The sequence below is a fragment of the Canis lupus genome, chromosome 22 (assembly GCF_048164855.1).
Source record: "Canis lupus baileyi chromosome 22, mCanLup2.hap1, whole genome shotgun sequence".
Classification (NCBI taxonomy): domain Eukaryota; kingdom Metazoa; phylum Chordata; class Mammalia; order Carnivora; family Canidae; genus Canis; species Canis lupus.
The window spans coordinates 1,556,180-1,844,537 of NC_132859.1; the positions used below are offsets into that span (position 1 = coordinate 1,556,180).

Sequence of the window (288,358 nt, forward strand, 5' to 3'; positions counted from 1 at the left end):
TGATGTAAGTATTAATTCTCAAATGAACTGTAAATTTCATGCCACTCCAATCAAAATCTAAAAAGAGTTTTATATGGAAGTTACAATCGGATTTTCAGATTTACATGGAAGTTCAAAGGGCCAAGAATAGCCAGCAGAATTTTGAAAGAGGAAAAGAGGCAAGTTGCTCTTCAAATAAAGTAATTAGGACCATGCAGTGTTGGTGTAGAGATAGACCGCATCTAAAGGAATAAAAGACAGAACCCAGGAACAGGGCCTTCCCTAGAAGGAAAGGGTATAGACTGCTATGCAGTGTGGGTTCCTGGAGAAGGAATGAACTCCTGTGAACGATTCCCTGGCTATCGATCGACTATATGACGAAAGATAAGACAGATCCTTACATACACACAACAGTCAATTCCTTGTAGGTTAAGGACTTAAACGAGGAATGCACAACTTTTAAAACTTTTAGGAAACAGTAAAGGAGAATATATTTATGGTCTCTGTGTAGGGATGGATTTCTGTTTAAAGAAACAAAAAGCACAATACACAAACAAAAGGACTTATAATTTTCACTATATTAAAATCAAGATCTCAAAAGGCATTTAACAAGATCGTAAAGAAAGTGAGGTTCAAACCACAAACTGGGAGGGCGTATTTGTGATACACATATCTGGAAAAGAACTCATGTCAAAAATACATATAAAGAAGTCTTCTGAATAATTTTTTAAAAGGCAAATGGCCAAATATAAAAATGAGCAAAGGGATCCCTGGGTGGCGCAGCAGTTTAGCGCCTGCCTTTGGCCCAGGGCGTGATCCTGGAGACCCGGGATCGAATCCCACGTCGGGCTCCCGGTGCATGGAGCCTGCTTCTCCCTCTGCCTATGTCTTTGCCTCTCTCTCTCTCTCTCTCTCTGTGACTATCATAAATAAACAAAAATTTTTAAAAAATTAAAAAATAAATAAATAAATAAAAATGAGCAAAAAACATGAATAGGCAGTTCACACACACACAAAAAGAATTACAAATGCCCAATAAATATTAAAAGATGCTCAAACTCCTCGGTAACCAAAGAATTGAAATGTAAAACCAGGATGAGATACAATTTCACACTCACCAGACTAGCAAAAACTAAAAAAGTCAAGCAGTGTTTGCTGTTGGTAATGATGTAGAGCTAAGAGCTCTCCCCCATTGCAGCTGGGAATGTAAATCAAGACTCTAGGAAACAGATATTTTCCAGGACAGTGGGAGAGTCACATATCCCGTGACCTAACAATTCTACTATTAGGTGTGTACCAAGAGACACACTTGCACATTTGCACCGGGAGACACGCACGCGTAAGGATGCCCAGAGCAGACTCTCCGTCACAGCAAAAGCAGAGCGAGTTGGACGCCCACCAACATCGGATGAATCGAGCGAGACAGAAGCATGCAGTCAGTGGAATACCATACACCCGTAATCGACCGCAGCCCCATGGACAAATAGCAAAAATAGGACGTGGAATGAAAAACACCGGGTCGCGGAAGAATATATATTATCCGATTAATATTTCAAAAATGTGACATGTTTAGATAAACACGCGGGCGACACAATTCTAAAGAAAAGCAGGAGAATGAGGATATACAATTCAAATCGTGCATCATTTCCAGATAGAGAAGAGGAAGGAAAATTGGAGGAGGATGCACATTTTGACTTCAGTTACTGTGGATTTCTTGGATGGTGAGCACCTGAGTGTTGATTGTCTTATCATCCCTTAAATTGTATTTTTTAAAAATATACGTTTTTTTCATTCTCTTTGGTATATATCATAGCACTCACAATCTCAAAAAGGGCAAAAGAATTCTAAATAGGGCGAAAGTTGTGACCGTTTGATTTATCACATTAGGGCCATTCTGTGCCAGGGAGAGAAGGAAGGGATGACTGCAGGGCCCTCAGGGCCAAGGGTCCCGTGAACTCCTCGGACACTCAGTACGTGCATGAATATCTGGCACCCGGCACACGGCGGATATTTAATAGAGTTGGTAAAAGAAAGACAAGAAGGAGAGGAAGGAAGAGATGGGGAAGGAGAGGAAGAGAAGAGGCTGGGGAGACAGAAGGAGAAAGGACGGAAAGGGGGTGGAGGGGGAAGGCTGGCCATCCTGGATTTGTGAAGAATTGATCCTACGCACGGGGAAGATTCCCCCTTGTTTGGGAAGAGTTCAGTCTTGGCTCACTGAGCGGTAACTCTATTTTCTTGCAGAATTCAGCCCGTCGTGTCTCAATGTTCCGAGTGGCCGCACTGACAGCTGCAGCGCCCCGCTGAGACTTGCTTGTCAAACACTAACTACTGTGCCATGCGGTTATAGATTTTTTTTTCTGATGGAGTAATCACTACTACTTATGCCGAATGACAGAAGTTGCCTGATAGTATTTAATCTAACCCGAAAATATAAGAAATAGCCCAACGATATAAGGCATAGAACCCAATGGGAATTTTTTTTTTTTTGGAAAGTCAGGACAGGAAGAGAAGCATTAAACACATAACTAAACTCTGACAGACCGTACCTTTTCCTTCAGTTTCATGAGAATTGGGGCACTGGGTAAATAACTCAGGACATTGACTGCATGCTTAAATCTGCATTTTAAAATTTATTTTTAAAGGTTGAATAAATACAAAATAATATTCAGAACACAGTTTTAAACAATAAAAATCACGATACAAACAAAAATTGGTGGACACACCACACAGCTTTAAAAAAAAATTGAACGCTGACGCAGCGTTAGAGGATCTTCCCATGTCTTATCCCTTCCACTTTCCAGCACCACATGGGAAATAATGACTATCCTGAATTTTATTTATATTATTCCATGGCTTTTGTTTATAGGGTTGCATAACTGTATGTATTCTTAACCACTAACTTCTTTGTTTTTACAGATTTTTGAGCTTCATATAAGTACAATAATGCTGCATTTTTCTACTATGACTTGGCTCTTTATCATTCAACACTCCGTTTTTGAGGTTTGTCCATATTAAGAATGTAACGTGTCTATACTTTATTCATCTCCATTGCTCTTTACAATCACATTGTATGGATATCACAACATATGTATTCATTTTTCCTATTGATTCATATTTAAGTTGTTTCCAGTTTCTTGTGATTATGACACTAGGAACTCTCTTGTGTGTGTCCCCTGGTTCACGTGTGCAAATTTCTTTGAGACTGTCCCTAGGACTGGAATTACTGGGTTAGAGGGCATGCACATCCGCAGCTTTGCTAGATAATCATTGTTTTCTGTAGAAGTTGTCTAATATGCACTTCCACCAGCATTGACTGAAAATTCCCACCGCCTCTTATCTTCACCTGTCATTTTTGTCATTCTTATGGATTAGTATTCATCAAGCTCTCTGATGTGCCAACTTATATCAGAACTTTAAGTAACTGCAGATGTGATTCAGTCGGTATACAAACCCTACACTTAGATCTATGCCCATGATTTGAAGTTGCTGGCCCGTGTCGAATTGAGCCACGGCCTCATTTGGACATTTATCAAAAAGCTGGGCTTAAAAAAGGAGAACAACTCCGTTGTTTCCTCAATAAAGTGATGATTGACAAATATGAGGAAAAAATCATGATGTTAGTGGTAGAAATGAAATATTATATTTGGCACGGTTGGGAAATCACCCAAGTTTTGTGGGTTTCTGACTTCATAACTACAAGACATTTGGATCAAAGTGTACTTACTTTAGGTGACATATGAATTCATAATCCAAGGGAAAAAGCCTCATAAAAATAACTTAACATTAAATATATCTTGCAAAAGAACCATTTAACTTGGCAAAATATTAATGAAATAAAACACATGGGTTAGATTTCCCTTATAATACACATAGGAATAAAATGTGCTCGACAAAATATGCTTTGGCTTTTGCCAAACTAGAAACATCTGAAAATAACCTAAGAGATTTCCCTAAACCATGGCATGTTCCTGGCTTTGTCCGCCATTTAATTAAGTGTTGTTTTAATAATGAAGCACATTAGGGATGGGGGTTGTATCCAACCTACAAACCACTCTTTATGGGGTAGTAAAGAAATGGACAATAGTACCGACATAAAAAACATTTGATTTCACAGTCTTGCCTTCTTAGCATATGTTTCATATCAGCCTTACTAGCTGTTTTCTGAAATATCCTTTAGTTAAGAAAGTTAACAACTGTTTTGTCCTTGAAAATGTAGGTGGAAATCTGTTATGATGGCTCAAGGACAAAGGAGCTAGGTCCCTGGCAACTCTAAGACCATTGTTTATAAAGAACCAAATCATGTATGCTGGGAAATCATAATTGGAGTTCAGACATTTTTTCGGGGCAAGTTATTGCCTTATTCAGTGTCTTCACGATATCAGCTCCTGGATCTTTAAAACTAAGGTTGTAGAAATGATACAAAAACCCCCACAAATGCCATTTTAATACAACCCCCAGCGCATATGTAGACTAATTTTCTAATCCTGTGAAAAAAAAACAATGCATTTTAGAGACAAAAATACAACTGTTTTAGACTTCCACCTTCTTGGTCTAGGTAAATCAGATCAATCTGATCTGCTGAGGACAGTAGAATCTGGACAAAATACATATTTTTAGGTATTTGGGGAAAAAAACGTGTTTCAAGGCATTGAAAAGACACTAAATTAATAAAGAATCAAGGTGTGAGCCAAGATGTGGAGACACACACACATACACACACACACACACACACACACACAACATAGTTCACGCCTATACCTATTATACTCTCCAAGGAAGGGTGAAAAGAGGAATAAAATATGCTCAATCAAAATAAGAGAAGAAAAGAGAGAGAAAGAATCATAAAACAAACAGAACAAATAGAAAACAAATACTAAGATGGTAAATTTAAACCCAAATATATACTCAGATGAAATGAAAATAGTGTAAATGTTCCAATTAAAATACAAAGGTTATCAGATTGAAGAGGGGAAAAAAGCCATATCATGTCAAAAAGACGTATCCAAAACATAAGGGTAAAGGGAGGTTGAAATGAAGAGACGTCGCCTGTCTTATGACCCAGAAATTTCACTCCTGGTGTACATCCCAGGCGAATTCCTGCACCAGGAAGCACTTACAAGGATGTTCCTTTTGTGTGTATTTAACAAACACTCCTGTAGCACTTACTACATTCCAGTCATGTTTCTAAGCACTTTACAAATATTACCTCAGATAATTCTCATACCAACTCTAGGAGGTAGGTACAATTAATACCCTTACAGATTAAGGAAAAAAAAAAAAAAGAAAACAAAAGGCCTGTACATAGAAAGGTTAAAAGTGTTGCCTGAAGTCACGTGGTTAGTAAGTGTGAGGACTGGATGTGAACCCGGCAGCCTCACCTGAGCGTGCTCTTCCAATCCCAACCCCGTGGTCTCTTGGCAAATTCCTGCCCAGCACCTACAGCTTCATCAACAAAAGAACGGATTAACAGGAAATGCTGTATTTATTGGCTAAATGCTTCTGGCCACAAAAAGGATATGTATCCATGCGTTTATATACCTGTAGGTTCTATACATATGTAAGTGACTCCAAAGCATCATATTGTGAAATAAAATTTCTGAAAGAATTTGTATACAATGAGTGTTAATTATTTTTTTTCTTCTTTTGAGAGACAGTGAGAGAGAGAGAGAGAACGAGTGCTTGTGGCTGGGAGGGAGGAGGGACAGAAGGGGAGGGAGAGAGAGAATCTTAAGCAGGTTCCACACCCAGCGTGGAGCCCAATGCGGGGCTCAGTCTCACGACCCTGAGATCCTGACCTGAGCCAAAATAGTCGGGTGCTTAACTAACTGTGCCACCCAGGCTCCCATTATCATTTACTTCTTAAGTGCTTTATAGAATAGATCAATGAGACTGTCTGGACCGCAATTTTTCTCCATATGAATGTTTTTAACTGTGATCTCAATTTGATTTTAAAGATAAATTTAGGGGATCCTTGGGTGGCTCAGCGGTTTGGTACCTGCCTTCGACCCAGGGCCTGATCCTGGGGTCCCAGGATCAAGGCCCACATCGGGCTCCCTGCATGGAGCCTGCTTCTCCCTCTGCCTGTGTCTCTGCCTCTCTCTCTCTCCCTTTCTCTCTCTCTGTGTCTCTCATGAATAAATAAATAAAATCTTTTTAAAAAATAAAGATAAATTTATTTATTTATTTACTTATTTATTTTTCTTCAAGTGTAATTAACATACAGCATTATATTAGCATTATATATTTCAGGTATACAACACAACGATTCAACAATTCTGTACATCTCTCAGGGCTCATTGAGATCAACATACTCTTAATTTACATTCTTCTTGCCTTTATGTTACACATTCTTCTTGCCCCCTCCCTTCTAACAACCATGTTTGTTCTCTGTATTTAAGAGCCTGTTTTTCTGCTTTTCTCTTTTTTTCTTTGTTTGCTCATTTGTTTCTTAAATTCCACATACAAGTAAAAACATGTGATGTTTGTCTTTCTCTGACTGACTTATTTCACTTAGCATTATAGCCTCTAGGTGCATTCATGTTGTTGCAAATGACAAAATTCCATTCTTTTTGTTGGGTCCGTAATGTTCCGTAGTATGTAGGGTATATATATATATATATTATATAGATGTATGTGTATATCACATCTTCTTTAGCCAGTCATCTCTTGTTAGATGCTTGAGGTGCTTTCCTATCTTAGCTATCGTAAATAATGCTGTATAAACATAAGGGTGCGCATATCTTTTCAATTTAGTGTTTTTGTATTCTTTGGGTGAATACCCAGTAATGGAATTACCGGATCATATGGTAATTCTATATTTAATTTTTAAAAAAAATTTTTAAATTTATTTACTTATGATAGTTACAGAGAGAGAGAGAGAGAGACAGAGACACAGGCAGAGGGAGAAGCAGGCTCCATGCACCGGGAGCCCGATGTGGGATTCGATCCCAGGTCTCCAGGATCGTGCCCTGGGCCAAAGGCAGGTGCCAAACCGCTGCTCCACCCAGGGATCCCTAATTCTATATTTAATTTTTTAAAGAACCTCTGTACTGTTTTCTACAGGGGTTGCACCAATTTGCAGCCCACCAATAGTACACAAGGGTTCCTTTTTCTCTACATCCTCACTAATACTTGTTGTTTGTTGTGTTTTTTATTTTAGGCATCCTGACAGATATAAAATGGTATCTCCCATGGTTTTAATTTGCCTTTTTTCCCTGATAATTAATGATGTTGAGCATTTCTTCACGTGTTTGTTGGCCATCTATCTACGTTCTGTCCGTATGTTGGAAAAACGTATATTCAGGTCTGTCTATGTTTTAATTGGATTGTTTTTTTTGGTCTTGAGTTGTATACATTCTTACATGTTTTGGATTATTAACCCCTTATTGGATATATCATTTGCCCCATTCGGGAGGTCACCATATTATTTTATGACTTCCTTTACTGTGCAGAAGCTTTTTATTTTGGTGTAGCCCCAATAGTTCAATTTTACTCTTGTTCCCCTTGTCAGGGGAGAGAGATCTAGAAAAGTGTTTCTGTGGCTGATATCAAAGAAGTCACTGCCTTTGTTTTCTTCTAGAATTTTATGGTTTCAGGTCTCGTGTTTAGGTCTTTAATCTGTTTTGAGTTTATTTTTGTATATGGTGTAAGAAAGTGGTCCAGTTTTATTCTACAATTCCAATTTTTAAGTAAATAAATATGGGGCTGTTCTGGTTATCTATGTTTTCTTGGATGAGTGGTGACAGTTTTTGTCCTTCAAGAAATTTATTCATTTCATCTAAGTCACCAAATTTATTGACATAAAATTTCCACATTTCCTTCTTCTTCTTTCATTATGGCTGTAGAATCTGTAGTTATGTCAACTCTCTTATTTGTGATATTGGTAATTTGTGTCTTCTCTCTCTTTTTCCAATCGGTCTTGTTAGAGATTTTCAGCAAAATGATATGCTCCTTTCCTAATTTCTGGGAAATTAAAAAAAATTTTTTTTTTTACCAACTTAACAAGAAAATAATTATATCTCAGTCAAGTGGATTTCTTTGCTACCCATCTCTTTATTTCTGCATCAGAATTATTTTCAATTGTATAATTATTATTTTACTGATGCTTTTGTAAAGAAAGGCTTTGTTCATGAAGTTTTGATTGAATTCCTCCTTTGTACCAGATAACAGCCCGTTAGCCAAGTGCTAGAGTTCCTCAGATGAATTAAAACCTGTTCCCTGTGTAGCTCCAGTGTGGTGGGGCAGGGTGACCCAAAGCAAGAGTGGTAGAAGAGGAAGCTGAAGCCATGAAGGGTGAAGGGCGAAGCCATCTTATACAGGCTTTGCCGACCTTGAAAGGACTTGGGCTCTGACTCGAGGTGAGATGGAGAATCATTCCATTGCAGAGAACTGGGCAGGAAGGAGTCAGCTCAGACTTGCATTTTCATAGGATTATCTGGATGTTCTGCTCAGACTATATTTTAACAAGGCAAGGGCAGAAGTCAGGGAGCTTTTGTAATAATCTAAGTGAGACATGAGATGGTGGTGTTTTGGTCACCGTAGTAGTGATAGCCAAGGTAGTGAAAGGTGATGGGCTCCTAGATTATTCTGAAGGTACTGACCCAGCTGCATGGTACATGAGTGGTGGAAGCAAAGCTGGAGAGGCGTGGGGGCCACACTACTTCGTGTGCCAAGCCAAGAGTTTTGTATGTCACCCTCAAACAATGGTTGTCACTTATTAATTTTAAGTAAAAGAGTTACATGTCATATTTTATTTTAGAAAGCTGATTTGATGACAAAGTGGAAGGGGCCGTGCTAAGAGACTCCCCCATCAATGAAGGGGGAGACTCTCCCATCAATGAAGAATTTAACAGAAACAATAGCTATCGAGCTATCACAGTGGGGAGAGGGGAATAGTCATGTATGAGTTTGTGTGACAAATTGCCATGAACTTAGTGACTTAACACGACACACATTTATTATTCCTAATTTTCTGTGGATCTGGAGTGTAGGCAGTCTTAGGTGTGTCTTCTGCTCAGGGGATCCCAAGTGGTTCAGGATATTAGTTGGACTGTGTTCCTTATTATAATGAATCAAACTGAATAATCCCTAGCCACAGGTCTCCATTTTCCTGTTCTTAAAACAAAAACAAAAACACAACACTGGATCTTCACAGTCCAAGCCACGTGCTATTTTGCTGAGCTAAAAGGGAGTTCCTGGATGTGCCTGGGTTATTTCTGTGCCTGTAACAAACTCTTGCAAAGCTGGGGGGGGGGGGGGCGAACACATAAATGGTGTACCTGAAGGAGTATCACTGGTTTCAGCTAGAAAAATTATTATGGAAAATGAAATCATCAAAAAATTCTGTGTTTATAGGTAATTTACCCATTTAAGTTGCTTTGCAATTTATGTATTTTCTGTAAAGGAAGCATCTTAGTCCAAACTTGTGGTCAGAGAGAATGTTCTTTATTTCAAGTTTACCGAACGGGGTGGGGGTGGTGGAGGGTGGTGGTGGGAGTTGTGCAGAAACAGAAGGGGAAAAAATAAAGCTATATTCCGTGGAACTAATTGCCCAAAGGAATTTATGAAAATTCAGCATGGATGGATGGATTTCGTGGTCAGGTTTATTGAGGTCAGACAGCAGGTGACTAGGAACTACCAGACGAGTCTAGGTGGTTCAAGTGGGCGTATTTGGGGAAGCGAACATGTTGTTGCTTAAGAGAACCAGTTTGGAAAGTCACACTCTCAGGTACCCTGGATGACTACAGTGTCTCCCAGGCCTTCCCTGCCTCTACTGGCCGTCTGTGAAAGCCTCTGGTTGTCATTAAAGGGGCTCATTTGTCATAGCTGGTTCCTAATGGACCTCCTACTCCACTTCCTCTGAAGGAACTGCGCTCTGGGGACCCAGAAGAGCCCTCTCACAAACTAGGATTCGCCTAATTTAGCCAAACAGAGTTTTTTCAATGGCAAATGGCAGAAAACCCAGCGTAAAAATCACTTAAGTTGTTAAGGAATTAGCTCAGTGAAGAGTGGGTCTTGTCAACTTCAGGGGAGGCTGGCTTAAGTGGCCCAAACGAAGTCCCTAAGGTTTGGTTTCTTTTTATTATTATTATTATTATTATTATTATTAATTATTTTTTCATTTTTTTTACCTAAGGTTTGGTTTCTTGGTGGCAATGGGACAAGGGCAGCCAGACCTTATGTCATCTTGTCGTCAGATCTAACAGAAAAGACTCTGTCGCCTCAAAGCCAAACTTTCATGTTTCTCATGAGTCTCAGTTTCCACATGAATCACGGCGGGCAGGAGAACGGGATCTTTCTGATCAGCTAAGACCTAATGTGATCATGTGAGTGAGCTCTGCCCCAGGAGCGTTGCTTCCGAAGGGTGCCTTGGGTACAGTTTTTACCAGAAGTGGGATAAGTGGGTGTTGGGGAGTAACTACGGGAGAAAGTCCTCGTCATCCCAGGAGAACGCCTTTCAACGGAGTCCGCAATGTATTTGGATGGCGGCACAAGGGCCAATGACACGGAAAGGCCGCTATTTGCAGCTGCACCCCCTACACCTTACTGGTCCCACCACCCCACCCGACACACTCCCCTCGTCTGGCCCCACACACTCTTAGCAGAGGCCCCGAGAGATATTCTACTGCTGTACATGTAGGCGAAACCCAATCAGCCAGGGGAGAAAGCCCATGTCACACACTTGTGAGGGGAGAGGGGGCCTCCGGACACGACAGTCCCCGGGATTCACCAACTCATGCATCAGAGGCTGGGGGCTGCGGCACTTTCCTTAAAGGAGGAAGAGAGTACGACTAGTAAGGGGTCCCCAGAGCCCTGGGCCCGAGGAGAGGGTACTGGATGGTAGAGGTAGGGCATTAGCGGTTGGGGGTGCCCTAAAATCATGCAGGGCTGCCTCCGAGGAACCCCAGGGCCCCTGGGGCCGTCACTGGGGTCCGGGTGGCCTCGCAGTACCCGCGGCCTGGCCCCTACTCCGGCCCTTTCATTTCTCTCCTGGTGTTTCCTGGTAGGGAGCTGGGTTTAAATGCTCCCTCGTTCCACTGCTCCCCTCTCCCCACTGCTCCCCAGCTCCCCCCCCCATGCCCATGCGGCCTGGAAGGCTCCACAGGCCAGGTTAGGTGCTGCATCCTGGCTCCTGCCAGGGGGTCATTCATGGACAGACGCCAAGCTACGGCGGGAAGGCTGGTGCTTGGTGAAACTGGGGGGCCTGGGGGGAGCCCAGGGAGGCCGCTCCTCCGCCACTGCCCATCCGGAGGCTGTGTCCCGTTGTTGGCTCCAGGCAGAGGCCTGGGGGGCGCAGTGAAGTTACCCATTTGCCGGCCCCCCATGGGGAGCCCAGGGAGGGGCTCAGGGCCCAGGCAGCCCGGGGGGCGCAGGGGAGGGCGGCGGGGCCCCAGGCAGCAAGCATCTGCCTTACCATCCTGTGTTGGCTCTTTCCCTGTCCTTTTCTTCAGCCCAAACACCAGCTAATTAAACTAGATGTCAGAAGCTGCAGCGACAGGGGGGTGGGTTGCGGGCGTGGGGCAGAGAAACTTCCAGGGGCTGGCTGATTATGCAGACAGAGCGCTCGCTCGGGAGCTGTGTGTCTGGCCCCGTGTGCGAGCTTCCCGGTTATTAGGGTAAAGAAGCCACCTCTCTGTGGGTTATTAAAACATGTCTCTAGGCCTCAGGAGCAGACAACTGAGCTTCTAGATTCACAGTATGTGCATTTTTGTTTTACTCTGTAGCTGTCTGGGCTCATTTCTATTTCATAATTTTTGTTTACCCCAAGAAATATCTTGCAACCAGCAAAGAAACCGGCCCTGCCTACGATTTTCAAAGAAAATTCAACAGCATCTTCCAGTCGGTGGGTCGAGGAGGCACCGTTACTGTTTACCGGTGGTCTCATTTTTCCCTTTGATAGTTCAGTTATCCTACAAATCGTAACTGAACCGAGCGTCCGTTTTGCTCCGTCAGATACGTGCTTAAGTCGCTATAGTAATCAGCCGTTGGATTCCATGACCTTTTAAATCGAAACATGGAGGTTTTCAATTTAAGGGATGGAAAAAAAATAGCTAAGGCATCGTTTGAACTGGTCAATACAGGACCAATTCCAGGATATGGAATTTAAATGTAAATAAAGACACGTTTAACATGGAATTTTCTTTGTAATGTGAGAGTTCGGGTATGCTTTCCGGAAAAATAACACCTACAGAATTTGAATTAAAAGATCTCAGCAAGATTTATATTCATTATTGATATTTATATGGTTATAAGGTTCATTCAATTTGTACCAAGATTTGTAAGCAATCAAGGGAATGTGACCTGCAGAGTCAAAATCTATGAAAATGGGCACGCTATGAAATCATTATGACAGATCACAAATCCTCAGTTTAGAAAGTCTGTTAGACTTAGAGATGTTTCCCTCGTTTCCAAAGAAAGGAAATACGCCCCGTCGGGGTTTCAGGACACAGCAGTATGTGTTCAAAATTAAATGTTTCTTGAGCTCTTGCCTAAATAGGTCACCAAACCTATTTTCTGTATGTGCTTATGATAATGAGCCTGCTACAAACCTAGACTGGATGAGTTCTAGAAAAAGACCAAGGGGGTGAATCCTTAGCATCATTTGGAATAACCCAGCGTCGGAGGCTTTCAGTGGACGGGAATGAAGCAACATGTCCCGGCAGAGGAAACCGAGAGGCGGTCGGGGGACAATAGACATCCTGTGGGAAGGGCTGCAGTGTCCGGCCAGTTCCCATGGGAACGCCTGTAGGGCTCTCACACTGGGTGAATAAGATGCGCCTTGAAAAGAATCTTTAATCCTTCCTTTCACGGGAAAGTCTATCTGAGAACTTTATTGAAAGTTGCTAGAACCCAAACCAGTCGAAGTTCATCAGTGGGCATCTATGACCCAGGTGAGCAAGGTGAGGGGATTTCGATGCGCAGTAGTGTTGTTCCAAAGTATCCCGTAAATAAACGTTGCTATTCTAGACTTTTCCAAACTGAAGAAACTAGGGAATACCCTAACCCCAAACTGGAAGCTAGAGGCTCATTTTCTCAGAATAAGTTGGCTTCCTGAGTTAATGAAGTTTATTGAAATTCCCCCAAATAGCCTCCGTGTCCTCCACAGTTGGTATCTTAATAGTGGGGCAGTTGAATCCACTGGTTCATGGGTATTTTTACTTCATAGATCTACTGATGAAGAATGGCGTAAACCAGCCATGTTGTATTAGTGTTCGTTGAGTGCAGGTCACCTTGGAAAGTCTTAAAGAACTTTTCCCTCTAGTGCCCTGGAGGGAATTATACGCTCCATTCTCACTAAGAAATGTGGCAGTGAGCAGCCCTCTTACATAGAAAACTCAGGTATTTGGATTAAGCAGCCACAAAAAGTCTGAGATGCATTGAATTTCAGTCCATTTCCACTCCAAAAAAAAAAAAAAAAAAAAATCCAGTTACTGTTTCACCATGGTTGGGGTTAAGGCTATCTCTCCAAAGAACAAGTCTGCCAAAAAAAAAAAAAAGGAAAAGAAAAGAAAAGAAAGTCCATAGGGACACTTTCAAGGTAGTGCATAAACTACCCAGATTTACGTTGGAGGAGAGTACAGCTAGGATATAAATATGACCCAAACGGGAAAGACCCCCGCATCTGTGACATGGGAACTCAGGGTGGGGTAGCGGGTAGCAGCGTGTGAGCTCTTGAAGGGATGGCATAAGGACAAGTTACCAGGAAAGTGACCTACAACGATCATGACGATCATGACGTTACTGGGGATGCGACTGCTCTTCCTTCTTGTGTGGCTGCTATTTGCTGGGTTCTGTGCCGAATGCTTTACATAGTCTCAGGAAGCCTCTCGACAACCCATTTCACAATCCTCAGGTGCAAATAAGGAACCTGAGGCTCAAGAAGGTTCATCAGCGGCCCGATGTGTCCTCGCGGGTCACGGCATAGCTGAGCCCACTGGGGTCTGGGTTCCCCATTCTCTAACCACGCTGCTCTTCTTAATGGGTTCCCATAAAATGTCCAATTCTGGAACCTATACTCCTTTTAAAAAGTTCGGTAAAATCTAGCCATAAGAACCAGAAATAAGGAATAGGGGTTGAAGAAGGGGAAGCCTACAGAAAGCGAGTCTGTTCCTTTAAAAGAGGAAACTACACCACTATCTGCAAGCCAGAAAGCCACCAGTGAAAGGCTACACCTGCTCCGGGGTGGCTGGAGTCTCCATTGTCACGGAGCAAACTGTGCAAAGCAAAGGAATTCTCATACAGGATGGCAGAAAAATGGGATCGATCACCAAAGGTCTAGAAAGGTCATTCCCCTGGAGCATGTGACCTGGGTCAACGGGGTCAGTGACAGGTGCGCAGTCCCTCCAGTCCCTCCGGCCACAGGCCTTTGCCGGGTAGTGCTGCGGGGAGTCACATCTTGGTGACCGCACAGAGGAATTTGTCTGCAGCGCAGCCTCCTGGACCTTCCGCCCGCAGGTAGGGGATGTGGTGGCCAGTGGACCCTCTAAGGACAAAATGCAGGCAGAGAATAGTACAGGTAAAAAGGCGGGTTTGTTTTTTTTAAGAGATTTATTTACTTATTTGAGTGAGAGCAGACGAGAGGGGCAAAGCGAATGTCAAGCAGACGCAGCCCACTCTGAGCTGGGACCAAGAGTCACGGGCTTCACTGGCGGCACCCCCAGGTGCCCCTGAAACCGGGTTTCCTTCATGCCCCGTCAGGGGTTGAACCCTCTGAGTGTTGTGCGTCTCGGGCTCTTTTCCTCCCCTGGGAGGGTCAGTGAGGTGAAGCGAGATAAACGTCTCCTCTGGGTGTCACCGAAGTGGATGTGGAGCCCAAACCCCCCAAGTCTCCCCACACAGGCGGGTGGGACAGAAGAGGACGTGTGGCCTAGTGATTTGCCCCCTGCAGGAGCAACCTCCTGCCTCCTGGGCCCTCAGCTTCACAGCAGCCCCAGTCCAGCGGTGGCCCAGGGGATCCAGGGGACGGAGGGGACTGAGGGGAAGGGGACTGAGGGGATCGAGGGAATTGAGGGGACTGAGGGGACCGAGGGGATCGAGGTAACCAGGGGACGGAGTGGGGGATTGAGGGGATTGGGGGGACCGAGGGGACTGGGGGGACTGGGGGACCAGGGGGATCAGGGGGATCAGAGGTACTGAGGGTACTGGGGGTACCGGGGGACTGAGGGTACTGGGGGACTGGGGGATCAACGGGACTGAGGGGATGGGGGGGAGGGAGGGGATCAGGGGGAATGAGGGGATGGGGGATTGAGGGGATGGGGGATCGAGGGGATGGGGGATTGAGGGGATCAGGGGGACTGAGGGGATGGGGGGATTGAGGGGATGGGGGATCGAGGGGATGGGGGGATTGGGGGGATCGAGGGATCGGGGACTGAGGGGATGGGGGGACCGAGGGGATGGGGGGATTGGGGGGATCGAGGGATCAGGGGACAGAGGAGATGGGGGGGGATCGAGGTACCGGGGGACCGAGGGGGCCGAGGGGATCCCCGTCCGGCCGCTGTGGCTCTCACCCGGCCCTGCGCTCAGCGTCCGGAGCGCCCAGGAGCTCGGGAGCCACAGGCCCGGCCCCCCGCGGGGTGATGCCCCCAGCAGCCGCGGGTCACGGTCACCCCCCCCCCCCGCCTCCCCCCTTCCCGGGGCAGGTGTGGCCCGTCGGGAGCGCGGGGCGGCCTGTGGTCCCCGCAGAGCAGCTTCCGCAGCAGGCTCGGCCCCCCCAGGTGCACCGGGTCACCTGACCGCCCGCCGCATTCCCCGCATTCCTCCGAGGCTCCAGCAGCCGCCGGCGCCGGGTCGGGGTCGGGGAGCTGCGTGGTCCCGGCCGTGCCCCCCCAGCCCCGAGCCGAGCGCCAGGTACGGCGGGGGGGGGGGGGCAAGGTGGGTGCGGGCGGGGGCGGCCGAGGGGGCAAGGCCGGGGTGCGGGGGCTGGGGGGGCGGGGAGGGCGGGGTGCGGGGGCCTGGCCGGGATGGGGTGGAGCCAGGGTGGGGTGAGGAGTGGGGTGGGGGCCGCGGTGGGGGCGGGACGGCCGGGGTGGGTGCGGTCTGTGGGTGGGTGGGGGCTGGGGTGCGGGGGTGCGGGGCGCCGGGATGCGGGGGTGCGGGTGGGGTCGGGGTGGGTGCGGGGCCGTGGGATCGGGGCGGGGCCCCTGGACTGTGTCTGCGGGGGGGGGGGGGGGTGCGGGTGTGGGTGCGGGTGCGGCCGAGGGGGCAAGGTCGGGGTGCGGGGGGCTGGGGGGGGCAGGGGGGCGGCCGAGGGGGGACAGGCGGGGTGCGGGGGGCCAGGGTGGGTGCGGGACGGCCGGGGTGCGGGGGTGCGGGGCGCCGGGGTGCGGGGGTGCGGGTGGGTGCGGACTGGGTGGGTGGGTGGGGGCCGGGATGCGGGGGTGCGGGGTGGGTGCGGGGTCCGGGTGCGGGGGTGCGGGGTGGGGTCGGGGTGGGTGCGGGGCCGTGGGGTCGGGGCGGGGCCCCTGGACTGTGTCCCACCTGCCGCGCTGCCGGGGGTGCGGGTGAGGGTGCGGGTGCGGCCGAGGGGGCAAGGTCGGGGTGCGGGGGGCTGGGGGGGGCAGGGGGGCGGCCGAGGGGGGACAGGCGGGGTGCGGGGGGCCAGGGTGGGTGCGGGACGGCCGGGGTGCGGGGGTGCGGGGCGCCGGGGTGCGGGGGTGCGGGTGGGTGCGGGTGCAGGTGCGGCCGAGGGGGCAAGGTCGGGGTGTGGGGGGCTGAGGGGGGCAGGGGGGCGGCCGAGGGGGGACAGGCGGGGTGCGGGGGGCCAGGGTGGGTGCGGGACGGCCGGGGTGCGGGGGTGCGGGCGGGTGCGGACTGGGTGGGTGGGTGGGGGCCGGGATGCGTGGGTGCGGGGTGGGGTCAGGGTCCGGGTGCGGGGGTGCGGGGGTGCGGGGTGGGGTCGGGGTGGGTGCGGGCCGTGGGGTCGGGGCGGGGCCCCTGGACTGTGTCCCACCTGCCGCGCTGCCGGGGGTGCGGGTGCGGGTGCGGGTGCGGCGCCGCTCCTCCCTGCGCACCCCGAGTCCCCGCGGGCTCCCGGACACCCAGACACAGGCCGAGGGCGGAGGGAGGGGCCCGGGGCGGGTCGCTGAGGCAGGGGGGCGGAGTGGCGCGGCGAAGGCTGCGGGTGGGGCGGGCCTGCACCCGTCTGTGGCCCCTAAAGGGCGAGGTGGGGGGGGCTGGCCCAGGGGACCTGAGCCGCGACCTGCCGCGACCTTCCCAGGCCCGCTGCTCCCGACGACAGTCCCCGCCCCCCTGCGGGGTGACGGGAGGACCGAGCAGCAAGTACCTAGCCGCGAGCTCGGTGCACGTGCTGGGGGCCGCGGGACCCCGTGACACGGGTGACCCCCCCACCTCGCCCCCCGCTGCTGCAGAGACATTGGCCGGGATCCGGCCTGGAGCACAGCGCTGACCCCGCGGCTGAGCCCCAGAGGCCGAGCCCGAGGGTCCTGGTGGGGGGGGTCCACAGGGTGCAGAGGGCAGGTGCTCAGGAGGGGGTCACGGGGTGCCCTGGGGCTTCCTTCTGGGAGACAAGGCCTCCAGCCCCGCCCCCACGGTGCCTCTTGGGTGCCCCGCCCAGTTGCCGTCTGCTCAAACATCACCCTGTCACCCCAGGGGACTGTCATGAGCTTTAGGGGACATGGTCCTCAGGGAGCACTCAGTCCTCGGGGAGGCGCCGCCTGCTGAGCACCTGCTGCTGCACCTGCTGCTGCCCGGAGTTGACAAAGGGCTCTCCCCGCGTCCTTAGCTTCCATCTCCGAGGCGACCTGGTCACAGAGGCCAGGCAGGCATCAGCTCCATTTTGCAGAGAGTAAAACTGAGGCTCGGAGAAGGGAAGAGCAGGAGCCAGAGGCCCAACAACCACCAAGCGGAGGCAGCTGGCTCTGTGTCCTCAGCTCCCGCAAATGGGACCCGAACAGCCCCGAAGTGGCCCGTGCACCTTCCTTGTCAAAGCCTTCGTCCCCTAGGAGAGATCCCCGCCTCCCTTGTGCTCCCCCAAGCTTCCTTTTGCAGAACAGATGAGCCGTCTGTGCGGGTCACCCTTGTGTCACCGAATGTGTGGTGCAGGCCTCAGCTGTCCCCACCCCACCGTTAGGGTGCGGAAGTTCTCGGGCCGGCGGGGCTGTGACAGTGATGTTTGCTGTGTGATGGACACTCGAGGGTGGCGTGACTGTGGGGCTCCGTCCCGGGGCGCTGTGAGTGGGGGGAGCGAGGAAGGGGCCCCGGGAGCCTGGGGTGCCCCTCGCCTCCTTCTCAGAGCCCCGGCTGCGCCGTGTCTGGGGCACAGCTGACTCCGCTTCAGGAGGGAGGGCTGGGGACCAACCAGCTGCCAGGTCAAGGTGACCCCATTTCCCACGGCCGTCCAGTGTCTTGTTTTCCTGAATGTCCTTTCACCGGGACCTTGTCACTGCAAATGTCCGGGGGAGAGGTGTGTTCAGGGGGCAGTTCGGGAGCGCGCTGACCCAATTTCCCCATAGATTCTCCGTTTCACCCAGTGTCCCCCGTCACAATCTCCACATTCGCAAGGTGCGTCCTGCTTGGTAGGCCTCTCCGTCCGCTCTCCCTCCCCCACCCCCTGCAGCTCCCCCCAACTCTGCTGCTCCCCTCGTCCCTGTGACTTCCCCGCTCCCTGGTTGGCCCGACCCCAGGGCACAGACGGGCAGGACGCGGGCCCTGACTCCCTCAGTGGCGGAGGGAAGAGAAGTCCGTGGCGTGCTCCGACGCCGCCGCATCTTTGCTTCGAATGTTCCTGGTGCTCGGGGCTCCTGCTCCCAGCAGCCGCCCGCGTGGACTCGACTCCGAAGCCCGCGGTGGTCGTGGGGCCCAGCGCTGCGATCTCTGGGTCCCCACCACAGCTCTCGGTTGGCCACCCCGCGGCGGGGGCAGGTCCCTGGCTCCTCACCAGTGACACGGGGGAAACATCCTCTCGTGCTGCGGGTTAAGTGAGTTATGGTTTGCTCCGTCCCCAGGACGGAGCCTGGCGCGCAGGCCGGCGAACGTAAGCACTGGGCATCACGCTCTCCAGTCGGCAAGAGCACACAGGTCGCCCGTAGGTGACACGCCCCTCGACACCCGCTCGGTGGCCATAAAGCCACCCATACGGCTTATCTGCCTGATGACGCCAGAGACCGTAGTGCGCTGCGAGTGTGTATCGTCACACTTTACAGCTGCACTCAGCACGCGGGCCTGCACGGCGACAGCGGGGGGCAGGCCGGGACCCCCCGGGGGACCGCACACACTTGTTCCGGGGAACATGCTTCGGGATCCACCTCTGCTCGCTGTGAACACGGGCCCGGGGCCAGGCGCCCGGGACGGCAGCACGTGCAGCTGCTCGAGCCTTCGGGCTCACGACGGAGGGGACGGCTCCGGTGGCCGCGGCTGCAGGTGGCCTGGGATTGTAGGAGGCCCCGGGGGCGGCTGACGAGAGAGGAAGGACACTCAGTTTGCACCCTTGCTCCTCTCTCTGGGGACCGTTAAGTGAGCAAGAAGCACGCGGGACTTCATTATTTCAGCTGTGGGGAGAGAGGGGGGATGGCCCGACCCCAAGGCCTTCCTTCCCCCTTAGCCGGCGTCACGATGCCATCACTTGGAGCCCAGTGCTCACGCCCGCGTCCACACTCACGCTCACGCTCACACTCAGATCTAGCTGGTCTCACGGGCCCTTGGGCTCCCTGCTACTTGTTTTCAGAGTGTAGACGAAGAAGGCAGGTGCTGCGACCTCGTCCCGCACTTAGGGTTGGGGGAGCGCCCGTTGTCAGAAGAGGAAGGAAGCCAGCCAGGAAGGCAGCAGGAGAGAGAGAAGCAGGCGGGAGTCTGGGCGACCTTTTCTGTCCCCTCTTTCCTTTCACCGCCCTGTTCTGTGTGGTTTCCGTGGGAATCTGGGGGAAATCTGGTGGGTGGCGGGTGGCGGGCCCATCACTCTGCTTGTCCCCTTGTTCCCGTGTGGTGCAGAGAGGAGGAGGAGGAGGCAGGAGAAAAGTAAGCGTGCGGGTCAAGCAGCTTCTTAAGGTTCGTATCAAATTCTGGAGAAACCTAATAATTTTTGACGGGACCTTCTGAAAAAAAGAAATAACAATGGAAGAGTCCATTTGAAGGTCATCAGGTCAGGATCTGTCACTCTACACACATTTCTGAATGCCCCCCCGCCCCCCGCTGGGCACCCAGTTCCAATCCCGAGCTCATGGTTCTCCTAACAAATATGTTGTATCATTTGTTTCTTTTCCAGAGAGAGTCAAAGAGGACCTCAAATTCTGGAGAAAAATGACCTTTTAAGGGACACAAAGTGAGCCCCCCACTGCGTGCTTTCACCTTCCTTAAGCTCTGATGACTGAAACCCACACAGAGTCCAGTGGTTATCAGTCTTCTCATCATGCATCAACTGTTCAGACTGGTTTTAGGACAAAAAGACCTTTCACGGGCCGGGGACCTCTTCTCCTTAGATGACTCCGAGATTGAAGACAGCCTGACCGAAGCTTTGGAGCAAATCAAAATAATTAGCTCGTCGTCAGTAAGTAAACCCGTTTGTGAACTAGACGCCGGAATGACCCTTCGGGAGCCCAACGATTGTACGTGTTTTGGGGGGAGGGGATCTTTGCAGGGGGAGGAGGGAGGGCCCTGAGCACCCCGTGTCCTTGTAACGGGGCCAGGTGGTTCAGTTCGGCGTCTAAGGAGTAACTCCAGGCCAGACCCGGAGTCCGGGGGCCCCTGGACCGCCCTTCGCCCGCTCAGGGAGGCCAGGCCTCTGGAAATCACGGACCAGAGTGAGAGTATCACGAAGGGCTCACCCAAGGGCTGTTTCTATGACCCGGAGAGGAGGCAGGTGGGGCGGGAATCCCGGGGAAAGCCGATGGGCCGGGCTGTGCAACAGCCTCCGCAGACAAAGCGGGGTGTGTGCAGGGGGCTAGGTAAGGAAGGCAGGCAGGACGCACCTGTGGCCACCAGGTAACACGAGACGGGGACAAGGATGGCGCTGCTGCCCGAGGGGGCAGTTGCCCAGGCCTTGGTGACACTGGTTCTGTGGATTTTGTGTAGAGTCTCCATTTAAAAAAAAAAATCTCTCTTTACGCCGTTTTCTGTAGTGACGCATGTAACTGAACTCGCCCACCCCTCGCCTCGCGGGCGATCCCACAGCCTGTAGTCCCCATCCCCGCCCTTCCCTGTGGCCTTCCTCCGCATCCAGGTTGGGCGTTTGGCAAGCGTCCCCCGAGCGGGTGGCTGTGGGCAGTGCCAGGGTGGCCCCTGCTGCTGCCCTCTGCGTGGCGCGTGGACCCGTGGCCCCAGTCCCGTTCCCAAGGCCGACCGTCCCACGCGTGGCTTGCGTCCCCCCAGCTCCGAAGCATTTGCTGACACTTGGCGCCAGCAGCCCCCAGGCCCAGGGAAAGGACAGAGCTGGAGCCGTGACACTCCGAGTTGCCAGAAGGGCACCCGTCGCAGGCATCGCCGTGCGTTCCGGGGTCCGTGAGGTGGGGGGGCACGGGGGGGCCGGGGCCTTCCCCAGGCCTGGGGCGCGCTCCCTGCCCCAGCACGCCGCTCTCGGCCTGTGTCCTTGACACCCACCACGTGTTCAGGTGTTTGCGGAACGTCGATCGCCTCCGTGTGACTCGAAACCCGAAGTGTTGGGTTCGGTTCCCACTTTCCGGGCAGGACGTGTGTGCTTCTCGCAGCAGCCCCTCCCTTCACACCCGGTGGAAATGAAGCTGAATATGCCACTGATTTTCGTGTAATCCAACCTAAACACACACACACACACACACACGTATACATATTCATGTATTTACATTTAAATGTATATGTTTGTGTAAGTGCCCTGAAGCCCGTTTCCACTAGAGGTCACTCGTGCCAGTGATTTCTTTTGTTCCCGTCGCCAATGGCTTATTTCAGCGCTCCTCCAACTCAGAATTTTAGGGCCAGTGGGCCCGTTGCGCATCCCCACTTGTCGCCACTGAGGCAGGCAGGCGCCCTGCCGCCGGGAGCGGGATCTGCCCCTCAAGCCCTCTGATGGGCATCGCAGCCGAGACCCAGAGGTGCCAGCAGCTCCCCGGCCCTGCACCTGCCGACGCCCTTCACGTCGCGCCTCTTGCACGTCCCCGTCTGCGACGGCGGCTGAGCCGATGGCAGCAGAATAAGCAGAAGTCGTTTTCAGCGGGACGCCGCAGATCAACCCACGGTTAGGGGCTGGTGCTCCGTCCCGCGGGCCACCGTGTCTCGGTGTGGGATTCCGGCTCCCCCTTCGTTCCTTTAAAAGCCAGCCCGAGCTTCGTTTTCCCCCAGTGGTTCCAGTTCTTAGTAATCACTTCCTCCTAAAAATACACTGACGCTGTTCTTTGGCGTCAACCCTCTTCGCAGCTGACCGCCTCCAGGGCGACGCGGACGCTAGGGAATCCCAGATCTCTGTTTTCAGCCTTGGTCTCGGTCCCTGGGCCTCAAGCCCGTCCTAGTCGATACCCATGATCTCAAACTCAACCTACGCAGATGAGAAGTTGTCATCTTTCTTCCCGCCGTGCTGTCACTCTCTCAGATCCCCAGGTGTGCAACCTGCAGTCACTCGTGAGCTTTCCGTCCCTCTCTCCTTTCCCTGTAGGTCTGCGGAGTCTCCCTGAGAAACGCCTCCTCACCTCCTCCCTCTTTTCCCGTCCTGCTGCCGTCACCCCGGCTCAGGCCTTCAACAGAGTTGATCTTCTTGCCTTCTTACCAATCTCCAGTTCGATGTACTAACGGTTCCCTGACTAAGCTTCCCAAACAAGATTTTATTGCATGTACCCCGTTGTTCAAAACCTTCCCATGATACCCCAATGTGCATGACGTTCAATGACCGATGCCAGTCATCAGCCCACTGAACACCACGTCCGCTCTATGGCTCACTTCCCTGTAGCTCGACCCCCCTTTCCCCTATTAGAGCTTTCCTAATGACCCTGGATCTCCGCGATCCATTCTCCGCCTCAATCTCCTCTTTACAGAGGATGCCAAGGGATCTTCTAAATCATCTTTTCCAACTTCTTTCCAGCGCAGAAACCCCTTCTTCACTACTCCTGACAAAGAGGTGGCCTCTCCTTCTACGCTTGCGACGATGAGAACATAGTAAGCTTCTGACCTTTCTTCTTGCTCCTCAACTTCTCCTTCATAGATTTCCCTTTGCCATTGCATGAAGCCCCAATGGAGCCTTCCGTCGTTTTCCACCTTGCCCTTGCCAGGAGCGACGGAAGACGTGGGGACACCTGACTATGCCAACCAGAACTTCCTTCCTGGTGGTTGTAGGGACGAAGTCAGCAGGGGGAGGCTTGTCATGAGGATGGTTCTCCAAAGAGATGGCCCTTCGTTGCGGTCCATCCAGACAACTCGAAAGAGGCACTGTCAGAATTTTGAATTGTTAGTGTGTTCCTCCTCCTGGCCACATGAAATCTTACTCTTTGCACGTTCTATACGTCGTTCTTTGGTCTGTTCATTGCCCCAACAATCAAACGAGTGCAACCCTGTTCCTGCGGGAACGTGAGACTAAGGAAGATATAGGTACCAGGGATCACCTCTGGCTTCTGTCCTCTCGGCTACGCCTCCTTGGTGTCTTAGTGTCCCTAGGTTTTTTCCATGACAAAGAAGGAGCCTATGGCAGAGAAGGCTTAGGTCTGGAAACTCAGTTTTGTCAGGACGTGACAAATGCTGTCCACATCGCGCTATCCACATGCAGGACTCAGAGGTATGAGCTGGAGCGCTGACTTACCGATTTACAGTGAAAAATATGACTCAGGTCTGCCAGAATTCATGCGCTTCCTGGCCGCCATCACCAAGTGTGTTCCCCCAGTCTTTATCTAGACGACGGATATTATCGTCGATGAGGTTTCCTCCTTCTCCCTCAGAATCACATCCAGTCCTAGCGCCCCATATTTGGCTCACCTGTCGTCACTCATGTACAGACAGCATGTTGGGTTAGCCCAGTAGCTGGTGAATCCCACTCATACAAGTGGATGTTTCCCCCCGACTGATCCTCAACGAGCAATCCCGTTTCCCCATTCTCGGAGGACGTCTCACTGTAGCTCCCAAGTACCGCCTATGTTCTCAACATTCTGGTTTCTTTCCCCCTGGAATCTTCCTGATTTATTATTATAATTTATCATTGCCCAGTACTTAATCCAACTGCTTGGAACAATTGCTGATAAGAGCCAGACACTCCATCTTTCACATTAGTTTTCAACAGTAACATCGCACAATTGGCCACATTTATCTTGCCATGTACCAGAACCCTAAGGTTGAATCAAGACTTGCAATTAGAGAACTTGAAAAAAAAAATTGTAAGCGTAGTATGTCACGTTTTAAACCAGTATAATAATATTCTTGTCTTCAGGCCCTCGTGTCAGGATATTCATACCTTTTAAAAATCATGATTCTGTCCAAAATACTAGTGATCACTCCCATCTTTGTAGAATCTGAAAATTTGGCAAGCAGGGTCTTCAATCCTTTCCCTAAAGTCGCTCACAAAACCATTGAGCCTTACTGGATTCCATTGTACAGTCCCTGCCTTCTTTTCCGTTAGTTAGTCCAAAACACCACTGGGGACTGTTCTGTCCTTATGCTTTGCTTGAAAAATGCAACTTCTCACTCAAAGTTCTCTCCAAGTTCCCAAATGTGCCTTTAAGTTTTGTCTTTTCAAGTCCATGTTGGATTACTTTTATATCTTCTACGGCGGCGTCGGCTGTCCTCCCAGATTACTCATCGCCGCCCACTCATACTCTTTCCACTCCCCCTCCCCTACCACGTCCCCTTTGCCTAATCCATGCTCCCACCTTCCAATTCTCTTTAACTCCTTTAAAAAAAAAATACAAAATGTTACATACACTCAAATTGCCCAATTTTTAGAAATTGGATAAAATTAAAATCACCTGAACGTTTCTCTCTACTTCAAATCTCTTCCCTTTCATCCCCGAGGAGCCGATATCCTGACTATGAGAGTTATCATTTCTTTGCTACACACGCGTAGCTCAAAAATTATTTGGAGCGTTGTATTCCATGCCTTTAGACTTTATATAAACGGTACCGTAAGACTTGATATAATGCTTCTGAGGTTTGTGTTGGGGTAGGTAGTCCCAATTCGTTTGTTTTGGAGGGATAGAGGGTTCCCCTACATGACTAGGCCACGGTTTGGTTACGTATTCTTCTTCGGATGGACGTTTACTATTTAAACAGTGTGACAGTGAACAATTCTTAAAACCAGTGTTTTTGGCCGATGTGCTAGGATCTCTCGTGAAGTCCACTAGGAGAGAAACAACTGGTGATGGGCTCCTTTCAGGTTTCTGATGTGCCACCAAACTGCTCCCCCCCGTGGCTGTACCAACTTACACTGCCTCAGACATGCTTGAGGCTCCCAGTGGCTTTATATACCAATGCTTGCTTTTATGAGATTTTTGAAGTTTTTGGTTGATTTAAGTGAACCATATCTGACTGCTATTTCAGTTTACACTCCCTGCATTGTTGGGAAGGGCAACGGATCATTTTTTCGTATTTGTTTGCTATTTGCCATCTGGGTTTCCTCCTCAGTAAAATATCTGCTTATGGTTTAGGTTTTTTTCTTTTCTTTCCATTTTTCTATTGAGGCTTTTAAAAAGTCTTTTCTTCATAATCTAAAGGAGTTTTTTCTATATTCTTGCATAAACCCTGTCTCTTATGCATGTTGCACCTCTCCTATTCCTAATACAGCTGGCCTTACACCGTTACTGTAATAAGTCTTGGTATCTGGTAGGACAAATATCCCCAAACTTCTTTAAAATATTAGCTTCTCAATTTTAATGACTGATTCTGTCACTGTCTTAATAGGAATTTTATTATATCTATGGATTTATTTGAAGAAAATTAACATCTTTATGTCACTGTTTTATCTGTAGATATTATGTATCTGTACATTTTCTTAGATCTTAAAAATCTTTCAATAACATTTTATTATTTTTTTCTTAAAGATCTCGAAAGTTGTATAAATCCTCTTTAAAATAATAAGTATTTTAGATTTTTTGCTGACATTATAAATGACACTTTAAAAAATTATTTTCCAGCTATTTTTTTTCAAGTGATTAAAACAGAATTGACCTTGTATCATGATCATATACCCAGTAAACTTACTCAACTCTCTTATTAATCCTAATATCTTGTCTATAGGTTTTTCCTCAACTTATTCACCAATACTTATTAGGTGCTTACTAATTATACGCCAGATACTGTACCAGATGCTGGTGATACAAGAGTAAGAAAAATAGATCAATCTCTGTTCCATTTTACTCCTGGTTTTCTAAGAATTGGTTAATTTTATTAACTGCTGTTTCTTCTCTTTTGAAGTAATCCTATTTTCTCTTTTAATCCATTAATGTGGTGAATTCTAATAGCTGATTTTTAAAATATAAAACCATTATAATAATCTGGGATAAAGTGAGATTTGACATTAATTTTAGTACGTTTCCTGATTTGGTTTGATATTTTTAAAGGAGCTTTGGAACCATTAGATTGACCTCGAATTTTCCTTTCTTCCACTGTCTTTCCCTGGCTTTGGTATTAAGTTATATGTACGGGGTCATAAAATGAGCTCGGAAAAGTTTCCACATTTCTGTTATCTACAAGACTTTTATAAGATTGTGGCAATCTATTACTTAATTTCATAGAAAACTATAAAGCCCTCTGGGGGCTATTTTTGTTTTGTTTTTGAGGGGGGTGGTGCTGGTTGATTTTTAAATTACCGATTTCATTTCTTTGAAGAAAATCAGAGTTTTGCTTCAGTCACTTTTGGTAAAATGTCATTTCTGGGAAATTGTATATTTTATCTCAGTTTTCAAATTTACTGGCATAAAACTTTTTTCTTACTTTCTGTGTTCTGTTCTATCTGTATTTAAATGCTCTTTTTCACTGATTCTTTCATCAATATTTTCAGGGCTTTGTCTTTTTAAAAAGCTTTTAGTTCATTAATCATCTGTGTAGGGTCTTTTATTCTATCTCATTAATTCCTTTTTATTTTTTTTTTATTTTTTTTTTATTTATTTTATTTTATTTTATTTTTTTTATTAATTCCTTTTTAAATGTTCACTTGTTTTCCTCTTTGTTCCTTTTCTGGTTGTATTCTACTATTCTTTTTTTAATCCCCTAGTTGGACAATCAGCTTATTGTTTTTTGTTGTTGTTGCTTGCCTGTTTTACTTTTCCTATTTTCTAATAGAAGCATGTAAGACCTTACATTTCTTGCTAAGTGCCACTTAGCGTCATCCCACAAGCTTTCGAGATGTCGTATTTTCATTATGAATTCTAAATACTTTCTTATTTTGATTGTGATTTCCTCTTTGAGTCATAAGTGGCTTAGAAGTCTTTGCGTTAATTTCCTGAAGAATTTTTGTAATCTTTTTGTTGTTCGGTTAAGATTTCGCTGCATTGTAGACAGCGTGGATGGCCTGATGCCGCTCGTTTAGGAGCGGTCGCTCTCTGGCACAGTCTATGGCTCATCTGTGTAACTAATACTGTAGCACTTACTACGCTCTAGGGATTTTTCTAAGAGCTCATCACACGTTAATACATTTAGTCCTTTCAATAACCTTTGGAGATAAGTGTACTAATATTACCCCCATTTTATAAATAAGGAAACCGAAGCACGGAGAGGTTAATAATTTAACTTGTTCAGGATTATGTAGCTGAATAATAGAGCCAAGAATCAAGCCCAGAGCATTTGGATTCAGAAACTTCTTAGCCACCACATCGCCCTGACTCTTGAGGTGGTTTATTTGTACTCGAGAGGAATGTGTATTCTTGAGTTAGTGAGAATAAGGTATTAAGTTGATTAAAGAACTCTTTTTTTTTTTAAAAAGAACTCTTTTTGATTGTACTAAGTTCTCTATATCCTCAATAAATTCATGTGTGCTTAGACAGCCAAATGCTAAAACAAGTGTTTAAAAATTTCCCACTATCATTTTGGATAGGGCAATTTCTCCTTGTAATTTTGTCAAAACTTTATAAATTTGGGAGCTTTTTTTAAAAAAAATTGAAGCATAATTAGCATACAATGTTTTATTAGGTTCGGTGCACAACATACTTATTCAATAATTTCACGCATTACTCAGTGCTCCCCACAATAAGTGAAGTCACCATCTGTCACCACACAGAGTTATTACGATATTGTGTTTTTTTTTTTTTTAATTTATGATAGTCACACAGAGAGGGTGAGAGAGGCAGAGACACAGGCAGAGGGAGAAGCAGGCTCCATGCACCGGGAGCCCGATGTGGGATTCGATCCCGGGTCTCCAGGATCGCGCCCTGGGCCAAAGGCAGGCGCCAAACCGCTGCGCCACCCAGGGATCCCAGTTATTACGATATTGTAACTATATTCCCAATGTTGTACTTTTCATCTCTGTGATGTTTATTTTATAAACATATAAAGGAATGGAAGTTTGTACCTCTTAAATGCCCTTATTTTACCCATCCTCCCACCCAGTTCCTCTCCAGGAACCACCAGTCCTCAGTATTTAAGAGAGTATTTTTTTGCTTGTTGTGTTCATTTGTTTAGCCTTTTAGATTCTACATATAAGTGAAATCATATGGTATTTGTCTTTCTCTGGCTTATTTCACTTACATAATACCCTCTGGGTCCATCCGTGTTGTCTCAAATGGCAAAATCTCATTCTTCTTTACGGTTGAGTAGTATTCCTGTGTGTGTGTGTGTGTGTGTGTGTGTGTGTACGTATCTTTTATTATGTATTATAAGTTTAGAATTGTTATTTATTCCTTGGAGAACAAGTTTAGAATTGGTATTTATCATTTGGAGAACTTTTCCTCTTACTATGACATATTGTGCGACTTTATTCTGATAAGTTTTGCCTGTTTTCTTTGGGGTAGTTGCCTATTTTCTCTTTTCCTATCTTTTTACTTTTTACCATCCCAAGTCCTCTTGACTGAAATATAATATGTAAACACGTAAGTAGATTTTTTAAATAATCCAAATTGAAAATGTGCCTTTTACTGATAAATTTAATTAATTTTTATTTATCATGATAAATTATATATTTGGATATATTTCTCCATTTTATTTTGAGTTACATTTCCTGATTTCTCTAAATTTCTCTTTATCTTCTGCATTTTTTTAATTGAGTAAAATTTTATACTTTTATTTTTCTACCACTATTGGTTCTGTTGGTTTGAAAGTTACATTCTATTTTTTTAGTAGTTACCTTTAAAGTTTTAGCAAACATTGTCACCATATTTTATCAATTCCAAGACAGACATTTTTTCACCTATTTGTAACTCTGAAACAAGTATATATTTTATAATTGATGGTAATTTTATAATTCCTGTTGGCCAGGTATTAGGCATATAAAGTTGCCTTTGTCTACATGTGCATAAATTGGCTACAGCTTTTCATATCATTAACATTCCAGCTGAATTAGGTGCATTATTGTAACTACCAGTGTTGGGTTAAATGTCCACTAAAAATGTTTCCAAAGCTTCTGGACTATAATGTGGTACTGAAACAAACACTTAAAGGGTATGCAGCAAGGCCTGGAAGAGAGCATCAGAATACACATTTTATATCAGTGGACAAAATATTCATCATTGCAGGAATGATAGGAATTCCACATTTTCTTTTTTTTTTTTTTAATTTTTATTTATTTATGATAGTCACAGAGAGAGAGAGAGAGAGAGGCAGAGACTCAGGCAGAGGGAGAAGCAGGCTCCATGTACTGGGAGCCCGATGTGGGATTCGATCCCGGGTCTCCAGGATCGCGCCCTGGGCCAAAGGCAGGCGCCAAACCGCTGCGCCACCCAGGGATCCCGAAATTCCACATTTTCTTGCAAAATAATAACAGAGTTTTATGGAACCTCAAGAGGAATATATATGTTTTTTTGTTACTGAGATACTGGTAAAATATTGTCTATTATATCACAATAAGTAATGCAACAGAAAGTAAGAGAAACAGGCAATTCTCTTGGAAGACATGAAAGAAATTTCAAAGAAATAAGAGGCTGGCCAGTACCATCCACTTATGTCTTGCATAGAATTCTCTTTAAGACCTGAGATAACCCACTATTTAATTAGCAGTCTTCTCTCTTTCTTTATAACAGAAGATCTTATATAAATTGACACCATCTTACATTTGATTGATTACAATGATATTCGATAGCTCTCTTCTCCTATTACTAGGAGGCCCTTGGAATACTTTCATGCCTCTCTTATATGTTAGTGTTAAGCAGCACTTTTTATTTCACCTTAATACCCTTGAAACTATTCTTTAAAGTTACTGATTTTTTAAAAAATCAACCAATGTTGTTTCAAGCACCTAATATTTCCCCATTTTTTCTCACTATTCTTTTTTCCCTGTTGTCTTCCTTTCTTTTTTCTTCATCTAAGATTCCACTTTCTGAAGTATACAAATTAAAAGTCCCACCAGTGAAGACCTATTAGTGATAAACCCTGTAAATGTTTGTCTTTTCTGGAAATTTCCTTGTTTTGCCCTTAACATTGAACGAAGATTACCTGGGCATGGATTTCTAGCTGGGCAGTCTTCTCATTTCTCAGTAACTCCGACCATTGCTATTATAAAATCTTTTGTCAATTTGTCATTCTTTATGCCTAACCTACTTTTTCTCCATCTTCGGTGTGTCCTGTGGTTTCATGATTATGTATCCAGATATTGTTTTATTTGTATATCCTTACTCAACTCTCATTGTGTTTTTATGAGTTTGGGGTTCATGCCCTTTGTCAGTTTTGGAAATTTAAAAAACATTATACCAAATATTGTCTTCTCCATCTCATTTTTCCTTCTGGAAATTCTATTTATTCACCACTTACGCATTTCACATGTAATTTTTTTTAGTACCTACTTTCTTCTGGACATTGGGAATATAACAATAGACAAAGCAGACAAAAACCACTGCCCTCACATCCTTCACATTCTCTGATTTTATCCTCCACGCCTTTTGTTCTCTTGTATTTTCCGTCTCTAAATGATGCATCATGTTTTCATTTCCTCAGCTCTATATTCCAATCCACTGTGTCTTTTTCTCAAGTGTATTTTATCCACTATTTCATTCATTCACTGAGTTTTTTATTTCTAGAAGTTTCATTTGTTTATTTTTAACATCTTTCTGTTCTTCTTAAAAGAGATTTAGTCTTTGTTCATAAAAAGAATTCGCCTTAATGCATTGAATCATTTTGAACATCTGGTTGCATAATTTGAAGTCAGTAATTCCATTATCTGGTTTTTGACTGTCTACTATGGCCCCGAGTTGTACCTGCTAACCTGTGTTCATATTGGCTTGGTTCCTTAAGAGTTTTGTAAGTTTGAATTTTTGAATTTGGTTTAAATAAAATTTTACTCATGTGAGCGCTGGATGGCTTTAGCTGAATGTTCCACCCCTGAAGTAGTTTTATGTTTGCTTCTGCTGGGAGTCCCCGTGACATTATCAGCTCTGGGATCTTTGGTGCTGCTGATGGTGTTGTTCCTGTCTCCACCTTGGCAATTCTTAGAAGGATAGAAGAAGTGAGATATATATACATGTGCACTCTTGAAAGCAGAAAGAATGATATACCTATAAATATGTTATTAGTATGGAGGCCATGTAGAATGTGACAGTAAGAGGAGTTAAGTATGCGGTCTTTTTTGTGCTGTACATTATGAAGTGGTTGTGAAATGAATGTACAAAAATATTTTGGAAATATTCATAACTCCTCATGTGTTATAATATTTATCGGTACATACTATGTGCCAGGTACTGTTGTAAATCCTTTCTCTGCATTAACCAATTTACTCCTCACAATAGTAGTAGGAGAGAGATATTAATAATATCCCGATTTTAAGGATTAGCCTACTGAAGGGCAGAGAGATAAGTGATCACTCAAGATTGCAGAGCTGCTAAGAGCAGAATGTGGCTCGGGGCACAGGCACTCTGACCCAAGGGTCCATACTTTTAACTGCTGTGCTATACCGTCTCTCAAGGGACGGAGGAAGAAATGATCTTCAAGATGTTTTCCTTCTTCTCTTCCAACTTCTACTCCAATGCCATTCCCACCACTAACTACTTTATTTCAGATGTTCCACATTCCCTTTCGCCAGTGGGCCATCCCCCTAAAGACTGTTTACAGCATAAAGTCTGACTGGTTTATGGTTTATGGATGTTGATTGGAGGTGTGGTGTCTGCGGCTGAGTGGGGGTGATCCATCCTAGTAACTAGACTTGGGGCAGCACAATGTGTGGATTTTTCATTGTCCCACCTTTATAATTTGATCTCCCCACCGCGTTAGGGTAAGTTACTTAAAGATTCACAGTGACCAGGTTACTGTGAGAATGAACCTCAAAACCCCAGTTTAATGAGTCTGATATTAAGTAGATCTGGTTCTTAGAAGTTACTAATTTTAATACCCACAGGTACTGATTAAATGTTGAACTCAAACATAAACACGTATGTATGCACACATATATATTTCATAAGAACAGGGTGTTTTCCTGGAATGTGAGTCAGGAAAACCCTAATTGCAAAACTGATCCTGTGCCAAAAGGCTTTAAACTATTCGATTACATCATTAAAGTTTTTAAAAATTGTTCTTTTGTCTTTTTGGATATTGGTTGAAGAAAGCAATTAACAGCTTTTCAGGTTTTCAACCCCCTTTTTGAGGAACTCTCCATTTTGGAGAATGTTTTTCTTCATGTCATATGTAGGAATTTAAATTTATAAATTTTTTCAAGGTAAAAAATCTTTTCTTCTTAGTAAAGTAGTATGTTATAGGAAATTCTTAGCTATAAGAGATTCACAGTAATATCAAAGCTCATAACTGATGCACCTATGCCTAATATATTAATATATTCACTAAAATTATGACCAGTGTGTCCTGGTTTATCCTTATGGACAACTGCTTAACTTTCCTAGTTAGAAATCTTAGAATATGTACCATTTGGTAAACAATCTTGCTGACACACTAATCTCTCCTGTATATTCCAGCTTCATTCCAGAGTGCTCCTTTCAGAATTCTCCATCAATTCAGTTCTCTTTTAGTAAGAAAATGGAACCTTGGTGTTCATGAACCAAGACGCTACGTATGTCACATACTTTCACTGAGTTGTGCCTTTCACTTTTACTGAGGCGTATTTCATCCAAATGGAAATCCCTTTGCTATTTACTGTTAAACCATCGTTTAGACAGTTTGTTATGGTTCCCAGAGTCATCTATATAGACTCTGTTGTAATTGGGTTCCCAGGAATACAGATTCCAAGGTGGCTGTTCCAACGGAGGAACAAACCCCTGAGGGAGGCCATTCCCTTTGACAAACAACAGTGTCCGCAGGCAGACTTGGCTCTGGACTGGCAGCTGAGAAAATGAGTGCCTCTGTTCTAAAGGGGTCTATGGGCAATGCACCATAGTGTCTACTGCCGTCTACACCTCTCATCATTCAGATCCACCTGCTTTGTATAATAATTTCATTCTATATGGAGGCAGCTTCTCTAAGATGCTTTTCCTGACAAAATTTATAAGAAGAAGGTTAGTGAGAGGATCTATCATCTCTATCATAGCAGTTGCTATCAAGGCTGCAGTTGGTACTCTGGTAGACTGAGTAATGTCTCCCACCCAAAAGATGTCCACCAAAAAAACAAAAACAAAAACAAAACAAACAAAAGATGTCCACCTGTGAATTTTACCTAACATAGAATTTTATCTTACATCCTATCCTATATAGGGTTTTTCAGATGTGATACAGTTGAGGATCCTGGGATGGAGAGATTATCTGAATGGGCCCAATATAATTATAAGGGAGCAAGAAGGTCAAAGGCCTTTCTTTGAAGAAGAAGGAGGTGGGACGATGGAAGCAGAGGTTTGAGTGATGCCCTTTGAAGATAGAGGCTCATGGTAGTCATGAGCTAAGGAAAGCAGGGAACCTCTAGAAGCTAGAAAAAGAGAGTGGAAATGTATTCTTCCCTCAGAGCCTCCAGAAAAACCAGCCCTGCTGACACCTTTACTTTTGCCCAGGGAAACTAATTTTCAACTTTTGACTTCTGGATCTATAGGCAAATAAATTTATCAACACAAATTTTGAACCACTAAGGATGTGATAATAAGTTATAGCGACAACAAGAAAGCTAATACAACCTCCCTCCTCTACCAACTACTCTAATTCCTAACCCTTCAGCTAGTACCTCTGCTGATTTAAGTTGCTTCCTAGTTGAGTGACTCAGATGTGTTTTCCTGAGGGATCTGCGTCCCTGGTCTCCATGCCTCTCTCAGAGTACGATGGCTCCCTTATCCATTGGCCACCAGAATTGGGTCGGGGAGTGCCTAGAGATGCCCCCTTTTACTTAACAGCAGCCTCACCTTCTCCTGATGAGATGGTCAATAGCCTTGCCAAGATGATCACTCTTTTTTTTTTTTTTTCCTTTTGTTGGTCTCTTGATCCAGGAGCTTGAAGTGATGGAGTTCCCAGGCTTAGTATTTTACCCATAGGGAATTTAACACCTTGTAATAGTCATTGTTTTAGTATATACATTGCCTTTTAGAGGATGGCTTCTCATCCCTACAAGATATTAATCTAAATTGCTTCTTTGAAGACTTGTACCACTGGTTATTAGTCCGGAAGTTTCAGGGCAGGGGAAAGGTCATCATATGTGATAGGACTAATAAAGCCACCATCAGGTGCCCACTGCTGTTCTCAGTGGTTCTCTAGTCTGATGGAATGTTATGTGGGGTCTCATGTCAGCACACCAAATACTCTGATCCTTCAAATAGTGGCTCAAGCCTAGGTCCTGTGGGCAGGAAAAGTCAAACCCAAACCTGGATCACTATAAATTCCACTCAATATAATTGATGTCCCTTCCAAGGTGGAAAAGGTCTTATGTAAGTAGCTTTGCACCAAATAGTTGATTGGTGTCCCTGAGGGAGACTGCCATTCTGGAGGCTCGACATTGACCTCTGTTGCTAACAAATTGCATGTTTAGGTAATGAGATCACCTTGGTGAATGGGAGTTACGCCGTTGGGTAATACATAGCTCTTGTTCTTCTCACCAAGATTATTCCATTTGTTCACCTATTGGATCACACGGAGGTGACTATAACAAAGGCACGGCTCATGTCATTTGAGTGTCGGCTTCCTTTTGTCAATGGCATTGGTTCTCTGTTCTAGCTATCCTTGTTGTATATATTCTCTTTATCACGTAAAATACTCTTTATTACACATGATGCTGCTTGATATTTGAAGATAATACCATTAAAAGTAACTGCTACTTACAAGGGCAATTGTGGCCAAAGATAAGTGATTTTAGCCCACGAGTATTCTCTGTTATTTTTCATCTTGAGAATGACTGACTTTTCAGTGACTGCAGAGATTTTTTGGAAAAGTTAGAATCACTTTTTGCTCATTCACATTCTGTTTTGTCTCTATGAGTTGGCTCCGAAAGAACCTGTTTACTGCACAGCAGGATTCTGTTCTGGCATAAATAATAATTCTGCTGCATTAAAATAAAGATTATAGTCACCAACAAAGGAGGTGGGTAAAAGAAAATATACTAAAACAGTCTGCCAAACCAAGTGGTGTTCATTCTAGGAATGTGGGGATCAATTAATATCTGGAAATTTCATACTATATGTTTACATCACACTCGCATGTACATGCCAGCTAAGAAAAAGTGCTTGGTTATCTCCATAGATGCTAATAAGGCAGTTAAAAAAATTAAAACAAATGTTTAAACTTTGACAACAGGAAGAAAGTGATGCATCCTATATGATTTTGAAATATTTACAGCATCTTCTTGCTTTTGGCCACAAAATTTAAAATCAAAAGCCAAGAACTAAATCAGCATTCTTGCTTTTATCACTTTTATGCAAAATAGCTTCGGAAATTCTAGCTGACACAATAAGCCATGGAATATATAAAAGGAGGATCCAATACAGAGATGTTTCTGGAAAATCCAAGAGAATAATCTGAAAAAATTATAACAGTTAAGAAGAATTGAGCTAAACAGGTGGACGCAAAGTGAATACAAAAAAAATGTAGGGTGACTTAATCAGCAATAACATTAAAAGTTCTAATGAGGAGAAAAACAGATTTTGTTAACAGGTACAACAGAGACATAAAATACACTAGGAAGCATCTTTAAAACTTTGTGTTTATATGAAGAAAATGGCAAAATTAGTATTCTGAAAGAATTGGAAAATGATACAAACAGTAAAGACAACTCCGAAATAGAAACAGATGTATATGAAACAATTACTAGTAACAGAATTATTCAATAATAATGGTGGGGAAATTGATTAGCTATTTAGTAGAAAATGTTCATCTTTATTTCTATACACAGCGTATAGGTTTAAAGACTAAATGAATGATTAAAGGATTAATTTCTAACGTACCAAATGTTAAATGTTTAAGTTTTTATTTTCTAATCTAGAAAAAAGACAAGAGAGTTTTTATTAAATCTTTGGATGAGGCGAGTTTGAAGTTAAAAAACAAAGCTGTTAAAGGAATCACAGGAAAGCAACGAGGATGAAGAGGTGGATATTTGCATGCTCAGGGTCCCTCTGCCAAACACATAGAAACTGTGAGCTTGGCTTTCCCATGGCTGGAAACTGGGGTGAGAGGGATACTAACTTTTCACTGTAAACCTTCCTTTATATCTTTTGCTTTTTTATACTGTGTCCATGTATTACTTTTTAAAAAAAAATAAACTCAAATTTCCAGTTTAAAAAAGGAAAAAACAGGGCAGCCCAGGTAGCTCAGCGGTTTAGCGCCGCCTTCAGCCCAGGGCGTGATCCTGGGGTCCCGGGATCGAGTCCCACGTCGGGCTCCCTGCGTGGAGCCTGCTTCTCCCTCTGCCTGTGTCTCTGCCTCCCTCTCGCTCTCTCTGTGTATCTCATGAATAAATAAATAAAATCTTAAAAAAAAAAAAATCCCAAAAGGTTGACAGATTTGGCTCTTTAAAAACTTAGCATATCAATAGATAGCAGCAAAGAAAGTAAAAATAATGAAACATGGAGACATTGTCATGACCAATATGCCAAATGCTGACTTAACATCCTTGGTAGAAAAAGATATCAAAGGAGGATCCCAAAAATTGGAGTCATGTAAGGAAAAATTGACAGGATACAGTGGGCAATTCCCAAAGGAAGAAATGCAAATAGCCAATAAGCCAAAATACTCAACCTTACTTCTGATCAAGGAAATTCCAAGTAAAATAGCAATGAGATAACTGGTTTTCACTGGTCAAATTAGCAAAAATTAACAATATTCTGTTCTTGCAAAGGGGCAATGGGAAAAGCATGCTTTCACCCAGAGGATGGACTATACATCAGTAAGACCTTTCTGGAAAATGGTTTGGCCGTATGTATCATGATCCCTAAAAATGTTCCTGTCCTTTGTCTCAGAAATTTCCACTTCCAGAGGATCTAGGTCACAAATAATCTAAGTATGGAGAGAGCTTCATGCATATAAGATGGTTACTGCAGCATTAGATACAATAGCAAAACCAGATTTTTAGGGCCGGAGCTTGCAGCAGAACAGAGAAACCCCACCGCTTCCCATCTCTAACCGCACATGCTGGTGTCAGGATCAAATTGCTTCACTGCTCGATTATATTTTCGTTTTTGTCAGTCCAGCAGGCCACGGGCAGACCAATTTTCCAAATTAGAGTGATGGGCCTGTTTTTTTTCACATTTAGATGTTTGGGAGGGTCATATAACCTCTCAATAAAGAGGATTAGATATCTGAGTTGAATGAGAGGAAATGTGGTTGGGGAAAGCTAACATGGATTTGGTAGTTACCTGAACCGAAAAGAGAGAGCCGAAATGATGTGTTTTCGGTTGCGTAGAGAAAGAGAAAGAATGTTTATGAGGGGAAATTAGAGGGTGGTTTGAAACATTTCACAAAAATTACTGAAATGCCAGAGCAAAAAAGTCAACCCTGACCTGTAATGGACTTGGAAACTGAAACAGCCCGAAAATTAAACCTACTTGGCAAATGAATAATTAAGCTTCTTTGGCCTCTCCTCGCTCCCCGGCTGTGGTCTGTGAGAGCAGGAGCCCGCTCCGTTTCTGCACGTTTGCATGTGGCCTTGTCCACGAGATTCTCATCTCCAGGGAAGAAGGCCCTCATTGTGTTGGGGCTTCCCAACCTCACCCCTTGGCACGTGGTACGGCACGCCCACTTGCTAAATGAATAAGTTGGTATTTTGTCGGTCCTTTGAAAGATAGCTTTCCAGAGTGTTCTTTAACATGAAGGTTTTCTTTCAACTAGGATTACCAAACCAATAACAATGACCAGGCAGTGGTTGAAGTCTGTATCACGCGAATCACCACAGCCATCAGAGAGACGGGGTCGATTGAAAAGCATGCCAGAGCCCTGGTGGGACTCTGGGACTCCTGCCTGGAACACAGCCTGAGACCCTGTGGCAAGGACGAAGACACTCCCCATGCGAAAATTGCTTCTGATATCACGAGTTGCATTCTGCAGGTACGTCCGCGCTCGACATCACGCTATTTGATACTGTCTTTGCGACTTAGGTGAACATGAGGCACCTCTGAACCAAGAGCTCACGTTTCTGTAGCCTTTTGGAGCTGTAAAAAGATACCACAAGCCATCCCTAGCGGAGCCCGACAAGGTTCCGAGAGCCTCTGCTGCCTGCCAGACACAGTGTGGGAAAGTCAAAGTCCTACCACAGCAAGCCCCGGGCTACGTAGCGAGATAGGACGCGTACATATTAGAACTTAACAGGGAGGCATGCCAAGATCCAAAAGATGAAAAATTTCCTGGAAAATTCAGGAAAAAACAAAACAAAACAAAAAAACCTGTTTACCCAACAAGACCAAAGGGGGGTGGAGTCAGGACTGAGGGGCCACGAGCTTGGAATATGTGGAGAGAAGCGACTATGCCATCTTTAAGACTTCTCGAGGTATTCGAACAATCCATGCTAATAATACCTGCCTATTCTAATCATGCCTGGCTGGCTCGCTCGGTAGGTTGGTAGATCATGCGACTCTTGACCTCAGGGCCATGAATTCGAACCCCATGTGGGGCGTGGGGCCTACTAAATAAAAAAAAAAAAAAATTCCTTCCTCTTGGTGTAAACATGAATTTAGAATTCGGGCTCAGCCACAAACCAATTACGTAAGATCGAAATGGCGGGGAAGTCACTTAACTTGCTAAGCTACGGTTTCTTGCCTATAAAATACGGGTGGAACGACATTGTCTAGGACAGATTTTACCAACCGGTAAATATTGGTGATGTGGATAGGCGTTTCTCAGGAGAGAATCCTGGGATCAAATGAGTCTGGAAGCACTGGATTCAGTGTTTCCCTGTTGGGCTGCCATCTGTTTCGTGGCATAGTAGAGGCTCTGGAAAACGGTGGGATTTAGAAAGCTGGTCACTTTTGCCGAGCACCGTGTTTTTGATTCTGATTTGCCCGTGGAACTTCCTTTCCCCTCCCTACCCCCAACACAACATCTATGAATATCTCTGAGAACTATGGTTTCGGAGCAAGTTCCAGAAATCCTGGTGATGGGGAAGTGTCCAGCACTGTGTGTGACATCTAATACTGGCCTCCTTTCTTCTCCTCCTCCTTCTTCTTCCTCCCCGTCCCCCTTCCCTTCCTTTCTCTCCTCTCCCTCGCCCCCTCTCCTTCCTCTTCACAGTTGTCCATACTTAACGGGAGCATATTCCGCTTTGTCTGTCTAGTCCAGACACTGGTCAAGTGAACAAAAGACTGTCCGTACCTGTCACACCGTCTTTCCTTTGTCTCCAGGGTGAGAGATAGGAGGGGAGGAAACGGGGGTTTCAGCACAATCAGGGACAGGTTAATGCTGCGTGGCTATAACAACAAAGACCTAATACATCTGTTCTCCACTGATAATTGAATGTGTCATTGACGTTCATCCGACGTATAGATCATTTCACTCCAAAGTGCCATCCCACAGACGTTCAACAGAAATTCCCCAATCGTCTGTACTGGGCAGCCCCCACCGTGATTTCAGAGCTCCTGCCGTGGACTCCCGAGTGGCGCCATCTGGTAGAAATGGACCGTAAGCTACGAGCGTGAGCCACGTGTGGGATTTCAAAGTTTCTAGTAGCCACGTGAAGAAGAAGAGAAAAGGAACCGATGAAACTCGCTTGATAATACGTTGCCCTTAACCCAGGATGTCCAAACTATTATTATTTCAGCGTGTGATCAATATGAAGGTCAACGAGCTCTTTTACTTCTGTTGTAAACCACATGTCGGAAAGCCGGCGTGTGCTTTTGCACATGGTCCTTGGACGTGGCCACCCTTGCGCCCCGGCGTCGGCACGACTAGCGAGCCAGGAGGCCTCCGTGCGTGGAGAGCACACTCGCAAAGGGTTACGAGCAACGCGCGGCGACTTCACGGGGTAGAGAGGTGGAGCGCGAGGGCGTTTCCAGCCAACAGAACCTTCCAGGCTTGTGTCACAGTCCAGATCTGCGACCTGAGATCGAAGTCAAAGAATTTATGAGCAGGCCGCCCTCCAAAATGCTCCGAATTTAAACGTGCAGGGGATGTTTCATTCTGGGCAGAGGCCTTGGGTGTCCTACAAGGGGTTGGCGGTTGGGGAGCAAATGGACACGCTACCCCGCCTGCCCGTCAGGGGCCCCCGGGCGATGAATTTGCGAGACAGTTGAGAGCAGAGCCTTACGCGTAGGCCCTGGCATCTGGGGCAGGGACAGAGAACAGGCCCAGGGACAAGCTCTGGGCTGAGAGGGACAGTGAGTCACGGGTGGGGACTGCAGCCTGCAGGGCCAGTGCGGGCACCTCGGCTCCCAGGCGGCAGAGGCATGAAGAGGAAGGCAAGAGGCCCCACGGGCAACTCTGCTTGCGGCCAAGGCCTGGTGAGCCGTCCAGGCCCCCCCCGGGGATGTGGCTCCAGAAAGTCAGCCCCGGGGACCGAAGGCGAGGCTGTGGTTGCAGCTTTGCTGTTTAGCTTTGATCGGATTTGAAGGGAAACGTTTTTGGCCTGTGGTAAATATCGAAAACAGGATTTTGTACCACATGTAATTTAGGTTCTTGTGGGAACCATGTAAAAATCCAGATGACTCCTATTCTGCTCTGCTTTTTTTAGGAAAATAAAATAGTAGATCAACTTTAAAGCCAACCGCACCCCGCCCCCCAAAAATGAGAAAACAACAAAGAAACAGAGTCCTTCTGCACCCGTCTAGCTCCCCAGATAAGCCACGCCGGAATCGCACTGCCAGGCACAGACCTTCCAGCTGTTCCCACATCTGTGGCCATTTTACCCATTTTTTTTTTTTCCTGGCCATTTCTGTTTCATCTCGAGCTAAATAGGTTCACACACACGGCAACCTTCTGTCCTTTCCTCCCCAGATTGCTTTTGCAACCTGTACTGCAAACCTACGTCAGGTGCCTCGTTCCTTTTCCACTTTACTGATTATATATATTTAATTCTTTTCTTGGCCCCCACGTTTATGAACTCGCCACACTTACCTTAAAATGGTTCTTAAAAATCCTGGTAGTCGCCTTCTACACGGGCCTCAATACAAAATCCGTGCCCGTATGACCTGCACCTGCGAGTCTGGGTTTCTTTGGCCCCCAGCGACACGCTTTTACAAACCTTCCCCACGTCCCTGAACACGTCTCGCAAGCTGTCCTTCATAAAACAGAGGGTGGACCAGGGGATCTCTCGGCAAACCTTCTGCTCTAAAATTCTGCGTCCTGGAGGACGCCCTGAGACGTAGCATGGCAAAGAGCCTCGGAGCTGGAGGGCTCCTGGGTCCAGCGCCCTTGGTCTTACACGCACGGGAGCCTGGAGGTTACCTTGTGGCTCCTTCTGCATCTGTGAAAGAGGCACAGCTCTCCATGCTGCTCATGAGAACCATCTCTTCTCCTACAAGCTCTCCATCTGTGGCCCAGCCACTCTCCAGAAGGATCTATCTCACGCCTCAGCTTCCCCTGACCAGGTTGCTAGGTGGAGTTGGCCAATGCCTCTTGCTTTGCCTCCAGAGGAGCCCTGAGAGGGAAGATACTCCTCTGAGGCACGTTGCATCCTAGGATGAATTCAAGCCCGGAGGGGCCTGCAGAAAGTAAAGATGCACCTGAGGGAGACCGTGATGATTGTCATAGCTGAGGTGCGAGAATGGATTTCCGGCTTGGGTGGCCAGGCCCACCGCGGGGACGTCGAGTCGGTGCCTGGTTTGCTAGCGAAGGCGGTTAGAGCATCTGTGCCAGCCCAACCTTGTGCAGGGCTGTCGCCAGGTCAGCTCAGCGGGCTCTCTCCTCCTCCAGCTCTGCTCATGTCGTGGGGACTGCGTGAACAAGGGGAAGGGGCTGTCGGGGGGGGGGCAGGAGGGAGGAAGACAGACAGCCCTCGAACTCACGTGGAAATCAGAAAGTATTTACTTCTCTTCTTCTGTCGATGGACCACCTGCCCGTTCACCGTGATCCCACACTTCAGTGTTCCTCTTGCCCCTCGGGTGGAAGCTGCGTGAACAGGCGTTGCCGGGGGGCCCTGGACGTTCCCGAGGGCAAGTCCTCCGCAGCTCCTAGGGGCAGAATGGGTCCGCTCGGTCCAGATCTTTATCCACGAGGCGATCCCGGTTCCACCGCCTACTTGCAGGGAGATCCCGGGCGGTTCCATCTCTCTGTGCCTCCGCTTCCTCGTCCGCAAAATGCTGCCGCCGCCCCGTGAGGCTGAGGATTAGTCATTAGGGGATGGACGTAAAGTGCTCGGGACGCGGGAAATGCTGCTCAGGTGCTCGATTGGCATCTGCAGAAAACTCTAAAGCAGCACTTACTGCTTCCCGACGAGCTGTCGTTTAATCATTTATTGTAGCCGTTGTTCACTGCTTGTCTCTCCCTCCCCCAAACAGAAGCCGTGTTTGCATGATGTCGCCCCAGCACCCGGCGTAGCAAAGGGCACATAGTAAGGGCTCGGAATAGTATTTATCGAATGATGAATGGGTGAATGAATGAACAAATGAAGGATTGGATAGATCAGGAGATGTGACTGCCCTCTGGATTCTGCAGAACAGCTGTGTTTCTCCCTAGAATGGGTCTCCGTTGTGCCACACAAGACAAAAAAATGGGAGGAGCCTGGGACACAACCTCCCAGGGTATTGAGACCCACTCCTTGTTACCTGTCTGAAAACACCCTGGGAAAGTCTAGGCGCATGTGCCATTTAGATCTCATGTGCACCCCCAAGCTGCTAAGAACCAAGCATTTTATACATAAATCCAAGATTTGATTATCTGATCAGTGATGTGGGATGAAAAAAACCATAAAACAGTGATTTTAATAAAGGACACTCACTATTTCTCGAGCTTTCTCTTTTATGGCTGGTCGTTGAATTCAAAGCCCAAGAGCCAACGAGCTTTTCCGTTGCTCTCAGCTCAGCTAGATATCCCCTTTACTTAGCTTTATTCTTTTCTGTTTTAAAACTCTGGGAAGTGTTCCCGAAGCGCATGTTTTCAAAAGGAAAACCCGCACCAAAGCTCAAATCAGCGCTAATCTAGTCAAGAAATATAATTCTTGGCGTCCACAGAACAAAGACCTTTTGGTTTGCTTCTGTAGCTGAAAAAATTAACCGTGCCCGCGAGCAAGTCTCTCCATCTCCGCTGTAGCTCACTGGCTTTGTGCCCCGAGTACCGGGCACTGAGTTGCGGGGTGATAGGCACGCCGGCACGCTCACACCTGCCCTGGGGGGCAGGGCCCGTCGTCAGCCCCGTTTCCAGCGGCCGTTAAAGTGGTTTGTTTGTGCCGGTGACCACGGGGCCCTCTCTGCACGTGTACCCTTAGCCTTCCTCTGATCTAAATAATCCTAAAGATAAAACAAATTCACGGGCCCGAGATCTGCTGCATTATCAAGTCCTTTTGCTTCGCTTAGGAGTGAGCTCAGCATTAGCAGGAGGCTGTAGGGTGCCTGTCAGACCCGCGGGACCCGAGTCTGTCCAGACTCGGCTTGGCTTCCCAGGCCGCACTCAGTGGCCCTGGCTTCTCGATACGCTACAGGCGGTCTCGACACCATGTAGGCATGGGAAGCCCTCGGGAGTCATTCCTTGGTGTTTATACAAACCATTTGCTCTTTGCTTAATGTTGTACTTCTGCTGTCATTTGAGAGATTTCCGGGGGACGTATGTGGGAGGAAAATAGGAAAGTCGAGTGTGTTGAAGTTTTGTTTTGTTTTTAAAATAATGACGTTATGCTCTTATTGTTTTTATTTGACTTTAATTGCATTTTATTTATTTAATTGCATTTTATTTATTTATTTCCTTTATTAGTTTCAGGGGTAGAATTTAGTGAGTCGTCAGCTGCGTACAACACCCAGCGCTCGTCACATCCCATGCCCTCCTCAGTGCCCATCACCTGGTTACCCCATCCCCACACCCACCTCCCCTCCAGCAACACTCAGGTTGTTTCTACGGTTCAGCATCTCTTTCGATTTGCCTCCCTATTTTCATCTTATTTTATTTTTTCCTTCCCTGCCCCTATGCTCATCTGGGTTGTTTCTTTAATTCCACATATGAGTGAAATCATATGGTATTTGTCTTTTTCTCACTGACTTACTTCACTTAGCATCATACCCCCTCGTCCCATCCTCATCATTGCAAAGGGCAAGGAGTCTTTCTTTCTGATGGCTGAACAATATTCATCTCTCAATATTCATCCACACCTTCTTTATTCAGTGGATCAAGAATCAATGATCAATGGATACTGAGGCTCCTTCCACCGTTTGGCTGTCGTGGACACTGCTGCTGTGAACATCGGGGTGCAGGTGCCCCTTCAAATCACTATGTTTGTATCCTTTAGATAAACACCTTGTAGTGCAATTGCTGGGTCATAGGGCAGCTCTATTTTTAGCTTTTTGAGGGACCTCCACACTGTTTTCCAGAGCGGCTGCACCAGCTTGCATTCCCACCAGCACTGTAACAGTTCCCTTTTCTCCACATCCCCGCCAACATCTGTTGTTTCCTGTCTCGTTAATGTTTAGCCGTTCTGACAGCTGCGAGGTGGCATCTCATCGTGGTTTTGATGTCTTCGGAGAAATGTCTGTTCACGTCTTCTGCCCATTTCTTGACTGGACTTTTTGTTTTTGGGGTGTTGAGTTTGATAGGTTCTTTATAGATCTTGGATGCTAGCCCTTGATCTGATAAGACATTTGCAAATATCCTCTCCCATTCTGTAGGTTGTCTTGTAGTTCTGTGGACTGTTCCCTTTGCTGCGCAGAAGCTTTTTATCTTGACGATGTCCCAATAGTTCATTTTTGCTTTTGTCTCACTTGCCTTTGGAGACGTGTCTTGCAAGGAGTTGCTGTGGCCGAGGTAAAAAGGTGGCTGCCTGTGTTCTCCTCTAGGATTTTGGTGGATTCTTGTCTCACATTTAGGTCTTTCATCCGTTTTGAGTTTAACCAGAGTGTGAGAGAGTAGTTCAGCTTTATTTTTCTGCATTTTTAGAAGTATGATGTCACTGTTTTTTAATAATGACATTATTACTGTTAAAAAAAAACTACACATTTCACTAAGAATCACATCTCAAAAACTTTAGTAGCTGCCTACTGTTTTTCTCTGGAGCGTCTAGAACTGTTGTAAGAAGAATATAATGGAATTGGTTCTTTCATGGTTGCCGGCAAACTTTAGCTCACCCCCCGAGGTTTAAAGATATCAGTCGCTGCAAATACCGATTTTCATTGATCTTTCATTGTCTGGGTTCACAGTTAGTAGGAACATGAGTTGTACTTCTCAGTGCCACCATCTGGGGTTTCTAAGCCCGTTACAGGTGAATGTGCTTGGAGATGTATTCCTCTAACGAAACATGTGTACTTCTCTACCTGCAAGTTGTTCTTGGTAAGGACTCAGATTTGGTCAAGTAAACCCGGGCACAAAGTTCTTTGTTGGAAAGCTCTGAGAAGAGTTGTGTGATTGTGTTCCACTCAAAACTTGGGCTTTGTTCAGCCACGACAGGGATAAAGATGTGTCGTCTAAAAGTTAAACTAGCGAAAGTCTACACGTAATGGGCAGATTGGCTGTCTGCAGGGCAAACCAAAAAATTATATGGGTGGCACTGAGGGGTTTGGGAAATGCCCATATGCGGTAATTGAGGTAACTTGACTATAATAACCCCAAGGGAGCAGATATAGAAGAAGATTATGATAGAGAAAATGAACACGCCAACCGGCCCTGCTAAACAACACCGCATCCTAAATATATACTCTGAAGAGAACGTCAGCAGAGGGGAGGATGCTCAGTGGGGGGTCATTATTAGGGCACAATTAGCACAATTACCCAGCACCGTTCTGTGTGTGTGTTGGGGGATGGTGAGGGCTGGTAGAGACCAAGTCTGATGGATAGGAAAGTTCCCATCAGTTACTAGAGATGGGGATTTGGTTATGGGGTAGGATTGCTATTTTAGTCATGGCCCGGATGACGTAACCCTCAGGATCTCTCTTTGCTCTTATCTGATTTTATGCCCGTCAGTGACCATTCTGGTTAGTAATCTGGTTCCTGCAATCCTGATAATGTGAAAGAGTCTGACCTAGGAAAGACCCTCGCTGTAGACGAGTAAGCTAGCATGCCTGATTATGCACCGGGCTTTTGGAAATCCCTTGGTGTGAGTTAGCATCAGTGGATGCAAACAATTCTGTCTGGCCTGACTAAGCACACCCTCAGACTTCTAAAGCTGAAAGGCAGGGCCCAGCCAGCCTCCCAGGGAGGCCTCACAGCTCATCACATCAGTAATGGCCCAGTCCAATCAGGCCCAATTAAGTTCACCGGGAGAGGAAGTGCTCTAGATAAAGTCAAAGCGTCGTATCAGAGAAGTCTGGCCGCCAGCCATGGTCCTAATAGTCAGACGGGGTTAGGAGCTCTCGGAAGGATCAGGACACAGCCTCGTGAGCGGAAGGCTGCAGAAGCACGAGGTCTGGCACAAAGCGGGAGGGCCAGGACTCCGGCGTGGCTGACGTGGCTGCGCAGTACCAGGTGGGGGTTCGAGTACCTACTTCCTCTGCTCAGGAGTCAGATTGACCCTGGGATCTGGAAAACGGCTAGAACTACAGAAACGGTCTACTTTTGTTTCTAGGGACTGAGGGGGCAAAGCTTAAGCACAAAGGAGTTCATTGACTCCGAAAAATTGGGGGCTAGCATCGGCCTCAGCACAGACTAAAACACGGGGCACAAATGATGTCCCCCAAACCTATTTTTTCTCAACTTGTCTCTTACGTAGATGCGTGTTGCCTTGAGTCTCAGACAGTTTCTCTCCTCCTGAGGCCGCCCCCTGGCAGCAGCTACTCTTGGTCTTCTAGTCTCAATATTTTGGCTTCAGTAGAGGACAGAATGTCTTTCCCAGAGCCTTGCAGTGACTCCTTCGCTGTAATTGGGTAACTTGCCCATTCTTGAACCTTTCATTGGGACCAAAGAAATGTGATTCTCTGATGGGTCAATGTAGTCACATGACCGCTCCTGAAGCCAACGGTGCAAATGCCCTCATTAGAAAGAAGTATCATGGCACCTTGGCCATAGAAGTAGGAATCTGCTAGCAAGTGTGTAATAACTCACTTGCCCAATCAACTAGTCCTGCAAATGGATGGCGTGGAGCTTCAGGCCCATCCTCCGCCATGGCTAGCAGCAACGTGAGCAAGAGAGACGGGAGCAAACGCGTCCCCCCACCCGTGCCTCCCTTCCTATGTTCCTGATGACAACTATCGCAGTAGATTTCCATTTTCTTCATTAGTTGTTCAGTTTCTCAGATGGTTATTGAATTGTGGGAAGTACTAGAGGGAGCAATCGACAGGTCGAACAATAAGAGCATTTTTCGTACCAATGGTTTCAGAAAAACAACTACCTGTTATTTCTACTATGGTGATATGGAGTCCAACAGCGTGCAGTGTGCAAGCTCTGCCTTGTAATTAGGCCGAAGGATGGGTTGACAGAATAGTTGATGGTAGTGAAGACAAACGATTTTTAAGAATACTTTGCATTTTTTTAGCCATTATTCCCTAATTATGCAATTAGATGCTGACGGCACTATTTTATGTATATGAGGATACTGATGGCCAATCACAAAGTAAACCAAAAAGAGAATTATTCTAGGACCCAGATTTTCTTTAGTTTTGAGCCTTCCATCCACTTATTTTTTTCTGAATTTCACTGGCTGCAACTTTAGTTTTTACGATATGGCCAGAGAGCACCTTATTCAACATTCCTTGGGTTGTTCTCTCCAGTGAACACCTGGGGCGTTCTCGTCACCATCGGGGGCTCCTGGTCACCCTGGCGATCAAGTGCAGCCTCCCGGGCCTGGAAGGCCAGCCCTTTGCTAGTCACGCCCCTTTGGGACCCCGTCTGGTGCTCAGCTCCGTAGCCCAGCTGTGCCCCCCACCCCATGCTCCCGGGCGGCCCGCACCTGCGCCTCCGGGGTCTGCTCCTTCCTGCCTGCACCCAGGCGCCCCTGTTCATCAGGCCCAGCTGTGACATCAGTCCCTCCAGAAAGTCTTTTTTTTTTCTTTTAAGATTGTATTTATCTGTTCCTGAGAGACCCAGCGAGGGGCAGGGCCGCAGGCCCCATGTGGGCCCATGCAGGCCTGGATCCCGTCCCGGGGTCATGCCCGGGCCCAAGGCGGGCGCCCCACGGTGCAGCCGCCGGGTGTCGGGGGGCCCTCCTGGACACCCCCAGGACGGGCCGGGGCTCGTCCGGCTCCCGGGGGGCTGGCTGTGCCTTCGGGGCCTGCTCTGCCGGCCGCGCCCGGAGGAGCCGGGGTGGGGTGGGCGGGCGGGCGCGGGAGGCCCAGCGAGCGCCCCGTGTGCCCCTGTGCTCCCTCAGAACTACGGCCGGGCCCCCGTGGCGGCGCTGGCCGTGCCCGTGGCGGCGAAGTTCCTGGGCAGCGGCGACGCGGGCGTGTGCGGGAGCGTGTCCAGCTACCTGGCCCTGGCCGCCACGGCGCAGGCCGGCCTCCTGGCCCGGCACACGGACGCCATCGTGGACAGCGCGCTGCGAGGTAGGCCGCGGGCGGCGGGCGGGCGGGGGGCTGCGGGCCGCGGGCCCCGGGGCGCCCCCACCGGGCAGGAGGCTCCCGGCCGCCGAGCCGCCCCTGCTCTCGGGGCAGCCGGGCGCCCCTCGCACCCTGGGTCCCCAAGCAAGGGACGTTAGCGGTGACCGGCCTGACGCGTGACTGTGTCCGGTCCCACCGCCGAGAAGTCCAGCCGGACGCCCCGCTCCCTGCTCCACATTCGACTGGAAGAGACCAAGTTAGTCCAGTCCCGCTGCTCTCTGCCTTACGGTTTGTTGGGGTTTTTGTTTCCTTTGGTTTCACATCTATCAGAAGTCATGTCTTTACATTTTTTTCCTTTTCTTTTTTTTAAATTTGGGATCGGAGAACAGTATACGGTATTGTTTGATATGCATCCAATGTCCCCAGTTGCCATTAGCAGAAATGTAGGAGGCCCGTGAGCATCCGGCCCACGTTTTACTGCCACACACCCCACGTGCTCGAGTTGAACATCAACTCTGTAAAGCTCTCCCAGACCAAGTGTTTCGTAGAGTCCCCAAGGGGGCCCCACAGATGCGCCCTTTCGGGGGTATCCAGACCGGGCCTTGAGCCCAGGCTGTTGGGCTGTGCCTCCCGCCACCCCAGGCCCCGCAAACCCTGTGGCTGCTCCTCCGGAGGTCCCAGGAGCGGATTTCACTGTGCACTGCCTTGGCCGGGGTGGGAGCACCTGTCCTTCTGTGCCGCTACCCCCAGAGCTTCGGGAGCCACCAGTCCTCAGCCCCCCACTTCCGCGTGGCAGCCTGTGGCAGGATCGGGTCGGGGGGACGCCTGTCTTGCTCCTTGGCATCCCACTTTGGTAGACAGGCCTCAGAGTGGGGTTGCTTAGCTCCCGAGGCCAAACCATTCCCAAGTTTGCAGTAAAATGTATCCTTGTGCTGTGCCCAAAACATTCTCTCTCTTTCCTGGGCTCAGCTCTCCAGCTGAGTCAGGCTGGCGAGAAACCAATCATCCGGTTCTCAGGATGACGGTGGCCCTCCAAGGCCTAAGGTTGTTTTTATCGTACCAGACGCTCCCCCTCTGCACCATCTGACCAGCCACCTCAGCGGTCTACTAGGTGCCCACAAATGTCCGACCCCAGGCACAGCCCTGGAAATGCCCTCTGAAGATCTGTCATTGGTATTACGAGTCAGTAGCATTCATGTCTCGTTCTCTTTGGCTATGGGATCGAACTGCTAATTTGACTTTTAATCGTGATACTAAATTTTCTAAAAGCTCAGAAAACCGGTTATGCTTTTTTCACCACCTTGGCTACGTATTTGGGACAGATTTGATAGGATATTACAAACACTTATACACACCATACATTTTAAAATCATGCGAGTCAGACTTGCAAGTAACAGATTTATTGGAGAAAAAAAAATGATTGTTTTTTTGTAGCTGCCAAGAACGTAGCTCATGTATTTGGGGTTTTTTTGCTTTTGTTTTTGTTTTTGTTTTTTAATGCACTTTCAATGACAAATCTTTTGAAACACAAAATGCACTTTCTGAATTCAGGGCAAGCATTTGAAACAAACAAATGATTCAGTTTATTTGATCTGGCATTATAAAAATTACCATAAGAGAAATGATAATCTGACTTATGAGAAGTTGGGACTACATATTTCAGGGCTTAGATTTTTAAGACTAATGTGTCTATTAAACTCCACAACCATTCACGTGAGCCCATCAAACTTAGACCTGCCAAGTAGAGGAGATCTCCCTGTCTCTCGGTAAGTTTTCTGATCTACAAATCTTTGTTATATCTTCTCTTTCTTTCCTTCCCTGATTCCCAACCAGCTTTGGGAGCCATCATTGGGATTTTATTTTTCTCTGCCTATCGTTTTCTCTCGTTTAGATCTTTCTCTTTAGCTTATATTACCTTAATCTGCGTTCTCCCATTTTTCTACTTCTACAGAAAATGCTCAAGTATGGCAGTTTCTTGATTCGATCTTTTTTTTTTTTTTTTTTTTTTTTTACGAGACTACAATCACAAAAATTGTGGAATCTTGTGTTGGGACATTAACATGATTCAGCTCAATTACCCAGGCGATGCTTAAATCCCCACCAAGTGGTCATCTACTCAATAGCAATAATGACTATAGTAACAATTATAACTACGATGGCTAAAATTTATCTCATGCTCTCGTTATGCCAAATACTGTATTAAGCACTTTATATGGATTGTATCGTTTAGTCCTCCCAGAAATTCCTTTAACAAAGCACCTTTATTATCTCATTTTACCAATTAGTAGTATTTTTTAAGTAATAGAAACCCCAGGTGTAAATAGCTTGATGATGACAGTGATGGTGATGGTGATGATGGAGACGAGGAAGAAAAGGAAAAGGAGAGGAGGAAAAGGAGGGGAGGAAGAGGAAGAAGAAGAGGGGGAGGAAGAAGAACTTCTTACCAGAACACATGACTGAAAAGGGCATAAGTATATCAGACTTCTCGTGTGGCTTGATTCAGGGCTCAGTGGCAGTCCCAGAAGTCATTACTTAGCTCTGCATCCTTTTGGATTGGATTTCCATGCGCCATGCTATGGCCCTCTGCAGTTTCCAGCTCACATCATCATGAACACCGATTCAGCAAAGAAACTCCATATCCAGTCTCATTGTCTCTATTTGACCTGACCTGGGCCACATGCCCATTTCTGAACCAATCCATCCTTGTTGACAGGGAATACAGGATTTCCACTGACCGGGCTTGGGTAATGAAACACCACCAAAGCAGGAAATGGGGGTCAACTGCAGTAGAACCCCCCGCCGGGGTGCAGATCACTGCCCCCGACCAAATCCAGGGCTGTTGCCAGCAATGCTTAAAGTGAATACTGGGTACCAACAAACAGCTTTATGTATTTACTTTTATCCTTTCAGACTTTCTTTTTTAAAGATTCAACCCGTTGCTTTGGCATAACAAGACCTTATTAGACAATGATTCTCCCATTTCAGTGTATCTACAGTTCTTCCCAGGTTCTTGGCATCTAAATTTTTATGAACAGAACCACTCTACCTTCATTTTAAAATGCTATGGAAGGGCCCCTGGGGGGCTCAGTGGTTGAGTGTCTGCCTCTGGCTCAGGCCATGACCCCGGGGTCCTGGGATTGAGTCCCACGTCGGGCTCCCCACAGGGAGGCTGCTTCTCCCTCTGCCTGTGTCTCTGCTTCTCTTTGTGTGTGTCTCGTGAAGAAATAGATAAAATCTTAAAAAACAAACAAACAAAAAACAACAACAAAAAAACACTAATGGAAAAGTAGACCAGATGGGGCCAGGCAAGGCTTGTGGTATACCAGTGGTGACTGCTCCTTCTACTTGGTTGATATTACTCCATTGATCATATTTTTAGGTTGTGTTATACATATGTCTGTCCCCGATTCCAAACCAAATGCCTCCTTTATGCTTGTGAGTCAATCACGAGGGACTGTCAAATGAGCTTATATATTTTTCCCTGAAGGCAAATATTTCAATTGTTCCAAGCCAATTTTTACTTCTTTTCATTATTAATAATAATATGTAAGTAATAATGTTGACTTTTACATGAAATGTAAATAGAAATTGATTTTATTTAAATTGCTTGGACTCCATTTGTCTGTTTTGTATTCTCTGAATTCTCCTAGTAAGAAAGAAATTGAAAAGTCCTTTCCATTTGGAGAAAAGATTAAAACCATGAACGTTATTGCTTTGGTTCAAACTTAAGAGCTAACGGCCAGAAAAACCTGAATATCCCTATAACAAATAAGGCAATTATGTCAGTACTTTTACATCAACCACCCCCCTCACCCCCAAAAGAAAAAAAATCCTGTCCCATTTACTTTTATAGATCAATCAGAACAAATATGCAAGTAATAATTACAGGCTTGACTGAACTTTTTCAGATAATTGAAAAACATTATCTAGCTAATTCTATGAGGCTAGTATATATGTGATATCAAAACAAGAAAAGGACAACATAAGGAAGGAAAATGCCAGCCCATTTTAATTATGAACATAGATGCACAAATCACAAATAAAAATGACTCCAGCAATGCTTAAGGAAAATAATAGTTAATATTTGCTGAATGCTTCCTGTGTACCATTTTCTGGTCTTTTAACTCATGTAATCCTCCCAATATCTTATGAGGAAAGAACTATTGTTATCCTCATTGTATAAAATTCACAACGATTCGGTTGAGTTTGTCCCAGGAATATAAGAATGTCTTAATATTCAAAATGTAATTCCCCACAGTAAAAGACTAAAAAGTCATGCGATCAGTAAGAGCAAAAATTCAGGACCCATGTATGAAAAGGAAGTTTTTTGAGAGCTAAGAATTTTGCAGAACTTCCTTAAACTGTTTAAGGGAATATCGTATATGTATATATACATATGTATATAAAATTATTATCTATAATTAAGAGACTACTATATATACACCTACATACATATGTATATCTTCTTCTTTTGTAAAATTCAAAGTCTGTCTATGGCAAAAAAAAAAAAATCCCTACAAACTAGTAATAGAAAGGAACATCCTTAATTTAATAAAATGTATCTACAAAAACCTACAACTAAAATCACCCTTAATGGGAAAATACGAAGTTCTTCCCCTTGAATTAAAAATAAGGGCAGCCCGGGTGGCTCAGTGGTTTAGCGCCACCTTCAGGCCAGGGTGTGATCCTGGAGACCCAGGATCGAGTCCCACGTCGGGAATAAATTAATAAAATCCTTCAAAAAAATAAAGTAAATAAAAAATAAAAATAAAAAATAAGACAAGGATGTCACTTAGGTAACAAATTTATTTCAGCTTAAATAATATCAGAAGTAATTTAGTATTTTGTGACATCACCTTTTCAGGGTGGGAGTCATTTTTCAGTATTCCTGAATAATTCTCCAAACTTGTTCTTTGCCATGTAGATGCTTAGGAGAGCCTGCCTGGTATTGGCATATGACAGCAGTGCTGAGTACAGCATCATTTAGCACATCTTTTACCCAGGAGGCTGACAATGTTATTGGAGAACCTGCAAATGAGGATATCTCCAAGTGGAAGGGGTTACTTGAGGGCATCTAGGGAAACCCTTTCCAAATTTTGCTTTGGATCTCTGTGATGCGCGCATCACTACCTTCAACACTAAAAGCAATGATGTCTCTTCCTCTGCATTTCTGAATCAGTGGACGTAATAAGGAAATACGCCTCTCCGTCAGCGTGCCCGTTACCCGGTCCTCTGGCACAGACCACAAGATGACCTCAAATGATTGGAAACTTAAGTAGAAAGTCTTTGGAAAGAAAATGTAATATTGTCTCAGCAAGAGTCCAAATTCCTTTCTGACTTACTGGCAATACTCTAGAAGAGACTGTCTAGTTAATTATGATAAATTCACCTCATTTCTTTCTCTATGTGAGACAACATTTCAAGCCACTGATTGGTGAGCTGTCTCTGAAAATAGAGATAAAAAATCAACCTCTCATTTATTATGGTAGTAGTGATATGGGCCACATAGGCTGAGGTGAGGCCTAAGTAGATAAAGAAGTTATACTTTGCACAATGCCGGGCACGTAGTTCATCCAGGGTTACAGCGATTCTTCTTATCATTATCATAATCAACATCATTGTCGTTGTCATCCCTAATTGGGCATCTGCCATGTACCGGGGCCATATTAAAATATTAAAGGCAGAACCGGATTCATCTGTGGAGTTTATAATCCTTGGGGAGATACTTAGCCATTAAAAATTCATAATACAATTATTCTTAAAGAACAAAGTTTTTAAGTTCACCATATTATAGGTTGTTGAGAAAGAATGTATTAATCCAATTTCCAGGAAACAGGCTGCTAAGCAATCTTATTAAGAATATTCAAACTGAATAATAATGCACATAGGGAAATATTAAAAATGATGCTCTACGACGCCAACCAAGTGTGGATCAAGAAATAGAGACACGTCTTGAGACAGAAAAGGGCCTCTTCTGAATTGTTAACCAGGGCTGGGATCAATTGCAGGCCAGGGTTTGCACCTTCTTGACTCCACCAGCAGATGTTGCTGTGAAGTAAAATAAGGCCTTCCCAGCGAGGAACACGCGGGCTGGCCTCTGAGAATGATCCGCAATATAAGGGAATTTTTATATTCCCTTATTTGTTTGTATTTTTTGCACCTTTGCTTCTTTTTTAAATTTAACCCACTGGGAACGACTTGGAAAAACTTTTTTAAGGACAACTTTCATTTCAAATGTCATGTTATGGTTTACAAAGTACTATTAGATACGCCATCAGTTTTTTTTTTTTTTCGCCATCAGTTTTTATGTCATTTTCATAATAACCCTTCTGTTAGGGAGGCAAGTCCTGTTATCGCTAATTTCTTGGCTAATGTGAGACTCAGAAAGATTAGCTGGCAGGCCGGGCTTCTAGATGGTCGGCGATGGTGCTCTAGGATTCGAATGGTGAACTTCCCAGCCCGAGCCCAGCACGCTTTCTTCCACGGTCCAGATCTATAAAACTGAATGCAAGCATCAATAATCTCAGTTTTCCAGTTCATTGAATCCACAAATATAGACGTGAATGTTTATAATCACTCTGCCCAAGATTTTTAACTTTTTGAGTGCTATTTGTTAAGTGGCTAAAAGACAGTTCTGGAAACATTTGGCCTTAGTAAGCTTCTGAAGGAAGAGCTTCCTGATACAAAATTTAACAAAAAAGTAAAATATCAGTGATAATTTCTTCTCTTTGCAAATGTAATTGTTAAAGTGAAGTTAACTAAGTAATTGTAAATACCAAACTCTAAAATTCTGCAATAGACCCTTTGTAGTAAAAGGTTCTGAATAGATTTTTAAAGGAATTAACATTTCACTAAATTTTAGATTATATTGGACAAGGAAAATGTATCAACTGTATTTTGTTCATATATTCATATATCCCTCTGCAAAAATATTGTCCTGACGCCCATACATATGTAGGTACTAGAGTAACAAAGTGACGGACTGTCACCATTTGCCTAGAACTGGAGTTTTCTGGGACATAGGACTCTCGGTGTGGAAGCTGGGACAATCCCAGGCAAACCAGAACAGTTGGTCACACGAGCACATGCACATAATATTTTATATTTTATATTTTATATATATAATGCATTTTTTCCTCGTAGTGACTTGAGTCATCTTACAAAATTATTTAATAATGCTGTGATATAGGGATGCCCTTAACAACCATTCTGGCAAATGAAACTCTTTGCCAATGTGCCAGACTAAGCCAGCATACTGATACTTCTTTATAGAAATTTTATCTCCGTTTTATACATTTCTTACCTCTTCCTTTTGCAAATATTATGCATTACGGAACTCATTAAATGATATTAAGAAAAAAAAAAAAGCCAGATAGCCAACAACTGAGAATTTGTAAAATGTATTTTCTTTTTTTTTAATTTTTATTTATTTATGATAGTCACAGAGAGAGAGAGAGAGAGAGAGAGGCAGAGGGAGAAGCAGGCTCCATGCACCAGGAGCCCGACGTGGGATTCGATCCTGGGTCTCCAGGATCGCGCCCTGGGCCAAAGGCAGGCGCCAAACCGCTGCGCCACCCAGGGATCCCTGTAAAATGTATTTTCTAAGTGTAGTCTCTGAATGCTTTGAGGAGATAAAGTGTTTTTTCAATTTTTTAAAAAAATTGTTCTCCTGGATCATATTAGGTGATCAAACACTAGTGGATTTTTTAAAAAATATTTTGTTTACTCATGAGAGACACACAGAGAGAGGCAGAGACCCAGGCAGAGGGAGAAGCAGGCTCCATGCAGGGAGCCCGACGCGGGACTCGATCCCGGGACCCCGGGGTCATGGCCTGAGCCGGAGGCAGATGCCCAACGGCTGAGCCCCCCAGGGGCCCTCACTGGTGGATTTACAGTGACAGAAGTGCCGTTTTCTCCCTGTTAAAGCAGCGCAGGAAGAGGCAGCCCAGGCCTGGCGAGGCAGCTCCGCACCCGGGAGCCCAGGCGCCTTCCGTGTGGTGGCAGGACCGCCCGCCGCCGAGGTTGCCAGAACTCCTGCCGTCATTGCCCTATTCCAATCAGGCAGAAGGAAGGAGGGAGAGAGAATCCCATTCAGTGTATTCCAGCATCAGCCGGGGCGTCGGCCCCTGGCCGCACCTCGCTGTCACTGATGCTGGGAAACAGAGACTTCACCCGAGTGGACACACCCACCATGTGAACCTAAATTCTGTTCCTTTGGAAAAGAGGGAAAATAGGTCTTAGGAGACGGTCGGAAGTCCCCTGGAACACTTACCCAGGGTTACTGCTGTAGCAGATGAAATTCCTGCTTCTGTAACCCAGCAATTGCTTGGTTTTCTGCTCTCTGCTGCTTCTTTACCCTCCATGTGTAATTCCCATAGAAAAACTAAAAACGCCCCCAGGTTTAGCTCCGTCGGCGTAGGCGTTTGCATGCATTTTGGCCTGCATCGTCTAGGATCTCTTGAGCTGATCTAATTCCTGCTGAGATGTGGAAATTGAAAGCATGCCTGACTCTCTGTTTATGGTCGGGTCCGGCGTTTCTTCTTCCAGTTAAGCATTCCAGTCATGGACATAATGGCTAAAGAAGGATTTACGTCTGGCCACGGTGTAATCTCCAAGGGCCCGAGACTGGCCCTCGGCCTCATAACTGTGTACACTCTTCCTAGAGATCCATCAGGCTGATTTTGCGGGTCTCACAAGCGGGATGAAGCTCGACTGCTATCACGAGCATCCTCAAAGATTCCTAGAATCATGACATCTTATGGCTAAAGGCAGTGAGACCAATCCCCTTGTTTTACTGAGAAGACCCAGAGGAGTTAAGTACCTTGCCTAAGGACACTCAACTAGTCAGTTATAAAATGTGGTTTGATAACTAGTCCCGGCCCTATGCTCCAAATCTCACAAACCAGAGGTGACCCGTGGTTGTCCAGACCCGTCCTTAGGCGAACACATCATCACTGTGGCTCTACATTTGCTGCTGATGTTCAGGAGCAGCTTTGGGATGGTCTTCTCTTCGCCCCAAAAAGCATTTACAGGAGAACACTAGTGTGGCGGAGAGTGACCTCCCCATCTGTAGGGTGAAGGACCTTGACCGTCCTTTCTTCATGCACGAGTAAGAGAATGGGGTACGCTTTAAGGGCAGGAATCATTGTTTTTCCAGATTCTTTGATCTTCCCAGGAATGGCCCTCACCACGGATATTTGGGGAACTCTGATAATTTATGTGTGTTTCTGTGTTCCACAGGGCAGAGTGTCATATGTGGTCAAAGGGACTTAGACATCATTATTTCCTCAATTCCTTGATTTCTCATTTGAGAAAACTAAAATCCAGAGAGATGAACTGACTTAGCCGAGATCAGATTTCTTGCTTATGACTCCTAGGAAGCCAAAGCTTACGACAACTCTATAGTCTGTTCCTACCAATGTCAACTAGAACTGTTTTCTGGGAACTAGCTCCTACTTCAAGAGTGCGGATTTGCTCCAAAACATCTTTTAAATTTAAAATTAGATGACGGGATCCCTGGGTGGCGCAGCGGTTTGGCGCCTGCCTTTGGCCCAGGGCGCGAACCTGGAGACCAGGGATCGAATCCCACATTGGGCTCCCGGTGCATGGAGCCTGCTTCTCCCTCTGCCTATGTCTCTGCCTCTCTCTCTCTGTGACTATCATAAATTAAAAAAAAACAAAAAAAAACAAAAAAAAACTTAAAAAATAAAATAAAATAAAATAAAATAAAATTAGATGACATGGGGTAGTTTTATAAAATATTTTATTTACAGTAGAGCTTTACAAAAATAGTCTTAATAAAATTAATACAAAACCATTTTATAATATAACTTATATAACTATCTTCTCAAAAAAGTGACATTCGATTATGACACATAAACTACATTTGCATTTGTTAAGTCACATCGTAGTATAAATATGTTTCATCATCGTATTTTGTAATCATAAGGTACATGCCAGTTAACAGTGAATAATGGACAGCCAATGTTATTTTCTGTTCCTTCCAACGTAAAAGTCATCTCTGGCCAAAACAAAATTAACCAAAGAAAAGTGAAACAATTGCCCTTCTGTTCCACGACGCAGTCCTTTTTAATTATTTGCGAGTTTATCTGACAGAGACACAGCACTAATCGCAAAGCACCGTGGCGTGAAGTCTAGAAACAACATCCCCTCAAGCATTCCCCAATGCCTTCTCTTCAGCTGTTTATTCGGTAATTTTGCCCAGATAAATAAAGATTGATCTCAACTCTCCCCTTCATTAGTCTCAAGTGTTCTTAACACGCGCTGAGGTTTTCAGACCTTCCCAACTGTCTGAAACGTGAGGTTCTTTCTTTGGCTTCGAGTCGAGCTTCACAACACTCAGGAGACATACTGGGCTCCTCCATGGGGCTGGACCTCGGTGACTCCCCACCCAACCACATTGCCCCGGATGTGACAAGACTCCGCTCCTCCCGACTCTCTTATCTCTTCGTTGCCGAGAACACGATCCCAGATATTGAAGCCTGTGAGCCTTCCAGAAAAGGCTAGCGCTTCGTCGAAGCCGCCACCCACACAGCAGCCGTTCTTTTCTTGGCCAATCTGCAGGATGCCCCCCTCGGGGACCAGGTGACCCGTGGCCATCTCCAGCGCGGCAGCCACCGGCTCACCGTCCACCCACAAGGACACGCGGCCTCTCCTGGACTCCCAGGTGCCACACAGGCGGGTCCACTTTCCCAGGGGAACCGCGGCGTTGGCAACCAGCTTGTTGTGCTCTCCGCCCACCACGAGCACCACGGACTGATAGCTGAGGTACAACTGGATCTCGTACGGGTTTCTCTTGGTGCCATAGGAGAACAGGACGGTTTTGTTTAAAACATCTGTGGCTTTGACCCAGATGCAGGCACTGAAAGACTCAAGCTTCATGGGCGTCACTGGATGCACGCTTCCAAAAATCCTCCTGGACCGCATTGGGAATAAGATGGCGGTTTCACAACCTAGAGGAGCAAGAACGTGACAAGGGTATGAGAGAAAGGGGCGTCCGTTCACAAGTCATCCCAGCATTTAGGGGTCTCCGCCCGGCACTCGAACGACTACAGCTGAAAATCCTATGCTGTGGCCCACCACGACCCGAGCAGCTTCGCGTGTGACCTCCCGTGTGACCTCCAGAGCAAAGGAAAGAGGAATAAGGTCAACTGTCAGGCCTACTCCGTGAAGGCCCCACGTGGAAGGGAGGCGGGCAGAGTAGCCAAATTGTCCCAACTCAAAAAATGGTGGAAACCATGTTTTAATAACTACTTTCCCTCGCAATTAGCTGATGGTCTGTTGCTACTTTTTTTTAATGAAAATGTTAAATGGCCAAGGCCGTGCCCTTGGCCTGCACGTGTTACCTTCAGTGACGCTGTAGTTTCCAAGAACTTAGAGCCAGACTTGTTTCCCTCTTCTTGACTTCACCAAACTTCCATAGAACAACGACAAAAACACCTCTGAAATTCGATGGACCTAGCTCACCCTTTACCTGCTGTCGACGTGTTTTTAAATGGAACTCCAGGGCAGTGCTATTGTTGCTGGAATCGTAAAATACCACGTGCTCCAGACACCTGTGAACTGCAAAGTCTGTCGAAGGCTACCTTCGGAAGCAGCAACGAGCGATCACGATGGCCGGTACTCCCTAGGTCCCAGACACCGTTCTTACCGCCCTGGATGGTTTTAATCCTATTTCTGGACCCTAAGAGATGGTCTTAATATTCCCATTCTACAGATGAGAGAACTGAGGCATAGAGCATGAAGCAACTTGGTTCCACTTTCCAGCTGGTAAGTGGTAAAACGGGGGCTTTGAACTGCGGCGTTGCGGCTGCAGAGGCCGTGCCCTTGGCCTGCACCCGGCCCTGCTTCCCAGGAGGGGAACCCCTGCACTTGGCTAGGAGCGCTGGGATTCCGTCTGTTTTACTAGCAGCAAGCCTGCAGGTTTTGATGAGCCCCCAAATCTCTCCGGGCTTTCCTATTTTCCGTAACGGCCCCTCCCATCCTGCTACCGATCGTCCGCCTCGAAGCAACAAGAACGTAGTGCTCGGGAGAAGAACTGTGAGGCCACGGGTATGCTTAGAAACGCTCCGTTTGTCCACATGCTTATAAATACTATGGAGGCAGCAACAGAAAACCTTTAAGGAAGAGTGAGCTCTCCTAAAGGGCCTGGCCGAGAACATATTTGTGCTAAAGAGCAGTGAGAAGGAGACATTCAGCCGTGGGTGGCTGGGAGCTCAGTAAAGTCCCACCTCAGTTCAGCTCCAGGTCACCTGTCTGGTCAGGGAGCTAGAGGTGCTGAACGGAAGCCCTTCTAGGTGTCTCTGGGAAATGTGCCAAAGCCTTTCATAGGTGAGCTCTGCTTTGTGATAACCTCATAGGCGTAGGAGAGATGAGAAAAAGAATTGTTTTTTTTTTTTTTAATCTAAACGAGGGCTAGCTATTCACTTTATAACAAACTAAAGATTTATTATAAAATAGCTCTGGCATGCAGGCGTCCAGAGCATTTAAAGACCAACCGGTGAGTGAATATACAGACCTTGGAGGCACCCAGCGTCCGTGCAGAGCGTGTTCAACTACGCTAAATGCCTGCAAGTGACTGGGGGGCTACGCTCGGCCCTAAAAAAAACCAAATAGCTGTGGACCTAGAAATAGTCAAAGAAATATTGAGTTTCAAAAAATCGTATCAAAGCACCTACAATACTAAAGCACAAATTGGTCCCGTCACGTTTTTGGTATTCTCTTTTTCACTGAAGAATTTGAATTTTTGAAGATTTTTAAGATTCATTCTTAATGAGACAATCTTTCTTCAAATGAAATCAGTACTTTCTTTTTTTTTTTTTTTCTGTGTTAATTAAGTGAAACAAAGATCACGGAGCAAAAGATCACCATATGCATAACCATTTGAGATATTATTCTCTGTAAAGTCCCAGTAAAGGAGTGTTCAAGAGGGGGCCTACTGCAGTCTAATTAACTGATTTCCTGTTTAAATAAACCCAGGCAGGCAGGATTGCATTCCAAAGCATTCCTTGATGGCCTCTCAGAGACTCAGCCTCCCCTGCAGGCTGCACTGGCTGTGTGAGTTACTGGAGTGGAATTTCGTGTTCACAGGTTTTTTTGTGGCTTTTTTTTTTTTTTTTTTTTTTGGTGGGGACCAGTGATTGAAGCTCTTGATATCTCTTTAAAATGTCAGAAACTCTCTCATGAAATGGCTTTTAACTAATAGGTTTTTCTGATTATATTATCAAAGACCAAACAAAATTAAAACCAGGTTCTTAGGAGGCCGACAACAGAATAATTAGGAATCCCCGAGGAACCAAGCTGGCAGGAAACCAAGAGAGGGGAAATAAAACCATGTGGGTAGAAGTACTATTGGATGGAATAAGGAATTAGCATTCTAGAATTCAGAAATACATCCCTGTCTGCTCTAACCAGTATACAGAGGTGAGTGAAAACTGGCGTTAATTCTTCAGTTTGGGGAGGGGGGGTGCATCATAGGTACAATCACTTTAATATGCTTTGCCAAAGACAAGAAATGTCACCCACTAGAATAGCCACAGAATTATGTTTTGTCTCCTTGTCACTTACACTGAGGAGCTAATCGTGTATTTGGTTTTATGCTTTTCCAGTCTCCGAAACTGTACTGAATAGTCCAGAAAATCTGCTCAGCATTGATAAAGTCCTCCAATACTTAGGAACGACTGACACCCTGCTATGGTTTCTGCAACTTTAAATGAAACATGCTCCCCCACATGCTTACCATTAGGATCCTTGCCCCCCAACAGCTGAGCTGCTTTATGGCCACTCTAAGGAGGGCGGCGCTGCTTGTAAGTCATCCTCCTCTGTTCCCGACGTTCTCAGGCACAGGAAAGCTGTTGTTTTCATACCTAAGTCCCTGATTTTCCCATATGGCCCAACAAAGGATTCCTGCGCCGCTATCTCTTAGAGATTTTGGCCTCCACAAAGGAGTGTTCTTTGGCTCCAAATCTCCTTTCTTTGACCCACCTTTCAAACGTGTTATTTCGGGCCCACATGTGTTTTTTGGAGATCCCTGTAGGATGGCAGGGGAGGAGGGGGGGCGACTTCAAGAAGTCCTATCTGGTTTGAACCGCCTCTCTCCTGTTTGCACCCCCATCCCTGCAAGTCCCTGGGGAGAGGAGGGTTCCCAGTGTGCTCCCGCAGCAGCCCATCTCACTGCGCATGTAGGGCTCCCCCGAACCTCCGGGACTTGAGGGGCCCCCTCGGGGCTGGTCAATCCCACAGGCCCCTTTTGGGGGGAGGCAATCCCGCTAAGCCCTTCAGGGGTCAGGTTCAGTCTCAAGCCTCAGGCTCAGAACCCGCACGCAGGGAGGAGGCAGGGGAGGGGGGGGCGGCCCAGGAAAGGTTCCCTAAAACGCAGGCTGGGCCCCGAAATAGCGCGGGGACCAGAGCCCCCCGAAACCTGGAGGGAGTGGAGAGCCCCGACGGAGCGGCCCCGGGCTCCGCCTTCTGCAGCGCGTTTTGGCGCCGCGCGGGGCGTGCGCAGGTGCGCGCAGGTGCTCGCAGGTGAGCGCAGGTGCGCGCAGGTGCCCCCCGCCCCCCGGGCCGCGCGCTCCCCGTGCTCACCTGCCGGCAGCCAGCGCCCGGCCGCCCAGCCCCGCACGGCGCGGAGGTCGGCCCGCGTGCGCCGCAGCTCCTCCAGCACCGCGCCCAGGGCGCGCCCCGGCTCCGGGCCCTCGGTCGGCGGCGCGCACGGCGTCCCCAGGCGGCCCAGCTCGGCGCGCAGCGAGCGCAGCTCGGCCCGGAGGACGGCGTCGGCGGCCTGCAGCATTGTGCCCTCCCGCGCGCGCCAGTCCTCCAGCATGATGAACAGCTTGTCCCAGCGGCTGAGCTCCGGGCGGCAGGCGCACGGCGGGGCTGCGGCGGGGACACGCGCGTCACCGCCCGCCGGTCCTCGCAGCCGTCCTCGTGGGCCTCGTGGGACCCGCGGAGCCCTGGGGCGCGGCCCAGGTGACCCCGAGCCCCCCCGACCCCGGGCTCCTGCTGCGACCCCCCCGACCTCCCCAGCAGCCCGTCCTCGTGGGGACCCGGCGGGAGCCTTTGGGGTGCGCGGCCGAGGTGACCCCGAGCCCCCCCGGCCCCCGGGCTCCTGCTGCGACACCTCCCCCGACCTCCCCAGCAGCTCGTCCTCGTGGGGACCCGGCGGGAGCCTTTGGGGTGCGCGGCCGAGGTGACCCCGAGGCTCCCCAGGGCTCCTGCTGCGAGCTCCGCCGCCCCCCGACCTCCCCAGCAGCCCGTCCTCGTGGGCCCCGCGGAGCCCTGGGGCGCGGCCGAGGTGACCCCGAGCCCCCCCCGACTTACGGTCCTCCGTGGGCTGCAGGCCGTGGTCGATCTCGTTGTCCAGGTCCACGTACATGAGCTCGTAGTCCCCCGGGCCCTCCGGCGACAGCGCGGAGCAGAGCGCGCACAGCAGCACCGCGGGGAGACGCATCGCCGCCGCCGGGGGACGGGAGGGGAGCGGGCGGGCGGGCACCGGGCACCGGGCGGACACCGGCGGACACCGGCGGCCGGCCCCGCGCCCCTAATAAGCGCCGGCAGCGCCTGCGGGGAGCCGGGGGTCAGCGCCGTCCCGGGGCCCCCCCGAAGCGGGGCGGGGGCGGGCGGGGGCGCGGGGGCGGGCGACCCGGGCCGGCACGTTGCACAAGAGCAGCCCGCCGGGGGCTATGCTGCAGCCAGATTAGCGGGAGGAGGGTCAGAGGGGAAAGAGGTGGGGAAACTGGGCCGGGACCGTCCCCACGAGGGCTGGAGGGGGGCGGGGAGCAGGCCTGGCCGTGCCCCCTCTGCGCCCCGCTCCCGCGCCGCAGCCCTTGGGGGAGCCTCGCCCCTTCCCGCGCGCGGCCTCCCGGGGCGGAGCGGGGCTGCTGCGAGCTGATGCCCAGGGGGACCGGCGTGCGCGGGAGGATGCGGGTGCTGGGGGCGGGCCCGGGCCCAGCCCCAGCCCAGCCCCAGCCCCAGCCCCAGCCCAGCCCCAGCATCTGGGTCCCCCTGCAGGCGCGAGCCCGCTCGCAGGCTCCCCGCAGGGAGGGGCTCACCCACCCGCAAACCTCGAGGAGGACGGCACCGGGGGAGAGGGAAGCGCTGACTTTAGGAACGTTGCTCTTCCTGAGCTGCTGTGAGGTGGAAATTGTATCATCCCACTGGAGATCACGCTCCTAAAGTAAGTTTAGGAGGAACCTCCACGCAGGTTTCCAGAGTGACCGCACCAGGTCACATTCCCACCAACAGTGCAGGAGTAAAAATAAGTAAATTAATTAATTAATTAATAAACAAATAAATAAATATAAATAAATAATATAAATAAATTTAAATAAATAAATAATAAAATAAGTTTAGGGATTCCTGCTTCCTTCGAAATGTGAAGGCCCAAATAAGCTGAAAACTCTCCTGCACAAAACACCTAGGAATGCATTTACATTATGATGACTTTTAAAAATTTTTTTGCAATAATTAAATAGGGTTTTACTTTATTTATTTTGTTTGTTCCTTTTTTAATAATTTTACTTGTGTTCAATTTGTCAACGTACAGAATAACACCCAGTGCTCATCTCAAGTGCCGACTTTTTAATTTTTAAAGATTTTATTTATTTATTTATTTATACATGAGAGAGACGACAGAGACAGGCGGAGGGAGAAGCAGGCTCCATGCAGGCAGCCCGATACAGGACTCGATCCTCCGACCCGGGGTCACGCCCTGGGCCAAAGCCAGATGCTCAACCGCTGAGCCACCCAGTGATCCCACTATAATGAAAACTTTAAATGTACAGATGAGCTACAGATAATGTAAGGGAAACCTCCAGGAGCCAAAGAAAGAGGTGTGGGGGGTGGGGATCCAAGACCAACCCTGTAAGCCTGAGAGCTGATGCTAGCCACCCCACCTCCCAAATAAAGGGAGGTAGGGGTCATAGTTTTGTAGCAATCCAGTGCTAAAACAGTGCCCTCGGGAAGATCTCCCATTCCTGAGTCAAGAAATAGGTATAAAAATTACAGCATCCTACAGCACTATTGGTAAAAGCTAAGCATCATCATCATCATCATCATCATCATGTCTTTCAACCATAGAGTGTATGAATAAATTGTTGCCTGCTTACACGATAGAATGCCATACAACTGTGAGAGTAAGCCATGGAGAGCTTCCTGGAGCTAAAACTTCAACACAGTGCTGAATGTAAAAAAAAATTAAATATTGCAAAGACATTTGCATAGTATGAATACCACTGACAAAAAATTTTAAAGCCTGCAAAACAACACTATAAAATGTTTGTTGGTCTATACACGTGCAACTGAAATGTAAAAAAACATTCATGAAGATGATAAACACCGACTTTAGGATGGTGGTTGCCCTAGGGGAGAAAAAGGAAATGAGTGGGATAGGAAGTGATTCTGGCACCAGGTGGCTTTGGTGGGCACGACCTTATTCTTTATTGCCTACTTTTGCCTAATGGCTTCAAATATTCCATAATTTAAAAAATATTAGTTCATACATGGAATTTATAGGATTTCTCTTTTTTCTCTGAATTTACAGGACGTCTATACCAAAGTGTCTTCATCAGTTTCTAACGCAGAAAAAATTTTTATGCATTTATTTTTGCATCATGTGATCAAAATGCAAGTCAGCTGAAAATGACTAATCTGGAGTTTTTCCTTCAAGGCTTTCAGGGTATTTAATGGGTATTGTATCAAAAGCCTTACACCAGTTTCCTGTCTTCAGTTGCAAAGAGAGTCTGATTTATCATGAACTTTTTTAGAGATTGATCAGTATGTCTACATAATTAAGTTCTAAGGTCTATTGTACCCTGTACAGACTGGGCATTATATTAAAAATTCCTGATCCTTTAAGGAAAAGCTCTTGGTTCAGAGAGATAGAAAACAAAATCAAGCAATATTTTGTGATGGACTCGACATTTTTTAAAAAGAAAACCCTGAATATTTCTAATACTTCGCATTCCATGGGTATATGGAAATCTGCAGGAGACTAATTCTGTGAACCACGTGCGGGAAAAGCAATTCTCATTATGTATCATCACCCACACTCATTCAATCTGATCCAGAGTTACCCTTCTATTAATTTTAGTCCCGGATATTCTGAAAATGGTAGCCTTTTTCTTCTATTCTCTCTCTCTCTCTCTTTTTTTAAAATTTTATTTATTTATTCATAAGAGACAGAGAGAGAGAGAGAGAGAGAGAGAGGCAGAGGGAAAAGCAGGCTCCACGCAGGGATCCCAATGCGGGACTCGATCCCGGGTCTCCAGGATCACGCCCTGGGCTGAAGCTGGCCCTAAACCGCTGAGCCACCCGGGCTGCCCCTTTTGTTCTATTCTCCTATCTAAATGTCCTTTATATATGGACATGTCCCCCCTGCTCGAGAAAGGTCACATACGTGTAATCACTGCTGCTCAGTTGATTCCTCCTGTGTCTTTCGTCTATATACGAAGCCAAATTGAAAGTAATAGACGCACGAACTTTTTTTTTTTGTTCAAGAAATCCCTAGAAACCAATTCTCCTGAGACATTTAAGTACTTGAGAGGATTTTGAGAAAAAAAATCCATACCATAAAGTGATAAGCAGATGTTTCCCATATGCTGTTTGCTGATAAGTCCCTGTAGCTTATGCAATATCTCTTCTTGAGACTTTGCCATCTTAAATCCAGTTGTCCATACATGTCTTTGAGGCAAATCAAGTGTGACAAACAAGCGGACTCTCAACTTCCCTTGAAAATAGTACAGAAATTGGGGATTTAAATTTGCATTGCTACTTTTTTTTGTAACTATTCATAAAAATAAGGCTGCATTTCCACATGTCAGCTGTCTGAACCAGGCCTCCATATCTCTCAGGAACGTGAAAACATTCCTCTGCGCCTTTTTTTTCCTTTTTGGTTCCGTTTCATGCTTATGACACTGCATAGTTTTCATTTAAACAGCATCCAAATGTTGTTTCTCGTCAGGAATTCTTTATCAGAACTGTTTCCTTCTTCAGGGTGTGGTGTGGTTACTGTCAAGTGTTCCTCTTTCCCCGTGGAGCATTAGTCAGGAAAACTTTTTCATTAGATAATAAATAAATATGATATTCCCTTTTATGGAATCCGTTTGAGTCCCGCTGTAGTGATTTTTCAAAATAAGATACTGTGTTATTTTTAGCAGAAGCCTTGGCCATCACTCCACGCTGTTTAATGAGTAAGTGCAAGGGTTATTGCATTGACAGTGAACGTGTTTCTACTGCTTGTGAGCTAATGCTCGTCATTCCTGGTTTTGTTCCCTCAACAGGCAATGCCATGCTGTTGAGGGTGTTACCTGCTGTGTATGAAAAGCAGCCTCAGCCGATCAACAGGCACCTGATGGAACTCCTGGCCTTGATGCCTCAGCTGGAGCAACCAGAGCAGTACCATCTCCTACGGCTTTTGCACGTAGCTGCGAAGAGAAAGCAGCCCGAGGTAAAAAGTACATCACATGCATGACGGTCCGCACAACCAGGCAGGAGAACAGCAGGTGTGCTTCGGGTTTCCTCCCTCGTGGGCCTAAACACACTCGCCTTTACGTGAAAGCACTCATTCACTTTCCTAGAACTGTGAAAGCGAGGAGGGGATGGCACTGTGGTCCCCAGAGAAGCAGAGCCAATAGGATGGACACATAGACCGTGAGCAAACGGACTTTGCTTACGTGATCATCAAGCTGAGAAGACCCACAAGATGCCATTTGTAAGCTGAGACCCAGGGAACACGGGGTGTAATTCCCATCTGAGTCCGAAGGCCTGAGGATGAGGGGGATCAATGGTGTGAGCTTTGGTCCAGGCGTGAAAGCTTCAGAACCGGAGGGCTGATGGTGTAAGCCACAGCCCAGAGGCAGGAGCAGACCAGTGTCCCTGCTCGGCCAGTCTTGTTCAGGCCCTGAGCAGCTTAGACGAGGCCCACCCACACTGGGGAGGGCAATCTGCTTTACCCATTCTACCAATTTACATGCCAGTCTCATCTGGAAACACTCTCACAAACACACCCAGAATAGTGTTCAAGCAAATGTGTGGGCGCTCAATGACCCAGTGAGGTCGACACATAAAATTAACCATAACAGGTACAGTACTGAAAACAGAACAAAGGTAAAACCTGTCACTATGGCGGAAAAGCTTTAATTGATGTTGAGTGTGGCCATGAGGCGCAGGAATCTGTGGTTTCTGGGCCGAGGAAATGAGCTGCACGTGGGGAAAGCAGCCTAGGGTGAGAGCAAAGGCTCGTTTTCTAGATAGCAAGTTGTTGGTTTTTTGGGATCAAATAAAATATTATAATTATTAGGATTATTGTGATTACCCGTCACAGAACATCCAACTGAGTGCTGGTTTAAATAATATAAAGGAATTTACTAGCTAATGTGATGGGGAAAAAATACCTTCAGGTGAGGTGGTCGATCCAGGAGCTCAAATAATACGAACCAAACACTTTTCCTACTCTCTATTTCTCGGATTTGGTTTCTGGCGTTGGCTTCCATTTTCTGCAAGCTTTCTCCTCGTGGGATCCAAACTGGTCCAAGGGGCTCTCTAGGCAGCACGCCTCTTCTACCTCTACCACCAGCATCCAAACAAAAGTCCTGAGGTTCTGTGTTTAGGACACACACCGTCTGCCTGGTGCTTCTGCTGACTCCCGAGGATACTCAGAGAGAGACTCGAGGCCGCCAGGAAGGGGAGAGTAGGAATGGATCATGGAAGGTACGTACGAGTGAAGATTAAAGGTCAGCCCAAGGTTCTATCGACCGTGGTTGTAACTCCGCTTCATTTCCTGATAAAGTCAGTACCCACCACTTAAAAAAAATCAGTGAACGTGAAGGTGAGTACTGGAACATTTGAAGTCAACCCTCGAACCATGCAGAGAAGAGCCGGCGAGAAGGGTCGAATGCACAATTAACCGCGGTAGGCTGCCGTGGCTGCAAGGGCCCGACGGGAGGAATGACTTCTTTTCTCCTTCTGTATCGCAGACCTTGGCGGTAGCTCGCCATGAGCAGTCACAAAACCAAACAGAATAAATGGTGATAAATGGTTTGCAAATGGTAGAAGCAGAAGGTAGGGCAGTGAGTTCTACCTTAGGGAGAAACAAGTGTCAAGAAGATTCACAACAGAAGTGGCATCGCCGCCAGACCTTGAAGAGCGGGAGGGTTTGTTCCAGGTGGAGCATGGGGCACAGGGCCTTGGGGAGCGGAGACAGGGCTGGGGGTCCTGGACACTGGAGAGAGACCTGACCCTACCCCTAGAGATTTCAATTCAGGAGGCCTGGGAAGGGGCCCCAGACTCTGCCTCTTTACAGGTTCTCAGGTGACACTTTTCCTGCTGCTTCAGGGACCACACTCGGAGTAGCTAGGCCAGAGGCTGGGCAGGGAACTGGGGACAGCTGTTACCTGATGTGCGTGTGCTTTTGCTTTTGCCCTTAGGGCAGCGTATCGTCATTATTTTTGCACGCCTGTCTTTCCCGGGGCACACTGGACGCCTTGAGGGGCATGGGAGCTGTGTCTGCGTATTTACATGCTCTCCCTACCGTAGTGCCGGACACACAGTAGTTGTTCAATGAAAAGTTGTTGAATTCAAAAATAAGTCAATAACCAGAAGAGATCAAAGAGATCGGAGACCATGGGGAACCGGGGAAAAGATGTGTCGTGGGCTCCAAAGGGTGTAAAGTGGCCCCACAGGACCAAGATCTAGAGAAGTCAAGGAGCCTGGAGATCGGGACTGACCTTAGATTTGGCAACTGGGGACTATTAAATTTAATGACAAGAGATTGAAGACGTGGAACGAAGTACTAGCTAGAATCAGATGCTAGTAGAAGTTAGAGAATGAATTCCAGAGCGAAGTTAGAGAATGAATTCCAAATGGAGGAATCCGTTTGGGAAAGAATTAAGGACAGAAAGTTCGAGCAAAACCGTAGCAGAGTTTGGACAAGGAGTAGAGTTGAAGGATCGTTGGATCATCTAAACGGAGGCTGGGAGTGAAGGGTGCGGAAGGGGTGGGATGTTTGTTTTCCATCCCTGCTGAAACAAATGACCACAAACCTAGTGGTTTAAGATAGTACCAATCTGTTATCCTCCAGTTCTTGAGATGGGAAGTCCACAGTGGGTCAGCAGGGCTGCATTCCTCCGGAGGTGCTGGGGGAGACTCTGGTTCCTTGCCCTTTTCCCTGCCTGCCCAGCTCAGCTCCTGTCCTGCCTCCCTCTCGCCTCTGCTTTTCTCATCACGTCTCCTTCTCTGACTCTGAGCCTCCTCCCTCCCTCCTCTAAGGCCCCCTTGGTGCCATCCAGAAGATCCAGGATTATCTCTCCATCTCAAGACCTTTAACTTAATCATACCTACAAAGTCCTTTTTGCCATGTAAGGCAACATGGTTACAGGTTCTGGGGGTTACGGCGTATATACATCTTTGGGGAGTCATTCTTCTGCCTATCACGGCTAGAGCCTGGGGACCAGATGATACAGGTGACGGGGAAGGGTGACCAAAAGGCCAAACTTGACTTAATTAAGGAGGCAGCTGGCGTGCCATTTTATCTGCAGCCTGCAAGCAAGAGCAAAGCCTAGTTTTGGGAAAGGCAGGTTCAAAACAAGGGGGATCTGGGGAGAGTAACTTAATTCAATTTATTTCCCAGGAGCTAAAGGCTGGACAGAAAGGCAAATGAAACCATCAGGAGACTCACTTCTAGGAAGGAAGACAGAAAAGACTTGGGGTCTCCCCACTGAAGACGATGGGGTCCAAGAGTGAGGGTGGCACCATGTGTGACATTCAAAGAGGTCCCGTCAGACACCTGGTACAGCCCTTCTGTGGCTGCCCAGATGCTCAAGGAAGGACGTAGGAGACCATTTGCAAACCAGGCCCCTGACCACTGCCTGTTGTCATAGGGTCTCTCTAACTCCTCTAACTCCAGCGCCTTGCACAATCATATGGTCCAGGGATGGGCAGGGACTCCCCGCTCAGGGAGCTGAGTCTTTACGTATACGCTGCGTCCTTCACCTGGCTGTTCTTCCCTCACCACTCCCACTCTTTCTGAGCTGACTATTCCTGGTCCTTAGATTTCAGTTTCTTGCCAGGAGTCTTCTCTGACTCCTCCCTTCCCTGCCATAGCAGATCTCTGGACCACCTTGGCTGTGACGCAAACGCCGGGGACGTGAAGGCCATCTTGTTCACCACCGTGTCCCCGATGCCTTGCAGAGCATCTGGCACACAGAGGTCACTTTGCGAATATTTCTTAACACAGATGAGTTAGTATCCGTGCCTCAATTTGCAGAGGACTGTATCATTCATAAAGGACTTCTTTTTTTAGCATCTAATCCTACCAATTTAATTTACTCCTCTCAGTAACTCAAGGTGTGTTATAGTTTTCTGTGTTTTACAACAGTCAAAATGGATGTTCTGGGAGGTTAGCTCGCCCCCGGCACGCAGAGAGTAAGAAGTCAGTGACAGGCCAGGACTTCTGACCCCCTGCCCCCTTCTCTCTCCTTGGCCTGGGGAAACAGCCAAGTAGCCTCCACTTGAGAGAAGCACAGGCATAGTTTGTTTTACTGTGTTTCACTTCGTTGTACTTTGCAGATGTTGTATTTTTTGCGAATTGGAGGTTGTGGCCACCCTGCATCGAGCAAGGCTACGGGCACTATTTTTCCACCAGCGTTTGCTTACTTTGTGTCTCTGTGTCACGTATTCATAATTCTTGCAATAATTCAAATATTTTCATTATTATTATATTTGTTATGGCGAAATGTGAACAATGATCTTTAACGAAACTATTTTAATTGTTTTGGGGTACCCCAAACTGTACCTGTATATGATGGCGGCAAACTTAACAGTAAATGGGTATGTTTTGACTGCCCCACCGACCCTCCATTCCCCATCCATCTCCCTCTCCTAGGGCCCCCCATTTCCACAGATGCAACACAATTGAAATTAGGCCACTTAATCTACAAAAACCTCGAAGCGTTCAAGTGAAAGGATGAGTAGCAGCTCTCTTGTTTTAAATAAGAAACGAGACATGATTAAGCTTAGTAAGGAAGGCATGTCAAAAGCTGACATAGGTCAAAAGCCAGACCTCTTATGACAAATATTGGCCTCTTAGCTATGTTGCAGATACAAAGGAAAAGGTCTTCAAGAAAATTAGAAGAGCTACTCCATTGGACACGTGAGTGATAAAGCAAAACGGCCTTATTGCTGTCGCGGAGAGAGCTCGAGTGGTCTGGGTAAAAGATCAAACGAGCCATGACATTTTCTTAAGCCGAAGCCCAATCCAGAGCAAAGCCCCAACTCTCTTCACTTCTTCGAAATCTGAGAGAGGGGAGGACGCTGCCAAAGAAAAATTTGAAGTTAACAGAGGCTGGTTCGTGAGGCTTAAGGAGAGCAGGCGTTTCCATAACCTAACAGTGCAAGGTGACGCAGCAGGTGCGGTGTTGAAGCTGTAGCAAGGTGTGCAGAAGATCTAGCTTCGAAAATTCATGAGGGCGGCTACACTTAACAACTGATTTTCAGTATTAATAAAACAGCCTTCTCCTGGAAGAAGATGCCATGTAGGAGTTTCATTGCAGAGGAGGAATCAAGGCTTGGCTTTAAAACTTCAAAGGACAGGCTTCTCCTTTGTTATGGGCTGATGCAGCTGGTGACTTTAAGTCGGAGCCAGTGCTCACTGACCATTTTGAAAATCCTAGAGCCCTTAAGAATCGTGCTAAATCCCATTTCATGATTGGATTATTTGTTTCTTTGCTGTTGAGTTTAATAAGTTCTTTATAGATCTTGGAAACTAGCCCTATATCTGATAGGTCATTTGCAAATATCTTCTCCCATTCTGTAGGTTGTCTTGTAGTTTTGTTGACTGTATCCTTTGCTGTGCAGAAGCTTCTTATCTTGATGAAGTCCCAATAGTTCATTTTTGCTTTTGTTTCTCTTGCCTTCATGGATGTATCTTGCAAGAAGTTGCTGTGAGCAAGTTCAAAAAGGGTGTTGCCTGTGTTCTCCTCAATCCAATCATGAAATGGGCAAAAGACATGAACAGAAATCTCACAGAGGAAGACATAGACATGGCCAACAGGCACATGAGGAAATGCTCTGCATCACTTGCCATCAGGGAAATACAAATCCAAACCACAATGAGATCCCACCTCACACCAGTGAGAATGGGGAACATTAACAAGGCAGGAAACCACAGATGTTGGAGAGGATGCGGAGAAAGGGGAACCCTCCTGCACTGTTGCTGGGAATGTGAACTGGTGCAGCCACTCTGGAAAACTGTGTGGAGGTTCCTCAAAGAGTTAAAAATAGACCTGCCCTATGACCCAGCAATTGCACTGCTGGGGATTTACCCCGAAGATACAGATGCAGCGAAATGCCGGGACACCTGCACCCCGATGTTCACAGCAGCAATGTCCACAACAGCCACACTGTGGAAGGAGCCTCGGTGTCCATCGACAGATGATGGATAGAGAAGCTGTGGTCTATGTGTACAGAGGAATATTCCTCAGCCATTAGAAACGACAAATACCCACCATGTGCTTCGACATGGATGGAACTGGAGGGTATGATGCTGAGTGAAGCAAGTCAATCTGAGAAGGACAAACATTTTATGGCCTCTCTCATAGGGGGAATATAAAAAATAGTGGAAGGGAATAAAGGGGAAAGGAGAAAAAATGAGTGGGAAATATCAGAAAGGGAGACAGACCATGAGAGACTCCTAACTCTGGGAAATGAACAAGGGGTAGTGGAAGGGGAGGAGGGCGGGGGTGGGGGTGACTGGGTGATGGGCACTGAGGGGGGCACTTGGAGGGATGAGCACTGGGTGTTATGCTATATGTTGGCAAATTGAACTCCAATAAAAAAAAAAAGAATCGTGCTAAATCCACTCTTTCCGGGCTCTAGAAATGGAACAACGCAGCCTAGTTGACAGCACATCTGTTTACAACATGGTTTACTAAATATTATAAGCCCACTGTTGAGACTTACAGCTCAGAAAAAGAGAGGAGAGAGAAAGATTCCTTTCAAACTAGGACAGCTCGTTGACAATGTACCTGGTCACCCAAGAGCCCTGATTGGGACGGACAACAAAATTAATGTTTCCATGCCTGCTAACGCAACATGCATTTTGCAGCCTGTGGATCAATGAGTGGTTTGAACTTTGAAGTATTACTTAAGAAATACATTTTGGGGATCCCCGGGAGGCTCAGCAGTTTAGCACCTGCCTTCGGCCCAGGGTGTGATCCTGGAGTCCCGGGATTGAGTCCCGCGTCGGGCTCCCTCCATGGAGACTGCTTCTCCCCATCTCTGTCTCTCTCTCTCTGTCTCTCTCTCTCTCTCTCATGAATAAATAAATAAAATCTTTTTTTTAAAAAAAGAAAAATACATTTCATGAGACTGTAGCTGCTATCGATAATGATTCCTCTGATGAATCGGAGCAAAGTAAACTGAAAACCTCCTGGAAAGCAATTACCATTCTAGACATCAGTAAGAACATTCATGGTTCATGGGGAGAGGTCCAAATATCAACACAAACAGGGGTTTGGAAGAAGTTGATTCGAACCTCCATGGATGACTTTGAGGGGTTCACGACTTCAGTGGAGGAAGTCACTGCAGCTGTCACAGACATAGCAGAAGGACTAGATTTAAAAGTGGAGCCCAAAGATGGGACTGAATTACTATGACTTCATGATAAAACTTTAAAGGAGGAAGACTTGCCTCGTTGGGAGGAGCAAAAAAAAAAAGTGGCTTCTTGATCTGGAATCTATTCCCCAGTGAAGACCCTATGGAGAATGTTGAAATGGCAACAAAGGATTTAGAATATTATATAAATTAGTTGACAAAGCTGCACCAGCATTTGAGAAGACTGACTCCAATTTTGAAAGCAGCTAAGACGCCCTCAAACAGTGCTGCGTGCTACAGCGGCACCGTTTGTGCAAGGAGGAGTCAATCGATGTGGCAAGTTGCATGGCTGTCTTATTTCAAGAAACTGCAGCAGCCACCCCAGCCTTCAGCCACCATCATCCCGAGCGGTCAGTAGCTACCAACATAGGACAAGACGCTCTGCCGGCAAAAAGATTGCAACTCATTGGAAGCGCAGATGACGGTTAGCATTTTTTAACAATAATATTTTATTTAAAGTATTTTTTTAGACATAATGCCGTTGCACACCTAACAGACTACAGTAGAGCATAAACATAACTTTTACATGTAGTGGGAAACCAAAAAATTCACTCGATTCCGCACTTCATTGTGGTGGTCTGGACCATGTCCAGCGTATTCCTGTGGTGTCCTCAGCTGGTTCCAGGAAGCAGAGGAGGGTAAACAAGGGGCACTCATCGTGGTTGAGGTAATGTCAAGTGCCGGACACTGTGTAGGTGTTTTACAACATTATCTCACTTATTCCCCACAACCACTTTTTCCTTTGGGAAGCAGAAAAGTCAAAACTCAGGGGGTTAGGAACTGCGGTGGTACAAAGGAGCGACAGTGAGGTGGCTTTTCATACCCTCTTCGTCTTCACCAGCCCCTCCAGTTTGCATACGGGCTACGTCGCCGTGTCCCGCTGATGGCTCCTGTCATACTGCCATCCCTGAGACTGCCACTTGCAGAGAATCTGGGGCTCTCACCGGTCAGGCAACTCTTCCAGATACGGCCGGGCTACGTAGAAAGCCCAGTCTAATTCCGGCCATTGAGATCCGTTGGCATCAACACCCTGAAAACTTGAGGTGTAAGCCTCTGGCTTGTGAAGCCCGTGGGAGTTCCGGAGGGACGGTGGACGGTCACAAAGGTGAGCCAGCTAGGAGAAGTAGGAATGGGGAGGAGGGAGTGAAGGCGGAGTCCCGTAGGCCTGGTGGGTGCTGAGCGAACCCCAGAACGAAGAAGCAGGGGTTTAGGAAACAGCCGCAGTGACGTGAATGGACCCCATCTGGGCCAGATCCCCTGAAGGGGGAAGAAATTGTAGCAAAGGAATGACCCAAACCTTTGTTTCCCATCAACACATCTCTCGTGGGAAAGCAGGCCCCACCTGCCTCCTGTGGTTTTTCACGCAGCTCTTCGTGAACTCACACTTGCTAACTGAGGTGTGCGGGCGGTGAGCCCGACATGCGGATTCAGCTCCCCTCTCTCACGTTCCTTAATTAGACAGTGGGCAAAAGAGGAAGCAGGGTGGGGGCCGGGGCTGGGTGGATATTGTGGCCGGCCAGGCAGGTGGGTCCCCTTCCTCCATCACTGCCCTCTGGGTATCTCTCTTTCAGGAAACCATCCTTCCTAGCTGGAAGGAGGCAGTTCCTGGCTGGTGATTCAGGCTGGAACCTCCAGAGAATGCTCAGGGTCCATTTATAGGAAAAGGCTGGGTGGTCAATTTTCCAAGTGGCCTTTTGGGGCTCAGCCTTGGCTGAGCTGTATTCTTGGCTGCCACAAGCCATGCTGTAATCCAGCCAACAAAAGAAACAGAATGGTAACACATAAGAGCCCATCTGTTATTATCCCCAGGACTTGGGCCTCTAGCCCCCACCATGCAGAGATGAGTGGCAGCAAATAGCAATGTCAGCCCTCTGTTGATTAATGTCCCAAGCCAGAGGTCCTGCTTTTGTGGTCTGGTCCCTAGAGGATAGAGTCATTTTCTTGGATTTTCTCTCAGCAGCTTAGAGCATTCCTATTCACATACCTAATCCTACAGCACCTAACTCAGCATCGTCCGGCTGACAATGCTCAGAGGTCACTTTTGGTATTTATTTAAAATAAGAAGCCATTTGCGGAACATTAAGAAGACGGAGTGATGGAATATATAGACCGTTCTGCAACAGTCTTCGGAGCACAACGGTGGTTTTCAGAATGTATATTTGGTCAGTCTGGTGGGAGTAATCAGAAAGGAAGAATGGCAGTTATTTTATAGAGTTTTGGAGATTTAAAGAGGTTGTTAATGCAGGCCAAATTAATTAGAGGAGGAAATTGAGCCTAAGGACTAAATTAAGAGGGAGCACAGGACTACACACGCACACACAGGTGCACGCATACGGCAGCTCTACCCTTTATTTTACGCGTAAGAATTGAAATGTCATTTGCTGGCAATTAAGTTACGGTGCAATGTGTTCAGATGGCCCTACCTTCAAGGTCCCTGTGGCCTGGGGTGATGAGAAGCTTTGACAAAACTTCAGCTCAATAACAAGATGCTAACCCTGTCAGGAGACTGCTCGGGGAGCACAAAAAAATGGCAGTGATGAGTTCTGCTCTTGACGGCGTGGAGAAGCCAGGGGTAGGTGCTGTCCCTGGGCTACTTCCCTTACAGGGTCTGGTCTGGCCCCATCTGGATTTCCCCCAGTTTCCACACATTCTGTCGCCTACTAAATGTAGTCCAGGTAACGGAGACCTTGGGATTCCTTTTGCACATATCTCCATCCTCCTTCTTGGGCTTAACAGGCCTGGCCCTGGATCTGTTCTCCAAGGACAGGCCATTCCAACGGTATGACCCCACAGGCCTGAGCAGTGTCCCGGATGAGCTTGCACATGTGGCGGGGGTATTCATGCACGCGTATGAGACTCCTTGCAGGGCAAAGCCAGGGGTAGAAAGAGAAAAGGAGGGCAAGGAATGGGGCCTAAAGGTCCTTTCTCTCTGTTCCCTCTAAGCAGACCAAACATTTAAAATTCAAATCAGGCCTCCAGATTGTCATAAAGGTTTGTGTGTCAGGCAGAGAAGCAGCTGCTGAGTATTTGAGTGTGCGGCGTGGCGACCTCTATTTGTCCTCTACTCCCAGGTCCTGCGTGTGTTAGGCTGGGCCATGGGAAGGCTTTCCACAAGTAGTGCTATTTGAAATAGGCTTTGAGAGCATGAGCATCTCTGTGTTCAAGTCGCTGTGGGTGACTGGTGGTGTGTCCCCCGGTCAGAGTTCACGGTGGGAGGCAGCAGGTATGCCCGTCAGCGAATGCCATGGCATCGGGACTCCAACAGTAGGCCATGAGCTCTCTTTGAAGTCTTGACGTGATTATATGGGGTTTTAGGACAACGAAGCAGAACAGAAGGAAAGACATTTGGGGCCAGGAGGCCAGTTGGGAAGCTCTTTCAGAGGTCTGCGTCATGAGGCTAACAAAGGCCACGTGAGCTTGCTCTCCACCACCCATCTCTGCTGCCTTAGTGGCTCCCCTGCTCTCCGTGATGAGACCTGCAGCAGCTCCCAGTGAAACAACCCCAAAGAGACCAGCCTAAGGAAATGCCTTGTGTGTAGAAAATAAAATTCCTTCTTATCCAAGAATAATCTGTCTAAAGCCCAAAGCACCACTTGCCTTTGTGTGTGTGTGTGACAAACTTCAAGAAATATCTGTCTTTCCTGTCACCATAATAAGCAGCTTTGGGTTATCAGGAAATCACAAAATAATCAGCTTTTGTTTAACTGGTAAAATTACTTTAGTTATACTACACAAAGCTTCTCTTTTCTTTGCTTCTATGGATTCAAATCTGCCTAAGCATACGTATTTGCCAGCCAGCTCGTTTTCTTGCTTGTTTTTTTTTTTTTTTTCTTTTTTCTTTTCCTTTATGGGACAATGGATACAATATACTCTTGCATGGCTTGGGATGTATGGCTGGAGTTTAAATAAAATTGGCATGCCTGGAAGCACATGTCACAGAGACCTTCATGTTCCAGGAATAGGCCCTGAAAAGCAGGGACTAGGAAATGGAATTTTATAGAATGGGGCAGGAAATGTGTAAGCATTTTCCATTCCTAAAAGGCTCAGGTTAAGTACGCTGCCCCGACCCAGAGCAGCTGGCTGACACTTCTGCCTCATGTGCCAGGGATCTCTCGTGGTTTCTCCTGAAGGACATACGACCGCTCCCAGATGCACACGCAGCATTAATGGGACTGTTCATTCATATGAGCCATGTACCAGAAACTAACCCTGGCCCTTCCTGCACAAGTACTGGGTATGAATATCAAGTTTAAATTCATATGTAGGATAGTTTTAGTCATCTCAAAATGTCTTTTTTATGTCCCTGTTATTTATATTGTATATGACATGTGAAATATGTACGTCAGTCATATGTACAGGGACGCCCGTATGGTGGCGTCAGCGGTTGAGCATCTGCCTTCGGCCCAGGGCGTGATCCTGGAGTCCCGGGATCGAGTCCCACGTCGGGCTCCCTGCATGGAGCCTGCTTCTCTCTCTGCCTGTGTCTCTGCCTCTTTGTGTCTCTCATGAATAATTAAATAAAATCTTAAAAAAGTGTACAACTCTTCATGCTATGGGATAAAGCATATCCCATGCTACTCTATAAAATCATTTAGATTTGTCTTCCTTTGATTTGTTCCTCAAATATTTATTGACGCGTTGTCTGGCAGGCTCTGTGCTAGGCTTTGGGTATACAGCGGAGTACAAATTAGAATTGAATCTTGACCTTGCAGAGTTTTGAATCCTTCTAAACCAGTAACATGAAGAAAGCCTGAGAAGGGTTTGCTGGGAGCTACTTAAGGCACAGTCGGGGCCTCAGTCAGGGCACTAGACTGAAGGGGAAGAGAGAGGAGTGGAGGAAGGCTTTTAAAGGAAACAATAGCTAATCTGAGGCCTCAAGAATGAGGAGTGTCCAGCAAAATAGGGGCAATAAAAATTATAGGCAAAGTTAATTACATGAGTGAAATTGTAGATGCAAGAGAAAACTTAGCAGTTCAAGAAAAATTCTAAAAATCAACATGGTTGAAGTATGATATGTGATGGGACCTGAAAGGGGGGAGAGTAGAAGAGGTAAGATCAGTCTAGAAAGATGGAGGAGTCAGCCCAGAAAAGGTATGTTGAGTCTCTGTCTCGAGAGCAATGGCGAATTAGTGAAGTATGTTAAGCAGGGGAAGTGTTGGCATCGGGGCCACAGAGCGGAAAAGGAATTGGGTGGCCAAGACTGAAGGCAGAGAGAATAGTGAGAAAGCTGTTGGAATAAGGCGAGCTCAGGATGATGGGATCGGTGGTCTTAGCTTAGATGTGCCTGCCGAGAGAGCACTTCCCTGGCTCCAGCCTAGAGTAGGGCCCCAGGACAGTCTCGCGTAGCACCTGGTACTTTCCCTGCCTGGAATTAATTAGAATTTGTGACTACACATTTCCTTTGTAATTTCTCGTTTTACCAATGTCTCCTTTACTAGACAGTGAAATATTCCACAAAGGCAGGAACCCGTCAGACTGATTAGCAGCTGTAACACCAGCACCTAGAACATTACCTTGCAAACGGGGAGGACTCAATGGATATCTGGGAAGAGTGAGTGGAGAAATGAATGAAAACAAAGGGAAGTGGAAAGATCTGTAGGATACTTGGGGAAGTGGAATCAAGAGAACCTGGCGGTTGCTTGGATGAGGCTGCTCATAAGGGAAAAACAGCAGTCAAGAGTGGCTCCCAGATTTCTGGCTTGAGTAGCCAGGCAGATAATGGTGCCATTTGTGGAGAAAAGAGATACTTGAGGCTAGAGAGGGAAGTGGAAGAAGTAGGGTTTTGGCAGGGGTTGGATTATAAATTTAGCAGGCTGAGCTGAGTATCAGATTCTGTTTTAAGCTACATTTCAACTTGACCTTACCCAAAAAAGTAACACTCCAAAAGAGTAAACCAACATCAACCAAAAGAAATCAGCACAGTAGACATGTGGGTGGGAAGATTGTTTTTACTTTTATGGTTTAGTTCTCCACATATAGTCCTTTCTAATTATTTTATTTTAGCAGACAAAACAAGTCATTAAATTGTCAATGTGCAACATATCTGTGTATTAACAATAGTGACTTTATTACATAAAAAGTCACATTTTCTTTAATATGAATTATTGCATGTTTATATTCACAAGAAACCAATATGACGGTATCAGGAATATGGTAGAAATTATTTTACTTTGGTCATCTTTTTTGTCTTGTACATTTTTGCGATCAAAATGGAAAATTGAAGAAAATGTAAAACCCTTTCCTACTTTCTTATTTTTATTATTAAGGATGTCCAAGACATACTTCTCCAACTTGAAGGTTTTCATTAAAGTCATCGAGGATCTTTTATGTACTTATATCATATTGCCCTTTAAGTTACAACTCTCATCTTGGGTTAGAGGAAATATAATACTCCTGGTGAGGACATAAAGCATCAAACCTTGGTTTATGAATAGTAGCATCTAAACATTTTTGTAAACTTCACTCTTTAATAGCAGAGCACAGATGTAAAGAAAAAAGAAACTGAAGTCTCTGAAAGTTTATTGTAAATTTTAAATTCCAGACTTGGGGGATAGGCTTCATTTCCAGTGAGGGCAATTTCCAGACTTTAGATTTAACACAAAAAATATTAGATTGTTTCTGATTTAACTAATTTTCCTCCTTGTTTCTCTTTCCCTCTCTTTTCTTTTTGTAGGTGGCTCAGAAGTGTATTCCTTTCCTAATTGGGCATTTGAAAGACTCAACTCATAGCGATGTCATCCTAAACATCCTCACAGAGATAACAGGCTATGACCCTGTGGCTTTGAGCACTTTCCTTCCAATGCTGAAAGAGATTGGTGAGAGATTCCCCTACCTCATCGGACAAATGGCAAAAATCTATGGAGCCGTGGGGCATGTAGATGAAGTAAGTTTGGCTTTTTTTATCTCCATTTCCCTAAATTCCATTGGCACTTCATCCATTGGGGCTCTATGACCTCTAAATTTGTCCTGAAACTTCCGAGAGTTCCCATTTCTCTTTCAAAACCTTGTACATGGACAGTGGCCTTCGGATCAAAGACACATTATAGCAGGACTAGCTGGAAGGCTCAGGAAATAAAGATCTCATTACTGGAGAGTCACCTGAGGAAGGGGAAGGATTAAACTGGAGCGAGCACTATGACAGATTCAAGAACACTTTGTAATAATAGTAACCAGTAAAAGGGTTTCATCTCATTTCTTGTTGCAGTTCTGCTCACCTGAGGAGACCCTCAAGAAGCATAGGGTTAGGTCATAGACGTCCCTATTAATAAGATCCCATAGCGATGCTGTCAATAAATGCCTAGATTTAGTATCTTTTGAGTCCTCTGGATGTTGTTACTTAGAAAAATGAAATGTTTGTACATGTTTAGAAGGCTTAGGCTAAATATTTACATAATAGAATCTTTTGGCAGGAACAGAGGTTGCCATCAGTTTGTGGGGATTAGGTGACCAAGAAACAATTTCCAGAAATTCAGGTTCAGAAGGATGAGCATGTCTGTCTGATGATTCTACATTGGGATTTAGGATTTTTATCTTTTTAAAATAAAAGCAAATATATAATTGATAGGAGAAAATTTTTACTTTCACATAATACAGTTTCCTATAAGATAAATATAAAATTGTGCAACTCTTAAAAGGGAATTCATTGTTCATCAAGTTCAACTTCTTGAGTCTACACAGGAGAAAATTAAAAACTAGAAAAGTTGAGTGACTTACCCAGACTGCGACTGGGTTAGTTTGTGACCCAGTTGCAGTTAGGTCTTTGCTATCCTTGGCATTCTTTTCAAAGTTTATCTTAGAGTGGGTCTCTGGTTCCGTTTTATTTTATTTCTGCCGAGATTTGCAGATGGCCTGGTGAATGGGAGGCTTCCTTCCAGTGGAAGGCCTTTTTCTAGCTTCCCAGATGAAGGTGGGAGAGCAGAGCTGCCAAGCAGCCTGGAACTGTCAATATGAGGTGGGAGGTGGGGGGATCTTGTAAAAGGATTACTTTGGTGTGGACATGCCGCTTAGTATAATCCTGTTCTATCCTCTGCTGTTGGGAATGTCTCGCGCCTGCCACAATCTGCCTTCTGGTAACACTTTGCCGTGCCTGTCACCTTTGCTGCCAGGAGAACCCGCTGGTGTGCCCTAGTGCTTTTAGAACAACTTCAGTTGACAGCTGTTTGACTGAATCTGCTGACCTTGCAGGTTTTTGTATGTACCAAAAAATTCAACCTCTGATGTGTGAGGCCCTGGAATCTCTAAAAATTGAACTCCTCCTGCCCTTTAATGGTAGTTCTTTTCATCACAAATACTCTTATGATTCATTGATGTGTGGTCATGCACATTGGAAGTGAATAAACCTCCCATAGAAAATGTACTCTGTTACAAAACAAAAACAAAAAACCCATTAGCCATATACAGTTATGTCATTGTAGGTTTCCCTGAACTAAGACTAACTTGACAGAGAGTGGCCTGTTAGGGTGACATTTGTATGACTGTAGGTGGGTGCAGGGAGAAAAGGAGGGGATCCAGAGATCGAGGAATCACTTATTTTAGAACTCAGAGTATTAAAATATTTTTTCTCCCCCGTTCCCCCAATTTCTCCTTCTTATGTGTCCATGAAGGCATCTATGTTTGGGGGAGAAAATTTTTTTTTCTGGTGGTTCTGACTCATCTCCTCAGCAAAGAACAATTCTGGATCAAATACCTTCCAAATGTACCTGGATATCAGGATTACATGGGGAAGATTTTTAATAATATAAGTTCATGAGACTCATAGAAAAATTTACTAAATCATAATCTCCAGGAAAGGGACCTAGAAACCTGGACTTGTGGGACCCTGTGCCAGGTAATTTTTATGCAACTGTTAGTGGATCAGTATTTGAGATCCCTTGATGTAAAGTATTTAAAGCATTTTCTATCTTAAACTTAGAATCAGGTCTTGTCCTTCACTCTTCCTGCCTTTATCCATCAAGTAATGTGAATTAATTAAAACTTTTCCAGACTACTGATGTGGCAGTTTAAATTAGGTATGGTTGAGAGTAACACAAAATTTCAAAACAATAGTGGCTAAAACAGAGACAGTCTTTTATATATCTCACACATAAAGTTTAGAAAGCAGTCTAGAAATCCATGTTTCAGAGACCCAGAGACCCATCCTTGAGCACACTAGAGAGCACATAACTTCTGTGCCAAGGTCCAAGGTGGTTACTTATCTCTACCCATCAAGTCAGTATTTCAATTTAATTTTTTTTTTTTAATTTTTAATTTAATTTTTTTTTTAATTTTTATTTATTTCTGATAGTCACAGAGAGAGAGAGAGAGAGGCAGAGACATAGGCAGAGGGAGAAGCAGGCTCCATGCACCGGGAGCCTGACGTGGGATTCGATCCTGGGTCTCCAGGATCGCGCCCTGGGCTAAAGGCAGGCGCCAAACCGCTGCGCCACCCAGGGATCCCTCAAGTCAGTATTTCAACTAGCAAGAAGGTGAATGGAAAGAACTCTTCCAGATGGTCAAACACAATCTACTATTCATATCCCATTGGCTACAGAAAACAAAGCTGCATATGACCACACCTAGCTTCAAGGGAGGCTGGAACATGTAGTCTGGATTCAGATGGTTACATATCAAGAAAGAAGGGCAGAAATAATGATGGGGACAAAGAATGCCTCTGTTGCAGCTTGTCAAGTCACTTCATTTGTCTGGGTCTGTTTTCTCTCCTCAAAAAATAACATCCTTTCACAGGTTTACCTCCCTCCTGCTCTGATATTCTTGATTTCATTATTCTATTTAAGACCAGTCTAACAAAATTACCTATAAATATCAGGCTCCTTTACTGAGAAATAAAACTCTTCTTATTTGTTTCTAACACCTAAACTATTACCATTCGAAAGTCTCTCTTTTAGCTTTAAAGAATAATAAGGTTCAGATGTCCTAAGAATAAGTGTAGTAGTCTAAGCAGCTATTAACCAATTTGATTGAGCCTGTTCAACTTTCTAAAAATCTTATGGAATCATATTCCCAAAGACCAAATCCAGTAGGGAAGATATATATGTATGTGTATTTCTACACAGCCTCATTCTAAAAGGAAACATGAAGTTACTGAAGTACATTGCCAGGTGGGCATAAGGGCACAAGTTAGGGTCCTGGACACCTATGGAGGAGGGAGTTGCAGTAAAGAAGGAGCAGCAGGAACTTTGCCCTGAAAAACCCGCACCACTTTCTGTGTGGAAAATTTGGCCTATTGTGAGATAAAGAAACACAGGAATAACATGAGACATGGAAATGTTTAGGGTGTTAATGATAAGACAGGCATGGGACTCTAGTGACTTCAGGCCCTAGGATTCTCTCTCTCATCCTGTCCTGGTCTCATCTAAAAATTGACTTCATTTAGAAATTTCTCTCTTTGCATCAAAGTAGAACTTTCAGATATATTTAGAGGTTTCAAGTATCAGATGATGACATTGCTAGGATTTAAGTAGTTTTAGAAATGCAGAAAAACCAATCCAACTTTGAGAATCTTGCTCCAGCTTTAGAAATGGACAGTCTGTGATGGACTGTAGCCTACTGTTCCATCCCTCCCTTATTGCCTGGCCTATGGAAAATTGAATTGTTAGATCCTTAAGAGTAAAAGGCAAGTCTTCTGGGAGTATGCAGTCATCAGGCCAGGGATAACCTTGGTATAGAGCTAGACTGGAATCAATTGCATGAGTTATTAATCAACTTATGCCTCAACATTTGTGCTTGCATGAGGCCAGGTGTGAGAACTGCAAGCTCTGACTACAGGGAACCAGCCTGGATGTGCCTGTCCTTTATATCAGGGCCTATCTGAGTGGGCACACTGTTTTCAGCAGCTTGAAAGCAGTGTCACAGTTTTTCCATTTGCATTGCACCCAGAGAGGAGAGTTGTGTAGAGAAACCTGAAACTAAAACCTATATATCCTTATTCTATCTCCCAAATGAACTCAGAGATCTTTTTTTCACCAAAACTTAAATTAAACCATGCTTAGTAGCTGTATAGTGCTTGTATCACAATAGGAGGCAATATAGTACCTCACAAGCCATTTTCAGGTTTGTGCTGACACCCGAAGCACATCTAGAGGATTAAGAATAAAACAGAAGGATCACAGGCTAGAGAAACATGTTCCTGGGGCAACTGATGCATTTTTGTCCCTGAGGTGCACCTTCCTAGGCACTGTCAAGTAAGAGACACATAGTTTCTATCATGCCAGGATTCACCCCACTTATGTGGGATGCTCAGTTGAAGCAGATGCACAAATAAGAAATATTACTATATTGGATGTGTCCTCATATCGGCAAAAATGCACAGGTCCTTTTGTCTTTCTCCAATGAGAAGACTGCAGTGGAGACCTCAGGAGACAACAGCATCTCCTAAGAATTCATCCCCAAAGTGCCTAGCAGTTTGGTGCCACCACATCTCTGGTAAACATCTGGTGACTCAACCCAAGACCAAGTCAGCCCCTACTTGGCCCAATAACCACTCAGGGACCAAACCTTGCCCACAACAGGGAAAGATAGCCATTGCATATTACTGGACTGAAGGCAAAAGTGGCATAGGCACAATGATAGAGCACACACAACACACACAAGACACGCCTGAAGCACCAGGTTCTGGTGAACAGGGAACATTACACTACAGGACACTACAGAAACTCTTCTTCATAAAGCCACTACTTTCAAGAACAGGAGATGTATCTGACTTTCCCAACACACAGAAACAGACAGAGAGAGTTAGACAAAATGAGGAGACAGAGGAATATGTCCCAAATGAAAGAACAGGACAAAAACCACAGCCCGAGAGCTAAATGAAACACAGATAAGCAATACGCCTGATAAAGAATTTAAAGTAATAGTCAAACGATACCCATCGGACTTGAAAAGAGAGTGGAGGACCTCACTGAGATGCTTAACAGAGAGACAGAATGCATGAAACAGAACCAATCATAGATGAAGAACTCAATAACTGAAATTTTAGAAAATACAAGAGGAATAAATAGTAGACTAAAGGAAGCAGAAGAATGGATCAGTGACATGGAGGACAGAGTAATGGAAAGAAATCAAGCTGAAGAGGAGAGAGAAAAAAACAATAAAGAGTGAAAATAGACTTAGGGAACTCAGTGTCAGCATCAGGCATAATATGGTCATATTATAAGGATCCTAGAAGGAGAAGAGAGAGAAAAGGGGACAGAATATTTATTCAAAGAAATAAGAGCTGACAACTTCCCGAATCTAGGGAACAGAATCCAGATCCAAGAGGCAGAGAGAGCCCCCAACAAAATCAACCCAAGGAGGCCCACACCAAGACACACAGTAAGTAATTAAAATGGTAAAAAAGTAGTGATAAAGAGAGAATCTTAAAAGTTACAAGAGAAAATAAAAGTACATACAAGGGATACCACATAAAGCTATCAGTGGATTTTTCAGCAGAAACCCTGCAGGCCAGAAGAAAGTGGCGTGATGTATTCACAGTGCTGAATGGGAAAAGTCTGCAGCCCAGGGTACTTTTGTCAGCAGGTTATCATTCAGGGTAGAGGAAGAAGTAAAGAGTTTCCCAGACAAACAAGGTTAAAGGAATTCATGACGGCTAAACTAGCCCTACAGGAAATGTTAAAAGCCATTTAACATTTGAGTGGAAAGGAAAGACCATAAGCAGGAGTAAGAAAGTAGGAAGCACAAAAGCAGTAAAATTCACTATCTCTATAAAAATCAGTCAAGGGATTCACAAAATGAAAGGATGTACAGTATGATACCAGATACCTAAAATGTTGGAGACGAGGAGAGGAGTAAAGAATGAGTTCAAACTTAAGTGACCATCGAATTAATATAGACTGCTCTATGCAGAAAATATTATATACAAACCTAATGGTAACCACAAATTAAAAAACAGTAATAGATATGCAAAAAACAAAGAGCAAGGAGCCCAAATATATCACTAAAGACAACCAGCAAACCATGAGAGAAGAGAGCAAGAGAAGAAAGGAACAGGGAAGAATTACAAAAACAACCATAAAGCAAGTAACAAATGGCAATAAGTACATACTTATCAATAATTACTTTGAATGTAAATGGACTAAACACTCCAATCAAAAGACATAGGGTGATGGAATGTATAAAAAAAGCAAGACTTAAAAAAAAAAAAAAAAAGCAAGACTTATCTATATGCTGCCTCTAAGAGACGCATTTCAGAACTAGAGACACAAGCAGATTGAAAGTGAAGGAATGGAAAATCATTTATCATGCAAATGGAAGTTTAAAAAAAGCCAGAGTAGCAATATATATATCAGAAAAAATAGACCTTACAACGAAGACTATAACAAAAGATGAAGAAAGACACTGTAAAATCATAAATGGAACATTCCAACAAGAAGACATAACAATTATATATATTTACACACCCAGAATGGGAGCACCCAAATTCATAAAGCAACTATTAACAAGCATGAAGGAAGTAATAGGGAGTAACACAATAATAGTAGGGGACTCTAATAGCCCACTTACATTCATGGACAGATCATCTAAACAGAAAATCAACAAGGATACAGTGGCTTTCAATGGTACATTGGTCTAACAAGTATATTAAGAACATTCCATACTAAAACAGCAGAATACACACTTTTTTCAAGTGCACACAAAACATTCTCCAGAAGAGATCACATATTAAGCCATAAAACAAGTCTCAAAAATCCAAAAAGACTGAAGTCACACCATGTATCTTTTCTAACCCTGATGCTATGAAACTAGAAATTGTCCACAAGGAAAAAATCTGGAAAGAACACAAACACATGAAGGTGAAATAACATTTTATTACACAATGAATTGATCAACAAGAAATCAAAGAGGGAATTCAAAAGATACATGGAGACAAATGGACCTGAAAGCTCAATGGTCCAAAATCTTTGGGATGCAGCAAAAGCGGTTCTAAGAGGGAAGTTTATAGCAATACAGGCCTACCTCAAGAAGCAAAAAAATCTCAAATGAACAACCTAATCTTACATCTAAAGGAGCTAGAAAAAGAACAACAAACAAAACCTAAAACCAGAAGAAGAAAACAAAGATTAAAGCAAGAACAAATGATATAGAAACTAAAAAAGCAATAAAACAAATCAATGAAACCAGGAGCTAGTTTTTGAAAAGATCAACAAAATTGATTAACCTTTAGCTAGATTCATTAAAAACATGAGAGAGAAGACACACACACACACACACACACACACACACACAAAACACACAACTGGCACCACAGAAGCACAAAGGATTACAGAAGAATATTGTGAAAAATCATATGCCAACAAATTGGACAACCTAACAAAAAAAAAGGATAAATTCCTGGAAACATAGAAACTCACAAGACTGAGTAAGGAAGAAATAGAAAATTTGAACAGACCGATTATCAGCAAAGAAATTGAATCAGTAGTCAAAGAAGTCCCAACAAACAAAAGTCCATAACCAGATGGCTCGAAAGACAAACACTACCAAATATTTACAGAAGAATTAATATCTATTTTTCTCAAACTATTCCGAAGAAGAGGCAGAAAAGCTTCCAAATTCATTCTGAGGCCAGTATTACCCTGATACCAAACCCAGAGAAAGACACTACCAAAAAAGAGAACTGGCCAATATCTTTAAGGAATATAAATGCAAAGTCCTCAACAAACTATTAGCAAATTGAAACCAACAGTACATTAAAAAAAATAATGCACCATAAGCAGGAGTAAGAAAGTAGGAAGCACAAAAGCAGTAAAATTCACTATCTCTATAAAAATCAGTCAAGGGATTCACAAAATGAAAGGATGTACAGTATGATACCAGATACCTAAAATGTTGGAGATGAGGAGAGGAGTAAAGAATGAGTTCAAACTTAAGTGGTTTTTATTTATTTAAGTGGGATTTATTCCTAGGATGCAGAATTGGTTCAATATTCTTCAATCAATCAATGTGGCACATCACATCATCAAAAGAAGAATTAAAAACTATATGATCATTTCAATAGATGCAGAAAAAAACATTTGACAAAGTTCAACATCCATTCATGATAAAAACTTTCAATCAAGTAGGTTTAGAGGGAATATACCTCAACATGATAAAGGCCATGTGTGAAAAATTCAAGCAAACATCATACTCAATGGTGAAACACTGAGAGCTTTCCCCTAGGATCAGGAACAAGACAAGTATGTTCACTCTTCACCACCTTTATTCAGCACAGCACTGGAAGTCCTATCTACAGCAGTTAGACAAGGAGAAGAAGTAAAATGGGGCACCTGTGTGGCTCAGTCAGTTGAGCATTTTGACTTTTAGTTTTGGTTCAGGTCATGATCTCAGGGTTGTGAGCTCAAGCCCTACATCAGGCTCCATGCTTGGTGGGGACTCTGCTTGAGATTCTCTTTCTCCCTCTCTCTCTTTGCCCTTCCCCCCTCCCTAAAAAAATGTAGAAATTTTGCACACCAGAAGAGAGTGGAATGACATGTTCTCCAAGTGCTAAAAGGAAAACACTTCCAACCAAGAATACTCTACCCAGCATAGCTATCATTCAGATGCAAAAGAGAAAGAGTTTTTCAGAGAAACTTTTGCTGTCTGAAATTAATAAATAAATCTTGAAAAAGAAAGAAAAGACATCCAATTTGGTAAAAAGGAAGTAAAACTTTCACTATCACAGATGACGTGATACTGTTATTTAAAAGCCCAAAAAGACTCCAGCAACAAAATTCTAGAACTGATAAATGAACTTGATAAAGTCGTAGGATACAAAATCAATATGGTAGAAATCTGTTGCATTTCTGTACGTTAATAATGAAGTGGTAGAGTAATTCCAAAAGAGAATCCCATTTACAGTTTCTTGAAAAATAATAAACTACCTGGGAATAAACTTAACCAAGAAGGTGAAAGACCTGTACTCTGAAAACTATGAAATGCTGACAAAAGAAACTGAAGATGAGACAAGGACATAGAAGGATATTCCATTCTCATGGATTGGAAGAACAAATATTGTTAGAAAGGCTGTACTACCCAAAGCAGTCTATAGATTTAATGCCATCCCTACCAAAATAGCAATAGCATTTTTCACAGAACTAGAACAAATAATCCTAAAATTGGTAAAGAACCACAAAAGACCCCAAATAGACAAAGCAACCTTCAAAAAGAACATAAGTGGAGGTATCACCATCCCAGGGTTCAAGATACACTACAAAGCTGTAGTAATCAAAACAGTACGATACTGGCACAAAAAAATGGACACATAGATCCATAGAACAGAATACAAAGCTCGGATAGAAACCTGCATTTGTAAGGCCAGTTAGTCTTTGACAAAGGAGGTGAGAAGATGCAACGGAGAAAGTCTCATCAATAAGTGGTGTTGGGAGAACTGGATGTCTACAGGGAAAAGAATGAGACTGGACGGCTTTCTTACACCATATGCAAAAATAAACTCAAAATGTTTTAAGGCCCTCAACGTGAGACTTGAGATCATAAAAATCCTAGAAGAGAGCAACACTATTCACTAGTAAGTTTTTGTTGGGATTTAATGGATTCTATGCTATGGAACAGTGTCTGGCAAATGGTGGACCGTCAGTAAGTCCAAGCAATCTAATGTATTACCTCCTCCGTGTTGCTCAAGACTTCCCCATTTGCATTTATTTGGATATAGACTGAAGCTTAAGCCTAACAAATTGAAATTAGGGAAGACAGCAGCCAGGGAGATGGCCTGCCTCTTCCCTGCTCCTCCAGTGAAAGAGGCTGAATGGATGCATATCCGTGGGACGAGTCAAAATAAGGACAGATAGGAAAGGAACAGTTACCATAGGCAACTTCATGTATCCTAAAGGTGCCAAGCAGAATTGACCGGATCTTTATTCTTTGTTAGAGAATAACTGGTCTGTGTAGATTTTTTTTTCTTGAGTGGAATGTATATCTGCTTTATATTTATTTTGTAGACAATTATTCCTGAGGGGAATAAGAGTAACAAAAATAATAATAAAAGCACATTTCATAAAAAAAAATTCTAATTTAAAATAGGCCTTGTGTTCTTCGGGGGCACTGAAAGTGCTTTCCATAAAGGGCAGGTCGTCCCCAGCTCCTCACCTATAAAAACAGCTAAAATAATTCTGCAGCATTTTTTTAAAAGCTCTTATTAACTAAACATGAAGTGGTTTAAATTAAACCCAGACCAGATATTGACTTTTTTTTTTTTTTTTTTTGGTTCATGGAGAACTGAAATAGAATATTTCAATTCTAGGGGCTTTTATTTTTTCCATCATTTTCTTGACTCGTTGGACATGCAAGTGTCCTCGGCCCACTGGGTTGGGTCCTGCGGTTATCGTAGACCTCTTTCCCAGTGTGGGGTAATGTGGAAAGGAGACTCCATTAGGAATGGCTTTGATTTTTTCTTTTTCTTTTTTTTTTCTTTTTTTGGAGAGGCTGAATTGCATTCATGTGTTCTGTGAATTACCAAAGGCCCAAGTAAACAAACTGAAACGATTTTATTTCACAGTCCAGTGCTAACTGGGACCCAGCCTCACTGGGAGGCCCCCGCTGGTGTGTAGCGCATGCTGTGTAGACACGGGCTTCCCTATGCCAGGCCGGCGAGGCGCAGACCCAGTGGTGCAAACAGAGACAAGGTGCTTTAAAGTGCTCTTTAGAAATGATTTAGCACATGGAAGGATGCCGTGGCCAGTTGTTTTCCGAGCTCGAGACCGACAGTGCACACCTGCGAGGAATCAAATGGCCTGCCCTCCCCGGCAGCCGCGGCCGTGGGGGTGTTAAATCCTGTGGCTGCAGCCTTGTTTTCCTAACCGGCCGGACTATGCTGGCCGAGCACCAGGCTGTCTGTGACATCCTCTCTGGCTCAGAGTCCCGGGCACCTTTCAAGTAAAGAAGTGACACACATCTTGCCCAGGTCGCATTTCTGTGACATCCGGCAGGGGTTTCCACAAAAACACTTTCAGGAGGAAAAGGAAAAGAACCACAAAGGCAACTGACACCCACATCACTGTCCTCATCCTGGCCGTGGAAAAACATCCTGGGAAATAGGAGCTGGATGGATGATTTGCTCCTTTAACTTGCAAATCAAGTCTAAGGGATCTGGGGGGCCCCTCGTTAGAGGAAGAGCCTGTGGCTTAAAATTGCACTTTTGCCAAAGATGGAGAATTTAGGTAAAACTTTGGTGGGCTTAGTGGTTTTGAAGGTTCATTTTTTCTTAAGCCTTGGTCTGTGCTTAATACTAGAGAATTGTCATCACCTTTTTTCCCCACAAAAAAATACAATTAGTTCTCTTGTTTTCTTATATGGTGAAATGGTTACGCGTGCTAATGGGAAATAGTATCAATAATAAACCCCTCCCAGAGTGTAAGGAAAAGAAAACTTTGAGTATACATGGAATCAGGTTGCAAATCATGGTGCTGCTAGTCCACATCCTCCCTCCGTCCAGGACACAGGGCTGAGTCGCTGATTTTTTCCGGGCACAGGCCCCAGTGCTGATGACAGGGGCCCAGAGAAGAGGAAACTGTGGTCCTGGCCCGAGAGGGGCTCCCAGGGAAGGTGGGCCAAGGGAGATGGACAAAGAGATGGTTTGAGTTTGCTTTGGTGTGCGTTACCCCGTTCTGAACACATCGGGAAGGAAGCAGGTAACCGTGCGTGGGGCAGTCGCGTGGTTTGCCGGCTGATAGGGTCATGTCATGGGCAGAAGGGGAGGGCATAGCACGTACAGTATCAGGCAGCTGGGGAAAGAGCTCGAGGCTTGTAGAAACCATGAAGAATTTGAGGGTCTGGAGCACTGAAGGACTGCTGGGTTGAGGGGGGCATGAGGCTGGTCGGTAGGCCGCGGCTAGATTGCGAAAACTCCTCTTTGATTAGCAGGTAGTTCCTGTCCTCCGCCTTCCCTCTCCGAAGTTATTCATCCCTGGTGCTCACATGACCTTGGAACAGTATTTTGTTTCCCTTCGCATTGGCCACTGTGCACCTCAGAGCTCCCAAGAAACTAAGGAGCCTGCCTGGTAAAGGACAGACAGTCCCCGCAGATAGTCCCAGACGTAGGGTAGGAAATAACGGTTACAAAAGTTACATGTTGCAACCATTTTCAACAATGTCTTGTAATTATGGACTGTAATTCAGGCCAAGACTGACCAGATTCACCAAGGGCCCTGGGCTCCTGGGCGAGCCGGGCAGCCTGACAAAGCTAATGGTGCGGCGGCAGCACCCAGACGGCCAGTCTCGCCTGGGGATGGAAAGCCAGAGGGGTCAGCCCAGGGTCCCCCCCAAACTGATCTTACCCCAAGGGGGGACCATTTGCCTTTGTCACAGCAGTATCTGTGAGGAAGTAGGTGAGGGCGTTTGCCCCGGAAAGTAGAAAGCTCCCACCCAGGGACCGTCCCTGCAGCCTTGAACTCAAGAAGCGATTGAGTCCTGGGTTCACCTGAAGGACAACTGAGCCTTGGCAGCAGGTGTGTGTGTGTGGGGGGGGGGGGGGGGTCGGTGGAGAGGATGGAGTAGGTGATGATTCCAGCTCAAATCCTGCTGCTCTTGTACGAAGGCAGCGGCAGTCCTTGCCCTTCCCGCTCCGCCTCCGACTTGAACCACTGGGGCTCAAGCGGGTTGCTTCCAGGGCCGGCGTCGGCACGTCTCTGCCTGTGGCTTTGTTCACCTTCACACCACTGTGCTAACTTGCACGACTGCATAGAGACACGAAGAACCAGGTCCCCCCCCACGGCCCTCCACCAATGGTGCGCGCCGAGGCAGGTGCCTCAAATGCAATCCCTCTTCGCAGCACTGCCAGGCACCCTTGTGAGCTACTGACCTCTGCACTTTACTCCCCTGCTCGGCTCCTGCAGCTTCCGAGTAGTGGGTTGGTGCTTCAGTCGTCTCAGGGATCCTGATCCAAGGACAAGGCATTTCCATGCGTCCCCAGGCCACGGTGATCCCCCGGCCCTGAATACGTGTGTGACGTGTTGCATGTGCTTCTCACTTAGACTGGAACTTGACCAAGCATCACTATCTTGTACTAGTAAACGGCAGCGGATGACAAGGCGGGTTGTGTTTAAGGAAGGCCAGGAAACCTACAGGCTTGAGTCCTGGTCATGGCTGGTGGCTGCTGGTCTTCAGAACCTGTCGGTCTGCTTCCTGTGTGGTGGCCAAAGCGTGGTCCTCAGACTAGGAGCACTGGGCATCACGTAGGAATCACAATCCAGTCTAACAAGATCCCCGCGTCACGTGTATGCACATGAAAGTGTAAGAGGTACTGCTCTCAAGGAGCCAGACCCTGCAGGATTTGTCTGCCACAGAATCCCTCAGAGATGTACTTATCAAAAAATTTAAGCCCGGATTTCTTTTGCAGTGAGTAGGAGTTGGGAACTTGATATTGGTTCATTGGACTCAGCTAACGCCCCTTAGAAACCATACCTGTGACAGCCGGCTGATCGATGGGCTGTCACACCGAAATGTTCCTGTTACAGTTCTTAGCATTAACCAGAGTGATGCTTGATATCCGCATGAACTCGGGAAGATAACGCATAAGAGATGAGACTGAGAAGGGTGTCTTGACGTTGGTTTATTTCTTGTGAAGTGATAAATCTCTAGTAGATAAAGATATAGCTGTTGCTCTTCAAGGCTAGTACGCTAGAGAGGACTGGAAAATAAATGTCCCCAGGACGGGAGTAAATGGAAATGGTCACTCTTCAAGGTTACGTAGATCCCATAGAGTCTCAAATATCTGGCAGTTCACCCAGAAAAGTGGAAAACAAGCTTTCCTAACTGTCTCATGTCATTGAGGTCTTTATTTCCTGAGGACGGCTCATTTTAGAAAGCTCCTACTGCGCCCTCCATTCTCCGAGGATTTCTTGCACCGACGTCTGCTTTGGAGGCAACCTCCCTCCCTTGCAGACAGCGTCCTTTGTGATGAGGCTCCGCGTCTCACTCAAAAGTCCCCTTCTTCTTTCAAAACCTTTCTTTCCCACCTTCTCTAGGACAGCTCTCCATCCCCAAGGCACTGTCTGGTTACAAACTCTCCCTCCTCCGGGTCTGGTAGGTACAAATTCGTTGGGCAGGAAAGGAGGGTGACGAGAGGAAAGAGTAGAGGTTACAAAGATCTTCTGAAGGAAATGTTCTACGTTCCTTCACCTTACAGAGGGAGAATGACCTTGAAGGCAAGATGCGTGGGTTTTACTATCTCGTGTGGTCGATACGTGGACACAGTAGATACAGTGAGGTGACTCTTCTGTTCTGCTGTTGAGAAATGGCAAGAGTGAGTCATGCTATGGTCTGAATGTGCATCCCTCACCCCATCCAATTCACATGTTGCCACCTAACCCCCAAAGTGATGGAATTAGGAGGTGGAGCTTTGGGGAGGTGAGTAGGTCATGAGGATGGAGCCCTCCTGAATGAGATTAGGTCCCCAATAAAAGAGGCCCAAGGGAGCTCTCTTGCCCCCATCCTCCATGAAACCAAACACCACATCTATCAGCACCGTGATCTTGGGCTCCCTGGCCTGCAGAACTGTGACAAATAAATGTTTGTGGTTTATAAGCCACCCAGCATGTGACGTCTTGTTATAACAGCCTGAATGGACTAAGACAAAAAAAGGAGTCCACTCAAGATCTCAATACAACCCCATCGAAGAATCCTAAAAGACTGTTGGACTCTGTTGCCGCTGTTACTAGGAGTCAGCTCACAAATAAGTGGAAAGCAACTTGGAAAGTAATCGTTCTCTTCAGGCTGGTGTATTTCGAGCTTTTGAGCACACACGGTCAGACATACGTCCAAACCCCATGCTATTCGCTGCCCTTCGCGTGCATGGTTTTATTTACTTGTTTATTTATGCCAGTTAAGTTTAAATAAAGGTAAATAAATTTATGTCAGCAAGAAGTTAAGGCAGTTTACTATGAAAACGTAGCTTGCTATGAGACCAAAAATAATTAACCCAAGGCAAAAATCCAATAACCGAGAGGTAAGCATTGGGAGGATGGGGAGCGGGGTACGGGAAAACCGATATCGAACTCTCCTGGCCAGTCTCAGGCAAGATTTACGCTTGCCTGAAAACTGCATTTTTCTGCTTTTATTCTCTGCCGTAAGTAATGAAATAGTACCCAGATATTTGCCTCTAACCTATATTTTAGGAGCTAAATCTCAGCTACCATGAATAAAACATCCTGGCTATTTCTTACGAAAATAAGTAGGTGCAAGGAAAGATAGGCATCTAGTGTTTAATTATATAATGAGTAAATTATGTAATGAATAAATTATGGAAACTTCAATTGTAGCTGGTGTGTAATTCAACTGAGGTAAATCTTACCAAATTGCTCCTTTTCTAATGAGCAAAAGCATTTTTTTTTTCCTGGCAAAAAGCTCAAACACAATTTCTCTTTTCTTTTTCTTTCCTTTCCTTTCCTTTCCTTTTCTCCTTCTCTTTCCTTTTCTTTTCAGGCCCATAATAAGCATCTTTCTTCAAAATGGTTTCCATGATTGGGCTAGAAGGTCTGTGGTTACTTTTTCTATCATTTTGCGATTACACTACATTTGCCAAACATATATTGTGTAATTAAAGATGGGCTGCTTCTTGAGTTCTCTAGAAATGTTTCAACACTAAAGGCCCCAGTGGTCTTTCAAAATGTTTGCTTAATTGATGCAAAAGAAATAGTGGAACCATTGTTCAGGGTAATCAGTGAAAAGTCATTTACATGAAGGGACCGTGGTGTAGTGAGAGAAGAAATCCGGGCTCAGTATAATTCATTCTGGGCCCCTTGTGCCCACACAAAAGATTTACCTTTGGGAGGCTAAGTTCCCAAGCCCCCAATTTTTAGAGAGTGAATCCAAACTAAAGAACCTCTAAATCTTTTATCAACTCACAAAATAACACAATGTTAGAAGCACAAATTAGAAGGGCTTCTACAAGCTTTAACATCTGTATTTGGGACTCAATGCAAAGAAAAGATGCTAGAAAATAAACCCTCAGGACAAATGGAGCCCAATCTGGGTTTTCAAATATAATTGTGGCCACACTGAATGCTGTTTTAGGAAAAATAAATTTATTTTTAAATTGGAAAACTTTATTTGACAGCAGATCATGTCCGGTTTTAATCCTCTTTAAAAAAAGTCACGCGAAAAATATAATTTATTTGGCTACATTACTGTCTCAAAAAGCAAAGCATAAAGGTAAGCTACCTTTCACATTCTCTGATTTCTATTTTAAATCCTAAGTCTTTTTGAGGAAGACATAGTAGGCTCCACATTTAAATAAAAGCCATAATTGGTTTATAAATACAAAAAAATCATACTTTTTTTTTTTAACAAGGGTGGGGTTTATTTTGGCATTCTGTGCCAAATGCATGCAGTTGAACTGAGTCCAGTTGGTCCTTAATTTTTGCCATCTTACAAAATTTGAGGTTCATTCAAAACAAGGGATACATCTGTTTTCATCAGCTGTTTCTTGACTTTTATTACTGGGACTTATTTTTTTAAATTGTTTTGCCTAGATGGTATTGTTTTACTAGGCATGATTTATTACTCTCCCATGTGCCCACGGAAACTGTGTGTTCCTAAAATAATGCAAACTGAATCAAAAACAAGAAGAAAAAGATGGGAACTTATTTCATTTACATTGGATTAAATAATCATTTAGAATGTGTGAATACATTTTACATTGCAACAGAGTTTTTACTTATCAATGGCAACAAAAATATGTCCAACTACTCCAAGCTGATATACAGAAAAATTGGGGCATGATTAGAGAACAAAAAGAAGAACTGATGAATATGACTTTTTGGAATGCTATTTAAAAAATCAGCTCAAAAAGTTAAAAACCCAAAAAAACAAAAATAAAACAAAACAAATCAGCTCAAAAATTGGAGGATTATCTAACAGAACATTAACAATGTTTTATTTATTTATTCCCTACTTTGTTCCACAAAAGAAGATTTCAAGCAGCTTGCCTTTTCAATATTCTGTTAAAAAATTTATCAAATCTTAGCTTTTGATATTTATAAACTAATGACATTTAATGCCTACTTACTGTGCAAGTATTTTGCATACATTTTTATCCTAGTTTTTAAGATATGCTAGAAGAGCATATTTTTGGGTAACATAACTTTTAAAGAGTAAAATTTATTAGTTGTACATTTAGCTTGGCATTTATAGATAACTGGATAGCTTGACCATTACTGCTTGGCCTACTTCAATAACAGTAACTTTTTGTGGGGTTGGAAATGGTAAAATAGTAAAATATTTTTACTTTAGACACAGGAAAGTATTGGAAAAGACTGGATAATAATTGCCAAGAGAAAAAGATCTAGATAACTCTAGATAATGAGCTAAAACTTGGTTCAGATCACTAAGAAAATCTTAAATTATGCAGTGTTTTTATTTAAGAGTGTAACATTTTTAAAAAGGGAAACAGACTTTTTCAGTAAAATGTAGAGCATATTTTACTTCTAGGTCAACTTTTTTTTGTAGGTTAACGATACAGTGGCCCATATTTGCTGATACTGAGCTGATACTGGGGTTTTGGACATTTCTAGAACTTCCAAACCTTTGTCAATTCACAAAAGGGGTTAATTGGGGAAAATCGAGGACATACAGTGCTTCTGAGACAGCTTGTTTTAGGTTTTGTGATAATTCAAATACGTCGGCATTTGCATTTACAATTTTTGACACTCAGGAAATAATGGGTAACATTTATTTAGCATTCCACATGCCAAGTATTGTTCTGAATGCTTTGTTTTTAACTTCTTGAATCCTCGTAGCCATTGGATGGGGCAGGCACTGCTTACTAATCTGTTTTATAAGCCAAGCCATGGAGCGTTTGCCCGAGGTCCATGAGTGGCCACCACAGTGCCAAGCTTCAAACTCAGGAAGGAGCTCCTGAGCCCACTCTGTGAGCACCACACTACCTACCGCAAGGCCTGCTCGGACGAATGAGCGTGGATGGGAGGGCCTGATGTGGTCCTGCCCCCTTTCTGTTCCCTGACAGTGGGGTTTGCTCTGTGAATACTTATCCAAAGAAAATCTTTCACATTTAATGACGATTTGAACAGCCAGTACTCTTCTTATTTGCTTTGCTGGTCTTTTACTTGTCATTTCCATTTTCCATGAAGGAAAGAAAGCTTCTGGAAAGCCAAATACTTAACGAGTCCTTTTTTTTCAAGAGATTTTATGCAGTGGAACAATTTAGGTTGTTGCTCGAAGGTATCTCAGAAACAGCTATGAATCTCCAGGAGGGGACCGAGCAGGGGCTAGAATGAAGAAATGTAACACGCTGCTCAGACAGACAGACCAGCTGAATCTAACAGAAAACCAAAGCAAACGGGTCTCTTGTGACTTGGACTCAGTCATCATTTTTTATTTTCTAAAAGGGGGATTATAAACTCATCAGTGAATAGAACATTTGGAATTTCTTCTTAAAGGTTAATTTTCAAATTCTGAGTAGGAAACAGAGTAGGAGATACGGAAAATCTTCCAGTACAATAGGACAAAGAACCATACACTGTCAGCAAGTGCAACTTTACCTGCTCCAGAGTGATTCCAACTGATTAAAATTTTTTCTCATAAATGAGTTACGATTCTCATTCACTCCATGGTGCAGTATGCCAAACCAAATGGATCCATCCCCCTGTTTTAAAATGGCATTTTTCTAACATTGTTTTTTCCCCTTTTATGTGGAGAAGCAAGCAAGCAAGAAAGAAGGATTTCAGAATTGGTCAATGTTACCCATATTTTCGTCTTCCTCTATAAAAAACCGAGTGGTATGCAGAAAGCAAATGGCGGTCTTCAATCTGCACACCTGAGTTGGGTCACATACACAAAACGATCTATAATGGGCAGGAGGATTAATATGTGGTGAAAAACGGAGGTCAAATGGATTTAGATGTGTAGTGACTTGCTACTTACAGAAAACTGCAATTAGTTTAAAGGCAATAAAAGAATCTGCCGATAGTGGAAAGTACAACGAAAGACAAGCTGGGAGATGTGCTGGAGACCAAACTCAGCCTGACCTTAGTAAAGGTGAACTTGCATTTCTCCGGGCATAACCGCAATGGCTTATGGAAGGTCACGTGTTAACAACTTAAAATGTCTTTCAACTCTGACCAACCAAGGTAAAAGCAGATATTTCCTTTTATAGGAGATCCACAAAGATCTGAGATCAATTGATGGATTTTCCTACCAACCTACCAACCCATTTTCCTCCCTTTCTTCCTACCTTCCTTCCCTTTTGCCTTCCTTCCTTCCATCTTCCTCATTGATTTCATATTTGTGAATTCCCCTACCAGTAAGATGTGTTTGTAACCCCAGATCAATACTCAAGGTGTTCCTGAGGTCATCCACAGACATGCACAGAACAGCCAAAAATTTGAGCCACCCAACCCACAGCTTTCCAGGTGAGGTGGAACAGGGTGCTGCTTTGCCTCTTGTTTCAGCTCTTATACTGTAAATAAGTGTCTGTTCTTTTCACGGTCTATTTAGTGCCACATTTTCCCTCATCTTTGTGTTTCTTGCGATTGATTTTGCTGTTTAAAATGTCGCACAAGTGTAGCGCTAATGTTTCCAAGTATAAGAAGGCTGTGAGGTGCCTTATGGAGAAAATGCATGTGTTACCATAAGCTTCACCCAAGCATGGGTTACAGTGCTGTTGGCTGGGAGTTCAATTTAAATGAATTAATGATACATAGTACGATGTCTTTAACACACATGAAACAAGGCTATGGACTCCTCAGTTGTTGAAGATGTACGACCAGAGGCTTGTGACAACATCACCCCATATTTCCCCTAGAAACGGTGCTTCTGTATTTGCTAATTCAGTGTTCCTACTGACTTTGTAGAACATAATCACCTTGAATAATAATAATTGTGTGTATACACAGACACACACAGATACACACACGGAGGTCTATACAGTGATAAATCATTGTATCGCCAACAACGGAAGTCTGTAGACTCACAGAACCCTCTGAGCTGAAATAATTTCCCACCTTCTCACAGACTGCAGCATAAGGTGACCAACTGTGTCAATTTGCCCATTTGCCTTTGACTGAGGGGTGGTGTCCCAGGATGAGGGACTTTCAAATGCTGCAGCTGGGAAAATCCCAGGACAAACTGGAAAGAGTTAGACCCCTACTCTGGAATTTCTCAAAGCCAAAGAATTAGGGTTGGGGGAGGGGGCAGTGGAATCCTTCAGTTCTTGTTCTGGAGCTAGTAGTGCCACCATTATTAGGAAAGAGACTCATAAAATACATATACCCAAGCCATTAAGTGCCCCGGGCCCCGCTCATGCTTCTAAGGGTTCATGAGCAAAACTTGGGGCCTCTCTGGCAAAGCTTTATTGAGAAGGCATTGATAATAAGTTCATTTGATCTATATTTTTAATGGCCCTTGTGTCTCTTCGGTGTGTACAGACTTCACAGTTGAGCTGTGAAGAAATATAATGACGACCCAATAAATAAGCAAAAATAACAGATGCCTAAGAAATTAAATATTTTTATTCAGGCACCTAAATATCTTTCTTTCTTTCTTTCTTTCTTTCTTTCTTTCTTTCTTTCTTTCTTTCTTTCTTTCTTTCTTTCTTTCTTTCTTTCTTTCTTTCTTTTTAATATATTCTTTTCCATGACTTTTTGTATGTTGACAAATGGTAGAGGAGACAAAGTGTGGATTTTAGGATTTAATCTACATTTCCTAAATCAACAAATTCTCAACTTTTCAGAGATTTGTGTCTATACAGTCTGGTGATTCTCAACCCTGACTGCACATTAGGAATTATCTGGGAGGTTTCAAGAACTCCTATGCCTGGACTCCACCCATTACAATGAATTTAAATAAGAATGGGGCGTGGGGGGGCTTGCTGGGCATTAGAATTGTTCTAAAAAGCTTCTCAGGTCCCCTAGTGTGCAGCCTGAGCTGAGGAGCACTCACAAGGAAGACGGTGTTGAGAAAAGGTGTGGGAGCTTCCAGGTTCAGCAGAGAACACTATGATCAGCTGGTGGGGTCTGCAGCAGATGGGACACAGGGACGGTTAGGGCGCCCGGGGCCGGGGGCTGTATTACAAACCATCGTCGTCAGTCCAGGTGAAGTGGAAACATTCAAACTCTGCAATCAGGCGGCTCTTGATTCTCTCCTGGCTCCGCCACCATGGCCCTCTTACCTGGGTAACGTCGGTCAGGTGATTAGCCCTCTTGTCATCAGAATCCTCATCCCAGAGAGCCCCTGTGCAAGATCTGTTGTGCGGATGGAGGCAGCACGTGCCGAGGACCTGGCACACGGGGGCTGCTTAATAGAGGGAAACGATCGGCATCTTCGCGGGCGCCCACATTTTCATTTTTGGCCACTTTCTGAGTTGCATTCTCTTATCCTGACAAAGAATACCAGAGGAGCTTTATGGGATGGGAGTAGCAGTATTTTTAAAACAAAAATGAATAACTGATAAAAAATGAATGGTATGGCCAAGGCAATTTTGTAAGCACATGATCCAGCTCAGGGTTCAGCAGATTAGTGCCTGTGGCCAAGTCTAACCAGGCCCGTTCATTTACTTGTTGCCTGTGGCTCTTTTCCCACGATGGAGATCATATGGCCCCTAAAGCCAAAAATATTTACTATCAGGTCCTTTACAGAAAAAGCGTGCTGACCATCAACCCTAGTTCATCAGTTCTCAGTGTGATCCCTCAGGGGGTCTGTGAGGTCAAAGTTATTTTCACAGTAACACTCACACATCATTGACCTTTTGCATTGCGTTGGTATTGGTGCTGGAAGGACGGAAGCGACGGTGGCTAAAGCTAATGCCTCAGCGCCCATCCAGACAATGGCCCCACAATGCACTCTGTGTCCTTTCCCGCCACACATTTGCAGGAAAAAGCAAACAAAAGCCAATTTTACTTAACTCTGGGTTTCTTAGCTTTGGCACCATTGACATTTTGAGCCAGACAACTCTTGGTTGTGGGGGGCCGTCCTGTGCCTTGTTATCCAACAAGGAGAAGTTTATCAGCTTCTCCGGCCTCCACTCACTCCATACTACCAGCCCTTTCTCCCATTCCCCAGCTGTGACGACCCAAAGTGTCTGTCGCGAGACACTTTTTTTTTTTTTAATTTTTCAGTTTCAACTTAATATATGTGACAATATATGGCATATTTGAGTAGCTATAACTCAGATAAACAAAAATTCTTTGGGGTCTTTTATCATTTTTAACTGAGTAAGGAGGTTCAGAGACCAAAAAGTTTGAGATCTGCTGCCTTATTTTATATTCACTGAGTATTTATGATGGTTATATCACCAAATCAAAAATAACGAAGTGATGAAAAACACGATGTAGAAACAAAAAGTACAAAAATATGTGTGTGGGTGGGTTTGGGTTTTTTGATGGGAGGGACTGCAGGTATCTCCAGTGACTACACAGCTTTAGAGACGAAAGGCATGTGTGACCTTAGGCAAGTTAGTCTTCTATTTGTGCCTCAGTTTCTTCCTTATAAAATAGCAGTGATCACAGTACTCACCTCGGAGTATTATTGAGAGGATTACATGAATAAACACATAAAAAGTGTATAGAATAGGCTTGGCACTTAGATTAAGTGTACTCTGTGGGTCAGCTATTATTATTTTTACAATAAATAATTTGTCAGAAGAGATGAGGTCAGGCCTGCAATTAGGACATACAGGTGCTGCTGACCTTACCCCCAGCGGAGTGATGGAAAGCAGAAAAAATGAAATCACTGGCTCCCCAGAGAGAAAATATCGCGGAGCCGAGAAAGAAATCAGAATCTCCTAACCCCCTTCTTACCCTAACACCACACTTTCTAATCCAAAATCACATCTGTTACCCCCGTAAGGTACATGGACGTGCTCCAAGGTTTCAAAACAAACGATGTGGGGTTGGCTTGGTTTCATATGTTAGCTCCAGAGCAGTTATAATTTTTCTTGTTCCCGCACTGTGATGAATTTTCCCTTCAGCTCAGTTTGGCTGCCAGAAAATCAGCCAGGATTGTGTTGGTTTCAACAGATACCCATTCAGTCACTCTCACCTTTAGGAAGACACAGGCTTTAAAGAATGGGCTGAGTTTTATAGTGAGAAGAATCCTTAATAAAACCATAGGGACACTTCTTGGATAAGCAAATGAGATATTTGTGACATAGCTTGAAAAAAATGCTAAAAATGAATCTGATTCTGAAGGTGAGGAAGGAAGGGACTTGAAATTTGACATTATGTTCTCATATCTTCCATCTCCCTGTATCCAGCAGGACAAGTTCTACTGTAATTGTTTTCTGTGGCCACTGAGAATGTCGAGTGTAGACTCTAAAACCCAGTTAAATCGGAGCATCACTGTCTCTGTGAGATCTGACTGCCCCACACTATTTAATGTTGACGCCCCCCCCCATGGGACACCCCAACCCGCTACGTTTTTCTTTGAGGCGTATTTCGTCATCCAACACATTATATGTTTTATATAAGTATTTTGTTTACTATCTGCTCGCCGCATTGTGATGCCGGAGGCTTTTATCCTTTTCCTTCAGTAACGTGTTCCTGGCTTCTGAAACAGAGCCTGGCACAGGGTAGGGACCCCCACATTCAGCTTTTGCTTTCAAACAGGGAATGGGAAATGTCCCTGTGATGCCTTGCATACTGTGAAGTCACACATGGAGACCGTGCATGAATGAAAGCATCTATGTTTTACAAAAAAACCTATTAGACTCCAGAGCATTTAACTGTCATTCTGCAACCTGCCAACTGTAGGAGCCAAAATATAAAGTGAGCTGTCAGGAACTTGTTCCAATGGTCTCTATTTTTTAGTCTTCTAATATTCTCACCCCTCAATGAATAAATGTCTCTTCAATTAGATGTCTCGCTCACAAAGTGAACCTCTTCCCATACACCCAGATGGAGCACTTTGACTTAGTGGTTCTTTAAAAATAATTATGAAGGGATTGATTGGCAGCTGCCTCCAGATCCCCAAGAGATGTGTTCCAGTACAATTGCACATGAAATCTTTGAAAACCTAGTTAAGTATTAAAGACTAGGGAACTTCACTGCTTAAATCTGTTCAGTAATAAATATTTCTTGTAAAGCACAAAATTCCTTTGCAACTACATATTTTATTTGTAAAGTCATATTTTGGCATATAAGTTTCATTTAAATTAGTGAATCAAGATTCATACGCTGGGTGTAGACTCTACAGGCTCAATTCTCTGCCAGGCTGGTGATTGATGTTGAGAAATAACCCCTTCAGGAGACTCGACTGGTATACATAACCATTAGGGAATTATGAATGGAAAGGGGGGATTGCAAGTCCCTCCGAGGCAGAGTCCACCTCTTATTCACCTTTGTCATCTAGAATCTAGCACAAGCATGTTTTAGGGATGCGATACCTACCTGGTGATTAAATTAAAGCATGAATACACAAATGATCAAATGCAATCAAGTACTCATGAGACTTTTTAAAAGTCTATAATGCAATGAAAATTTGGACCGCAAAGGTCATTAGGAATGGCTTTATGGAGGAGATAGGGTGGGAGTTATGTCTGGAAAGAAATTAGGGCTTCAAGTGCTACAACGGGTCAAAGGGAATATCTAGCTAGAAAAGTAATTTAGACCTATACACCTATCCATCAAAATGATTTTGAACATCAACATCTAGCATATATTTATTTATAATTATATGTATATTCTACTACATTACCATAATGAACAGTTTTTAAATACATTTAAAAAATAGGATTCTAAAGGAAGAATTAAAGATGAAATAAGCCATATTTTAAATTATCTTTATTAATTGTATATCATTATTTATATTGCATACAGATCATTATTTATATTGGGCATGGTCCAATTATCCTTTGATAATTTTGAATTTTTGGCTAACTTCCAGTCATGTTGGATGAAATCATGGTGCCTCCTGGCTCATGAAGAGATAGATATAGGAGACCTATATCTAGACGTTTACTTGTTACTCATTCATGCCTGCATTGTTCATATTGTCCTTTATCTTCCATTTCTCTGAAGGAACCTATTTAACCTACTTGTGAGCATTAACTTGGTCAAAGGTAGATAATATGGTCCACTCACTTGACCAGGCACATGGAATCTGTAACATGTTGAATGATGCTTAAAACGAAGAAACAAGTGAGAATACCCTGTGGAGAGGAGGTAAACCTTGCACACCATGGCCCTGTCTGACAGAAGGATGGATCAAGGGGGCCACTGACCAGCCACATCCTTGCAGGCAGAGTTATTGAGTCACAGTCATGGAGACTGGCCTGAGGAGGACACAAAATTGGGAAGAGTAGATGCCTGGGGTCAGATCTCTAATGGTAGTTGAGAGGTTATGACCTGACAAGATAGGCATATGAGACTGTGTATTTTTAAGAAAGGAATAATGGGGGAAAGGTTTTCATTTAAAAAAAAAAAAGGTTCTAAAAATCAGGAGAAAAGTTAAACTCTCAAGCCAATTCAGAGGCACCGTGAATGAGACATTATTTAGCTTTCCCCAGCTCTCCCAGTTCCCCATAGAATTGTCATCTGTTGGTCAGGGGACTATGTTTTTCTTTTAAAACACAGATTTTTGTTTTTCATTATTCTTTTGTTCCCCTCCAGCTTTAATTGATGTGTAATTGACTAGTAAAATCTTAAGATATTTAAAAAGTACAATGTGGTGATTTGATACACATATTCATCACGGGATGATTCCTCTACATTGAGTTGGTTGATGTATCCATCACCACACATATTTACCTTTTCTGGGCAGTGGGGGCGAATGGGGAGGGGTGCTGCAGGTAAACGAGAACATTTAAGTTCTCCTCTCAGCAAATTTCAATCATACAATACAGTGTTATCAACTATAGTCACCATGTTATACGTGACCTTATGCAACTTACAGCTGACAGTAAGCTTGTACCCTTTGCACAGCCTCTCTTTATTTCTCCCACCCATCCCTGTCCCCTAGTCCCTGTTTATATGAGATCAACTTTAACTTTTTTTTTTTTTAGTTTCCACATATAGATGATACCACAAGGTACTTATCTTTCTCTGTCTGGCTCATTTCACTTAGCTTAATCCTCTAGGTTCATCCATGTTGTTGCAAACGACAAGATTTCCTTCTCTTTTTTTGTGACATAATTGTGGATGAGTAGTATTCTAATGGAATACTACATTTTCTTTGTCCATTCATCCTTTTATGGACACATTGGCAGTTTCCATGTCTTGGCTAGTATGAACAATGCCACTATGAACATGGCAGTGAAGAAATCTCTTTGGGATGATTTTGTTCCCTTTGGATAAATATCTCGAAGTAGGATTGCTGGCCATATGGTAGTTATATTTTTTCATTTCTTGAGGAACCTCCATACTGTTTCCCATTGTGGCTGCACCAATTTACGTTCCCACCAACAGTGCACACTGTTTTTCATCGTTCTTGTCAGGAGAGAGCCAGAAGCTGCCTGCCATTCCTGGTGAGTCAGTTGGCCAACATGGAACATTCGTTTCATCATATTCTCCTGCTGGAGATCAAGAGCATCACCGATACTTTCTCCTCCATCCTGGGCCCTCAAAGCAGAGATATCTTCCGCATGAGCAACAGCTTCACCACTGTTGCCAGGCTCCTAACCCAACAACTGGAAACTGCCAAGGCCAGGAGCAACAGGTAAGCAGGAGTTCCTGTGTACCTCAGGGGTGTCATAAACCCATGGAGGTGTAGTGCAGACAGTAGGCACTCAACTCCCCAAAGAAAACCAAACCCACTATCTCAGTGCAGAGTAACCTCAGAATAAATTATGGCATTTGCCAGAATTTTTTCTAAATCAGTGAAATCCAGAATGTAACCAAAAAATTTCTAAAAAGTGCACAAAATGTGGTAAAGGAATAAGAAGTGGTACAAATCATGCTTATATCCCTCACTTATTTAGTCAACAAGCGCTTAGCAATTGCTTACTCTGTATCAGGAATTCTGCTAGCAGCTAGACATAGAGAGGGAGAAAAAACATATTCCTTGTACCCAAAGAGCCCACTGTCTAATAGAGGCAATAAATTACTTGAGTGGGTAATTAGAGAAGAGTGTGAAAGTCATGCTTAATCAAGATCCTGCCGAGGAGTCTGGGAATATAGAGGTAGGGATATCTATTTCTGCATGGAATGAAGAGGAATAGGAGACTTAGATCAGGGAAGGTTCTCAGAAGAGATGATATTTTGAACCAAATCCTAGGCTCCCTTCTGGGCAGCAGTGAAAGAGCACAACACTTTCTAGAAACAGACGTCATTTTATATGGGTAGGGTGTGTGTTAGAAGGAGAGCAACACTAGGTAATGCCAGTGAGGCAGTAGGCAGGGACCACATGACGGTGGGCTTGACACCTTCCCAAGGAATCTGGAATTTACTCTATAGGCTCTGAAGAGTCGCTGTAGGGGTTCGTACATGACAAAGTATTATTAGAATCCATGTTTCAGGAAACTCACTCTGATTCCAGTAGAGAGAATGTCTCAGGAAGAGGCAGGCTGATGCCAAGTCCAGTGAGGGAAGGCCAGAAGAGTGTCCGTGGGTATTGCCATAGGGAAACTACTGAAGGTTGTGGTGAATGAACTGGAAGTGGTATGGCTGGGAAGAAAACAATACCTGGGGTTGAAGGGAGAGAGTGGATACAGTACCTCAAACTGGCCAAAGTTTGTGGCAGAACTTTGTTTAAAAAAAATAAAGATCATGCAAGACTGAGGGACGGGTTCTATCTTATTTTGCTGTATTTTGAATAGGGAAGCACTTGGAAAGTTTTATAACTCTTAGAAGTCAAAAAACAATTTCAAATATGTGCTCTCACTTGATCCTCATGACCACTCCACAAGGTAAGAAAGGCAGGTGTCATTATTCCCATTTTACCAAAGTAAGAATACAGGGGCCGAGGTGAGTTAAATGTCTTCCCAAGGTGAAACAGTGACTAGGTGACAGAGGACAGACTGAAACCTTATCTTCACACTGTGCACTGCGGGGTGTTCAGTTCTAGAGAAGGGGCAGAGCCCATTTGAGACTAGTGTCAGATTTTGTGAGTTTTGGGGATATCAAATGGTGCATACCATTTCCAGGGTGTGTTAAGGATTCCCAGAACATAAGAAGCCATCTGGACAAAACAGTGAACATTTAATCATCAGGGTCCACTTTATGTCCAGCTTGGCACAGAGTCTGGAGGTTCCAAGGGACCTAAGACACCATCCCTGCCCTCAAGGGACTCACAGTCAGGTATGTGAAGGGGTTTTGGTAGACGTGCATACAACGGCTGTGGAGCATGAGAGATGTACCAACAGCCAGGAAATTATAGCATGTTTTACAGAGAGGGTGAAATTTAAGTTCATCCCATATTTACTGAGCAGCTTCACGGGCCAGGCATTTCTCTAGGTACTAGAGTAAGCTGCAGAGGATGAATGAGAGCTCTTCAGATAAGGGTAGAAAGGATGCTTCAAATAGAGAGAACAGCAGGTGCAAAGTCAGAGGGGTTGAGAGTGTACGACCCAAACTAAGGAAAAGCAATCGATTCCTGGTGGTTGGAGCAAGTGCCTCAGGGCAGGGTGGGGGAGTAAGCCAAAATGTTGGGGCAGAGACAGATTATCAGAGGCTTTTACATGCTGGGTCAGGAAGTGAGGGGTTTGTCTCTTAAGCAATAAGTAGCCTTGGAAAGATTAAGATTTTAATCCAGGGAATGGTCACAGCTCCTAACAGAGTACTTACCCGATAGGCACTTCAGTCTTCGCTGGAGGACCAGGTAAACGAGGAAGAGGCTAAGGACAGAGCACTGAGTAGATGTGGCCGGAGCAGCAGGATGGCAAGAGAGCGACCCGATAGTTTCTATCATTGGATCCTTGACAACAGGCTGTTTCAACTGTGAGGGGTGCTGGGCTAAATCAGGAGCGGAGGACCCAAGAAGTCAGGATATGTCATTTCAATGAGGAGAGCACAAAGTTATGGGGAGCTGATCACCGACAGGAGGTAGGGTGAGAAGAAGGGGACGATTGTGGATAAGACCCAGAGACGCATAGTTTGAGCGACTGAATGCTCGTGGAAGATGATGCTAATAACCATGAAAAGAGGAGCGGGAGGGGAGCCCAAATGGCAGCATGTCTTAGTCCACTACGCACAGAGAATATTATCTAACCAATAGGGTCATCAAAATCAACAATAGCTACTCACCCAAAGAGGACTGCTCACAAGTGCCCTTTTTTCTCTCAACACCGTAGTTTTACTGTATGTTGGCAAATTGAACACCAATAAAAAATAAATTTATTATTAAAAAAAACCCACACACACCGTAGTTCTAATCTGTTGTTGGATGGCTCAATATATATAAAGGCCTATAGCTCAGGGTTTCTAATGTTGGTACCATTGAAATTTAGGCTAGTTAATCCTTGCTTATGGGGCTGTTTCTGTGCCTTATAGAATATTTGCCAGAATCCCTGGGTCCTACCTCCCCCTCGGTTGTGGCGACCAAAAATGTATCCAGACATTGCCGAATGTCCCCTGAGAGACAAAAGTCGCTCACAGTTGAGAACTACTGCCATATACGTATGGTATTCAAAAACAGCCTTCTCACAGACCCATGACCTGCCTAGCAACAGCCCAAACACAGCAGTATCCGAGAAACCCAAGGCCAGCGTCATGAAGGGGTGATTTGTCACTTGTGTGCAAGTACGAAGTCACTGTTGACCGATTTTCATGATGTGGTCTTAGCCACTTGGTCTAGAGCCTCTGCCGCAGGTGTCTGGGGCAGCCGTTTTGTATCCTGTGCATGGCCAGCCTGCTTATTTCTTCCTCCAGCGAGGAGCGGCATGTGTATCAGATGTGAAAGCTTAGGCACGTGTACTGGCCGGTGTCCTGCACGCTCTCTATCGCCTGTACAAGTGCAAAGTTGCAAGAGGCCATTTGGCATCTGCAAGAGCATATATGAGAAAAATATTTGCATAAGGGAAAAACATGTTACACAAGGGTGTTGCGTTGGGCATTCTAACAAGAAAACGGATCCTTAATAAGGAGGCCCAATCTAGTTAGCAACGAACAATTTCCCCCACGAAAAAGAAGAATTTAGGAGCTACGTACCTAGGAGGAAAAAATAAGATTTTACTATTAAAATATGAATCCGAAAATATAAAATAAAATAATAAAATAATAAAATAAAATAAAATATGAATCTGTAGGTATGAGAATGCATTTAAGTTTCTCCTCCTTTTATTATTTTTCTGGGGAAAACACATACACAGAGAGAGAAGTCAAACGTGAAGCGATAAAAATGTCACCACTCCCCTCACGTACCGCCACCAGCACCACCATCCCTACTTCGTCAACATTTCTCAATTCAAAATACTCACTTTGCCAGTGTTCAACACTCACTGTCAATCTCCTAATTGACTGTAATTATTCAGTGGGAACCTCAAGATGCTGGTGTAGACAGCCAGCCTTTTGTATTAGCCGTTCATCCTCTCTGGGAGGGTTGCTAAGGCTTCTCTCCCAACATCTTTTTCCTGAATAGCCTTCATTGTGACCACTTAGCTTCAGTCATTTTAATCTGTGTTCCCCAAAGAAGAAAGGTCTACACTTTCGTCTAAAGCACCCAGCAAAGTGTGATCCTTACAATTAGAAGGGAAATGAATAAATGAAGAGAGTTCGAAAGAAAATTAAAGACGATAAAAATCCAAAACAGATGTCATCTAATTTACAAATCTGACATAGCCCAGCAGGCCAGACTTTAGACTTCAGGCCAAAAATACAAGTTTATCAGAAGAAAAAACAATTAGCATCCTAGAGAGAATGAAAACTTGAAGCAGACAGGAGCCTTCCTTGTGCCAAGCCATTCTGAATTAATTGAGTGAGTTTTATTAGATGCACCAGGTAACGCATTTGCGCTTTTCTCGTCCCTGTGTTTTAGAAAAGAATGTGTGTATCTAAACAATAAGCCAACAGGAGCTAAACAACAGGACAGCCAAGCAAAGCATTTAGATACCGAAACTAATTCTGGAGAAGCAAAAAGAGGTAACGGCAGCTGGGGATTAGAAAGGAAGGTGACAAGATCAGGAGAAAGAGCTATACCTTTCCAAATCGCGGGAGCCCTAAGTAGCCTTCTGGGCAGCCGCTAATCCCTGAACCTTATGCCAACCAGGACCCAAGGGAAGCTGGGGAAGGAGAGGGTGGGCTCCTGGCTGAGCATTCACAGGGTCCTCCGACTAGGAGGCACCTTTGCCATGCATGAGGCTCCAGGGAGACTGCTAATCAGGCACCCTCAAATTTGGGGACAGTTTGTCACAGGTGGTCTTAGCAGGTGGTTAGGCTCGGGCCGCAGCTGAGGATGGAAACTGTGAAAAGAAACAGGGGTTGGAAAAAAAAAAGAAAAAAGAAACAGGGGTTGGAAAAAAAAAAAGAAAAAAGAAACAGGGGTTGGGGAGGCACCTGAGTGGCTCAGTCAGTTAAGGATCTGCCTTTGGCTCAGGTCACGATTGTGGGGTCCTGGGATCGAGCCCCGCATCGGGCTCTGCACTCGCCAAGGAGCCTGCTGCTCCCTCTCCTGCTGCCCTTCCCCACTCTTTCTCTCTCTTTCAAATAAATAAAAATCTTTAATAGAAAAAGAGAAAAAAAAAAAAGAAATGGGTTGAGGGGATCAATAAGGGAAATGAGAAGAGACAGGAAGAAAGGATGGTCATGGGAAAGGGCCTAGGGAAAGCAGAGGACGAGGAGGAAGGGCACCTGCACGCAGCCCCAATCCCAGGCCCGGGTGGGGTACATGGGTGTCGGGTTTTACGACTCCCTCTGATCCAGCTTTTGAACCCTAGCCAAAGCCATCAAGTCATGGAGGGGGCGGGTGTGGAGTTGCTTTTAAGAAAAGTTTTAGCACAAAGCATGTGGTTTAAGCTTTCCCGAACCTCTGGCTTGTGTAAGTGGGTGGTATGTTCTTGGTTGTTTTGGTGGTAACGGTGGTAGTAGCGGCGAGATTTTGTGTTTAATTCTTTGTTTTTAAGAATCAAGCCCGGAGGTGGGGGTGGGGGAGAATGAAAGGTAAATTTTGGTCAAAACAAAAGGGGAGGTATAAACCTGATTTTGGTATAAATGGCAAGAGATGACACGGTGGAGAGAAGACAGTGGAACCACAGTATGTCAGGGAGGAGGAAGGGAAGACAGAGTGAGCAGGTTATGTTCATAAGGAACGACGCCAGGAAATCTGTCCTCCCTGGAGTGGCCCCACAGTTGTGGTTCATCCTAAATTTCATGCCATAAACATCAAAGAAATGCATCGCGAAGGGAGACCCAGGGATTTGGGTCGGCGCGTGGCCCTAATGTGTAGCCACGCAACACGGCCCGCAAAGACCCTTTTCAAACCTTTTGCTACTCGTGTTCCCGAGGTCCCACCTCGACGTCCCGGGGATCGCATCACAGCCCACCCCTGCTGTGACACAGCCCCTGGAGGCACGGCCCACCTCAACGCGGGGTCGAGGGTGATGGCTTTGTACTGAGTCCACAACAGAAATTGCAGAGAGTGGGGGGGCCAAGCTCTTTACGGCTTTGCACAACGGGCTGTCATCTGTAGGCCCGACCACGCCGGTGACCAGCGCCTACCGCTCGGTAGACGTCGTGCCAACGGCTCCCAACTGTGTCGCGTGGTGTAACCCCCACAGCGACGACGTCTTCCCATGAGTATTAGGACTACAGAGGCTTCCCATTCCAGTATGATGGGGTCAACCTCGTAGGCAGGAGGGAATAACGGAGAATTCTCCGTGGAGGGGGGCACGTGACGAGGTGGGCACTGGGTGTTACGCTATATGTTGGCAAGTGGAACTTCAGTAAAAACAAGCAAATAAATAACAAATAAAGGAGAATTCTCTCTCCGATCCCACTGCCCTCTAGGTCCAAGGGACTTCTGGGAGGGGCAATGGTGCCAATGCCCCGACGTCGGCTCATAGAATTTCCTTTTGTTTCTTCCTTCGGTCCAGTCCAGTAGACTGCAAATGTTAGTGTGGACGAGATCTCCGTGCTCCCAGTACTGCGTGGACGATACAAAGGAAGCTTGCAGAAATGTCAAGGGTCCCTTTCGCCTTCTCCTCCCCAAAGCGATACCTCCCTAAGCCTTATCCCTGTCTTCTAGAACGCCGTCCTCCTCCCTCTTTTCCCTTTGAAGGCTTCCCTTCTCGAAGTCTCCATTCTGAGGTGTTCCCCACCAACCCCTGCCGGCTGCGGCCTTCTCTCCCCTGAGCTCCTACATCCATCCTGCCTTTCCACCCCTCTGCACCCACAGTCCTGCCCTCAAGGGTTAGGGGTCTCCCTGGCTGCCCCTCTGGCCTCCCCCAGACTCGAGACAGCTCATATCCACAGCCTATGCTCCATGGAAGGAAAATAGAGTCTTAAAAACGCTCCTAAGAGTTCCCACTTTTTGGGAGGGGGAGGCAAGATGTGTTTATACAAAGAGGAATTGATTCTTTGAGAGCAACTGTTGGCTCAGGGACTATGAGGAGATTCGGGATCGTAATTAGAAACATGTGATGTTCTGGTCAGCGTTGCCCCCTGCTTAGGGAAAGCTGAATGCAATTTTGCCCCACCAAGGTAACCAGAGTTTTAATTAAAAAAAAAAAAAAAAAAAAAAAAAAAAAAAACAAGGACATCTCTTCAATCTAGAGAGTTCTACGCTGGTCACTCGTATAAAAAGTGAGTTGTAGCAGCTATTTGCGGCAGTAGCCGTGGCTGTTTGGTGACTCCGTACAGAGGGAAGGGAGGGCCTTGGGGTTTTTCTGCCCCTCTGCTCACCGAGGAGATTAAGCCCGACATGTGGTACCATTTATTTGCCATGTGTTGTTCATTTACTCCACCATTTGTCCTTCCTTAAAGCAGCATTTATGGCGATGCGAAGGTCTTTAAAGGTATTTCAGGAATTCGCTTATCAGCAAGAGATGGAGGTGGGAGACATCATTATCCTCTTTGGAGACAATGAAGCGAGCCCGGGGAGCACGGGGCCCCCCCGAGGGTGGACCAGGAGGGCTGGAGATGCCCTGCCAAGGGGTGTGGGCAACGCAGCTGCGGCCTAGCCAGGGTCTCCAGGCTCCTCGCCTGCAACACAGAAGTGTTTAAAAACACAAGACACACAAAAGGGAAAAGAGCTTTTCATCAGGCTCCCACGGCTTGGCTTCTTATTGCAAACAAGACAGGAAACACCAGCTTGCGGCCGGGGAGAAGGGAAAAGGGCGCTTGTGGAAGAAGGGAGAGGCCTCGGCCCCTGTGGCCTCTTGCAGGAGAGGTACCCTCCCCCCACCTGGGTCCTTCTTGGCGTCCGTCCTGGCTGACCCCTGAGTTCTCTGGTCCTGCCCTTCCGTGAACACCTGTGCAGGCTGGTGAACGGGGTGCCGCCCTCCGTGAAGGTGGCCCGATGACCGTGGGCCCCCTGTTGTGGCGCCTGTGCCCGCAGGATGCTCCTCGGAGACCCAGGGGTGCAAGGGCCCTGCCAGGAGGGCCACCCTGGGTGTCATGGGCTCGCAGGTGGCACGAGCAGGCCCTGACCCTGGCCTGGGGAGGCCACGGCCCGGAGCAGGCCCTGGTGGGCCTCCTGTGGGTCGGTGGAGGCCGTCCTTGTGGCCCGAGAGGGACACCGGGCGGCCTGTCGTGCCAGGCCACCTGCTCTCCGGTGCCCACAGCGTCCTGGCTGTGGCGGGACTCACCCCCTGCCCGCAGGGTCTGCACCGCCAGAGAGCGGGGCCACCTCGGCTGGGCTGGGCCTCAGGAGCCTCCTGACCCCCGGACACCTCGGCCCCAAACCCTCCTGGGGCCTCAAGAAGGAGGCCCAACGGGTGAGAGACTGAGCGACACCTGGGCCGGGCCGAGGCCCCACGGGGACAAGCAGCAGGGTGGCCAGGGCCTGGGGTCGGGTGGAGGCCCAGGCTCGGCCTCCCGGGCGCAGAGGCTGCCTCCTGGGTCCAGGGGATCGAGCCGCAGCCTTTCGAGAAGGCCCGTGTCCCCAGCTCCGTGCCGGGGCGTTCTGACCCACGACATCCACCCGTGTCTCGCTGCACGTTTCAACCCGGAGAGGTGGGGTACGGGCTCTCTGGCCTGGGGCCTTGGGCCGGGAGCACCCACTAAGGAGAACCTAAGCATTTCCTCCTGAGGGGCCACTGGCCGGGGCTCCCCGCCTTTCCCCTCCAGGCCCCACGGTTGGGTTTCCAGGGAGGACCCCCTCTGGGATCCTGTTCCCTACACGTGGCCCCAGCTGGTGATGTTGGCCCAGAAAAAGGGGAGCGTGTGGCTTTTAGGGTCCTTACCCGCGATTCGAAGTGTTCTGATGACGCCACCACCTTCCATCTTCACCTCCCTCGTGGTTTACCGAGTGTGTCAGTCCCCTGTGCCGCAACCAGGTGACAAGGTGTGAGGGTCCCGCACCTCCCGTTAAGGCCGCTGCCCACCCTGGTCCCAGGCTCTGGGCCCCACATCCAGGGGCGCCTGCACCACCGGCCTGGCTAAACGCACAGCGCCTGTACCTGGGCCTCAGGTGAGGACCTCAGGGCTTGGGGGCAACGGGGAAGGCCCTCCCGCCCCCTCCCGGGCTCTGTTCCTTCTCAGCCTGAGCACCTGCGGACCGTGTTGGGTTCGGTGGCTTGGAGCTGGGTCTGCAACAGCCGCCTCCCAGGACTCCGCGGCCCCGCGAGTCCACTGTGGGGGGCAGGTGCTTTGCACGGTTTGCTCATCCTTCCCCGTGTCCCGCTCCGCTCCCGCCGACAGTCCCCTCCTGCGAGGGCTCCTGGCTTTTATTCTAACTGCAGGGAGTTCTCTTGGTCTGCAGTCGCTCAGTTTGTGCTTCTGGAACAGATTGATTGGTTGATTGACTGATTGATTTTCAAGGTATTTCCGCACCGCAGTAGTGAGGGGCGTTACCCTGCAGCCCGTACTCCCCAGGGAGCTACAGGGGTAGAAGCTCCTGTCCCCGTGGCTCTGAGCGGAAGCAGCTCCTTCCAGGTTTGCATCATCCATGCAGGCTGCTGCCGCCTTTCGGTGTCACGCGGCCAGGCTGGGCAGCAGCCCCCCGGCTTTTACCATTTGACTTTTTCATGGCCATTCTGTGCGGGCCACACCGTCAAGTCCATGATATAACGCCTTCGGCCGTCGGAGGACACCCTCTCGCGAATCCCATTGTTTTTTTAAAGACTTATTTATTTATTCATTCATGAGACCCAGGCAGAGGGAGAAGCAGGCTCCATGCAGGGCCCGACGTGGGACTCGATCCCGGGTCTCCAGGATCACGCCCTGGGCCGAAGGCGGTGCTAAACCTGCTGAGCCACCCGGGCTGCCCAAGAATCCCATTTTTGTATGACAAAAATGAGACTCAGCTCTATAAAGAGATTTACCACATTACCCGTAACCAGGGGATGAGAGTCACAAACCTTCCCTGTAAGACTACGGTCGGTTCATCTCCCCACAACCATCTCTTTTGAGAACCCTTTAAAAAACCTTGTGTGAATGAAGCGCACCGTCAAGTTATTTCATTTTAGGCAAAGTTGTACCAGCGGCAGGACTGGTCCCTGGAACAGGGCGTCTACTGGCCTCTCAGAGGCAGAAGGGACTACCCAGGCCCCGACGTCCCGTCCTCCTTTCCCTTGGTATTTGAGTAGGGCTGTTCCAGCGCTGCTTACTTCCGACAGTCGCAAAACAGGTGACAGTGCCGTGGGGCTCGCGATCCTCCGTCGTTCCTACAATGACCGATGAGCCGAGAAATTGCTGAAGCGGAAGGATTAGAGCATCCTAAGAATTTAGGGCCCAACGTGGATCTGGTCCCTCATGTTCTCCTACTTCTCTCCAACACCCTTAACCTTGCCGGAGGACGTACGCATTCTGGACGCGGGATCGTAAGCCGAGGTGGTCAGACTTTATTATTTTTCCTTGACTTGAGGAGCCAGGAAGAGAGGCTGCCGGTCTCTCCACCCCAACCAACCTCATAGTCTCATCCTCAGGCTCAGCAAGAGCAGCGAGCGAGCTGCCCAAGGCCTGATTTGTTTCCAAGGGGAGTCCTGCTCACACAAGAGGGAGGTAATTGGGCCTCCCCCTGAGCATCCCTCGAGGTACTTCTGAAAACTTTACTTTGGCAGCAAGACCAGAAACTGTTCAGACTGGAAATCATCTGAGCCTCTTAAATGTGGCGTGTTGAGTTAAAGCCAAGTTAATATTTAGGGGATTACAGAACTCTGACAAAGATTTCTGTAAAACTACCTCTGGAGTTAGAAGTGACAAATGGAAGAGAAATAACAACCCCCTTGCCTGGGCCCAACCCACTGGCCCCCAACTCCACCCCCCACAAGTAAACATACGCAGGACCAATGGTTCCACCAGTGCTTTTGGGTTTGTGATGCATGTCCTTGCTCTCCAAGGAAAACAGAGTTGATTCCCAGAAAAGGTGGGGTTTTTTTTGTTTTTTGTTTTTTTTTTTTTTTGGTTTTTTTTTTTTTTTTTTTTTTTTGGTTTTGAACAAATTCTCTCCTGTCTTCTTAAACCAAATTTAAAAACTAGGACGAGCGAAGGAGCCATGAATGTTTCGTATAAACTCAAACTTCCGTCTACCATTTCCTGGTCTTTCGACCCTGCTAGACCCAAGGCTTCTTCTAACTCCCTGCCAGCAAAATTCTGTAACAAAACCCGGGTGGATTGATGCCCAGTGACAAAAAGTTCCCTTTGACCCATCTTGTGGCTCTGGCTGCCTTGGTGAGTCTTCATCACCACCCCTGCCCCCTGACTTCTGTGTTACATGAATCTCCAAATCATAAACACAAGGAAGACTGTGTCAGAAGAGAACGACTTTGTGGTGAGAATCCTACGTATTGGAAATGCTCATCAGCTTCATGTAGGGAAGCTTCTCTGGCCCAGACGTTTTATTGTCATGTCTTCACCCTTCTTATTCGGCCTTTTGCAAACCCTTCATTTTCCTCCTCCCCTTGCCCCCTGCTTCTCTACATTTGATATTTACCAAATGACACCCACCCCGCTCCCTACCCCCTACGGGCCAGGAGAAGTGTCCAGTGCCTCATGGGCTTCTGGTAGAACTCAGGAGGTTTTGGGGGCCCAGAGAGCAGGCTAGCTTTAGAAACCAACGTGGTGTGAGTGCACTTCCACAAACACGTCAGGTACCTGTGTGTGTCCAGCACTGTGCCAGGTACAAGGGAATAAAGATGAACGGGGCAGGTCCCCACCCACTGAGCAGCAGGGATTTACCCCATTACCCCAGGGTAGGGTTGCCAGATTTAACAAACAGAGGTATGGGCACCCAGTTGAATCTCAGGTCAAGAACAAATAATTTTTTAGTATAATCAGTCTAGTTTAGTATAATACACTTATGGTGTATCCCGCTAAGGGTAGAGCTATACTAAAAAAAAAAAAAAAAATTGTTGTTGATCTGAAATTCAAATTTGGTTGAGCATCCTTTATCTTATGAGGCAGCTGTACCCTAGAGGCATCTACCTGACTTGCCCCTCTTGGGATCAGTGGGGGTGTGGGGATAGGCCATGACCTCTCCTGCACCCAGATCCCCTCTGAGGGGTGTTCCCAGGCAATCTGAGAATGACCGAAGGCAGGCTCCCAACTTCTGGAGGGCTGACTCACTCAGGGGATGGCTTCATAACCAGACACAGGGCAGGGAAAGGGAGCGGAGTGTCCTCTCCTAAAGTCTGCTGCCACGGCATCCTCCAGGACACCTTAGTTCCCTCCAGGATATGGAATATTGCTCTGCCTGTGGCTAGACCACTGATGTTTTCTTTATATATTAACACAAGACAGACAGGGCTAATGAAGTTTCCAAAGGAATAATAAAAATAATAATAATTATTATTATTTAAATTAATAATAATACTAAGAATAAAATCTAACATCTGTTGAGCAGCATGTTACCTGTTAGGAGCTTCAGTGCTTCACGCTGACTCTGTTATTTCATCTTTGCAACAACACTATGAGTTAAGTACAGTTGTTTTCCCTGTTATGTAGATAGGGAAATGGGTACAAAGACTAAAAAATAAAGATCTCTGTAAATTAAAAAAAAATGTATATTTAAAAAAGCCAGAAGCTGATCCAATAAAATTATCCAGAAAGATTTACGATAATCCATGAAATTTGAAGTTTTTTGGAAGAAAATGATATTAACTGTTGTTATAACCCAGAGCTTTATGTAGAAAAAACCAACAAAACTAGTGAATTTGTGAGAAATTTTTCCTTTAACAAGTCTTATGTTTTCAGATTTAAAAATTTGTATATGCTCAATATCTGATGTATGCGCATTGGGTGTACTTTATGCCTTAACAATTTTTAAGATTTAACAATCCCAGCTATAGAAATTTCTAAAATAAAGTTCAAAACCTTGAACTGAGTAGTATTCATATATATATATATAATTTCTCCCTGGTTCAGTTTTGGAAGACTTTATGTCTCTAGGAATTTATCCATTTTTTCTAGGTTGTCCAATTTGTTGGCATAAAGTTTTCATAATATACTCTTAGAATACTTTGTATTTCTGTGGTGTCAGTTATTTCTCTTCTTTCATTTCTGACTTTTTGACTTCTTTCCCTCTCTCTTTATTTGTGGGTCTGGCTAAAGGTTTATTGACTTTGTTGGTCTTTTCAAAGAACCAGCTCCCGGTTTAATTGATCCTTTTTACTTTTTTTTTGTTTTGTTTCTTTTTAGAGTATATTTCACTTACTTCTGCTCTAATCCTTTTAAAATTTTTTTTAATTTTTATTTATTTATGATAGTCACAGAGAGAGAGAGAGAGGTGCAGAGACACAGGCAGAGGGAGAAGCAGGCTCCATGCACCAGGATCCCGACGTGGGATTCGATCCCGGGTCTCCAGGATCGCGCCCTGGGCCAAAGGCAGGCGCCAAACTGCTGTGCCACCCAGGGATCCCACTTCTGCTCTAATCCTTAGCATTTTTTTCCTTCTATTGCTTTTGAGTTTTGTTTATTCTTCTTTTTTCTAGCTCCTTTAGATGTAAGCTAAGTTTGTTCATTTAAATTTTTCTTGCTTCATGAAGTAGGCCTGTATTGCTATTAACTTCCCTCTTGGAGCAGCTTTTGCTGCATCCCAAAGATTTTAGACTGCTGTCATTTCATTTGTCTCCATACTTTTTAAAAAATTTTTCTTGTTGAATTCTTGGTTGGCCCATTCATGCTTAGAAGCATGTTATTTAACCTCCATGTATTTCTGTTCTTTCCAGATTTCTTGTCATTGATTTCTAGTTTCACAGTGTTGTGCTCAGAAAAGATGCATGGTATGACTTCAATCTTTTTTTAATTTGGTGAGACTTGATTTGTGGCCTAATATGTGATCCGAACTGGAGAATGTTCCACGTGCACTTGAAAAGAATGTGTATTCTGCTGCTTTAGGATGGAACGTTCTGAATATCTGTTAGATCCATCTGGTCCAATGTGTCATTCAAAGCCACTGTTTCCTTGTTGATTTTCTGTTGGATGATCTGTCCATTGATGTACGCGGAGTGTGAAAGTCCTCTACTATCATGATATTACTCTTGATGACATCTTTTATGTTTGGTATTAGTTGCTTTTTTTGTATGTGGGTGCTACCATGTTGGGTGCATACGTATTTACAATTCTTATATCTTGTATTGTTCCCTTTATGATTGTATAGTGTCCCTCTTCATCTCTTGTTACAAGCTTTGTTTCAAAGTCTATTTTATATAAGTATTGCTACTCTGGCTTTCTTTCAACTTCTGTTTGCATGATAAATGCTTTAGTATCCCTTCATGTTCCGTCTGCATGTGTCTTTAAGTCTGAAGTAAGTCTCTTATAAGCAGCATATAGATGGGTCTTATTTCTTTTTCCACTCCAATGTCGTTTGATTAGGGTGTTTGGTCCACTTATATTCAAAGTAGTTATTGATAGGAATATACTTATTGCCATTTTGTTACTTGTTTCATGGTTGTTTTTGTAGTTTTTCTCTGTTCCTTTCTTCTCTTGCCCTCCTCTCATGGCTTGCTGATTTTCTTTAATAATACACTTGGATTCCTTGCTCTTTTTTTTCATATCTATTACAGGTTTTTGATTTGTGGTTACCATTAGGTTGTATATAATATCTTATGAATTTAGCAGCCTATATTAAGTTGACGGCCAAGTAAGTTTAAAACCGTTTTTACTCCTCTATCCCTCTGTTTTAGGTATACAGTGTCAAATTTCATATCCTTTTATTTTATCAGTTGCTTGACTGATTTTTATAGATAAAATGAATTTTACTGTTTTTATGTTTCCTGCTTCTCTTACTCCTACTTATATCTTTTCCTTTCCATTCAAAGAGTCCTCTTTAACATTTTTTGTCAGACTAGTTTAGTGGTCATGAATTCCTTTAGGTTTTGTTTGGGAAACTCTTTTATCTCTCCTTCTATTCTAAATGATAGCCTTGCTGAATAGAGTATTCTCAGTTGTTTTTTTTTTTTTTTTTTCCTTTCAACACTCTGAATATATTATGCCACTTTCTTTTAGCCCTTAAAGTTTCTGCTGAAAAATCAGCTGATAGCCTTCTAGAGTTTCCCTTGTATGTAATGTTTTCTTTCCTCTTGCTGCTTTTAAAATTCTTTTTCACTACATTTTGCCATTTAAATTACCATATGTCTTTGAGTGGAACTCCTTGGGTTGATTTTCTTGGGAGTTCTCTGTGCCTACTGGTTCTGGATTTCTGTTTCCTTCCTCAGATTGGGAAATTTTCAGCTATTATTTCTTAAAATTTCTGCCCCCTTTTCTCTCTCCTCTCCTTCTGGTATCCCTATCATGTGAATGTTACAATGCTTGATGGTGTTGTAGAGTTCTCTAAGTCTTTTTATTATTATTATTATTATTATTATTATTAATTATTATTATCATTTCTTCTCTCTCCTCTTCAGCTTGGTTGCTTTCCATTACACTGTCCTCCAGGTTGCCTATCCATTCTTCTGCTCTTCTAGTCTACTATTTATTCCCTCTAGTATATTTTTACTTTCAGTTATTGAGTTCTTCATCTCTGACTGATTCTTTCTTATGTTTTCTGTCTCTTTGTTAAGGGTTTCAATGAGTCCTCTACTCTTTTCTTTCTTTATGACTATTACTTTAAATTCCCTATCAGACATATTACTCATCTCTCATTTAGCTTGCTTGCTGTGATTTTGTCCTGTTCTTCATTGGGAACATATTCCCCTGTCTCCTCATTTTGTCTAACTGTGTTTATTTTCTTTTTTTTAAAGCTTTCTTTATTTGAGAGAGAGTGAGTGGGAGGGCAGAGGGAGAGAATCTTTCAAGCAGATTCCTCACTGAGTGTGAAGCCCAGTATGGGGCTCGATCTCATGACCCATCAGATTTTGATTTGAGCTGAAACCAAGAGTTAGACACTTAACTGATCGAGCCACCCAGGTGCCCCTTTCTGTGCTTTTTCTATATGTTAAGAAAGTCAGTCTCATTTCCTCCTCTTTAAAGTGGCCTTATGAAAAAGAGGTTGTGTAGTGCCCTGCAGTGCAATGTCTTCTGTTCACCAGAATTTGTTAATTCAGTGGTGTCTCTTATGTGTTTTGCAAGTTCCCTACTATTTTGTCTGAGCCACTTTTGCTTTCATCCCTCTCTTTGCCTGTTGTGGGCAGCGTTTGGTCCCTGTGTTGTTGTTATTGGTCAGTTTGGGTCTGCCTTAGTCTTGAGTTGAGTCAGACAAGGAGTTTGCCAGAGATGCAGTAGAAATGATCAGCAGTGTGCTTTTGCTGTATTGTCCCCTGAGAAGGTTTATTGGCAGCTAGCATTCAGACCAGAGGTCTGCCCCCAGCCCATTGTGGGTAGGTCTGCAGGAGAATGTGAAGATGGAACTTGTGATGTTAGCATGCATGGTTCATGCAGGAGTGTTGTGGGAGCAGACCTTGAGTTGCTTTAGAAAACTGCAGCAGAACTAGAGGGGGCATGTCTACAGGAGGGGATGGGGCATGCGGTAAGCAAATTACGTGGGGAATGTTTGTGCTTTGCTGGTTCTTACAGGTGTCCGTGTGTCTAGGCTGGGGTCCATGGGAGGGAAATGGTGGTTGTCAGCTCCTTTGTTCCTGGAGAAGTCTGTGGAACATGTCTGCCCTTCCCCCACATGCTCTGAGATTAATAAATAAGTCTTCCTAAATACACCAAACATTTTTCAAACTACTATTTCTATGCTGTACCTGCTACTTCTTTGTTGTAGCAGAGCTGTTTGTTGTTCTGTCTCCTTAAGGGCAGGGACTCAGTTTCCTCTTGCCCTCTGGCTCTCCCAGATTGGAGCCTGCTGATTTTTAAAGTTCAGGGTTTAAGCCTCCATTGTAAGAACTCATGAAATTAGTCCCTTGTTGTTTCCAAAGCCAGATATTATGGAGATTCATTTTACGTGTATGGGTTTCCCATGCCTAGGGTATTTGTCTGGTTTAAGGGTCTGTTTCTTTCCTTCATGCCCATGGTGTTCCCTCTTCCACGGATAGTCCTATGGGTCCATTTAGCTCCCATCATGTCTCTACCCTGCCCGCCCTCTTCAATGTGGCCTCGTCTCTACATTTAGCTATGGAGAGTCTGTTCTGCCAAAATGCAGGTCATTTTCTGGGTTATTTACGCTGATGTGGGTGTTACCTAATTGTATCCTTGAGACGAGGTGAGCTTGGGATCTTCCTATTCCACCATCTTCCCCAGAAGTCTCGCTGGATCTTGATAATCATCATGGTTTGTAAAATACCATCCAGTGATAGTAGTATCTTTGTTTGTAGTGGGAGTAAAAGTTCAGCTTTTAGATCATCTGGCTGGAAGATGTCAAAACCTCCCATCTGTTTGTGGGCAGCCAGTATCATATGTGTCATAAAGGGAAACATGTTCATGATTAGCCTTTATTCCCATATACTGATTCTGAAGATCTACTCATGTATATTTCAGTGAAGCGTGGCATGGATAATAAATTCTGCATTATGTATGCAAAACTATAGGAGGCCTATGAAAATTATATAAATATATATTTAAGTTTTCTCAGCAATTGCTTATCAGATAATAAACAATATCCTAGTTACTTATGGGATGATCTACTTGCTTTCCCAATGGCACTATTTACGTCTGTCCGTGGGCTGGACTAATGGGAATTTTAAAAACTGAGGGCCTGAAAACTATAAGCCCTCCCTCAAAGCCAGTACCCCTCTCTAGGCCAGCCAGGAAAGCGGCCAACCAACCTTTCCCAGTGCCCACCACACACATGGCCCCAGAATGGCTGGAATGTAATTGAAAACAAAACTGTCACCAGCACTTTCATGTTAGTTTTCCCTAAAAAGCAGTGCCATGAAAAAAATCAAAATTGTATTTTCTCACTCTCACCTATGTACAATGCCATGTTTACCTTGACCCTTTGGGAACAATAGCCATATGTTTGAAAAAGCCAGGATTGTTTTGTATGTTTGAGGCTCTTTTCATCAACTTCTAGGAAAAATGGCAAAGAGGGCTGAGGAAATAACACATAGACAAAACTTCAGAAACATTAAGCCATCTAAAGAATGAATTTCTAGGGATTATTAACCCTGTATTTATAAAGAAAGAATTAGTGACCCTATATGATATGCTTGATAGTGATCGTTAAATAAAAATTAAAGTAGCTCTAGGCTGGCTCAGGCAGGTGAAGGAAGATAAACACACACTACATTTTTCTGTAATCATATAGCATTCGGTGAGCGTCAGTGAACCATTTCTACAGCGTATCTGTGGGCTCTTACTCTATCTAAGGCCCTATGTTAGTCCTTAGAGGGGTTCCAAAGTTATTCCACAAACAACCCCTGCCTTAAAGAAGATCATTTTAATGACTCACAAAGTGCTTTATAAATTTTACTGTAAAAAAGATGGCTGGAACTATTAATATCATTCATGGAAAATCTCTTTCCTCCAACATATTAAAATTCAGAAAGATTTTTCTTATTTCATAACATAAAAGAGTCACACTGATTGTCATAAAATTAACAAAACCATGAGTTTACACAGCCCATTTGAAATGTTCTTATTCTATCAATTTCAGCACAAATTATCTCTTAACAATTTTCTAAGAAATGTCTGGCATGAATTTCATGTGAAAGCTGTGCTTTTGTAGAACTGGATAAGAATATAGTAGATAACCATAAAAACTGCTTTTTATTCTCTGAATTCTTCAAAAAATCCTTCTAATGTAAATTTGGCACACACTCCAATGTTTATAGACTTCTGGCAGAAGAAGCTATAGAAACAATTTCCGTTGTTCGCCTGAAACTAACGTACATGGTGTGTCAACTATACTCAAATAATGAAATCTTTTTAAAAGAAAAGGAAGTTTAGCACATAGATCAATCCACTGTTGGCTGCAACAAAGAGTTGGGTATCTGTGCGGGCAAGATTGAGCAAAGGGTTCAAATTACACATAGAGTGATCTGTGATGTTAGGGTTATAGAAGGATAACCAGAACTGAAGAGGATCTATGTGGTTGCATGAAGAAAGCCTCCCACCCACACCACTCCAACTAGCAGGCCACACATCCGCCAGTGCATGATGGTTGTATAACGCAACGGCTTGCAGATGGCCACATAACAGAGGCCATCACACTAGGTAGGATGGTGTCAGCAGCTCCAAAGAAATGTTCTCCAAAGATTCAGGTCATATACTCATTCAATAGGATGGTCTTTCATAGAGTAAATCTATAATCAGTTTAGGAATATTTATAGAAGAACAGCAACCATCAGTAAAGAAGAGATAGGCCAGGAAAAGGTACATGGGAGGCCTCCATGACGGGCTGGCAGTGATGGTGGCCACAATGAGCACATTTCCTACCACAGAAATGATGTAGATGTTGGAAACTAGAACAAATATAATTTTCTTTAAAAAAAAAATTGGGGGACACCTGGCTTAGTGGGTGGAACATTGTAACTCTTGATCTTGGGGTTGTGAGTTCAAGCCCCACATTGGGTATAGAGATTACTTAAAAATAAAATCTAAAAAAATAAAATTATGTGCATTGTAGTTATTTAAGGAATATTTGCTAAGTGAATAATAATAAATTTATTGGGTAAATTTTTCTGTTTTGAATAAGAAGCAGTTAAATAGACAGTAACACTGTTCTGCAGGTATATGTGACTGCCATCTAATGCAATTTTTATTCCTTCAGGAAAAAACCCAGTACTGAGGTTGAATTCCCCGAGAAGCTGGAAGAAATCAAGCTCACTTTGGCTGAAAATGAAGACCATGAAAAGCTGCAAGTTAAAATACAGGCTTTTGAAGACAAAATAAATGCTGAGAGCAATACTCCTAGCTCTATCAGAAGATATAGTTTGGGCCAGTTTTCTAAGGAAGAAAGAAAAGACATTAGATTTAACAGGTATAAATTTTCCTTGGCTGGTTTTTTTTTAAGTATGCACTTCATGTTTGCTACTGGTTTTATTATCACACTGTTGTGAGGTGGTTTTTAAATATTTTCCTATAGCACCGAAAGCCCCATCTTTTCATGAATGAAATGGCATTCACCATGTGTCCATTATCCAAAGAAGCTTGCTATGCTAAAAGGAGAACACAAAAGGAAAACAAACCTATTGCTTATTTTTTAAAAATACTTTTTTATTTTTTAATTTTTTAAAAAATATTTATGAGAGAGAGAGAGAGAGAAAGGCAAAGGCACAGGCAGAGGGAGAAGCAGGCTCCATGCAGGGAGCCCGATGTGGGACTCGATCCTGGGTCTCCAGGATCAGGCCCTGGGCTGAAGGCGGCGCTAAACCACTGCGCCACCCAGGCTGCCCTAAAAATACTTTTTAAAACATAAATGTGCTCTATCGAGAATGACTGTCAAAAGCCTCTCTTATTTTCTGATGAAAAAGCAGAAGCAGACATAGGAAAAAAAAAAAAAAGAATATAACTATGTAAGTCTGCCATTTTCCAGTTAGTTTTGCCATGAAATTGATTTTTAAATCTGTTTTTAGAGGTGGCCTAGATCTTCAAAGCGTTGGCTTATTACATAACTTGTCTCTGGTCTGTGTTTTTATCAAATCTCTTAACAGCACCAATTTTCGGTTTCACACTCTAAAGGAAGTAATTTTTCCCACCATCATTATCCTTTCTTTTCCTTCTCAGTGGATGCTAGCTCAACCTCTTTACCTGTCTTGGCTTCTTGCTTGTATTGCAGTTCAAAGAGCTTGGCTTTGCACACCGTGCTAACAAAGAGCCTGAGTTCAGACGATGGAGAAGTTGTAGAGAGTGAAGATGTGCCAGCCAGCATCTTTGTTTCAGAAACAGACCCACTTAGCCAAGGAAATGACAAGTCACCCTTTAAGGCAAACTCTGACAGATCGCAGCTGGGAAACTCTACAGTTTCACACCCAACTATTGTGTACACAGAATCAGAGAATTTGCCAGAAACAGTTAAAGAAAACTGCCAGGAAGAAACTCCAGAAACAACTGCAAGTCCTGTAGAATACCAAGATAAGCTCTACTTGCATTTAAAGGAAAACTTCAGCAAGGTAAAAGCATATGCTGTGGAAATCGGAAAGAAGATTCCAGTCCCTGATCAGTGTACCATTGAAGGTATGTGCTCTGAATACCCTAACTTTGAGAAATTTCAGACATTGCTGGGGAGAAAAAAAAAAAAAAAAAAGCTCAAATCATAAAAATTGCCATACCCTGGATTTTTTTGCAAAATAGATTGCTTGAAACACCCTAACAGTATTTTAATTGCTTTTTTCTCCCCCTAATAAGTCAATCATCTTTTTAATTTCTGTTTGAATCCATGAGGTGCACTTAAGTTCACCAACTCTGATTTTTCTTAAACCTCAATTTATATTGTTCCTGGCTTTCTGTCCCTAGTGTTTAGGGAAATCCTAGAAAGGGTCTGTGTTCCCTAAAGCAAGCTCTGGTGTAGGGGTCCAGCCAGTGACATTTTTCTAACCACGTAACCATGGAAGGAAGCCATGCACAGCATTGAGCTTCAAGAGATTTTTCTCCCAATCGTTCAACAGCACTTATAAAGCAGTGACTGTGTGCCAGGCACTGTGCTAAAAATTCAGCTTTCTGTGAGGTTCACACAGTCACAATCCCTGGCCTCTTGAAGATAACAGAAAGAAAAGAGTGAATTGGGAGGTGATATATGTCAGGAACCAGTGAGGGTGTGAGCTAGTCAGAAAACAGAGAACAAAGAAAGAGAGGTCAGGAACCAGGACTTCCTTTAGGTGCACAATTGAAGAAGGTGCCAAAAAACTGGGTAAAATTTGACATAAAGACAAGATCAGTATGTCTTGCGAAGCCATGTTGGAGCAGAGGCAAAGGAGCAAGGAGTAATGTTGATCATGTCTCCCGTTTACAATTTTGATCTTTTGTTCATGGTGAACTTTTTGTATTAATTTTGATTTTTGAAAAATATTACTTATTTTGACTACTAAATTTTCTCGTGCTTCTTAAGTTTTGTGCCCTGGTCCTGGAAAAGACGGTAGGTAGGTCTGAGGCACAGGTAGTAAGGTGGAAGAGTGCCTGGGGCAAGCTCATCCTCTGAGAGTGGGTTGAACAGGTTGGGATGCTTTGAAGGCATTATCGGCTAATTAGGCTTTTCCTAGAGTCTCTCTCAGTTAGCAGTCATGCTACTCCCTGGAGATTAAGATGAAGGTCCTTAGCCCTCTTGTTGGACACGACAGCTCTTCACTGGCTACGTCCACATTGAAAAAGCTAGACAGCGTATCTTCCAGAAAGAAACGCAGCGAAAAGATGATGATTCCAGTTCATATTCATCCACCAGCTGGCGGTCAACCCTAAGTGGACGGTACTAGGAAGGCCCTATTTTTCCATACTCTACTAACTACCCCTTCTCCCATTTTGAAGCAGAGGAAAGACTATTGTGCTAACAAAGGGAAAGGGAGATTCAAGCATTTGGTAATGACAAATATTGTCTGGATCTTTAGAATCTGACATTTTCAGAGGTGTTTACATTAATTCATTGATTAAGATTCTTAAAACTCTTTTTTTGATGGTGACAATAAAAGTGGTATTGCTCATATTCAACATAAGTTTTAGATAATTAGGTATAGCAAGATTTGGGAATAACTAAAATCAATAAAACTCAACATAAAGTCTTTATGATTTCCCGTTTCACTAATACTCTATTTAATGCACAGGTTAGAGGATTTAATATAAAAGGGGTTAAGCGAATTTCCCAGCTTAAAAGAGGAAGTTTGTAGCAAATATAAAGTCAGCCATACTTCCATCTGCTAGAATAGTTTTCTTTTTTAAATGTGGCTTAAAGCATTGAAGTTGTGTTATGCAGTGACTTTTAATGTTGTGAAAATGTGTGGAGGTCCTGCAGTTACTTCAAGCATCTAGTTGTCAAAAACACATGATATTTCTTATTGCCTTGAATTATTTGAGGGGTTTGAGGGTGCTTTGGATTTTTTCCTCCAAAATATTGAATGGATCCATCATCTTTACTAAAAACAAAAATCAAAAGATACTTTCTTTTGATGTTTCCTACCAGGAGTGACCTAGAGCTGAGTATATATATTTTTTTAAGTTGACATTTTGGAATTTATTCACATTTTTATAATTTCCTGGAAGTTCCCAGAAAATTCCTTGCACAGAGATATGTGTGAGGGATTGAAGATTTATATGATTCACTGTGAATACATCTACCAAGAAAGGACTCACGCTGACTGCAGGGGACGTGTTGTTATTATTCCAGAGATTGTGTAAACCATTCAGGAGAATGCCAGCAGTCATCTGGCTGACACAGTTTTGCTTGGCTGTCACGAGATCACTCAGCTCAACAGTATCGCATTTCTTTCCTTAAAAATTTATTGAAGAAAGATTTAGGCCTAGAAACTATATTATGTTGAATGTGCTGGTGGTGTAAAAAAAAGACATATTTGGTTTTCCTTGCTGAATTATGCAAAAATAATCGAGAAACAAAGGGAAGAAACATAAAAATCACTTCCACAACATTTAGAGTTAAAAAGACAAATAGCAGGACACAACAACAGCAGCAACGAAGTATTAGGAATAATTTTAGACTGATGTCATGATGTCTATACCATAAGAAAATGGTAAAAACAACCCTTTAAAGAAGTTCTTTTGGTAGTGTTTTATAGGTATGAAAAAAAAAACAATACTGAAAAAAAATTCAAAAAAAAAGAAGTTCTTTTGGTAGCGTTTTATAGGTATGAAAAAAAAAAAAACCAATACTGACCCCCCCCTACTTTGACCTACAAAAACATCACTTTTGTAGGGTTCAACCTAATACTTTAGTAATAAACTATGTTGAAAGAACAGGAACCTCACTAGTCACAGCCCAGCAGAATTCAGGATGAGGTGAATCAAGGTCACAAATGCCATTCTTAGCCTCAGTCAGCCATCTTATTATTGCATGATATTAATCACAGAGGGGACAGGCGAGAGTATAAATACAGCAGCACAGATCTATCATCATGTCTAGAAAAATTGTCAAACCCCAGGTCTTACTGAGGTTGGGTCAGCAGTGTCATTTGGGGTATGAAAGAGCCTGTTATTCCCAAGTCAATAACTCTCCCCTGGGCCTTCTAGGCCTCTGGCCCGGGCACAGGTCAGCCAAGCAGGGAAAGTTAGGTATTTACAGTCAGTGATGCTCTCACATCACTACCGGATTGTATTTACTTACAAGACTGAAGGAATTCAGTTCATCAGCCCAAGGGCATTTTAAATACCTGAATCCCTGGAATTCCTCTATGTGAACCAATATGATTGGAGGTTTAAAAAAAAATCAAAAAAAAAAAATCCAAAAATGCATGATATTGAAATAAATTCTTGAAAATCTGGCCCATCACTAGTGTTCTATAAAGGATGAAATAAAAGCTTACAAGAACCCATCAATGCTGCTTTGCTTTGCTTTGAAGTATTCCCCGATTGGGTGAAAATACATCCCATCTGTAGAGCATACCAGCAAGCCTGACTTGCAGAAAGCTAATTTCAAAGCTGGTAATGTCGTCTCTTCTCTAATAGACCGACATGAGGTGGTTTTTCAACTTGAACAGTTATAAGAATATACGAAAATAAAAGTTAATTATAAAATTTCAAGGAGTAGGTGCTGTTTCATAATTAATTACAGATAAAGTTTTCTTATTGAAATGTTGCAACCTCATGTTGGAATGACCAAGCCAGTCCTTACCTCTTTCTCCTCGGTTGGTCCGATCTGGGGGGTGATGATAATATTCATTTAGTGGTTCTGGAGGAAGTTCACCCCCCCTAAAAATAGATTGTTTCAGTCATAGGATTAGGATCATTTATCCATGAGGACAGTTAAGATTTGGAGGCAGAGAAAAATCCTCAAACTTTCCCACACAATCTCAGTGGGAAAAACAGCAAATAGGAAGATACTACGAACTCCTTGGTGCCTCAGTTCATTGATAGGGTCCAGTGGGTCCCTGTGTGAAGTGTTGGTGTGCGTGCGCGCGTGTGTGTATCTGTGTGTGGGTTTTTTTTTTCTTTTAACTGACAAGCCATGTTGAGTGGTCTTGGACCACTGCTTTTCCCCTTTGTAAGTCAATACATAGTGCTGCTGTGTGTGTATATTTTTTTTGTGTGTATTTGCTAATTTTTATTAATTCTAGTTTTTCATTAAATAAATTGGATTTCTTTTCTGTAATTCAAGGTTTTCCTCACTTTTTTTTGTACCTTTTTGAAGTTAGTGTCTTTTTGATATGCATAATTGTTTATGGTAAAGTTTATACATTATGTGTTCAATACGTATTTTCTTTTCCCCCATTAATCAGTTCATTAGAAATATTTTACATTCAAGTCTTTTGAGAAGATACAAGTTCCAGAAAGGAAAGGTAACAGCAGAAGAATTATCAGAAGCTATTTAAAGCAGCTGTAAGATGGTCTCTGTTTCTGTCTGTCTGTCTCTCTCTTTCTCCAGTTGAGTCATACCTTTAAACTTATTCTTTGAAAGATTAGGGAATACTGATTTTTTTTTAATACTGAAAAAAAATCAGGCTTTTTTTCTTTCTTTGAAATATCTTGGACAAATCACATGTTTAAAATTTGTTCTTGTATTTATTAGTTTTGCAGAAGAAGGCATCGTCTTACACAGTATTTGTAATCAAAAGCAAATCATTTGTTTAAAAAAAGGCAGTTTGCAAAAAATGTTTTTGGTCTTTTATAATTCTCATTAAAAGAATATCTGGCAAATTAAAAAAAAAAAAAAAAAAAAAAGAACCCTGGTGTGGAAAAACCTGTGTGAAGAACCCTGGTTAGGAAAAAATTCTAGAGAATTTTTCTTGGTGCTTTGGAATTTTTTTTATTGAAATATTTTAATTTATTTATTTGAGAGAGCAAGTGAAAAAGGAGAGAGGGAGCATAAGCAGGGGAGAGACAGAGGGAGAGGGAGAGGCAGGCCCCCTTGCTGAGCAGGGATCCAGATGTGAACTTGATCCCAGGACCCCGAGATTATGACCTGAGCTAAAGGCAGATGCTTAAACTGGCTGAGCCCCTGGAATCTATCACGGATTACCTACCTGCAGTTCCCATTTCTCCAGGGTGGGTTTTAGTCATAAGAAGATAGGTATAAGGGTGGCCAGGTTCTCCCCTTAACGTTCTCCTGCCACTCGTATCCTGCTTCCAGTCATCCTCAACGTCCCATGAGAAACATTTAAGTAATAACATTTAATTAATTATGAAACAAATAGAAGGAAGACCTCCAAACTCTTTTGGAACGATCTCTTCCAAACTCTTCGATTGAGTTACCATAGGTTACTTGCCCTTGTTCATCCCCAACAGAGTAGCTGCAAGGTCCCCAGCAGGCAACCACATCACTGGTAAAGATGGGACGCATTTAAATACCCAACTTAACTGTTTGCAAAGTTCCATTAGAGAACACCAGATAACTTTATTTCTCATTTAATTATATGTTCAAAAACTACTTCTAAAAAAAAATAAAAAAAAAAAAGGAAAGAAAGGAAAAAAGAAAAAGTCTTATTTTCTTTGACCATTCAAATAGGTAAAGAAAAATGCCCCGGCCATGCTATTGAATAAAAGGGTGTGCTGATTACCTGCATGTTGGTTTATCTGATATATATCTGTGAATGAGAAATATATCCATCCGAATAGGAAACAGTTCAATGTAAAATTGGTGAGCACACGTACACTCGGGCCATTTTGTTTGGAAATCCAGGAGTGAGTATCTGCTTGTGAATCAAATGAGTCCTCTAAACCCTTGAAATGGCCAGTTCCTCTAATATAGTACCCGCCTTGGATGGGTGTAAGGAGCCGTTACTAATAGATAAAGAGAAGTAAAAGTAAATTCGTAACGGAGCAAAAACGTGTGGGAGTTCATTTTGGCTTATCTTGCCCTAAAGGTAGCCACAGAAAGAGAAAAGGAGGAGGAAGTGCTTAGGAGCAGAAGTAGTTTGCTGTAGCAGATGTCATGTTCTTAAATATATTCGTCCGAGTGTATTATTTTTAAAATAAAAAGATACGGCATCGTGTTCTTCTAGCGGTAGTTAGTATTTCTTAATCTGTTTTTAGTGCAGCTCATGCTCATCCCTTCTTTTTGTTTGGGGCCTGTCTTCACTCCAAAGCATACAGTGCTGTACGAAACGGTCCCGAGCCACGGACGGCCACCAGCACAAGGGCCCATTCCAGGCTAGCTTGCCACAAACGAAATTTCAGGAAGCGAATGTTATTTTTCCAGTTGCTTCCATTATGAAGCAGGCAGTATATGCCCTGTAGGGAAACAAAATGCTCCCTGGATATCATCAAATCTCATTTAAAAACTGAGCAAATCCCTATTTCTGAGCTCTGTTTATGATGAAGAGCCGGTAGCCAAGGAAACTGAAAGGAAATTATATGGTTGGTGAAGAGTTTTGATACGATATAGGAAAAGGCAAAAAAAAAAAAAATTAATTTCCTCTTGTTTGATCTACAACAACCATCAAACCCTCAGACAATGGGGGATTTTAAAGTGTGTTTCCAAAAAATACGGGCAGTTACCTAATTGGCCATCAGGAGTCCCGGTAGTGATCATTTAGAAGGTGTTTATTTGTGTTACAGTCTATTTTCATAGAGTTGTGTGTTTACAAACGGCAGATAAGTCGGCCTAAAGCAGACAATCTCATGTCATGTGTTGGCAGATCCACTTAGAATAAGTGAAAAAGAATTACATGAAGGACACCAAATGCCTCTGTTTTCTCTGCTCACATTTTTGTCCTTGTCCATATCAGAGACGAGTAAAAAATCATAAAATCATTTTTTTCCTTTTTTAAGAAAAAAAAATTCAATGGACTTTTAAAAATAAATTGTTTGATGGGAGACATCATTTTTCATATGAAATATTCGCATTGGTTATCCAGCAGCCATTAAAATATTACGCCACTGTTAAAATAAGCCCCAAATGTGGGAGACATAATGCCATTTCAGAGACTCTGAGTATGATTCTCCTTCTCATATCAAACCTCTTAATTTCTTTTTTTTTTTTGGTAAAAGATTTATTTTTTTTGTAAAGATTTATTTAGTTATTTGAGAGAGAGTGAGAGAGAGGCAGGGGGTGGGGGGGAGAGAGCAGGGGCGTGACAGAGAAAGAGGGAGAGAAAATCCCATGCAGAGAATCCCACGGAGTGCAGCGCTCATTGCTTAAGGGGCTCCTCGTGGTGGGAGGCCCGTTGTGTGTCTCAATCTTACAACCCTGAGATCGTGACTTGAGTCTAAATCAAGAGTCAGACACTTAACCAACTGAACCACCCAGGTGCCCCAAGCCCCCTGCCTTCCAAGTAGCCTTTTCAGATTGGTTTCTTGCATTTAAGCTTCCTTTACATCTTTGGTGGCCTGATAGCTCATTTCTTTTTTGCATAAATAATATTACATTATTTGGATGTATCTACCATTGTAGAATCATAGAGGATAGTCTCACTACCTGCCCCCAAAATCATTTTTGCTCTATCTCTTCTTCCTTTAACTATTCATTTGTCATTAATTCTACAAATATTTGAGTGCCCACTCATGCCAGCATCCTTCTAGGAACTTCAGAAATGTCAGTGAGCAAAACAGGCAAAATCCTTAGGTTGACAGAGATGACTCTAGTAGTGAAAAACATACAATAAATAATAGAAAGGACAAACAAATGATGTGGGGTGTTGGCAAGTGTTAAGTACTATGGTAAAAGGAAATACAGAGCCGGCTAAGAAGAACGAGGATACAACAGGATTTACACATCTGTGTCTATTAAAGGGGGTGGTTCTGGAAGGACACATATCAAAATATCGCCACTAGTTTTCTCTGAAGAATCTGATTGGGGATGGAGGTGAAAAAGTGGAGAGTGACGGTGAAACTTGCATAATTTTAAAGTAAATATTTCTGCAAGGTTTGGAATTTTGGAATTTTGTATGTATTTCTGCAAGGTTTGGAATTTTGGAATTTTGTATGTATTTCTGCAAGGTTTGGAATTTTGGAATCTTGTATGTATTTCTGCAAGGTTTGGAATTTTGCAACGAGAGTGCTCGGCTTCCGTAATAAAGAGAGACGCTGTTAGCTTGCACCTGGGTGATAACTCCGGACTCCCAGCATCCTGCCCAACCGGAGTTTATAGAATGGAGTTTCAGTCCCAATTCTACTATTGGGTGGTTTCAATTCCTCAGACAGGACGTGTCATCTCCTTGTACCACCTACGTATTATGGGGTCATGGGTTCTCAATCTGTGCTCACTGAAAACTGCCAGGGGTCCCTTCAAAGGGCCCCAGATCCCCCTCTTTCCTCGTTTCCTTTTCCTGCAAACAGAGCAACTGTGATACAGCTCCTGTTACACAGTGGCCTTCCCGAGGGATATTTAAACCAAGGATTCCCACAGTTTAAGGAGATTTAAAAAACCCTCAGCTGGATCATTTTTAGGCCCTTTAAAAGAGTCTTTTATGCTCTAAATTAATTAATTCTAAAACGAATTAATTAATTCTAAGTGTATACTGTGTCAGAGCTGGAAAAAATGTAAATGTTTGTTATTTGGCCAAGTTTTTCATCAGCCTCAACTTTATAGCTAATTCTATATCTCTCATGTAAAGTTAAAAAAAAATACTTCTCTTTCATGTTAATTTCCTGTCATTTCTCCAGATATCTGTATCCATCAGCCTATAATACTTTGTTGGGAGAAAATAGGCCAGATTGTTCAATACTTTTGAAGCTTGTCTTACTGTCTGCCTAGATTTATTGATATCTATCAGACAGCAATTGACCAACCGAGACTAGCAAAGTAATGCACTGTGCCTGTACTGACTCGGCTATACATATATATATATATTTTTTTTTTTACTTTTTTTTCTATTTTAATTCCAATATGGTTAACATAGCGTTCTATTAGTTTCAGGTGTGCAATATACGGATTCAGCAATCTATGCGTCACCCAGTGCTCATCACGCTCCGTCATCCCCATCACCTATCACCCATCCGCCCCCACCTCCCCTCTTGTAATCACCAGTTCGTTCGTTATAGTTAAGGTTCTGTTTCTTGGTTTCTCTCTCTCTCTCTTTTTCCATTGCTCATATGTTTTGTTTCTTAAACTCCACATATGAGTGAAATCATATGGCATTTGTCTTTCTCTGACTTAATTTGCTTAGCAATAGGCTCTGCAGCTCCATCCCTGTTGTAGCAAATGACAAGATTTCATTCTTTTTACGGCTGAATAGTATTCCGTGGAATATACACCTCTTCCTTATCCACTCATCTGTCGATGCACACTTGGGCTGCTTCGATAATTTGGCTCTTGTAAATAATCCAGCTATAGTCATAGGGGTGCATTTATCCTTCTTACTCAGTGTTTTTGTGTTTTTTGGGTAAATGCACAGTAGCATCATTGCTGAATCACAGGGTAGTTCTGTCTTTAACATTTTGAGGAACCTCCATACTGTTTTCCACAGTGGCTGCACCGGTTTGCATTCTCACCAACGGTGCAAAAGTTTCCTTTTTCTCCACAGCCTTGCCAACATTTGTCATTTCTTGTGTTTTTTTAATTTAACCATTCCAATAGGTGTGAGGTGATGTCTCACTGTAGTTTTGAATTGCATTTCCTGATGATGAGTGATGTTGAGCGTCTTTTCATGTGTCTGTTGGCCATCTGGATGTCTTCTTTGGAAAAATGTCTATTCGTGTCTTCTCTCCATCTTTTAATTGGATCATTTGTTTTTGGGGTGTTGAGTTGTAGAAGTTCTTTATATATTTTGGATGCTAACCCTTTACTGGATATGTCCTTTGCAAACATCTTCTCCCATTCTGTAGGCTGCCTTTTAGTTTTGTTGTTTCCTTGGCTGTGCAGAAGCTTTTTATTTTGATGCAGTCCCAATAGTTAATTTTTGCTTTTGTTTCCCTTGCCTTGGAGACATATCTAGAAAAATGTTGCTATTGCTGATGTCAGATACATTATTGCCTGTCTTCTCTTCTAGGATTTTTATGGTTTCAGGCCCCATATTTAGATCTTTAATCCTTTTTGAGTTTATTTCTGTGTGTGGTATAAAAAAGTGGTCCAGTTTCATTCTTCTCCACATAGCTGTCCAGCTTTCCTAGCACCATTTGTTGAAGAGACTTTTTCTCATTGGATCTTCTTTCCTACTTTGTTGAAGATTAATTGATCATATAGATGTGGGTTTATTTCTGGGTTTTCTATTCTGTTCTATTGATCCAGGTGTCTATTTTTGTGCCACTACTGTACTGGTTTGATTGCTACAGCTTTATAATATAATTTGAAATCTGGAATTGTGACACCCCAGCTTTGTTTTTCTTTTTCAGAATTGCTTCGGCTATTCAGGGTCTTCTGTGGTTCCATACCAATTTTAGGGATTGTTTCTTCTAGTTCTGTGAAAAATGCTTTTGGTATTTTGATAGGGATTGCATTAAATGTGTAGATTACTTGGGTAGTATCAACATTTTAACAATATTTGTTTTTCCAGTCCATGAGCCTGGAATGCTTTTCCTTTTTTGTGTGTCATCTTTGATTTCTTTCATCAATGTTTTATGGTTTTCAGAGTACAAGCCTTTCACTTCTTTGGTTAGGCCTATTCCTAGGTATCTTGTTATTTTTGGTGCATTGTAAATGGGATTGTTTTCTTAATTTCTCTTTCTGTTGCTGCATTATTAGTGTATAATAATGCAACAGATTTCTGCACATTGATTTTTGTATCCTACAACTTTACTGAATTCATTTATTAGTTGTAGTAGTTGTTTGGTAGAATATTTTGGGTTTTCAATATGTAGTATTATGTTATCTGCAAATAGTAGATGTTTTACTTCTTTCTTACCAATTTGGATGCCTCTTATTTCTTTTTGTTGTCTGAATGACTAAGACCTTCAGTACTATGTTATAGTATTATGTTCCAGTACTATAAAATTGGTGAGAGTGGACATCCTTATCATATTCCTGATCTTAGGGGGAAAGCTCTCAGTTTTTCCCCATCAGATATGATGTTTGCTGTGTGTTTTTCATAGGTAACCTTTATTGTTTTGAGGTATGTTCACTCTAAACCTACTTTGTTGGGGGCTCTTACCATGAATGAATTTTGTACTTTGTCAGATGCTTTCTCTGTATCTACTAAAATGATCATATAGTTATTATCCATTCTCTTATTAATGTGACATCTCACATTGATTTGTGAATATTGAGACACCCTCGCATACCAAGAATAAATCCCACTTGGTCATGGTGAATAGTTTTTTTTTTTTTTTAAGATTTTATTTATTTATTAATGAGAGACACAGAGAGAGGCGGAGACACAGGCAGAGGGAGAAACAGGCTCCATGCAGGGAGCCTGATGGGGGACTTGATCCTGAGACTCAGGATCACACCCTGGGTTGAAGGCAAATGCTCAACTTCTGAGCCACCCAGGCGTCCCAGTGAATAATTTTTTTTAATGTATTGTTGGATTTGGTTTGCTAGTATTTTGTTGAGGATTTTTGCATCTATGTTCATGAGAGATATTTGCCTGAAGTTCTCTTCTTTTGTGGTGTCTTTATCTGGTTTTAGAATCAGGGTGATAATGACCTGGAATGAATTTAGAAATTTTCCTTCTATTTTTTGGTATAGTTTGAGAATAGGTACTAGTTCTCCTTTAAATGTTGGTAGAGGGCACCCTGGGTGGCTCAGCAGTTTAGTGCCACCTTCAGTCCAGGCCATGATCCTGGAGACCTGGGATCGAGTTCCACATCGGGCTCCCTGCATGGAGCCTGCTTCTCCCTCTGCCTGTGTCTCTGCCTCTCTCTCTGTGTCTCTTCATGAACGAATGAATGAATAAATGAATGAATGAATGAATGAATGAATAAATAATCTTATTTTAAAAAAATAAATAAATGTTTGGTAGAATTCACTTATGAAATGATCTGGTCCTAGTCTTTTTTTTCTTTTTCAATCTCTTTAACAGTAATCAGTCTGTTAAAATTTTCTATTTCTTCCTGATTTAATTTTCATAGACTGTACGTTTCTAGGAATTTATCCATTTCTTCTAAGTTGTCTAATTTGTTGGCATACAGCTTTTTATAATACTCTCTTTAATTATCTGTATTTCTGAGGTGTTGATTATTTCTCCACTTTCATTTGTGAAGTTGTTTATTTGAGGCCTCTTTCTCTCTCTGATGATTCTGGCTAAAAGTTTATCAATTCTGTTGGTCTTTTCAAAGAACCAGCTCCTGGTTTCATTGATCTTTTCTATTTGTTTTCTTTTTTCTTTCTTTTTTTTTTTTTTTTAGCTTTTTATAACACTTATTTCTGCTCTAATATTTATCATTTCCTTCCTTCTACTGGTTTTGGATTGTTTGTTCTTCTTTTACTAGCTCCTTTAGGTGTAAGTTTAGGTTGTTCATTTGAGGGTTTTTTGTTTTTTGTTTTTTGTTTTTTTCTTCTTGAGGTAGGCCTGTATTGCTATAAACTTCCCTCTTAGAGTTGCTTTTGCTGCATCTCAAAGAATTTGGGTTTTGGGGGGGCTTTTTTGTTTTTTTTTTCATCCCAAAGATTTTGGACCATGGTGTTTTCATTTTCATTTGTCTCCATATTTTTTTTTATTTTATCATTGAATTCTTGGTTGACCCATTCATTGTTGAGAAGTGTGTTATTTAATGTCCATGTATTTGTTCTTTCCAGATTTTTCTTGTCATTGATTTCTAGTTTCACAGTGTTGTGCTCAGAAAAGATGCATGGTATGACCCCAGTAGTTTTGATTTTGTTGAGGCTTCTTCTGTGGCCTAATATGTGATCTATTCTGGAGAATGTTCCACGTGCTCTTGAAAAGAATGTGTATTCTGCTGCTTTAGGGTGGAATGTTCTGAATATATCTGTTAGATCCATCTGGTCCAATGTGTCATTCCAAGCCACTGGTTCCTTGTTGATTTTCTGTTGGATGATCTGTCCATTGATGTACGCGGAGTGTGAAAGTCCCCTACTATCATGGTATTACTCTTGATGACATCTTTTATGTTTGTTATGTGCTTCCATGTTGGATGCATACATATTTACAATTGTTATATATCTTGTTGTATTGTTTCCTTTATGATTTTATAGTGTCCCTCTTTGTCTCTTCTTATAGTCTTCGTTTTAAATTCTATTTTTTCCTGATAGAAGTATTGCTACTCTAGCTTTCTTTTCATTTCCACTTGCATCATAAATGTTTCTTTATCCCTTCACTTTCAATCTGCAAGTGTTTTTCAGTCTGAAATTAGTCTCTTGTAGTCATCATATAGATAGGTCTTGTTTTTTTTATCCACTCTATCACCGTGTCTTTTTATTGAACCACTTAACCCATTTACATTCAAAGTAATTATAGATAGATATGTATTTATTGCTATTTTGTTACTTGTTTTATGTTTTTTATAGTTTTTCTTTGATCCGTTCTTCTCTTTCTCTCTTTCATGGTTTGCTGGGTTTTTTAGTGAAATATTTGGATTCTTTTCTGTGTATTCTTTGCATATCTATTACTTATTTTTTATTTGTGTTACTATTAGGTTTGTATATGACATCTTCTGCATATAGCAGTCTGTATTAAGTTGATTGTTGCTTAAGTTCAAACCTATTCTTTTTCTTTTCTTTTCTTCTCTTTTCAAGAGAAAAAGAGTGAGTGGGGGTAGAGAGGGGCAGACAGAGAGGGAAAATCCCAAGCAGATTGTACACCCAGTGTAGAGCCCAAAGTGGGGCTTGATCTCATGACCCTGAGATCATGATCTAAGCCAAAATCAGAGTTGGTCATGCAACCAACTGAGCCACCCAGGTGCCCCCAACCCCATTCTTTACTCTTCCCCTCTCATGTTTAAGGCATATGGTGTCATATTTTATATCCTTTTATTTTGTGAATCCCTTGACTGATTTTTTTACAGAAATACTTATTTTTACTTCTTTTGTGGTTCCTAATTTTCATTCTCTTAATTATGGTTTCTCCACTCAGAGTGGAAATATTATTATTTTTTGTAGGCCTGATTTAATGGTCATGAGCTCCTTTGTTTTTTATTAGTCTGAGAAATTGATCATTTCTTCTTCTATTCCAAATGATATCTTTTCTGGATAGAGTATTCTTGGCTATAGATTTTTCCCTTTCAACACTTTGAATATATCATGCCACTGGCTTACAAAGTTTCTGCTGAAAATTCCACTAATAGCCTTATGGGGGGGGGGTGTTATCCTTGTATGTAACCATCTTCTTTCCTCTTGCTGCTTTTAGAATTTTTCTTTATTACTACTTTTTGCCATTTTGATTACTGAATGTGTTGGTGTGGACGTCCTTTGGTTGATTTTGTTGAGGGATCTCATTGCCTCTTAGATTTGGATACCTGTTTCCTTCCCTAGATTTGGGGAAATTCTCAGTTATTATTTCTTCAAATAAATGTTCTGACCCCTTTTCTTTCTATTCTCCTTCTGGGATTCCTATAATGCAAATGTTACTATGCTTGTTGGAATCATCAAGTTCCCTAATTTTATCCTCATTTTACATAATTATTTTTTCTCTCATTGTTCAGCTTGATTGCTTTCCATTAGTCTGTCTTCTAGTTCATTAATTTCATTTATTGTGTTCTTCATCAGTGTTGGTTCTTTTTCATTTCTGTGTTAAGTGTCTCCGTGATGTCTCCATTATTTTCTAAAGTCCCCTGAGCATCTTTATGATCATTGTTTTAAATTATATATTGGGCATGTTTCTTATAATCATTTTGCTTTGGTCTCTTCCTGTAGTCTTGTCTCTTCTTTCATTTCTGACATACTCTTCTGTCTCCTCATTTTGCCTAATTCTCTGTGTCTGTTTATGTGTGTTAGGAAAGTCAGCTTACTCTAAAAGTTAGGAAACTCTCTTGCCCTTGTGAGTCGTGGGCAGGATATGAACCTTTCACTAGGTGACACTGGTCCTCCTCCAAGGAAATGTGCAGCCATGGTGAAGTCCAGGCCAGCCAGGGCCACTACACAAAGCATGTGTGGGAGGGAGGCACAGTTTTAACAAGTGCACATATCCTTAGTGGAAAATCAGGAGACAGTGTTGGCAAGGTTTGTTCGGGTCTTCTAGGGGAGGGGATCTCTAGTACTGGGACTGAGGCAGGTCTAGCTGGAGACAGGGCATGGTGTAAGCAAGTTAGGTAGTGAGTACAGGTGCCATGCTGGTTCCCACAAGTGGCTCTGTGTTTATGATGAGGGATTAGGGAGGCAAATGGCACCTGGAAGCTCCTTTGTTCCTAGAGATGTTCTTTAGTGAATTCTAAGATTAGTAACTAACTCTCCCTCCTGGAAGTTCCAGGTACCTTTCAAACTGCTGCTTCCAAGCTGTATCTCCACAGGGAGTTTGCTGTGTTATATTTTTAAGGACAGGGGCTCAGCTTCCTATCATCCTCTAGGCTCCCTCAGAGCTGAGCCTGCTGAATTTTAAATTTCTGAGCTTTAAGTCCCCACTGGTTGTAAGCATTCACAAAATTCAGCCCCTCTGATTTCAAAGCCAAATGCTGTGAGGATTTCTTTTACCCTTGTAGGATCCCCAGTGTGCTAGTCTGTTTCTTACCCTTCTATATGTCTGTGGCTCCCTCCCTTCAGTGGCATACCTGTAAGGTTTAGGTTTCCACCAAGTCCTCAAGTCTTTGACCTTCCTACCCTCTTTGAAGTGGACACTTCTGTACAATTAGTTGTGGAATTTGTTCAGCCAGTTTTTGGGTCCTCATCTGGGTTGTTTGCTCTGGTGCAAGTTTTATATCATTGTATCTGGGATGAAGTGAGTTTAGGGTCCTCCTATCCTGTCATCTTCTCCAGAAGTCCCCTAGCTGATCTTTTTTATTGAAAAAAAAATTTTTACCTTATTTAAAGGAAGCTAATCTTATTTCAAATGGTATATAGGAGTTTATGAAAATATAAAATAAAAAGAGATGATTTACTAATATGAGGGGGACAAAAGAAATAAAATAAATCTAGTAGTTGAGTTTTTTTTTTTTAATTTGTCCCTATAAATTTTCACAATTGCTAAATGTGGTTTGCAAATTTACTCTGAGCACCCTGGTGGCCAGTAAGGAAGGAAATAAAATCAGTGAAGAATCAAGAGTGTCTATAAATAAAAGTATTATAATAGCTTGGAGGGGACAGAAAAGAAACTGTTTATTTATTTGGTTAATGATGCTGTATTCACTGAAGCTAGTTCATCAAAAGAGGTGTTATACAATAAATATTCAATCACTAAACATAAAAATAGAGCACTGGTTCTCAACTGGAGGCAATTTTATTTCCAGCTTTAGGACTTTTGATGATGTGTGGAGACATTTTTGGCTGTCATGACTGGAGGAGTGGAGTTAGGTGCTACTGTCATCTAGTGGGTAGAGGCTGGGATGTTGCTAACCATTCTACAAAGGACAAGATAGCTAGACTGAGATATCAGTGGTGGTTGAGAAACCCTGGATCAGACCCTTGCTTCTCAAAGTGCGGTTCATGAACTAGAAACATTGGCATCTCCTGGGCACTTGTTAGAAATTCAGATTGTCAGGCCCATCCTAGACCTACTGGATCAGTATCTATAGTTTAACAGGATCTCTCAAGTGAGTCTTATGGACATTGAGTTTAAGAAGCACTGCTACTACAAGAATGAGAAATTCCAGTGGATCCTATAGTAGGGAAAATAATTTTATTCCTTACAGTGAATTTGTGATTTAATTAACTGACTCTTCATTTAATAATCACCTCTTAATTGAAGAGATGACTATTCTCAAGGACACTCAAGGTTACAGGGCCCAGACATCCGGACTATTCCTTGATTTTTGTGGTTCCAGTTGTCCTTTGATTCTTCTCACAGGATATACAGTTAAGTAAGGATGAATAGGCTTGTAAGGAAACTCCACTCCATGATACATGTTTGAATTTGTAGTGTATTTGACCTTCTGATTTTTTTTATGAATGAGGAATTTAGTTCTTCAGCAGGTAGTTTTAATAGCTTCAAAATAACTTGGGTATCAAATACATCTTCAGTGATGATTAGTAAAGTTGTATAAATGAATTAGAAACATATGGAATACATTTCCCTTAAAATATGCAGAGAATTTAAATTAAGCAAAAGTGTGCTAGAGGTAATATATACTTTCTTAAACCCAAAACATTGAAAAGTGGGTTTAGATAAGTATCTATATGTGAACTTACCTATCATTAATATTTACAGATTAATCCCATTGGCCCTCATTCTTTTTAATAGGCAATTATATACTTGTCCTTTGGACCATCTTTTCTCTACTCGACCTACCTGATTTTTTTTCTAACTTCTTTTAAAAAGAAACTTGAAGATATTTTTTTAAAACCTACCTTTTCCAGTAAATGTAGACAGGACATTTCTACATCCCTGTTAATGTCTTTCTACATCCCTATCATGTCTTTCTATATGCCTATTATGTCTTTCTACTGAATTTCTATTTTTCAGTCATACCAGTTACACATAGGTGATTTTGTGTTTGCTTGACTGTTCTTTTATTTTTTTATTTTATTTTTTTAAGATTTTATTTATTCACTCATGAGAATAAATTCATAAATTCATTCATGAGAGAGAGAGAGAGAGAGAGAGAGGCAGAAACAGGCTCCATGCAGGGAGCCCGATGCAGGACTCAATCTCGGGACTCCAGGATCACACCCTGGGCCAAAGGCAGGCACTAATCCACTGAGCCACCCAGGGATCCCCTTGATTGTTCTTTTAAAAAATCCTTTAAACTCAAACAATTGAATCTATAATAAAAAAAATCAAGACAAATCTTTATATCTTACAACACTGAAATTGTATAATCTCTCCATAATTCCAAAGTCAAATGTACATTCAACACTTAAGGTGTTTGTTAATGTTTTGAGAAATTTTATCCTGTTTAACTTTGCATTTACTATTGTGTATTTTTAATTTATGTGCAATACCAAGAATTATTCTGGTTTCATAAAGTAAGTCAGTAACTTATAAATTTAAAAGTTTATTTTAAAACATTGAAATACAAGGAAATTTCCAAAGCAAAGGATAAAACAATAGCATATTGCCATCCTTGTGTTATCTGTGACTACTTTAATGTTAATTATAGTGTCCTAAGATTCATCTAAGTTCAACTTAGAAACTGATTTTTCAAACTCTTGAGGCTTAAGAAATTTCCAAATACTTTTAGTCAAAGACTATTATTGTTAACTTTTGAACTCACGCACATTTTAAGGAAATGTAATCCATGTGTTTCAAATTTATTTTCACTTTATCCATCAAGATATGGTTTGGTAAACTCTTCTGATCCTTATGAGGTGTTTTACTGATAAAAATATCATCAAAGAAGGACCTTTGCTGGTGTTAAGAAGAAACCTATACCCAAACTGCCTTAATAATGACCTCAGTGACTTGAAAAAATTTTTTTTCTGGTTTCTGTCACACTTGTTACTGCTAAACAAACAAATCTGCATAACTTAACATGGAATCATGGAATCAACTAGCTGTGGGCAGGGTTTGTACAGGGAGAATGTGGATAGGGTACTTTGCCCATTCATGTTAGGCAAGGTTGGGCTTGGAACTACCTCAAAATAAAGTAATGATGAGAGTTATATGCCATAAATCAGTTAAAAGGTCTGAGAAGAATTCCCCTTCTCTTTCTCAATCCAAAGTCTATCATATCACCATTTTCTTAGGTAGTAGCCTCAAATAATTTCTACTAACAATGCATGCCTTTGTGTTTTCACCCTTTGTTCCATTCCTCCAGGCAGCATTGGCTCACATTCTTCAGACAGATGCAGGTCTGGAGACACAAAACCCTAAAAGGGGAATGTAAGTGTTAGGTGTCCTGAGTGAATGGACCAGGATGATAAGAACAGTTGGAGCCCTCAGCAGCCTTTGCATCCGCTCGCTCAGTGCAGGGCCCAGTGCTCGACAACACCATCCCAGGAGGAAAAGCAGACCTGACATCTTTGATGGGCAGCTGACCAAGGCAGAGAAATCCATGCAGCAATGAATCCCATCAAAGTCAGGCTTTGTGGCCATTATAGGCCTTCTCAGGTCACAAATCACGACCTTTATCAAATAAATGACTTTCCCAAAATGCTTTCCCAAGGTTAGTCTTTTACTAACCTTGCAGGAAGAAGCAGAGCCCAGGGCACCAGACATGGTCTTCTCAGCTCCTAGGGGCCTCAACCAGGCCCAAGGTGGGACAAGAGTAGCATTTGTAACCTGAGGAGATTCCCCGGGCCCTGGAATAAATTCAGAGTGCCTTTTGTTTAATGTTTCCAATAACTTGGATTTTAGGGCTCTGGCTTAAATAACTCAGTTATCTACTATCCTGTACAGTTGCACACCTTGTGAGGTACCTGCTGAGAGTGTTAGAGTTTGGAGTCCCCGACACAGAGAAAGACAGTGGAACCCCCTAAGCACAGCAACTAAAATGAGAAGCTATCAGCACTGTGGGTCTGAGTCTATATCCCTGTGACATCCCTATAGGCTCTAGACCTTCCCTATCCCTAGTGCCCTGCATAGTACAGAACAAGTGTCCAACACACACAATTGAATCAATGAATGAATGAACAAATGACCCAACAAATGGAGAACAAGGAGCAGGCTTACCCAGAACCTAATCTAGTAGACAGCTTGTGTACCATTAGTGTGCAACTGAATCAGTCTCTTTATCAAATGGATTTTAACATTGCAAGTGACTTTTAACTTATGGTTAGGTTGGTAGCCTTTGCTTAATTAGGAAAAGAAAAGTTAATTGTCTTGTACAATATAAAAGGTTGAAAACACACAAAGAATTCCACAAATAAAGAAATTATATTTCACACTTATCATTTAAAAAGAAGCAAAATGTGGGGTGCCTAGGTGGCTCAGTTGGTTAAGCATCTGCCTTTGGTGCAGGTCATGATCCCGGGGTCCTGGGATCTGGCTCATCTGGCTCTCTGCTCAATGGGGAGCCTGCTTCTCCCTCTCCCTCTGCTCCTCCTCCCTGCTTGTGTTCTCTCTGTCTCTCATAAATTAAAAAAAAAAATCTTTAAAAATAAACAAAAAAATAAGACACAAAATGGTTAGTCATTTGCTGGGAGTATGTGCATATATTTTTTTCAAAACACTTGATATATTGAAGAAAATACTGAATTAGTGGAAATTGATAACTGTTAATTCTTTTAATAAGTGAGTATCATTATAGTTATTTATAAAATCAGAGGAGAGGGATGCCTGGGTGGCAGAGCAGTTAAGCATCTGCCTTTGGCTCAGGTCATGATCATGGGATCCGGGATCAAGTCCCTCATCGAGCTCCCAGCAGGGAGCCTGTTTCTCCCTCTGCCTCTCTCTGTGTCTCTCATGAATAAATAAATTTTTTAAAATAATAAAAAATAAAATCAGAGGAGAACTTCAAAAGTAAGGCAGTTGGGTGGAGTGGTTAGGAACATGGACTTCAGGAGCCAGACTAAGAGCCAGAAGTCTCTTTTCTCCAGTAATGACGTGATGCATCACATATTTGAGAATTAAATGAGATAAGCATCCCCAAATTATTATTCCTAAAAGCTCTTGGGATTTTTACCTGAAACTCAGTCAGTATTCACATTGCAGGCTCCAGCTATCATGGACATTAATTACATATGGATTTTATCTGTAGAAAATGTGGGGAATGAGTGCACAGTGTAATTCTCCAGAACCCTCGCCAACCTCCCATATCCAGGCGAGGCTCGAGCGGAGCAGTGGGCAAGGCGGACTTATTCTCCAGAGCAGTTCCGTGGGCTGTGTTACCTGGGGGGGTGATGATGCTATTCTCCAACTAAACTTGGGGCATGTGAGCTGGAGAAAAACAAAACAAAACCAAACTGACGACTCACTTATGTCCAGTGGTGTTCAGACGCAATTCTTAGTCTGAGTATTTTGCGCCTCTGAGACTGGTATTGCCTGAAATCATTTTATCTAGAAAACAACCTTAGCTCATCATTTATCTCTCAGAATGCTAGCTCCCTGTGATAATAACTTTGTGACAGCTGATAGATAAATTGAATTTATCAACTAATAGCACAACCCAATTCTAATCCATTTCCTGGTAGGAAAAAAAAATCCCTTGTAAAATTAATTTTTTTTTCTAATTAGAAAAGTGTCATGTCCGCTGTAAAAACTTGGAAAAGAGAGAAGGGGGCAAAGAAAATTATCCTTGATCTTACCATTGTTAACTGCTGTTAGAAATGCTATATATTTTCTTCCTAGGCCTATGTTGAAAAGTATTCTGACCTTTCAGGGAAGAGCTATCGGTTTTTAAAGGGCTGTCATGTTTTAAAAGTGAAGATGCTTCACTTTTTAATCATAATGGCAAAAATTTGGATTTGAAAAGTGTGGACTAGTTCGAAAATACTATTTATTTATTTATTTATTTATTTATTTATTTATTTATTTATTTATTATTTTGCAAATACAATTTCAATATCCAAGTAGGCAATGTGTAATTACAACTACTGTTTGCTACAAAATTTTAGCATGATGACCTCCTAAATGGAATATTTTTTGTTGAGGCCCTCGAAACGACAGGCCTGTTTGTCAACTAACATTTCTTTAATATGCTAAAGAGTTGCCAGGTTTCCCTCTATAAGTAACATTAACTCACAGCTATATTGAATACAATATACTGGACTTAGACCAGTACTTTGATTTTTAGAGAAGATATTCTTTTACCATACTTTAGTAAAAAATGTTTTCTTCTTGCCTGTGCCATTCACTTTGACACTAAAATTAAATGTAATAATTCCAAAGCTTTGAACATTCCTCAAACACGTTCAAACTATAGAAAAATGTTTACATTGTGTTGCGATCATTAAGCATTGTTAGCAGCTTGCATTGTAGGCCAGAGTTCGGAAAACTTTTTCTGTAAAAGGCCGGATAGTAAAATTTTTTGGTCCGAGATAAACCATTTGATCTCAACTGCAACTATTCAACTCCGCCACTGTAGTGTAAAATCATCCACAGATAATGCATAAATGGGTTGGCATTACTGTGTTCCAATAAAACTTTATTTACACCAACAAATGTGGTCAGACTTGGTCCAGAGCTATAGTTCTATCAAGCCTTGGTCTAGGACAGTTCTTACCGGCTGCTGCATTCACCTGCATGTTTATGGTAGATAGTGTTTAAGGGTTTCTGACCCTCCCCTCACACTGCCCTACACACACACACACACACACACACACACACACCCCAGACTGCCAGTCCATGTAGCCGGTCAAATACGTGATTATTGCCACTCTCACTAAAATCCCACCAACATCATAATAGAGGAGTTAAAAGGTATGAGCTTGGGAAAACGGAGGTGAAAACAGCAGACAGAGGCTGTCCTGTCCACAGAGCATGTGGCAGAGCAAAGGAGATGCAAGTGGAGCACCAGGTGGGGCGGGCGGGGCCAGCAGGTGCACCGAGCTCTCCAGGGCCCCAGGGCTGCAGGTGCTACAGGCCGACGGATGCTCCGTTGTTGGAACAGCCGCGCTGAGCGTATTTGCAAAACTCAAATGTACTTGACGGGGACTGAGGGTGGAGGCCTTGACCTGGGCTGCAAACCTCCCGGTGCTCCATAGGCTCTGGGAGGAGAGGGTCAGTGCAAGGAGAAGGCCTCTTTGGAAACTCCCCCGCAGCCTCCTTTCTGGGCCTCTCCAAGGGACCCCGTGGCTCCTTGTTTGCAGAGTCACCCCTGGGGCTCGCTGACAAGATCCCATCATGGGAAGAAGCGTAGGACAGAAAATTGGAAGAGAAGGAGCGCAGGCGGGAGGCCCGACTGGGGATGCGGATTTGCATGTCTGGGGCTCTGTCTGCAGAAGAGGCAGGGAGGCGAGGAGGGGAGGCAGGCCCAGCTGCGGTGCCTGGGGAAGCTGTGTGCTGTGATGCGACAGATGCAAACTTCAGGGGTGACTGGGGTCCAATGTAATAGGCCTCAGTGACTCCATGGCCTTCTCCCAGCAGAGTATTTGGAGCATTGATGAGAAAAAAAAAACACACGGTTGACTGAGTTGGTTTCGTTTTTTGTGTGGGTTTTTGTTGTTGTTGTTGAGACAGACACTTTTTGTATTCTGTTCTCCCTTTTGTCCCAAAGTCAGACACTAGTTATATTCAGGTCTTGTTTGCTCTATTCAGAGAGAAAAAAAAAAACTGGACGCCTTGGGTTAGGACTACCTCCATCCCATTATTGTCTTTCCTTTGATTGGATTTCCTTTCCTCATAATAAATCTTCCTGTCTTCTCCCTCTGTGATGTTCTCATCTTTGTCTCAGTTCATTGTATCTGCATTTCCTTATTCCATCCTCATTCCTTTCGTTCTTTAGATCAGTCTGCTCTCTTGGAGAATGTCAAAGGGAAAAAAAAAAAAAAAAAACATCCCTCAATACCCCATACGCACAAACTTTGGGCTCTCCACGGGCAGCTTTTCAGAGAGCATTGCGCTGAGCTCAGAGCATCATAATACTGATGAAGGTGATTAGGGGAGTGCGCTGGTCACAGATTTTCAGTTTTGACAGAGACGAAAATAAGATCAAATAAAATTCAAGCATAGCAGGCCTACATCCCCACAGGGAATAGGAAAGGCGTGTATTTTTCATGGTCATGGAGCACTGTGTCCGTCATCACTTCCTGCCAGATCCCGTGCGCCCACGGTGGCCTCTGGTTCCCCAGCCTCCTGGATTTTACATTATTGTGGATACCTGAGGCATCCACGTGGCCAAGACCCTGCGTAAGGACAGCCAGAGACAATCTGTGGTTGTCTACCATTTGGATTTATGTTAGGTGATGCTTGTACTGGGAGAAAGGTTCAATCAGCCAGTTTAGAGGGAGGCAAACCAACATTTGCCGTGTTGCCCCTGCACAAAGGGCTTTGGCCATCTCACTCCCAGTGAGGTGCGTAGTGGTTCAAGCCAAGAGGAAGCAACGTATAATTGTGGTGAAAATAAAATTAACCCTACCACCTGCTGTTACACCCTTCATTACCATTTTCTTCTCAGAGCACAAAACAGTCACAGTGTTTCCTCTCCATTCGTGAGTCTGATTTGAGTTGCTTTTTAAGAATGTGATCTCTTGAAGCCAGAAGGCCTTTTTATTTTATTTTTTATTTTTTTATTTTTATTTTTTTTCCCCAGAAGGCCTTTTTAAAGTGATCCTTCTACATATGCTTGGGGATACAAGGATTAGAATATCTCTGCTTCCCGAACAAATATTTGAAGTCCTACTTATAAGAATTGCCAGTGGATTTCAAAGATCGTTCAGGCCAAGTTGGCTTTGAAGTCATCTATTGTGGTCAAGGTTTATGTAAATTTAAAATATGTATATATGGATTACCAGGTCTGGCATAGTCTTTGAAAACTCTGTGTACCAGCCCCATTGCCCAGGCTGTTTCCCACCCAGGGTCAAGACCTTTGACCACTTTGCCCTCTGCCCACACCTCGTTCACTCATGCCTGTCCTTGATGTCTCGGCACAAACACTGCTTCCTTGGAACAACCCTATATGACCCCCACTTAGTTGTTCCAATATTGTTCTTTGGGGGAACTTTTACCATTTCTTTTCCCTTTAGAGCATTTATCACATTTGCTTTTTCGTGTATTATCCTTTATTCTCTCTTCCACTAAACAAAATAATCCTTATTTTATTTACTCCTGCATATCCAGTGGCCATACTGTAGGAACTCAGTAAATGTTGAATAAATGATCTTTTGAAAATTCTTGTAAATCTATGTCTATACTATGTTAAACCCCTTTTAATACTTATATTTTTTCTGCTTAGAAAAACAAAATCTTTATAAGGAGCACTCTTAGCCCACTCTAACCTTTGTATATCTGGGTACTTTGGATTTTATTTTTATAGCTTTGACAACCTTATTCCCAGCTAATCCCTACCCTTGTAAAAACAAACAAGAAAATGGAGAATTGCCTATAAATTACTGAACAAAGGAATATACTGATTATAAATAATAGAAATAGACCATGACTTGGTTTTTGCTATTGCTTTTTCTTTGTATCAGTGTTAGTATTTAGGGGTTACCAGTAGATGATGACTGTCATTTTTTTTTTTATGACTGTCATTTTTATTTGGATGCAGCTTATGCCTCTAGTTTCGGGCTCCATTAATTTCCCACAAGGACTTGCTCATTCCAAGTAAATCAATTTATTGTCTGTAAGAATAGCTAACTTTATTCAATGTAGCATAAGGAGTATTTGTTGAAAAAAAGTAACTGAATAGATTTATTTAACCATGATGAAAAGCCTGCAGTCTAGTTATGATTGTCCTCATTTTGTGGATGACAGAGCAGACTCAGAAAGTCAAATAGCCTCTCCAAGGTAATACAGCCAGCAGTGGGCAGTCAGGACTCAACCCTGGGTTCAAGGCCATGCCACTGCCAATGAATCCCACACTCCCCTTTTGGACATGCCATTTTCATGCACACCTCCATGCCTTTGCCCATATGAGTACTCCACTAGGTACCCTCTGTTCCAAATATCTGGGCTCATCATTCATCAAGTCTAGATCAAATCTTACTTCCTCTGTACTGCTCATCTTGCACTGTACCTTGAATTGTCATTTTTTTTAAGATTTTATTTATTTATTCATTCATTCATTTATTCATTCATGAGAGACACAGAAAGAGAGAGAGAGAGAGGCAGAGAGACACAGGCAGAGGGAGAAGCAGGCTCCATGCAGGGAGCCCAATGTGGGACTCGATCCCGGAACTCCAGGATCGCGCTCTGTGCCGAAGGCAGGTGCTACACCGCTGAGCCACCCAGGGATCCCCTTGAATTGTCATTTTTTTATATTCCTATATTCCTAATACTTCTTTTTAAGTGATAAGACTCAGCCTTTTTATTGTTTCAATACCTAGACCAATGTTCCACAGTTGGTAAATTGACAAAATATTTGTTAATAATGATGTTAATAATGATGATCATGTTAGGTATTTCCCTTGTACAGGATAACAAATGAAATCAACCTTCTGGGCGCCAGGGTGGTTCAGTTGGTTAAGCGCCTGCCTTCAACTCAGGTCATGATCTCAGGGTCTTGGGATCGAGCCCCATGTCAAGCTCCCTGCTCAGTGGGGAGTCTGCTTCTCCCTCCCCCTCTGTGCTTGTTCTCTCCCCCTCTCTCTCTCCAATAAATAAAAATTTAAAATCTTTTAAAAAGTCAACCTTCTTCAAGTTTATAGCTATTTACTTTGTTACAACAGCTATACCAATGAAAGGTAATCTGTAACGTGTTTCAGAATTTATGCTCTAAGAGTATAGTTCATATGAAAGCCTTCCTTGGATGTTTTCAGTCATACTTATAGACTATAGTATTGAGTTTCCCTTAAGACTAGAATTACGTTCTAAAATTATCTTCCAAATTCATGGTATATCCCCAGAACTGGTTGCACAAAATGAGCTGCTTCCTATGGTAGTGAGTCCTAATTTAGCAGCATTTAATGCAACAAAATGCTCCCTAATTTTTCCACATCAGACACATGATTATGCAATCAACCTGGAATAAATCCGAGCAGACATCCTAGAAAAGCCAGGCTTCACGAGGAGTTGCTGAAGGTCACTTCTTGCAAGAGCTTCAAAGAGTTGAGATAGTTGATATATACTAGGTGGAGGTATCACACATCTTGCACTAACCTATCTGACATCATCAAACCTCTTAGAAAATACATATCACTCTCCCAGGGGTGTTCTCCTGAGGCTGATGGGCTGTGGCTAGGCCAGAATGTCTTAGTTCAGAACTACCAGGTGGAGTGCAGTAAGATGGATGACTTGCATTTAGACAATCGTAGACTTATCCTTCCTTCCTTGCGGAGAAAACACGTAAACAGACTTATTTTAGTGGAGTTTAATAATAAAATTTCCTAAAATTTTCTGTGCCCTAAATCTGGTTGCTGTTATATATTTTGCAGAATCGTGAAGTAATTGGTCGCACATGGAATGGTACCTGCAGGGGATCAAGGCTTGCCTGCCTTGTTTGCCTCTGCACAACTTTTGATAAATTTCTGCTTGGTAGAGCCAAATGTTTATTTATAACACATGGGCTTCCACTGACTCAGTGTGACCACAAAGTGACTCTGTATCATTGCCAGAAATCAACTACATTAGCATCATAAAAAATAGAGAGATACATATGTATGTATTTGATTTAAAATTCATATAAATTTCAAAATTACTTTCACTTCTTCGAATTGTGCTAGCGTCTATGAAACCATCCCAGATTTATTTCTGACCATATTGATGTTGACTACTTTGTATTCTTACTGTTTGGACATCTAAATTGTATTTGGCGATTATCAAGGGTGCATGATAGGCAACAGTTGAGCTCTTCCTAATGAACTTCCCCCTGGAGGGTTTGTGATGTAAAGCGCCCAGGTTCCTCCTTCCAGAGCTGAATCAAACTCATCATTGTTGTTGGACAGTACATTCTTTCTAATGGCAACCAAAACTTCACTGGAGAAGTAATAAAAGTACCAACATCGTCACTTAAAGCTAGGCTCAACTTTAAATTAGTTTCATAATTTTCATTTTCATTATCCCTATTTTGGGAGAAGTATTGGCTAAATTCCTGGAAATATTAGAACCAATATTGAAATTAATACAACAATATGATTAATGTTACTACAATAACTTTTTCTGTAATGATAAGCAATCAGTCACCTGATCAGAAATAATCCCAATTTAAGAATTATTTATGACAGCTGCTGCTCATCTGTCTGTGCAATCAGGGGACCATGAAAGTGACTAAAGATATCCTTATCCCTCTCCTTCACAATTAATATGCTGGTTTTAGTGCTGAGTAAAGTATTGTTATTCCCGAATTACAAATGCAGAGACTGAAATATAAAAGATAAGACAATATTTGCCCCAGATTGCATAACTGGCAGATAGATGGTAGACCTGAGATTGATCCCAGGCTGTCTAGCTGCAGAATCTGCACTTATTAGCGGCTGTGCTATTAGGCTGAGCTGATCTTGTCCTGTGATAATAAAGCTAATGTGCTTATGGCAGCATGTTGTCAGGTTCTCAGAACAATGCTCATGCAGTTTGAGTTCTTAGAGAGCACACTATACTATTTTTATTCAAATCTGCAAAGTACAAGGATACTTCTATTGGCTTTATTGCTTACTTGCCTAATTACCATCAAACATACACGCACATGACACGAAGTAACCACAAGAAGGCCAGTTCCCTTTCAGTGCGGATTCACTACGCTCTGTAAGGCGATTTGCTGTGGTCAGAGGTATCCTGTGGCTTTTACAGTCTTCTGTTGAAACAAGAGTTATATGCAATTTCTCAAACATGTTTCCTCCTTCCTGTCTTTCATTGCTTAGTAAGCTAAGTTTGGTCAAGTCTCAAGGAAAGCGCTTGGCCACGAGGCATGCAGGAGGTTGAGAGAAGTAAAAAATATCATAAGCACAAAGAATGGGAGTCTCTCATGAGCGAGAAAAAAAAACTTAAGTTAGAAAGTCAGCCTCTTCCGGGGATCTCCATAACACCCCAAATGATGCCGTCCAAAAAATGTGGCCTACTCCAGAAGGGCATCTGCATTGGTCAACTCCAGAAAGGAGCCATTCACACCACGGCGGGTGAGAATGACACTCTCTGGCCTCCTGCAGTAGGGGAAGCCTGTGTGGCTGCAAGCAGTGGCCCTGCAGATAAGGCCCAAAGTCAGGTCTAAAAGGATGAGGTTTGCAGGGCAGGCACAACTCTTGGACAGATGCAGTTCTTGGCAGCAAGTGAATGTCAAAGGCATGCTTCCAGAACAGTCCTTTCAGGTGGACAAAGGAAATCCACACACTGGGCCAGTCTCCAGAGGGGAGGGCACTTGGCTGCAGTGAAGCAAGAGTCACAGTCAGCTCCCATTTCACTGAGGAGATGGGATGGGTCCCGGCAGTGGGGAGAATGCGAGACCCGTGGCTCACTATTCATGTTTCTCCATCTTCGTTCATTCCAACCTAGACCCTCTCCAGCCCAGTGACGTTAGTGGCGACAGAGCCTCCTGGTTAACCACCAGGTCTGCCTCCCTTGGTTCTGGAAGTAGCTTTTGACAGGGGGCCAGGGCTCGCCCAGGCAGGGGCCAGCTCCGTGTTAGGTATACCCGGAGCACCGTGGCCATTTCAGGCTCCTCGTAAGTGCAATCAAAACAGCACATGGGCCACTTCTTGCCTTTCTGCCCCCCAGATCCAGGGAAAGACCCTTTGTCTTTTATCCCACATGCTCTTTTTCTCTTGCTTCTCTCCATCCCAGACCAATCCAGGACTCAACAGTAATGAAATGTTTCCTTCTAGAGTTTTTCACCCGGGACAATACCAGACATTGTGTAGTTGCTCAGATGATTGTGAATTCATGAATGTGGAAAGTCCTCTTTCCAGAAGTCCTCGGCAGGAAGCCCAATGGTTCTCTGCTGAGAGATCTCATTTGAGAAAGGTGCCGTCACACAATGTAGACAGGTTTTAAAAATCTCTCGACTGTTTTCAGATACCTCCCATCTTGACTTTCCGATTCTCGGATTCCCCTTTACAACACGGGGCTTTCAGTGAAACAGAAAAAATTGACTATGGAGGCCTTGCCAATGTAGAAACATGTCATTTCGAAATCAAGCCATTCTGATCTAAATGCATGGGGAGAATTGAATTGTGAGCTTTGCCATGCTTCCAGGTGTGTTTGAATCTCAAGATTTTAAAGAAAAGAATAGTTTTCTGGGCTGGTTCCTTTGCAGTCCTATCCTATAAGAGAGAAACTATAGCTCTGGGACTTTATCAGATTTCTCACACAAGGCAAATATTTGAGATGCCAGAGTTCCTGAGGGCAACAGGCCACTCCTGCAGTCTCTGGTGAATGCATGTTGATTGTCTTCTCACCTCAAAGTTTATGCTACCCCATAGACCATTGAAAACTAGCCAATTGAGGCAGGGATAATTCAGCTCTATTCAGTCTCGTTTTAGTTCCTCAATAGATCTTTCTGTCTTCCTCTGTGGAACAAAATATATAACCAGCTGTTCCAAATTTACAACTAGAAGGCTGAGTTTTCTGGAAGCTGAATAATATTGCTACTCTATTTTATAATAGAAGTTTCTCTCTAGGCAGCAATAAGAAAATGGAGATAGGAATAATTTACCAGAAAGAGTAAAATAGCTGACTCTCATTAATGCTAATTATGATGATTAATGTCATCATCCATGAGTTTCAGGTTACCTAAGAATCAAACAAGTTGCACTTAAAATACAACTTGAAAGAAACAAGAGAGGAAACTAGGGCTTTCAAAGATATATTGGCCTCTGTCGTGTGTAACACTGATTTATGGAAAAATAATTTTATGATTATGACTTTTGCTTCTATGGTAAGCTTTCTAGTTTCCAAAGCTAACTTGACACAGGCAGTTTATCTCCTTGACTTATTATTTCTTTGACGGCTATGCTTCCAGGTCAGGTGGTGCCCACCGGGGAACAGTAATATCTTGAGCAGGGTTTCGTGGGTCAGTCACGTGTGCATCTTTCAAGAGAGGTGTGAGCATGAATGGGAATGTACCACATAACTCATCCAATTATGCTATCGGGATCAAAACTGCAATCAAAACCAAGCATTAACTATCAACAAATCTCTAAGTACCGTATAAATCAATGTGAGACACAATTTATAATGGGATTTACGTCATTAAAAATGCCCACGTATAAATAAGTTCCCCCTTCGACTTCAACTGTTATTAATTACTATTTAATCTAAGCATAACAAATTACTTAAAATCTCTGAGCCTCAGCTTCTTTCTCTAAACTGGAAGTATCCGTATTACAGGACTGTTGTGAATGTTAAGTGAGAATACACACGTAAAGCTCTTCGCACGCTGGCTCCTCCTCCTTCTGCCCCTCCCCTCATTTGTGTTCTCACTCACTTGCTTGCTCCCTCTCTCTCTCTCAAATAAATAAATTAAAAATCATGGGATCCCTGGGTGGCGCAGCGGTTTGGCGCCTGCCTTTGGCCCAGGGCGTGATCCTGGAGACCCGGGATCGAATCCCACATTGGGCTCCCGGTGCATGGAGCCTACTTCTCCCTCTGCCTGTGTCTCTGCCTCTCTCTCTCTCTCTCTGTGTGTGACTATCATAAAGAAATAAAAATTTAAAAAAATAAAAAAATAAAAAAAATCTTAAAAAAAAAAAAAAAGACCACCCAACATATAAAAACGAACCAATTCATGGTAGCTGTCTTTTCTTTATTCAGCTGCAAGAAAGCCTTCCTCTTGCTCTGCTTTGAATACAGCAAGGATCAAACCTTTTCTCAGAGCTTCCTGGTGGCACATTCTTGCCACATTTCTGTGCTCCTGAGCCTCCAAATAGCATTGGCATCAAAAGCCACGCTTGCTCTTATCTGGAGTACTAGAACTTCGGAGGATTTCAGAGACCTAGTGGATGACTTCCAGCACTGCTGCTACATCTTCCTTCTTGCTACATCGTCTTCAGTCATGTTTCTAGAGAAGTTTATTTCAGTTGTACACAATTTTATTTCAGCCTGCACTTCAGTATTAGCTCTGTATTCAGTTCTTTTTAAATGAACAATTAGGGCAAAAATTTCAGCACACTTAAGAGACCTAGAGTTTCCAGGGGTCATTATTCGGTCCCTTTATTCCAAACAGCATTATGGCAACGTTTAAATATTCCACTTGGCTGAGAAGTCCTCTTTTTTTTTTTAATATATTCAATAGCGCTATTGTAACAGTGATCGTGATCGTGGTAACAACCATTACTAAGCGCTCACTCTGTGCCAAGTGCGCTTCTGTCAGAGAAGTTCATATGACCTAACTCCTCTTGTGCTCATATTAACCAGGGTGACCGCTGCCTCTTGGTTTGTCCAGGACTTGCCCAGTTTTAGCATGAAAAGTCTCAAGTCCCAGCAGCTCAGTTCCCGGCAAACCAGGATGGTTGATCACCCTAAACAGCCCTTAGAAATAGGTGTTCTTATTCCCAGTTACGTCACAGGGAGTTTAGGCAACTTTCCTAAGGACATGAAGTTTGTAAGTAGGGAAGTCTAGCTGAGAATCTGGGTTCTTCACCACCACCTTCGAGAAGGACTGGACTTTGGACGGGCGGGGGGGGGAGGTCAGAGCAATTGACCCTAGAATGGCTTCTGAGAGGGGCTTCTCCTTCCTGTGGAGCAGAAAGATGGGTTGTACACCAGCATCCAAGATACGCCGTCGCCTTCAAGTTAATGGGAAAGTCTCATCCTGTTCTTTAGCAATGATATGACATGGTAGCTGGTATCATTTCTGAACCGTTTTCATATAAGAAATTTGCAAGCATAAGCACCAGGAGGCATTAACTACATTGCCCCGTGTGTGATTAGATTTCAGCCCTCATGGGCCAAGTATCCAACATCCTTCCTTAAGCCGACTCCCTACCCGCTATCCTTTGCTGCGTGACTCTTAATAAGACTTCCTGACTTTCTATTAGGACAAGATTTCTTTCCCCCCTGAGTCTTCTTATCCGGTATACTTTTATTCTCTATCTCTAATTTTCATTTATTGTGATATTACAAAATTTCACAGTACGGCTCATATCTGCAGAGAAGATCTATTATCATTTTGTCCAGGACTCATGTCCAGTAACTAACAACTGGCTAGTGAGGGGGGAAATGAACCGAGTCCTATTTAAATTTAATACCATGTGATCATTTGAAGGGTACATTTAAGAAACAATCTCTCATTTGACTGAAAATGTTCTTTCTCTTACCCCCCGTCCGTGTTATCTCCCTAAGGTGGCGTTGGGGGCTGCTCTTTTTGTGTGGCGGTGGAAAGCCCTGTGCCTGGGAGTGCAGAGGGGGAAGGAGGGTCTTCCTGCCTAAAGGGGAGTGCCCTTTGTTTTCCTGATCACGCTCTCCTAGCTTGAGTCCAAGTGGTGTAATATCAGCTAGGAACTGTACACAAGGACAGGCCCATAGCTCTACCTGGCCATTCTAACCCCACCTCGCGGCTCACGGGTGACACGCCTCTCCAAGCTCGGCCTTAGATAGTTCTCTCTGCAGTCCCCCGTGCAGAGCTTTCCACTCCCACACACATTGTAGTGATTTCTCAGAAAAGTTCTCCAGTAACAGTCTCAGCTCCTTTCTCCTCCCGTCTACTCCATAGCGAAGGCAAGGGTGGCCCCTGAGAGCTGAACCTCAGACCTTCTTTGCTTAGCTCCGTGAGCTGTACTTGTCACCAAGTTGGCCGGTGACTGCCACCTGGGAGTGGATCTCCTTGGTAAACATCACCAAGGCCCCCCGCGTTACCATAATTTATCTGATATATTCGCTCTTCCCCAGGCTGACGCCAACGGATTGGGAAGTCAGGACCCGTGTCTGATGACTTCACACTTGTCCCTTTCTTTCTCTCCACAATCCCCCCTGCCAGAGCCGGAAAGCCTTCTCTTTTACTTCCAACCAACTTTCCAACTTTCCAACTTTCTTTCTCTCCCAACCAACCATCAAATTGACCTTGCTGCCATTTGTTCCATGCCACCAGTCTATAAAGCAAGTCCGCCAGACTCCAGGGTTGATAGACTCAACAGAGATAAATTAATTAGAATATCCACTATCAAGACAAAAGTTTTGTTAGCAAGGCTGTGTCATGCTACATAATCCAGTTTTGGCAACTGAATTCTACTTTACCTTGGTCTTTCTCTTTGTACTCCTATCATTATCTTTTTTTTTTTTTTTTTTTTTTTTTACTCCTATCGTTATCTAATGTCTACCCACAACCACTCCCACACCCCTCTGACTGACGGGTAGGTGGAGGTTCACGTGGATAGAGACAGAGGTTGTGAACTCAGGAAGGCATAAGAGAAAAATATTTTTAAAACGATAAATACTGGCTCCATTGCATAGTAATTTAGTGAGACGTTATTCAAGTCACCTTATTTCATCAATATTCACTTTTTCATTGTATGTAATTTTTTCTTTTTAAATTATGTAGGTACATGTGAATATAAACCCACAAGGAGACAATTACCAAATAGAAGCATATGGAATAAAAAGTGTATGCCCCGTATGCCCAGTCCCACTCCTCAACCCAGAATAATCACTGTCAGTGATTGATCTACAGCCTTACAGATCTTTCTCCTAAGCATTTAAATAAATATACATGTTCTTATACGAATATATAATTTTGACTTTTTTTTTTTCCAAAACAAGGGTCAAAGAATAGGACCTTGGACGCCAATGGCTTGTACATTTCTGAATGTGCAATTACCAAATTTCCTTTTGCTTCTCTGAATTTTATTTGTATGATTAAAAATCACTTGCAAAATAACTTTATTTCATTTTTTGGATGATTCTAACTAAACAAAAGCATCTGTCATGCTTGTCTGGCAACTGGCTAGAATTTTTGACATGAGCAGGAAAATGAGCCTTGTACTCTGGCTCTGGGTGGGGATGTTGCTCACATGTGCATGTGATATGGCCAGTAGCCAGCCAGTTGCTGAGAAGAGACCATGTATTTCTCAATAATGTTGTAAGTAGAACTTAGTGAAAATGAGACACACAGTCTCCTTTCCCGTCACTTTCCTGCCCTAGACTCTTCATCAAATGAGAAATTTGGTAATTTTTCCTTAAGCACACATCAATTCAATAACTCATACTTCTGAGCACTTACTGCAAAAGCAAGCCCTGGAAATACCACAATTATTAAAGCATTTCTACCCTTAGAGAATTATTTGATATTTCAAAGTAATTTCAGAAATTCATCTTTATTTTCAGTCTAATTTTTTATTATTTATATAATAATATAAATATATAATATATATTATGGCATACAATACATATTATATAATGATATGATATATAATAGTAATAGAATTTATTATTACTTTGGAATATCTTTCCTTCTATTCCCTACATCAAAGTTATAAAATAATAGTTATTCTGTTCAAAATACCTAAATTTTAATTTGGGAGTGACAAGTACAATTTTAGTCTAAAATAAATATATGGTTTTTTTTAATTTTTATTTATGATAGTCACAGAGAGAGAGAGAGGCAGAGACATAGGCAGAGGGAGAAGCAGGCTCCATGCACCGGGAGCCCAACGTGGGATTCGATCCCGGGTCTCCAGGATCGTGCCCTGGGCCAAAGGCAGGTGCTAAACCGCTGCACCACTCAGGGATCCCTAAATATATGTATTTGTAAATCATATGGACTTAAAGTTTAAGAAGTGTTCCATAGTGACTTGTGATGCCTTCTTCCATTTCTCTTTTCAGGCAAAAGCAAAAGTATTTTGTTTTTTTTAAAGACTTCATTTATTTCAGAGAGAAAGTGAGAAAGTGCACAAGTGGGTGGAGGGTCAGAGGGAGAGAGAATCTCACACAGACTCCTCACTGACTGCAGAGCCCCATGCAGGGCTCAATCTCCCTGAGCTCATGCCCTGAGCTGAAATCAAGAGTCAGACACTTAACCAACTGAGCCATCCAGGCACCCCAAAAGCAAAAGTGTTTTAAAGTTAATAAGCATGCTCTACATTTTGCCCCCAAATTGTAATTTATGGTTGACTTCAAAAACATTCTTCATCTTACCTGTTTTGGAAAAGCTCTCATCTAACAAATCACCAGATTCATTTCCTCCTATTTTTTTCCATCTAATTTAGGATATGCATACAGTGAAATGACAATATTATTTATTCCAATTTAGTATTTTGAATTTTACATCTTTGAAATTCATCAGAGGAGGACTACATGGGAGACGGGGGAAATGGCCTCAGTGGTTCCTGTCTGTCTAGTATCAGGTAGGAGGAGGAAATCTCTCACAGACCCTGTTGCCATCTGTCTTGTATTGAGTACTGACAGCAAGTCCTGATAGCCCCGGGCAAACATCCAACCTTAATCTTGGAAGTCATCACAGACACCCTCATGGGCTTCTTTAGCTCTTCACTGAATCATAGAACTTCAGAGCTAAAAAGTACATTCTAGTATGGTAGTTGCCCAAAAATTAAACATAGGATTACCATGTGATCTGGCAATCCCGCTGCTAGGTATGTACTCAAAAGAATTGAAATCAGGGTCTATAAGAGATATCTGTACACCTATGTTCATGGCGGCACTATCCACGATAGCCAAAAAGTGGAAACAATCCAATCATCCATCAATAGGTGAATGGATAAACGAAATGTGATGTACACATAGAATGAAAATTATTTAGCTTTTGAGTAACGTAATTCTAATATATCCTAGAACATAAATGAACCTTGAGGACATTATGCTAAATGAAGTAAGCCAAACACAGGTTAAATATTGTATGGTTCCACTTACACAAGATACCTATAAGTAGTCAAATCCATAAAGACACAAGGTAGAATGGTGGTTGCCAGGGTCTGGTGGGAGAGGGAAATGAGGAATTGCAGCTTAAGGGTTACAGAGTTTCAGTTAGGGAAGGTGGAAAAGTTCTGGAGATGGAGAGTGGTGATGATTGCACAATATGAATGTACTTACTACCATTGAACTGTATATCCAAAAATGGTTGAAATGGTCCATTTCATGTTATATATATTTTACTACAATAAAAAAATCCTTATCCTCATAGAGCTTACAATTTAGGAGAGAGAAAGATAATAAGCAAGTAAAGATGTAAAAAATATTTTTATATTTTTAAAATTATTTATCTATTCATGAGAGACACAGAGAGAGAGGCAGAGACGCCGGCAGAGGGAGAAGCAGGCTCCCTGTGGGGAGCCCAAAGCAGGACTCGATCCCAGGACCACAGGATCATGCCCTGAGCCAAAAGCAGATGCCCAACCACTGAGCCACCCAGGCTGTCCCAAAAATGTAAAATTTAAAAAGTACTTTCTGGATCAGCTTTAGGCTGGGCTGTATTTTATAGATAAGAAGCCAGAGAACAGAGAGAAAAGATAACAGGAGGCAACCCGCTAAGACCCTGGTGTCTGACTTCTGGGCCCATGATCTTTAAATTGAACTATATTCCTTTTTCAAGTCCTTCTATTACCTCTATTTTATCTGAGCCACTCAATAATACACTGGAAAGAGACGGGCTTTGGAACCTGGGTGCAAATTCCAGCTCAGTTGATTCCTGGAAGTTTGATCTTGAAATCTCCTTCTCTGTAAAATGGGCATAATAAGACCTACTGCATAAAGATTCAGTTTGTTACATTTATGCCTGTGCACAAAATAAAGAGTCAATGAAAATTAGCTCCCTAGCTGCTAAGTCCCACAAAATGCCTTCCTAAATTTGTTGCATATTTATGTTATATTCAATGTGTGAATACTTTCAGTCTAGCAATTTCAGCAAATATATTCCTGTGTTTGAGTTTTTACAAATCATTCTAGAAATATAGTTTGGATATGGAGACAAATGGCTCAGCTAAAATACCTGGGAAATGAGCCAGATACATTTATTTGATCCTTATTTAGCTGGGAGAGAAGTTTCAAAGTATAAGTTCAGTAAAGAATTCAAAACAAGGGCTAACATTCTTTTTTCCAAAAAAATAAAGCCAACTTTGATATTTCCTCTAGCTATATTAAAAAAAAAAGTCAAAGCCGTATTCTATATTTATCCTTGAAAGGCATTTATCTCTAAATAAAAAGTATATAATGGCATAGATTATATATAAGAACCACCCTGAGCGATGAGTCAAGAAGAATGATGTGTTTCTCAGATCCAATATAGATATTTAGGGGGGAAAAGGCACACTTGTCAGCTGCTAGCAGAGCATCATGGGGCATTAAAACTACCACCACAGTCTTCCTTCTCCTGATTCCACAGCTGTGTCCACCTCAAGGAACTCTAATCATAGTCATTTTGATTATTCTTTTGGGTTTAGAACCATCTCCTACTTCTTCTTAGCATATTTGAAAATAAAGGAGACCTTTTTTTTTTTCATATCAGTCCTCATATGCAGGACAATTTATTTTATTTTTTTCCTTTTTTGCTAACCATTACTTTATTTCTATTTTTTTTTGTATTTATTTTTCATTGGAGTTCAATTTGCCAACATATAGCATAACACCCAGCGCTCATCCCATCCAGTGCCCCCCTCAGTGCCTGTCACCAAGTCACCCCCACCCCCCGCCCACCTTCCTTTCCACCACCCCTGGTTCGTTTCCCAAAATTAGGAGTCTCTCATGTTCTGTCTCTGTCTCTGATATTTCCCACTCATTTTTTCTCCTTTCCCCTTTATTCCCTTTCACTATTTTTTATATTCCCCAAATGAATGAGACCATATAATGTTTGTCTTTCTCCGATTGACTTATTTCACTCAGCATCATACCCTCCAGTTCCATCCACGTCGAAGCAAATGGTGGGTATTTGTCGTTTCTAATGGCTGAGGAATATTCCATTATATACATAGACCACAGCTTCTTTATCCATCATCTGTCGATGGACACCGAGGCTCCTTCCACAGTTTGGCTATTATGGACATTGCTGCTAGAAACATCGGGGTGCAGGTGTCCCGGCATTTCACTGCATCTGTATCTTTGGGGTCAATCCCCAGCAGTGCAATTGCTGGGTCGTAGGGCAGGTCTATTTTTACCTCTTTGAGGAACCTCCACACAGTTTTCCAGAGTGGCTGCCCCAGTTCACATTCCCACCAACAGTGCAGGAGGGTCCCCCTTTCTCCACATCCTCTCCAACATTTGTGGTTTCCTGCTAAAGGAGACCAATTATTCTCATTTTACATGGACCTGTAAAGAACTTCTCTTTATAGATTTGCCACAGCCCTTTAGATTATGAAGATTTGTCCTCCTCCCAGGTTAGAAAAATATGTTGACTATATAGTAATTGCATAGAAATTAATGCCTTCGGTTTCTTAGAGCTGGACAACTGATGTGGTCTTGTTAAAGATATTGGTGCCATCCTGTTCATCCTGTCCCTGCAAAAATTATAGATAGCTCAGCTGAGAGGCAGATTCTAGTCTATTAGACAACTTTGAAGGAGGTCCTATTTCTTTATGAAAAAAAATCCCATGGGTTTGGCATTTTAATAAACTTGAGTCAAAATTATAGTTCCACGTCTTATTTTATTAAGTCACTTACCTCTCTAACCCTTTAATCTCTTAAGTGAAAAGAGATAATAATAGATAATTGAGGATTGAATGGTTTATTGAATTATATAAAACATGTAACAGTGATTGATACAAGAGTAAATACTAATATTAGTTATTTCACACATTGACTTCCTCTAATATTTCAAGTAATTCACATACACTCATACACATGCCAACAAAAGTCTAACTTTTATTTTTATTATTATTATTTTTTATTTATTTATTCATAAGAGAGAGAGAGACAGAGGGAGAAGCAGGCTCCATGCAGGGAGCCTGACGTGGGACTCGATCCTGGGTCTCCAGGATCACACCCGGGCTGAAGGCGGTGCTAAACCGCTAAGCCACCGGGGCTGCCCTAAGTTTTATTTTTGTTTATAGTTTTGGTTGATTTAGGATTTCCTCTAGACTTTTAAAATCTCATTATAAAATTATAACTCCTTTATGAAATTTCAGGATGTCATTTAGGACCATTGCTAATTTTATGTTTTCCAAAATGTTAATTGGTATACCTTTTAGGGTTCTTTTGTTTGTTTGTTTGTTTGGCATTTTACAGCCATAAAACAAAGAAGTACATACTTACCAAGATCATAAAGAGATACTGGCATCTGGAATATGGCCAAAAAAACAAGTGGCTAAACTAAGGTAGAATGTTCATGTTTACAAATATATCTCATGTTAGAGATGACATTGTGGAGCGTTTAAAGTGAAATAAAACTTCAACATAGATGTTAATATTGTATTATTTGTATTATAATTTTTCATTATGTTCATGGGGTTATCCTACTGGTTTTACTTTTGTTTTTCTAGAAGGAACAGAAAGAGTAGAATAAAATATCATGGTTATGTTTAGAGGTAGGCCTGTACCCCAGGCACTATAGTGGATGCTCAATATACAAAGGTTTTTAAGAAAGAAAAACAGAAGGGAGGAAGGGAAGGGAGGAAGAGGGAGAGAACTCTACCTTTTATAGTAGACAGTAAAATCTAACAGAGGGAGAACCAGGCTCCTTCACTGTTGAAGTGAGAATTCAGATAAGCAAGGGGAGGAGGCTAGAATGATCCATGTGGTAATAAACTGAAGTTGTTGATATGAACCCATGTTTAGCTTAACATAGATGCAGATGGCTATACATAGAAATATTACAGATATGTAAATATACAAATTACAAATTTTTATGCAGAAATTACTTTTATTATTTTAGAATATTCCTTAATGGGTTGGCAATTATTCATGTGAAGGAGAGTTCAGAAAACAAATTTATGACTGTATTAGCCTTGTCCTTGATTAGAGATTCATGAATTATACAAAAAATATTATTCCCTAGAGAAGGTTACTCTAAAAGTAGTAGTAGAAAAGGTCTAAGAGGCTGTGAACTTAGAAGAGCATCCCCCTGCTTGTCTGGCTGTTCCAGTTGGACCACAAGACTTCAGTACAAGGATGGACATGTTTTCTCTGTTGAATTTAAGGCCTTACAACAGTTTGAATGCCCTTTCCTGCATGCAACAGGTCAAAGGCTTCATTAATTTGGTCAAAAGACAGACTGTGAGTCACAAACTCATCAACTTTTATCTTTCTGGACATATATTCAGACAGGTTACATATAATCACACCCAGGTTAGTGTGCACACATAATTTCCTTGTTTTGTCAGCTGAGAGGGCCAAGGAGCAATGACACCCCAGTAACAACAAGGATACCTAGTACCCACATCATAGTTTCTAACACTATTCTCCAATCAAAAGAAGTCCTTGAGAAATAGATGATTCTATAACAGGGCAGAAAACAATCATGATGATCCTGGAGCATGTTTTAGTACCAGGAAGTAAGGAAGTGCTCAAAAACAAAACAAAACCACACCATGCAATGATGGGGGCACATCAAATGAACACGGGAGCCAACTGAAAGAGCTCCCAATGGCCAAAGCAGAAACAATTAGAGCAAAAAAATGAATAAAATAGTGCTGAATTATAAAATAAATATTCATGAGTACATACTGATATAATAATTGACTAAATAATTTTAATGAAATAACTGAAGGAATAAGAGACAAATATGTGCACAATCTGACATAATTAATGTAGTTATTCTGCCCATAAGGAGGTGCAGCTGACTCCCCCCTCCTTAAGTGTGGGCTCCGCATAATGACTTCCTTCCAAAGAGGATAGTGTAGAAAGTGCAAAGAAGAAAAAGAGTAACTTAGAAACAGAGAAACCTGGTCAGCCCTATCTCAGCCAGGTGATCAAAGTCAACATAAATAGTTATTAAATCATGTTGATCAAATAAACTCCTCTTGATGCAAATAGCACCTTATCTGTGTGGTCTTCCTCCTCAAGACTCAAAATCTCAGTCTAATTATAAAAGAAAAACAGAAAAACCACATCTAAGGGGCATCCCACAACACACACAACAGAAGTACTCCTCAAAACAGTTAATGTCATGAAAAACAAAGAGACTCTGAGAACTTGCCATGTCCAGGAAGAGCCTAAAAATATGTCATGAATACATGTCTTGAACACAGCATCTTGAACCGGATCCTGGAACAGAAAGAGGACACTAAGTATACACGAACAAAATCTGAATAAACTAAGAAGTAAGTTTATAACAGTGTATCAACATTGGTTCATGACTCTTAACAAATGTAATAGGAGAAGCTGGTTGCCTAGTGTATGAGAACTGTTAGCTATTCATAACTTTTCTGTAAATCTAAAAGTACTCTAAAATAAAAGTTGTTTGAAAATACATACAAAATTTTAAAATGGTACCATGAATATAGTGCAGGAATAAAGGAGTATAAACTGAGGGAGAAAAGTAAGAGAGGAAAAAGAAAAAAAAAAAGAATTCCAAAGGATTCCTAAAGAATCGTGTGGCTGGCACATAATGCTACGTTAGTTTCCGGTGCACAACTTAGTGATTTGACAAGTTTATACATTATGCCATGTTCGCAATAAGTTTAGCTACCGTCTGTCCCATTACATCGCTGTTACAGTAGCACTGGCCCTATATTCCTGCCTTTTATTCCCCTGACTTCCTCATTCCATCCCTGCAGGCCTGTATCTCCCTCTCCCCCCACCCATTTTGCCCAACCTTCCACCACCACCTCTCATCCGGCAACTACCAGTTTTGTTCTCTGTATTTAAAGTTCTGATTCTGTGTTTTTGTTGGTTTATTCTTTTTTTTTTTTTAAGATTCCATTTATAAGGGGAATCATGCAGTTATTTGTCTTTCTCAGGTTGATTTATTTCATTTAGCATCATACCCTCTAGGCCCACCCATGTTGTCTCCCATGGCATGGTTTCAGCTTCTTTTATGGCCATCGAATATTTTGTTGTGTAGATATACCACGTTTTCCTTACCCATTTTTCTACTGATGGACACTTCGGTTGCTTCCATGTCTTGGCTATTAAAAATAATGCTGCAGTAAACTTAGGGGTGCATATATCTTTTTGTGTTACTGTTTTTGTTTTCCGTGGGTAGATACCTGATTGTGAAATTATTGGATCACATGGTATTGCTACTTTAAATTTTCTGAGGAGGCTCCATAGTGTTTTCCACAGTGGCTGCACCAATTTACATTCCTACCAACAGTGCAGGAGGTTTTCTTTTTTCTCCACACCCTTGCCAACATTTGCTAATCCTTGTAATTTTGATTGTAGCCATTCGAACTGGTGTAAGGTGATACCTCACTGTGGTTGTTATTTGCATTTCTTTTAAATGCGATGACCCCCCCACCCCCAATTTACCAAACTGTCAGAAGTCAGCGAAGCAAAGAATTGAAGGTAAAATGTTGATTCAAAGATCATTTCCCCCCAAATCCCTCATTCCTGTGTCTGAAATGGAAATTTGGGAGGCATTTATGTAGAAGATTGCTCTGGCAGCCTTTATATTCACATTAAGTTTACTAGCATATTCCTAGACTCTGGTTTTATGGAAAAGAAAGTTTTTCTTTCCATTATATTGTATTTCATCTGATTTGCTGGCTGATGAAGATGGTCCTGGTCCTTCAGGATGCTTTTTCCTTAATAAATGTCATCTGTAAGTTAAAAAAAAAAAAAAATGATGAGTGATGTTGAGCTTCTTTTCATGTGTCTGCTAGCCTCCAGTATATCTTCTTTGGAAGAATGTCTATTCGGGTCCTCTGCTCATTTTTAAATCAGATTTTTTTATGTTGAATTGTATATGTTATTTATGTATTTCAGATATTAACAGCTTATTAGATATGTCATTTACAAATATATTGAATTGTATACATTCTTTATATTTTTCAGATATTAACAACTTATTGGATATATCATTTGCAAATATCTTCTCCCATTCAATGGGTTGTCTTTTTTTTTTTTAAATCTTTTTGCTGTGCAAAAGTTTTTTCTTACCATAGTCCCAATAGTTTATTTTTGCCTTTGTTTCCTTTGCCTCAGGAGACATATCTAGAAAAGTGTTGCTATGATCAATGTCAGAGAGCCTGTGCTCTCCTCTAGGATTTTTATGGTTTCAGGTCTCACATTTAGGTCTTTAATCCATTTTGGGTTTATTTTTGTGTGTGGTGTTAGAAAGTGATCAAGTTTCATTCTTCTGCATATGTCTGAACATTTTTCCCAATACCATTTGTTGAAGAGACTTTTTCCCATTGGATATTCTTTCCTGCTTTCTCATAGATTGCTTTGGCTATTTAGGGTCTTCTTTGGCTCCATATAAATCCTAGTAAAATTCTAGTTTTGTAAAAAAAAAAAAACAAAAAAAAACCAAAATGCTGTTGGTATTTTGATAGGGATTTCACTGCATCTGTAGATTGCTTTGGGTAATATTGATATTTTGATAATATTTTTTCCTATCCATGAGCATGGAATATGTTTCCATTTGTTTGTGTCATCTTCAATGTCTTTATCAGTGTTTTATAGTTTTCAGAGTACATGTCCTTCATTTCTTTGCTTAGGTTCATTCCTAGATATTTTATTATTTTTGGTACAATTATAAATGGTGTTACTTTTTAAATTTCCCTTTCTGTGACTTCACTGTCAGCATATAAAAATGCTACTGATTTCTGTGTCTTAATTTTGTATTATATCACTTCACTGAATTTATATATTATTTCTAGTAGTTTTTTGTTGGGATCTTTAGGATTTTTCTCTATATAGTGTCATGTCATCGGCAAATAGTGAAAGTTTTACTTCTTTACCAATATGGATGCTTATTTCTTTTTCTTGTCTGATTGCTGTGGCTAGGATTTCTAGTACCATGTTGAATAAAAGTGGTGAGAGTGGACATTCTTGTCTTGTTCCTGACCTTGAAGGAAAGCTCTCAGTTTTCACCATTGAAGATGATGTTAACAGGACATTTTCCATATACATCTTCATTATGTTGAGCTATGTTTCCTCTAACCCCATTTTGTTGAGAGTTTTTATCGTAAGTGGATGTTGTACTTTGTCGAGGTTTTTTTCTGCATCTATTAAAATGACCGTATGATTTTTATCCTTCATTTTTTGTTTTTTTTTTAAGGTTTTATTTATTTATTTATTTGAGAGAGAGAGAGAGCACACAAGTGAGGGAAGGGGTAGGGGGTGAGGGGGGAACCAGACTCCCCTGCTGAGCAGGGAGCCCAAAGTGGGGCTTGATCCCAGGACCCTGGGATCACGATCTGAACTGAAGGCAGACACCTAACCAACAGAGCCACCCAGGTGCCCCTTATCCTTTGTTTTGTTGGTGTGGAGTATGACATTGATTGGTTTATGACTATTGAACCATCCTTGCATTCCAGGAATAAATCCCACTTGATTGTGGTGAGCAATTTTATTAATGTATTGTTGTACGCAGTTTGCTAATATTTTGTTGAGGATTTCTATATTTATGTTCATCAGGAATATTGGCCTGTAGTTTTCTTTTTTGTGATGTCTTTGGTTTTGGTGTCAGGGTAATTAATGCTGTACTTATAGAATGCATTGGAAGCTTTCCTTAGTCTTCTAGTTTTTGGAATATTTTGAGAAGAATAGCTGTTAACTCTTTAGATATCTGGTAGAACTCAAACGTGAATCCACTTGGTCCTGAACTTTTATTTTTTGGTAGTTTTTTTACTTAACAGTTCAATTTCATTACTTGTAATCAGTCTGTGAGATTTTCTGTTTCTTCCTGCATCAGTTTTTAAAGATTATATGTTTCTAGAAGTTTATCCACTTCTAGGTTGTCTAGTTTGTTGGCAAATAATTTTTCATAATGTTCTCTTGTAATCCTTTGTATTTCTGAGGTGTGAGTTTTTCATTCTCCCCTTTCATTTCTGATTTTATTTATTTGAGTCTTTTTATTTTCTTGATGAGTCTGCTTAAGGGTTTATCCACTTTGTTTATATTTTGAAAGAACTGGCTCTTTGTTTCGTTGACTTATTCTACTGTTTTGTTTTTGTTTTAGCTTTTTCTACATCATATATTTATTCTCTTCCATCATTTATTATTTCCTTTTTTCTATTCACCTTGGGCTTTGTTTGTTCTTCTTTTTCCAATTCCTTTGGTATAAGGTTAGATTGTTTATTTGAGTTTTACTTATTTCTTGAGGTAAGTCTGTATTGCTATATACTTTCCTCTTAGAACTGCTTTTACTGTGTTCCAGAGATTTTGGACTCTTGTGTTTTCATTTTCATTTTTATCTTTTCATTTTTCAATGTCTTCTTTGATTGCTTCATTAGCCTATTTTTTTTACTATCGTGTTGTTTAGTCTCCATGTGTTTGTGTTTTTGCCAGTTTTGTTATTGTGATTTATTTCTAGTTTCATGCTATTGTGATCAGGAAAGATGCATGGTATGGTTTGAATCTTCTTCAATTTATGAGGCTTGTTTATGGCCTAATACATGATATGTTCTGGAGAATGTTTCATGTGAAATTGAAAAGAGTGTGTGTTCTGTTGTTTTTGGATGGAATGTTCTGTATATATCTGTTATATACATTTGGTCCAATGTGCCATTCAAAGACATTGCTTCCTTACAGATTTTCTGTGTGGATGATCTATCCATTGATGTAAGTGGACTGTTAAAGTCCCCTACTATGATGGTTTTACCATCAAGTTCTCTCTTTATATCTGTTAATATTTGCTTTATAAATTTAGGTGCTCCACTATTGGCTGTGTAGATATTTATAATTATCCTTTTGTTGGATTGATGCCCTTCTTTTTCTCTTGTTAGTCTTTGTTTTAAAGTATATTTTGTCTAATGTAAATATTGATACCCCAGCTTTTATTTTTATTATTTTTTGCTTCTATTTGCATGTTGAATGTTTTTCTATACCTTTACTTTCAGTCTGTGTGTGTCTTTAGGTCTGAAGTTAGTCTCTTGTAGGTGGCATATAGATGGGTCTTATTTTTATTTATTTTTTATCAATTCCACCACCATATGTCTTTTGATTGGAGCTTTTAGGCCACTTACATTTAAGTAACTATTGATGGGTATGTATTTATTGCCATTTTTAAAATGTTGTCTTCTGGTTGTTTTTGTAGTTCTTTTTTTTTTTTTTCTATATTCTTTTGCTCTATTTCTTTGTGATCGGTGAGTGTCCTTAGTGTTTTATTTGCCTTTCTTTCCCTTGACTTTTTGTGTATTTATCATAGGTTTTTGGGCTTGTGGTTACTAAGGTTCAAATATAACATTCTAAGTAAATAGCAGTCCATATGCATTTAATGATCATGTAAGTTCAAACACATTTTAAAAAGGAAACAAAAAAATAATTTTTTTTTACCTTCTCTTCCCTTTTTACTCTCTTCTCCACATCTATGTATGTGTTGTCATATTTTACATCTTTTTATTATGTTTACTTATGGCCATTTCTTTTCCTTAAAGAAATCCCCTTGACATTTCCTATAAGGCTGTTTAGTGGTGAAATTCCTTTATCTTCTTTTTGTCTGGGAAACTTGTTATTTCACCTTCAAATCTGGATGTTAACCTTGCCAGGTAGAGTATTCCTGGTTGTAGGTTTTTTCCTTTCAGCACTTAAAATATGTAATGCCACTCTTTTTTGGCTTGCAAAGTCTCTGCTTAAAAATCAGCTTATAATCTTATAGGTTTTCCCTTGTGGGTGACTTCTTGTTTCTCTCTTGCTGCTCTTATGACTCCCTCTTTATCTTTAACCTTCGACATTTTAATTATTATGGACCATGGTGTAGACTTCCTTGGATTCATTTCATCTTGTTTGAAGCACTCTCTGTGCTTATTGGACTTGAATGTCTATTTCCCTCCCTAAGTTAAGGAAGTTTTCAGTTATTGTTTCTTGACGTAAGTTTCCTACACCTCTCTCTCCTTCTTCAGGGACCCTCTACTATGCAAATATTTGTTGGCTTGACATTATCCAAGAGATCACTTAATCCTCATTTCTAAAAATCTGTTTCTCTTTTTGATGTCAGCTTGCGTACTTCCATTATCCTGTCTTCCAGATCACTGATACATTTTCTGCATCCTCTAATCTGTTGATTCGCTCTAGTTGTTTTGTCTTAGTTATTGTATTTGTCAATTCTGATTGGTTCTTTTTAATATTTTCTATCTCTTTATTGAAGGTCTCACTTGAGTTCTTCCATTCTTTTCTCTGGCCTAGTGAGTATTTTTGTGATCATTATTTTAAATTCTTTATCAAGCATATTGCTTATCTGAGTCCAGGATTTTCCTATGTTGCCATCTTGAACTGGAACCTCTTCTTGTATTTTGTATCAGACCTTTAAATCTACCCATGTGTGTGATGTATGTATTTTGGATATTTCAACTTACATTATACAACTATTGATGTTCATGTTAACTTCAATATTTATAAAAACCACAACAAATCCTTTGATTTTTACAAAGATAGGCTGTTATCTACCAGAAAAAAAGAAATAATCAGATTTGGGGAATATGCAAAGCATTATATATTTAGCAAAGCATGACCTTCAACATTTACTCTATAAAAATAAATAACCCTTTGGACATCAACTATATAGTAAAAAATATCATAATGACCCAGATATACTAAAGTTACTAACTCAAATTACCTTGAACTTCATGCCTTGTGTTTTGTTTTGTTTTGTTTTGTTTTTTCTGGATGTTCCATACACTTAAAATTGCTTTTTTCCTTCCAATTTTTTCTAAGTTAAAGATCTTGGTTATCTTTCAAAGTGACCTCAAATATTCTCTTTTCCATGAAGATTCCCCTTGTTCCCCAAATAAAATAGGTGCTCGTTTCTCTGAGCAGTTAGAATTGTGTGCTTTTCCATTATCCTATGGTCTTAAAACAATTTATGTTTTGTTTAAAAACGTTTCTCCCATCTTGCTGTAGGCTTCTTAAGAGCAGAGTCAACATTCTGGCCCTTCTTGCTCTCCACATAATGTCTGACATTCATTCATTCATCCAACAACCGTTTACTGCATGCCTACCATTCAGTACCACAGAGTGAACATGAGGGAGAAAATTGCAGAGAGAAATCAATGATTAAATGTTAATGTTGTGGGGAAATTTTTCCAAGTTAGAAAAGTTCTAAAAAAAGTGAGGAAAAAAAATATTGCTACAGATCAGATTATGGAAAGCATTAACAGAAGATATCACAGAACTGGCTTATTTTTTATAGCCGGCATATATGCTTCTAAGTTAAATACCTCTATCTTCAACTGCTTTGCCCATTCTGTGTGATCTGGGATGCCTGAGGTTTGTGTATAGAAAACTGGTAGACTCCGGGCAAGTAAAATAAATCTAATCAATGTTCATTTGCAAAAGGAAACATGAATGAGCACTGAGAATATTTAAGGAAAGGAAAAAGACAAAACTTTTTTTATGGCAGAGTCCACCTTGTGACTGTCAAGCTATTGCATAGGTACTTAGAAAAGAACTTGTTCTCTTTTGAACTCTTCTATTAAAGCAAAATATATGGTTATCTCAGTGTATACATCACAACTAGCTTTATTGCAAATACCATCGGTGTGTATGTGCATTTATAGCATACTTGGTCTTCTTTTTCTCTGCTATTGATTAATTTAAATCCAATTTTTAGAACATCTGTACCAAAAAAGTATTTTTAATTACCATTTCAAACAATTTCTGATAGGGCAATTTTAAGCCAATATTGTGTTCAATTCTATACTCAGATCTCTCTTTCTCAGTGCAGGGCCTCCTGGTCTTTTTCACTGAACCTTCAGTCTTTCTACATCTCATAATCCATTAACCCACAGAATACAGAAATGATTTCTGATCTTATACAAGGATATTGAATGCTTAACTCATTTTTGAAGTTGATCTCAATATTGAATGCTCATTTTTTTAATTCCCCAAAACAATTAACTTCACAAAAACATCCTCTTCCATATCAGTGTTTCAGAATCACAAAAATTTATAATTATTAAGATTGATGTACATAATTCTAAATTGATCTGTGGCTTTATTTCCAATGCCTTCTCCTCTAATGTGTCATTGGCCACTCTTCCTTAAATTTTTTAACCTTTTCCTGAAAAGCCTGATATTCCTTCACACCTGAGTCCTTATAGTGCACAGACAGGCCTCCCCAATTCTCCAGGGAACCCAGGGCACTCTCTTAGGTGGGGACTGATAGCTACTTTATTAGGGTCCCCATCAAATTTTAGTAAACCATAACTCATATTTCCATTTTTAAAAGTAGTGCATACCAAAAATCTATTAGTTTTCAAAACATTTCATTTAAAATATTAGCTGAACTCTGAAATAATAAATACCTCATGTATTATCAATATGACAGATTTAAAAATTCCCAGTATGGTAGAGCCTAAAGCATCTTAATGTGGCATAAGCTTAGCTGAGTTTAAATCCTGGCTCTGCCACAGATTGGGTAGGCTTGTGAAGTTTTTCTGGATACCAGAGCATCATTCATCTGTCCAGATGCTCTCTTGAGCATCTATTGTATGCCACATGTCAAGGTCATAGTGGTGAACCAGGCATTCACAGTGGTTCACTAGGCTGACCCGCTAATGTGCTAAGTTTCCTCATTTTTAGAATAGGAAGAACACCCATCTTGTAGAGTGTAAAACTTAAGTGGCTCCTCCTACTAACAGCTTCTTGCCACGTCTGCTCCATGCAGCCACCACCACCCTCCCCCACTTTCTTATCTCTAAAAATAATCTCATTAAATGTCCCTGATGAACCTCTTCAATTTGAGATAAACTTTTCAAACCAAACCAGGACAGTTCACAGGAAGCCACACCTCTGGCAGTCATTCTGGAGGCTGTCTCTGTGGCCCCTGTACAACCAAGAGAACAGTGTCACTTGTCCATGCAGAAAATGCCTAGGTTTCCTCTGCATTTACTTGTGCATTTGCTTATCCTTCCCACATTTTCATTTCAAAGTGCCCAATCAGGGGGTAATAACACTATATCTCCCTTTTTATTGGAGAGAGGTTTTCTTTCCTTCAGGTGAGTTGCTTGGAGATTCCTAATGCATTATTAATGAAAACAAGGGAAAGATGGATAGAAAGAATATAACTTGTTGAAGACATCTTTAGTTAAATCTACTTTCCATGAAATGGATCCACTCCCAAATGCATAGTTTTGTTTGTAGTTATTAGTTTGCAGACTGAAACTGAAGAATGTATTTCCAAATGTGTTTCTATATTGAAGTATAAAGTATAACTCTGGACGAATCTATGTGTAATGCTTTGTATATTCATTTCTAGATTCTGTTAGAAGTTGTGTAGCAAAGTTGTTCTTCACATGCTCCCTGAAGGGTCATTACTGCCTCTACAGTAAATCCAGTTTTATTCTCATCAGCCAAGAACCTCAGCCATGGATCCACATCATGTTCCTCTTTCAGCAGGTGTGTATCTGCATGTTTGTCATGGGTCCTTAGTGAGTTGGTGGGCTATGAGTTTAAAATCATTTTTACTGAATTATTCTTTGACGAGTTCATGTGTAAATAACAGCAATGCATATGTGTTTCATTAATTCTTAACAAGGGTTTTCTATATTTTAGGGTAGTTTCTTTATAAAAGAATTTGGATTAGTATTAAGGAGGCCAAACCTAATAATACCTTGAATGTCCTTCGCTTTAAAGAAGAATATTCTTCTCTTTAAAAAAAAGAGAGAAAATATTTTTTGTAAAATAACAACAAAAACAGCTTATTTGGAGGAATAGCTTTCCTTATGTAGGGTTCACAGCTTTCTAATTAATTTTAGTGTCAACATTTCCTTTTTGATATTGTCAAGATACTAGAATACCAGTTTTGCCCATAGAATTTATAGATATAGGAAAAATTATGTAAAGAGGAACTTTCAACTAAATGAACAACTTGATGCAAAGATTTTAGCATCAAAAGAGATTCATCAATATTTGGAAATACTTCTCCTGAATGCATTAAACTTTCATGTAAAACTTGATTATAAGGGGCACCTGGGTGGCTCAGTGGTTGAGCGTCTGCCTTTGGCTCAGGGCATGATACTGGGTTCCCAGGATCAAATCTCACAGGGAGCCTGCTTCTCCCTCTGCCTATGTCTCTGCCTCTCTATGTGTCTCTCATGAATAAATAAGTATGTTTTAAAACTTGATTATAAAATGCTAGTAATAGAAGGAATATCAGACATCATTTCTACAGTTCATAAGAAGATTTAAGGCAGAATGCAGACCACTTGGCTCCTAACTCAGTGGTCTTTTCCTCAGTAGCACCTGTGTTAAAAAATAAAATGAGGGACTATAAGCAGAAGCAGAGAGGGCTGAGGCAGAAAAAAACAGAACACAAATGTTATAAAATAGATAAAAATTAGGCCAAGCAATAGAATACTTTGTTTCTATTTCTATTCTTAGTTATTTCTATTTTAGTAAAATATTTCTATAAGAGCCCCTAGCAACCAATTACATTTTTTTATAAAGAAAAGTTTAAAAAAAGAAAAGAAAAGGTAAGCTTATAAAGAAAAGATGAATTTAATTTTTTAAAAGATTTTATTTATTTATTTATTTACTCATGAGAGAGGCAGAGACACAGGCAGGGGGAGAAGCAGGCTCCATGCAGGGAGCCCGACGTGGGACTTAATCCTGGGACTCCGGGGTCATGCCTTGAACTGAAGTCAAACGCTCAACCGCTGAGCCACCCAGGCATCCCAAGAAAAGATGAATTTTAATGCTGAATAGATCATAATAATAAAATGAAAGTATAATAATTAAGAAAAGACAGCATAGAGACGCCTTAGGAAAACCATCATTTCCTGTGGGAAGTCTTTTTAAGAACATTTAATAATATCTCATAGAGAACAACTCACATTTTGATGTGAATCAAACTGTATGTATATAAAAACCAGCATTGATTTTTTTCCCTTTTCTAGAAATGACTCTATTTTTCTTATACTTATGTTTTTCAAATAGTTTCCATCAGTAAGTCTTTATTTGGTTTCATGATTGGCTTTGCTCATTACATGTCAGTTTTCTGAAACTAAACCAAAAAACTTGATTTGTTTTTGTTCCTTCAGTCCTATTTTATTAAATTAGTCTGATTCGTTGTGTTTCTCTTTAAGCAAAATCACCCAAAAGCATCTGTTTATGATGCTTTTTCTCTTTGTTCATTTTACTATGCTTCCTTTCTTTTTCTACACCCTTGATATTGTATAGTCTGGGTGAACCCTGACTTTGGGGTCATCAAAAATCAGATCTTTGACTTAACCATTACAAACTTAATGATGCCTTCTATGCTGGGTCAGGCTGTTTCCTTTTTCTGTCAAGTTAACACATTAATGGAATTCTCAATTCACAGATTCTAGTCTAAATAGTCCCCTTTGGAATGGTGATTAGTTACATCAGGCCCTGTTCTTCAGGTGAAAATCATATGCTGTATAAGTTTCTGATAATAATCAAGAAATTCCCAGATGTGTCCACATTATGGGTTGTATCATCAATCTATCTAGTACTGGCTCTTAGCCTTATATAATCTGTGGACCATTTCTGGTAGAAGATCCTCCATTTTCCCCACTCCGCATAAGACATATTTTATCTTGATAATAATAATTAGATTTTTCTGGAAAAACATTTTTAGTTTTCATTTACTAAATAGAAACTTTATATACATAAACCACCTAAATTCTCATAAACTGATGCTTGGACAGTCATTGACATAAAAAATAAAATTTTGTAAGCCAAAATCATTATTTTATCATACCTCACACATGAAGGATAGTATGTATGGTATTATATGTATATAAATAATGTTTTATGCCTTTATTATGTTCTATGTTTTTATATAATTGTTCCCTTGAATTGATACTTCTCACTTTATAGATATCATATCATGATATTTAAATGACTATTAAACCCATGATTGGTTAATAAATACATAATGAACACAATTTAGATCTTCCTTTGAAAATTTTATTTGCATTGACTTGAATGAAGTATATATAAAAGTAATTTTCTTTATATGAATAATCTTATTATCCAAAACTAGAGTATTAGCTCTGGGAATAGTCATCTCTTACACATTTTAGGATTAGAAGTGTTTTTGTTTCCCCACCATCCATTCACACTGTTCATATTTGAGCTGTTGCATAGTGAACTCTTAGTTACTTAATTTCTAGCCTTCATGATCTACTCTATATTCACAGACTTGATATTTGTAGTTTAGTTTTAACTTTATACCATAATTCTCAGATGTTTGAACAAATAAATATGAATATTTATATTAACCATTTTCCAAGTAAGTACCATGCTTGGGAAATGATTGGGGTAAATATTACATTACAAAGGTTAGGCATACTTAGAGATCAATATCAACTGCCTTGGAATCCTATTATATAATTTTACTTGTCTATTAAAAAATGAAAAGCCTAAAATGTATTATTTGTTTGATCTTCAAGATAGATTTCTTTGTTGTTTTATTTAAATTTATACCATATTGAATTTCAAACCAAGCCTAAATAGCACCTGGTAGTCAATCTAACAATATTGTTAGGACAAGAGGAAATGTTATGGTTTTCTCATTAATGCCCTTCCAGAGCCTGTTTCCTGAGCCCCTGTCCATACAGAGTCATTCTGTACAATTTCTCAGAGCTCTGTGGGAGAAGACTCAGGCAGAGGGTGCTCACAGCTTTGAAACAGCCATGATGGAGTCCACGTTTCCACAGCAGAAGGTAAGTGTTTCTTTTATGGACATGTTATTTTAAACCAATATTCAAGATTGCCTTGAAACAGTTTGCCTTTTTCTTAATAGATGAATTTTTTTCTTCTTTCCTTAACCTTCTTTCATCGTTATCAAAAAACACTGATTAATAATTTTGATGTGGAAATCATTGTGATATTGGTAGATAGGGTCATTGCCTGTTATGATTGTTAAATTAATATTTGTTAAATGGCAGAACAGAGTGCTAGATGATGAGTCCTGGCTCAATAAACACCACAAGAGAGACTGAAATAGAGAAACATATTACTTACATGTTCCGGAGGAAGGATACAGCATACCTCTAGGGGCTACAGTGGGAGGTCAAGGCAAGGTGCAGGCAGAGAGATGGCAGGACCTGGGACACATGTCTTGATTGCGCTGTGAGTGGAGGGCTTTGGGAAGTTCCAAGGCTAAGGCCAGAGGGGACACCACAAGAAGGCCCTCAGAAGCAGGGGAAACTGTTGATCACAAGAGCTATTGGAGGTGTCATATCAGGAGTGTGTATTTGCTTGTGACTCTGCAGGCTGCTATCTAGGGCATGAATGTGCATGAGGGGATTAGTGCCAGTTTAAGGCCCCTGCAGCCCACTTGGCCAACCAAAATGGATGCCGAGGCAGCAATACTATGGAGTAGCTTAGCCAAATTCTCAACAGTGCTGTTTAAGGCTGACATACTGACATAACACAGCCCACTCAGAGACACACAAAAGCTATGCACCTGGTGTGGAATAGAAAACGTTTTACCAAAAAGGACTATGGACTCTAGGGTTGAAAGGCAAAGAGCATCAGGAAATTGAGCTCCAGTTCCTTGGTGCTTTTCATTTCTCCCCTCCATACTTCCCTTCATCCCCTTGTCCTCTGCGATTGCCACAAAGCAAAAAAAAAAAAAAAAGAAAGAAAGAAAGAAAAGAGAAGAAAAGAAGGTGAGCAGAAGAAAGGGACCATGGTCAAGGTGAGAAAGAGCTCTACTGAGGCAGGCAAGTATGACTTAAGACACAGCATTTTAGGAGTGTGGAAACAGGGATAACGCTCTCAGGGCACAACTGACTGAGAGCTACTGAGCAGACAGCCAAGCTGGGGAAGGACCAGAATGTGGCACAGCACCCTTCACCAAATAGGGTAAAACTGGAAGCGTATCAATACTGACATGTTCAGATTTGCATGAGAAAAGTCATAGGCCTGGGTATAGAGAAAATGATTCAAGAGTAAGCTTGGTGGAGATAGGAAGGCTACTTAGAAGTTATTACTAGAATCAGGTAAGAAACAAAGGTGTAAACTGAAGTTGGAAGTTGTAGGGAGAGGCTGGGTTCAAGAGCTATTATAGAAGTAGAACCAATAGGACTTGGTTCTTGTTGAAGAAAATGGAAGAACCAAGGATGACTCCAGGTGCATCATATGGCTGAATGGATGATGGCACCCTTCTGAAAAAGACCACAAATGTTGCTGAGGTGGAGGAAGAAGATAAGGCATTCTTGTTTGTGTATTTTGAATCTGAGCTATCTGTGTAGATAATTAAGTGGTGATCGTAGCTGAAATGCCTGTGTGGACCTCAGGAAGAAGGCCATTCCTGGAGACATAGACTGAGAAGTCATAAGGTAGCGTTTGATGTCATGGCAATAAATCAGATCATTCAAGGAGAATATGTATGATGAGAATCGAGAATGGTTATTGATCTCTCCTTAGTAAATATAACCAGCTTCTCTAAGCCCTTCGCATACTCAAAGATTCTGATTATTCTTTTTTTACCTTCAAGAAAGAAATTGGATGTTTATTGGACAAACCAGAGGTTCTGAGAGTATATGGTCATGGTCTCTTTCCTTGTTTTACTATTAGAAGGGGGAACAAGCATATCAGTGTTAAATAAATTTGAGTACAAACAAGTAGTAAATTAATCAAAAACTATTATATTGTGAAACTAACTCAATACCCCTTAAGTGTTGAAGGATTATAAGAAGGATGACAAATGCATGTGATCAATCAGAAATTTATTTAGAATGGTCTGTAAGACACTGAAAATCCATCCAACTGTTGCATCACTTTTTTTTTTTTTGGCTTTAGTTTAAGAATTAGACTTGCAGTATTAAGAATAAAGGGAATCCCATAATTGCATCAATGTAAAGTAGAATGGATTTTTTTCATATTTCATTCAAATTTTAAACTGTTGCATCATGATTAAAGACAATACCTCAAATTCTTATAAATCTTTTCATGTGAGCTGTATTTTCACTACAGGCACTAGTAAATTAAAACTTGGCAGTCTGCCTCGAGTCCTGAGAGATGTTTTTAAAAATTTGGCAAGCCAGTTTTGTGCATGCTCGTAAATATATGTCTTCATATTTCTTCTATTTTATATGAATAAATATTCCTCTAGGGAAAAATTAACTGCAAATCAAAATGGTTTTGAAATCTTTAGTTTTAATAATTTTATTTATTCATAAGTAATTTTTTAAAAAACCACTGATATCTGGAATTTACATTATGTAGCAAAGTTATCTGCCCAGGTATTTCTCAATCGAATTGATTTTCTTTTCTTTTCTTTTTTTTTATGAAGTGTTCTGCCCACTAAATTCAAAAGAGCCGTGAGAATAACCCAGAGTCTGCTTTATTTTCCCCACACGTGCCAGTATGTGCATACACCAGAAATTTGGAAGTGATGTGCATGTGTGTATCTGTTGCTGCAAATGAGCTAACACTGCAGCCAAGTGGATTCACATATACAAAAAAGGAAGAAACTCTTAAGAAAATGTCTGAGTCTCTAGAACGTAATGCTCTGGAGAGTTTGTTATTGTGATTGCTTTTTAACAATGTCTTGGAATTTTAGAACTGAAAATCAGCAGTAAGATAGCTATTAAATTGCCACCCGCTTGAGGGCAGGAATTGCACCCCATTTATCCTTGCAATGGCAGGGTCACACAGCGCCTGGCATACACTGGACTCTCAATAACTAATGAGCACCAGCTGAATAAATAGGTCATTTTCCCAAAATTAAAATCAGGAGCAAAGGGACCTATCGAAAGTCACACGGCTAGTCAGTGGCTGAGCTAGAACATGAGCACATGCCGAGGTGACACCACAGCTGTCACGGAGGCATCTGGTTCCTCTCTACTCCGGGCACATAAGAAGATTACATCTCCCTGCATCTGGAAGTAAGGTTTGGCCATGGGACTTGCTTCAGCCAATGAAATATGAGAAGTGTTCCCTCTCTTTATACCGCGGTCACTACAGAAGCAAATGTTGAGAGTTGCCAGCAGGTGCGCACAGAATCCTGAGCCACCACGCGGAGGACTGCTGCTCTGGAGAGCCACCCAGGCCCACTGCACACTTCCCATGAAGAAGAAACAGTCTTGTGCTTTGTTAAAAACTAAGGCTTGGATAGTGCAGCCACATAACCTACCTATGGTGACTCATACACCTGCCAGAGTAGGTAAGCGAGGCTCGGAAGCCAGACTTCCTGGGTTTAAAATCTGTCTCTGCCACTTTCTGGGTTCTGAAGACTTTGACTCTGAGCTTCAGTTTCTTTCTTTATGCAATGGCAAGAATATCTGTTCCTACCTCATAGAGCTGTTTGAGGACTAAGTCAACACGTAGTTCTCAGAACAGTGGCAGCCATTGCGATGTCTCAAGAAAGGTCGGCTAAAATTCTGGTTTCTGGCCAGCATTTCTCTCTCTCTTTCTTTCAAGAATAACAAAGACACTCTAGACAACATAACTCTGGGTGGATTAAAGGCCTACATGTAATCAATGAAACTGTATAATTAGAAGAAAATATCAAAAGTTGTCTTTGTGACCTCAGGATAAGAAAGAATTTTTTGAGATATGTAAGCAGAAATGATGAAAAAAATAGTTTTGACTACATCATTGTTTACATGTCTGTATTGCAAAAATACACTCTAACAAAGTTAAAAGACAAGCACAAGATGTGAAAAGGTATTTGAAATATGGATAATTAACACAAAAATCCTAAATCAACAAGGAAGATAACAAACAACCCAAGACAAAACTGGACAAAGACTATGAACAGAAAATTCACAGAACAGGAAACTCAAATGAACAATGAACATAAGAAAAGATGTTTAGTCTCACTAAAAATCAGGGAAATAATTGATTTAAATATTTAAAAATTATATGCCTTTTTACAATGATCAGACTGGCAAGGATAAAAAATTGTAACAATACAAGACTTGGAAGGATGTGAAAAAATGAGAATATTCATATACTATCGATAAGAATATGAAAGATTGCCTACTTCAAAAAGAAAAAAGTACTTAAGAAAAAAGTAAATAATCATTAATTAGATTCATAAATGACTGATAACTGACAAGGTGGGTGATTAACTAACTTTCCAGAATTTTAATTCCCCTTAAAGTTTATCAGAAAAATGCTTAAGCATTTTATCATAAATGCTTAATTTTTTTACCACAAGGAGGTTTTTTGTATTATAACATACAAAAATGTTCTGTCCTAGACAAAGTTTAAGGCAATTTTCTTTTCTTTTTTTTTAAAGTTTTATGTATTTATCCATAAGAGACACAGGGAGAGAGGCAGAGACACAGACAGAGGGAGAAGCAGGCTCCGTGCAGGGAGAACAACGTGGGACTCGATCCCGGGACCCCAAGGGGTCACGCCCTGAGCTGAAGGCAGACGCTCAACCACTGAGCTACCCAGGCGTCCCAAAGCAATTTTCTTTATAGCATTTTACAAAGAACAGCCTGGCAGTAGCTGGTGGTGTGATAAACTCCTGTACCCTGTCATCCTGTGATTCCATTTCCAGGTGAAACTCTCAACGTGCCTGCACCAGGAGACATGTACAGATGTCACTGAATATTATCTGCACCAAAACATCAGGAGCGAGGCAAATGTTCATCAGTAGAGAAATGAGGACATGTTGTGGTATAATCATGCTCTACAGACAGTGAAAGTGAATTAATTCAATCTATGCGTAATAACGTGGAGTCCCTCTTGAAAGCAGGATATTAAGTTTTAATAAGCAGGTTGCAAAAGTGTAAAAAAATAGCATGATAACTTACATAAATAACATTCTAAGCAGTATTATGAATGCTTATGAGTACACATACCTGTGGTAAAAATATAAAAAAGTATATTTGGGGGATCCCTGGGTGGCTCAGTGGTTTAGCATCTGCCTTAGGCCCAGGGCGTGATCCTGGAGTCCCGGGATCGAGTCCGCATCGGGCTCCCTGCATGGAGCCTACTTCTCGCTCTACCTGTGTCTCTGCCTCTCTCTCTCTTTCTCTCTCATGAATAAATAAATAAAATGTTTAAAAAAATTTTTTGAAATCACACCAAAATTCATGAGAGGCTTGCCTCTGGATAATGAAGATGTGGGTAAAGGAGCGAGGGAAATGTTACTGGAAAGGGAATTAAAGAGATCTCAAATTCATCTGTAATTTTGTTTTTTAGAAAATCAGCAGCAAGAGCGCCTGGGGGCGCAGTCAGTTAAGGATCCCACTCTTGGTTTCAGCTCAGGTTGTGATCTCGGGATAATGAGATTGAGCCCCACGCTGAGTGCAGAGCCTGCTTGAGAGTCTGTCTCCTTCTCCCTCTGCCCCTCACGCTTGGTCTCTCTCTCTCTCTCTCTCTCTCTCTCTCTAAAATAAATAAGTAAACCTTTAAAATCAGAAGCAAAATATCAATATTTATTAATATGGCAAGTACATGGATATCTGTTACATTATCCTTTGCATATGCTTTTCCTCTTTTAAAAAAATCAATTAAACCTATGAGTAACATTTAAGAGTAGAGTGTTGACAGATTCAACTACATAAAAATACAAAGCTTATAAAAAACAAAACCTGTCATGCACAGTGACTTAAAATGAAAATATGTAATCAGTATGAAAGATGAATTTTAATATCCCTAAGATACGTAAATCAATAATCAATGGGCCAAGGACATGAGCAAATAACTCAAAGGAGACTCAGTTCAGAAAAAATATTTTTCTTCATTAATAGTCAAAGATATAAAAGCTGAAATTAAAATAACATTAACATGACCCCCTTTTAATCCATTTTTAGAAGGATAATAATCTGGTTACAGCAAGGGAGTTTAGACACTCTCACACATTTTTAGTTGGGGTGTAAATTATTTCAACACTTCTAAAAAACAATTTAGCAATGCAGGTCAAGAGTCTTAAAAATGTTCATATCCTTTAACACAGTGATTCTGTTTCTAGGAATCTATTCTAAAGAAACAATCTGAAATGTGTACAAAACTTAAGATATGCACACCAAAAAAATATTGTGGGGTTATTTATGTTTAGTGTAAATGTCTCAAGATGGGAGAATAAAAGTATACATATATATTTTTTCCACCCATATGGAAGAATATTAAGAAAACATGAAAAACCACGTTTATAAAAAATGTTTAGTGGCATGAAACAGTACTATGTCAAATGCCACATTGCAAGATTCAAAATTATTTATCCAAAGAGGATTATTTGGAAAATTCCATTAAGACTACCAAAAGGAAATATACTGAAATGTTAGCAATGGTTAGCTCTGGTTGGTGGAATTAGCATTTTTGAGATTTTCTGTTAGAAGTATGACTTCTTTTATAATCAAAGAATAACAATTATAACAGTTTTAGTTACATTGCCTTATGTAAGTAAATGTAAGTGAGCCATTTACTTAAAGAAAAATCCATTTTAAGTTCATCAGTTTTCATTATAAAATAAAGATCTTAGAAAAAGGCAGAAAATCCAATAATTTACTCAAGAAATAAGGAGGATGGCTTCCGGGGAGCAACTAGAGGTATCACTAATGATTTCGTTCCAGTGCGTGTGCGGCCCAGCCCTTCAGAAGGAGGGGTGCTCTGATTACCAGGGAAGCAGGCAGTTGACAAAGTTGATTGGGGATTACTAAAAATCTGAAATTTGAGGGAGGAATCTCCTTTTTTGAATCACATGTTCTAGTTCCCAAAGTATGGAGAAATTCCATATGCCATAGAAAAGAGGTCTCAAAACTGCCCATTATGGAAACAAAACAAAACAAAAAAAATTAAATTTACTGCTGAAATAAAATGTGCCCCATATGGCTAACATTTGGAGATTTGTTTTCAGTCCACACTGCTACAAACACACTTGACAGTTCCCAGGGTAATTGGCTGTAGTGTCAAAGCATAAATAAGACTGAAACACCGATTCTGGGTATAACAAAAGGAGACTTTCTGATGCTCCCCAAGACTTAGATTTAATGTGTCGAGTTACAGTGTTAATGCGGTGCTCCAGTCAACGAATGCCTAAGTAAGGTGCGGATTTGTTGTATATAGGCTGTAACGATTCACATTCTCAAAATAAGTTTAAGTCTGCGTGTGTGACAAGTGGGGTGGGTCAGCCTCCTGGGGAGCAGGGTGAGTCACGGTGTTGGAGAGAGATTGGTTTTGTCGGGCCCTCCCTTTCAGAGCAAGCTAGGTGAGAATGGGGTAAATGGGAACTGGGTTTGTGATTTCCAAAGCCTAGCTTGGCATGGGGACTTTTAGGCTGTAAGCTGAGAACCAGGAAAATCTGCTTGGCACCATCTCAAGCAAAGGTGAGGTCAAGAGACAACGAGAATATAATCCATAATAGGAAGCTGAAGGCAAGGGGGTTGAGAAGGCAGATTGAGGGTGGGATGTAGATACAGACGCCAATGTCTGGGGCGTCCCTGGCTCAGAGTTGGAAGAAGGGTGGACATTAAAATAGAGTCTGAACTTTTAAATGAAAGAGGGACAGGGTTTCATCGCACGTAGTAAGATGGAGGAAATAACAACAAAAAATCACAGTGAAGGCCTGGTGGATAGAACTGTAAATTCATTCATTAAGTTACAAATACTTTTTTGCGAATGCCTACTTTATGCCAAGCTCTGTGCAGAGACCAAACATAAATCATCATGCTCTGCCCCCGAGGAGACAAGCAATTTGCAAGTAAAGAAATGCACGATGCCACACTGAAAGATACTGTAAAAAAAAATAAAATGCCTGAAGGAAGTGATGAAGAACAGCAGTGTTTGTTGCGCGGTAAGGGAAGCTTCTCTGACCTGGTGTCAGATGAGTTTTCCTGGCAAAGAGAATAATTTGCTCAAAGACCTTGAGACCATATAACAAAAACAAAAATGATAATTAAAAGAAAAAAAGAAGAGAAAGACAAAACCGTGGTGCATTAGAGCATTCTCCTCCAAATTTAAATCCCACATCCCATCAGAAAAAAAAAAATTTAAAAAGAAAAAAAATTTTTGAGTAAGCACCCTCTGTGTGTATATATTTATTTGCCTATAAATAATATATATGTATTATGACACTCATTTTTATTCTAAAAATATTCAAAATAGGAATCTTAAAGGATGAGATGAAAAGTAAACAAAAGTGAGAGTTCTAATATTTTCTTCTTCCTACAACACTGTGGGTGGTCATGCCCACCCCAGGAATGAACTCTCCCCTCCCACTGTTCCATAAGGTAGAAGAATCAGGGTTGAGCCCAGGGAACCAAAGGGAGAGTTGGTCTGGGGTGATTTACGTCTGCCTTGTAAGCCATGACAAGGGCCTTAGATTTTATTGCGGTCTATGGAGGAATCGCTGAAGAGTTTTGAGCAGCAGACATTGTTCCAGCCTATTTTCAAATGATGGCTCAGTCTGCTCTGTGGGGCCTAGATCAGAAAGGGGCAAAAGTGGAATCAGAGAGACTGTGAAGACTATTGCTCACCCAGATGGGAGAAGAAGGTAATTAGAGCTGGGATGGTCCTGCTAGGGATAAAAATGAATGACACAGTCAATACAAATTTTGGAGGTAAAAGGTAAAATGCAAGCTAATGGGAGAGTGTAAGGGGGAGGGGGACTTTTAACTATCTTAAATTTAAAAATGTCTGTGAGATGTCCCAGAATAATCGTCTAGCAGGCAAATCTGTGGTTTAGGCCACAGACGAGGGCACTCTGGGCACTGAGGTGGGGAAAACCACAGGAAGATTAAGCCAATCTGAGAAGACAGTCTAGAGAGCCAAGGACCCAGTACAGGATTGAGTCCAGAGAGCAGCCAAAAGACAAAAAAGAAGTCACGCATCTCAAGAGAGTCCAAGAAAGAGAGAGAACAGAAGCGAATGGGATTCGGCGGCCAGGTCAAGGCAGCAGGGTATAGAAAAGCGCCCATCCAACTGGGCAGCTTGGAAAAGGCCATTCTAGGAGGATTTTAAAGGCAAGGCTCAAAATGGAGTAGGTGAAGACAAGAGGAGAGAGTGAGGACGGAGACAAGCATCTGTGGAGAGCTATTTGAGAGGTTGGTGCCGAATGGGTCCAACCCATTCGGAGGAGGAAGTGTGGAGATGGTTTGGAATGGAAGCCCCCCGCGCATGTTTGCAAGTGTTGGGGTGACTCCACAGAAAGGGCGAGGATGGTGACCAGATGAGAAAAAGCGATTGCACGCAGACCCAGATCCAGAAGTGGATGTGATGGGGGAAAGATGAATGAGTTCTGTTTCGTGGCTTTTCATCTTTTTCAGTGAAATAAGAGGTGAGGCCGTCAGCTGAGAGTGTGATGGGGGAGGAGGGATGGAAGGGAGGAGGCTAGAGCAAAGGAGGTCTCAAATGAAATCCTCAGACAAAGGAGCAGTGAACCTGCTGGAGACACAGCAGGAGTGTCGGGCAATGAGACGCGTCCATGTGGGATCCGAGATAAGACACGTGAAGTAAAGCAGAAACAGGGTCCCCTTCGGTGGTGCTCAGCTGTGTAGGTGCTACAGTGGGGTCCGCCTAAGCTTGGGCTTTTGTCCCCTGGTTGAGGGGCAGTTCGATGCTGAGAGGCGTCAAGGTAGGGCAGGTCTGGAGAGCCACGGTGCAGACCAGGGGGGTACATAGGGACCCCAATTTGAGAAACAGAAAGACCATCTTCAGAGCGCAGGGAGGAAACCACAGGTTATTTTTCTGAATGAAGGAGGGTTTGGATTCGTGTTGGGCTTCTCTTCACAAGACTTCTTCGCCTCCCCTCTCCGCCCCACACCCGCTCTGTGACTCCCCCTGGAGCCCAGGGCACAGCTCAGTGGTCGCGCTGCTGGGTGGAGCTGCTGCAGACCCTCCGGGGCCACCCCTGAGCCCCCCACCCAGGGGCCAGCGGACAAGGCGAGGTCGGGGGCGCCCTGCTGCCCAGGCCAGGCTTGCAAAGCTAGGACGGTGAGCTTCAGCACAAGACGCACTCCTGCCCCCAGCTGCTGGCCTGTGCTTACCCCAGCCTGCGTGCCCCCCAGAGCCACGGTGTCGTTCATCGGGGACTAAGGTGACTCACGTGAGAGGACAGACAGGCTCGGAGGTGGAGGGAGCCCTTGAGAAGAGACACACGCCCTGGACACCTGTGCGGGCCTGACTTACCTGCCTGGGGCCCGCAGAGTGGGGAAGGTCAGCTGCACTCTCAGCCTTGCCCCCCTAAATACTGTCTCGACCTTCGCTCAGCTTCTTTCTTTGTCCCCCCTTAATAGCCCTACACTGGAACAATCCATAGGGACCCTCATCTAAACAGTTCCATACACGCAACTCGTACTAAGTGATTGCACATGACTCTATAAACACATTGACCATGAGTGACTGTTTGATTCACCCTCTAAAAACTAGAAAATCGTTATCCTTACGCACGGCTAATTAACGCACACTGCTCGTGTCTCCCCGACCACCACCCACACATATTATACTTATGTTGTACGTCAGCTCTTCTCGAAACATGAAAATTGGCAGAAGAGCGATTTTCTCGGTTTAGCTTAAAACCTGGTTTATCACCTGTCTTGTGTTTCCTTGGCTTTTCACAAGCCACGCTGTCCTATAATGAGGCATGTCGATTTTACTACTGTAGTGAACATTCCTGCGCAGTCAGCCAGATGGTCTGCATCAGTCAAGGAAATTAAAAAAAAAAAAAAAAAACATTTTAGAAAATAGTTTAGCAAAATAACTCTATTCCTGGGGGAACAGAGGTACATAGTTGCTCTGAAATGCCTATTCCAGTCCAATAGTGCAGGAGTGGTTTGGGGCCTTTTCTTAAAGAATCAGTGCATGAGTCAGATAGTAGGCTTCCTGCCCTCAGTGCTGTCAGGGATACTGCGTGAAGGGCAATCCTGGGCGTTAAACTATTAGAATAACCAGCTCTTTCCAAGCAAAGTGGAGGTGCGGCAGTTAGGAGCTCAGGATCTGGGTTTGAATGCTGACCGCGGCGCTTAGGGCCTCCTGGGGTAGGTCGTCTGTGCTTCATCCCCCTTACCTGTGAAGGGCACGGAATACCAGTGCCCACCTCACCAGCATGTTAGGAGATTTAGAAGACTCCCTGGGCACGCAGCAAGAGCTCAGCCAATGCGAACGGGTATCATTTTATTGTTCTTCCCCTTAAAATGAATGACGAAGGTTCCATCTTCTGAGAATGAGATCGGATTTCACAAGAGCCCAAAAGGCTTATGCAGGTCCAGGTGGATGAAACAGGGGGACGGCCCCAACGGCATCGAGACGTGCAAGCTGCGTTTCATTAAAGTAATGCAACCGTTGTGTCCGGGGCTCGCGAGCGTACTCTACACAACGGTTCGGGAAGAGACTGGAGACTTCCAGAGGGTGTCACTGACGTGTGAGCAGTCATCCAAGTTTAACTAACACTCGTTTCAAAATACAGATTCTGGTTTTTCTCCTCTAAAAAAAAAAAAATCATAGCAATTTAGATATCTCAATGCTAAGCGTGTCAGGAAAGAGAACAGTCAGTGGCACTATTTGCCTTTTGTTTTATGATCCTGTACGTCGCATGTAGATTAGCAGACTTTTGGTTCTCGGAACACATTGCCACATGACCCTCTTTCCTTTAAGGATTATGGAGTAACAAATTTTTTTTTTAAATTCAGTATCCAAATATTTCCTAAAGTCTAATTATTTTCAATGCATTGTTGCATCATTCTACCATCTTCACTACAACTTGGGGTTCCTATTGGAGACCATTCTGAGGGTAAAGGCCTTTAAAAAAAAAACAGCTTTGGTAAATACAGTCCACAGAATCATTTGATGCCCAGTTCCAGGGTCTGATAATTCCTTCTGGAGTCTCCCGTGGAGCCAACCTAAACTGCTCAGGCTGCGCGTAAGCCCCTTTCTTCATGATCTTGTACCAGAGCTGGTGGGAAGCGTGAGAACACCCCCGCCCCCCGACTCTGTGGAGTAGTTCCCAGACCTTCGCACATGTGACAGTCCCAGGAGACCTTGTTTAAATGCAAATTCTCGGGACCTCTGTGGATTCTGCAAGTGGTAATCTTGGGGATGGGCTGGTTCTCTGCCACATGGTGCAGGTGATTGTGAGGCAGGAGGTCCCACGGACTACCCTTTGGGAACTACCTGAAAAGAGGCAAAGGCAGCTGGAATGCAGGTGATCCGCCTTGAGTCACATCTCTGCCACCACCATGTTCTGGGAATCTGGGCGGGTTGGTTAACCTCCCTGAAGCCTAACTTCTTCACCTATAACTAGGAACAAACCTACCTGCCTGGCAGGGTTGCTAGGAAGGCGGATGATGACACATTCAGTCAAGCACCCAGGAGAGTACCAGGCCCAGAGTGAGCGCCCCATAACAGCATCAGTAAAACCGTTGCTTCATAAACTTTGAGGCTCCGGTTAAATCACCTGTTCAGTATTCTCTTTTTCGCATTTGTAACCATTTAGATATACATATATGGCTCTGCTCTGAATTTTTTCCGTCTTCACCTACTTCATAGGAACTGAACACTGTGGCCCACGTCTGATCAGGGCCCAGGTACCTCATTATAGGCCTAGATGTGTGTCTAATTATTCCCCAAATGGGCACACCTCGTTGCACCCTTTAATTTCAGCATCTCATTAGAGTGTTCCATTTGCCCACCTTGTTATTTCCCATCCCCTTTCCCATCCCCTCACCCATGTCCCTTTTTTTTTTTTTTTTGCTCTTTCTTTCACTGCTCACGTCTTCTTGTGCCCATTTCTTTATTCATAGTATTAAATCCTTCCTTTTATGGTTGTCATGATTCCTTCCTTTCTGCACAGCTCATTACATCCCTCCATCTGTGAGCCTCATTATGCCATCCCATTTTTATCTCATTACATCCTCATCGTGCGCATATTATTAGCTCTCCCATTCACGCATAGCACTGCATTCTTTCTCTCTGCTTCTTATCACGGCCTGCCCTTTCCACCCTTCCCATTTAATGCTTCCATTTATAAATCACATTACATCCCCCCTAAATGCTTTTATCATTACACCCACCCATTTATGCATCTCATTACACTATTGCCCATGCACATCTCCATGTTCATTTCTATTTGTACATCTCATTACGGCCCCATCAAACATGCACATGGCATTACTCCCCTTTCAAGTGTTCACGTTGCATTACATCCTTCTATGTTTGCATCTCATTACATCCAATATTCCTAGATTTGACAACAAACTAACAAAGACAAATAAGGATGTTACTTGCTTTTAGAAAACAAAATACGTTTCTCAGGCGCCTAACATCAGTGTTTCTTAAATGACTCATTTATTTTGGAAAGATTTACATATTTATCTAGCTAAGAGACAAAGAACCCTGTATCCATCCATATGCATAAAAAAGAGCTCCTTATCTCATTGCGTGCAAATCGTCATCATTATCACTGCTTTGTATTATTTCTCTATAGTTTACAGTGTGGTACAATTATCCATGAATTTATTTGCAGCAGCAAATTCTGAAGGGGACAGCTTAGAGATCACAGACATTTTACAGACTGAGAAGTGCATTGAAAGCACCAAGAAATTAAGGTATTTCCCAAGAACTGTTAGTGAATGGCAGTGACAGGGCTCAGACTCACATCTGGTTCCAAAACCTATGTTCTCTGTGCCATACCACTCTCCAGGAAGAAAAAAAATCCCTTATTTCTAAGTATCATTTGTGTCATTTAACCCATTCCGTAGCACTTTTCTATGACATAAGTTGGTGTTAACATGCTTTGGATTTGTGCTTTGTTTTGTTTTCTAAAACAAAACAACGTAACATCAACTCTTTGAAATCAAACACTCTGCATTTCATGTTTATCTCTGTCTCTGAGTTCGAAGAACTAGATTTCTTTTTGAAGGTTTTTTCATTTAATTCAATTTGCCAACACTGTATAATGCCCAGTGCTCATCCCATCAAGTGCCCTCCTCAGTGCCCGTCACCCAGTAACCCCATCCCCCGCCCCCTCCCCTTCAGCAACCCTCCTTTTGTTTGCCAGAGTCAAGAGTCTCTCATGGTTTGTCTTCCTCTCTAATTTTTCCCCACCCAGTTTCCACCCTTGTGGTCCCTTTTGCTATTTCTTATATTCCCCGTATGAGTGAGACCTTATGATAATTGTCTTTCTCCGATTGACTTATTTCACTCAGCATAATACCCTCCAGTTCCATCCACGTTGATGTAAATAGTGGGTATTCGTAGTTTCTGGTGGCTGAGTGATATTCCATTGTGTACATAGACCACAGCTTCTTTATCCATCATCTGCAATGGACACCAAGGCTCCTTCCACAGTTTGGCTATTGTGGACATTGCTGCTAGAAACATCGGGGTGCAGGTGTCCCGGCGATTCACTGCATCTATATCTTCGGGGTAAATCCCCAACAGTGCAATTCCTGGGTCGTAGGGCAGATCTATTTATAACTCTTTGAGGAACCTCCACACAGTTTTCCAGAGCGGCTGCACCAGGTCACATTCCCACCAACAGTGCAAGAGGGTCCCCCTTTCTCCACATCCTCTCCAACATCTGTTGTTTTTTATCTTGTTAATTTTCCCCATTCTCACTGGGATGAGGTGGGATCTCATTGTGGTTTTGATTTGTATTTCCCTGATGGCAAGTGATGCAGAGCATCTTCTCATGTGCCTGTTGACCATTTATTCGTAGGTCTTCTTTGGTGAAATGTCTGTTCATGTCTTCTGCCCATTTCATGATTGGATTTGTTTGGTTTTTAGGTGTTGAGTTTGATACATTCTTTATAGACCTTGGATACTAACCCTTTATCTGATAAGGCATTTCCAAATATCTTCTCCCATTCTGTAGCTTGTCTTTTAGTCTTGTTGACTGTTTTCTTTGCTGCACAGAAGCTTTTTATCTTGATTAAGTCCCAATAGTTCGTTTTTGCTTTTGTTTCCCTTGTCTTCATGGATATCTTGCAAGAAGTTGCTGGCCAAGTTCAAAAAAGGTGTTGCCTGTGTTCTCCTCTAGGATTTTGATGGATTCTTGTCTCACATTTAGATCTTCCATCCATTTTTTAGTTTATCTTTGTGTCTGGTGTAAGAGAATGGTCCAGTTTCCTTCTTCTGCATGAGGCTGTCCGATTTTCCAAGCACCATTTATTGAAGAGGCTGTCCTTTTTCCAGCGGATAGTCTTTCCTGCTTGTTGAAGATTAGTTGACCATTGGGTCCATTTCTGGGTTCTCTATTCTGCTCATTGACCTGTGTGTCTGTTTTTGTGCCAGTACCACACTGTCCTGATGACCACAGCTTTGTAATAGAGCTTAAAGCCCTGCATTGTGATGCCACTAGATTTGGCTTTCTTTTCAACATTCCTCTGGCTATTCAGGGTCTTTTCTGGTTCTATACAAATTTTAGGATTACTTGTTCCAGCTCTGTGAAAAAAGTCTATGGTACTTTGATGGGGATTGCACTGAATGTGTTGATTGCCCTGGGGAGCATAGACATTTTAACAATATTTATTCTTACAACCCATGAGCATGAAATATTTTCGCATCTCTTTGTGTCTTCCTCAATTTCTTCCATCAGTGTTCCTTAGTTTTCATAGTGTAGATCCTTTACCTCTTTGGTTAGGTTTATTCCTAGGTATCATACAGGTTTTGATGCGATTATACTTGGGATCAATTCCTTGATTTCTCTTTCTTCAGTCTCATTGTCGGTGACTAGAAATGCAACTGATTTCTGTGCACTAATTTCATTTCCTGCCACATTGATGAATTGCTGTATGAGATCTAGCAATTTTTTGGTGGAGTCTCTTGGTTTTTCCACATCAAATATCATGTCATCTGTGAAGAGTGAGAGTTTGACTTCTTCTTTGCCAGCTTGGATGGCTTTTATTTCTTTTCATTGTCGATAGCTGAGACTAGGACTTCTAATACTATGTTGAACAACAGTGGTGAGAGTGGACATCCCTGTCATGTTCCTGATGTGAGGGGAAGAGCTTTAAGTTCACCCCACTCACACACTGAGAATGATATTCTTTTTGGGCTTTCCCTAGATGGCTTTTATGATATTGAGGTATGTTCCCTCTATCCCTACGTTGTGGAGAATTTTAATCAAGAAAGGATGCTGTACTTTGTCAAATGCTTTTTCTCCATCAGTTGAGGGATCATATGGTTCTTGTCCTTTCTTTGATTAATGTGATCTATCACATTGATTGATATGTGGACATTGAACCATCCTTGCATCCCAGGAATGAATCCCACTTGTTGTGGTGAATAATCCTTTTGATGTACTGTTGGACCCTATTAGCTAGTGTCTTGGCGAGAATTTTTGCATCCATATTCATCAGGGATATTGATCTGTAATTCTGCTCTTCACTGGGATCTTTGTCTGGTTTGGGGATCAAGGTAATGCTGGCCTCATAGAATGAGTTTGGAGGTTTTCTTTCCATTTCTATCCTTGAAACAGCTTCAGTAGAGTAGGTGTTAATTCTTCTTTAAATGTTTGGTAGAATTCCTCTGGGAAGCCATCCGGCCCTGGACTCTTGTTTCTTGGGAGGTTTTTGATGACTGCTTCCATTTCCTTGCTGATTATTGGTCTGTTCAGGTTTTCTATTTTTTCCTGTATCAGTTTGGTAGTTTATAAGTTTCCAGGAATGCATCCATCTTTTCCAGATTGCCGAATTTGTTCGCATATGGTTGCTCATAACACATTCTTAAAATCATTTGTATTTCCTTGGTGTTGGATGTGATCTCTCCTCTTTCATCCATCATTTATTAATTTGAGTCTTTTTTCTTTTTAATAAGGCTGGCTAGGGGTTTATCTATCCTGTTAATTCTTTCAGAGAACCAGCTCCTCGTTTCATTGATCTGTTCTACTGTTCTTCTGGTCTCTATTTTATTGAGTTCTGCTCTAATCTTTATTATTTGTCTTCTCCTGCTAGATTTAGGCTTTATTTGCTGTTCTATCTCCAGCTCCTTTAGATGTGTTAGCTTGTGCATTTAAGATCGAAGAGCTAGATTAAAAGAAGCTTTCATGTGGAACCCCCCAACAAGAATAAATACATGTAGTATAAAATGCAAAAATCAGGAGAAAGAGGTGGTCCTTTACTGATCTTAACCACCAAGGCCAGCCTCCCACAGGCAAAACAAGGAGACTTCCCTATAAGGGATTCAAGGGGTACCAAGGAAGCCTTCCCCAAATGTATAACCTTTCTTCCTCACAGATCCTAACACTAGCCAGTTTCTGCTTCATTATGTTCTCTGTCTTACTTTTATTTTTTATTGAATTCTGAAATAGCTCATAAATTCAGAAAAGTGGAGAAAGATAATACCCATTCCCACCAGAAGATAAAAAAAGATGTTTACATTTCTTCCATATTTACTTTAAATATTCCCCTTTACAAAAAGAAACTGCTGGGATCCCTGGGTGGCGCAGCGGTTTGGCGCCTGCCTTTGGCCCAGGGCGTGATCCTGGAGACCCGGGATCAAATCCCACATCGGGCTCCCAGTGCATGGAGCCTGCTTCTCCCTCTGCCTATGTCTCTGCCTCTCTCTCTCTCTCTGTGTGTGACTATCATAAAAAAAAAAAAAAAAAAAGAACAAAAAGAAACTGCTGTAAATACTCTCTTGAGGTTGGTGTGTATTATTTTCATGGATATTTTTGTACTATCATTTTAAACTTTTATATATGTGTTATCATATTGCACATATCTTTTGCAATATCCTTTCTATGCTTACCATTATGTTTTAAAAATATATCTATCTGTTCATACATGTGGAGTTAGCTCATTCATTTTAGTATCTATAAAGTTCTCCATTATGTAAATAGAGCAGAGTTTACTTAATCCATTTCTCTATGAGAGATAATTCAATATTACATCTGCCTTGATCTCTTAATACTTCATCAGCACTTAGTGCTATGCTCTACTCTTTGAAAAACTAAGTGGAGACATTTGAAATTTCTACATCATGGGAAGCAATGTCTTCTCCATGCATCCATGGCACAGTCAGTTTTATCACCTTTGTAACCATTCCAAGTAGTAAGCATATCAGCAAAATGGTAGTTCTTAAATAAAACTAGACCCTGGCTAAATGCTGATATGCACTAGTGTATTAAAGTAATTGCACCTAGAAAGGGTGGTCTGATTCCCAGAACTTGGAATGCTTCTTATGATAGCAAAAGGCAATAAAGATGAAGAAAAATGCAATGTTTGCCACAGAAATGTGGCTGATTTTTCCCCCTGGTTTAAGAAGTAATGGTTTAAATAGTCACTAGAGACTACTGCCAGCCCCTGACTGCAATCAGACCAATATGACTGTGGTCACTAAAAGCATGGCCTAATTCAGATATAAAAAAGACTATTAGATAATAATTTTCCAGAAATTTCAGAGCCTAAAAAGGCTTTCCATCATGATGCAGAAAAGGAATTCATACTGTGCTGGTGGGAATATAAATTAGATCATTCTGGAAAGCAATTTAACAAAACTTAATGAAGTTAAGGATATGCATAATGTTAAATTTTTAATGTGTCATGCAAACAAGATTTCTGGAGCAGAGCAGATGACTTACAGCAAATAACCTCACCAACTCCCCTTTGCCTCAGTTATTAACCGTAGACCACACAATGAGAGCCTGATGTCATCCTATACATGCTAGGTCTGTGTTGTAGGTAAAGGAACCCTGAGACTGTGGATCTGGATATTTATACAGGGGAGGGCCAGCACCCTCCCTCATGTGAAAGAAGAAAAGAAAAAAATTTGGTCTTGTGGGTTATAAATAAATCTCTCCAAGGGGAGGATAAGACTAGTGTCTCCAGCTTGACAGCTTAGAGATGTCTTCCAATCCTGGGTCTCATTCCTACCTTGATGTAAACACATACTTCTGGGAAGATAAATCTCTCTAGATGGTCTCTTACTTTCTAATTAGTCATAAATTAACTTTTCCAGCTTGTTCTTTTAGCCCAAATCCCAAGTTTCAAGAAAATTTGCTCAGAAAGCCTTTGTAGAAACAACAGCAAAAAGTTCCTCTACAGTCTTAAACATACCCTATGATCCAGCAATAATTCCACTTCTGAATTCATTCCAGAAAAATTCTAACTCATATCACAAGGGGACACGTCTGAGGATATTCACTGTTGCACGGTTCCTGTACATGCAAAGATGGAGGCAAGGGGAATGGCTAAGTAAAATGTGGGGTTGGCAGATGTGCACTATGAAATCGCTCCATAGCGGTGGGGGCAACAAACAAGTCCACATACGATGCCATGTGTAGAGCTTGAGAGAAACAAGCAAGACACAGAATATGGTCCACGGCATCACATCATTTACGAAAATGAAAAATACACTAAACATTAGTACATGTTTTTCATGAATCCAGACCTGTTCAAAGAAATGTATCTAACCCAGAAGAATGAGAACTTACATAAAGGGGAGGTGGGAGGAGCATCTGGGAATGAAGGTGGTATCGGGGATAACTTGGGAAAAATAAGAGAAGGACCTTGCCCCCAACAAAATAACCTACATGGCTGAGGCGTGTGTTTACCTCACTAACTGATTTCCAAAGGAGAAAAAGAAAGCCCCTTTGCTAAGCTAGTTCCCTATCAGCACCCTCTGTGTGTGGCCTAGTACCACGGAGTAGTCCCCTGCTCCTCTGTCCTCGGGCTTACATTCCAGAACCCCCAGTGGATGCCTGAAACCAGGCATAGTACGGAACCACATATATACGATGCTCCTTCCTAACATGCATACCTATGATAAGGGCTCATTTATAAATTTGGCACAGAAAGAGATTAAGGACAGTAACTAATAGTGAAATACAATAATATAATAATGTACTATTATAAAACTTATGTGAACGTAGTTTCTCAGAATACCTTACCGTACTGTACTCACTCTTCTTGTGATGATGTGAGATGATCAAGTGCCGAGTGATGAGATGAAGTGAGGGGCAGGACGCAGGCAGTGTGACGTGGTCGTATTAGGCTACTAATGACCTGCTGGTGATACATCGAGAGGAGGCTCATCTGCTTTCAGACTGGAGTTGACAGTGGGGATCTGAAACTGTGGAGGGTGAACCACAGATAGGGGGAACTACTGGACATAGTGGTGCTAGATGCTCAATATATAGCTGTTAAATGCAGGTGGCAACCATCAGGAGGAAAAAACAACAACAACAACAACACTGAAATTCTTTGCTTTCCAATATGAGAGGAGATCCCATGTGAGTGCTCGCCGTCATGCCAACATTTCCATTTTACTGCTGCCACCACTGTAAAATGTCAATTTTTCTTGGCATTTTGAACATTGGTAATCTTTTGCCCTTTCTTCCACTCTGATTAAAAATACTTTGCTGGCTTTAATGGGCTCCATTTTAGAAGAAAGTTGGTTCATAAAGAAAGTCATTATGGGTTTATCAAACATTTATAAAGCTTCACCCAATTTTCCTCCTTTAGTTTCCACTCAACCCACATGCTTACGTTAGCTTTTGCATAAACTGCTTTATTCAAACTCTTGTAATGTTTACTGCCAACATTTTATAATCACATTTTTTTCACGATCCTTAGGCAAGTGTAAAAACTTGGCTTTTTGAATCAAATCAAATATTCTATCATATTTGTTGGTTCTTACATGAAACAGTTCTTCAGAACCTCTCTGTGAAATGAGTCAAACATGCTGTGTTCCAGCTACGTGGAGCCAGACCCATGGTTAGAATCGCCACAACTTGCCAAGAAGCAATTCAGTTCTTCCCAACATGTGGGTACTCAAAGGATAGGAAGAAAGTCAAGTTTATTTCATGGTCTGTAATGAAACTAAGAAGCTGGCCACACTGACCTCATTTACTCGTGTGTCCCTAGAGTTCCCTTATTAATCTGGGATAGAAAAAGGAGAGACATGGAACAGAGCACATGTGTGGCATTTACATTGAGCACTGGATCACCCTGGGAGTTCTCCTGGGTCAGTACCCTCACTGCCTCTGCTCAGAGTCTGCCTCCCACCTGTTGCCCACCCCTTCCCCACACATCCCTGCCTTCTGCCAACTTTCAAACGAGCCCCAACAATTTCAATTTTCACGCCTCTTCTTTCCTTCCAAGTTTCACAATTTGGAGTAATCATGTCTCTGATCTTCAAGAATGGAATTTCTGTTCTTGCAACCAGATTGTATATTTTGACATTTGAAACCAAACTATTGTGGAGAAGTATGAACATATGCACATGAGAGTTGAAAAAAATTCCTCAAATACCAATCGATGGAGTCAAATCAGTCATCCTCATCTGTTTCCAAGGATGTAGGAGTAATTGCCAGTCGTTGCACATCAGAATAACCTAGGGATTTGCTTAGAAATGCAGATTCCTGGGCACAAACACAGACTGATCCGGTTAGGCTTCCAGGGGCGGAACCTGTATTTGATGTTTGTAACACATTTCCCTGGGATTGTGCCTCCTGAGAACTGGTGATTTGGAAAAGCTGAGAACAAGCAGTGACAATGCTACCCTGATGGATTTAGACAATCATTCTTCAATTACCAACATTTTATTCTAGAAACTTGTTTTATAAAATTAAATGAATTCCTCCAATATACATAGAGATGTAGGTATGTTTTTTTAAAAAACAAAAATGTTCTAAAAGATCTTAGTGGGCATAATTGAATAGATGTGAAAATTAACAACCTAAATGCTACGGTGCCCGCGTGGCTCAGTCAGTTAAGTGTCCAATTCTTGGTTTCAGCTCAGGTCTTGATCTCAGGGTTGTGAGTTCAAGCCCTGCACTGAGCTCCACACTGGGCATGGAGCCTACTTAAAACAAAGAACAGAAATCTAAATGCTACTATCAATATAAATTACAAATCTATGTGTCTCAATTAGCAAAAATTTAAAAAGATTCATTGAACATCTCTTATGAGTAACGCGCTATACTTAGTATTTTCAGAAGCTACAATGTAATATAGAAATTAGTCTTCTTGCCAAGGGGCCTTAATCCAGTTGAGAGCCAAGAGTCACACCAGAAGAAACTTAATAATGACCACAACTAAACACAAATAAAGATGTATTCCAGTTTTCCTCTGTGAGGAATACTATGGACCCAGTGCATTACTGTGTCAACATTCTTGGCATACGGGATGGCGTCTCCTTCCTCCATTTATCCTTGATTCCTGACACTGGATGCCATAAATACTAATTGCTATAAGCTAAATTTTATAGTAACATTTTTCAGAAGTTGAAATAAATTTAAAAATTAAATTACAGCATAAGGATTTTTTAGAGTTTCTCTTGGTGATTTATTCATTCAGCATACAGTATGTTTCTTACAAGACCCTATGGTTGCACAATGTAGGACAATATAAATAATAGAAAGATAAATGATATAAGGATGCCTCATTAATTTTTTTCCTTCAGTAAGTTTATTGCACACCCTGGACTCCATATAGTTAGAATTCAGGCACTAGAAATAACCATAAATAATATTATGTGAAAATATTGGAGATCGTTAAAAAAGAAAAAAAAAAACTCTTGTTTACATTTCTTAAAACATACTTGAGGTATGTGCCTAGAGTTGATCCCATTAACCATAGGCGCACAGAACACATGAGGCAATGCCATGTTTTGTATCTGTGCAAAAATAGCTTTAAACAGAATTTAAATGTACCAGAACCCAAAGTTCTTCCAGATGTAGGCTTTCACTGATTTCTGGAAAATTGCTTCCCCGTACCCTCTCACAGTACATCGACCACGTTATAAGATCCAGAGGCTACTTTGCACTTTTACGGAATCCATAGCATTGACTCATGCTGTCACCGTCATCAAAATAATGTTATAAGTATGCTCTCATCTTTCCATGCTATCTGGCTTATTTTTCCCCTAAGAGACTTTGCAAGAGACTTTTTATATAGTTCTGCAAATTCCTACTCCCATTGATGATGAAAAAAAAACCTGGAGAAACATTCATTTGATCAACTGTTTGAAAACATCATTTTTCCTCCAGGGGCTTCTATCCCTTTTGAATTTGATGGTGTTTATCAGGAAAACTTTTTTAGTATATTCTTACTGTGATTATATCTCTTTCTCTTTACATCCTTCTGATTTTATTGAGGCCCGATCTGGAGTGTTCTCAGAAGAATTAAACCCCTCTAAGTAGATTCATCATTTTCACTGAGAATTGGCCAACAGGGTATCCGTCACATTCCCTTCTTCATGGCACAATGTCAGTATTGATTCTTAGTGCTGCGTAACAAATTACCAAAGCCTAGCAGCTCAAAACAGTATCTGTTTGTTACCGCAGTTTTCTTGGGTCAGGACTCTGCTTGTGACTTAGCTGGTTCTTCTGCTCAAGGTCTCCCAAGCCTGCAAAATCAAGATACAGGCTGGGCTGTGGTCTCATTTGGAGGTTTGAATGGGAAGGGTCTGCTTCCAGATGTGCTTAGGCTGTTAGCAGATACCATTTATTTGGGGTGGAAGGACTAAAGGCCTGGAACTCATACTGGCTACTGGTTGAGACTGCCTTTAGGTCCTAGAGGGCACCCACAGTTACCTGCCATGTAGCCCCCTCCGTAGGCACTTCACAACTTGGCAGCTTGCTTCTTCCAGGCCAACAGGAGAGTCTCCCTATGCATTTGCTAATAAGATAGGTCCGTGTGGTGTATATACATGAGTAGTGTGTAAGTGGTATGTGTGTGTACACAATAATGTAATCATGGAATTGATATTATCTTTGCCATTTTCTCAGAAGCAAGTCACAGATCTCTTCCACACTTAAGGGAAAAGGATTACATGAAGGGATGAATACCAGGAGATGGGAATTATTGGGAGGAGGGTCACCAGAGGGTCTGTCCACCACAATCCCATTGAACTACTCAGGGAGGGACTCCACTTACATATGCATTAATTTTTTTTAATTTTTTTTTTATTTATGATAGTCACACACAGAGAGAGAGAGAATGGCAGAGACACAGGCAGAGGGAGAAGCAGGCTCCATGCACCGGGAGCCCGACGTGGGATTCGATCCCGGGTCTCCAGGATCGCGCCCTGGGCCAAAGGCAGGCGCCAAACCGCTGCGCCACCCAGGGATCCCATGCATGATTTTTATTATTCTTCTGGACTCTAATTGTTTTTAAAAGAAGCTTGTAATTCTTTAAACAAATCAATTTTAGTTCTCTTGTATTAAAAAATAAAATCATATAAGCAATTCCTGGGCAAGGCCTGGGAAGCTATAGGACCCAGAAGCGTAAAGAAGTTGGGGAGAGAAATGATCATCTCAAACACAGTCAGGAAACCAAAATTCCAAAAATTTAGGTATCACTAGTTCACGGTTTTTGTTTGCTTGTTTTGTGACTGATTTTACTCTGAATTTCCAACAATATTTGGAGCCACGTGTGTTTCATCTCTCTATATTCAAAGTTGGCTGTTATTGCTGATTCCAACAGTTCATAGAATTACTGTCTATCTTCTTCAGTCAGTTCCCTTTGCACAACACCTAAATCCTCTGAAGAAGTAAGCCTGCTTTTGACTTCAGAACTTGAATCCTGGGATGTAGCTTGCCATCTGTCCTAAACTTTTCAAGTAACTTTTTTGCCAAGACAAGTGTGGATTATAAGCAACAACCTGGGACTTTTCTGGTCTCAGAACAGGAAAGATAAAGGAACCCTTAAGTATTATTTTAAGTACTTTGTTTGTTAGCAGTGTTTGTGGTGAATGAAAAGTTGGTCCTTAGTTGTGTGAGCGATAGAGAAGTGATCTGCCTCCCAATGGCCAAGCATAGACTTCAGAGACTTCGCAGTTTTGAAATTGATATTTATGAACATCTGCTTTTTCCCCATAAATTTTAATATAGATTTCATCCTTTGAAACCTTCAAAACTCCCAGGTGCTTCTTCAGTCTTTACCTTGGGAACATGCTTTTAAAAAAATGATATTAAACGTTAGCAACTCAAAACGCTGTATTCAGCATGTTGAGCCTCCAAGATGTCCAATCCCAGAACACAAGCCATCACAGTCTTTTTTTTTTTTTTTGCCATCACAGTCTTAATAAAGAGTGCTGAAAAGGATTTATTTCTGGTCCCAGTTTATACCTTTTATTATTCCACATATATTTATTTAATGCTTGCTTATGTGATAGGCATTTTTAGTGCTGGGATCATAGCAGCCAATATAACAGAGAAAATCCCTGCCTTCATTGTGTTTATGTTCCAGTGAGTGTAAATGTTCTCTTAAAAGAATTCCCTTTAAGTGTTCATAATACTTTCATACAGCTCATTGGAAAGCTCTGCACCGGGCTTGTAAACTAGTGCTATTAATCCATTCCTGATGTTGGACTAGATCCTGGGGATACAACTGTGAACAAAATGATGCTTATTCTCTCAAGGAGCTTAGAGTTTGGCATATTTCTCACCTCTGTCAAGAAATGTAGACCTGAGAAACAGGAACTTTAGGGTAGGGACTGAGGAGCCACTTGCCCATTCTCTATTTTAGATCCGTTGAAAGCAGCACAGTGCCTCCATCCCTTGGCTCTTGAGCTTACTAGGAGCTGTCACCCTGGGGAGAAGGTCAGAGTGTGTGGACCAGAGGAAAGGGAATAAAATCACAACTCAGCAGAGGACAAACCCATCCATCAGCTGGGCACATGTAAGGCTAGCTAGTAAAGAGGTCAAATCCCTCTTAGGAAAGCAAGCTTTTAAGAATGTGGTTCTGACCACCCTGCAGCAGAGGATACAAGCCCTTTACATAACAGGAGAGCCTCGGGAGGACGGTAGAGCCATTTAACTTGCTCAGGCTAATCGTATTCCATCCATTTACAGTGTGATGGAACCGCTCTCCCCTGTGTCTTCAACAGGGACACACGGGCACAACGCCACAGGGTACCCAAGACAGGGGCGGCGTCCCCGGTGGGTCGGTCCAACTCAGCTCTTGGGAGGGAGAAATTAATTAATTTACCGATAAGTCATTTGAGACATTATTTTCCATTAGAACCGACACAGCCATATCACGGAATGTAACGCAAGGTTTGCATATACTTTTAAGATAAAATGTAGACCTAAAACAGTGCCAGAGCCAAGGGCCGAGGGATTAGCCCTCTCCCATATTTCCCATCAGCCCCCTGCAAAACCAACCTGACAAAAATAATTTTTTATATGCGCGGTCGATTCCCAGTTTTATGCAAAGTGTACGTAAAAGACAAACGCCCCTGCGGCATTGCTTTCGGCCCCACTGTCCCTTGGCTGCCCAACCTCTTTAGAGATCCTGGAGCTGCCATTAGGTGCAAGGGAATGCACCTGCCACTGCAGGCCGCACCCTGGCGGCTGGGCCCAGCCTGGGCCGCGTGCTCACGGCCCTCGGCCCGGAGGAGCGCCGCGTTGGAGGGGTTTGAGGCCGCCCGGGATGCCCACGGGAGCCTTTCTCCATGCTCCCTCCATGTCCGCAGCGCCGAGTGGGAGCACCAGCCGTCCTGCTCTCAGAGCCCTTCCTTCCAGCCTCACAATGCCGTGCGGCAGGCACACCCGCTCATGAGTTCTTTGTGCTTTGTGTTCCTGGAACAGGATCTGGACCAGGTACAGCTCCATCTGGAAGAAGTGAGATTCTTTGACGTATTTGGCTTCAGCGAAGCAGCAGGAGCATGGCAGTGCTTCATGTGCAACAACCCTGACAAAGCGACCGGTGAGAGACCCCCCTCCCGCCTGCTCAGAAGCCTTGTGCCCCTGGGATTCACAGGGACCCGTGGGCCCCGCCGTTCGAGTCGGCCACCTTCTTCCATCCCAGGTTGCAATAGTGCATGGAGGAAGGCCTGATGGCCGAGGAAGGTCTCTGACCAAAGCGGGATGGAGAGAAAGGGAAGATGTGGAAAGGGAGAGAAACATAGACCAGATACGAGCAAGAGAAACACCACCTTACCTGCCCGTAGTGATTAAGAAAGCAGGCCTGGCTGTTTTGCCCTGAAAGCAGTCATTAGAGCCCAGATGACCCTGAGACTTAGAGAAAAACAGGCATCCTATCCAAAGTCCCAAAGGAAGGAGTCCACACTGAAGCAGTGGGTGCCCGCTCCAACGCTGGCGTCTCTGGTCGTCCCTTACCTTCTGCTTCATGACAGAGCTGCAAAACAAGGGAAACATTTAAGGAGTGAGGAATTATTTGAGGAATCCCTGCAGAGCTGTTACTCACCCTCTCCCTCCCTTTCTGGTGCCCAAAGAATTTGGCCCTACTGACCTTGCCTAGAAATAATTACTAGTGAACATGAGGCAAGCCCTCGGCTAAACGTGTCGGTATATCTCATTGACCTTCATGATGACCTTATCAGGTTGGTACTAATATCATCTCCATTTTACTGATGGGGAAACTGAGGCACAGAGCAATTTGATTGACTGAAGTCTCACAGGTCACATATTAACAGCAACAGGATTTGAACCCAGTCTGACCGCAGGGCCTGTGCTCTTAACCATCATTCCACCGCCCTGCCTCCTGGTTGCACTTGCTCCAATCTGACCAGTGGAATTAGGTTGATAGTAAGCCTGTCTTCAGGAAGTTGTGCCGCCCTTGGAAATAGGATATCTCATCACTCATTTGCCTTCTGAGCGGACACAGAGATCTCAACACTGACACTGCTCGGGAGCTGCAGTTTCTACCAGGAGAGCAGTGTTAAAACACTGTTGAGCACAAAGCCACTCTGTAGGTGGGTTAACTAGAGAGCCCCAGATGGCACCGCCTGTACCCATTCCCTTCACTTTAGGACTTTGTGCATCTTAAAGATTGCCCGTTGTGGCAAGCCTATTCTCTTTCCAAGAAGTTAAAGCTGAATGGGGGAAAACGTGTGTTTCTTTGGCCAGATGGAAAGGAGAGGGACTCCCGGAGAGACACCAATTAAGATGTATTACCCCACGGAAAAGGTGTGGCTGGAAGAAGCTGGCAGTGAAGGACGGCAGCCTCTGTGAGGCACAGATTGTTGGCTGATTACAGAGTCTGCACAGAGCTGATGTCAGAGTGAACACCCCAATTTTTAAAAAGTTAATTTGAGCAAATAAGGAATTGGGGAATTGAATTCTAAAACTTTCTAAGTAGACCTGATTTCATCTCTGAAAAAGAGCATGAAAGACACGGAGAAGTAAGGCACTGATCGTAGGTGGCTCTCAGAGACCCTTAAGAATTCTCGTTCCAAGTCAACTGAGTCCTTGGTCCAATAAACATTTCATCGTTTCTGGCCAATGGAGGCCTCAGAAAAGGGGCTGGAAGTTAAAAACACAAAGCGTTCCTTTAATATAGGTTTTCTCAAATTCGCTGCCATACACTTGAAAAGAACATTTTGCAATTTGCTCTTTCTTACTTGTGTTTCTCCCAGTTAAATAAAGACTGAGAACACACAGCAATAAAGATTCAAACAAGGCCAAATATTTTATAGCAGAACATATTGGATCAAAACGCGTGGCCCTGAAAACATCAGTGTGCTTAGATTTCTTTGCTCATTTCCTTTTGCTACATGAAAGGGGGTGTGAGTCTGCAAGAAATCCTATTTTAAACTTATTATTTTCACCAAAAACTCTCGATTCCCTGAGAAATTTATGTAGGTTGTTGATCTCTTGTTTTTATAGAAGCGTATAGATCATATATTTCACGAAAGTGAAAGGTCCAACGTAATACTCCTGACATATATTATTCATGGAGGTGATGTTTGCATTCGTGTTCTTAAATTTTGAGTTTAAAGATGAACAAGACATAGAAATAAATATTCTATCGTTTGGTTATGCACAGCAAGCATAGTACCTGCCTCCCACTTTTCATTTACGTGATATATGCTTGTTGCATTGGTTGAATGTCTTCTACAGGCTGAGGCTTGGGATAAAATACGAGGAAGGTGCAGTATCCCTGCTCTGAAAGGCTTCATAATCCAGTTAGGGCCAGAAGGCCTATATGGAAAAAGTCTAGCACACACCCTGTGTGTTTATAGCATGCAATGAATACTTGCTGAGTGAGTGAATGAATGAATAATATTTGGGAATGGCAAAATCAAATATACCTCGAATGTTACAATAAGATGTTTCAAGAGTGTGATTATGTATTAATAAAATCAAATATATCACTGCACCATACCCAGGGCATTGTGAATCTGGCAAGTGGAGGTTGGTGCTTCTTTCCTCCTTGAGAGAAGTCACCGTATATAAAACAAATGGCTCCCTTCCTAACTTAGCACCTGACATAGATGCCTGAGACTTGTTACCATTCTGGGTTTAATCAGTGCCCCCATAGGGTCCCGAGGCCCCTCACAGGGTTCAGCCTCGGAGAGGAGGGATGTAAAGCAGTAGGATTGGAGTCTAAGACAAAAGAAATTTTATTTTATTTTATTTTATTTTGTCAATTTTTTAATAAATTTATTCTCTATTGGTGTTCAATTTGCGAACATATAGAGTAACACCCAGTTCTCATCAAGTGCCCCCCTCAGTGCCCATCACCCAGTCACCCCCACCCCCCGCCCACCTCCGTTTCTACCATGCCTAGTTCGTTAAAAGAAATTTTAAAAACTGGATTTGGATGGGGTTTTTTTTTTTTTTGACAATTGCTGTCAAGTATTCATTGTTCCAATATAAAACAAAAAGGACCGTTCAACATCTCCATAAATGAGGAATAAAACAAGTCATTTAGAAAACTTCAGTTAGCCATCAGGAAAGACATCTTAAAATATAAATCCTCCCCCCCCCAAAAAAAAAATATATATAAATCCTTCCCAACAGTGTGTACGCTTAACCGTGGGACTCATCTAGAAACCGACAGCAAATCATGCGGCTTGCAAGGTCGCCTAAGTATATCCCCTTCGTTAGATCAAAGCCTTATCGCCCACTAACACCCCCCTCAACCTACAGAAATTCTCGGACATTTAATATCTAGGAGTCAGGAAAATACGCTTTGAATCCAATTAGGTACAGCCGAACTCCGAGGAAAATGAGCGCCGGAGGGTCTAACGTCCTGGAATGACTATCATTGCTGTCGTTTATCGTGCTATGAGCTGAGCACTATTCTCATCATTGTTGACTCCATCTTACAGATGAGGAGACCGAAACACAGAGGTTAAGTAATTGTCCCAAGGTCACACTGCTATCAGGTGGTAGAACCCAGATTTAATGCAGATTAATTCCTGAGCCTGAAAGTTCAACCCCTTGGGCACATCCAAATTAAGGACAGAGAGTATTGGGAACGCCACGAACCCTTATTCCGTGATGTTAGAACACCCGCCTCCCTGATGACTTATTCTACTTAAAAAAAGAACAGGGGCTTTGGTATGACAATGGGTGGGAAATGGTCACATGAGGGAAATGGGTCTAGTGGAAGCTCTTTCCAGTCCTTCCAATTGCTGATTCCGTTTCTGATCATCGTTTCATGAAAGCACAGAGAAGGAGATTAGCACATCCCTGACATATCTCAAGAATCCTCTGGGAGTTGCTGGCGGCGTTTGTGGCCAATCCCCTTACTCCACATGAATGAGAGAATAGAGATTGAGCAAGTGGGTGGAACAGAACAGAACTTACTTCTGGAAAATGAAGCAAAAGCCCTTTATCAGTTGGCCTCATGTCTTGGAGCTGCGAGCGCACGTGTCACAGTAACAGTTAGTCAGCTGGGCCATCCTGGGACACGTCCGGCTTTCTGTGAAGTCACATTTGTTAAAAGGAGGAAGAACTAGGTCGTGACTTTCACTTATTTCCTGAGACACGTGGGATGCCTTTGCTCTTACACCCTACAGAAAAATAACTCGGAGACCTCTCAGTTTTGGCACCGGGTCCTCCTCTAGGACTTGGCGGCCCCCAGTGTGATTGTGCTCTTAGTCACTAGGTATCTAGATGCTGAGCGTGACTGCCAGGAGGAGGTCTCCTTAGGGTATGAAAGAAACTGAGTGCATTTTTTTTTCCAGACAACCTTCGATCAGGATCCCTCTTTAGAACCTGATTTCAGATCTTTGTGCTCTAAAGCGCGCCGTCCGCTAGGTCACACGGGCAGGCAGAGGTGGCTTCAAAATGACAGCATGGGAAGAAAGGACTCTGGAAGGAGATTGGCTTCACACGCTGCTAGGTGACTGGTCGCAGCCGCCGGGGTGCTCCTCGCTGGACACTCCCGGAGGGGGCTCCACGGCCTTCCACTCCAGACGCCAACGTGCGAGTGGCTCAGTGACCTCTGAGGACCCAAGCCGTAGGCGGCAAATAGCGTCGTGAGTCCACTGATATGAAACTTTCCATTGAATTTCATGGTCAGCTCGCACACTACTTTGGAGGTGATGAAAGGAAAAGCCCATTTGGGGTGTCTTGTGAGGCCTTCCCTCCTCCTACACATGTCAGGACATTGTCTTACGTGCTCAGGGTTGTTAGAGTCCCAAGAGCAGTGCGGTGCTTGTGTAGGAAAACGTCACCCTTGCACACTCACCTCCTGTTGGTGACCACCGACTGTGCACTCCTTATGTAAGAGCGACCCCCAGCTTGTTGCTCAGACGTACGTTCTATTCCCTAATGACATGTCGGTTGACTCAGATAAAGTATTATCCTGAAATCTTTTTCCTTCTCCCCCTTCTTCCCATTTTTCTATTTTGCGCCTTCCTGGCGTGGCCATGCCTCTCTTTTGTACACCTGCCCGCACACTCCCCCCTCTCTCTCACAAAGCTCGCACGCTGGGACACACAGACGCAGCCCCCACCCCAGGTAATAAATGGACTATTGAGTAACTCGTGGATAGTGTAGGTGACAGGATGACTATGAGACACACAAGATTTGAAGTGCGACTTTAGCGTCTAATACTTTCTCAGAATTAAATACACCCTGAACTTAAACCTACATAACAACTTCTGCAAAGTAAATGTCTGTAAGAAGAAAATGTTGCTGTGGACAGGATTTTCACATACTCAATTTTAATAAGTATTTTTTTAAGATTTTTTATTTATTTATTCATGAGAGAGAGAGAGAGAGAGGCAGAGACACAGGCAGAGGGAGGAGCAGGCTCCATGCAGGGAGCCCGACGTGGGACTCGATCCCGGGACCCCAGGATCACATCCCGGGCTGAAGGCGGCGCTAAACCACTGAGCCACTGGGGCTGCCCAACATACTCGATTTTAATATCTTACTAAAAGGTTGCAATTCACACAGAGTCCATAGGAAACTCACTAGTAACACGGGAGCCTCCACGGGAAAGAAGCTGAGGTCAGTAAGCTAGCACCCCTCAGGGGTTCATTTCTATTCTGCGTCTCCCGTCACTTTCCTCATCCTTCTGCCTTTTCATATTGGGTCAACAATCTTATCTTGAAATAGGATAAAAGTGTCCGATAGACCTTACACTTGCCGCCAAGCATTAGTCACCCTGTGGTTCTCCACCAGTGAATCATCGGGCATGGAAATGTGTCCTTTTCCACGTGGAGAACAAGCTGAGTCAAGCCAATCTGCGGGGGAGGAGGAGAAGCACCCTTTCCAAAGGCAGACGAGATGAGCAAATCCATCTCTTACCACTCTGCAGGCTTACGATCACATTGATTTAAGAAATTCTTATGTCATTCTAAAATAAAGCACTTAATATATTTCAAAAGAGCTCCAGTCATCACCTTCCAGAGTAACCCCCTTTATTTACCTATTTAAATACATTAGGAAAGAAATCTGTGTTTCTGCTACAAACTCACCTCTGTGGATGACATACATGTGCTCTTAGCAGCCACAAAGAATAAAGTCATCAAGTGTCTCAAGAGAGGGCTAGTATTTTGCGTAGGATCTCATCCTTCCCCCTTCTCCTATAGATCCTATGGATTACCCTTTCTTCCCTGTTCTGTTTCTTCCTCCGAACTGAATTGTCCTATTGGCTTTTTTTTTAAGACTTATTTTTTTTAAACAGATTATTTTTTTTTTAAGATTTTATTTATTCATGAAAGACACACACAGAGAGAGAGAGAGAGAGACAGAGAAGCAGGCTCCATGCAGGAAGCCCGATGTGGGACTCGATCCCAGGACTCCAGGATCACGTCCTGGGCCAAAGGGGGCGCTAAACCGCTGAGCCACCCAGGGATCCCTTCTTTTGTTTAAACTCAATTAAAATATAGTGTATCATTAGTTTCAGATGTAGAGTTCAGTTATTCATCCATTGCATACAACACCCAGTGCTCATCACATCACATGCCCTCCACAATGCCCTTCACGCAGTTACCCCATCCTCCCACTCCCCTCCCCTCCAGCACCCCTCACTGTGTTGACGGTTGAGTGTCTTATACTTTGTCTCCCTCTCTGATTTAAACTTATTTTATTTTTCCCTCCCTTGCCCTGTGGTCCTGTTTTGTTTCTTAATTTACATATATGAGTGAGATCATACGATAATTGTCTTTCTCTGATTGACTTATTTCGCTTAGCGTAATACCATCCGGTTCCATCCACGTCAGTGTGAATGGTAGGATTTCATCCTTTCCATGGCTGAGTAACATTCCATTGTACATAGACCACTGCTCTATCCATTCATCTGTCGATGGGCCTCTGGGCTCTTTCCATAGTTTGGCTACTATGGACATTGCTGCTCTAAATATTTAGGTACAGATGCCCCTTTGGTTCACTATGTTTGTAACCTTTAGATAAATATGCAATAGTGCAATTTCTGGGTCGTAGGGCAGCTCTATTTTTAGCTTTTTGAGGAACCTCCATGCTCTTTTCCAGAGTGGCTGCAGCAGTTTGCATTTCCATCCACAGTGGGAGAGGGTTCCCCCTGTCTCTACATCTTCGCCAACGTCTTTTGTTTCCTGTCCTGTTAATTTTAGTCTTTCTGACTGATGTGAAGTGATGTCTCATTGTGGTTTTGATTCGTATTTCCCTGATGACAGGCGATTTTGAGCACTTTTTCATGTGCTTGTTGGCCACGTGTAGGTCTTCTTTGGAGAAATGTCTGTTTATATCTTCTGCCCATTTCTTGACTGGATTGTTTGTACTTGGGTGTTGAGTTTGATACGTTCTTTATAGATCTTGGATACTAGCCCTTTATCTGTTAAGACATTTGCAAAAATTTTCTACCACTCTGTAGGTTGTATTTTGTTTTCTTTTTCAACTATATCCTTTGCTGTACAAAAGCTTCTTATCTTGATGAACTACCAAGTTCATTTTTGCTTTTGTCTCACTTGCCTTTGGAGACGTGTCTAGCAAGAAGTTGCTGCAGCCAAGGTCGAAGAGGTCACTGTCTATGTTCTCCTCTAGGATTTTGATGGATTCCTGTCTCACATTTAGGTCTTTCATGCGTTTTGAGTTTATCTTTGTGTGTGGTGTAAGAAAATGGTCCAGTTTCATTCTTCTGCATATGGCTGTCCTATCGTCCCAACATCCTTTATTGAAGTGACTGTCTTTTTTCCATTCGATATTCTCTCCTGCTTTGTCAAAGATTAGTTGACCATTGGGTCCATTTCTGGGTTCTCTATTCTGCTCATTGACCTGTGTGTCTGTTTTTGTGCCAGTACCACACTGTCCTGATGACCACAGCTTTGTAATAGAGCTTAAAGCCCTGCATTGTGATGCCACTAGATTTGGCTTTCTTTTTCAACATTCCTCTGGCTATTCAGGGTCTTTTCTGGTTCTATACAAATTTTAGGATTACTTGTTCCAGCTCTGTGAAAAAAGTCTATGGTACTTTGATGGGGATTGCACTGAATGTGTTGATTGCCCTGGGGAGCATAGACATTTTAACAATATTTATTCTTACAACCCATGAGCATGAAATATTTTCGCATCTCTTTGTGTCTTCCTCAATTTCTTGCATCAGTGTTCCTTAGTTTTCATAGTGTAGATCCTTTACCTCTTTGGTTAGGTTTATTCCTAGGTATCATACAGGTTTTGATGCGATTATACTTGGGATCAATTCCTTGATTTCTCTTTCTTCAGTCTCATTGTCGGTGACTAGAAATGCAACTGATTTCTGTGCACTAATTTCATTTCCTGCCACATTGATGAATTGCTATATGAGATCTAGCAATTTTTTGGTGGAGTCTCTTGGATTTTCCACATCAAATATCTTGTCATCTGTGAAGAGTGAGAGTTTGACTTCTTCTTTGCCAGTTTGGATGGCTTTTATTTCTTTTCATTGTCGATAGCTGAGACTAGGACTTCTAGTACTATGTGAACAACAGTGGTGAGAGTGGACATCCCTGTCATGTTCCTGATGTGAGGGGAAGAGCTTTAAGTTTCCACACACACACACACACACACACACACACACACACACTGAGAATGATATTCTTTTTGGGCTTTCCCTAGATGGCTTTTATGATATTGAGGTATGTTCCCTCTATCCCTACGTTGTGGAGAATTTTAATCAAGAAAGGATGCTGTACTTTGTCAAATGCTTTTTCTCCATCAGTTGAGGGATCATATGGTTCTTGTCCTTTCTTCGATTAATGTGATCTATCACATTGATTGATATGTGGACATTGAACCATCCTTGCATCCCAGGAATGAATCCCACTTGTTGTGGTGAATAATCCTTTTGATGTACTGTTGGACCCTATTAGCTAGTGTCTTGGCAAGAATTTTTGCGTCCATATTCATCAGGGATATTGATCTGTAATTCTGCTCTTCACTGGGATCTTTGTCTGGTTTGGGAATCAAGGTAATGCTGGCCTCATAGAGCCAATTTGGAAGTTTTCTTTCCATTCTCTTCAGAAGAATAGGTGTTAATTCTTCTTTAAATGTTTGGTAGAATTGCCCTGAAAGGAAATTGAAGCAGTAATCAAAAAACTTCCAACAAACAAGAGTCCAGGGCCAGGTGGCTGCCATTGGCTTTCACTCAGGGAAAGTGCCTTACACTCTCCTTTTCTCCACCTGCTGCCCTGCCTCTTGCCTCCTCTAAGACAAAAGGAAGTGTCAGTGCTCACTCTGTATATCTTTGCCTCTTTCTCCTCCTGACCAGACCCGCTCTAAGCTGCCTTCTAAATCCTTTGTCCCTGTGCTCTCTGGAGTCAGGCAGGTTCAGGCAGGTAAGTCTCGCATGTACTGTGTGCTTCAATCCTTGCTTTATGGACTTTGAGCAGCATTGAGTTCTGCTGACCAGTTCCTCCTCCTTCCAGCATTTTCCCTTTTTAACTGTGTGATGCAGCACTCTGGTCTCCCTCCTACTCTCCAAATAGTCCTTTCAACCCGCTTTCCAGGCTGCCTTCCTCCATCCAGACTCTCATTGCCGAGACCCCTCTCCTTTTCACCATACAACCTCTCCCCAGTCAATCTTCACCAGGTCCACAGCTTCAACAGCCCCTTCTCTGTGACAGCTTCTAAATGTGTATCTGCGGTGCTTGCCACTCCTCCCACCTCTGGATTTGCATCTCCCATCACTTACTTGGCTGCCTCAAAAGCATCTCAGGCTCATTTCATTTCAAATGATTGTCCCTCCCTCGCCCCTGAAAAAGACTAAGTTGTCTTCCAGCATTCTCTTCATGAGTAAACACATCAATCATTCCACTGTAGCAGTCAGAGACCCACTGCCCTCTCCCTACCTCCACCCAGCCCCTCACTTAGCATTGTGGATTTGACCTTCTCAATGGCTCTCAACCCTGTCTCTCTCTCTCCATCACATAGAGCAAGATACCATCACCTCTTCCCTAAAATAATGGAAAAAGCCTCCTAAATGAGCTACTCAACCCTGCCAGCTGGCCTCCCATGATGCAACAAGAACAATCTCCTCAAAACACAACTCTGATGATCCTACTCCCCTGCATGAAACCTTAAAACAGCTTCCCACAGGTCTTAGTTTAAAGACCAGACTGTAACATGCCCCTCACAGCCTCACATGGTCTCTCCCATCCTCTGCAGCAGCATCTTGTCCCATATGTCATCTATTCTCTCTCTCCGCTAAGGCTAGGAGGATCTTCTTTCAGTTTCCCATACACACCTTGCTTCTTCCTGCCACTGGGTTTTTGTACGGAGTGCAGTTTCTCCTCTGTTCATCTGGTTAATAGAGATTTTAGCTTTTCCCATTACAATTCAAATTCACCACCATGGGGAAGCCTTCTGTGACCTCCATGATAACAAGGGTCTTCAAAACCTTCAAAGCCTTCTTCTCATGACAATCGTTACACCTGCTGTCTTGTTTTTTGTTTTTGGTTTTGTTTTCTACATGTGGTTATTTGATTAATGTCTATTTCCTCTGGTAAATAGTAAATTATACGAAGGGAGCCCTCCTCATCCATCCACCTTCAGCCCCTAGCACACAATGCTCAATAAATATTTGTCAAATAAGTGAACATCCAAAGTTTGTATCTTCTCAGAGAATTTTCAGTAAAATTTTTCTCAGGCAAATGATGACAAAAAACAAATTAATGAATTCACAGTGTTTCATTTTAAGAGACAGATAATTCGTATTATAACATTTCTGGTGTAATTTTTGTGCCAAACATATTCTTTTGAATTAACAGTATCTTCCTAAATAAGTTCTTTTCAAAGTAATATGAGAGCACAGAGAGAGATGGCATACATGTATACGTGTTACAGATCAAGTTTCCAATGTAGACATTGTAAGACTTCTATTTATTACCAAAAAGTTGGAACCACAACAGATGGAACTTGTGTTAAATCATTCCACAAAAGCATTGTAGAGAACACCTTAGGATGTTCCAATACAGCAGCAATGTACAGGAAGCTGGGATGATGGCTAGGATGTGTTCAAGTTGAACAATGCTAACAAGCTGACAAGTATGTCAGATGGATTTTTCCCTCTGCAAGGGAAGCAGCTCCACAGTCCACAGGGGAGTGAGAAAGCCCTCAACATTTACAAGCGTGTAAATCCAACTCTGCCAGCAAGAGCCATCCATGAGCTCGTATTAACGGAATGGCAGTGTGAGCCCAACATAAGAAATGTGTCTGGAACCCTTCCTCATTCAAAATTCCATCCTAAAATTGAGCGATTATCTTCATTCACTTCCACTGTCCCTGATCTTTTCCCATTGGCCCCTACTAGTCATTACTGGGCAAGTCCAGGCCAGTCTTCCTTGATAGCTGCCATAAAGGCACAAAGGTGATCGTGCTTGCTGCGCAAAACTACTGAACAGGTTACCTTCTTAGCAAGTAGCTGATACAATAGTAAGCCAAATTCCACGAATATTGATTCTGAGCATTTTTTCCGTTAACGCTATTGATTTAAGCCAAGGATGTGCCTGCTACCTCATACTGCTATCCTGTTTTTTAATTTCACGGAAAGGTTATACCAATTTTCTTCCCATTTTTGGTTTTGCAGTTTAACTGTTTTGTGTATTATGTGACCTGTTACTGTCATTTGCCATGAGGCTTCTTTCATTTCCTAGAAGTTCTTGGGCTACAGGAGAGTCACCTAGGGATCTTATTAAAAATGTAAGGTCCCTCACCCCACCCTAAAAATATGATTCAAAAGGTTTGGGCGGTACCTTGGAAGGTGCATTTCAACAAACCAGCAAGTAACTCCAATGTAGGTGGCCCTCAGAACAGTCTGGAAAACACTGTTCTACGGGCTTATAAAATAGCAGTTCTGAGGCTTCTGTAGATCAACATTTCCATGACTGATAGAGAAGCCTAGAAAGCATACTACGTTTTGACAGGTATAAAATTATTGAGGAGGGAAGCCATTCAGTTAAATGTGGAAGTGTGCTCAAAGGGCTGCTGTCAAATTGAGTTTGTCTGTCCTATTCTGGACCCTCGGCATCTTGAAGGATGTTTCAAAACCTATGCTGGATTGTACCTCCTGCTTCATCTACTACAGATAAAGAAATATGGCACTCTAAAATAACGCCTAGATGTTCATTAGAAACATACCATTCGTGATGATCCTTAGTGATTTCAAAAACCACAGACACTCAGTTTACTAAATGTGACTCCTATAACCTCCTCATTTAATGCTTCTATCCTTCTTTAAGCATTTCCTCTATAATTAGAGTTGCCTTTATTAGAACTGACACATTACAAAAAATAGGTAAAACTGTGGAAGGGAATTCAAGTAAATCTCAGTGCACACAAAGAAATTCCCCACAGACTGTATAGGAGTTATAATTCCCAGAAGCAGTAATTTCAAGGGAAATTTTTTTAAAAATGCATTTTCTCTGTTCTTTTTCAGAAAACTAAGTATTTGACATTTATATATTTTTTTTCTTCCAGAATATGCCTTCTTTTGTAGGTATATGTATCTTTAACAATCAGGAAAGAATATCTAAGAACTCAAATATCACAAATGAAATTCATGGCAGTCTCCATTATGGGTTATTCATGCACAGCGCAATGTTTTCGAGACAAAAGTTACATAATCCAAAAAACACACAGTATCAGGGAGTTCTGAGTCTCTGAGTCTGGATGGAAGTCACTGTGCAATGTGAATAGTAGTTATATGGGGGTTACCATCTACCATCATAAAAACAAGCAGGAAGTCTGGAAGAAAGGGGAGCATCCTCAGATGGTGTGGAAACCACTCCCAATGCAGCCCAATCCATACTGGATTGGCTTGAAAATGGCAGTATTAGTGAATAAATTAATTTGTCACACAAAAACAGGAGAGTTCACCTCCCTTTTGAGACTCTTTGAAATCCCCCTCACACCTTAAGTTCAAAGCCTGAAGTCCTTGAACCTTAAAGGTGTTCACTGCCTCACCCTGAATTCTCTCATTATTCCAACATCTTCATGTGGATTTCACTACATTCCTGATTTGGGGGGATGGAGGCAGGTTTTATCCTGGAGCCATTAGGATATGGGATTTATAAGAACCATCTGTTCATCATCACAGTAAAAGGATGATGAGCATCATTTTATGTTGATGATGATATCATGGTCATGATGATAGTAGCTACTATTTATTGATCCCTTACAATATACCAGCCATTTGGTTAAGCAAGGCCACTGTGAACTTAATGGCATTTTCGTGTGTCTTTATTTATTATGGTGGATGAAATCCACTTGGGGGTGTTTGACTTGAACAGCAAAATACAAGCTGAATTTCAGCCTCTACTCATGACCTTGACTGAGTGCTCCTGTGCAGTGGCCAACTGCACAGCCATTCATGGTGGCCTTGGTGTTAAGCGTGACAACCCTAGAGAAGATAAACCTGAAGCTCAGTGGAGTAACTTGCGCAAGACCTGTCAGTTGTTAAGTAGCAGATTCTGGACTCCAGTTGAGGTCTGGCTTCAAAACCACTGCCCTCATCTCATAAACTATAGGCCTATACCAGAGAAAGTTGCTGGCGTAGCCCTGTGTGGCGAGTGAACGTGGCATTCAGCGCACCATGTTTAAATTAAGCGATAAATGACTGAAGACATATTCCGAATTGCAAGAACGCTTAAAACAAGATGGAGACCTTGACTCAAGGAAACTCTAGTGCTCTTGAGATAAAAGTTATGTGACTACAGAAATTATTATTTTTCATTATGTTTCATTGCAAAGCCTGAGATTCCAATTTGCTCAATGTCCAGGACCCTTAAGAATTGGCCTCTCCTCGACTTTCACACCATCTCCGCTCCTCCAAGTCCCATCTCATAGAATGAATTAGTTTCTAGAATGCATTGCACAACCCGTCTCTAAGCTGCGGCCCTTTGCCTATGGTTTTTGTTTTTGTTCTTGTTTGTTTGTTTGTTTGTTTTTTCAGTATGCCTCTTCTCCCTTCATGTTCATCACCGTTACTTGTTCTTCAGAATTCAGCTCAGATACATTTACTCCAGGAAGCTCTCCTGCCTCCTCTGCCCAGTTAAGAAGTGTCCCAGTCTCCCTTACCTCCGGCTTTCGGTTACAGCTGACCACTAGGACAAAGGCAGGAGATCAGAGGGAGGGAGCAGAGTGGGGTTGGGTCATTTCTTCCCAGATTCCCCTCCCCTTGGTTGCTGCAGGTTGACTGTGCCCTATGCCCAGGGCCACAGCTCCTGTGAGTCGGTGTTCTGCCCACAGCTTTCCCTCTGGGTCCTCACTGCTCTCTCCCCTTTCCTCTTCATGCAGAGGCGTGTTAGGCGTCCCTGTGGCTCCTGGCCCAGAGCACGAGGGTGCTTTTCCTACACCTTGCTCACATCTGTGTAAATAGTCCCTTTATTAACTCCCCTCAATTACCCAGCGTGAAGTGTCCTCTGTTTCCTGCTGAGACTCTGTGATACGTAACTGATCCCATCTGGGGCCCCGGGGGGCTTCGTGCCTGTGCCAGCAGGACCTTCACAGGTTCTGGGCTCCTGCTTAGTCCTTAAGAAAAGCAAAGTCCTTTCTAGTGAGTCTTCAAAAGGACCTACAACTGAAGTCCAATATGACCTCCCCATGACAGTTTGTTACCCAGTCTCTTTCCTGGATCTTACACCAAGAAAACCTTGAATTGCCTTCATACCCTCAGTCCTCATGGCTTTGTCCCAGGGCAAGTGCTTTATAAACTTGCTTCTGAGCTCATGGATTTTTTTCAGATTCTTTACGTTCTTTTCTTTTCACGAGCTTTCCCTTACACACACCCCTTGTACCTCTGCCCTTTTCCCTCTTCCTAAATACCCTTTTTCTCTTCCTTAGCACAGGCCCAGTCCCCATGTCACCTCCTCCCAGCCAGAAGTAGAATTTCCTTTCTTTGAGTATCGTAGTGCTTGGCTTTTACTTCTCCGGCGGCACTTGCCAAACTCCACATTGAGCTGTGTAATTTGTAAAAATACTTTACCTCACCTGCAAGATGATAAATTCAAGCTCCCTCTGAACTGGACATTGTCACCCGCTCAGATCCAAGCACAGTGCCTTTCAGCTTATCTGTGCTCAGGAGTATGTGCGGGGGTGGCTGGATGGTTGGCGGATGAACAGAGGACTATTCTTTACTGCTTTGCTCTCCCTGCCGAGGGGCTTCTCAACTTTGAGGTCTCTGCCTGGTACTATTTCGCTCTTACCAACATCACACTGAGTCAGATTAATGCCTTCAAAGTTCATTTTTTATTGACATAAATATCTTCAACCCTTGGTGCCCAAAAGAAATACAATTAGTGTATAAACATTTGTATTAACACTCAGAAAGACTTCTAAGTTGGTAAGCACGCTAACAGTTTGGGTTCCAATTGCACGAGGGAATTCAGTTTAATTTTCCATAGCTTTTCAGCTAACTGACGAAGAGAAGAACAGATCTGGGTTGGCAGAGAATGTCTTAGCCCAATGGTGGCCCTTCAATGAACTAATGCATTAGTTGGCGAGTGAGAAAAGATTTGCACATCCTGCATGTGTTACATAGTTTCAGGCACGTGATTATTCTCTCAGTCTCATTCCACATATGCTATTTTTCAAATAGGATATGATCATTCTTGGAAAGAATTAATTCCTCGTTTTGATCATGAAGATAGTGTTATCATGAGAACTATTGCTGATAAGGACATGATACGGGCAGTAGACCTATTAAACTGACACTTGGCCTCTTGTGCACGTGCTAGATATCACTGCAAAATAAAATTAAGATATGGAATAGTAGGTGGAGCGTTTTTAAGTCTCTTTTTTTTTTTAACTTCTGAAACTATTTTTAAATTAATCCCAGAGCTACAAATAGTCTGGCTTTTACAAAACTATCAGAAGCTGACTCCGACCCCTAAATTCAGGCCCTCACACGCAGCTACTTTAAAGTTCTGCTAACATTTCCTTCCTACAGCCCTTTCCATGGACTTTTTCCCTGGGGTAATTTTGGCTGGGCTATATAATGGAAAGCCTCTGTTCAGCAGAATTTCTCGGCAGTCCTTCATCTTTTTGATCTCCAGTAATCCTATCATTTCGTCTTGAGTCTTTCATGGTCATTATGGTCATTATGTTCGGTCTGTGGGTGTGAGATCCTATCCACTCTGTATCTCAAACAATTCCTTCAACTATTTTGCCAAGTGCTCCTTGAAAACCTTTGTCACATACTCTTCAAGTGCAACATTTGTAAAGTCTTTTTTTTTTTTAAGAGTGAGAGTAAGAGAGAGGGAAAGAGAGAGTGAGCGAGGGGAAGGGCTGAGGGAGAGGGAGAGAGAGAATCTTAAGCAGGGTCCATGCCCAGTGTGTGGAGCCCAGTGAGGGGCTGGATCTCCCAACCCTGAGATCATGACCTGAACCGAAATCAAGAATTAGATGCTTAACCGACTGAGCCACCCAGGTGCCCCAAGTGCAACATTTGGACCTGCCTTGAGGAGAAATACTTGAAGAAAATCCCCTATGTCAGATCCAGAAGGATCCATGGGCTTAAATATTATTTAAGTCAACCATGATTTCTAATCAACTCAGGTATCATGACTATTTCAAATGCTTCTTTGAGTAAATATAGAAGATTGACACTAGAAAAATGTGCTGTTATGAAGCCATTACGTTCAATCATCTTACCATGAAAACCTTGGCAAGAAAGCAATGGGATTACAAACTATGTGGTAAAGTCTACTAAAAGCAGAGGACGGAGGGGGCCGTAGCGTTTACTTACCCGGTGTCCTCACATAAGTTTCTTAATTTTGACTTTTGATCGCATCATCTTTGCAAAGCAGGTGGGATCTTGCTGATCAGAAAACTATAGTTGAAAGGACTCAAATATAACTCTTCTGAATTCTTATTCAAAAATCCTCGGACATCATAATTAGATTAGCGATTTTTTTTCTGATTTGAAAGCATAAGAAATGGATGTTTTAGGAAAGATTTTAATGTAAGTTTTGGCCTGGGCTTTTCATTGTTTGCTTAGAGTGTGTTTTCCTTTTTTCTTGGATCTCCCTTTGGACCTTCTGTTCTTCCTCTCAGAGGGACTGCTGCCCCTTTCGTGCCTCAAGAGCATGCAGTTAGTAAACACTGAACCCACGGTCCAGGCCAACACTGTGAGGCTGTTCTGGCTCTCTAGGCCACGCAGCACAGGAAAGACAGAGCATCTGTCCTAAGTGCTCTGTCCGAGGTAACCGCTGAGTGTAGAGGCCATACAAAAGGAGCAAGCACCATGTTGATGGGACATTTCAATTTCCAAAGAGCATTACTGTATTAATAGTCTAAATCAGATGATTCCTAATCAGATGATTTCAAGGCAGAGCTCTGAAATAATTTTCTTGAAATTGATAGTCAATATTTCTTGAGTTCCTGCTCTCTCTATGCTCTGCTGTGCACCATGCTCGCCGCCATGAAGCTCCTCCAAAGACAGGAGACTTCTCAACAGTGAAGTCTCAGATTGAAGTTCCCTTCAAACGTCCAGGCTATTTCCTGACAACCTATGTGTGCGGGCACCAACACCCATGTCACTCCCAATTCATTTTCATCATAGCCCTGTCACTATCTAACGGTATATTTGATGTTTGCAGTGTTTAGCCTTATTGGGATTGACAATAGAACATTCCATTGAACATTCATCAGACAGGGGGGAAAAGGGCCAAACTAGCCTTAGTAGAACTTTGTTTATGAAAACTATCCATGCTGTAAATTGCATCATTCTTATCCTGAAAATACTGTCAAGATGGACAAATCCTCCTGGTCTGAAGTAGTCCCTTGACCTGTATTGGAAAAGAGAAACAATAGGATAGCAAGAATGGGTTGTGTTTCTATGGTCAAACAGGCACTGTCTGGATTTCTAAGTGATGGAACACATTTCATTACATTCAAAGCATTATGAAAATTGAACATAATGTATGTAAGTAAATATTGCATAATCCCCAGAAATCAGATGCTCGCCTGTGAATTTGGAGAGTGAATCTTGTGTAGTTGGCAAAATAAATGAAACTCTTCAGTTCAGCATTGTAACTTTTGACTTCTGGCATTGTGACACATCTTCTAATTCCATGATTACACGTTATCGTACACACTCTACCTCACTGTAAAATTAACCTTTTCAGTCAACAAATACAGATTCCCTATGTTCGTCAGGCACTACTATACTAGGTGTCGGGTGATACATCGGTGAACAAAGCAAAAATTTGCCCTTGTAGAGTTTTCAGTTCAATGGGAAAGACACATGTGAATCAGATAAATACCAATAACTATCTACCAATGATTCTTGATGTAAAAAACAAAACAAAACAAAAAAAAACACACAAAAACAAAAACAAAAAAAAACATGCCAGATGTGATGAGAACATATGGCAGGTGAATCCGCCCTCGTCTGGGATTGGGGAAGTTCTCCTAAAAGAAGCAACATCTAGGTTGACACCTGAAATGATTAGTTGTTGATTGGGCGGAGATGGGCGTATGCAGAATGGAGAGGGAGGACGTGTGTTCCCGAGTGGAAATACCACGTTCAAAAGAGTTGGGCTGGCCTTTGCGATGTTATGTCTTCAGGAAAAACACATCTTCAGGGGCATTTCTTCAGCTTTTGCTGCCAAATAGCTAAATATCCTTGATTTATGATTATTTATAGAGCTATACTTCTAAGCAGCTTGTGTGAGCAGTTAATGTGAAACAAAAGAGTTAAGCACAGAAAGTTGAATATCTGGCTACATCTTAAAAACTGCTAACCAGATGCTCTTTTTTGTGAACTCTATTCCTTTTGAAAATCTCAATGAGGGCTTTCAACGGGTTCCCATCATCATATCTAAATTGTGCATTCCTTTAGGGACAAAAGGGGGAAAGGTTAACCAAATTCATAATTTACTACCGCACTTTCCAAATATACTTTCCTGGGTTCTGGTTTGTTGTATAATTCTGACTTTTGATCGCTTGCCAAACAAATAATGGGAAATAAACGGCTTGATCATTCTCTTACCTTCAACAGTTATAAATCAAGATGGCCAGCCTCTCATAGAAGGAAAACTTAAAGAGAAGCAAGTCCGATGGAAGTTCATCAAGAGGTGGAAAACTCGTTATTTTACACTGGCTGGAAATCAACTTCTGTTTCAAAAAGGAAAGTCTGTAAGTTTCCCCCTTGTCTTTTATACTCGTATTTCTAAGGTCTCCATCTCCACCAACCAGCTAGGCATTTTGTCTCGAGTTAAAACGCCAATAATTTGCCCTTTTCCATTTATAATTTTACAGTGTCGGCGTTTTTTTGCATACGTTCCCTGGACTGTCTATTCTGTTTGGTCTTATGTTAGTCGGTTCACTTTTTCTCTTTGGTTTATTAGGGGAGATCTTTTTAAAAGTTGACTTAAGTTTTAGAAGATGAACTACTGAAGATGAGCTCCTACCAATGAGCTTGACTTGAACAGTGTTTCTTTTGTTTCCTTATAGATCACTCACATAAACTAATAGCGTATGACATTGGCCCTGATTTCCTTTAGAACTAAAGGTTATATCTGGAGGCAGAGACCCAGGGAAGAGAGACAGCAGGCTGGGAGAAAGAAACAAAGGCTGATTTATCTTAAGTACTTCTTGTAGTCAACAAAGGTCAGTTCTGGTTAGGGAAAACCATTATCACCCTTCACTTAATACCCAGATAATAACTAGAATGGGATTCTAAAAGAATTAATAAATATTCATTGAATATCATTTTCAGTCTGAAGTAGGATGCTCAGTAAATATCTGTGCTCTGGATTTTGAGTAGGAAACTTCTGAAATAGCATTCTATTCCAATCAGCAATGCGAAGCTATTCTCTTCTTTTCAAGTCAGTTTTATTTATCATTAAATTCTACTCATTCAGGATCAGAGAGAAAGAAATCTTGACGTACTTCTTGGATATTGTGAATATAATGATAACAGCTTATTGCATGCCACACTGGGTTGCCTGAAAGAATCCTCAGAACTCTCTCTCTCTCTCTCTCTTTGTCAAATAAATAAATAAAATCTTCTTTATTTTTTTTAAAGATTTTATTTATTTATTCATGAGAAACAGAGAGACAGAGAGGCAGAGACACAGGCAGAGGGAGAAGCAGGCTCCATGCAGGGAGCCCGACGTGGGACTCGATCCCGGGACCCCAGGATCATGCCCTGGGCCGAAGGCAGCACTAAACCACTGAGCCACTCGGGCTACGCTAAAATCTTCTTTAAAAAGTAGGGGTGGTGCCTAGGTGGGTCAGTCGGTTAAGCATCTGCCTTCTGCTCAGGTCATGATACCAGGGTCCTGGAATCGAGCCCCACATGAGAGCCTGCTTCTCCCTCTCCCTCTGCCTTCTACTCCCTCTGCTTTGCCTCTCTCTCTCTCTCTCTCTCTCTCTGTCAAATAAACAAAATTTAAAAACCTTCAGAAGAGTCCTTTGAGGTCAGCATTATTGTTATTGCTGCATTACAGACGGGTAAGTCTGGGGTGCCTTTCCCTCCCTCCCTCCCTGCCAGCGAATGGAAGCCTACTCCTCTGGGGGTGGGGGGTGATCCCTGAGGCCCCTTGCACAGTGCACAGTGAGAGCCCTCACTTGCCTGTGTCTTTCCCAGGAGGAGCAGATACCAGGTTGTCTGACCCCAAGAAAGCCTTGTAGGATCTGACTTAAGTGGGCAGCGGAGGTACTTTCTGTCTTTATCTTGCTGGTAGGCAGGCCAGGAAGGGCAAGACCTTGGCCTTTGGATTTCTGTCATGTCCCCCCTTTTACAGATATTATTTGAGCCCCAGAATCAGAGCGATGGAGAAAGCATGTGCATATGTACATGTGGTCATCCACTCCTGCACAAAGATGCCCCAAAGAACACGCATACAGCACCCTGCGCTGGCCTCTCTGCCCACTGTGTTCCGCTGGTGGCCTTTAAAACCCAGGGTCTGTCAGTCATTACCAGGTGTCGGTCTTGGTCCTCATCAAAGTTATCTGTGAGATACAAAGGAGCTAAAGGCTCTGACAAGTCTCGCAGGAGATAGCCCACTTAATTTTGGTTAACTAGCATATCTCAAAGTTGTTCCACCATATAGCATTTAACATCATGTAACATCAAGCCCCACCCTACTCCCTTCCCCTTGTGAGGGAGAGACACACACACTGATCAGCTTGACCAAAGATAGAGCCAGTAAGGTAAAAAGGAATAAAACTGGAGTCTGACACAGGCAGTATGACATCGGAGCATGTTATTAAATGAGTGTACTGTCCTGCGTCCCATGAACACTTACAATACAGTCAGTGGCAAACCAAACTATGTTTGAATTTAATTAATGAAAGATTTTAAAGTATTTAAAAATCACGATTCACTGAGCACATTCGCACTATATCTTTGGAGTGCTCATTATAAAATTTATTTGAACATTTTACTGAACAGGAACATAGTATATCTGAATTATGACAAATTTTGATCAACACTTCTTTAGTTACTAAAACTTCATGTTAACTTTTTGAATGAAAGAAGTTGGTGATACCTACGCTAAGCTCATGCTACTTTCTTCGTCTGTGGGTATTATCAAATATACAGGTGGACTTTTCTGTGGCTGAAGATCTTTTTGAAGGAGAAGCATAATGGTGTGCTCGATTCAGACCGTGGTGGGAGGTTTAAAGAAACTCTTCTTAGCATAGCTCCACATTGAAGTACTTTTAAAGTATCTAAAAATGACCATCTGAATTTCCTGTTTTTTAAAAGAAATCAGAAATAGAAGTTAAGATACAGTGATTTTTCCGATCCCTTGAGTCAGAGCAGAGTTTGTGCATAAGAATATTTTTCCTGAGCTCAGATAATAACCTTTATACTTCTTGATTCAGAGCTTTTTAAGAAAGCTTAAAGAATAAACTACTTTATAATTGGCTAACTTGTTTGACATCTTTATTGGGAAATAATGGTTTGACATTTCAGAAATGTGATGGAACATGTGGCTCAAATATTGAGAAATAATATAATGCAGTAGAAGGACCACAGCAAATTCCCGCTCACCCCCAGGGACACAGTGACCTAGCAGGGGTCACCAGGCCACCTGAGACTTCGGCCCCATCATAAAGGACCTTTCTGAGGGGGGCACTTGACGGGATGAGCACTGGGTGATATGCTGTATGTTGGCAAATTGAACTCCAATTAAAAAAATAATAATTTAAAAACAATAAATAAATAAATAAATAAATAAATAAACAAACAAACAAACATTAACGACAGAAACTAAAAGTAAAGGACCTTTCTTGTAAATGAGAAAAATGTGCATTTTTAATAAGAACTGAAAGACTACAGAGAATTAGGGTAACTTTTTGTTTTCTTGATCAGTTCCTCCAGGTATCAATGTCTAGTCTCTAATTCAAAGAAATACAAACTTATCACTGACAGATATTTACTTTAGACCAAATTGCGTTAACAAAGTATTATCTAGTACAAGTATCTTCAAACTTTATTCTATTCCCTAAAAGAATTTTGAAAATCTGTGCAATCTCGCAGCATTTTAAGTTTATCCTACGTTTAAGAAGTTGTCCAAATCGTAATTTCTGTTGAACTGAAAATATTATCATTTTATTTTATTTTTTAATTTTTTATTTATTTATGATAGTCACAGAGAGAGAGAGAGAGAGAGAGAGAGAGAGAGGCAGAGACACAGGCAGAGGGAGAAGCAGGCTCCATGCACCGGGAGCCTGATGTGGGATTCGATCCCGGGTCTCCAGGATCGCGCCCTGGGCCAAAGGCAGGCGCCAAACCGCTGCGCCACCCAGGGATCCCAATATTATCATTTTAAAATAAAAAGTTCACACTTCTCCTTCAAATATAACCATTGGAATAACATACCGTAGCAATTTGGCACCTACGACCATCCATTTAAAAATATAAACAAATTAGTTCATCTCTTACCGCAGTGTTTACACGGTATCCTTTTTCCTTCAAGTCATATTGTTTCCTACCTGCTCCACAGTATTTTATCCTGATCACCCAATCATTTTTCACTGCAGTAAAATTATCTATATAAATTGAAATTTATTTTAATATTTTGTGACATCAGTCTCTAAATATTAATATTTTATTATTATATTTTTAAGACTATCACTTCTGAAAAGTCATGAGTATAATACAAAATGTTATAAATGGGTACTAACCATTAAAAAGTGAAATGCTGTTGGAAATGCTTCTCTTAACGAAACAGCTGGGGAGTGGTTGTATTGCTTTGGTTGAAAGACGCTTCCCCAGCAACAGTATTTTCAATTGCTTTTCTCACTTGTTTGATCCTCCTGAGATTTTTCCAAGTTGGATGATAGACCATGGTAACTTTGGGATGAGTGAGAAGGGTGCCTTTTCATTGGAAGGTGAAAGAAAGGTAGTTGTATAGGGGAGGCGGGAAAGGAGAGCTGGCAAGAGCCTCAGGCTCAGGCAAGTCCTCCGGTAGACAAATGTATTCAGGGGTTTTAAAGAAATTGCTGTAAAGAAGTACTTGCTCTTTTGAAACTATTCATACTAGCCTGTTGTGATGACCCTCCTGTGTTGCAGCAGGGATCTTTGAGGCTCTGTGTTGATGCAAGAAAAATGTAAATCAGGGATCCCTGGGTGGCGCAGCGGTTTGGCGCCTGCCTTTGGCCCAGGGCGCGATCCTGGAGACCCGGGATCGAAACCCACGTCGGGCTCCTGGTGCGTGGAGCCTGCTTCTCCCTCTGCCTGTGTCTCTGCCTCTCTCTCTCTCTGTGTGTGTGACTATCATAAATAAATAAAAATTTTAAAAAATTAAAGAAAAATGTAAATCATCAAGTATTCTTTCACTAAATGTTTGTAGACAAATCATACTTCCAAAGCTCCAGTGTATTTCAAAAACAGTTTGATTTACTTAAACATTAGAACCCTGTTTATTCAATTCATACACCTTTCTCAGAGATAATACAAAGGAAAATTCATTTTCATGCTTCCCAAACTGTCTCAAATTCTGAATTAATAGTACTTTAACTGTACCATTGCTTTTTGCTCTATTGATACAGTGTTGATATCAATAAAAATGACATAAAATCAAAGAAAATGAATTAAACATTCCCCCAAATCCCACCAAATAATAAGTTTTTATAAATTAGCCATCTGTGCCAACTTAATAGACAGTAACATAGGGCCAATTGCTCACTCCTTCCATTGTTTTAATGACTCATTGAGGCCTTAGCATTCAAAATACCAAAGGTTATGAACTATATTCAGTGAAAGGATTCTGATCCTCTTAAAAAAGTCTCCAGTTGCCAGAGATCTTTTCATACCCTGGGAGCCAGCTCATGTTCTCTCCTTCCCATATGCATTTCAGAAAGATGATCCTGATGACTCCCCAATAGAACTCAGCAAAGTACAGAGTGTGAAAGTTGTGGCCAGGAAACGCAGGGACCGCTCCCTCCCTCGGGCTTTTGAAATCTTCACAGACAATAAAACCTATGTTTTCAAGGCCAAGGATGAGAAGAATGCAGAAGAGTGGCTCCAGTGCATCAATGTGGCAGTTGCCCAAGCAAAAGAGAGGGAAAGTAGAGAAGTAACCACATATCTCTAGGGATTTGCAAGCCGACCTCACATGGATCGTATACCATGGGCATTGCCTGATCATTGCCAATGTCAAGAGAAAGAAAGAAATTCACCAAGTCACATTGTGTTTTTACTAAGTACCAGTGGAACAGTTTTCCCTAAGAAGCAGGACCTAAAAGTGGCAGGATTCTTATGCATCTCATGTTCTAATGACGCCTGCGTTAACTCCAAGAGCATCTGTGTGATACATCCAGGAAAAGGAGCTAGAGATGATATGGGGCAGAAAGGGGGGTGTCGAGGATCTAGGAACCTCTGTAGGTATTCCATTGTATGCTGTAAGAACACAACTTTACAAGATACCTGAAATACCTATCCGGAGGAAAGATTAAACACTTTTTAATCAGAGGAAAACCACTGTCTGCCAAAAGTATTAGAAGAAAAAAAGAGAGGAAAAGTCAAAATTATGGACCCTGAGGGAACACATATAACTTACTTACATTCATAAAATGGTGTTTTTTTTCTCTCTAATGCAAATGAAACTAACACATAGTAAGATGGTTTGCAAGTGAAGACAGTTATGTAATTAAATGTCTGTCTTTCAAAACAACGTCTCTGATTATTCCATTTAGGTGCATATAATATGATCTAAAGTTTAGGTTCTTGGGTATATCTCCTGCCCAAGGCAGTAAATGTAAGGCTAGGCATAGGAAACCATTTTCACCATCTTCAAAATATGTGCCATTTCCACTAAACTTGGAGATGTTCAAGTTCTATACTTTTCTTCTCTATAGTCAACATTTTAATATCTCAAAATTACATTTAATGGTTTTTCTCATCACTCATATATTTTTTTTTAATTAAGCGGTGGCAGATAGAATTATAGAATGATCCCCAATGGTCTACACCCTGACTGTCTCCTTAACTGGGGGACTTATAACTTGCTTCTAACTGATAGGATATGGCAGAAAGAATAAGATAGTCTCTTCCATGATTATGTTATATTACATGGCAAAGGTGAAGAGGTTTCTGGTTCTTAATCAGGTGACTTTGAGTCAGTCAAAAGGATACTACCTGGTTGGGCCTGACCTCATCAGATAAGCCTTTTAAAAAAGAGTGAATGAGTCAGAGACTCTCTCTTCCCCTGGCCTTGAATAAGCAAGCTGCCACAAGTTCTACAGTTTCAAGGGAATGAATTTCGCCAACAACCAGTGAGCTTGGAAGAGGATCTCAGCCCCAGCCTACACCTTGATGGCAGCTTTGTGAAACCTTGAGCAAAGGACCCAGCTAAGCCATGCTTGGACATCTAACCCAGAGGAACTTTGAGATAATAAATACATGTTGTTTAAAGCCACTAAGTGTGTGAAAATTTGTTCCATAGAAATAGATCATTAATACAAAAGTTAAGTTGGAGTACTTATAAAGGGTCATTTTTTTCTTCAAAATTTATTGACTACATAGTCTAGTATAGAAACCTGGGGGGGGGGGTGCGGGGAATCTAAGTAATCAGTATTCTTAATTCTACCTTGACTCTACTGCTCACTCAGTAGGACAGGAAATATGTACGAGGCCAAGCTGGAGGAAAGAAACAATTGAATTTTAACATGTAAAGTTTGAGGGTATTGTGAGTCACAGAAGTTATTACAAGTTGGAAACAGTTGTGAAGGTCAAGATTTTGCCTTACTGGGTATACAGATGGTCATTGAAGATGTGGAACTAGCTGAAGGTAATCAGTTAATGTTGAATTAGTAAAATGAATTGGACGCTGGTGGATTGGATGGAGTGTAGGTATAGGAATGGGAAGGAAAGTGATGCAAGATGGTAGCATTTGCTGAGAGAAAAAAATTCCAAAGCAATAGTTTAGGAGGTGAGCCAAATGGTAAAGTTAATTCCATGTAAACATTTAGAGTACAGATCGGTGATTCATCTTGGACTAGAGACATATCTCCTCCTATGAAGTCAGGCAGGAAAAGGTGGGAATAGGTATAGTTGTACATGAGTCTCTAAATATTATTGTGAGATCTAGCAGCCCATTCTTAAGAGTCCATTGAGTAATCCGAGCTGTTCATTAGAAAAAAACTGGTAACAGGCAAATAGAATATTAAGTGACACTGCATTAATTATTAATAATTTAAACGCCAGCAATGTGCTCAAACCTTTCACAGTAGAGAGATTATAGTAAAACTCAACCTGGATGCACGCTGATTCTGTTTTCACTGAATGCTTGTCCCAAGAAAGATGAAAATGGCCCCACCAGCTCGATTTAGAAGAAATGAATTCTTTTTGTTACTTGATACAAAATCCTTGTGATTTAATTAACTGGATACCTCTAGTTAAGAATATGACTTTCAGAAAAGATTTACAAAGCTAGAAAGAAATAAATGTATGAAGTGTGAATAATGATCTTTCTGGTTTCATTCCATGACATAGTAGTAATTCCAAACTCAAGCAAATTGTTGAATCACACAAGAATCTCAGACTCGTTGTCTTCCCACTGATATTTCTGGCACTTCCACCCCTGTTGCCAGCTAGCTTACCACAGGCTGGCCTTTCCCAAGAGGGCTGAAGTTCCTGATCCTGATCTAAGAAGAAACCACTTTTCTAAACATGTTTAAACCTTTAAAAATTCTGGGATGAATACAATTATAATCATGGTTAGAAATCCAAGTGGTTTTCATTTTTATTTTATTTTGGTTCTTTTTTCCGTCTCAGATAGCTGTGGAAACAAACATTTGTATGTGAAATTCTCATCTAGTTATTTCTTGAGAACCTGGAGTTTGGTAAAAATAAATGTTCAATACTTTTCTAACACCAAGTTTTCTGGAAAATCCTTGGCTGGTGATGTTGAGAAACATTTATTGAGTTATCTTCAATTCACCTATTTTGTATAGGCCCTTTGGGGACTATTATTGTAACTTTATTCTCGGGCATAAATAAAGATTACCCAGCTGAAAAATTACCTTTGAGATTTATTTTCAAATTTAAAGGTAAATTTACATTTAAAAATTGCCTTTAGGAAACCATTGCAAGATGAGGTGAGAGAATACGTGAGGGGAATTCATGGAGAAGTAAATGCCGTAAGTACCCTAGTCAAGATTTGAAACACTAGGCTTAAAAGCCCTAACCAGGATTTCCAGTCCCCAGAATATAAGATTTTAGATGAAAAACCAAGAAAAACCCAAAATGTCATCTTGTTCCAGAACAGCTCTAGTTTATAGGCCTTTTGGAGCCATTTCTTCCCATGGGTGCTCCTGAAGGACAGAGGAGTTGGAAAATCAGGGTGATTTCTACCAAGGCAGTGAAGGCTAGAGAAAGTGGCACAGGCTCTGGGCACGGGCATATGAGGATTCAAGTCCTAGGTCTACAAAAAATAAATGACCAACCTGAGCAAATGACTGTCTCTCACCTCTAGGTTGAGGATAATGATGTCAATGGAGGAGACTTGGTGCGAGGCTTAAATGTCAAGTAAAAGCAGCCCACAGAGAACCTTTAATTGAACAGGTACTTGATGGTGCACCATTTCTGACACATCACCACTGGAGAAAAAAATCCTACAAATGAAATTATGATGCCATGTCTTAATAATAGTCTAATCAGTGGTGTTTTACTTACAGATGTCTTTTATCTATTTTGAGAGTTTTGGCAGTTGTTTCTAGTTGGGGTACCTTGAGTGATGTGTGATAGGTAATTCTTTTGTATCTATTTCAGCAACAAAATGAAATCCGGCCTTCTCTACATGTTGATATCTTCCTGTATTAGGTAAAACACGTGGTGGCTGCTTTGCAAGACATGAGGACCTGCAGTCATTCCTCCAGTGACAGCTCTTTGGTTCCCTAATGTCACATTTCATCCCACTCTTTTTTTGCCTCTCCCTGTAGCTGATAACTTTTTGTCTTAAAATAAAATCATATTATAATTTTTAATACATGCAAATAGCAGTTAACACATACGGTGTCAACCATGCATATGACTCAACCAAAGTGACAACACAAAGAACTGGGACCAAGTTTAAGTGACACCTGGTCACAGTCATTCCTGGTGGATGACAACTGCAAAACACCACTGATTCTAAGACACCTCCCAATTTCCGAACTTACTATATGGGAGGAAAAAATGTAAATAAATGAGCAAAAGTATTACTTGAAGAGTTGTACATGCATTTGTTTCATAGTAATCAAAACTGTATGTAAAAGTTTTCATGAACAATAAGGCATGTCGCAAATGTAAGGCATTTTTAAATCTTTTAAAATGGTAAAGATATGCCCCGTGCATCCATTCTCAAAGGTATGAGATCAACCATTTCCGTGAATGCTTACCTTCTGTATTATCAGGGTTCTCAAGAAAAACAGAACCAACAAGATATACGGAGATAGATATGTAAGAGGAGATTTATTATAGAAATCGCCTCATGTGGTTACAGAGGGTGAGAAGTCCACAATCTGCCGTCTGCACGCTGGAGACCCAGGAAAGCCAGTGGTGTAATTCCATCCAGGTTGAAAGGCCTGGGAGCCAGGGAGCCACTGGCGTTAGTCCTAGAGTCTGAAGACCCACAAACCAGGAGTTCTGATGTCCAAAGGCAGAAGATGGACATCCCAGCTCAAGTAGAGAGAAAGAATCCTCCCTTCCTTTGACATTTTGTTCCCTTCTGGCCCCCAGTGGATTGGATGATGCCCACTCACAGTGGTGAGGCTGGATCTCTTTACTCAGTCTAATGATTCAAAATGCTAATCTCTTCCAGAAACATCCTCACAGACACACCCAGAAATAATGTTTTACTGGCTTTCTGGGCATCCCTTATGCCAGTCAGGTTGACACCTCAAATTAACCATCACACCCTCTCTTTTGATGGAAATAAAGATGGTTAATATCCATACACAAGGCATGTTCCTGGTGCCTCTGTATCTGCTTTCCTGCGTTCTCCTTTCTCCAAGTTCTCTTTCTTGGCAGGGAAGCTAATAGGGAACGGGCCAAGGTGGCAGGAGTGAGGATAGGGGGCACTGGTATGCCTTTTACCCATTGTCACAGATTGGCGAGCCTGGAGGTGAAATTAGGATGGTTTCTAAGGAGGAATTCCAGACCAAGTAGGAAGAGCATTTCCAGAAGAGGCCCTCAAGGTCAACCACACCAGAGACAAAATGAGGGAGCCAGGGCCTTGAGCCAGGTTGGAAGCTGGGGAACAAGGGTAGAACAGAAGGAGGCACAGGGTAGTGCAGATGGAAGTGCTGAGGCCTATAGGACCTTTAGGGGAGCAGCATGCTAATCCCTAGGGCTGGGTGTTCTCAGGCACTCCCCAGGTGAGAAGGGTTCTGTTCAATGTGCTTTGATGAGACAAGTCTCTATCTCCTCATGCCTGTTTATCTGTGACTAGGTTACGTCAGGCCTTATAGCCATGACCTTGGCAGAACAGGCAACCAGCTCCCCCAGAGGCCTGCGGGAGCACGGGGCCCACCACGAGACTCCAGCCTTACAGAGTACTTTCCAGATGGACATTCTTCTCATCCTAGACCCCCAACCCAATGCATGATGAACTTACCTACTTCAAAGAGAGACTTTCTGAGGGTGTGAGGAGGGGGAGTTGGAAATCCTGAAACCTTCTCGCCAATTTTTCTGTAAGATGATAATCAGACACGTCGTGTGTACGTGGTTCCTTAGGGCTCTGCGGGCAAACCTTTTTAAAAGCTTACATCTAATAGAAAGAAAATACATTTCCTCTTTTGATCAATGAAATGATTAGATTTCACTGTGGTACTGAGAACCTGAAGAGTCCTAAAGAAGTCAAATAATGTAAAAACGTAAAGTATGACAAGTGACATACAAGAGACAGGCTCATTTGTTCCTGGAATGAGGCTGCTCCGCAAGACCTCACCGGAAACTAAGGAGGAGGAGCGGGGATAATAGAGACTTCTACTTTTTTCCATTTTGAATTCCTCTACACCTTGTTCTATTTTTTGACCACGATTTCACTCAGTAATGCCCACAGCACACGTTTGCACACACACGCATACTCTTTCACACGGGTGTTACGGCAACAGTGCAGTGGTTTTCACACGTGCGTTGTAGAAATCAGGGGTTCTATTTCATCACCTTAAATTTCTCTCTTTCCATTTATCTAGGCTGGGATTTAATGTAATCGGAAGAGCTTTATGTGTGTTCCAGTGTTTTCTGGACAGAGATTCACTTCTACACACCAGATTTCCTCTGGGAGTTCTCTGTTCCCTCTCAATTCTGAGCTATTGTAATATGTAGGAAATGGTCTAAACACCCTTTCTCTTGAGAGAGAAAAACACGGGTCCCATTTGCCAAACTAGCCTATAAACACAAAAATCAGAGTGGAGCCCATCTTTTTAATTTTTCCAAAACCGCAGTCAGTTTGGAAATGTCTATTTTAAAAGATTAACCATCAAATACAATACTTAGGGTATGTGTGAGTTAAGCGCTGATTTGAGAACATTTTAATCAGGACTTATTCAAACAATTTAGACAGATCTCTAATGCTTCTCCACACAAACACCCCTCAACTACATATTCATGATCTTGGCATCACTAAATCCTGCTGTTTATCAGCCTCAGTTGAATACAAATCATATTCTACTGTAGCTAATCCTGCCCCAGGGAGGTTCCAACGTAAGGAAGCCACTGGGAGCAGGTAAGGCAACCAAGCACACTGGAGCAAGTTCTTCCAAGAAAAAGGACACGGCGTTTATCATTCAGTTAACAGTATCACGGGCTGGGGTGCCGGGTGGCTCAGCTGGCTAAGCCTCTGACTCTTGGTTTCAGAGTCCTGAGACTGTGCCCCAAGTCAGGCCCCACACTCCGCACAGAGTCTGCTTCTTATGCTCCCCCTCCCCCCCATCTGTCCCTCTCCCTGCTTGCTTGTGTTCTCTTTCTTTCTCTCTCTCAAATACATAAATAAAATCTGGAAAAAAAAAAAAAAAACAACGTATCATGGGCTATTGAAATCAGAAAAATCCTAGAGCATGTGGACTCCAACATCCCCCTTTCCAATGGAGAAGTCCCTTCCTTGTCATCATTGGCAGGTGTCATTCCCAGCTGCTCAAACACTCCTAGAGACAGAGATCCCACTACCTTGTCACCTGTCCATAGCTATTAAAAATAATTTTTGTCTAATTGTAGTTACTGGATTTATTTATGGTAGGTGAAAACAATGTACTATTGTAGAAAAAAATTTAGAAAACACAAAAAGATTACTAAAATATAATAAAAATTACTCATGATCCCAGAACCCAAACACGTTCAATAGACATGTTCAGATGTGATTCCTATAAGGTTATATTTATTAGTTTTTTATTAGTATTAGCTTCGGGGGGAAAAAATCTGCCTTTCCCTAAATTTTAACCTCAAGTCCTGGTTCTTTCCCCTGCAGCCACACAAAATGTCTGTTCCCTCTTCCCCGACAACCCTTCAAATAGTTAGATTCAGGCATTCATTTAACAAATACTTAGAGCATCCAATAGGTGACAGATACTATGCTCGGACATCAGGGCTCAAAGATGACTAGTAAATTGTCCTGCCTTTAAGAAACTCAATAAATAGGAGATCCCTGGGTGGTGCAGCGGTTTGGCGCCTGCCTTTGGCCCAGGGCACGATCCTGGAGACCCGGGATCGAGTCCCATGTCGGGCTCCCGGTGCATGGAGCCTGCTTCTCCCTCTGCCTGTGTCTCTGCCTCTCTCTCTCTCTCTCTCTCTGTGTGACTATCATAAATAAAAAAAAAAAACTCAATAAATAAATACACATTGATCCAGTAAGTAAATTAAAACATAAAGCACCTCCTATGTCCTGGACTTAGGAATGCTAAGGCGATCCAAGTGTCCCAGCTTTTGTGAAATTCATATTCTAGTAGAAGAAAGAGATGTTAAAGTCTTTTCTTAATTAACTAGGAAATTGCCATGTGACCAGTACTACAAAGAAGCACAGTGCATGGTCAGGAAGTTAGGGAGGCTGACCCGAAATCTGAAAGACAAACAGGAGTCTCTAATCTGTGGCAGTGGCGGAGGAGAAGCAGATAAGAAAGAGCACAATGAGAGAAGATCTCAGGGACACAGCCCATCAGAGAAATCAAAACAGGCCACTGTGTCCAGAAAATAGCAGCAGGGAAAGGAAAACCAATGAGGGTAGTGAGGCTGGGGAGGTGAGCAAGTCATGCAGGCCCAGAGGAGGAGCTATTGACAGGCTTAAAACAGAGTGACACAATTAGATCAGCATTTATTATTATTATTATTATTATTATTATTATTATTATTATTAGAGTATAACTGACATGCAGTGTTATATTAGTTCTGGGTTTATAACAGTGATTTCAACAATTCTTCACATTCCTCAGTGTTCACCATGGAACGTGTAGTCTCCATCTGTTGCCATGTGATGACATCACAGTGTTGTTGACTCTAGTCCCTATGCTGTAATTTTCGTCTCTGTGACTTATTTATTTTTTATAACTGGAAGTTTATACCTGTTAATCTTCTATATTTCATTTTTGTAGGAGCACTCTAGCTGCTGTGTCAAGAGACATACTGAGAGCTTGGAAGGAGGGAGTGGCACCAGAAATGGAGATAAAGGGAAGGCCAGAGAGAGAATTTTAGGGAAAAAAAAAAAAAAAAACCATTGCAGGGAACTCACCCTTGGGATTATGGCTCCAGTGGGTCGGTGGCAGCACTGCTCATGATGAAGAGAACACCAAAGGGGGTGAGGTTGATGTGGGGAGCATGGCAGAGATGGCACAGGAAGCAGATGACCCTGCCTGGAGGGAGTCAGCAAACCCTCCACCGAGGAGGTGCAGAGATTCTGGGCCTTGAAGAAGGAACCGAAGAAGGAACCCACTTTTCTTCATTTACACTTTCCCACTTTCTCAGTCGAAGAAGGGAAAGGGCATGTTCCCTAGTCTTAGGGAACAGCATATGCAAAGATTCGGATCAAAGTTGAGACAACACAAACGGGTGAAGGTGAGAACAAGGGCCACTTATTTTTAGAGCACTTATTTTATTTGTGCTCTGTTCCAAAAATTATCTTTCTTTTAAAATGTATACCAGATTTTTAAAAAATAAGTGAGTGTCTTAATCCATTCAGGATGCTGTAACAAATCCCTCCAGAATGGGTGGCTCATAAACAACAGAAATTTCTTTCTCAGGGTCCTGGAAGCGAGGAAATCCAAAACCAAGGTGCCAGCAAACTTGGTGTCTGGCAAAGTCTGCTTCCTGGTTCATGGATGGCTGTCTTCTTGCTGTGTCCTTACGCGACAGGAGGGATGAAGGAGCTCTCTGGGCTCTCTCTTATAAAGTTACTAATCTAATTCATGAAGGCTCTGCCCTCATGACCTAATCACCCCCAAAGGCCTCACTTCCACATACCATCACTTTGGAGACTGGGTTTCAACATGTGAATTTGGGGGACACAGACTTTCAGTCTATAGCACCAACGTATCGCCAAGCCCCCCTCCAATGAAGAATTTGGTGCTCCAGCTGCAAGGAGTGCTTTAGGTAGACACCCTTGCACTGTCACTCCCTTCAAGGATTGCCTCAGGAGGGTCAATGTCACAACTCTTCCTGAAGCATCTGACATCTAATGATTGGTTGCTGGAGGAATATAAAGACCTGGCTCTTCACGCCCAACCTAGGACTGAGCTTGAGGGGCCATTCTAGCTCCAGAGTTCCCCTTGAGATCAGCTGAGGCTGTCATTGGAACTGCATCAAGGCCCAACTTCTCCCCCTCCCCAATCTTGATTGCTCTTCACTCGCTTCCATAGTGTTGATTTTAAAGTTACTCCTTAAGAAATGTTCTACACCTTAAGTTGTCTCAGAGTCTACTTCCCAGGAAGTCCAACCATATTGAAAGCAAGTAAAGGCATAGGGAAAGAAGAAAACAAGACAGGAGGGATAGTCACCAGGATGAGGTAAGTAGGCAAAATGCATGCCACGAGGTTCTACTCACTAGCAAAAGGTAGGCAAGGTTCAGAGCAGACTCTGTGCGTTCATGCGAGCAAATTTAAGAGAGATGCTCAGTCAGATTCATGAGTCAGTTTCCCAGACTAAATATAAACCAGGTACCCAGAGGAAGAAAATACCCCCAATACTGACACCCTAGAAAATTTTCCCATAGGTCCTAACAGAGAGAAGCCTGCAATATGTCAACAATGGCCACTGCAGCAACTTCTTGCTGGACACGTCTCCAGAGGCAAGAGAAACAAAAGCAAAAATGAACTATTGGGACCTCATCAGGATAAAAAAAAGCTTGTACACATCCAAGGAAACAATCAACAAAACTAAAAGCCAACCTACTGAATGGGAGAAGATAGTCACAAATGACACATCAGATAAAGGGCTAGTACCCCAGATCGATAAAGAACGTATCAAACTCAACACCCAAAAAACAAACAATTGAGTCAAGAAATGGGCAGAAGACACGAACAGACATTTCTTCAAAGAAGACCTACTACACATGGCCAACAGACACATGAGAAAATGCTCCGCATCACTTGCCATCAGGGAAATACACATCAAAACCACCGTGAGATCCCACCTCACCCCAGTGAGAATGGGGAAAATTAGTAAGACGGGAAACAACACATGTTGGAGAGGATGTGGAGCAAGGGGAAGTCTCTGCACTGTTGGTGGGAATGTGAGCTGGTGCAGCCCAACCTGGAACTGTGCAGAGGTTCCTCAAAGAGTTAAAAATAGAGCTGCCCTATGACCCAGCAATTGTAGTACTAGGTATCTATTCAAAAGATACAAAAATAGTGATTCAAAGGGGCACCTGCACCCCAGTGTTTATAGCAGCAATGTCCACAACAGCCCAAATATGGAAAGAGCCCAGATGTCCTTTGACTGATGAATGGATGGATAAAGAAGATGTGGGGTGTGTGTGTGTGTGTGTGTGTGTATGATGGAATATTACTTAGTAATCAAAAAATGAAATCTTGCCATTTGCAGTGACATGGATGGAGGAAGAGGGTATTATGCTAAGCAAAATAAGTCAGCCTGAAAGACAAATACCATGATTTCTTTCATATGTGAAATTTAAGAAACAAATCAGATGAACATAGGGGAAGGGAAAGAAAAATAAGATAAAAAGAGAGAGGGAAGCAAACCATAGGAGACTCTTCAGTATAGGGAACAGACTGGGGGCTGCTGGAGGGGAAGTGGGCGGAGGGATGGGGAACAGGGTGTGCATAGCCTGTCATTGATCGTGAAATTCTGCAAAGGAGAGCCAGCCATAAGCAATAATACAATACGCTTCTTTAAAAAAAAAAAAGGCTCAGCAGGGAGTCTGCTGGTCTCCTTCCTTCTCTTCCCCTCCCCCTGCTCACCTCCTCCTTCTTGATGAAATAAATAAATAAACAAATAAATAAATAGAAATATATATATATATATATATTTTTTTTTTTTTTAAGAAATCGCTACTTGTTGAGTTTTGAGAACCATACCAAAGAGGACAGAAGAAGTTGTTGAGACGCTCCTCCCTTCTTGGGTTCCATAGCTGTGTGAGTGGGTTTTCTTCACCTGCTTCCGTCAAAACAATGCACCGCAAAAAATAATAATAATAATAATAAAAATAAATAAATATATAAATAAAATTTAAAAATTAAAAAAAAAAAAAAAAACACTGCACCGCAATACACCAAAGGCAGAAACAGACTCCAGTTGTCTTCCGTTCAGCCAGCCATACGGGTGTTTGCAGAAATGGAAGACAATGCCACTTTTCTCACTGAAATTTTTTGTTTGAAAAAATATATTTTATAAAAAGTATGTTTTTTTGTGTTAACATGTAGCAGGCTTATCAGGCTTCTGAAAGGAGTTAATAAATGCATTTTTAATTTCTCGGTTTTCTGGAAGAGTACATGTTGACAGATATGACCCGCATAAACAAAAGCTCTTCAGCATCCTCGGTAATTTCTAAAGGTTTACAAGGTCCTGGGAACTGAATGCTTAAGCACCGGTGATGTTGACTATACCCAAGAGCGGAATTGCCGGGTTGTAATTTATCTTTGCTAAGTATTTCCAAACTATTCTTCAAAATGATTGCATCTAACTTCCCATTTGCACTATATGAGAATGCCCATTGCCTACATGCTTACCAGCATTTTGGAATTGTTTCAACCTTAAATCTTTTTATATCTCATAGGTGTCAAACTGTTGTTTTGATTATATTTCTCTGATTATTGGTGAAACTATGCATTTTCCCTGTATTGTCTCTACAGATTTTTCTTTTCTTTGAAAATCCTGCTTATGGTTTGTTTTTTTGTTTGTTTGTTTTTGTTTTTTTGCACATTCCTCTATTGAATTGTCTCTTCACATTAATTGTGGGGGGAAAAAAAATCACATTTTCCAGACACGTATCCTAGTTGGTTTCTCTCCTTTTTTCACCTTTAAGTTTTTAATTTTGTGTTGAGATGTAAACTGCATGTAATAAAGTGCACGTATTGTTAAGTGTTGAGGTCATGAGTTTTGAGAATTATATAAGCTCATGTTATCAACATCCAACACAAGATACAGAATATTGCTCTCATTCCAGAAATTTCCTCATGCTTCTCTGCAGAGGCAACCACCATAGATTAACTTAGTCTTTTCTATGACTTCAGATAAACAGGGTCATATCTGATGTGTTCCTTCGTGTCTGGCTTCTTTCTCTCAGCATGTTCTGACATTCCTCCATGTGGTTATGTGGATCAGGAGCTCCCTCCTTGCTATTGCCTGATACGCTTATCATATAAATATACGCAACTTCATTTATCCATCATTCAGCAGATACATATTTGGGTTGTTTCCAGTCTTGGGCTATTATAAGTAAAGCTGCCATGAACATTCTTGTATATGTTTTTTGTTTTGTTTCATTTTCTATTTTTGGGTAAAATAACAAGGAATGGAACAAAACACTTTCTAAATGTGTATTTGACCTACAAATGTTATCTTCCATGTGCTTTAATTTTTCTTTTCTTTTTTTTCCATCTCTTTGGAGATGTCATACATATGCTCTTTGTCATACATAAGCTCTTTGAATTCATCTCCTGGCTGCTTATCACGTATACCAAGTTTTCATTTCAATGATTATATTTTCATTTCTAGGGCTTCTCTTTCACTTCTTTTTTGAATCTTCTAGGTATTTTAAAGTAGTATCTTATTCCTTTCTCTCACTGGTTAGTCCATTACTTTAGTTATTTATTTATTATTTAAAATAATTTGTTTAAAATATCTTGTACTCAATATTTTCATTTCCTGATTTGGGAGGAGCTTTAATCACATTGTTACTGTTTCTATTAACTCTCAGTCTTAGTAGGTTATTTCCTCATGGTTTATAAGCTCATGTTGGTAAAGTTTATCTGTAGGATTTAAGCTGTTATTTTGATCGTGTAGGTATATGTGTGTGTGTGTATACATATCTATCTAAATTTTTTTTTTAATTTACTGTTTTCCATCCCATTCTGAAAATGGAGATGCACAGTGATGCTTGGAGCCTGCCACAGGCAAGACTCAATACGAGCAACGGGTAGGATTTCCTAGAGGTTCTCTCCATCCTGGAAGCTTTGCCCCTGGTAGTCAGGGAGAGGGGGACAGCGGGGAGACCCAGCTGTCACTTTGACGATGCTGGTACCCATCATAGTAGCTGACCCCCATTCTGCGCACTAACCTGGATTCCCTGAGAACCTGAGAGATTTCTTTGTTGAGAGAAGGGAAGCTTGGGATCCGGCCCCTTTTGAGGGTGGAGGTGCCCCTATATTTGAGTTTGGGATGAGAAGCCCATTGCACTCCTTCTCCCCTTTGCCTCTATCCACAACGTGGGATCACCACACTCCACTCTTCATGGGGCTGCATCAGGGTGAGAGGTGACCAGAGTAGCCTTATGGGGGAGTCTTAGGGGAGAGCAGAGAAGGGAACCCTTAGCGAGCATGTATGGCTGCCAGAAGAAATTTTTTTCACTTTCAAGTTCTACCAATTAGCAGAGGAGCTAACAAACAAGAACCACTTTATTTTAACTTCTTAACTTAGGATTTCTGACCACTCAGTGTATATAAATTCAAATCTCAAAATCATGTATAGGCACATCCGAATTCTTTTTTTTCTTTTTTTGACCCAGAGCCCAGGTAAAGCAGGTAAGTTCTCTTGTGTTTTTTTCTTTGCCTGGACATCTTTTTTCCAGTGGTATAGGTGTTTGAGAGTCCTAGAAATTATGTAGAGCCTCAATTCTACCTCCCTTCCATGCTTCAAGGCCTTGTCGTTTGTCCCCACGTGTCAGAAACCCAAAAGGTCACCAAATGTCCCCAAAGTAGGGGTGGGGCTAGAATGACCACCACCTCATCACTTTTGGTGTTTGAAAGTTTCTCCTGTTTTCCTAAGAGTAATGTTTTTATTTAAACTTAAGTCAGTTAACATACAGTGTATTATCTGAGAGCCTGACACTTTAAAGATCATCTGTTACATTTGATCCATCATTTCTAGGCATTTTGTATGGATTGATTCCACAGGGTACCGAGTCTGTTATGATGACAGAAACAGAAGTGCGGGAGCTGTTGTTTCCGCCCCCAAAGTCATCAGTGAACAATGACCACTATTATTTCTGCAAGTCAGAAATCAACTGCTTTATGATTAGGAAAGGGACACTATCCAGATAACAGAGACATACATCTTCCCCAAATCTGAGAAGCTCCTTCCTAATTCCTTTACTTTATCAGGTTCTAAGGGTTCCTGGATTACTGAAAAAGTTGATAAATATGGAAAGCATCTTGTGGGAACATTCCAGGAAGCTTAATTGGGAACAGCACAACATGGGGCCATTTGAAGTGATCCCAGATCTCAAGCAAATCCCATGTTCTTTCAATGTAAGGACACACTTGCACAAAGGTACACTCCACGGCTTTTTGTTTTGAGTCAAAGGAGCAGCTGAGCCAAAAAGAAAAAGGAGAAAAGATTAAATCCTAGACTTACCAAAAAAGTCATAATTTTCCTAATAGCTCTCATAAGACAGAATTTGGGAAAGAGAATAATATTAGTTTGGAGAAAGAGTGCTCTGCTGAACTTGATCATCTAGCAACATGCTGAGGAAGAAGACTGTGCCATTTCCCTATAATCCCCACCCCCACAAGACATGTTTTCTTTCCTAATTATTGTTTCAAAATCAAAACTTCTGTGTTAAAGGCCTTTTATGAAATGGCAAAATAAGAGAACAAGCATAAACAAGTGGTCAGAGAAGAATAATTTTTGGAAGTCCTATTTACATAGTTCTAGAGAAAAAGATCAAGCCATTTGTGGCACAAAAATAAAAAACAAAAACAAAATAACAAAAAAACCCAAAACCCTGTGATAGTGGCTACTTCTTGATAGGAAGGAAGATTCCCTGTGATGACCAAATACTGAGTTAGACCTGAAGAATTTTCAGGGGTGGGAGATGAAATGGGAGGAAGGAGAGTAATGTCATGAAAAAGAGTCACTCGCTACAGAGAACATCAAAGCAGTGGTCCGCCAGGGATCACACGCTACCCGAGGCTCAGCTGGGCAACATTATGATGCTTTGTTCCTGGCGAGCCACCTCTGCCCATGCAGCCTTTCTTGCAGTAATTCTCCTTGGGGCCCTCCTCACATACTACTTCCTGCCCCACCCACCCCACATGCCTGCCTCCTACACTAGAACACTCTGTGTGCCCCCGGGTCAGGCAGAGAGGCTGGGCGATGGGGGAGGTAATCTGGGAAGATCCAGCAGCTGCAACAGGAGGCGGATGGAGAACTTTATCAGCAGGATCCCAGAACAGAGAATAGGCAAAGGTTTGAAAGGTAGACAGCTCTGCAGTCAAAACGATGGCCCAGCCAAAGAGAGTGGATTCTGAGACTCTGATCCCTGGGAGGAGCGGTGGTGAGGGAAGCCTGGTGGGACCCCAGTTCAGAAAACAGCAGGATGAAGCAAGAGCAGAGGAAAGGAACCAGGAGGACCAGAAGGCCATTAACTGAAATAGATCCCCTAATGAGTAGAGTGATCACAAGGATGGAGACAGCAGTCTAGACGCCAGATCAAGGATTCGTGTTGCAGGGAACTCTCTGAGATGTTAACAAAGGCTTCTCCGGAGCATCCTTCCCCAGGGCTTCTTTCTGCCCATTACTCTTTATGATTCAGCAAGAACAAAGAATCAGATTCTTGTCCATGAGTTCCAAAATAGGCTTTTAAAATTCATAAGAGAAATGATCTTATTAGAAGCCAAAATATTTTCACTTGTATGAATCGGACTTCTGAGAGACAAAAGATTGTTTTGGTTCCAAAAGCTTGGCTTTGAATATCAGGACCCAGTGGTCTGAACAAAAAGTTTATACTATAGTCAAAGTTTGTACTGTAAACAATAGAGCTGGAGAGATTGTGGGATGATGACTAAGCCATTTCCTCCTCCCACTGCAGCCACTGCCTCCACCCCCCAAGACGAGGGGAAAATCTCACAGGTTGGAGGAAAGAAGATACTTGGGGAAAGCGAGCAAGGCATGAGTCATCAATATGAATTCCTGAGAAAGAGGCCTCTGTGTCTTGCACACCCCGGATTCAAACCCACGGTGCTGGAGTCAGGACCTCTAAGAGAAGGCCCAGATGGGTTTCTAGGAGTGCCTGAGAGCCCAGGAAACCTCTGCCTCACTTCGCAGGCAGCAGCCCAGAGACATGGAGCAAATGAAGGCCCGTGGCAGGATCACAAGCAGCCCCCAGTGCACAAGGATAAGGACCGGGCGGATGGAGTTGTCTGTGGATGCCAGCGGAAGACGGATGAAGAGGGCTGTCCAAAAACTCACTCTCTTCCCCAGGGCCAGGATGAAAGAGAAACCTTTGTCACCCCAACACTCAGCTTAGATCACCTGGGGGCGACAGAGATACCACGAATTGGTTAAATCCTTTGTCCTGCCACAGGGTGGACATGGCATGCAAGGGTGAAACTAGATTTAATTGTAGAGAAATAAAGGTACATCTTTGTCCCCTGATTTTTATGACCAGTATTTATACCTGTTAAAAGATCTAGATGCAAAGTAACACTGATTTAATGCTGGGTCTCAAAAAAATAAAATAAAATAAAAAATTTTTTAAAAAATGCTGGGTCTCCTAGAGTTTAGGGAACTACACATGGTGTCTAAACTGTACAGGGTCCAGACATAGACCTAACCATACCCCAGAATTTAACATAAAAGCTACAGTTCAGGGGCGTCTGGGGGGCTCAGCAGTGGAGCACCTGCCTCTGGCCCAGGGCGTGACCCCAGGGTCCCAGGATCAAGTCCCAAGTTGGGCTCCCTGCATGGAGCCTGCTCTTCCCTCTGCCTGGGACTCTGCCTCTCTCTCTCTCTATGTCTCTCATGAATAAATAAATAAAGTCTTTAAAAAAAAATAAGCTACAGTTCAGACCAGTGAGGAAAAGATTATTCAGTAAGTGGAATTGGCATAACTAGGAACCATTTAGAAAATAATTAAGGAAAATCTCCATCTTGCTCTTTATACCAAAGTAAATTTCATAAAGATCAAAGATTTAAACTCTGCAAAAAAAAAAAAAAAAAAACACCCCACAAAATAACTATGATAACACTTGAAAACTGGGTATATTTATTTATAATATTAGAATGAGGAAGACTTTTCTGAGAATGACACAAAGATTGAAGTTTAAAGATTGATAAATTTGACTGCATTTTTAAAAATTTCCGTACAATAAAACATAATGGACAAAATTAAAAGGTAATTGGTAAATGTGGAATATTATTTACAACCCACATTGCAGGGCTAATTTCCTACATTTACAAAGAACAGCTATAATCAGTTAAGAAAAAGATGACCAACCCAATAGAGCATTAAACAAAGGACATAAACAAGAAAGGCAGAAAAAGATAAAAAATGGCTAATGCATATTTAAAAGAGGCTCAACCCCATTAATGATTAAAGAAACGTAAACCAAAATAACAGGGTTTTTTTTGCAACAGTGATCATTTTATTCTTTGTAGGTACAAATGAGTATAGGCGCACTTAGAGGAAATGGAGAAATCAGAAGTTTTTATTGCTAATTTTGGTAACTGAGGCATTCTAGCCAAGCAAGCTTACAAACACAAGTGATGATAAAAACTGAGGAAAGATTTACGAATCTTCTAATTAAAGGTAATTTCTTACATTTTTTGACCAAAAACTGTTACGCTTCATTTTCAAAAAAGCATATTGTGCGAATGCATTCATATTTGAAAATAACCTGCTTACTCTGAATTTCACAATGTTATTAAAGGAATCAGCGCAGGGCTCCCCGGTTTTGCTGCTCTGTGACAGCACGCAGCAGTTCTCTCAGGAATTCCTCCTGCCTTCTTTTTTGTGTCTATGCAAATTATCAGAGTCTTGCTCCTGGGTCATTAATATTTCCTTCTGAAAGACGTACAGAAAAAAAGCTCAATTCTAGTGAGCCAAAATAACCTTTTCTAATCAATGTAATTGGCAAAAACCTAAGCTTGATAATACTTTTGCTCAGGCCACGGACCCCAGACATCTTCATACACCTTGGAGCTAAGAGTGGTTGCTATGATCTGTCAACGTGTATCCAACGATTTAATCCATGATCCTTTTTATTCAGCAATTGCAGTGCTAGGAACCTACACTACAGATACACGTGGAAAAGGTCACAAAATAGGTTCATTGCAGTATTGTTTTCAGTTAAAAAAAAAACAAAAACAAAAAGGAAATTCTCTTTAAGTGGGGATCTAGGGAAGGGATTGCTCAGGACAGACCACGCCGTTGCAGGAGAGGGGTCACGTCACGGACAGTAAACTTGACTCACATCAAAGTCAAATTCATTTTTTTTAAGATTTTATTTATTTATTCATAGAGATGCAGAGAGAGAGAGAGGCAGAGACACAGGAGGAGGGAGAAGCAGGTTCCATGCAGGAGCCCGATGTGGGACTCGATCCAGGGTCTCCAGGATCACACCCCGGGCTGCAGGCGGCGCTAAACCGCTGAGCCACCCGGGCTGCCCCAAAGTCAAATTCAATTCTGCTTCTCAGCTAACAAAATGACCCCCCCCCCCATCTTTTATTTGTGCCATGAGGTTTTTGTGTTTTCTTTTTCACTTACTCAGCCCCAAAAATATGTATTAGAATCCTACTACGTTCTACACCTCTTTTATTGTGTCTGTCGTGGAGCTGGAGTTTGAGGGATTGGTATAATCTGAACAAGCAGAAAAGGCAGGAAGGTGATTATAGGAGGGGGAACAAACAGGAGGCCGTGGAAGTTATGATGCGCTTGACGAGCGAAATATGGCACATCTGAAATACGGCCTGGGAGGAGGAGGGGTAAGATCAGAGATCAGCCTGGGGCCAGACTGTGCACAGGAGCCGTCGCCTTAGCAGCAGGTGATCGTGATCATCCCTGCAGCCAAGGGCAGGGGGGAATGAAGAGGGAAGGAGGCGAGGAGGCTAACTAGCTGGTTGATGCAAGAGGTCATGGGGTCAGGACAAGGTCAACAGTCGTTGGAAAGGAGGAGGTCAGGAGGGTTGGAAACCATTTAGAGGTGGGAGAGACGGAAGATGGCTGCTTCCCAGATGTGGAAAGGGGGGCAGGGGAAGTCAGTTGAGACAGCGCTCCCAGAACTCGGGGTTGATTAGAGGTGGGAGGCCCGTCGCAGGGGGCGCAGCCGCTCTACTAGCATAGACTGCGAAGGTGGATGTGGTTAAGCTACAGGAGCCTGGGAGGGAGGCACTTGGGCTGCCATCCGGGAGGCCCGCTAGGCTGGGCAGCCCCCCAGCTGCTCCTCGAGTTCAAGGCCCGACAGTCCCCGCAGCCCAGGTCGCTTCCTGAGGTCAGCAAGCAGGTCACCCTTCCAGCGTCCTTCGCCTCCTTTCGTGTCCCCACGAGGGCACGTTGTCCTCTCGCAGCATCAGAAGAGGGTGAGTATGGTCTCTCCATCTCCACGGGGCTGTGCTCCCCGTGTGTGGCCATAATCCTTTATCACCCTCTCGTTCGGCTCTGACTGTGCCTAATTTTTGAATTCAGCGTTGTCATGGGTACGTGTGCATGGGGGGGAAAGAAACGTAGTCCATAGAGAGTTCAGGGCCGTCTCTGGTTTCAGGCATCCACTGGGGGTCTTGGGGTGTTTCCCACACAACGAGGGGGACTACTGTATTGTTCATCCTTTTATATAAAAACTCGCAAACGTTTTCTAAAAAAATAAGTGCTATAACCCCCTCTGTCCCAGGATTCACAAATACAAAAAGTTCGCGATTTCCTTACACCCCTTGGTGAGTCCAGGGCAACGGAGCTCGCAGTTCTTCGGGCCTTCGTCCAAGGCCCCGGCAGCCAAAACCTTCCAAGCAGATAAACAAACAAAAGCAACAAAATACACCAGAGTTGACAGAAAGTCATGCAAATCGAATTACGTTTCTTTTTCCATATGAGAAAACTTGCTTCTGACAAGAATATTGAGTTCCTTTCCTCCGTTTTACGGCAAAATGTTCCTGTTCTTTTTTAAATGTCCTACGAGTTTCCCAGCAATTTTTGTGCTCCCTAAATCCTGACAAAGCCAAGGACATTCCTCAAGGCTGGCTTTAGTTAGAACACCGAGGGGGTGGTTTCTAGACATTTCACTGATTTTTTTTTTGGGGGGGTGAGGGGAGTCCCTAAATGTTTAAGCATGTAATTAATCCTAAAGCCCCTCTGATTATTTGCTCGAGGGGAAAAGAAATGATTTAGATTGCGGTGAGACTCGTAGAACACGCCTTGGAATTTCTATAAGAAGCCAACAAGTTATTACAAAAATGATATAAACCTGTGTATTGTGACTTAAAGTGGCCAAAACCAATAAACTTAAGATGCAAGCTCTTAACGAAGAGGTTCTTAACGAAGAATGTTTTTAAAAACCGCTGCACGAGATGTTTCCAAAACAAGAGTGTTGTATTAAAGAGTAGTTTGCTTTTTTGTTTTTTGTTTTATCATTTTGCTTTAGAGATCCAACTTTATAAGGAACAGTTCTCACATTTTCACAAGCTGTCGGATATCTTAATAACCAGAAAATTTAATTCTGAGCTAATCTAACTTAGAATTGGCTCCATTTGGTGTCGGTGTAATAAGGGAGACTCCGGGAAATTCAAATAAATTGAACGACCCGTTCACTCAGCTGCTCTGTCTGGAGGGAGCCGCTGTCGTCCTCCCCCCGGGTCCCAGGCTCTGGGGCGAGTGTCTCCAGCTGCCCCCTCCCTCGGCACCTCTGGGTGGCCCCCTCCTTCTCTGGCTCACCCGGAAACTTCAGTTCTGTCTGTGTGGGGTCTCTCTGTCTTGGAACCCAATGCACCTGTTCGTGTCACCCCAGATCTGCCTCTGGGATCTCCTTTCCCTCGTTCCCTTCAGCAGACCCCCCCCCGGCCCCACTCTGTCCGGCCGCCCCCCCAGGCTGTGTCCACCACCACCCTGCTCACCGACCCGCCGGTCACGTCCGTGGGCCTCTGAATGCTCGCTCCCCCTGAGCTCCCCGGGTCCGGCTGGCCCTCCCGGGACCACAGCTGCCACGTGTGGACCTTGGAATCAGATCCACGATCTGGGGGAGCACTAGATCCCCTGCGTTTCCGAGATGGTGAGGACAGGTGGTGCTGCCAGGGAGGCCTGGCGTCGCCCGTCGTAGCTCTCGATCCTCGGGGGCTGCTCTTAAGGTTCTCAGCCTCCGCTTGCTCACCTGGAGAATTAGAGGACTCCTGCTCCAGGTAAGGCGTGAGGACTAAATAAGACAATACACGTCAGGTTCTCAGGAACCGTTACCTCCGCCCCTTATCCCAGCTTCCCAATGACCCCCTGGTCTCCTTGCTGCCTCGTCTTCATTTCTCCACCCTAAATGCAGATTTCTCCCAAAGCTTCCTGCCACCTCCTCTCTCCAGGCTCCCCCTGAGACACCCCATCTCCTCACGGTTTCCAGCGTGACCACTGCATTCTGCCCCTCTAGTGCAGGTAGGACTTCTCCACCAGGCTCCCCCGGCCCTACTGCACGCCCTGCCATGAAGCACCTTCCTCCCCGAGTGCGCCGTCTTGTCTTCCTCAGATTCAACTCCTAACCAAAGGACTTGGTCTGCTCCGTCCTCCGACTCCTATCAGTGCATCACAGATGTGGGACCTCAGAGTCCTTAAATCGTTCCTCTTCCACTCCTCCCGCCCTTGATACACCCAATATCCCGCTTTTATTTTCTGATATCTCTTGCTTCTGCTTCTGCCTTTTCTTTCCAGTTACTGGCACTCTGGCCTAGGCCCTAATCTCCTCGCAGCTCAATAGCCTTTCAGATGGTCTTCCTCCACCATCGACAGATTCACTTCCCTGAAATGACAATTTAATCCTCTCCACTACTCAAAACCCGCTGACCCTCTCCCCCGACCCACCCACATACACCATGGTCTACAAGATGAAATAAAATTCTTTAGTCTTGAATTCCAAGTCCTCCACATGCAACAAAAATCAACCTTTCTAATTTTGCCTTCCAACTGAAATCCTCCAGGTTAGAAGGTATGTCTCATTCATCTTTGCAGCCCCCACGTAAGTCATTGTTTGCTGAACCGAGCTAATATGGCTGATGTCTTCCCCCAATGACAGGCATTTGTTGATTGACTGTTAAATTCATTCTTCGCCCAATTCATTTAACTAATACTTATTGTCAAAGTGCCTGAAACTACTCAAGCACTATAATTATATGATATTTATAATAAGTAAGCATATTGACCAAGATAGGCCACTTTAAGCTGTGGTAACAAAGAATCCCAAACCCACAGTGGTTTCACAAACCGTATGTTTATTGCTCCCACAAAGCTGGGGCAGGGGACCTTCAGTGAAACTGCCTTCCCTATGGTGTCCTAGGATTTCTGCCTACTTTCATCCAATGGATGTCCGTATCAAAGTATCCTTCCACAATCACCATGACCAGAAACAACACAAGGAAAATCATGTGTTGGCTCTCACATACCTCTACCTGGGAGGGACACATAGCATCTCCATTCACATTTCATTAATTAAAGCAAATCTTATGCCTAATGTCAATGAAAGGAAGAAGAGAGATCCTTCCATTTGCCCAGGAAGGGGAGAAGAACCTGAGGACTAATGAATGCATTAGGGATGAGGACAGTGGGCTGGTTGATGAATCAGAGTTTAATACAGCTGCTCTCCATCTTCAGTGTGTGTCTGAATCACTGCAGTTTGACAAATCAGAGATCACTAGGCCTTATCCTCAGAGTCTCCGATTCAGTAAGTCTGGGTTGGGACTGGAAATGTTGCATTTCTAGCAAGTTTCCAGGAAATGCTGATGCTGCTAGGCTAGGGCCTCACATTGAGAGCCACTGGGTCAGAACAGATCTAAGCAATCTTTTCCTATTTTAAGTGGTCCCTGCTTTCAAAGAGCCCACAATTTAAATTGAGTTTGAATGAGAAGAAAATGTTCCTAGTGAACAGACCTAAATAGTGTCTTGAAATGTTCAGGATCGTCCTAGAACAGTAAAAGCAATAGCTAGAGCTGTTGCACTCCACACCTTCTTCCACTTTCTGAGCTTCCACTCTCTTTTTCACTTCTCCTTCCCCATGCTGCCCTCTGACAGGGCATTTCTCCCTGCCCTTCTCGTTCCGCCCTCCCACGGATCCGTTTCTAGAGTCCTAACTTCCTTCCCAACTGGTCCCCTTTTTCTCTGTCATCATGAGCTTGTGTTTTTGACATTTATTCCCACCAATGACCATTTGTAAAGTGTTTGCTGTTACCGTTGAAAATCTAAAAGAGGACATCAGCCACTCTGATCAGTACAGCCTGAGGCCCAACTGGGCGCTTCTGCGTGAGTTTCTATGAATCACTTTTTCCAAAATATTAATCCCTTCCAACCAGTGTGGCTCTCCTTTGGGAAAGGTGGATCCAAGATGGAGGAAATATGAGCGCATACAAAACTCCGGACCTGGTGGCAGGGCGGGTCGGAGACCACTCAAGTGAATAGGCCATCACTGCTGCTCCCATGACACGATCCAACACTAATCTGGTGGACCAGATATTCTGTGGTCTTGTTGGGGGCTTTCCCTGGTCTCCCTGGCAGGCATGACTCTCCAGTATCAGCCCAAGCTCTGGTCCTCTTTGCAGGACACAGGTAGTCCAGGTAACAATGAAAACTTTCCCCACACCATCAATGAGGCATCATCCATGTGCCTCCATGTAGGACCTGGAGGACCTACCTCTGGGCTTGACCAACCTGCACCAAATGGAAATACAAGTCTTCCCTCCCCGTGTTATGTGACTGTACTGGATTCCGTGGAGCCTGATGCAGCTCACCAGAGATAAAAAGCTTTTGGGTCTAATTGAATCCTTCCACATTTGAGTTCCCATGAACTTGCTTTTCCAAAATATTTAGTTGGCTGCAAAATCAGGAGTCAAATTATCAACGTTTGATGAGAGGGGTCAAATACCTAAGGTAGAGTTTCAAATTAAATCTGCCAACAGGGGCACCTGGGCGGCTCAGGTGGTTAAGTTTCCAACTCCTGGTTTCAGCTCAGGTCATGATCTCAGGGTCCTGGGAAAGAGCCTTGTGTCCAGCTCCATGCTCATGGGGGTGTCTGCTTGGAGATGGTCTTCCTGGGCCCCTCCCCCCACTCATGTGGGCATTCTCTCTCTCTCTCAAAAGAAATGAATAAATCTTTTTAAAAATAAATCTGCTGCCAATATTGACCTGATCCAAAAGGAACACCCCAAACCCTTTCTGCTGCTAGCCACTCAAAATCTATCTGTAGAATTTTTGAAGAGTCAGCAATTCCAAATTTTAAGTAATTTGTAAATTTTAGGTTTCCACATTATTATCAACTTTTGATTTTTTTAATTGTAACAGCTTTTTTATGTTCAGATGTCAACATTTACCTTTTTTCTGTTTTGTCATAAAAAGATAAGGGACTATTAATGTATTTTGCTTTGGTTTGTAATCTCAAGAATTTCTTTTAAAAAATGTAAATGGTCTAGACAGGATAAGACAGATAAGCAAAGAGAATCAAAGACGCTGTCCCTAGGGCCCGCCAACATGTAGAGGTCCAGGAGATCAGATGGAACCGGCAGAGATGGGGAAGTGCCCAGTAAAGTGGGAAGAAGCTGGGAGAGAACAGTGAACTGGAACCCCAGTGAAGAGAGTATTTCAAGGAGAAAGGAGTAGTCAGCAGGGGACAAGTGACCTGGTGAGGTCCAGTGACCTTGGAGAGAATATTTTCATGGAAGCAGTAGGGATGAAAGCCAGATTGGGGGCAGCCCGGGTGGCTCAGTGGTTTAGCACTGTCTTCAGCCCAGGGCGTGATCCTGGGGACCTGGGATCGAGTCCCACATCGGGATCCCCGCATGGAGCCTGCTTCTCCCTCTGCCTGGGTCTCTGCCTCTCTCTCTCTCAAGTAAAATCTTTTAAAAAGCCAGATTGGAATGAGTTTTAGGGAGAATGGAGGTGAGGAAGTGAAGACAGCAACTACAGGCAACTGTTTGAAAGAAGTTTTACAATGCAAGAACCATAATGGAGGAGAACCTGGGTGGAGAGAAGGTTTTTTAACAGGAGAGATCACACATTTGTATGCTGATGGCAATGATCTACTGAGGAGGTAAAAATTGATAGTGCGGAAAAGAGAGGGCATGATTGCAGAGGCAAAGCTGTCGAGGAGGCAGGACAGTGACTGTGTACATGGTGAACAGGTGGTCCTCGCAGGCACAGAGATGACTAGACCATAGGACAAGAGGGAAGATGGTATAGACATAGAGGTAAGCAGAGTTGGAGGTGGGAAGAGAAGTTAGACCTCTCCTGACTGCCTCTGCTTGTACAGTGAGCTAAAAAGAACATCATCAGCTGGGAATGAGGCTGGGGAGGAGGTGTTGGAGGTCTGAGAAAGGAGGATACGTGAAAACGAGCTGAAATCCTCAAGTCCTATTAATCAAAACAATCTAAGGTTCAATTATATGTTTGTATTTGGAGGCTTTGAGAATTCATTTTGAAAGCATGCAAAATAGGAGGGGTTGATGACATCACTATTATGTCATTTGATTTTTAAGATTTATACTAAGAAGTAAATTTTTAAGTTTTAAAAATTTAATTCAGGGATCCCTGGGTGGCGCAGTGGTTTAGCACCTGCCTTTGGCCCAGGGCGCGATCCTGGAGACCCGGGATCGAATCCCACATTGGGCTCCCGGTGCATGGAGCCTGCTTCTCCCTCTGCCTATGTCTCTGCCTCTCTCTCTCTCTCTGTGTGACTATCATAAATAAATAAAAATTAAAAAAAATTTTTAATTCCAGTGGAGTCACCATACAGTGTTCTATCGGTTTCAGGTGCACAATGTAGTGGGTCAACACGTCCATATGTCAGGCCTCCTGGAGATAAGGGTAGTCTAAGAAGGAAATTTTGAAAGCAAGCTTACGAAGGAACTTATTAGTGGCTTAGCAACAACCCTTCATCTCTCCCTACGTTGGTCTGCAAGGTGGCTGAGCTCAGGGCGGGCCGGATGGAAACGGGGTCTTTCAGTTGGTTTGGGTCTGCCCCTCAGGCCTCCTCTCTCAGCCGGAAGAGGCCGCCGCTACGTGTGGTAGGTTTTTCTGATGATAATGAAAGAATATAAGAGGTGGGCGAAGAAGCAGGTAATACCCCCAAGGCCTTGGCTCAGCACTGTCACATTGTCACCTCCTCCTATATTCTTTTAAAATTTTTAAATTTAAATTCAATTTAACTGACATATACTGTATTATTAGTGTCAGAGGTAGAGGTCAGTGATTCATCAGCTGCATACAACACCCAGTGCTCATCCCGTCACGTGCCCTCCTTAATGCCTGTCCCCCAGTTACCCCATCCCTCCCCCCCTCCAGCAACCCCCAGTTTGTTTCCTAGAGTTAAGAGTCTCTTATGGTTTGTTTCCCTCTCTGTTTTCTTCTTATTTTTTCTTCCGTTCCTCTATTTTCATCAGTTTTGTTTCTTAAATTCCACAGATGAGTGAAATCCTATGGCATTTGTCTTTCTCCGACTGGCTTATTTCGCTTAGCATGATACCCTCTAGCTCCAACCACGTTGTTGTAAATGAAAAGACTTCATTCTTTTTGATGGCTGCGTAATATTCCATTGGATATGCATACCCCGCCTTCCTTACCCATTTATTCTTCTCTTCCCACATTCTGTTGGCTAAAAGAAGTCACATGGCCAAGCCCAACATGAATAGGCGTGAAAATATAATCTGTGGGAAGCACTTCAAATCTCGATGGCAGATAACATGGATATATCATGATGTTATAGGAGACGGTGAAGAACTGAGAACAACACTCCTGACCACTGCTTATAGGATGACTTCTTGTCATTGGGAACCACAGAGTTCATAGACAAATGACCTGAGTTTCACACGTTTGAGAATTTGATATTATTTGTGATACAGTCTATCTGAAATCTCCTTCTGAGTTCAGAATGACTAGGTAGTGGTCTGCACCCCCATCCATCCCTTTTCAGCCTCCTACACTGATATTGAGTCATTATCAAATGGGCCCCAGTGGTTCCATATTAATGAACTGAACACAAGTTGGCCCTCACAAAGGCTACCCTTCTTTCCTAATCTGGTTTTGTGCTTGGAAACATTTCCTGTTTAAGATCCTTAAGCTCCATAAATTTAAAAGAACTCAGTTTCCTCAGGCAAGCATTTTTAATTCAGATACAGTTTCAGAATGGGGTCTGCCTGGAAATGGTCCAGGAGGTGAAGGGGGGCGTGGGGAACAGGGCCTGACGAACATTGCAGATGACTTCAGTCCCGAGCATGAGGCGGTGGCTCCCAAAGTCCACTAAGCCATCATCAGGTACAGCTCTGTCACCAGGTTCCTAAAGACTCAAAAAGAAATGAAAGAGGAAGAAAGAAAGAAAATGTTTCTTTGACGTCTCAGAGGTGTTTGCTTCTGCAAGCCAAAGTGTTATTCTCGTCTCTTAGCAAAGAACTCTTTAGATCCGTTCATCACTTTAGTGCTTTTCTGTTTCCCCAGAACTTGAATGGGGGCCTCGTTCAGGGGGTAGTAATCTTTTTTCTTGACTGTTTCCAGAGTCTGCGATCTTTTCATCCTTGTGCATAGTTTCCTTCAGTTCATTCCGTTTGATCCTATTATTTGTTGCTTTTCAAGGATTGTTGGATCCTTGAAACTGTACTGTGACTCTGTTTAATGTTTCTAAATACATTCATATAAAGAAAAGTGAGATGTATTTTGGTGATGAATCACTAAAGTTATCATTGGTATTTTTGGTCGTTTTCCTTTTCAGGGAGCAACTGTAGCCTCCTAGACGCTGCGTATTCTCCAGAAGCACTTACTTGGGATAACCTCTCCAACTTTCTCGTTGCATTACCAAGTATAAGACCTCTCACTTCTCTTTTGGTCTGTGAATTTACAAGATGACAATTCCAGAGCCATGTCTTGCATTAAGGCCCTACAAGTCTTCCATATTATGGTTAGTAGGAGTCCTCAGCCAGAATCCTAAAACAGTGCAAGGCTAAGCCAGTCACAGACAGAAAGCCTGTATTTTCTGCCGTGATTATTTAAGAAATTGCTTGGCTTCTTGAGTTTTAAAAAGAAAGTAATGGGCTTGTGGCCATTGTCAAGCCTTTTGACTTGAGGGTATTCAACTTAATTTAATCTGACCTTGTTACTACTTTTTTTTAATCTATGAAAATAGACCTTGGGTATATAGATACGTTTTTGAAAATCCAGTTTAGTAGCTGGATATTAAAATTCTCAGACAAGGCATTGGATTTTCCAACATTTTAAAAATTAACTTGAGATGTTTGGCATATTAAGAATTTTCATCAGTAAAATTATTTAGTAACCCTAAGGCAGCCTAGCTCCCAAGTATTAGAAAAACATTTTATTTAAGGAACACTTAGTGTCTTTTTACTTAAGTGGAAAGGATTATTCCTCCTCCAATATCTCCCTCCAGATATAATTTCTTGAAGGTAGATATTTATATACTATTCAATTAACATCCAGTATAATATCCTAGGACAGTTTTATTAACTCAGTGTTTATTCAATTAATAATCAGTAAATGCATTTTTTTAGACTCAATCACTGATCACTTGATAGTGCTTACCCCAATAAAATTGCAAAATGGAGTCAGAAATAACTGTTTGACTTCATCTGGATTAAATCAATAGGGTTTACAATGCATTTCAATGGACAAAGACAAGGATAAATGCCTTTGGGGAAAACAGCAGGAGGGATTAAAGGGAGCAGTGTTGACCCTTATTTTAAACTATAATAGCTTTACAATCTAGTCTCTTCACCAATAATTGTTAATTCCCAATATTTTCCAATCCTTCTGGGCATATTAAAAAAAGGGGAGGCTGAAAAAAAAAGGGGGGGGGGAGGCTGTATATTGAAAGAGACTTCCCTTCTGGCCCCAAGTAAGAATATAAATAAGGAAGCTGAGTCTAATTACCCAGCATTACATGAGTCCCCAGAAAAAAAATAAATGTAAAGCTTAAAAACATTTTAATCTCTTAATCGTTTTAGAAGACCTAGAGAAAACCTCACTTCTTTTTGGCATGGAAAACAGTGTTCGTTGTTTTATTTCCTTCAAATTTCAGAATTTAAAATAGAACTTACTCTTCCTTTTCCTCCTTGCCCCCTTCCCTTGCATGACAGCTCAGCCTCAAAGCCATGAAGTGAGGCAGAGTCAAGTGGGCATCGGCCCCTGACAGGGGAAACCACAGCGCCACAGACCAGGGTGCCAGAGCTCAAACCCAACAAGAGGTTGACCACACAGGATGACTGCCCCATGTGGGTGTCAGAGTCAGAGCTGGGGGAAGAGGTGGTCCACAGAGAGGGGGTAGCCTGGTGTAGGCGGTCAGAGGATGAGCAGGGTGAGGAAGGCATGCAGGCCTGAGGGCTGCCCAGCACGGAGCGCTGGAGCCCAAGCAGAGGAAACACATGAAACACGTGTCCTTGAGTGAGGTGACTGCCCATGTGGGCAAGAGTATGGCAGTGGAGGTAGGGTGACATATGAGGAGATGGATGGAATAATAAGGATATTAAGAGTCAGCTTCCTTATTGTCAGAGAAGGGAGAAAACTAGAATGAAACCTGCGGTGTTGGATTGGAACTGAAGGGTTTTAGTGTGAACTTATAATTTTCAATATATATAGGTATAGAGCTACAGAAGAGCATATAGATGCATGCAAAGGTGTCTTTATGTAAAGATACAAATGTGTCTTTATGCCTTATATATACTTTATCAAACCTAGAAGTCTAATCATAGCAACTTAAACAGTCTTAAAAGATGTATATCTAACATATCGTATGTGCTCAAAAATGCTTACGTACGTATGTATGTATACACACATATACACATATTTACATATATATTCTCTAGCTCTGTCTACTGAGAGGCCCTGGGAAATAACCAAATTCCAATAGCAATGAGCACACACCCAGCAACCAGATCTTGGTTATAAATATGATTCCCCACTAACAGCAACCTATATTTCTTGGCGATATGGATGATTCGAGAACTGGAGCATGGAGATGATATGATGAACTGATAACATCTTATTATATCAGAAAGCAAAGAAGTATGCAAAGAATGATGGGGAAATGACAAAAGGATACAGAAGCCAGTGTGGAGGAGCAGGAGCTGCCACTGCCCAAATCAGGGATAATTTGAGCATCAAAATAAAAATCATAACCTATTGATTAAAATAGGAAACCATGAATCTAAACAGATTTAAACAATGAATGAATTGAAAGTCTGAAGAGAAACATAGTTTCAAAGTGCCAAAGGGAGTAACAGTGACTTTCGGTGGAAGAGCCAGGCAGGCACCATCTTAACCAGGTGATGGAAGTGAAATTCATTAGTAATGGGACAAACCTAAATTGTATGTCACAGACGCAAAGAGAGGTTTCTGCTGAAGATGCAAAACCTGAGCGTAATCATGAAAAGACATCAGGTAACATTAAGGGACCCTTAATAAAACAATTGGACTATGATCCCTAAAAGGTTAATGTTGTGAAAATGAAAAGAAAAAAAGAAAAACCTGAGGGCCTTGTCAAGACTGGAGGAGACTAACGTGACCGCTAAAAACGACGTCGGATTCTGAACCAGATCCTCTTGCTCTAAAGTACATCATTAGGACAATTGGTAAACCTTACATGGGGCCTGAGGATTAGAAGTTCATGATGACTTAGTGTTCATTTCCCAATTTTGATGGTTATTTTACGGTTATGTAGGATTATGTGCTTGTAGGGAAATGTACACAAAGTATTTGGGGATGACGAAAGATCAGGTCAGCAACTTCCTCTCAAATTACTCAGGAAAATGAAGAGTTTTCTGTCCTGTATTCTGCTTGCAATTTTTCTAAAAGTTTATCACTTATTGTCCCAAATTTTTAAATAAAATATGTATACAACTTTATTATATAGTTATTTAAATAAGAACCTCATTATTCAATGTGGGCTGTTTACACGTTTTAGTTTTTTTACCCTCAGTATTATGCACGATGCACCTGGAACTTCTCATTGGTAAAGACTGCATCTCCATCAACATCACCCCCAAAGTGCCCAGAACGTAGTAGGCACTCAATGGCGTGGCCCAGACTGAGAATGAAGAGCTCTCTGTTGGCCACTTTAATTTATGCTTTCAATTGTTACTTTTTCCTGTCAACTTTAATGATGCTTCAGGAAAAATATATTAAAATGGCAATGTTCCAAAAAATGTTTCTCACTTTTCTCCTATTGCCTCAATACATGTCTCTTACCCCAAATAAAATTAAATTAGGGAATAGCAGCCCGTATCCTAAATAATGAAAATATTATCCTTACAACGTAATCATTTTGTTGTAGTGGTGGCTTAGACTTCATCTTTAGGCTCTGACTGCTGTCCCTAATCCATCTTCTTGAACGCATAGTCCTCTACTTTCTTAAATTCAACTTCCATATAACTCACATTTTTTTTTAACATACTTTATACATTAGGGCCCTCAAACTAGGGATTGTTGGCCACATTCTGAATTTTTTTCTTGGCTTCCAGACAAACATTTTGAACCATGATATGGGGAGCTGCCTGAGGCCAGACAGCCACTCACTTTGGCCAGCATTTGTCAGTGGATAGTGCTGTCAAAAGAGTTTGACCGTTTTATTATATTTTGCCATTAGCATTTTGTAAAAAGTAGTGGAGAATGAGAAAATGGAATGGTTGATATTAGTGAGAAATATAGGCTTCATAGAAGTAATACTATTGAGACAAAGATGGAAATCAGTGAACATGCCAAATGCTGTAGATTTCAACCTTATTCAGATGTTCATTGGACTCAACCCAGTGTGTTCTCCTATAGGAGGGAAACAAGATAAAAATTTGAGGATACACATGCTATATTAAAAATATACTTTTTTTTAGAAATATACTTTTGAAGGTTGTGTTTAAGTTGCTATAATTAGACATATATTGTATGGTTGATAATCCGTTTATTTTCCTACTCTTAGGATGGCTATATATGCAAAAGTAGCAGCAGATTCAGGAGGAAAAAATGTCCACTTGTCATAAAATTCAGACAACTTTCCATGGCTGTAATTGTTAGCAGCCACGGCCTGGGAACGGAAGGACAGTTGCGAGCAATCATGGAGGTGGCCAAGATGATCACTCCACCCTCAGCAGTGACACGGAATTATAAACCACCTACCCATAAATCTTGCATATAAGTGTCCAGGAAAAAGGACATTTTTTTTTAATTTTTAGCTGTGGCCCTCAAGTCAAGATTGCCATAGATTTTATATAACTTTTTCACTAGGATTCAAAACTCAAACTCCACTCTAGAGGCTGTATCCTACCTTCGTTTCCCCATTTTAACATGTCTAGAATGTAGGACACATAAAAGTAGAGAAGGAGCAGAGGGAGTAAGGAGAAGAGGAAGAAAGAGAGGAGGGAGATGAGAGGAAAAGACAGAAAACGAAAAGTAGAGAAAGAGGAGGGACATGCTGATAAGGATAGAAAAGACTCCGAGGAGTACAGATTTGACTTCTTAATGTCTAGATCTTGTTGCCGCTTTGGTGTGTTCCTTCTAATTTCTCCTCTTTCTTCCTCCTCAGTATTAAAGGGTCGAGAGTACATAGTCAAGACCCTGGTCATTGGGCTCTCATCCAATTTTTAAGCCACTGTGCTAGTTAACGAGGATAGTAGCACTTGCGTTCGTACAGTGCATCCTTCTCTCTGAAGCACCATCACTTTGGTACCATTCGAACTTTGTGGAAAACCAAGACCTAAAAGGATTTAATTTTAAAAATGGGGGAGGAGGAAATGCCAGTTGTGAATGTCAAGTCTCTGGCCTCATATGCAAAGATTTATTTTCGTGTTTTTCTTACCATTCCACAGTATCTTAGGGGAGTTCTGTGTTTTCAAAGTAAATTAGTTTCAGAGAAAATTAATAGTTTTACTTAATCGTATGTAGAGAAACAGTGGTGCTAGTTTCTATGTCTGTGGTTAGGTGACCCTCATAAAATTAAGAAACTAAGCCAATGTATACACTGCATAAATAGAGACACACTATACATGCACTTCAAAGTTATTGCTAGATGGTGAGATTTGAGGCCATTTATTTCCATATTCTCTATATCTTCTGTACTGAGCATGGATCACTTTCATAATTTTTTTAAGATTCTAAAGCAAACACAGGAAAGAAATTTTTTAAAAACCTCTAACTACTACCCTCTTTCCTTTATACACATACTAGATAGTATAAGATATTCAAATAACACCAAGTAATAAGCAAAAATAGCTACTCACTAAAGTTAAGAAAAATTATATTTCTGGGATTCAAAATATATACATGCAATTCTTCGGTTATACATTGGCTATACATCAGCTGGAAAAATATTACCTATTTTAATCTAAAAAGATAATATGTGGCCATCCCCCTCCTTCAAAGATTCCTCAGTCATGGTAAACTTAAGCAGCTCCACAAAGGGAAAACAGCTACCCGTGGAGGCGTACCAGGCAGCCTCAGGGTGCCCCCGGTTGTGGGACAACCACATGAAACCTGTCACCGTGCTTCCTCAGGGGACACTGCAGAGGGCTTTGTGATTACTTTACAACACCCTCTTTATGAGAAATTCCTCACCGTTCATAGAATTAGGAGTGGTTTTTCTCCTGCTAAATCTCCTATTAACTGCTGAGAAGTTCAGAGCAGAATTTGTAGCCCAGCAGGAGCAGAGACCCATCATTGACAGCACAGGTTGTGCGTACTGACCACGCTCATCTTTAGCCACATTGCTCCCACCCTCAACGGGGGCTGATACCCTCATTATTTGCTTTGTTTTTTTTTTTTCTCTCAATCTCTCTGTAGTGTGTATATTTTAGAGAATCCAAAATCCTTTCTGAGATAAGAAAGGCCATGAATAAACATATGTACACATTCGGATTCATATTTTAATTGTGAATATGTGAAGCATTGATCTTGGCTGTGTCAGTCATGTTTTTCGTACTATGTCTACCTACTGTAGATAATGATCAACGATTCAAATACGCTACCCTAAATTCTTGTTATTTATCATCTTTGCAGCCCATAAGCCTTAATATGTCATAAACAATTAGTGGCAAAGTCATTTTATATCCAGGGTAACTGCTTCAAGATCTGAATTCAACCATATGATCCCTTTGGCTTTGCTGGACTGATTCACACCTCTTAGAGTGTTAGAATTTACTAGATTGCCCTCAAGAGGAAATAGAACTATTTCCTCCCTCAAGGTACTCCTTGACTATAAACATCCATGGTTTGTTTTCAAAGTTGGAGGTAGGGGAAGAGAAGGGGGCAAGAGCAAGAGGGAAACAGGGAGAAAGAGTAATTTTGGTATAATTCTATCTAATCATAGAAAGACATGTGTAACTATTTCCAGTTTTTGAAAAAGAAAATCAGATGCTAGTTAGGTAATAGTAAAATTACAAAGCATGTTTACCATATTAGTGAGTCAGTAAGTGTTGACATGGGGACTGACCGCAGGAGACAGCATTTTCTTGCAATATTCCAAACAGAAACGAACAACAACAAAAGTGAGTGTGTGTGTGTGTGTGTGTGTGTGTAATAGGGCAGGACCGGCCAGGGGAAATGAGGACCAGAGGACCAGTCAAAACTTGTTGTAACACAAAGCCCTTTTTTTGACTATAAACAAAATAAGGAAAATCCTCGGCTTGATATTCATGAAGAAAATGTTTTCCAAGAAAAATATGGTTTTGATTTTTTAAGCTCTGATGATGACTCCTACATGGAGCTAGATTTATTTCTAACCAGTCTTCATTTAAAATGAATGTTTTTGAAATGCTTCAGCTCACAGGGAATATAAAATTGCGATCTTAAACCACCTTCTTGAGATGTGGCTGAGGAAAGTTTCCAAGAGAAACTGCTGACATTGCAGGTAGTGGCATTTGCTTCTACTTCCAAAGCCTCGCAAGCTGTCCTGTTTTGTTTGGTTTTGTGTTGTTTTTTTTTGGTGGAATCTGCCCCTGACATCAGGGCTCTAGGACAGGTAGTACAAAATGAAATCTCCACACTTAGCATGAGAAGGCAAATCTTGAATAGGCACAACTAAATCGTGTTTCCTAGAATCATAAAAACAGGGTGCAGAGGGAAATTGGAATCCCAGAATTCACACTCAGACATTCAAAGAAAATGTTAAAATATTCCAAGAAAATGTCTAAAGGTATCTTACAGAAAAATGTCACAATCTGTTTTGAGAAGCCGAGAATGAAATGAGCTTAAATCTCCTCTAGCAATTAGAGGCCACAGGCTACATACATAAAGAAGGTGTTGGGGTGATTAGCATCACCTGGCCTAGCACACAGCCCTAGGCACGCCCATCTGCTCTGAGGGTTAGCTAATATTCGCTGTACTATTACTATGGGCCTGGCCCCTTTCTAGGTTTGAGGGACACAGAGATAAGTAAAACTCTATCCTCAAGGCCCTCATAGTCTAGAGAGAGGGGGAAAAAAAAAGACAACCAGTTATTAATGCAACAGGCAACAAACATAGTGACAAAGAGTGTAGATGTAGAAGTCAGATAACCAAGTTCAAATCCTAACTTTGGTCTGTGGCTTATATTGACTGTGTGACTTCAAAAAAGTTAATTTCTTTGCCTCAGTGTTTTATGCACACACACTCACATGCATTATACATTCAGCTACACACACGTCAATACTTCTATGGTGGTTGTGAGAATTAAAATATGTTCATTGCTGGAAACAAAAAGCCTACGAATGGGAGAAGATATTTGCAAATGGCATCCAATAAAGGGTTAGTATTCAAAACATACAAAGAACTTATACAACTCAACACCAAAAAAACAGATAATCCAATCAAAAATGGGCAGAAGACATGAACAGACATTTCTCCCAAGAGACCTCCAGATGGCCAACAGACACATGAAAAGATACTCAACATCACTCATCATCAGGGAAAGGCAAATAAAAACCACAATGAGATGACACCTCACTCCTGTCAGAATGGCTAAAATCAAAAACAAGAAACAAGTATTGGCTAGGAGGCAGAGTAAAAGGAACCCTCGTACCTTGTTGGTGGGAATGCAAACTGGTGCAGCCGCTGTGGAACACAGTTTGAAGATTCCTCAAAAAATTAGAAATCAAGCTACCATATGATTCAGTAATCTCACTACTGGGTATTTACCCAAATAATATGAAAACAATTCTAAGGGATATATGCACCCCTGTGTTTATTGCAGCATTATTTACAATAACCAGCCCAAGTATTCACCAATAGATGGATAAAGAAGTGAGAGGTATGTGTACATATGCACACACGATGGAATATTATTCAGCCACAAAAAATGAGATCTTGCCATTTGCAACAACATGGATACATCTAGAGAGTATTGTGCTAACTGAAATAAATCAGAGAAAGACGAATACCACATGATTTCACTCATATGGGAATTTTAAGAAACACAAAAAAGGAAGAAAAAAATAAACCAAACAAGAGACTCTTAACTATAAAGAACAAACAGGGGGTTACCAAAAGGGAGGTGGTAGGGAGATGAGTGAAATAGGTGAAGGGGATTAAGAGTATACTTACCTTGATGAACTCTGAGTAATGTATGGAATTGTCGAATCACTATACTGTGCACAAATATAACACTGTGTGTTAACTATACTGAACTTAAAAATTTTTTAAATAAAATGTGTTCACTCTAAGAAGATCGCCTTACCCTTAGTAACTGCTATATTTGTTAAATAACTAAGTCATAAAACTTAAACAAGGTACGTAAGAGAACCATGTGTGGCTCTAAGAATGAAAAAGGGATATCTCCACCCTTTCTGAATCTCCATTCAGAAATGGCCTCTCAGAAGATGCCAGGCTGGATCAGAGTCTATATTAACCTCAATAAGAACAAGTCCGAGTTAAATGAGACACATGGACTTTCTTAAGTCCTGAGCCTCATCTGGTCCTGGTGGCTCTGGGTCCCACATGGGGCTCACCTGTACCTGCTGACTGGTCCTCACCCAGACCTGGTGACTGGTATGTGAGGAGTCTGCTCCAGATTTCCCTTCTCCCTCCACCCCTCCCCACTGCACCCTCTCTCAAATCTTCTGAAAATTAAAAAAAAAAAAAAAGAAATCTTCTTGTGGTTATAGACCTAAAATTTAAGGGGATCTTACATCCTCTTCCCTCACATATTCATGTTTGCTCCAAAATAAAAATAATGACTTTTATATCTTCCTACTGAGTAAAATTGATGTTGAGGCCGATGTGCCATGCCTTTCCTGGAGATAGATGTGCCCGGATCTGAGAAGCATGTGGCAGAAAGATTAGAAGATGGAACAGTGTGGAATTATTAGAAAGGATGACATATTCAGAGTCAGTATTAGAGGGAAGCCAGCTGAGTATTTGTGGTTATGGAGCGAATGGAGGACCTCCAAGCCAACGCCATTGGCTATACCAGAAGGAAACTCCATGGCAGGCATGCTCCAAAAAGCTCAGGAACTGCTGTGGGGCAGGGACAGGGAGCCTGCTAGAGACAACTTAGGATGACTTGAAATATCCATGTAAATAGATTCTCTGTACCTTAGCTCTTAGTTTTGAAAGCCCGGCTAAGACTAGAAAGAAAAATTATACTATAGAATTTGGTGCAATTCTAAAAAAGGTAGCAGTTGTGACAGAGCAATTGGATGATGTTCTCAGTGGTTTCTAGATGATCTTCAAACACAGAAACATCGTTTTATTAATACTCTGGGTATGAGGTGTCCTCTCCGACTTTGGCTTGCATTAACCACGCTTACAGAAATATCTAAATACAAAATGGAATGCGAGTTCATCAACTTACCATGAGAAAAAAGACTTTAATCAAATTGGAGTACAAAATAATTACTGAGAAAATGATCTACCAAGCTTTACAAATTTTATTGTATTTAATTCTCAATCTTACAAGGTAGTTATTGAGGAAACTGTTAATGCTCATCACTATCTTCGTACCTCTCTATACTCCTGCCTCCCTTGCAGCTCTACTGGACAATAGAATGTGAGCAATTTTGTGAGTCACTTCTGAGCAGGGTGGGTAAGTACATGATGTACCTTCCCCACGCTCTCTCTTTCCCAAACATGCAGCTGGAAGCAAATGAAATGGTGGCCCACCAGACTAAGAAGAGGAAGGTGTTAAGGAAAAGGACATAACAATGAGATCCAGCCTGTTTGTTACTCTAAATTCACATTCTTAAGGACCAAGTGTGGCCCAGACAGGATTCTGGACCCCCAGTGAGCAGAGAGAGAGAGAGAGAGAAGAAGAAGCAACAGCTAGAACAGACTTTCCACACAGAGAAGTGCCAGAGGTGGAATGGAAAGAAGAACCATTTTGGAGGGGTTGAGAAATGGGGGAGAGGGTGGTTGAAGGAGAAAAGGTCATGTGGCTAAAGGGAAAAAAAATGCAGGGTGTGGGAAGTATTTCCAGGTGATGACAAGGTCTAAGATATGAGGATACCAAGAGTTGGCAGAAATGGAGTAGAGGCTTTTGGAATAGTCAAAGAATGATGAAAAAAGGGTTTGGATGGTAATTAAAATATCAAAATCTTAAACCCAAGCCAAGGCCTTAGGCTTATGAAATCACAAATCCATTCTTTAAAATGTAACATACACAAACACGGACATCTGAGACACTTGGAATCCTGCCGTAGTTTCATTAGTGACTTTCTGCTTCATACCCATGTGTCATCCAGGCTGGTTTGTTTTAAATCCTATAGGACATAGGTTTGATACAAAAATTTAATTCAATATATTTGCCCTTGTCAGCAAGAATAAATCATATGTAAACTGACAAATCTTTGGAACAAATTTAATGACTTAATATTTTGATTTTGAGATATGCAATCGTGAAAACAAAAACTGTGCTATTGTCTTCATCCCAGTGTTTCCTTTTAAATTTTACCAAAGAATATGGGTGATGTTTCACAAATATAATAAAGCCATTCATTCTTTCAAAACAATGTTCTTAACTAGTCCAGACATTTAGCATACTCTATTTTCCAAGTTTGCTACTTTTTTTTTTCTTAAATGCCTCTCCCAGTATTGTTGAGATGGAGAAAGTGAGGAGGAGCTATGTTACTAACTCAGTAACATATGCTCTGCAATATTGCCAGAAAACATGCTAGTGGAGACTTCTTGGCTTATGTCATGGAGCAGACAAAAATTCTATTAATAGCTGACCATCTCAAAGTAAATGGATGAATTTCCACTTGATCAACTGAAACGCTTCGCTTTTTTTGTGCCTAACTTACATAAAGATATATTTACAGACAAAAACCATCAACACTTCCAGATGAAGCAAGCAGAACTATACTAGAAAGGACTATTTCAAAAAAAAAAAAAAGTTCTTCTTTATCCTCTTTTGACTTTGAAATTCCTTTTACTAAGGACAGAAATTATCTTTCATAAAGAAAGGGAAGGCTTGAAAATACTTCTGGAAGAGGTAATATATTGGCTGAAATTTACAAATTTTATTCTAGAACATTCTAAAGAACGGGTTTAAAAAAAAAACACAAAAATTTTGAGCTGGTAGGAAGGGAAAAGAGACCAAAAATATGAAATAAGGTAAAGCCTTGTTGGAGTCACATTTCTAGATTTTTTTTATTTTGACTAATATCTTTATATTTACATACATTTCTCCTTGATTTCTATATCTCTTACCACCTACCAGTCTCATTTATCACTCACTAATGCTCCTCAAAGTCACTGCGGTTCACTATTCCCACTTACATAAAACAGCACTCTAATAGCAACGCTATTTCTTGAAAAATTTCTAAGATACTTAGACCAAAATCGCTATGAAAATGTTAAAATATTATAGTGGCAGGTATGCTGTGGTAAGATTTATTGCAAGGTCAAGGCCCCCCAAATAGGTGCTCCATTTGAAACTCCTTTCTTTTGTGTTTTTAAGATTGCTGCCCCATGACCTCAGGTCCAGTTCCCCAGAACCATCTGACGTGCCCTACCTCAGTGCTGACCAATCCTGTTGGTGACACTTTAATGTAAAAGAGACAAAAGATACAATCACATGCCAGAAGAGAAAGGAGGATTCTGGGTAGGCGAACTGTGCCCTACTTTTTCGGATGTAATTTATTGTTCATGTGAGTTAACGTGTGGGGTGGGTGTTGGCAAGGGTATGCGACTAGATGCGTGTGACCTGGGCACAGGCATGTTGAGGTGGCTCTGAGTCTAATATCAGCACAGCACACTGGAGACTGCATCAGCCCAGTCTTCCTTCTGGGTCCTCCTCTTTTTACTTCCTTTCATGATGCGCGTAACTCTGGTTCTCTCTCAAGGACTGTCTTATAATTGGCGAATTCACTGACGATCGGGTAATAAGTAGGCGACCTTGAGAACTAAAGCACACCCTGACCATTCTCTTTCAATTTTGAATATGAGGAGTAATGGAAAGGAATAAGGCAAAAGACAAAATGACTAAAGTGCGTATTCAGAGAAAACATTTCCTAATGGTGAGGTACTCCTCAACTAAGTCAAATAATCTACCAAAATGATGCGCGTGCACGCGCGCACACACACACACACACACACACACACACGGTCCTACCCCTTCCCAGTGTTGAGACTGATCCTCCGTGGGTGAAGTCACCTCAGTAAAGGATTCATCCTAATTCACTTGTGCCTCTAAATGAATGTTTCAGACTCCTATATTTGAATTACCCAGATAATCAGCTCACGTTTTCACTTTACTTTGCACCTATAACACATTCTAACACATGATTTTACTTTTCTATTCTTTTGGTCACAATAACATAATGTACGTGATATTTCAGAGTACCTTTGACTTTGTCCAAAAAATTTTTGACATAGCCTCCAGGAAGCCTTCTAAACTACTTCTATGACTCCGTGCCTGGGATCATGAGTCCTAAAGTATTTGTTACTATTTCCTGAACATCCCTAGATAGTCTTTAACTGTGAAAGATGCCCTCAGTGTGGCTGCACATCCTCTGTTCACGCTTTAGAGTGGACCACAGAACCTACCCTAAGACGTAAAGACAATGCACTTTATAAGTTCTGGAGCTCTTTCTCCTACTTTTGTACACAGAACAAAAGGTTGTCTTTATCCCCCCAGAAACTATAAATTTACCATTTCCTTCTTCCTCCTCTTCTCTTTTAACTATATGGAATTTTATAATTTTCTTATGCTGATATTTAATCCTTCAGAATTCCCAGTCTGTCTCACGCGGTTGAGCAGAATGTTCTGCATTTTTGTATATTATGCCTCATTGGGCAAGTAATCAACCAAAATAGGCATTTATGATAGATTTAAAGTTCGCTTGTTTTAAGTAAACACACACACTCAACTTTGTTGTAAGCCAGACTTCTAAATGTTCACCAAGAGTTTTACACTAAAAATAGACCATCAGAAAAAAAAAAAAAAAAGAAAATCTTGCGACACCCGTGTCCTCTAGCCAGGGCTGTCAGAAAAGGCAGTGAGATCGAACTCGAAGGGAGTCAGAGCCACACAGCAGAGAGCTTGAAATCACCGGGACCATCATACGTAAAATTGGACCTTCTAGGTAACTGAGCAAATCGTCTGAAGAAAGAACTGTGAACTCATTGAGGGAGTTAGCGCACGGCCCCCACCCTGCACCCAGCACCGTGTGGCTGGCCCAGTGCAGGCTGGCCAGCGGGGGAGAGGGGGGAGGGGGGCAGCGGGGGGACCCAGTAGGGGCCCAGGTACCTTGAGGCTCCAAAGGAGACTCCATCCCCATAGGAGAAACAGCTGGGGAACCTGGAGGCAGTGCAGCAGGTGCAGCACCCAGAGGTGTCACGGCAAGGGCACAGCGGGGAGGGGGTCAAGGGGGGGTCTGACAGCAGCGTCCAGGGAGACCAGGGGGGGCGCCATGCCAGATGCCACAGGAGACCATCCAAGACGCTCTCTACTTACAGCCCCCTCACCCCAGGCTGCAGCCCTCCTGGCAAGCCACCGTGCCCTCCTCCCCGCCCCTGAGCCCTCTTCATTCCTCCTCCTCTTCTCTCCTTCCAGCCTCTTGGCTCTTCCTCCTGCCCCCTCCCCTGCCTTCTCGTTTCTTTCTCTGCCCACACACATGGTCCCCGGGGCCTGGAGATGGGGGCAACTGGAGGCACCTGGGGTAGGATCAGCCTTCTCACAGCTGCTGTCACTCGTGCACCCGAGAGATTGTGGCATCGGGCCTTCCTGCAAGTGATAGACGCATCCCCGCAAGCCCCCTGCTCTGGACTTGGGTGTCCCCACCACCATCCATGTACTGAAGCCCCGACGCTCCAGCCAATGCTGGTTAGGAAGTGAGACCCGCGGGAGGTGATTGGGCTTAGACGGGGTCATGGCGGGGCTCCACCCTCGGGAGCGCCTCTAAACTTAAAAGGATCCTTATGAAAAGGGGAAGAGATGCCAGAGTGTTCTCTCTCTCCCTCCCTCCCTCTCTCTCTCTCTCTCTCTCTCTCTCTCTCTTTTCTCTCTCTGTTTTCAAATAAGACGCAGTCAGGAGGAGGTTCCCACCAGGAGCCAAGCCTGCTGGTACCTTGAGCTTGGACTTCGAGTCTCTGGAGTCGTAAGAAACTAGATTCCCGTTGTTAGGCGCCCGGCCCGTGGTACCTTGTCAGGCACCGGCCCTGACCCACACCTCTGGCCCCCACTTCTCGAGGCTGCAGCTTGGGCCGGGGCGAGGGGAGGCCTAGCTTGCCGGTTAGGGGTCAGTCAGCTGCTCGGCCTCGGTCTCTTCCAGCCAAGCCAGCAGCCACCTGGAGGTTCAGACTCCCTCTGAGGTGGGTCTCCCCTCCCTCGCGCCTCTCTCTTCCCTCCCAAGGTGGGGGCTTGGGCGTAGGGCAAAGGTCACACATCTCCAAGGGCAAGGGGAAGGGAAGGTTGAGCCCAAGCTGGCCTCCTCAGAGCTGTCCCCTGTACCTCCCGGTCATACCCTGCAGGTGACACTCAGGGTCAGGTGTTCTGGCAAAGTGGGAGCCCCAGGGGCCCCTCCTCCCGTCAGCTGGCCCTGTCACCCTGTGCAGTCTCTCTACCTCCTCCTCCCACGGTGCCTGAGAGAGGCCTGCGCTGGGGGTCCTCCCTCGCCGCTGCCACAGCCTTAGCGGGCCTACGCTTTTTTGTTTTTCTTTTTTTTTTTTTTTTTTTTTGGTTTTTAATTGAAGCATAATTGACGTACAAGATCCTACTAGTTTCAGGTGTACGTCACAGTGGTTCAATATCTGTACGTAGCTAAGTGATCCGCGTGGCACATCGAGCTTTCCTCTCTTGCTACGCAAAATGATCACAACGCTGTTGACAGCGTCCCCCGTGCTGTACTTTATACCCTCATGACAGTCCCCTTCACCGATCCCACCTGCCCTTCTGGTCCCTCCTCCCCCTGGTAACCAACGGTTGGTTTCCTGAATCTATGACTGTTTCTGTTCTGTTTTGTTTGTTCATTTATTTTTATTTATTTTTATTTTTTTAATTTTATTTATTTTTTATTTTTTTTATTTTGTTTTTTTAGATTCCACATGTAAGTGAAATCACATGGTATTGTCATTGTGTGACTCATTTCACTTACTTTAATGCCCTTTAGGTCCATCCACGTTGCCACAAATGGCAAAATTTCGTTCTTTTTTGTGGCTGAATAATATCCCATGATACCCATCACGTCACACCGTCTTTATTCCCGTCTGTCAGTGGACACTTGGGCTGCTCCCGTATCTTGGCTGTTGTAAATAATGCTGCAGTGAACCTCAGGGTGTATGTATTTCTTTGAACTGGTGTTTTCATTTTCTTTGGAGTGGAATTTTCATTTTCATTTTCTTCTAGAAGTGGAATTGCTGGATCTTATGGTGGTTTTATTTTTAACCTTTTGAGGAACCTCCATGCTGTTTTCCGGAGTGGCTGCGCCAACTGCCGTTCCCACTAACAGTGTAGGAGGGATCCCTTTTCTCTACACCTTCTTCACCAACACATGCTATTTTTGTCTTTTCGCTAATAGCCATTCTGACGGGTGTGAAGTAATATCTCATTGTGGTTTCCGTTTCCCTTTCCTGGATGATCAGTGACGTCGAGCATCTTTTCATGTACCTCTTATCCATCTGTACGTCGCCCTTAGAAAAATATCTATTCAGATCTTCTGTCCATTTTTCAACTGGATTTTGTGGTTGTTGTTGTTATAGTAAATTGTGTAAGTGCAGGCCTCTGGTTTCAATTGCTGCATCAAGGCATGTAAGAACTTCTGGAACTTTCCAAATCCTACACAAACTAAGGGATTTTAGGGATTCTCTATTTCACCCTCTCTGTGCTTAAATGCTCCATCTTTGGCCATTTCTACTTTGCTGCCTGGATGGTTCCATATTGGATATGATGATTCTTTTAGAAGGCTTGACATTTTCCCAGTCTGCATCTAAGGAAACTAGAAACAAAACTCTGTTCTGGGAAATACCACCCTCCCCCCGCCCCCCAAAAAAAAAAGGGTAGGGTTATTTCTAACTTGCTCTCTCCTTTGGACATGAAGGTATGAGGAAAAACTCAGAGCCCACTTATTTGACCGTTATCTCCCTTCCTCCTCCTGTGCTCTCCTTTCTCTCTTTGTCCTGGGTGTGTGTGTGCACATGCGTGTGTCTGTCTCTCCTCCCACCTCCCCCCACTCACAGCTTCCTAGAAATGAGAAGTATTATCTACTTTCTCTTTTTTTTTTAATTTTATTTATTTATTCATGAGAGACACACACAGAGAGAGGCAGAGACACAGGCAGAGGGAGAAGCAGGCTTCATGCAGGGAGCCTGATGTGGGACTTGATCCAGGGTCTCCAGGATCATGCCCTGGGCTTAAGGCGGTGCTAAACCGCTGAGCCACCAGAGCTGCCCTACTTTCTCTTCCCGTTGGGTGGGAAACACTGTCACAATTTCCTTCAGAACTTCTTTGATACTGTCTTTTCCAGCCCTGGGAAATAAGCCGTAATGGTGAAGGGTGGAAAAATTTAAATTATATCAGTTCTTTAAAGACATTCCCATTGATTACATACTTATGAGGTAAATTTCTCTCTACTCAGTGGTGCATAAATATGAAATGATCTTTTTCCTAATCCCTGCTGTGATATTGTGATTTATAATAAGAAATATATAATTTCGTCTTGTCTAATTCCTGGCACGGAGTTCCTAAAGCCCTTGGAGTTTCTTGAGTGTTGGGAGCCATAAAGATGGGTTTTATTACATTAATGGTGACTTTGGGAAAGCACGTCTGGATGGGGCTAGTTACTAGGGGAACCAACCGTGTGATTAGAGGATTAGAAGATTGGAACTTTTAGCACCCACGCCCTACTTCCAGAGAGGGGAGAGGGACTGGAGGTTGAATCTATCACCAATGGCCAATGATTTAATCAATCATGCCTATATGTAAGGAAGCCTCCATAAAAACTCAAAAGAATGGAGTCGAGAGCTTCCAGAACCAGAATGCTTCTGTGTGCCGCTGTGCTGGGCTCCAGAGTCTACAGAAGTTCTTTTGTCTAGGACTCCACCCTAGGTCTCTCTTCGTCTTTTAACTCATATGTTTTAATATCCTTTGTAGTAGACCAGTAATCTAGTGAGCAAACAGGTTTCCTGAGTTCCGTGGTCCACGCTAGCACATTATCTGAACCCAAGGAGGTGCTTGTGGAAAACTCTGATTTGTAGCCGTTGGTCAGAAGCACAGAGAACAATCTGGACTTGTGATTACCATCTGAAGTGGGGACAGCCTTGTAGGACTGAGCCTGTGGAATCTGATGTCATCTCCAGGTAGATAGTGCTAGAATTGAGTCGAATCGTAGGACACCCAACTGGTGTCCAGAGCATTGCCCGGCGGTGTCAAGAAAACCCACACACTGGAATTAGTGATCAGAATTGTCCCTGCCTTCACCTTTAGAGTTTCCTTCACTACCACTCCATTGCATCCCGGGCAGATTGTATCACTTCGTATAAACTTTTGGTTATTAAAAAGGGATCATCTAAAACTTCAATTTCGAGCTCTATATAAATTTCATCTCCTCCATAGCCCACCTCTCCAGAGAAGGTAGGAGTTGGGACCTTGACTATTTGTAGTGAAATGGGGTTGGAAGGGGTCTTGGCTCTGAAACGCCCCTTCTTTCCTGCCCCAGGCCTGGGTCCTCTCAAGTATGGGAATCAGGAAGAAGGGGAAGGAAAGGGAGAGCTGTAACCCTCCCTCTGTTGGCTACTCTGCTTCTCCAATGAAGCTGAGTGTGCACGCCAGGATCTGAAGTCTCTTGGGGAGCACATGTGAGATTTAGTCATAGAGGTCTCCCCACAACACCGCACCCCATAGGAAGGATTCAGCTCTCAATGGACCCTCCCACTTACCCCCTCAACTACCTCAGTAATATACCCCAAGTCACGGTGCACTGTCGTGCAGGGGTGGGTGGTGTGTGGAAGGGGCAGTGGGGAAGGGGATTGTATAGTAAGGTAACTAAAGAACAGCTGTCTTCCATATGTCCTCTTGTCCTAAGGGATTTCGCGCACCCTGGCCATGACACATAATGGATGGGCAAACTGTTCCATTGTCACCTCTTCCACCTTGCCAGCCAGCTCTCCCCAGTTTCTGTCTTCTCTGCTCTAGAAGGAATGGGCAGCCCAGCAAGTCTGCTCTCTAAGCAGAAGTCCCCAGAGGCAGCCCCTAAAAGCCATTGTCTTGCATCCTCTTTATTCTCTTGGCAATGCCAGTCAGAAGACTCTCACCAATGGAAAGAGGAGAAATTGCCCAGCCCAGTCCTTGCCTGGCTTTTTTTATAGACCAGTAAGTGGGTACTAAGGACATATACTCGAGGACTGATGCTCAGTGCTTTAGCCCCTTCAGAAAATTTGGAGAAAAATTGTCAGACCCCAATTACTGCTTTTAGTTCTGGGCCTTACTGCCAAACAGAGGTCACCCCACCGTCCATATAATTGGATTTCCCCTATCATGCTGGAATCCATTTCTTCCTAATTCCTTGAAAGCAGATAGATTCACTTCCCTAGATGGATGCAATGGGTTCTGGCCTGCAATCCCTGAGCTGTGTCACATGATATTGCAAGGTCCCTTCTAAAGACCATGTGCTTGCGTGAAAACAAGGAAAGAAGCAAGTTACATTTATGAAACTGGGGAGATGATTAAAACTATGTCATTGTCCTTATTTCTGAGGGGATTCAAAGGGTTTTTTTTTTCTCTAAAGTTGATTTTTTTTTTTAAAGTTGATTTCTTATTGACCAAATACTTATTTTCCACAAGTTAGCAATAATTGAATCATGCATTTCACCCTTCTTGTACTCTCCTCTCCAACTTTGTATTTTTTTTTTCCAACTTTGTATTTTGATCAGTGTCTTTCCTGCCAAAATAGTTCCTACCAATTTGGCCACCATATATGCTATTTTTCATTTTAGATGCATTTGATCGGAGGAGGATTTCGATTTTATGACTATTCCAATATGCAAAGCTCTGGTGACATCTAGGAATCTTTGCCCTGAAAGGTTTTTGGATGTGTATGATTAGGTAACCTACATTTTTAAAGGAAAAAAAAAAAAAGTACTTGTTAGAACTTTGCAGAAGCATCAATTTAATAGTAAAATGCTGCCTCCTTCTGGATATATTGTATTAGGCACGATAAGCCTGTAAGACTGCTACAGACGGACGTACACCATTGTACGAGCAAACATTCTTTTAAAGAATTAGAGCGCTACATTTTTAAATTAAAAAATGAAATTAGAGGACTCGAGTAGATCTTGAAAGACCACCTAGAGTCTGCCTTTGGGGCTGTAATACACCTAAACTACTTATCCGAACTAGCTGATTTGGTCATCTGACTTTCTTTTAAAGATCTCTGAACAGTAGCTGAGAAAGCACAGAATAGATGACAAACTTGCAAGTAGAATAATTTTCACTTTTACATTAGGCTACCTTATCTAACATTCCGTTGGCATGGTCATTTATGCATGCACAAATTCTCGTACTACATACTTGGGGAGGTGTGCGTGTGTGGATGTGAATGAATGCAATGACGGGCCTAAGTGTTCTCGTCTTAATCCTACAGCCTGTAGTCATGGGACTTTTGCCACCTACCCTGAATCCTAGTCTTCTTATCGTTCTACCGAGGATAATAAACTCATTGTTCCCAACCTCAAAAACACTTTGTGAGGCCCAGTGAAATCCACAAAGCACCTGTGAGGTATTAAACCCATTTGTTATCTTTAAGGTCTTAAATGGTCACATGCCCGAAGTGAAAGAATAGAACCAGATTTCTGATCAACGAGAAGAAAAACATGTAACGATGTCCTATTTATTACATCACCACAGCTAGTTTGGTGACGCTCAAATCAATCCACTCTCTACTATCTGGAGTGCAGACTGGAAAACAAGGTTAGAGATAACCCCAGGCCACACTGTTACAAAAGTGAATTCTACTGTCCGTTCTCCAGGGTCTACCCAAAGATGATACGCTCAGGAACCCAGAGCTCAGCGTCATCCTTGGGTCAACTCCACCCGCAACCCTAGCCCAAGATGATCAAGGGTTACCTGTGCCCTGGTTCTATTAAAGGGACTTGCATGATTCTCCAAGGATGCTTCAACCGAAACAGTGTTAACCAAAACCCAACCCAACTGTGAGACCAAAGGGCACTAAACATTCTGATTCCTAGTCAGCCTCTCAGTAGTGGGTATATGAGTTAGCCACTCTGTGCCTCAATTCTGTCTCTAAAATGGGTATTAAAATAGTATCTACTTCATCAGGTTGTTGTGAAGGTCAAATGGGTTAATACAAGCAGCGCACTGGACCCCTGTTAGTCCAATACATGCTAGATGCTGTTACTGCCACCACCGTGATGAACGTCACACCGATGTGCATGTCTGTGCCGTTCATTCATTAATAAATGCTGTGTCTCTCTCCTAGCTCTTCAACTTTCTAGACTGAAGATTGATCTTTTAAATTCTCTGGCCATCAATATTTAGAATTTTGTTCTTCTATCGGCTACCTGACATTACAGATATACTTTTTATTTCTCAATTGCAAAGTAATAAATTATAATTACTGGTGTTATTTAACGACGTAGTAGCCTAGCTGGGCCACAACTCCGTTTCACAGCCATACAAACAGAGAAAGCTGGCATAAGAGTCGGGACTTGGGCACGTTTCAAGCTGTGAAACCTTTTTTTTTTTTATGATGTGGAAATATTCTAGTTCCATTTCAGTCCAAGAGCAGAAGCAGCTATAATATCTCCGACTCAAACACTATTTAGTAAATCGCCCTGAGAAAAATATTCAAAGGCACCAGAAACCATCTTGATTGAAGACTAAAAAGACACGTGGCCACTAGATGGCATTTGAATTACCTAAGCCGTTCCAGCTCACACTTGATCTATGTGAAACCTTAATCGGTTTGCACTTGGCTCAAGCACTGGCGATTCATATATTTTGACACTGTGGAAACTCTCAGGAGTTGGCCGAGTCAACGTTTAGGAACATCTCCAGTAGGTTCTTCAGATACAGATATAAAATCCTTTTGGGGTTAAGAAAAGAGGAGTAATTTTAAATTTCTGCCTAAAATCTTTAGATCGGGTTGTTGTTGTTGTTTTTGTTTTGTTTTGTTTTGTTTTTTGTAAACTATTGAGGGTAAGATTGAGAGACTGGATGACTTACGTCTTTTCAATTCACCTCTGTGACACGATGTATTAATAACGACAGAGCAGCATAATCCACGGGCCGCTTGCCTCAGCTGGCCACAGGAACCTCCCAGCCTGGCCTCTACCACTTGACCAGCTCTAGCAGCCTCATCATATCTGTCATTTCCTTTTCAGTTAATTCCTAGGAAAGGCCAGCCATGGACGAGCGAAACATCCCAGAGGAGGAAGAAATAGAACCTAATCTTCACTGAATAAAAAGGCTGTTAAAAGAAAGGAGAACAGGTCAGTTATTTTTTCATCTCTCATGAGGATATTAGTAGAGAAACCTTTCAAATTTCAACTGCTGACACTTCTAGATAACCATGAAGATGAAATAAAATAGGTACTAAAATAAACTACAACCTAAATGTGTGCAGGTCCTTTCCATGTGACAGAGGAGACCCTTCTAGGTGGGGAGGTTTTGCGCAGAGACACCGAGGAGGTGGTAAAGGATGGTCTCTAGCTCTCCTGGGTTTCAGAAAGCACCGGGTCAGATTTCCAGCCGACGGCTCGAATTCAAGCTGCCCGCTAGATGGCCCTAGGACCTACCGGGGTCCTTTAAGCCGAGGACCGTTTGTTCCGGCAAAGCAATAAAGTACTGCGGATTCAACTACAGGTGTGATTGAAGGAGGCCTCTTCTAAGGGAAACCTGTGCAGTGATTGTCTAAAACATCTAATAACAAATTATTAACTTACCTAAAGAGATGGAGAGTTGAACCCCTGCTATCTTTACTGTCTCCCAACCTACACTCCCTTTAAAGACCAAGAACAAAAGCAGAATTGTAAATCCATAAGGAAGTGAAGAAGAGGGAAGATAAGAACAGCAGACCAAGGCACATTTCTAGGAAGGTGACAACCCAATGGCTTAATGTGGCTGGTCCGGGAAAAAGCTGAAACTCAAGCACCAACAGAGGGGGAACCAGTGAGAAGGAAGTCTATCCCACCTAAAGGGGCGGGGAGGGGGGAGTGCTCAGAAATCAAACGTGTCCCCCTGCCCTGGCCCAAGAAGGCAGGGGCAAGGAGTGAACGGAAAACAAAATAAAATTTGGGGAACTATGCATCTTGGTCTGCAGACCTCTCAGCCCCTTTGCCTGCTCAATTCCCAGATAGGTGGTCAGTCCAGGCTGCTGTGCTCTCTCCACGGCCAGAGAGTGGTGGGTCCTTCTGTGGTCCAACACTGGGGAAAGGCCTCTACAAACTGATTCACTCCAGGCTTGTTAAACCTCCACTGAAGCTCACCACTCATCAGGCTTTCCCCTTCCCATCAAAATCAGTTTTTTTCCATTCTGGCTCTTAGATACAGATAGACAGCCAAGAATCACCACACATTTTAGGAAAGTTTCCGACAGAAGGGACAGAGACCAGACAGGTGAGGGGAAGGGAGCAGAACTTAGAAGAAACAGAGATAATGGAGACAACAGAAGAAAATTTCAAAGAAACTAGTATCCTTCTAAAAAAGAAGAAAAGTTATTGGACCCATAACATAAAAAGAGGTGACATTAAAAGTTGTTTTTTTTTTTTTCAAAGAGAAAGAAGCAATCAGAGAAAAAGAAGGTTTTGGAAGTTAAAAGTATAATAACCAGGATGAAAACCATTTCAATAGAAAGGTTAGAAGAGAATCTTAAGGAAACTGCCCATTAAATAAAACAGAAAGCAAAAGAAGAAGAGGAGGAGGAGGAGGAGGAGGAGGAGGAGGAGGAGGGAGAAAAGGCAAAATAATAGGAACATTAGGAGGTAAATCTAGTCTAACATGAGACTAATGGAAGTCCTAGAATGAGAAATGAGAATAAGCCAAAAGGAAGAAATTATTGAATAAATATGAAAGAAATGGGTAAAAGGAATGAGTTTCCTTATTGAAAGCATCTACTTAGGACCCAAGTTATTGAATTAGAAAAAAAAAAATCTACAGGCACCTGCGTGGCTCAGTCAGTTAAGTGTCCAACTCTTGTTTCTACTCAAGTCATGAACTCAGGGTCCTGGGTTCGAGCCCTGCGTCAGGCTCTGCACAAAGCATGGAGTCTGCTCGAGATTCTCTCTCTCCCTCTGCCCCTCCCTCCTCTCTCTCTCTCTCTCCCTCTCTTTAAATAATTTTTTTTTAAATCTAAGGCATATCACTGTACAACTTTAGAACATAAGGGATGAAGAATTAATCCTAAAAGCCTTGGGGCTATAGTTACAAAGAACAAGTAATCAGAACATGCTGGGTACCTCTACAGTGGAAACTAGAAGCTAATAGAACAATGCCTTGGAATACCAAGGATAAATCATCTTTACACCTAGAATTCTATACCCAACCAAACTCTCAATAGAGTTTGAAGGTGGAAAATAGGTCTTTTCAGACATGTAAGTCCTCAAAGAACCTACCTCCAATGCACCCTTCCACAAGAAGCTACTGGAAGATGTTTTCTACCAAAACAAGGGAGTAAATCAAGACAGAGGGAACCTGAGATCTAGGTTCTCATGGAACCCAACCTAGGAGAGAGGTGATGAGAATTCTTGGGTGGTGGTGACAGGAAGCACCAGGAGAAAGCTGTGTGGTCAGGCTCTAATAGCATCTAGAAGAAAAAAAAATGGCATTAAGAGATTTTCTCATTTATTTGACCTTGCTGAGGGGCACTTTTCTCTTGAAAATTATGGACATGGATTAGTAATAGAAACATTGAAAACTAAGCAAATTTTTAAAACAAGGTAATGTGTGGTCCTTCATTAAATCATTGATCTAAATATTTTTTAAGATTTTTTAAAAGATTTATTTCTTTATTTATGATAGACATAGAGAGAGAGAGGCAGAGACACAGGAGGAGGGAGAAGCAGGCTCCATGCCGGGAGCCCGACACGGGACTCGATCCCTGGACTCCAGGATTGTGCCCTGGGCCAAAGGCAGGCGCTAAACCACTGAGCCACCCAGGGATCCCTTTTTTAAAGATTTTATTTATTCATGAGAGACACACAGAGAGAGGCAGAGACACAGAGGGAGATGCAGTTTCCCTGTGGG

General features: G+C 42.7%; 2 protein-coding genes across 4 annotated transcripts; one reads left to right on the forward strand and one right to left on the reverse strand.

Moving 5' to 3' along the window:
- The first annotated feature begins 14,176 nt into the window (after positions 1-14,176).
- On the forward strand, positions 14,177-236,592 carry VEPH1 (ventricular zone expressed PH domain containing 1). Of its 3 annotated transcripts, none has more exons than XM_072792150.1 (14): positions 14,177-14,433; positions 20,198-20,479; positions 38,188-38,403; positions 48,722-48,896; positions 68,189-68,355; positions 82,231-82,440; positions 108,925-109,145; positions 128,610-128,819; positions 129,618-130,015; positions 180,500-180,639; positions 183,798-183,932; positions 210,650-210,767; positions 229,719-229,855; positions 235,033-236,592. In XM_072792150.1, exons 2-14 carry the CDS (start codon positions 20,342-20,344, stop codon positions 235,267-235,269), a joined length of 2,502 nt encoding a protein of 833 aa, XP_072648251.1. In that variant the 5' UTR covers positions 14,177-14,433; positions 20,198-20,341; the 3' UTR covers positions 235,270-236,592. The 3 variants fall into 3 exon arrangements, with proteins under 3 accessions (XP_072648251.1, XP_072648250.1, XP_072648252.1); XM_072792149.1 differs by lacking the exon at positions 14,177-14,433 and adding an exon at positions 15,688-15,825; XM_072792151.1 differs by lacking the exons at positions 14,177-14,433; positions 128,610-128,819; positions 129,618-130,015; ... (3 more) ...; positions 229,719-229,855; positions 235,033-236,592 and adding exons at positions 15,688-15,825; positions 111,219-111,741.
- Positions 58,637-64,445, reverse strand: PTX3 (pentraxin 3). The gene is made up of 3 exons (XM_072792148.1): positions 64,230-64,445; positions 63,495-63,785; positions 58,637-59,863 (listed from the first exon to the last, which is right to left on the reverse strand). The coding sequence occupies exons 1-3, from the start codon at positions 64,357-64,359 to the stop codon at positions 59,250-59,252; spliced, it is 1,035 nt and encodes a 344-aa protein (XP_072648249.1). The 5' UTR covers positions 64,360-64,445; the 3' UTR covers positions 58,637-59,249.
- Positions 236,593-288,358: the final 51,766 nt, after the last annotated feature.

Excerpts from the sequence above, each read along its gene's own strand:
- VEPH1 (XM_072792150.1), top strand. The coding sequence starts at position 20,342 with ATGCATCAACTGTTCAGACTGGTTTTAGGACAAAAAGACCTTTCACGG. Across the intron at positions 109,146-128,609 it reads GCCAAGGCCAGGAGCAACAG|GAAAAAACCCAGTACTGAGG; the intron begins GTAAGCAGGAGT and ends TTATTCCTTCAG. Across the intron at positions 183,933-210,649 it reads CCACGTTTCCACAGCAGAAG|GATCTGGACCAGGTACAGCT; the intron begins GTAAGTGTTTCT and ends TTCCTGGAACAG.
- PTX3 (XM_072792148.1), bottom strand. The coding sequence starts at position 64,359 with ATGCGTCTCCCCGCGGTGCTGCTGTGCGCGCTCTGCTCCGCGCTGTCG. Across the intron at positions 63,786-64,229 it reads CCTGCAGCCCACGGAGGACC|CCCCGCCGTGCGCCTGCCGC; the intron begins GTAAGTCGGGGG and ends TCCCCGCCGCAG. Across the intron at positions 59,864-63,494 it reads CGGGCGCTGGCTGCCGGCAG|GTTGTGAAACCGCCATCTTA; the intron begins GTGAGCACGGGG and ends TTGCTCCTCTAG.